At 35.6% G+C, this 222,204-nt stretch overlaps 5 protein-coding genes across 9 annotated transcripts; 3 read left to right on the top strand and 2 right to left on the bottom strand.

Annotated features, from left to right (window-relative positions):
- Positions 1 to 21,725: 21,725 nt before the first annotated feature.
- IntS2 (integrator complex subunit 2) lies at positions 21,726 to 208,357 on the bottom strand. Of its 2 annotated transcripts, none has more exons than XM_073978852.1 (4): positions 208,335 to 208,357; positions 24,518 to 25,331; positions 24,190 to 24,449; positions 21,726 to 24,121 (listed from the first exon to the last, which is right to left on the bottom strand). In XM_073978852.1, the coding sequence occupies exons 1-4, from the start codon at positions 208,340 to 208,342 to the stop codon at positions 21,805 to 21,807; spliced, it is 3,399 nt and encodes a 1,132-aa protein (XP_073834953.1). In that variant the 5' UTR covers positions 208,343 to 208,357; the 3' UTR covers positions 21,726 to 21,804. The 2 variants fall into 2 exon arrangements, with proteins under 2 accessions (XP_073834953.1, XP_073834954.1); XM_073978853.1 differs by lacking the exon at positions 208,335 to 208,357 and adding an exon at positions 25,391 to 25,511.
- Positions 36,945 to 62,947, top strand: beta-Spec (spectrin beta chain). 4 transcript variants are annotated; one of them, XM_073978745.1, is made up of 9 exons: positions 37,009 to 37,260; positions 53,367 to 53,847; positions 53,954 to 59,540; positions 59,600 to 59,796; positions 59,869 to 60,037; positions 61,809 to 61,859; positions 61,979 to 62,082; positions 62,176 to 62,342; positions 62,410 to 62,947. In XM_073978745.1, the coding sequence occupies exons 2-9, from the start codon at positions 53,386 to 53,388 to the stop codon at positions 62,594 to 62,596; spliced, it is 6,924 nt and encodes a 2,307-aa protein (XP_073834846.1). In that variant the 5' UTR covers positions 37,009 to 37,260; positions 53,367 to 53,385; the 3' UTR covers positions 62,597 to 62,947. The 4 variants fall into 4 exon arrangements, with proteins under 4 accessions (XP_073834848.1, XP_073834846.1, XP_073834849.1 ...); XM_073978746.1 differs by lacking the exon at positions 37,009 to 37,260 and adding an exon at positions 37,698 to 38,059; XM_073978747.1 differs by lacking the exon at positions 61,809 to 61,859 and having other exon boundaries at positions 36,945 to 37,260.
- Positions 75,002 to 96,280, top strand: LOC141398558 (large ribosomal subunit protein uL4-like). The gene is made up of 3 exons (XM_073975938.1): positions 75,002 to 75,103; positions 95,350 to 95,478; positions 95,544 to 96,280. Exons 2-3 carry the CDS (start codon positions 95,397 to 95,399, stop codon positions 95,828 to 95,830), a joined length of 369 nt encoding a protein of 122 aa, XP_073832039.1. The 5' UTR covers positions 75,002 to 75,103; positions 95,350 to 95,396; the 3' UTR covers positions 95,831 to 96,280.
- Positions 192,501 to 194,802, top strand: SrpRalpha (signal recognition particle receptor alpha). The gene is made up of 3 exons (XM_073978855.1): positions 192,501 to 192,755; positions 192,827 to 193,477; positions 193,540 to 194,802. The coding sequence occupies exons 1-3, from the start codon at positions 192,639 to 192,641 to the stop codon at positions 194,611 to 194,613; spliced, it is 1,842 nt and encodes a 613-aa protein (XP_073834956.1). The 5' UTR covers positions 192,501 to 192,638; the 3' UTR covers positions 194,614 to 194,802.
- On the bottom strand, positions 194,718 to 201,088 carry Remo (Remoulade). The gene is made up of 4 exons (XM_073978851.1): positions 200,598 to 201,088; positions 200,307 to 200,525; positions 199,924 to 200,134; positions 194,718 to 199,855 (listed from the first exon to the last, which is right to left on the bottom strand). The coding sequence occupies exons 1-4, from the start codon at positions 200,813 to 200,815 to the stop codon at positions 195,179 to 195,181; spliced, it is 5,325 nt and encodes a 1,774-aa protein (XP_073834952.1). The 5' UTR covers positions 200,816 to 201,088; the 3' UTR covers positions 194,718 to 195,178.
- Positions 208,358 to 222,204: the final 13,847 nt, after the last annotated feature.

Genomic DNA, 222,204 nt, shown 5'->3' with positions numbered 1-222,204 from the left:
AAAATAAGAATGTGTGTGTGCGAAATGTGTAAGAATAAAAATGTAAACTAATAATCATTTTTGTGTTAAATGCTGTAAGAAGTGACAATACACACATAAACATACGAATGAGAGTCAAAACGGAAACCACGTTTTTGAGCAGTCAAACCCTATCGTCTGAAAACGCTCTTCTTTCAAAATTTGCTTTATGTTGTTGGGGAAATTACAACAAAAATAATTTTTTTATAAAGGGATTTGACACTTCATATTCGAACAGCTGGTGTGATACCACTACCTTGGTAAGTGCGCCATGCGTAAATCGATTAAGGATGTTTACCCTATCTATCAATGTCATATGTACTTTTTAATAGCAAAACTCGTAAAAGAGAGAAGTGTAAAAATTTTTTTTCTCACACAAAAGTTTTTTGCTATTGTTCTGGAACGGAAAAATGGAAAATATGTCAAAAAAACGGAACAAATGTCAAAGTCGGCGTATCAGCCAATCAAACGCCGGCAACGATGTTTCTATTTTTTACACGCTCAAATTTGTCGAGTAAAAAGTTTTTAGAGAGACATTCAGCGCCATTTTTGTTTAAAGAGGAGTGAACATTTTACAACTTTTTTGTGTACGGCAACAGTTTTTCGGGTAAAATGTGTAAAAGTCGTAAAAATTGTAAAAAAAAAACCAGAACTAAAAAGTTTTTACAATTTTTTTTTACACATTTTGCGTTCCCGCACACAAAATTTATATGAAAATCGTTTACGACTTTTACAACTTTTACCACTTTATAAAGTACGGGAACAGGCCATATGTTTGTCAAAGTCCATTCAACTTTTACTAGGAGTATACACCAGACAGTTTGTCTTCAAATACAACTCTGATTTACTAACACATACATACATTTGTCGTTTGTCTCCCAGCTGTCCATCATTTTTTTCACAGACAGTAGGGAAGACAAATTTTTGACATTTTTGTAAAAATAAGTGAGATAATAATTGAAACAAAAACAAAATATGTGAACGGAAAACAAAAAGAAATCGATGATGTTCATTCAAAATTTTACAACTGTTATTGCAGTTGTCGGGACGCCTACGCCTAGAGTTATGAAAAATGCACATTTGTTCCATAGGCCGAACTAAGAAGAGATCTCCATTCCTCTCTATTTGTTGCTTTGCACTCTGGAATACCGCGCCTTTTCATCTCATCATCCACTTGTTTGCGCCATCTATTCCTTGGCCTGCCAATTCTGCGTGCACCGCCAAGCGGTCCGTATTTATACGCCTTTTTAGCGGGTTCATCATCGCTCATTCTTATGATATGGCCTAGCCAACGCAATCGCTGCATCTCGATACGTTTAACAATATTGATGTCGTTGTATAGCAGATACAGCTCGTGGTTCATGCGACGTCGATATTCACCGTCAACGCAGATTGGTCCGTAGATCTTTCGAAGAATTTTTCTCTCAAACACACCAAGCACTGTCATGTCTGCTTGCGCAAGTACCCAGGCTTCGGAGCCATACCGAGATGATTAAATCTGGTACTGTTAACTACCATGTTTTTTGCAGCTGCAAAGTCTACCAGCCTCATACCATTGTCAGATGTTTCACTGTGGAGACTGAATTTCCCGACTGTTGGGATGAAAGAGGGACCACGATAAATCCTGGGCTTTGCCATGTTAAAACCGACAAAAAAACAAAAACAATTGGTTGATCCCTACCCACCGCTGGCGAAATCATTTATTCAAAAAATGAGAGAGTGTATACATTTCTAAGAATTTGTTATAAAATAAAGAAATAAAGACTTAAGCTGAAAACACATACAACGTTTGAGTAAAGTTTTGTGTCGTTTTGGCCGTTTTTACACTGTTGGGCATGACGCCGAAAAATTAAAATTCATTTGAAATATATGCCGGCAAACACATCAACGCCGGACTTTGATGTCGGCGTCGCCCTGTTGTTGTCGTTTTTTTGTCAACGCCCAACGCAAAACTTTACTCAAACGTTGTATGTGCTTTCAGCTTTAAGTTGCAAACATTTATGCCGTGGAGTCCAGTTGGAGTCCGTTTCGAAAGCTGAACTAGTGATGGGAAGGCAACATGCAAAACCTTAATGGGCCAAATACATACGGTCCGCTGTGTGAAGCGTTGCGCGTTGAAAACAACAACCACATGAAAAATTTGTAAGTGATGCCAAGTTTGTTCTTGAAGTTTTCATGTGGTTGTTGTAACGCAACGCTCAACGCGCCGTATTTGCAGAGGCCTTAAGGGCGATGAAGCAAAATCAGATGCGCTTGGATTAATTAGAGAACGGAAAAGTAAACTCAAATGTAATTGAATTTAATGGAAACTTTTTTAATTTCTGTTCATATAATAAAGTTCTTTGTATTATTGTTTTACACAAATAATAAATGCATTTTATTTATTCTGGTATATTTCGCAATGGCTTGCATTTTGATTGCCTTTAAATTTAATCCAAAACACTACATCAAAAGCTGTGATTTGGATCGAAAATTGAGTGCATCCTAGCTGTGTGTTGTGGAAGCAAAATGGAGTGCATCCTAGCTGCGCGCTCCCTTGTAAAATTCATAACTGAATTCATAGAAAAAGATGTACACCAACGGCACTTGTACTGTACATTTATAGTGATTCAACTGCATCCGCGGATGCAAACTTTTTGCTGGGTACCGTACACTTGTAGTGATTCAACTACATCCGCGGATGCAAACTTTTTGCTGGGAAATCACGCTAATAACACAATTTATATTTGGTCTGTTCCAGTACTGCAAGAATCTACTAATTTTTACTATTTTTCGATAACAATGGAAGAAATGTTATCGTAGTAAAAAATAGTAGCTTCTTGCAGGTTCTGGAACAGAGCAATAGTATAAGTTAATTCCATGGTGGAATAAGTAGGTGTTACATCAAATCATACAAAACGTCAAATTTGCTCACAATAATGCATTACTGCTGTAAAAGTCGTAAACGATTTTCATATAAATTTTGTGTACGGGAACGCAAAATGTGTAAAAGTGGTAAAAATTTTAAAAACTTTTTAGTTCTGGAACAGAGCTGTTGTCAGTTTTGAATGTCGATATTTCGCAATTATCGATAACTGTCAAACCGTCCGGCTTATTTCATTGTGTTTCTACCTTAAAGACCTCGTCGCATAAGAGGATTTCTGGCTTAAAAGCCTACGTACATAAGCTGCCTTGCCTGCTTACCTTGCTTATTTCTGATAAAAGAATAAAAAAGAAAAGGGCAACCAACTGGGTACTTCTCGGCCTTCTTCATTCTTTTATTTTTATTAAGTCAGAAACTAAGCAGGAAAGCAAGGCAACTCTACGCGGCTGAAACACGTTTATCGTATGCTTTGACTTTTGACTTAAAGCCGGAAAGCAACTTAATGAATTAAGCCAGAAATCCTCTTATGTGACGAGGCCTTTAAGCTTAAACAGCGTTTGCATGGAAGCTTTTTGTCGGGTTAGGCCATGTTTATATAGCCTTTTGCAGGGCTAAGCATTGGAATTGACATTTGAAACCCAGTGAGTTTGTTAAATCCGATGTAAACGTATTATCAGTGCAAGACAAGGTTAGAGAAAATACTACTCCAAAGACATACCATGGTGTAAGAAGTAAGGTGTTTGCATGAATTACAATAACTAACAATTTTACAATAACAACATGATTTTATGTGAATTAAATGTCAATGGCAACATTGGAATACTAGGGTCTTTCCAAAATAGTTCAGAAAAATGTACAGGAAATAAATGAAAAGATTTAAAATTTTTTATGAAACATGTCATGTCACACAGTGGTGGTTGTGTTGGTTCGTATCGTCGGCTTTCCTTTTTCAAAAAGCATCTTGGTCATGGAATTAACATATACTATTTCTCTAACGAGAAATTAATTAAAAATTTAAAATTTAATTTTAATTGGCATCGAATTTACTCTATACATAATGTGATACGTTCTACACTTCATATATTTACTATGCGGCACTGAATAGAACAGATTGGAAATCTATTTATTAAATTTTGGAATATTCGGGGTAGATCCTAACATGGTATAATAAGAAAGTTATGGCGGAGCTCACAGCTGATTACAATATTTTTTTTTTTCGTTGGTGACCGACTTCTTTCAAACCGATTTTTATATGTTTTGTTTATAATGTTCTAATTATGACAAATTTCAATTTCATAAACTTATATGTACATACATGCAGAATTTTTATCCTAATAAAAATAAAATTAAGACAAAGGCCGTTATAATTAAAAACGAGAATTTGCCGCATGGGCATTGAGCCTGCAATGTATGCGGATGAATGTATGATCTTAGTGCCGGGTCCTATCGTCGAAGACATATGTGATAGGTTCAATGTCTACATAGATGACCTAGTGCAGGCTTCTCTCGCCCAGGTACGTCTGGAGAGATCTTCATGATCTGGAGAGAGAGGTATAAACGATGACCTCTTTATCAACGAGCATATCAGGCAGACTTGAATAGCATTCATACTGATGCAGTTGCGCAGGCTGTATGTATTCGGTAATGGTACAGTGTGTATTCGGTATTCGGAGACCACCACCACCCATCCATTGCAGCAGTAGAACGCCAAAATGTCAAGATGCAGCCGCTCAATTCGTTTGGGCCCGAATTGACGCCACGATACCCAACACATACCCGATATGTGAATTGGGACCACACGACACGCTGTATTTGTTTAGCTCACTCACCACTGTCTTCTGATTCTTTATGGACGCAACCAGTCCATGTTGCCGAATTTTTGAGTCTGAATGCAGAGGAACCTGCACCAGATAACTGAAATATGTACATATATGCGTTCCTACAACAACAGCATTGCAGCAGCAACGTTTTTACCAGATCCGCGTAACAAATATTTGTTTTTCTTTACAACGTTCCATTTATTTTTTTAAACATTTTATTAATTTTGAAAACAAAAAGAAAGCGGGCATAGGTGTAGGGTTTGCTGGGTTATTCAGTGTGAAGTCTAGCACTCCAGTGAAAGTTAAAAATCGTTGTGTACAGTCCAAATTATACAAATTTCTTCTAAATCAAAATATGTGAGCTTTATGCATGGTATAATTATAAAAGGTAGTCGCATCTGTCAAATATAGGTAAATACAACTCTATATGTCTGTACTGGAGCGTGTCAAGTACAGAACAACAGTAATACGTCATAACATTTCATAACAAAAACAAAATATGTTTGTTATTAATTTGTGTTTATGAAAACTTGAAACAACAAATATTCCGTCTAATCCTCCGGCTATTCATGCTGTGGAGTAGAGATCAACCGCAATAACAGCAGCTCAAACAGGAGCAACAACATGGACCGTCTTTAAAACAAATGCTCCCTTGGCAAAACTTATTGTTTCCTACAAAGCCAGATACCACAACAAAACCCATCATATCGATTTTCCAACAGTAAGGAGTAATAACCTAAAACGATAAGAGCCTCACCCCACCAAAGTTCCTCAACTGCAACAGCAACAGTTGCATCCTTCAGTTCATCAACAACAGGCAACATCAGCAGAATATATCGTGCAGCAACTAAACGATTTCCTTCAACTGCAAACCCAATCCTAATAAACTGTATTAAGATATTTTAAAATACTCCGCAAAAATGATCTTTTTGGCATCATAACTTTATTAAAGGAATAAAAAGATCTTAATTTTTCTGTTTTTATTTAATTTTATTAATAAAACATCTCTATCCATAAAATATGTTATTTCACTGTTTTTATTTCTATTATGGAATAAGTTTCTTTGGTGCATTCACTGAAGTCCTTGATAACACCAACGGAACAGCCACAAAACTTGCAACATTTGGTCATCTTTGCCCGTTTTCCGAAGTTCTTGTGGGAATCGAACGGATTAACGATTTGTTGTTCATGCCTTGTCATCAACAAACTTCTTGTAGTTATGTTCATCTAATAACCCTTCTAAGATGCTCAAGACAGTTTAACGTTTGCCCGAATCTTTGCAGGTTTGGTACGATATTTATTATTAAAATCAGCAAAGTCTTTAGTGCCAACCAACAGCTTGAACACGACACCGGAAAGAACAAAACTATACAATAACAATTTTTTCTTTTCATTCGAATGAAATTTTAATTTTAACTGACATGTATGTAGGTATACATGTGTACACATACATAAGCATTCTGCCAAAATCAATTTGACAATGGCCGTACATCAAATTAAAAATTTAAAAAAAATTGTAATCAGCTGTTAGCATGGAACTACCTTTCTTGTTGTACCATGGCTTTATGTTAAATTTTAATTTTCAAAAGTAAGACCAAAAGAACACTCCTGAACGATTAAAACGTTCTTACTTGCACAATTCCACAAAATAATGACCAAATAAATTTCAGAAATAATGCACTGTATCCCAGCAAAAAGTTTGCATCCGAGGATGCAGTTGAATCACTACATCTGTACAGTATATTTGAAGTTTGAGTACATCTTTTCCTATGCGTTCACTTATGAATTTTACAAGAGAGCGCGCAGCTAGGTTGCACTCCATTTTGTTTCCACAGCACATAGCTAGGATGCACTCCATATTCGATCCAAATCACAGCTTTTGATGTAGTGTTTTGGATTGAATTTAAAGGCACTCTTTGGATTGCATTTTTAATCAGTCTAAAGATACAATTAAAAGCAAGCCGTTGCGAAATATCCCAAAATAAATAAAATACATTTATTATTTGTGTAAAACAAGAACACCAAGAACTTTATTATATAAACACAAATTAAAAAAAGTTTCCATTAAATTCAATCACATTTGAGCTTACTTCCTCCGTTATCGATTTAATCCATGCGCATCTGATTTTCTTTCATCATCCTAAAGGTGTTTTATGTTGCCTTCCCATCACTAGTTCAGCTTTCGACATGGACTCCAACTCCACTCCATTAAAAATGTCCGTCTCTTGAATTACCGCACAAATGTTCGTAACTTAAGTTGTTATTTCTTTATTTTTTAAAAAATTCTTCGAAATGTATACACTCTCATCTGGATTTCATTTGACGTTTAACCTATGGATTTGACAGTTGAAATCGAGTGGATTTCGTAAATGTAAACCAAGCATAAGAAAGGAAAGCAGTCACTCACTTCCGTCTAAAAATGCGTTCATGTATTTCGCAAACTATCGTGCGACTGCCGTTACGTATCCTATGCGAAATACTACTATTGTCCAATTTACATTAGAAACTTTTTCGTCATTTAGAGCTGTTTCGTCATTTATTTGCTAAAACAGGCAACATTTTGCGTCATTTACCATACAAAATTAAATGACGATAGCTGCGTCATTTATTCTAAACAACGCACGAAAACACCATACTATTATACACAACCCTGCTTTTTCGTCATAAAGTACCAAAAAATGCAACTGTTTTATGATGTCTTTGTTTGTTTGTGTGTGTTGTTGAAAAACAAAAATACTCAAACGACGACAAAAGTGTAAATAAATGTTTAAAAAAATTGCAAAAATTAAATTTTTTTCAATTTTGAATTAAGTCAAGTTATTTGGTAAACATTAGTGTTGTGAAATTCTTATTTTTCGGAATTAATATTATTGTGTGCGTGTGTATGTGTTGTTGTATCCGTGTGTATGTGCGATTGTGTGCGTAAGCAAATGACGCAAAAAAAAACAGATGTAAATACAATTCATTTGTTTCTAGGATTTCGTAAATCGAAATCATTTAATGTGCATATGTAAATTGGACTTAATTTGAATGTACATTTGTACAACTATGTTCCATAAATGAGAGCCAAATGAGAAATGAAAACAAAATCCACATATAAATACAAATATTGGAATATGTGTGATTTGTTTTGTTTGAAAAATAAAATGTGCGGTATTTTGAATTATTTTATTTAATTGATTTCTTCAAAATAATGAATGAAACCGCCATTAAAACGTGTCTATAAAATTTTTATTTTGTTTTAAGAATGTGTTGCATAAATTTGTTTTAAGATTTTCGGTGTTATTCGCGAGTTTACGTTCTGTACGTAGCTGTGGCATATCTTAAACATTATTGTACCATGCGTACTACATATTACATTTTTTTTCTTATTTTTTATTTGTCACCTGTTTATCGGGGTTGCCAGCAAATAACACATATTACGTACAGAAACCTATGCAAAATTCACAATGCATATACGTATTATGGAAACCCTGAAAGATAAAATCTTTTCGGAAATATACAAAAGTTTTTATATAAAAACGAATGTTTCGTAAAATTTTACAAGAACCAAATTTTGAACGTATAAAAAATCACAGCTTTTGATGTAGTGCTTTGGATTGAATTTAAAGGCACTCATCGGATTGCATTTTTAGTCAGTCCAAAGATGCAATAAAAATGGAAGTAATTGCGAAATATCCCAGAATAAATAAAATGCATTTATTATTTGTGTAAAACAATAATACAAAGAACTTTATTATATAAACACTAATTAAAAAAGTTTCAATTAAATTCAATCACATTTGAGTTTACTTTCTCCGTTCTCCAATTAATCCCAGCGCATCTGATTTTGCTTCATCAGCCTTAAGGTTTTTATGTTGCCTTCCCATCACTAGTTCAGCTTTCGACACGGATTCAAACTGGACTCCACTCCATTAAAAATTTCGTCTCGTGAATTACCGCAAAAATGTTTGCAACTTAAATTTTTATTTCTTTATTTTATAAAAAATTTTTAGAAATGTATTATTTTTAGAATAAATGATTTCGCCAGCGGTGGGTAGGGATCAACAAACCCACCCAGCAAAAAAGTTTGGAAGTAGTGCAATGCAGAGTTATGATTTTAATACATCTTTCGACGCAGTCCACACGGAGTTATGAAAATGCACTGCGCTCGATAAATTTTGGAAGCACTCGCTTAAAGATCCCTAGCCAAGCAAGCCAATTTTTTGATCCCTACAGTCACAGTCTTTTTTTCTGAACACAAGAAATTCTAAGAATTTGTTTTATAAAAAATAGAGAAATACAAACTAAAGTTAGCTGTGTTCCTTTACTTACCTGAGGTTACCATTTTTAACCTGCAAAGCGTTCCTTAACACCGAAAAGTGGCAAAACTGGAAGCAATTTTTAAGAGAGTGAGAGTGGAGAGAGAGCGAACATGGCTTTCTCTTCTACCACAGGCTACCAGCAAAATTTCTGCAGGTAAAAAATGGCAGAATTGATTTTTCGACTTTTGTTTGACGATTATTTCACAATAGGTGTGTTCTTGTAAACGACCACGGTCTTTTGCATTGTACTGTAGAGTAAACGAACAACATCCAGTAACAATTTGTAAACATTTTGAGTAAACGAACACACATAATGAAAAAGAAAATGGACGCAAAACAGAAGAAAAAGTCGAACGCTGACAAAACTAAATTAAAAACTGTGAAATAGAAGACGAAAATTGTTTTTTATGTTGTTTTTTTGACATTGCTGCCAGATCTACCATTTTTCCGTTCCTTTACTTTTCTGGTAAAAATGTTCATGAGAGAGCAATTTTGACACTTTTCTCTTTTACCACCCTTACCATTAAAAAAGTAAAGGAACAAAGCTGCTATGAACATTGCTGTAATTCACGAGACGCAAATTATTTTTGAAGTGGAGTTGGAGCTTTTTTGGAAATCTGAACTAGAGTAGGAGGAAAAATGAAAAACCATTTGGATGATGAAGCAATTGCGGTGTCATAAAAAGCAGAGCAGAGGAAGTAAACTAACTTACGATCAAATTTAATGGAGAGCTTTTTATAATTTGTGTTAATGTAATAAAGTTAATATTCTTGTGTTACACGAATATGCAATGTATTTTATTTATTTTGGGATATTTGCAATGGCTTGCATTTTATAGCATCTTTAGACCGCATTTAAAATCAATACAAAACACTACATCAAAGGCTGTGATTTGGATCGAAAATGGAGTGCATCCTAGCTGCGCGCTCTCTTGTAAAATTCATAAGTGAATTGACTGATTTAAGTGATTTACAGTCTGTTTCTGTATGTCCAAAGAAGAATGTGTGCGAAAGAAACACGTCCAAACTCTTGTGTGTTTTTCAAATTTGTTTTTTGTTTTGAAGCAAAAGCAAAGGTAAAACTATTTCGAAAACTAAAGTTCGGGTGTGTTTCATTAGCACACATTCTTCTTTCGACATACAGAAACTGGGCGTTAACTGCATCCGCGGATGCAAACTTTTTGCTGGGGAATTCATTTATGAATTTTACAAGAGAGCGCGCAGCTAGGATGCACTCTATTTTGCTTCCACAGCACTAAGCTAGGATGCACTCCGTTTTCGATCCAAATCACAGCTGTTGATGTAGTGTTTTGGATTGAATTTAAAGGCACTCTTCGGATTGCATTTTTAGTCAGTCTAAAGATGCAATCAAAATGCAAGCCATTGCGAAATATACCAGAATAAATATAATGAATTTATTATTTGTGTAAAATAAGAATACAAAGAACTTTATTATATAAACACAAATTAAAAATGTTTCCATTAAATTTAATCACATTTGAGTTTACTTTCTCCGTTCTCCAATTAATCCTAGCGCATCTGATTTTGCTTCACCATCCTAAAGTTTTTTAAGTTTCCTTCCCATCACTAGTTCAGCTTTCGACACGGACTCCAACTGGACTCCACTCCATTAAAAATATCGTCTCGTGAATTACCGCAAAAATGTTTGCAACTTAAATTTTTATTTCTTTATTTTATAACAAATTCTTAGAAATGTATTATTTTTAGAATAAATGATTTCGCCAGTGGTGGGTAGGGATCAACAAACCCACCCAGAAAAAAAGTTTGGAAGTAGTGCAATGCAGAGTTATGATTTCAATACATCTTTCGACGCAGTCCACACGGAGTTATGAAAATGCACTGCGCTCGATAAATTTTGGAAGCACTCGCTTAAAGATCCCTAGCCAAGCGCAATTCCAGATTTGTCTGATTGGTCAGGAAATAATGTGCTTAGTAATAGTCCTTATATTAATGTAGTAGTAGATACTAGTAGTGTAGTACTTGACCATACATATTGTTTAATGGCCGATATTCCGAACAATGAAGGTAACCCACATGATGAGACGGCTAACAATTCTACTTCTGGCGCTATGGTCATTGTTAATAATATTAGTGTAGTAGTAGATGAAGACCAAACGAATGGCGTAATGGACGATCTACCTGATAATGAAGATGATACAATGGCCAATTTGATGTTCCATACCACTGAAAGTCGCCCTATGAGTAGTAACAGTAGTAGTAGTCTAAATATAAATGAACATCCCGTAGTGGCCAATACAAATGATGAAGATGAGCTTATTGTGATACAAGCCTTACTTTCGCCCAATCATTCAAGTGCTATTTATAACGAAGCTGATCCCACACTGGACGCACTTGGTAGTAGTAGTACAATGAATAATAGTAGTTTTGGTAGTAGTATTAATAATAGTAGCAATAATAATGATGTGAATACCGTAATGGTGGACAATTTGCCAAATATTGTCAATAATTCCCCAACGGTAGAATCTGTTTCAAATATGTCCATGGATCACCAAACATATGATATCGATCGCTCCGAGGTTACCAGTACCAATGCACCCAATATGCCAAGTTCCCTCGAGCAACAAATTATAACTGTGCTAGGTTCCGCCGCTAGGTACGATCGTGATTCGCGGGTATATAATTGGGACATACCGAGATCAAATGAAATTGAAAAAACCTATCCAAAATGTGTTCTGCTTCTCGACGCTGAAACTAAACGCGTTCTTAAAGAATATTTCTCCCAAAAACCCTTGGAAGAAAGATTATATGGTTTACAATTCGACGAAATTAAAGTAAAGATCGATAACAAAATTCGCTATGCATATGGCTATCTCTTGACAAACATTTACAATTACGATAAACCTATTTTACTAGGTTTTGAGATAACGCCAAAACCCTGCAAAGCTCCTACGTTACGCAAAATGGTGAGGAATGTTCTTAAAGAAGCAGATGATATTGGGGTTAATGTGATAGTGCTAATATGTGATACACTCTCTAGACAATGTAAACTTTTAAATTTTTATAACAAATTTTCAAACTTTGTTGAAATTATTAAAGACAAAAAGCAACTATACGTTTTCGACATTGTTCATTCCCTATTCGCTTTGTTCAAAGCTTTTATAAAAAATAACATTGAAATTAATAATAATTATGCAAAATTTCAATTTGTCCATAGGCATCTAAATTTAAAATTATTTTTCCTTAATAATGTTGAAATGGGTTATGTTTATGATAATGATCCATTCTTGCACTTAAATACTGTTTTTAATGAAAATGTCTTAAATTCGTTAAAACTTCGAAGAGGAGACAACAGATTAGAATTCGAAGCAACGAAAGATTTTCTGAAAGGTTGCATACCCTTAATTAAATTATTGTATAAAGAGAGTGAATTTAATTTTAATCAAAAGAAGCGAATTATAAACAGATCAATCCGGTTTTTTACATTCAACGTTTTTACAAATATAACCTCAAAACAAGCAATTATTAGATCACTAAAGAATATATCATACATATTCACACATTATGGAGATATTTCTATAAACAATTTAACGACGCATTATAATATTGAAAATTTTTTTTGGGAAATTAGAAGACGTATACCATCAACTCCAAGTCTAAAAGATTTGGAGTACATTAAGGCAAGATCAGATGCCGTGATCAATGTCTTACAATCAATAGAACCAGAGTTATTTTGGAATGATTTTAATTTTTTAAGACAATAATACCAAGTTACTGATTTTTGCAGGAATAATTACACTGTGATACAAAAGTGGACAAAATTTTTTGCAGGATTTCTGATGCACAAATTCGGTTTTGTGGGAGTCCATAGAAGACGAAAATACCTTTGGCTTCTTTGGGTCACTTCGGGGTTTGATTTTATAACGGTAAATGTAGTGAAAATTTTACTTTCTTGGATTTTCAAATTTAAACGGACATTACTTCTTTTTTCCACAACCGATATGCACATACTGTTCTTTACTATAAAGGGGAGAGTAATGCCTTTCGAACAAGCCATAGATTTTTAAAATCGGTTAACAAATGGCTAAGTAATAGTGGTTTAAGTGTGACAAAAACGCATTAAAAAATAGTAAAACGTTTTTCCTTGTGCTCTAGGCTGCGTAAACGACACCTAACAGTACAATTATTTACTGTTAACAAGTAGGAAATTTAGTTGGCTTTACAAAATGGGATAAACCAACGAAATCGGTTGAAAAATGAATGCGTTATGGCATTTTTTGTTTTTCAACTTTTTGGTTTTTTCATATTTTCCTTTATAAAAGATGGGTAGCTTAGCATGTATGATTCTAATTGTGATTATCCTGCTTAACAATTACGCACAAGGTATCAATGTTTTATAAAGGAAAATATGAAAAAAAACCAAAAAGTTGAAACACAAAAAATGCCATAACGCATTCATTTTTCAACAGATTTTCTTGGTTTTTCCCATTTTGTAAAGCCAACTAAATTTCCTACTTGCTAACTGTAAATAATTGTACTGTTAGGTGTCATTTACGCAGCCTAGAGCACAAGGAAAAACATTTTACTGTTTTTTAATGCGTTTTTGTCACACTTAAACCACTATTACTTAGCCATTTGTTAACCGATTTTAAAAATCTATTGCTTGTTCGAAAGGCATTATTCTTCCCTTTATAATAAAAAACAGTATGTGCATATCGGTTGTGGGAAAAAGAAGTAATGTCCGTTTAAAGTTGAAAATCCAAGAAAGTCCATTTTTCACTACATTTACCGTTATAAAATGAAAAACCGAAGTGACCCAAAGAAACCAAAGGTATTTTCGTCTTCTATGGACTCCCACAAAACCGAATTTATGCATTAGAACCCCGGCAAATTTTCACTGTAGCACAGTGTTATTATACGTTCATCCAAACTAGAGGAAAACGCAAGGTAAGAAAAAAACATTTAATAAATTCAAGAGATATTTTTTAAAATAGATATTTCCCAAAAAGTGTAACCTACAAAAAACAGTGGATCCTGTGTATGTCTTATTGTGGATAAGTGGATTAAGCAATGTACCTAGTACATCATATTGATGGTTGGTTGTAGGCCTACAGGGGAGCCGCCAACGAAAATAATGGCAACGCACAAAGGTAGTACCTCATGGGTTGTGTGGAAATCTACCACTACTTTCACTAACAAAAATCAAATGCCTGCCGGAAAGTCTGTATACCAAAAAGTTATTTTGGCAGGTCTCTCTCGTTAATTTTTAAAATTAATTAGAAATAGAAATGAAAATATACTGAAAACACCAAAATTGTATGAAAAAATAGGAAACATGTGTGAAAATAATATAATTTAATATTGAATAGATATCTGTAAGAAGGACAAATATTTTTTCAGTTCATATCAATTAATTTTAGTCGTCTTTCGGCTGAAACTTTCTTTAAAATTATAATAATAATAATTGTTCCACAAACAGCCCATAAGGGACAAGGGAGACTTCTCTCATATCAATGAGTGCACCCCGATTCATATTAGCTCAATAATATGGGACCTACAGTTTATCGCCGAGTCCGAACGGCGTGTCTAAGACACCACTTTTGTAGAGAAGTTTTACATGGCTGAAATACTCAGGAAATGTCGCCAACATTACTGAGGGGTATTTTTTCACCGTTGAAAAGTGTTTTGATGTTGCCTGGCCGGGGAATCGAACCCATGACCTTATGTGTGCTAGGCGGGTGTGCATACCATTGCACCACGGTGGCACTTTAAAAATAGTAAACAAAAACTATGAAAATATAAATCATGTTGCTATTGTTACGGAATTAGATTTAACTAATCTCCGTGTAGACGTTGTTTTATTCCCCGATACGATTTGTACAAAATAAAACAGGGTTCGTTTTAGATTACGTTTCTACAATGCTTCATTTAATTTATTACACTTATTCGGAACTGACTGTTATAGCAAAGTACACGCGATAAAATTCATAACTGATCACTGTTTGCCCGTTAACTGTAGTGGGATTCTCTAACGCACCTTTCGGTGCGTCTTTTTTGTTTTTGATCTGAAAAATATATTTTTCCAATTTTATATATACTTAAGGCCACTATATGAATAATCAAAACTAATTTTTTAACATTTTGTTTGGAAAAGTGATCTTTTGGACACTATTCCATATGGTATAGAATGTATTTATAGGAAAAAATAAACAAAACTAAAATATTCAAGTTTTTAATTCATTTTTATCTTATAGAAGACCACGAGTCCTTATAGAAGAGGAAGAGGTCTTCGTATAGAAGAGCAGGACATCTCATAGAAGAGCAGAATCTCCTATAATAGAAGGAGAGAAAAAGGTCGTCCCATAGAAAGCCAGGATGTCTTCTCATAGAAGGGCGAGATGTCTTCTCATAGAAGAGCAAGACGTTTTCATATAGAAGGACAGGAGGTCTTCTTATAGAAGGGCAAGAGTTCTTCTTATAGAAGATCAGGACGTTTTCCTATAGAAGGGCAGGAGGTCTTCTTATAGAAGAGCAGCACGTTTGCATATAAAAGGCCAGGAGGTCTTCTTATAGAATAGAAAGAGGTCTTCTTATACAAGAGCAGGACGTCTTCTCATAGAAGAGCAGAAGGTTCTCTCATAGAAGGGCAGGATGTCTTCTCCTTGAAGAGCAAAAGGTCGTCTCATAGAAGGCCAGGATGTCTTCTCATAGAAAGGCAAGATGTCTTCTCATAGAAGAGCAGGAGGTCGTCTCATATAAGATCAGGACGTCTTCTCATAGAAGAGCAGCACGTTTGCATATAAAAGGCCAGGAGGTCTTCTTATAGAAGACCAGGAGGTTTTCTTATACAAGAGGTCTTCTCATAGAAGAGCAGAACGTCTTCTCATAGAAGAGCAGCACGTTTGCATATAAAAGGCCAGAAGGTCTTCTTATAGAAGAGCAGAAGGTCCTCTCATAGAAGGATAGGATGTCTTCTCCTTGAAGAGCAAAAGAACCTCTCATACGAGGGCATGATGTCTTCTCATATAAGGGCAATACGTCTTCTCATAGAAGAGCAGGACGTCTTCTCATAGAAGAGCCGGACGTATTTTCATAGGAGGGCAGGATGTCTTCTTATAGAAAAGCAGGAAGTATTCTTATAGAATAGCAGGAGGTCGTCTCATAGAAGAGCAGGAGGTCGTCTCATAGAAGAGCAGGAGGTTTTTTTTATACAGAGCAGGAGGTCTTCTTATACAAGAGCAGGACGTCTTCTTATAGAAGAGCAGAAGGTCCTCCCATAGAAGGGCAGGATGTCTTCTCCTTGAAGAGCACAAGAACATCTCATACAAATTCATGATGTCTTCTCATAGAAGGGCAAGATGTCTTCTCATAAAAGGACGTACTTTCGTAGGAGGGCAGGATGTCTTTTTATAGAAGAGCAGGACGTCTTCTCATAGAAGAGCAGAGGGTCCTCTCATAGAAGGGCAGGTGGCCTTCTCATAGAAGAGCTGGGGGAGTTTTTACAGAAAAGCAGGATCTCATCTCATAGAAGAGCAGGAGACCTTCTTATAAAATAACAGATGATCTTCTCATAGAATAGCAGGGGCCCTTCTTACAGAAAAGCATAAGGTCTTCTCATTGAAGACCAGGAGGTCTACTTATAGAAGACATGAAGGTTTTTTTATTGAAGATCTGGAGGTCTACTTTTAGAAGATTTGAGGGTCTTCACATAGAAGGTCTTCTTATAGAATATCTGGAGGTCTTCTTTTAGAACATTGAGAGCTTCTTCTTATAGAAGACCTAAAGAAAGACCTACGAGAAATTACGCATTTAGTGGAATGATATGGAAACATTCAAATTGAAAATCTATCTAGTTTTCATTCATGTTTTCCAAAATATGCAATCAAATGTGAAAAAATATAAGGTTTTTAAATTCCAATAATTTATAGCCCGTTTCCACGGTACGTCGTTCGTTCTCTATTCCTTGTTCGACCCATAACTACGAATAAATTACGTATTTCCCCACACAAAATTCTATGAACGAACGACGATTTTTCTACGTTGTTCGATTAGAAATACTCTCTGAACGACGAATAAGTATGTCCCATCCCTAACAAATGAGAGAATTTATCAAAAAAATTAATTATGACATGTCTAAATTCAATATTGAAAAATTTGTTGAAAACACAAAAATTTTTAGAAAAAAGGAAAAAGATGAATGAAAATTAATGAACTAAGCATTTTATATAGATGCAGAAGAAAGATGGTTGTGTTTCCTTCTTATTCCACGCACATTTCTTGTCCATTAGTTCAAAATCGCGTAAAAAATCAAAAACAAAAAGGAAACAAATAACTGTAAGTCTGTATACACAAACATTGTTTTGACATGTCTCTCTCTCTTTAATTTTGAAAATAGAAACATATAAAAATGTATTGAAAATACACCATTATTCAGAATTTTTGGAAAAAATTAATGAAATGTGTGTAGTTAAATATAGAAAATACATTTGAAGGAAAGTCTATTGCTTTTCCTATTCATTTAATGTATGTTTTATGTTTTTTCGGTTCAAATTTTCGTGAAAACAAGGAAACAAAAATGAAGGAAATTTTGTTTATGTTTCGTTAATTACGAATGGTGTCGTGGAAACGGGTTAATTCGTGTACGTCGTTCGACAGGCGAACAACGTAATTGAAACGCTCGTGTGAACATGACATTATAGACATTTCCTTATTTTGTTTACATTTATCTTTTACACTAACGTTACAAACAAAAACAAATTCCTATGTGGTTGTTGTTGAGTTGTATTTGTTGTAGTACATACTTCCCACTAAACAATTTTTGCCGAAATCGTAACGAATTCGGACGAAATCTCTGCACAAGTTTCCATTTCTGATGCCGTCTTCGCATGCCAAACATGTCCGTTTTTGTGTGAAGCGGTTCGCAGAATTCGGAACAATTTGTCGAGGGAAATTCGAAAAGAGCATTCGAGTTTCCACAAAAATTAGTTTCGAATTCTGAAGAAATTTCGTAAAAAATCTGAAGCAAATTGTGATTTTCGTAACAATCTCGGACAAAACTCTGAAGAAGTATTCGAAAATGTGCAGAAAATGGAATACATTTCGGAGATGTGTTTCGAGATTCTGGAAAGTTCCGGAACTTATTCTAAAAAATTTGCTATGTTCTATCTGAAAGTCGGAAACTATTCTGATGTTTCATTAGATGTTCCAAATATATTCGCCCAAAATTCTTAATCTTTATTCGGATTTGATTCGAATTTCTTGCAATTTAAATAAGAACTTCTTTATTTAAGCTATATACCTATGTTCATAATTACAATGTGGATTTATTATATTATTCAAATTGGAAAAATTGCAAAATTATAGTCGCAGTCCTTCCCGATAAAGTTTTCGAATGCTTTAATTTGATTTTTCTAAAATATAATTATGGACGAATGGATAATTCGTTTCAAGTTAGAGTTTCTCGTCACTTCAATTCCCTTCCCAATAATCTAAAAATGTTGAATTTCTCTATTTCTACTTTTCGAAAGCGCTTTCTTCTATACATTAGATCAACATACGAGAATATCTCACATATCCTGTTGTATTAATGTGTTATATTAAATAAACAGGCAAAACAATTACATATTTATAACTTTAAATTGTAGTTTTAGCTTTATGCATTTAGCTTATAAATAACTTGTATTTATATATGAATTTGTATACACTATTTATATTACTATATTTTGGAGTAGGAACTCTTCTTATGAATATTGTAAAACTAATTGGCCTTCAGGCTTACTTTACAAAATGTTTCAATAAATAAATAAATAATTAAAAATATTGATTATTCAATTATGTGTTTGCAAACTTACAATTTTATTTTGCGATTTAAATCACAAAGTAACTTGTTCCGGTACGTCTTTGTCAATTAACAGCTGCTAAATAACTAAAAAAAAAACAAATCACAGCATGTAAACAAAACAAAAACTCTACCTTGTCTTTGTAGTTCTTAAAATAATCTCACTGGGAATTTACTAGCGAGAAAGAGAAACGAATCAAAATTTCCCATCAGAGAATGTGCAGAATATTAGCAGATTTTCGAAAACAAGCACAAGAAAATGTGCAGAGATTCCTTAAAAAAATGGCTGATAATAGGTTCAACTTCTGAAGGAAATTTTGAGAAATCGGAATATTTTCTGATCATACATTGGAAAAACTCTTAAAAAATCTAAGTCCCAATTTACATTAGGCGAGTTTACTTGCGGCAATTGTCAGTTTGTGGGTGAGAGAGGGCGTTGAGAGGGAAAGAGTTACCATATACAAGTAAACTCCGCAAGTAAACTCGCCTAATAGCTCTGTTCCTTTACGTGCAAGAATCTTCAAGTTTTACAACTTTTTACTCGAAAAGCGTTCCTTTACTTCAGACACCATAAAATTCATATGGAAGCAGATTACAACTTTTGCTACTTTTGCCGGTTTTACTACTTTCAAAAGTAAAGGAACAGACCAAATGTAAATTGGGACTACCATCAGAGCGCTCGGCAACAATTGTTTAGTGGGTTAACCCCCCGTTTACACATGCAAGTGACAGTTCGAAAAATACCAATACACTCACACATATTCACTGCTTTGAAAGTATACTTTCAAATTGAAGTTATAACCACTGGGTAAAAAAATTGTCTACCAAAATTTTCCGAAAATGTTACCAAAAAGTTACCAACAAATTTAATTTGCCATTTCGCTTGATACACATCGAAATATGCATCGAAAACGCTGTAAAATGCATATATTCTAGATCAAGGCATATTTATATAAGGTAAATGCATGAATTACAACAACTAACAAATTTACAAAAACAACATTGTCGTTATTGAAAATTTAATGTCAAAAAAAAAAAAATATTGAATAATGGGGTCGATCTAAATATTTTCTAAGGAAAAACATAAATACATTTTAAAAATCCTCTAAAATAGAACAAATTTGAATCAAAATGCAAATATAAAGCATACAGAACTGTCGCAGGTCATTGTTATTACCCGTTTACGATGAAAATAAGTATTTTATGGTAGCAAATTTCATGAGGAGACCCTATTACATTTTGAAAACCAAATTTACAAAAAAAAGTACAAATGCAGCTAGTGGTCACTACTACCTTATATAAATTTGCCTTGTTCTAGATTAGCATGAAATTTTGAAATCCAAATAGATATTTATTATTATCGCGTATAGGGTTGTATGGATCCATTATATATATTTTTTTAAATGCCACGGCAACAAAAAATTGTAAATCGAATATTTTTGACTGTAACCTCCATAGAACGTACCTCCCGTCTTTCGACATTTTAAGGTAATAGCCACAGTATCTATACGAATTGGCCGAAATTTAGTATTTGGTCTCTGTTAGGTATACAAACAAAACATTTTTAGATCCAGAATTTCAGAAAATGCATGTATCTCCGGGAAATATTCGTCGTAGACCCGCTGTAGTATACCAAAATTCATATCACGACGAGATAAAGCGAGGTTTTAGTCACATTATCCAACTGAAGTTGCTCAAATTTGGTAGTTACTATGTATAAAACATTTCTTTCGAAAATCGTTTGATATTGCACCCTTTGATATTACAGACTTTCGGTACTTATTTTGAAGGATTTTACCAATTATCGAACCGACATGGCTTACATTTTGGTAGTTTCTCTTCGTTAGGGGTATAAAATATTCCTATAGGGAATTGTATAATTTCACTATTTTAGCTATTTTTAAAGTTTTAGCCGGATGTTAGGAAATATCTTGAAAAAAAAAAAACAGATAGAATAGGTGCATAACCGATGTGAAAAAGACCCTTACTATGAATTTGCATATCTCGCCGTTGACCAATTTGACGTACATTTAAATGCGGAAAATAATAAAAGAAACGCAAATATATGGTCTGTTCCAGAACCTGCAAGAAGCTACTCACATTTTTCTCTTTATGTTATCGAAAAACATAGTAAACATTAGTAGATTATTGCAGTTCTGGAACAGACCAATATTTGGTCCGTACAGACAATTGCCGCAAGTAAACTCGCCTAACCCCCCGTTTACACATGCAAGTGACAGTTCGAAAAATACCAATACACTCATACATATTCACTGCCACAGCAACTATCAACCTCACTGCCGACAAAATTTCCTTGTCAGTAATCAATGTAAGTGCTTTGAAAGTAACTTCAATTTTTTTTCCGAACGTTTACACATGCAAGTGTCAGTTCGAAAAAATTGAAGCTTCGACTATAATATGTAAACACAACTGCCTGCAAGTTAATTGCATGTGTAATCATTGGGTTACCAGGTTTGTTCTACCATGTTTAGACACGTTGATTTTGACATTTCTGATTGAGTTTTTGAACGAATTTGTATAGAAATGCAACTTATGTTGTAATAGGAATGCTGGGTTATTTGACATTTTCTCACCTTGTGAAAACTGATTTAAGTCCTATTTGTCCAGATTTCTGCGGAATATCTGGAGAGTCTCAATAACGTAATAAACGTAAAAAACGTCGTTAAAAGACAAAAAACTTAATTTAGAACGCTTTTTGATGATTTTCCACATTTTTTCCATATTTAAATGACAATTTTCGTCAAAAAAACACTTGCATATTTAGCATATGTTTTTTTGTATATTTTGCATATATTTTGTATATTTTTGCATATTTTTAATATTGAATTGGCCTAGATCCAAAATTTGAGTCCAATCGGATAATAAATAAAAAACATGGTAAAATCCGATGTCTAGTCATTATGTATATTTTACAAATAAAAAAATAAGATCTTACAGATCCACTATTATATAAAGGAAAACGTCAATACAATTCTATTTTATTAATTATCTTTGAAATGAGTGTTTCAAAAGCTTCTTCTATCAGTGCTATATACCGTGGAGCTTCCTTGAAACATTTATGTCTCGAATTTGCGGTTAATTGCATTTGTGTTGAATTAATACCCAGTGTACTCTGTGCGTAGAGGCTGCGCCCCGAAAGCATTAGAATGTTTACACAATCGTCCGTTAAAATTGGAAATGCTTCGGCAAACCGTATTATGGATGGCAGAATATTGCGCAGATATTTACATTTGGCTTCAGTGGACAAAAGAGAAAGCGCAGATTGGATGGTGTTAACACAGAACTTTGAGACACTTAAACTCTTCGGTATGGCATATTTCAATACCAAATGTGATGTCAGATCAATGGTAAATATTTGTTTGTCCATCTCTGGCATGCTAAGGAATTCGTGCAAGAAATCCAAACAGATATGCATTGATGGGACACCCTTTACCATCATCGGTATTACTTCGCGAGGATATGTTTGAAAATGGACAAGCTTGGCGAGTGACGGTTCCGATATGAATGACTGATGTATAAAGGAGCAAATTATGCCCTGAGTTTCACGTAGTTCGAGAGATGCAACTCGGTCCGTGCTATTGGCATGCATGTCGGCCAAAACTTCTAATAAAATGTGAACAGCTGCACTCTCTTGTGAAGCAATGAGAGCCGTTTTCAACTCTTCTCTGTCAGTATCGACCTGCACCTGTCCATTTTTGTCGATAATTTGCCTAGATTGCATTTGTATATTGAGATGGGCCTTTGAAGCTGCCAAACTGCCTTGCAGAATACGCAACAATATGATTAAAGTATGTGGGCATTGAAATACTTCACGACCGCAACGTAGAACCTGTAGAGGATCCAGTATGCTTTCCATGACAAGAGAACAGCGTTGTACGTAATCTTCAGATGCCATAATCGAGGCTAGGGATTTACGCCAAAAGCTAATGGGCAAGACTCCGTTCAAGCGCAACCAAATGTCGAGATATAAATTCTTAATAAAACGTGGCACCTGTCGCCTAAATACTTTTGGCAAATTTCGTACAATTACATCGGCGTTTTGAGCCAATTCTTCCGCAGGTAATTTTAATAAGGCCCTTAAAATAGGTATGGCTTTGCCAGGCTCTGTATCAAGTTTGTCAAAATTGATCGTTTTTAGTGACTGTTGAAGCCTTACACTCGAACTGGATGAAGAACGCACAATACGCTGACTGTTGGAATGACTACAATGCTCCTCCAGCCAATCATCAACCATACTTAGATGGGGATAATTTGATACGATGAGTCTTAGAAGTGGGTGGAAAATTCCAATGTAATCGTTGTGATACTGCTGCGCCTTTTGCAGTAAGTATTTCATCGGTAGTTCCGAAAGAAAGCTGTTTGTGTACTCCTTAAGTTTACGCCCACTTAAGGCAGCGTTAGATAAGTTAGTTATTCGTGTTTCTTCATACAGTACTAAATAGTAGAGCATCAAAAGCTGTGCCGTTAGTGGACACTGAACTTGATATTTCGATAAATCCTCGCTATCAGTGGATGTGACGTTAGATGACAGCATTCCAGATCGAGGAACAGAAATTATTTCGCCAATCATATTTGAGCCGTGACCACTGGATCGGAAAATATGCAAGATTTCGTTTTCCGAAAAAGACTTGTGCATATGATCAACATTAACCTTTCCCTGGGGATTGGGAACTATTAATGTGTTAACATATACCTCTATAAGCGCTGGCATGACCGGGTGCAAAGGACGTACTGAGTTGCATATTTGTTTATAAATCCACGACTTAATGGGAACTTTGTGCTTTAAAAAGGCTCGCGACTTGAGTAATTGATGTATACAGTGCACTGGAAGGTAGCCTGGAATGCTAGCATTCAATTTGGGAGTGACGGGCACCCTAACCGCATGCGAAGCCACTACCTGTTCGGTAAACAGATCTTGGGTAAAAACCTGCTTAATTCGGTTGGTACTATTTGGTCGTATTGGTATTTTCATGGCCAATGTAGAACACACTAGTTCCCCAATAGCTGATATCTGATTGCTATGGAAATGAATAGCGAGTAAGAGCAACATTTCGCCTAATGAAGTACTAGCATCAGAACGTCTACCAAAGAATACATCTTCTTTTATAAGCCATTGTAACCATTCAATAGCCTTATTTTCAAGAGCTGTTGTTGACACGAGAGAAGGACATGCAATCAAAATACACAAAGCCAGTGAAACAAAACGCATGCCGGAAGGTGTTGGGAATGGCCGACTTGTGACTAACTGGGCAAGTGAATTGATTTCATCATCATTAAATCTGAAATTACATAAAATAGGTAAGTGTTAGCATTCGCCCTAAACAGAAATAGAGGGATAGAAACTTACTTTAAACCAGCTATTCCTCGCAGGGCACAATATAGGCGCATAATAACTGCCCCTTGAACTGTGTAGTCTTCCCCATTGCAAACTGCACCTTCTGTGCTGCGATTGGCCATCTGTATGATAACCACTAATTGTTGCAAGAGTTCTGCTCGCACCATTACCAAGGCATCGGCTTTACGTTTCTGACTAGCATGTATGTATTCAGCAAACCATGTCCTTACATTTTGATCATTTCCCAATAGCATTCCGGTCAAAAAAGAAATCTAAAATCAAAGGGCGATTAGAAAGTAAAAACAGCATTTGTCTATTACAGGCACAACCCGATACCTACCAGATCCTGCGGATATTTCAGACATAATTTTAGCATAAATGAGGGAACTTTCATTATTTCAACACATATGGCTCTTGTCGACAAAGCCTGTGTGGGATTTATTTCACTCAGTGCCATTAGTAGCGCCAACTTCTGCTTACCCTCACTAGACTCCTCGTCGCAATTGACAATTACATGTGTTACAACGTCCCGATAACAGTCAGGGAAATTTGCCACCAATGCACAAATTATGCGGTGGCCGTTTGGAACTTGTACCAGCGTATCGGTTAATTCCAGTATATTCAACAATGATGGCAATTCTGCCAGAGCAATGCACAGGATATCAACAACTTCTTCTAAGTAAATTCCATCATCCAATATTTCTGAATGCACAATGGACTTCTGTTCCGACAATTGCCACTGAACGTTGAAAATCTCTGACAATACCACTCTTACTTTTCGTGTCACATCAGCTCTCTCAAAGCCAAGTGCTATTCCGGTTTGAAGACCGAATTCTTGTTGTCCATCGTAATACATAGATTTTTGGCGGGCCTGGAGTTCCTTCTTCAGTTCTTGCTCCAATTCATGGTAGTTAACTTGTAAATACGAAACAATGCTGTTCACCACTTCAATGCCAATGAGAACCGCTAAAATTTGTTTACGTGATTCCATGGACGACTTGGTGTTGTCTAGAGGAGAAAGCAGGCTCATACGAACAAGAGCCGGCAAAACTGGTCTTATTTCATTTTGAGGATATGTACTTAAAGCAGTAATGTCAAGATTTTGCATTGCAGCAAAAACTCTAGCTGTCACATCCTGCATCCCGTTGTCTTTGCTGCAATTTAAAGAAATAAAAGAAATAAACAAAATGTAATATGATGATGGATACGCAACTGGACTTTCGATTAGCCGATTATTTAGTTTGAAACGTCAAAAAAATCGAAGAAGACTTTAAAAAGTCGACTTTCGATATTCCGACTACCTGCAGTAGACCTGGCAAAAAATCGATGGTACTATCGATAATATCGATTGTTATTTAAAAATTCAATATCGGTAGATAGTTTTGCCTATCGATATTATCGGAATAAAAACTCCTAACCTGAAATCCATTGAAATAAATAGAAATTTCGCTGCTTTTCGGATATGTGTGTGTAAAGTGGGGTACACACGATCAGTTTTGACTGTCAGTTTTGCTCAAATAATCGGTTGCTTGTCAGTGTGGCCGTTCACTTTTGTCAGTCATCAGGCAACCACAAACTATTTTGTGGTTGCTGGACGGTTGGACAGTTATCGATAATTCCGAAAAATCGACAGTCAAAACTGATCGTGTGTACCCCGCCTAAGAAAGTAATACCCAGGTTACACTATTGAAGGTTAACCCACTGGGTTTAATAGATCCAGTGGGTTAATCTTTGCTGGTTACACTTAGCTTTTCGAGGATATAAACGGTCAGCTGATGTTTGTTTACGTATACATACAAAATAACTAATAAAGTCGTGTTTTACACTTTTACAATTTCTCGTATGAGATATCGTCCCCTCTTGGGTCATATTGGTATATTTTACACACAGGGATACATTTTTGTATCATGGTATCAGGCGTACTTTTTGTTAAAAAAGTGTCTAATGTAAAAAAATAAATAATTCTATGATTTTCAAATAACTTTAGATTTATTAACTCCATAAAATCTCATGCGACCAATCGTAGACGTGTAAAACACGACAAACTCTGTTGCAAAAACAGTTGCAACTTTTGGTACTATTTGAGTAGAGTTGGATTTTTTTGCACAAATGCCGAATACAACACTGTATTTTTGGTGGATTTGTGCCGGATTTAAAATAAACCCAGTCGTGAGAGGATATAATTTTTGTATGGCAAATCTGGTCAGATTTGACCAGATTAAGCAATAAATCCTCATAAAGTGGGTTAACCCGGCAAAAAACTGTAGTGTAACCGCACTATAAGTCCGTAGTCACACGCACACATTTTTCGGTAAAATAAAAAGAAAATCATTGACATTTCCGCCAGTTTCGTATCCAAATTAAGGGCGATGACAACTTAACGATAATATCGATAGCAATCGATATTTTAAAACATTATATCGAAAATATCTACATTAGATATTTTCGATTAAGGGCCATTATTACATGTGTTCTTTTACTATCTGATGGATTTGAAAATGCAAAATAAACTTATTTGGAGGCATTAAAAATATAATTTTAACGTTGAAAGTTAATGAAAAGAAGCTCCTCCTTGAAATTCCATCATCACTTTCAACTTTAAGTTAACCGGAACGGTATAAATCTGTTCGGTAAATCCAAACTATAACAAAAGAAGACTTATAATAATGGGGGTAAATGTTTTAAAATATCGATTGGTATCGATATTATCGTTAAGTTGTCATCACCATTGATTTGGAGATGAAAATGGAGGAAATGTCAATGATTTTCTTGAAATTTTGTGTATATTGTTTTGACGTTTTAGGAACAGTCGAAAGAAAAAAATTTAAATTGACAGGAAGCTTTAGCTAACCTTTATTATTAAACCATGTACCATTGTAAATGCATTTTATTTATTCTGGGTTAAGGGGTGCTTACACTATCTATGAATGTCATATGAAATGTCTCTTCTTTTATCCATTCGACATCCTTTACGTTTGTGAAAGATCACACCACTTTTAGTTTTTGCGTTCACACTAGCATACAATTTCGTATATTTGTTAAAAGCTATAATCGCACTCACATTTTCGTTTTCTTTACCTATTTTTTCATTTTTTGGTAAAATTGTTTTGTTCCAATAATTTATTTCTCAACTGCATACGAAAATACATAGCCGAATAGAGCGCTCCCTAATGGGTACTTTACACGATATGTTATTTTACATATGTGTTGTCACTTTGCGTATACATTTTGTATATAAAAAGTGACAACCCATATGTAAAAAACATATCGTGTAAAATACCCATAAATGAAAAATATACATATGAGTTGCAACATCATTTTGATAGATGAAAATTTTCATGGTGGTCACACTATTGCTCTGTTCCTTTACGTACCTGAGGTTACCATTTCTTACCATTTTTAACCTGTAAAGCGTTCCTTTACTTAAAAAGCACACAATTTATATGAGAGGAATTCACCACTTTTACCATTTTTTGCCACTGTTACCATTTTTAAAAGTAAAGGAACATACCATATCTGTGAGTACACTCGCTGCGACTTTTGATGCATGCATCACCATTTTCGTACTTGTAGGGTTGCATTTTTTCGTAATATTGTAATGTTTGGTTTACATTCGGCGTCGTTTCGTGATTTCGAACGCGTTTCGTGATTTCGTGCGGAATCAAGCAAAATTTATCATGATTTCGCATACAAAAATGAAATCATCTAATTTCGTGATTTCAGCGAAATCAACATCGAAATCGCAGTACACATGACATACAACCCTGCGTTTGCATAAAAAAGTACCAAAAGTTGCAACACTTGTCACGTATCACAATCAACAAGGTAGATGGTCAATTGCTGCAACAAAAAATTTTAGTATCAGAATTTGTAAACAATGTGAAAAAATATTAAATTACTTTGTTACAATTCTACTTTTCATTGTGTTCCCGTACTTTTTTAATGGTAATGTTAGAAAAAAGAGCGAACTGTCAAAAATTGCTTCCCAATACAAATTTCTTAAAAAATACGGGAACGGACAATGACGTAAATTTCAAAAACTCCAGCAGAAGAGTCAAAATCAACGTATTAACTATTGTATTTAGATGCCAATGAAAATGCCGCTAGTTTCTACTAGGCCAAAATTGTATGGCAGAAAACAGGAGAAGAGGGTGTTATTCGGCGCAATTTTTGTTTAAAGAGAAGTGCAAATCTTGTTACATTTTGGAGTACGGGAACGTATTTTTAGTACTAAACGGGAAAACTACTGCAAGTAGTAGTATTTTGCAGGTTCTGAACACAGCTTTTACCTATCAAAATTTATTATTATGATGCCTCAACGATAAAATCATTTTTTTTTTATTTTTTCATTTGTTAGTACTATACACAATTAATACGATATATAGATAATTTTACAATAATTTTCGAAATAAAGTTGTAAAGTTCTATATTGTCGTATATTTTTGATGACTAATTCATTTTACAACAACTTGTTTTAAGAATTCATGTTCGATCAGCTGCGCATATGCATCTACCTTGATTATTGTGATATGCTTGAAATCAAGAAAAAAAATAAGTGTAAACACCGGGGTGTATTTCAGGATTTCGTGAAATCCAGTGGATTTTGGAGCGTAAGTGTAAACTTGGCATAAGAAGCGTAATTTTTGTAACAAACATGTACGATTTTACATACATATTATGATTGTTGAATGAATGTAGGTATAAATTGTTAAATCAAAATTATTGAAACAGGTACAAATATTTGTTAATATTTCTCGACAAATGTAAATAACAACCATGTTTTTGAAAATTATTGGAAAAACATTGTTGGGTAAAAATGTATTTTCCAACATTCGGGTTATTCCATTCTACGAGATACAGGTAATGGGTACTTTACACGATATGTTTTTTACATATGAGTTGTCACTTTGCATATACATTTTGTATGGGAGAAGTGACAACTCATATGTAAAAAACATATCGTGTAAAGTACCCATAATAAAACTTTTCTTACTTTTCTTTAGAGTAAGGATAACAATTACTAGACATCGGATTTTTACATATTTTTGAAAATTATAATGCAAATAACTCGTTTATTAAACAATAGAAGCTGGAGCTTTGTACGTGTTATTGATTATTTTCAATAAGACATCGAATTTCTACCAATGAAACGATATAATTCTATACAATAACGTAGTTACAAATGGTTGAAATTTCAAAAATATGCAAAAATCCGATGTCTAACAATTACTTTGTATTGATTTGGGTGTTCACACAATTATGCTTGGTTTACATTTACGAAATCCACTCGATTTCAACTGTCAAATCCATAGGTTAAATGTCAAATGAAAATCAGATGAGATTTCATTTGACGTTTGAGCTATGGAATTGACAGTTGAAATCGAGTGGATTTCGTAAATGTAAACTTAGCATTATAATTATTGACATTTTTTACGAAATGTTGGGCAACAAATTGTACGGCGTCAATATTAATCCAATCGATTCAAAAAATTAAATTCCTTTTTTTGCAATTCGCATTTTGATGTTTTAAAAACACATTTGGAACACAATCAATTCAGTTTCAACTATGAAGGCAATAAAAAACTAACAACATACTTATCAAATAAAAGAGGAAGTTTATTCCTTTTATTTTTTATTACATTTGGTCTGTTCCAGAACCTGCAAGAAGCTACTATTTTTTACTACGATAACAATTTTCCCTATTGCTCTGTTCCAGAACCTGCAAGAAGCTACTATTTTTTACTACGATAACATTTTTTCCTGTATGTTATCGGAAAAAATAGTAAAAATTAGTAGATTCTTGCAGTACTGGAACATACCATTTATGTTATCGGAAAAAAATAGTAAAAATTAGTAGATTCTTGCAGTATTGGAACAGACCAATTATTTTAAATCCATAATGTACATTAAATAATTAGCTCTGTTCCTTTACCTGCCTGAGGTTACCATTTCTTACCATTTTTAATCTGCAAAGCGTTCCTTTACTTTAACAAGCATACAATTTATATGAGACCAGTTCACCACTTTTACCATTTTTTGCCACTGTTACCATTTTTTAAAGTAAAGGAACAGACCAATTGTAACATACTAAATGATATTAATGAATTAAATGATGAGTCATGAAATTTTACATTTCATACATTTCGTACATTTTTATTCCCTCCATCATTACTATTTTTTGCAACACCGCTAAAAAAAATGGTGATGCATGCATCAAAAGTCGCAGCGTGTGTACTCACAGTATTGCTTCGTTCCAGAACTAAAAAGTTTTTACACATTTAACACATTTTGATCATTTTTCCCCAAAATGCGTTCCCGTACACCAAAAAAGTTGCAAAATGTTCACTTCTCTTTTAACAAAAATGGTACTGAATAGCTTTCTCTTAAGCAACTTTTTACACGACAAATTTGAGCGAGAAAAAATGTGCAACATGTTTGCCGGTTTCTGATTGGTTGATTCGCCGACTTTGACATTTGTTCCAGTTTTTCTGACGTTTCTGCCATTTTCCGTTACCGTACATTTTGGAAAAATGTGTCTGTTGTGGAACTCATTTTCGAAGGTTTGCTCTTTTGACACTTTTATCATTAAGGGGTACATTACACTATATGTAAATGTCATATGACACGAAATAAAAACATTCCATATCTACCCACACAGGCAATGTGGAGACGTAATTTTATTACATTTTTGCTGGTGTGGACGCACAAAGTAAATGGCGTAAGGAAAATCCCCAATATTGCACATATTTGCATATAGTGTAAACTACCCCTAAAGATGTACTGGAACGAAGCTTATTGCTCTGTTCCTTTACTTGCCTGAGGTTATCATTTCTTACCATTTTTAACCTGCAAATTTTAAGTGCAAATCTTGTTACATTTTGGAGTACGGGAACGTATTTTTAGTACTAAACGGGAAAACTACTGCAAGTAGTAGTATTTTGCAGGTTCTGAACACAGCTTTTACCTATCAAAATTTATTATTATGATGCCTCAACGATAAAATCATTTTTTTTTATTTTTTCATTTGTTAGTACTATACACAATTAATACGATATATAGATAATTTTACAATAATTTTCGAAATAAAGTTGTAAAGTTCTATATTGTCGTATATTTTTGATGACTAATTCATTTTACAACAGCTTGTTTTAAGAATTCATGTTCGATCAGCTGCGCATATGCATCTACCTTGATTATTGTGATATGCTTGAAATCAAGAAAAAAAATAAGTGTAAACACCGGGGTGTATTTCAGGATTTCGTGAAATCCAGTGGATTTTGGAGCGTAAGTGTAAACTTGGCATAAGAAGCGTAATTTTTGTAACAAACATGTACGATTTTACATACATATTATGATTGTTGAATGAATGTAGGTATAAATTGTTAAATCAAAATTATTGAAACAGGTACAAATATTTGTTAATATTTCTCGACAAATGTAAATAACAACCATGTTTTTGAAAATTATTGGAAAAACATTGTTGGGTAAAAATGTATTTTCCAACATTCGGGTTATTCCATTCTACGAGATACAGGTAATGGGTACTTTACACGATATGTTTTTTACATATGAGTTGTCACTTTGCATATACATTTTGTATGGGAGAAGTGACAACTCATATGTAAAAAACATATCGTGTAAAGTACCCATAATAAAACTTTTCTTACTTTTCTTTAGAGTAAGGATAACAATTACTAGACATCGGATTTTTACATATTTTTGAAAATTATAATGCAAATAACTCGTTTATTAAACAATAGAAGCTGGAGCTTTGTACGTGTTATTGATTATTTTCAATAAGACATCGAATTTCTACCAATGAAACGATATAATTCTATACAATAACGTAGTTACAAATGGTTGAAATTTCAAAAATATGCAAAAATCCGATGTCTAACAATTACTTTGTATTGATTTGGGTGTTCACACAATTATGCTTGGTTTACATTTACGAAATCCACTCGATTTCAACTGTCAAATCCATAGGTTAAATGTCAAATGAAAATCAGATGAGATTTCATTTGACGTTTGAGCTATGGAATTGACAGTTGAAATCGAGTGGATTTCGTAAATGTAAACTTAGCATTATAATTATTGACATTTTTTACGAAATGTTGGGCAACAAATTGTACGGCGTCAATATTAATCCAATCGATTCAAAAAATTAAATTCCTTTTTTTGCAATTCGCATTTTGATGTTTTAAAAACACATTTGGAACACAATCAATTCAGTTTCAACTATGAAGGCAATAAAAAACTAACAACATACTTATCAAATAAAAGAGGAAGTTTATTCCTTTTATTTTTTATTACATTTGGTCTGTTCCAGAACCTGCAAGAAGCTACTATTTTTTACTACGATAACAATTTTCCCTATTGCTCTGTTCCAGAACCTGCAAGAAGCTACTATTTTTTACTACGATAACATTTTTTCCTGTATGTTATCGGAAAAAATAGTAAAAATTAGTAGATTCTTGCAGTACTGGAACATACCATTTATGTTATCGGAAAAAAATAGTAAAAATTAGTAGATTCTTGCAGTATTGGAACAGACCAATTATTTTAAATCCATAATCATGGTACAATAATACAGGTAGCATTATCATGCCAGCTGATGGTAACATAATGTGTCAACTGCATTGAATTGATGTCAAATTTTGACACCTTATGTTACCAACAATTGCCGATGCGGCTACCTGTGTATTTGTACCATGTCCATAATGTACATTAAATAATTAGCTCTGTTCCTTTACCTGCCTGAGGTTACCATTTCTTACCATTTTTAATCTGCAAAGCGTTCCTTTACTTTAACAAGCATACAATTTATATGAGACCAGTTCACCACTTTTACCATTTTTTGCCACTGTTACCATTTTTTAAAGTAAAGGAACAGACCAATTGTAACATACTAAATGATATTAATGAATTAAATGATGAGTCATGAAATTTTACATTTCATACATTTCGTACATTTTTATTCCCTCCATCATTACTATTTTTTGCAACACCGCTAAAAAAAATGGTGATGCATGCATCAAAAGTCGCAGCGTGTGTACTCACAGTATTGCTTCGTTCCAGAACTAAAAAGTTTTTACACATTTAACACATTTTGATCATTTTTCCCCAAAATGCGTTCCCGTACACCAAAAAAGTTGCAAAATGTTCACTTCTCTTTTAACAAAAATGGCACTGAATAGCTTTCTCTTAAGCAACTTTTTACACGACAAATTTGAGCGAGAAAAAATGTGCAACATGTTTGCCGGTTTCTGATTGGTTGATTCGCCGACTTTGATATTTGTTCCAGTTTTTCTGACGTTTCTGCCATTTTCCGTTACCGTACATTTTGGAAAAATGTGTCTGTTGTGGAACTCATTTTCGAAGGTTTGCTCTTTTGACACTTTTATCATTAAGGGGTACATTACACTATATGTAAATGTCATATGACACGAAATAAAAACATTCCATATCTACCCACACAGGCAATGTGGAGACGTAATTTTATTACATTTTTGCTGGTGTGGACGCACAAAGTAAATGGCGTAAGGAAAATCCCCAATATTGCACATATTTGCATATAGTGTAAACTACCCCTAAAGATGTACTGGAACGAAGCTTATTGCTCTGTTCCTTTACTTGCCTGAGGTTATCATTTCTTACCATTTTTAACCTGCAAAGTGTCTCCTTACTTAAAAAAGCATACAATTTATACGAGAGAAATTCGCCACTTTTACCATTTTTAAAAGTAAAGGAACAGACCAAGATTTATTTAACTGGTCACGTAAGTAGCACAAGTACAACTCTGTTTTTGCCAAAAATTCTTCAATATGTCAAAACGTTTGTTTACGTTTTCATACAATTTATTCACAATAACAAAAAATTTGACAGATTGAAACCAATCATCTGGTCATTTTACGTCACCTTATTATTTCATCATGGAACAGACCATATGTGTACAACATTCTCAGGTAGAAAATTTGACATCTCATATGACATTGATAGATAGTGTAAACAACCGTTTTTTTTCTTTTTTTTCGAACGTTCCCACGCCTCACTTTCCCACCCCTGCCGACCGAGGGGGCGACCTCCCTTTTACGTAGGGATCGCGTACACACCATGATCCGCATCATGATGGGGTATGAGAGGGAAATTGAAAACCAGCTACAGAATTTACTTCATCAGCTAGTTAGTTACTTACTAATATATTTTTATATACTATTCATTTAAAAATAAAATTATGTTAGATTTTATAAGGTCAAGGCTCATGCCAAAGTCTACATTACAATACATGGAATTAAAATCTACACACATTTTGTTAATAGGATCTCCCATAGAGTAATTCGTGCGGTGGAAATCTCTAAATAAGGGTTGATAGTTTCTAATTGTTCTACAAGGAACATTTATTCTAATAGATGATATTAAGAAATCCGAGGGAATATTACCCATTAAAATTTTATGCACCATCATAGTGTTTAACATTGTGCGTCTACTTTTTAATGTAGGTAATCGAATTAATTTTAACCTGCTTGTATATGAAGGCAAGACAAAATCGCTATTCCAATGTAAACCTCTCAGTGCAAAAAGCAAAAATTGTTTCTGCACTGATTCAATTTTATCAGAATACATTGCGTATTGAGGGTCCCATACAACAGAACCATATTCTAATATAGGTCTTACAAGTGACGTAAATAGTTGTTTTGTTATATAGGGATCTGAAAATTCTTTGGCCCATCTTTTTATAAATCCTAAAACTCCATGCGCTTTATTAACAATAGAAATTACAATGATTATTAAATTTTAATTTTCGATCCATAAAAAGGCCAAGATCAACGAATGATGCTACAGTTAATAATTGAGAACCGTTAATATTGTATTGCCTTATTAAGGAAGAAGATCTGGAAAAACACATATGTTTACATTTTTTTAAGTTTAAGTCCATACAGTTAATTTTACACCATTGAAAAAGGCTATTTAAATCACTCTGGAGAAGATCAGCTTGCTTTTCCGATTTATGAGTAATGAATAGCTTGACATCATCAGCGTATTCTAGCAATCTAGAATGCATTATTGAGTTTGACAAGTCATTTATAAATAAAAGAAAGAGAACCGGTCCGAGGTGACTTCCTTGCGGAACACCCGATGGCACGTCAATCGATTTTGAGACACATCCATCAAACAAAACTGTTTGTGATCTATTTTGTAAATAAGAAGATATCCATCTTACTAAATTAGTATTAAAGCCCATATAATCTAATTTATACAACAAAAGCCTATGGTTAACCCTATCAAATGCTTTGCTGAAATCTGTATATATTTGCTCTGTTCCAGAACCTGCAAGAAGTTACTATTTTTTACTACGATAACATTTTTTCCTTTATGTTATCGGACAAAATAGTAAAAATTAGTAGATTCTTGCAGTACTGGAACAGACCAATTGTGTCAGTTTGATTATGCCGAACAAATCCTTTTATTACATTCGATGTGAATTCTATAAGGTTTGTTATGGTCGAAAGACCACTACGAAAACCATGCTGATATGGACTTAGCATGGGTTGAATTTTATGGGAAATTACAGAAGTAATTAATTTTTCGAACAATTTAGGAATTGCACTTAATTTTGCAATTCCTCTATAATTGGATACATTAGTCAGACTGCCTGACTTATGTAAAGGTACAATATAAGACTTTTTCCATATTGCGGGGAAATGACCGAATTTAAGGGAATAGTTAAACAATAGAGTTAAAGGGGTTGACAATGCAACTGAACAATGCTTCAGAATTAAACTAGGTATTCCATCGGGACCTGGACTTTTAACGGGTTTTAAACATCGCAGACTTTTGGAAACGTCTTGATATTGTAAGAAAGGCATGTAAATTTCATCAATCTGAGATAATTTATAAGGATATGTATCTCTAATTTGGCAAGATGCACTTGAATAAGTTGTAGCAAAAAATTCTGCAAAGCATTCAGCAATATCTGTGTTTTTAGTAAATTCTTGATTATTGAATTTCAATAAAGAGGGCTTATACGGCGTTTATATTATAGTTTTTTGCAGGGTTAACCTTCTTTATGAGGATTTGTTTGAAGTATATACAATGGAAATGACATTTGAAACCCAGACCCACTGGGTTAACCTTGTTATATATAAACGGCCTATTATACTATGTTTACATTTACGAAATCCACTCGATTTCAACTGTCAATTCCATTGCTCAAACGTCAAATGAAATCCAATCGATTTCAGATGAGTTTTCATTTGACGTATACACAAAGGAATTGACAGATGAAATCGAGTGGATTTCGTAAATGTAAACATAGTATTAGAAGGTGTTTTTCTTTTTTATTCCGCAATGGCTTGCATTTTTATTGAATCTTTATGCTTGGTTTACATTTACGAAATCCACTCGATTTCAACTGTCAAATCCATAGGTTAAACGTCAAATGAAATCTAGATGAGATTTCATTTGACGTTTGAGCTATGGAAGTGAATGCCTTTAAATTGAATCCAAAGCACCGCATTTAAACTTTGTACACAAGGTCCTGTAATCTGAAATTATTCTTTGTGTTTAAATTCGTAACTCTCAAACCTATGCAAAGCAAAGAAAATATCAAAATTTTCATATGATTTCATAGACATATGTGTGTGGACGTCAATGAAAATTTAAAAGAGAATAACAAAGAATTTTTCAATGAAAATTTTCATAGTCTGACATAACACAAAGGAAAATTGGTTTTTTGGATGTTATGAAAAAATCGAAAGTCGATTTTTAGAACACTCTTAAATAATCGACTAATCGAATTTTAAGTTTTACACGAAACCCGAATAATCGAATATACCATTTCACTGTGTATCTCTAATATCCACGGTATACATAATTTTTCAAGTTTTTCAAAGTTAGTCTGTCGTTGTCGTTGAATGAATGTTGTGAATGTTGAAAAATTAGAAAAAAAGAAAGATTTTTATTTTTACATATTTGAGTGCTAAATGAGAAAATTGTGTGCAAACATCAAAAATATTCAACGTTTGGGAACATAACGATTTGTGCTTAATTTTAATTCACTGAAAAACAATATACGAAACGGCGGTAAGTTGCGAGAAGAGCAATGAATCTATCCCACTTATGGAAGTAGGAAGTGCAAATAAAAATAAATGAAAAATATTAGGCAAGACTGACAACGCCCAATGAAATGAGGGTCAAAAAATAGCGGTTGTGATCCAATAATGTAAACAATTTCAATTGTAAAAAAATGTTCTGATAAAAAGTGTCGAAAATAAGGATACAAACTAAATAAAGAGGTTGTTTTGATGTTGAAAATGACTTTGGAACCCAACTTTGAACGCAAAATCCATGTATGTATTGTACATTAGGCCATCGATTGGATTTATCTATACATTGAGTTCTGGTGCTTTTCTTTTACTTCTCGCTCAGGAAAATATACTCTTTTTTTCGTTTCAATTGTGTGATGACATCATTTTAATCGGCCGATTCGGTTGCTCGCTCTTCACTCACCGAACGACGACCGAAACAACAAGCGTAGCTGTCTGATTGTTTTAGCTTGCTTTCTGCTTACTTGCCTTACTTGCCGCATTAAGACAGACGGAGAGAGAACAACATCATCATCAACGGTTGTTTGCGGTCGTGTGTGTTTTTATATCTTCTTCATCGTTGTCAGCTAAAACATTATAGTACTGCCCGTTTGCCCCATCGAAATCAATGTGTTCCGAGTGAAAAGTTAAATTTACCTTATTTATTGGCCAAAATACCTACAACAACAAGACAAAAAATAAATAACAAATATAAAAATATTTATTGTGAGAATATAAAAAACATCTTTTTTTTTAAGTAGCAACCGAAAACGTCAAATCAAGTGCTAAAACATAAAGTGAGTGTGAGAGCGAGAATTCATAGATTGTGCAAGAGGGAGAGAGTAAAGAAAGTGTGTGAACAAACATTAAAAGGTGTTACCAAAACCAGATACAACCGAAACAAATCTATAGCTACAGATATTTAACTGCGATATTTTGAAGGATCTTTATATAATACATTCTTAAAAAATGAATATCTAACATGTATTGCAATAAATGTCTCTATGCGTCTATTGCATTAACTTGTATGAAATTAAAACTTGTATGAAATTAACGACAGTAGAATTCATATATGAACCAACTTAAATAATAATAAGTGAACGAACATCAAAACATAGAGAGAGAAAGTTGAGCTCACTCATTGGGCGTAGTATTCTTCTAATTTATTTTGGTGTGCGTGTTTAGTGTTTATTTGTTCGTTGATGATGGATTGATGTGTTTGTGCAATAGTGCTATTCAATAATTAAGAAAAGTGTATGTTGTTATTTATGTTGGTTGTCTGGTGTGTAGATGTACACATTTTTTTCTTTTGTTGGTTTTGAGATCATCATTTGATTAAAGTTTTGGCTTAAGTTAAATATACGAACTGGATGGTCTATCTGAAATTTATGTCAAAGGTGGATCTTGGAATAATGTAGCTGAGATAGAAGCTTCGATTTACAAATAACACTTTTTTCGTGTAAGCTAAGCTTAGACCTGGTCATAAATAAAAGACTGAAGGTCTCCAAACTTTAACAAATTTTCGAATTGGAAGAAATTTTGTTCGAGCAAGCGAAGTTTGCACATATGGATAGGGGCTCAACGAGCTTACAAAGCCTACATCTCAAATATCTGCAAATACTTAAAACTGTAAGGACTAGACAAAATTCATTTTGATAAAATAGTTTAAAAAATGTACGCGACTAAAAAAAAATAAACGAATATGTATTTAAAAATATGTCGTAAGTCCAGATTGGGGCCTGTTTGGATCATGTTGATATGTATACCACAGAGTCCATACTTCCCGGGTCTTCAAAAACGTTCCCATTTTAAAAGGGAAAATTTAACCGCGTAGCCGGTGTTGGAGCCAACGGCTATCTGTGGTATTCATGTTAATAGGATCCTCGTCTAGGACCCAAGCTGGACTTGGACCAAAGAAGTAATGATTTATTTGACTTATACAATTATATTCCACAGCAATTTCAAGTATATTAAATGCTGTCATAATTTGATAAATTCCCCGAATGTTTCATAACATTTTTATCATGTAATAACGAGAGTGTTATCTCCACTTATTGCTGTACAATTGAGTTTTCTGGTCCTTATATTTTATGTGTTTGTGGGTTAAAGTTTAGATCGATCCGTATGCAGTTCTTACCTCTTGCTTCCAATTTATTTTAATAAAATGGTCCGATCGATTTGAAATTTTCACCATAGATAGATATGATGCCCTGATTACGAAAATATAAAATTTTGCCGGCGGTCATAACCGGTTATCCATCGAAAGTACGGATAAAAAACCGGATGTATAACCGGGCTTTCGGGACCGATATGGCTATCAAAAGAAAGCTTAGGAAAACACCTGTAATATATCCAGCTGTATATAAAGCGGTTACAATTCTAGAGCAAATGTTGGGTACGCGGGCAAAAGTTTCTTTAAAATTGAAGTTTTTTCAAGAAGACTTTCTAAGACTTTCTCCTATGGACAGGTGCAAATTTCGGCTACGCGACCAAAATTTTCTTTAAAATTGTAGGGTAAGTGCACCTAATGTCGGCATGTACCAGTAGTCGGCACATTTTGAATTTAAACTCAAATAACTAAAAATTAAGAAAACACAATAGGAAAATAATCTTAAAAATGCTTCAACAATATTGTCAGCTAACTTTTTACAAAATTTCATTGAGCTAGGACCAATTATTATATCGAAATTTAAGTTTTTGTCAGTGAGGATTTTTCACCACAACCAAAAATGCATGTTTGTTAAGAAAAAAATTGTGGAGATGTTAACCTTATAAGCTCTAAAATTATATTAGAATGAAAAAATTTTCCACAACATTTTTGTTATATAGGTGGAGAACAGTTAAAAGAACACTTTAGAAAAAGAAATGTTTAAAAAATATTTATAACTGTCCAATTTTTGCTGATGCCGACTTTAGGGACAAAAAAATTTTAAATTTGCCTGAAGTCGTCATGGGGTTATAAACATTGGTTTTTATCGATTACTTTTAGCTAAAAATTATAAAAAATACTAAACATATACTTTAAAGGCTAATTTATAAAAAATTGTTTCAATTTGAAAGGAACTTTAGCGATTTTAAGCCATGATTTCAAGTACGTACGTTGTGGGGTGCCGACAACTGGGTAAAAGATGCCGACTACTGGTACGAACTAATTTATTTAAACAGTATGTTTAAATTTCCTTATTTTTTGGAGTAAAACCAATAGAAATGTATATAATAAACTATAAATGTATAACATAACAACTATGTATAACATAACAAGTAATGCTTAAGCTATTGTTCTCTCAAATATTTAAAAAAAAATGTAAAGTGTGCATTTTTGCTTTATTTAAATATAACATGCCGACTACTGGATCATATCATGCCGACTATTGGGTTATGGTGCCGACTACTGGTGAAAAAGCCGTATTTCACTAAAATTGTATTTTTTGCATGTTGAACAGAAATAATCAAAAAAATTGTTTACATAATCTAAAACTACACAAAATAATGAATCATAACATCTTAAATTCAATTTGATTGGACATTTAGACTCGGGATGACATACGGCTGAAAATACGAGAATCCTTAAAGTGCCGACTACTGGTGCACTTACCCTAAGTTTTCTTATCTACTATGGACGGGTTCAAATTTCCTTCCTTAAAATTTTAAAAATTACCTACCTACCAGAATTTTTAAGCAAAAATGTAGTAAAAAATACACTTTTTTCCCTAACTCCCAAACCGGGTTTAGCATCTCAACAGAAAATAAATCATTAAAAAGGTGTTATTATAAGCTTTCATTTGATACCCATATCGGTTCAGAAAACCCGGTTAGATATCCGGTTTTCTACCCGTACTTTCGGTTCAAATAATCGGATAACCGGTTAGTAAAAATCGGATCGATTTCCCACAGTATGTTTTGCCGGCTTGGTAGAGGCAAAGTTTACATATTGAGATTTGCTTTGGCTTAGAGTAATCTTCATATATTTTACCATGTTTCAGGCATTTTTTAACATACAGTCAACCAAAAAAGTCTACATACACCCTATAAATCTCGGGTTTTAAGGGTAAGGAAGCATTTTAATGAAAATCCAAGTACATAGTTCTATTTCATATCCCTAATAAACAATATTACGTACAACAAAAATATGTTCCTTACTAGGCGTTTACACCAGACAGTTTGTCTTCAAATACAACTCTGATTTACTAACACATACATACATTTGTCGTTTGTCTCCCAGCTGTCCATCATTTTTTCACAGACAGTAAGGAAGACAAATTTTTGGCATTTTTGTAAAAATAGGTGAAATAATAATTGAAATGTGTTGAAAACAAAAGAACATGGACATAAACAAAATATGTGAACGGAAAATATAAAGAAATCGACGATTTTCATTCTAAATTTTAAAACTGTTTTTGCTGTTGTCAGGACGCCTACGTCACACAGGCAAGTTGTGGGATTTTGACAATCAATACATGAACTCAACTGTCCTGTCATTTGTAAACGCAGGGTTAATGCGAATAACGGTAAATTCTATAAAAATTAAAAAATTAATAGGGAAAAAGTGTACATACACCCAATGAAATATTAAGATTACCGTAAAATTTATGGAATAAGCAATACAAATTTTACATTTTATTGCTTTATCAAATGTCTCTGGTTGTCTATGATATATTTTAGACAAAATAGGAACATATTTGCGCTTTAATTGACGTTATTTAAGGTCAGACTTCGCGTATAGCCCGTTAAGGCGGACCCTTGTAGATATCTTTGAGTTTTTCAGGCTGGTAGTTTATGAAACCCCAGAATTATTTTGAGATGCTAGAGCGCTTTGATGTTGTTCTTATGGATAATATATGATCCTGAGCTTCGCTAAGTATGCGAATTCCTGAGTTTTTCATGAATTTTATAGTTTTCACAGCATTCCAAGGGTCAAATTACAAGCAATGACCTTGGAATTACCTTGTAATACATTTTTGGACCTTAACTCAATCAGAAATGTACAACATTATTATACAAACCCGCTCCTAAAGTTTCCAAAGTTTCAAAATAAAAGCACCACCAATGAATGCATGCAATTTGTATGAAATTTACACTGTTAACTAGTATGCTCTCGTATTATGATCGTTAGGGTCACTTGAAGCGCTATAAATGTGGGATACTTTTACATTGCTTATTCAATGGATGCTTGAGGATTGTACCAGACCTTATTACAAGGTAATTCGAAGGCTCTTGCATATAATTTGCCCCTTGGAATGTTGTGAAAACTATAAAATTTATGAGAAACCTCAGAAATTCGAATATTTAGCGAAACTGAGGAGCATATATTATCCACAAGAACAACTTCAAAGCGCTCTAGGATCTCAAAATTATTAGTCCCACTGTATTTTCTGGGGTTTCATGAACTACCAGACTGAAAAACTCAAAATAAATATGCAAGTGCCCGCTTTAACGAGCTATACGCGAAGTCTGAATTTAAATAACGGCAATTAATCCACAAAAATGTTCCTATTTTGTCTAAAATATATCATAGACAACCAGAGACATTCAATAAAGCAATAAAATGTAAAATTTGTATTGCTTATTCCATAAATTTTACGGTAATCTTAATATTTCATTGGGTGTATGTACACTTTTTCCCTATTATTTTTTTAATTTTTATAGAATTTACCATTATTCGTATTATGGAATATATTTCTGTTGTATGTAATATTGTTTATTAGGGATATGAGGTAGAACTATGTACTTGGATTTTCATAAAAATGCTTCCTTACCCTTAAAGCCCGAGATTTATAGGGTGTATGTAGACTTTTTTGGTTGACTGTATTTACACATTTTTCGAACATTTGTTTTGCGCGATACTATATAAGTGATACATATTTGAGCCTCGCAAAGTGATTTTTATCTCCAGCTTATTAAGAGATATGATATATGAGATATATGATTGGAGCGTACCTATATTTGTTGTTAGATCAATTGCCAGATTGCACTGGATATTCTGTATCCAGATTTCAGTTGTCGTCTGAAATGTGCTGAGGCACGGATCGCTCAATAGAGAGTCAGCCTCCACAATCAAGTTCAGTCTAGAACGCCTGACAATCGACATGAGTGTTTCAATGAACTTGAGTGGTTCTTAAACTTGACAAGAGTAGATCCGAATATATTCTGATTCTATTTATTTTTTTTTGAAATTTTGCCTGTTAGGGCGATGACCATTTTTAATAATTTTTTACTAATTTTCTCGTTTAGAGTTAAGCTTGATGATCGGAAATTTTTTGCAAGTGAAAAAGGAAAGCCAAGTACTCGAACCCACACAGTCAACAAATTACGTGACCTGGTTTCGCTGTTAGTTGGGCAGCTCTTCAGACGAATCTACTGTGGAATGGCTTCGTTTTAGATTTGTTTTAATATCAACTAAATTATTTAAAAGTTCAATAGTATTTACAGTTTTTTATTTATTCATTATCAATTCATTTTATCATAAAAGCAGGAAATTTTAAATATATTGCTTAAATTACGGCATACCACAAACGTACGCATTTCAAACCATGCCTAATATTGCCTAAAATCACTAAAAAGACGTTATTTGAATCAGCTATTTTTATTAGACTTTAAGGTATTTATTTAAGATTTTTGTGAAATTTTGAGCAAAAAATAATGGAAAAACTGCATGTTTTTCACGCCATGCCGACTTCTGGCAAAGTTTACATTTTATTGTCCCTAAAGTCGGCATTAGGCAAAAAGGCAGAATTACAATAATTTTTTAATAATTTATTTTTCTAAAATGTTCTTTTGACAATTCTCTACCAACATAACAAATTTGTTAAAACTTTTGTAATTTTATTATAATTACAGACATTATTATGTTGACGTCTCCACTAATTTTTTCTTAAGAGACATGTATTTTCGGTTGTGGTAAAAAAAGCTCACTAACGAAAAGTTAAATTCCGATATAATAAATGGTATTAGCTCAGTGAAATTTTACACATAATTAGCTGAGAGTATTGTTGAAGCCTTTTTGATATTATTTTCATATTTTGTTACAGTAATTTTGAGTTATTTAAACTCAAATACGAAAGATGTCGACTACTGGTACAAGCACTAACCCTATCAAGGCATGGAAGGTAGATGCATGAATTACAACAACTAAAAAAAATTACAACAAGTAAGAAAAGCGTTAAGTTCGGTCGGGCCGAACTTTTTATACACTCCACCACAAATTTCAGCCATTTCGGTGGATTAATGTGGCCACAACCTTCAAAATACCGAAATTCGGAAGGTACCGTTCTATGGGTGCTATATAATGGCGTGGACCTATACCTACAAATTTCTGGGGGAAAGTTTTATACGCCTAAAGAAGACTAAATACCAAATTTCAGCCTAATCGGTGTGATAATGAGGCGAAAACGTTCAAAATATCGAAAATCGGGAGATATTGTATTATGGGGGCTATATCATTTTATGGTAGAAATGTTTCTAAGCCTCTGGAAACACAAAATACAAAGTTACAACCGATTCTTTGGTCAAATGGGTCTAATACATTCAAAATATATTAAAATGACGCGTACTTTATAAGGGGTCTTATGTGGGGACTATACCAAAACGTGGACCTATATAACCCAACTTTGGTAGGAATGTTTTCTGGCCTCTCAAGACACAAAATACCAAATTACAACCAATTCTGTGGTCAAATGGGTCTAATAAATTCAAAATATATAAAAATGACGCGTACTTTATATGGGGCCTTTTATGGGGGCTATACCAAAACGTGGACCTATATAACCCAACTTTGGTGGGAATATTTTTTGGCCTCTGGAGACACAAAGTACCAAATTACAACCAATTCGGTGGTAAAATGGGCCAAACATCTTAAAAATTCCTTAAAACGACGACGCGTCACGCGTCATTTTGTATGGGGGCTATACGAAAGCGTGGACCTACATAGCCCGCTTTCAATAACAAAAGTCCTACGTAAATATAACATATTTTCCCAAAATTTCATCAACCTACGTCAATCCGTTCGGACGCTAGAGTGATTTCCACAGACGGACAGACAGACGGACATGGCTATATCGATGTAGAATTGCACGCTGATCAAGAATATATATACTTTGTGGGGTCTACAATGATTATTTCGAGTAGTTACAAACGTAGTGACAAACTTAATATACCCCCATCCTATGGTGGAGGGTATAAAAATAACATTGTTGTTATTGAAAATCAAATGCCGAAAGGAAATATTCAATAGTAGGGTCGCTATTAAAATTTTCTCACTAGTAGACAATAATTGATGATCAAAAATCTTCTGATATATAAGAGCAATTACTAATGACGTAAGAATAAAACTTAACATAGTATTTGTGAACATTAAAAAATGGGATTACCAAGAAGGACTATAGGAAAAGTTTGGAGTTTCAATTAACTGACATAATTTCGCATATGCATTTATCTAATAAAGTGCGATATATTTACTCGTTACCAAGCTTTGCCTTCGTCTGCCACAAAAACAACATCCTAATACGCCTGAAGATCGGCTTAACCACCCGTGAAACGTAGCGTAATGGTTGGATGCGTGGGACTTCGGTAGACTCCTAATTTTTCAATGTATCTCTTAGGTCATGAAAGCTCAACTCGAAAGAGAATTAAATAAAAAAATTCATTATAAATGACCTTCGCCTTAATAAGGCAAAAATAAAAAAACGTAAATACATTTTGAAAATCCTCTTAAACAGAGCAAATTTGAATTAAAATGTAAATTTAAATCATTCAGAACTGTTGTGGGTCCTTTTGTTACACGTTTAGGGTATTTTATGGAACTAAATTTCGAAGTTTCAAATTTCGTGAGTAGACCCTATTATTTACAAAAAAGTCAAAATACGGCTGATTGTCACTCCTTCCGTCTATAAATGTGCCTTGCTATATTTGCATGTTCGTTTAAAGATTTTTAACTCAAAACAAATAGACTTATTGGGCGAACTTGTTTAGAAAGAATATATGCATAGAATACCGCATATACAATAGAGTGGTTTTAAAAAAATCGATGTCGGATTTTTTATGCGGCACCCTTCTAAAATGTTTAGCTTGTTAAAAATTAAGATTGCCAAAGTTTGAGCTCAATCGGAATATGTTAATACGTGCCACTGGGGCCTCAAAGTTTCCATGGGACCTTTATATAGCTAATATTAAAATCTGACCCGATTTTCATAATTTTTTGTAGGATTACTTGTTTAGCCACTACAAAGAACTGGTAAAATGTTTTCATCGATTGGACAATAAATGTGGTGGGTGGTACCCTAGGAGTGAACCGATCCAGTCCATATTCAAACCTGATCTATGTCTGGTAGAAATATTACGATGGACCAAATCGTTTACTCCATTCGATAGTTACCGTGCGCGCCATTATAGCTAAAGGAGGAGTGAACTTATATAGTCCACATTCGACACATTCAGGCACATCGAGTAGGATATTCATGCTCTAGAGGGGGTCCAACAATACAGGAGAGAATCTCTAGATCAACAGGCATATCAGGCAGGTTTGAATAGCATTCACCCGGACAAAGTTGCTAAGGCCATAAGTAAATAGAGTGTGGATAATGCCCTGGAAGGACATTCCCATCTATCGCAGCTAAGGAGCGTCAGCTGCCACGACAAACCAGAGTAAATTTGGCTCACCTACGCTCGGGATATTGCAGTCGCCTAAATTCTTATTGGGCGAAATCGATCGCGTCTTGCAATTTATCAGCCAGTATGCGGCATGGGCCCGCACGACTCAAAGCACCTTTTCAACTGCCTCGCCAAACCTACTCATCTAACTCCAGTGGATTTGTGGCGAAGCGACCACTTTCCTGGAGCTGGAGATAGACCCAGATCTAGATTGAACATCTGATCTAGATGTGCAAAGTATGAAACAAATCGTTTACTTCATTCGAGAGCGCGCACCATTATAGCTAAAAAGTATGAACTATTGTGGATTTCCAAAAAATATTACTACTGTTAAATTTTGGACTGAATGGGTTGATCTGTTCGAAAGTTATAAGAAACGAATCCTACAAAAAAATTGTGAAAATCGGATAAGATTTCGGTACATCTATATAGGGCCAAAATACCTAGAATTCGTCTATAGGAGCCGATTTTTTTAACAATATTTTGTAAAATTAGCTTTTAGCCACAACAATGTATTTTTAAAAAATGTTCCATACAAATTACTATAAAAACAAATATCCCTCTGGTGGCACGGGTTAACGTTAACCGATTGCCATAAAATTTCATGTATAAAGTTTTTGGATCAAATGGAAACAATTCAGGTGGTAGGCGTTTGAAATTTTTTTTTGTCGTTTTATGGCCCGCCCTAGTTTATATAACCTGTTTCCGATTCCCGGGATTGAACTGAGCAAAAAAGTCTACTTGACCATATGTCTACGATGAAAATCGAGCCTCCCGATTTTGACTTTAAGTTTTTTTTCTCTACGTTCTTTTGACATCTTCGCAGCCAAACCATTCAGATATTCGAGCCAACGCAAAGACAAAAATTGTAGCCAAGACAGTAATTAAGAACTCTCTAATACATCGCAAAAGCATTGGAACGCTTTTTCAGGCAGTTTTGGTTTTAAAAAGGTGCAAACTTTTCGGAAAATGTCGATAAATGACACTGTGCTACAAAAGTTGACCAGAAAAATATTCAAGCGTTCTGATGCAAAATTCCATCGTGTTGGGATCCATGGAGAACGAAAATGCTTTTAGTTAGTTTGGGTCGCTTCGTATTATTTTCTTATAACGGTAAAAGTAGTCAAAATTTTCAAATTTAAACGGGCATATCTTATTTTTTCCACAACGGATTTCTTTTGATCCTTCTTCCTTTTAAAGGGGTGAATAATATCTTTTGAATAAGCTATTGTTTTCATTCGGTTAACAAATGGCTAAGTTATAGTGGTATAAGTCTGAAATCGCGAAGGGCCTATTAAGGTTTTTTTCCTTCCACACAAATTGCCCCGACCTAATATATATATATATATATATATATATATATATATATATATATATATAAATTCAAGCCCTATCAACCCAACGCACATTTTTTTAATAATGATAAATATACAATTTAATGAAGAAAGTGAAAAGGTGAATATTGTCAATGTCGATTACATTGCTTGAGAAACATAGTATGAAACCTTCTCAATTTTGTTGAACATAAAAATTGTGGTACCTATATTAAAATACATATTACCCCATCATCGATACAAAGTTTAAAGAAACGTTCATTAGTGATAAGCTAATGTCTAAAGTTAAGACATCCAAATAAGGTGAAATAAATAGTGTTAATTAAACAAGTTGTTTCTTAAAAACCCCCTTACGACTGCTGAATATCACAACTTTGTAGAGGGTCTACCTACCTATAAGCACTATTTCATATTTGTCACGTTCGATTGTAATAAGTATACAGTAAAAAAACAGCTACTAAAAATCAATTTAAAAGAGGAGGAAATCATGTGTCATCGTTATTACCGACGTTGTCAAGTTTTCCGTCATTTAGATTTTCTTCCTTTACATGACCTTTCGTCATAAGCTGTCATTTACAATTTGGGTCAATACCTCTACAAATGAAAATCTTGAATATTTTCTTAGCATGATTGCCTCAATGTTGGAACGAAAGGAGCGTCGTCAAATGCGAAAAGAATATCAAAACAAATACAAATTGCTAAAATATGAATGTTTATTTTATTGCTGCTTCTTTCTCTCTTCGTTTCCACTCTCGCTCTCTAGCATTTAAACTAAAATAAGGCGGTGACAGGAATACGCAATTCTGTGCTTCGTCATTTTGTTTGCCCTTTATAGTTTTTACTACTCCTCACGCAATTCGCTGCTTGTGTATGATGTTGATGAATTCATTGATATTTGTTTGTTTGTTTGCTTGTCACCAGCGGAACAACCAGACAGATACTTATTTAGAACAGTCAGTATGTATATTTTTAATATTTATACGAGCGTATGTATTTTGTGATGCTTAAGCTCTGCTCCAAGTGTATGAAAAAAAGAATGAGAAATTACGTAATAGATAAGAGTTGAATGTAGTATTCAAGTTTTTATTTTGTTCCATTTTACTTACCAGTTAGCTCTTTGTCGATTCTCTTTTGTGTATACATTCGTCGCGGCTGCTTCTGATTCTTCGATACAAAACACTCAAGCACACATAAAATATACTATACAACCACCAACAACACCACAACCAACCGACCGACCGTAATGTATCGAGAGTTTTTTTCAGTTTGTTGAGTGCGAATGAGCTCATTTTTTTATTCTATCATGTCGTCTGCTACCCTGTCCTCCATACGACATGAACTTTTCACAATGATTTCATACGTACGTGCGGAAAGAATATACATATATGTATGTACATACATACTTACTTACATCTGTATTTGGAATGTATGTAATAAACCATATACAAACTTGCATATACAAATATTAAGTGTTTGACATAAGTTTTACAAACAAACATGGATAGCATGGATGTCGTTCTAAATTGGATATGCAATTAGTAGTATTTTTGTGTCGATATTCATACGAGAATGAATGTATGTATGTATTGTACCTACCTAAATATGTATAAAAAAGATATGAAAATGTTCAATTTGGGGCCAAGTCAAAGGTCGGGCCAGTAGTATGAATCTACATTAATTAATTGTTAAAAGTTTACACATCACATATTGTAGAAAAAACATACAACATTCATGCTCACCTACCTACATACATATGTATGTATGTTTGAAAAAAATGAGATACATTTCATTGGAATTTCGAATTTCTTTAAATTCAATTCGTCACAACTATAAAATAAAACAACAACAAGTTCTCGTGAAAATATAATGTCACAGAGTGGGCCTAACCCACATCCACCCAACAGCATATATACGTATCTGATGACAAGAACTGCAATTTTAAGTTCATACGTACACTGTACATTGTGTATGTTTGGTATGAGTACACTTGCTGCACATCGGTATAGGTATAATGGTTATTTGCGTTACATGAGAGCGAGTATTACAACAATGGTTGCAGCAGGTGGCTGTTGGCAACCCTTTTTTGTTTAAAATGAAATTGCACTTGCAAAAGGGGAGGCCGCAACCATAAAATCAATTGTACTTTTGATCTGGCTATTTCAGAGCTTTTTAGTAGGAAATTATGATTGATAATGTTGTGGATCTACATACATATGTACTACATAGGTACATGCCTCAATCTCAATCAATAAACAGAAACCGGAACAAAAATATTATTAAATTAATATTTTGATTGATTGGAAACATGCATATGTACCCTAACATACAGTTATGGGTACTTTACATGATAAGTTTATTTTTTACATATGGGTTGTCACTTTTTATATACAAAATGTAGGTATATGCAAAGTGACAACACATACATATGTAAAATAACATATCGTGTAAAGTACGCCTTAGACAACAAAAGAATTACAAAAACAATAATTTATAAAAATGTCATGCTAATTGTCCATTTATGACAACAAATTATCAAAATACTACGGGCTTTTTTGCAAATCCTGCTCCTGCTTTGGGCTGACAAAGAATTGAAATTGGGAAAGCAGTACATACTATAAAACTAATTATTTTTTGTAACTTAGTCATTATGCATTCTTATGACTTTTGTGGCTAATAATGGCCTAACAGTATTGAATGTTATAAAGTTCAGTGATAAACAAGTGATCAATGGAACGCACCGACTATGTGATATCCTACATCACTTCCCCTCTGCATAAGCTTTTCACTAATAAACATTTCCTTTAGGGAGATAATAAAGTTATCAGCCACTCTGACTTTTACACCAAATGACTTAGGGCTGACTGAACTAAAACTAAAATTTGACTACTGTCTATAATATACTTGGTACTGAGTAATTTGAAGCTCAAATGGTAAAATTTCATTATCAATATCAAGTTTTGAAATATTTTCAACAAAAGAAAAAACATCCGCAGTGGAAATAAAATTCCACAAAGTGGAAATTGGAATACCTGAGCTTTGAATTTTTCTTCATATAAGTTTTTGCCGACCCATAAATATTAGCCGTCCACCACAAAAATCTGTAGTCTTCTTCCTCTCGGGGACCTCCATTAACCCTCAATATTTCGTGACGATGAGTTGTTTGCCCATTTAGACCCCTGAATATTATCCGACCGTCACCAAAATCAATATGCTTTTTCCCCTCCAATCAAAATTGCGAAATATAGCGTTATTACAAGGTTTAGATGGACAGATGGACGAACACACATATGTAGCTCGTCGACACATATTTTGGTAGTATAAGTATAGGTCTACGACCATTATTTCGATGTGTTACAAACTTTTTGGCCAAAACCAACTTATAATACCCTCCCCACATAGTGGTGTACGGTATAAAAAGCTGCAATGAAGGGTCTTCAGACAGATAAAAAACGCATGAGGTCATATTGACAATAAGACTCCTTTGTTCAAGAAGTCCTGCTTTGTGAGGGTTGCCCGCGTTTTCAATAGTTTGCCACAATATCTTAAGACAGTGGTTCCTCGAACGGTTACAATATGCCAGTCAGACTTGATTTTATAGCCAATAGTTTTTTAAGACTTTAAGTACTTACAGCGCAAACACGTAAGTAAGCTATACATTTGCGGATGTCAAGTATTCGTTAAAAACATATATATAAACAAAAAAGAAAGACGTTTTAATTACTATAACAAATTTTAATATATTCGGTCATCCCTAATGTATAAACACAGTATGTACATTTGTGTGTGTGCGACTTTTTTTGCATTTTATTCTCACAGTAGAATAGAAACAATTTAGTGTGTATTTTTGTTTAATCGGTGTTTTTATCTATTGACTTCTAACTGATTCCCTCATTTGATACGATAAGTTAAAGGCACTAAAGAACAAACTAACTTGTAGCCTCTAAATATTTTATATGTCAATAATGCTGTATGTTATTTCTTTGTATAGATAGTAGTTGAAACTTGCGTCGGGAGTATTATGAAATATGTACAATTGAAAAAAATTTCAATTTTATTCAATTGAGTGCTAAGCACACATTTTCACACCTATTTTATTTTTGATTGGAATTGTGTTTGTTTAAAAAATATTATGAATCATTTGCCTTCATGTTTTCTTATAGGAGAAATTACTGCAAAACGCCTCCTCAACAACAATTTTGGTGGGAAGTGAATTTTTGAAATAATTTTAAATTTAATAGGTATTTCGAAAATAAAACATTCGAGCACATTTTTTAGTCCAGATTTACATTGGGCTATAATTCTCTTTGCGTTTAACGGTGAGAGAGGGACTAAAAATTGCAGACTAAAAATTGCCGTAAGGAAAAATGCTTAGTGAAAATCTAAACTCAGGCATTGGAATGACAGTTTTTGGAAATGCATAACTTATTTTAGCACTTTTTATATTCAGCGTGATTTTGTATGAATTGAATGAGTTCGGACAAAGTGCATCACGTAATTTGAAATCAGGTTGATTTACAGTACATTGAATATGTATGTATGTATAGGCGAGGATAGAATATAGAATATCTCAATTGCCTTTTTTTGTATTAGCGAATAAGTTTTTTTCTGTAACAAACAAAACCACCCGCCCCCCAACAAATTTCCCCTTTTCAAATTAGTTTGGCCGTGCTGACTGACTCTAATTGGAGAACCAATGACTTTTTTAATTGTGACAGCTAATTAAATTAGGCTTTAATAATTGCACATATTTTAGAGAAACTACTTATTTTATTTAGCAACATGAGAATATTTTCACTTAATATGAGATCATCCCGACATATGCTAATATGTAGGTTGTGGGTCGGAATTATACATTATTTCCAGCTACATATGTATAATAGATTACTTAATTAGCATTGGTTAATTGTATAAAATATTACTTCATACATATGTGTGTCAATTATTTCATATTTTTGTTGACGTCATGGTCAAATCGTTTTAATGACGTGTTTCGTGTTAGATAATAAACAATGGTCGATTGAAAAGAACATAACTTCGACTTGTTGCCTAATGTTCAAAGTAAAAATTGTTGAACAGTTTTCACTGATATTTATCATTTTTTGCTTTTTAATTTGTCTATTTGTAGAAATTGACTATCGAAAGCAATGACGACGGACATTTCAATTGTTCGATGGGACCCTAGTCAGGGTCCTGGCAACGAATACATCGACGAATATGAATACGATGGTGGTAACTCCAGTTCACGACTATTCGAACGTTCACGTATTAAGGCCTTGGCCGAAGAACGTGAAAGCGTACAAAAGAAGACATTCACTAAATGGGTGAATTCGCACCTGTGCCGTGTCAACTGCCGAATATCAGATCTGTACGTTGATATGCGTGATGGCAAGCATTTAATAAAATTGTTGGAAGTTTTGTCCGGTGAACGACTGCCGAAGCCAACAAAAGGTAAAATGAGAATTCACTGTTTGGAAAACGTGGACAAAGCCTTGCAGTTTTTACGGGAGCAACGTGTACATTTGGAAAATATTGGTTCCCACGATATTGTCGATGGTAATGCATCGTTAAATTTAGGTTTAATTTGGACCATAATTTTGAGATTCCAAGTAAGTACAGCCTCGATTAATAATTTTTAATGAAAAAATTTCGGTCAATATTTTTTTTTTTTTCAATTTTCCTTTTTATTCCTTTATTCTAATCATAACTTCATAGATCCAAGATATTACTATTGAAGAAGTAGACAATAAGGAAACCAAGTCAGCCAAGGACGCTTTACTGTTGTGGTGTCAAATGAAAACAGCAGGATATCACAATGTCAATGTGCGCAACTTTACAACATCATGGCGTGATGGTCTCGCCTTCAACGCTATTATCCACAAACACCGTCCTGATTTGGTACAATTTGAAAAATTGTCTAAAACGAATCCAATTCATAACTTGAACAATGCCTTTGACGTGGCCGAGGATAAACTTGGCTTGGCCAAGCTGTTGGATGCCGAAGATGTATTTGTAGAGCATCCTGATGAGAAGTCGATCATAACATATGTGGTTACCTACTACCACTACTTCAGCAAGCTGAAGCAAGAGACTGTGCAAGGCAAACGTATTGGAAAAGTCGTTGGCATAGCCATGGAAAATGACAAAATGATTCATGACTATGAACATTTTACAAGCGATTTGTTGAAATGGATTGAGACAACAATCCAAGCTTTGGGTGAACGTGTCTTTGAGAATTCCCTAGTTGGTGTGCAAGGTCAGTTGGCCCAGTTCTCCAACTACCGCACCATAGAAAAACCACCCAAATTTGTTGAGAAGGGTAATTTGGAAGTGCTCTTGTTCACGCTACAATCGAAAATGAGGGCTAATAATCAGAAACCCTATACTCCCAAGGAGGGCAAAATGATCTCGGACATTAACAAAGCCTGGGAACGTTTGGAAAAGGCTGAACATGAGCGTGAATTGGCTTTGCGTGAAGAGTTGATTCGCCAAGAGAAACTGGAGCAATTGGCAGCACGCTTTGATCGCAAAGCTTCTATGCGTGAAACGTGGTTGTCGGAGAATCAACGTTTAGTTAGCCAAGATAACTTTGGATTCGATTTGGCTGCGGTCGAAGCTGCCGCCAAAAAACACGAGGCCATCGAAACAGATATATTCGCCTATGAAGAACGCGTTCAAGCCGTGGTGGCTGTTTGCGATGAATTGGAATCAGAACGCTATCACGATGTGAAGCGTATTTTATTACGCAAGGAGAATGTAATGCGCCTGTGGAACTATTTGTTGGAGCTTTTGCGAGCTCGTCGAATGCGTTTGGAAATATCTCTTCAATTACAACAAAACTTCCAGGAAATGTTGTACATTCTTGATAATATGGAAGAAATTAAGCAGTTGTTGTTGACTGATGACTACGGCAAACATTTGATGGGTGTCGAAGATCTTTTGCAGAAACATTCTTTGGTGGAAGCCGATATCAACATTTTGGGCGAACGCGTTAAAGTTGTAGTACAAAATTCGCAGAAATTCCTTAGCGACGATCCAGAGTCATATAAACCATGTGATCCTGAGATTATCGTAAGTCGTGTCCAACAATTGGAGGATGCATACGCTGAACTGGTGCGTTTGGCAGTTGAACGTCGCAGTCGTTTGGAAGAGAGTCGCAAATTGTGGCAATTCTATTGGGATACTGCCGATGAAGAGAACTGGATCAAGGAGAAGGAACAAATTGTTTCTACTGACGATATCGGTCATGACTTGACAACTGTGAACTTGTTGCTTAGCAAACACAAAGCCTTAGAGTCGGAGATAACTTCACATGATCCTCAGTTGCAGAATGTCGCAAAGGTTGGAGCCGAACTTATTACCGAAGGCCACTTTGGTGCCGATAGAATAAAGGACCGTCTTAAGGAAATTCTTTCTAAATGGGATCATCTTCTTGACTTGACAAAATACAGACGTCAACGTCTTGAAAATGCCGTTGAGTATTTCCAATTGTTCGCTGATGCTGATGATGTTGACAACTGGATGTTGGATACATTACGTATTGTATCTAGTGAAGATGTTGGCCGTGACGAAGCAAATGTCCAATCTTTGCTTAAGAAACACAAAGATGTTGCAGATGAGCTTAAGAATTACGCTGAAGTAATCGATGCTCTTCACAAGCAGGCCGAGACTCTTAAACTCAATGAAACGGAGAAGGCTAACGTCGATAAACGCCTTGAAGCCATCGACACCCGTTACAAGGAACTCACCGAACTAGGTAAATTGCGCAAGCAGCGCTTGTTGGATGCTCTCAGCCTTTACAAACTAATGTCTGAAGCTGATGGTGTCGAACAATGGATCAAAGAAAAGACCAAGATGTTGGACACGATGGTACCAGGAAAAGACATTGAAGACGTTGAAATTATGAAGCATCGTTTCGAAGGCTTCGACAAAGAAATGAACGCCAACGCTTCTCGTGTCGCTGTTGTCAATCAATTGGCCAGACAATTGTTGCATGTTGAACATCCCAACTCCGATGAAATTTTGGAACGACAAAATCGCCTCAACTCGGAATGGTCGAATTTGCGTGAAAAGGCTGAAGCTAAAATGGATGAGCTTAAATCTGCTCATGGCGTTCAAACGTTTTACATTGAATGTCGCGAAACAATCTCCTGGATTGAGGACAAGAAACGTATTCTCACTGAAACTGACAGTCTGGAAATGGATTTGACTGGTGTAATGACATTGCAGCGAAGATTGAGTGGCATGGAACGTGATTTGGCTGCTATCCAAGCAAAACTCTCTAGTCTTGGTAAAGAAGCCGACAGCATTGAGGGTGACCATCCTGAAGAGGCACAAATTATTCGCGACCGCATTGCGCAAATAGAACTTATATGGGAGCAATTGACTCAAATGCTGAAGGAGCGCGACTCAAAATTGGAAGAGGCCGGCGACTTGCACAGATTCTTGAGAGATTTGGACCACTTCCAGACCTGGTTGACCAAGACACAGACCGATGTGGCTTCCGAAGATACACCAACGTCGTTGCCAGAGGCTGAACAATTGCTCAATCAGCATCAATCCATTCGCGAAGAAATCGATAACTATACCGAAGATTATAAGAATATGATGGAGTATGGCGAACGTTTGACTTCAGAATCGAACACATCCGATGATCCACAATATATGTTCTTGCGTGAGCGTTTGAAGGCTCTCAAGGATGGCTGGGAGGAGTTGCATCAAATGTGGGAGAACCGTCAAGTATTGTTATCACAAAGTCTTGACCAGCAGCTATTCAACCGTGATGCTCGTCAAACTGAGGTACTGCTCAGCCAACAAGAACATTTCCTTAGCAAAGATGATACTCCTGTTAATTTGGAACAGGCCGAAAATCAACTCAAACGTCACGAGGCTTTCCTTACCACAATGGACGCCAACGACGACAAAATTAATACTCTATTGCAAGTAGCGGAAACTTTGGTTGAGAAAGAACACTTTGATGCCGAAAAGATTGGTAAGCGTGCCGAAAACATTGCAAGTCGTCGCGAAGATAACCGCAGAAGAGCTCTGGAACAACATGAGAAGTTGAAAAATCAAGTCAAACTTCACGAATTCCTGCAAGACTTGGACGAATTATCCGAATGGGTTCAAGAGAAATATGTTACCTCCCAGGATGAGACATACAGAAGTGCAAAAACTATCCATTCCAAGTGGACCAGACATCAAGCATTCGAAGCTGAAATTGCTGCCAACAAGGAACGCCTCTATGAGGCAGAAAAGGCCGCTGAGGAATTGTCCAAGGAAAAGCCCGAATTTAAGGATGTTATTGAACCAAAATTGAAGGAATTAGCAAAACAATTTGAGGATCTTGAAACCCACACCAAAGAAAAGGGTGCCATGCTATTCGATGCCAATCGCGAAGTACTCGTCCAACAGACATGCGACGATATTGACTCGTACATTACCGAATTAGAAAAACAAATTGTCAGTGCTGATACCGGCAACGACTTGACATCTGTGAACATATTGATGCAGAAACAACACGTGATACAGACACAAATGGCCGTCAAGGAACGTCAAGTGGAGGAAATCGACAAACAGACAGAATACCTTAAGAAGACAGTACCCGAAGAAAAGATTGAGCCTATTGTAACCAAAAAGATCGCTGTACTCGATCGCTTTGAAAAGATAAAGGCACCCTTGATCGAACGCCAAAAACAATTGGAAAAGAAAAAAGAAGCTTTCCAATTCTGTCGCGACATCGAGGATGAAAAATTGTGGATAAACGAAAAACTGCCTGTTGCCAATTCCAACGACTATGGCAACTCCCTCTTCAATGTACATGTTCTCAAGAAGAAGAATCAATCATTAGCCACAGAGATCGACAACCATGAACCACGCATCAATGCAATCTGCAATAATGGACGCAAACTTATTGATGAAGGCCACGAAGATGCCAAGAAGTTCGAGGCTCTAATCAGCGACTTGACACAAAAATGGCAAGAACTGAAAGATGCCGTTGAAAATCGCAAGAAGAATCTCTTGGAATCCGAAAAAATACAACAGTACTTCTTTGATGCCCAAGAAGCTGAATCGTGGATGAGTGAACAGGAATTGTACATGATGGTTGAGGATCGTGGCAAAGACGAAGTCAGTGCCCAGAACCTTATGAAAAAACACGAAAACCTGGAACAATCTATTGAAGACTATGCCAACACTATTCGCCAATTGGGTGAAGTGGCAAGTCAGTTCAACATCGACGATGTGTCGAGTGTGGATGCTGTTGCTGTCAAACAGTCGCAATTGGACAAATTGTATGCAGGTCTTAAAGACTTGGCTGGTGAGAGACGGGCTCGCCTCAATGAAGCACTTCAATTGTTCATGCTCAACCGTGAGGTGGATGATTTAGAACAATGGATTGCCGATCGTGAAGTAGTAGCTGGTTCCCAGGAACTAGGTCAAGATTATGATCATGTGACACTGTTATCTGAGCGCTTTAGCGAATTTGCTCGTGATACAGAATCCGTTGGAGGTGAACGTGTCGCCAAGGTTAACAGCATTGCCGACAACCTCATCCAGGCTGGTCACTCAGACTCGGCCACAATAGCTGAATGGAAGGACAATCTTAATGAGTCTTGGCAAGACCTTTTGGAACTAATCGAAACGCGCACACAAATGCTTGCCGCTTCCCGCGAATTGCACAAGTTCTTCCACGATTGCAAAGATGTTCTCAGCCGCATTATCGAAAAGCAACATGGTGTTTCGGATGAATTGGGTCGCGATGCCGGCTCCGTTTCTGCCCTCCAACGTAAGCACTATAATTTCATGCAAGACCTAACGACGCTCTATGCCCAAGTACAACAAATCCAAGAAGAATCGGCGAAGTTGCAAGATTCCTATGCTGGCGATAAGGCAAAGGAAATCACAAACCGCGAAATGGAGGTATTACATGCATGGGCGAATCTTCAGGCCATGTGCGATGCCCGAAAACAGAAATTGGCTGACACAGGTGATTTGTTCCGCTTCTTCAACATGGTACGAATTCTGATGATCTGGATGGAGGATTTGGTACGACAAATGAACACCTCTGAGAAGCCCCGTGATGTTTCAGGCGTTGAGCTTTTAATGAACAACCACCAGAGCTTAAAGGCTGAAATAGATACACGTGAAGACAATTTCTCAGCTTGTATTTCACTGGGCAAAGAACTGCTGACACGTAACCATTACGCATCGGCCGATATTAAAGACAGACTTTTGCAATTGAATAACAGTCGAAACGCATTGTTACGAAGATGGGAAGAACGTTGGGAGAATTTACAACTAAGTAAGTTTTTAGTACATGCATATATTCGAAGCAATATCTGAATATGAATTTCGTTGCAGTTCTCGAAGTATATCAATTTGCCAGAGATGCTGCCGTTGCTGAAGCTTGGTTGATAGCCCAAGAACCATATCTATTGTCCTCTGAACTTGGTCATACTATTGACGAAGTTGAAAATCTAATCAAGAAACATGAAGCATTTGAAAAGTCTGCTGCGGCCCAAGAAGAGCGTTTCAGTGCACTTGAGCGTTTAACAACAGTGCGTTAATACACAACCAACGTCTAATAATTATTATTTTATTTACCCGATTTGTTTTCTTTGTCTCTCTAGTTTGAGCTTAAAGAAATGAAGAGACGCCAAGAAATGGCTGAAGAAGCAGAGCGACAACGTATTAAGGAAGAGATGGAGGCTAAAGCAGCTGCTGAAGCGGCGGAACAGGCTAAACGTGAAGCTGAGAGACGTGATGTTGTCGATGTGGCAGCATCCGAAGAAGCAGCTGGTAAGTTTTGCTTTTTTATCATATCACATCAAACTATCTCACATACATTTTGTGTAAGTTTAATCATTTTTAACAAGTAGTAGCGTACTGGTAGAAATTTTGACAAACTCTTTTGGTTTTTTTTTTTTTTATTTCGTGGCATATGAATACAGCCTGCCAGCTTTAATTTGATACTACATTTGACTGAAAATGAAAAACATTATACACACAAAACCTTTCAGTCAAGAATTGCACATTAAAATCAATTTGAGGAACTAATCGGTAATAGGTGTAGTCACTTTCGTGGGAATTTTAACGATTTTTGTATGTAACTCAAAAAAAAAAAAAATAGTTATGCAGCCTCTTTACTGCACTATGGGCCCAATGACAGGTTACTAAGGAAAAAGTCTATTTTCAAGTCATATATTTGAATAAAATAGTAACGGAATTAGATTCTTAACTCTTGGGACCACTTAAAAAGAAAAACATTTCAACCTTCATGATGGCATCCCGGGCTGTCAAAGTTAGTACATCTTGCATTGTAAAATTTTATAAAATGCAGTCAAAAGAAAAACTTGATTGTTTCGCTCGACAATTAAACGCTTTAACAACGCTACTCGTACAAGAAACGATTTATCCATTTGATGAATTGCCGTTGGAATAATCAGTTGATTTCGCCTTGAAATCTTTTATGTTCAAGATCTTTAAATTTAGTATCTGGAATTACAAACATCTATGAAATTTAGAGATCTTAACCCGTAATTATAAAAACAGGGCGCGACCGCAGTATTCTACTTCCAAAACATCAATTTATTATTGTATTCCATTGTATTGTATTCCAATACGTCTAGTAATCTCTTAGATTTCGCTCCCCTCCATTTTTGGTATAAAAACTACATTGCTACCTATTCTTTGACCTAACAAATTTACATACAAATTTTTATCAAATTAGGTCCAGCGTTTCAGAGGAGTTCTATTTCGAACATCGAAGTGATTCTAATTTGAACAGGATTTACAAAAATCAAATTTTAAAGCGATCGGATACAAATAAAACCGGATGAAACATATATGTATAAGAAAGCTATATATAAATTTGAACCGATTCCTACCAAATTTTGCAGATGTGTTTTTATTCTCATTATAAACATCGGAACGAAATTTAAATTATCCAGCTGCTTTCAGTGATTTGTTGCATGTCACTTACGATTTCAATAGACTTTTTATTTTTGATCTATCAATTTCGTTATCAGTAAACAATTGTTGACATTGCCGAAACATAAAATAACGAGAGTGTTAGCAAATTATTTTTTGTGAAAAATAACAATATTTTGGCCAATTACATTGGGATTACATGCAATGTTCATGATATAAACAAATACTGTGTACATATGCATTTATAGAATCAAAGTGATTAAGGCAACATGGGGAATATGCAATCTTACTGCCAAGACAAATAAATAAGCAAGGTTTATTCAGTAAGGTTACACAGGTGGTGAATTCGGACCTTAGTATTATCTTAATGACAAAACTTGAACTGATATATTTGTTATTAAGTTGTTAAAACAAAATACATCTTGATAACAGGAGAAGATATCACCCGGTCTTACTGGCTCACTTGGTAATTGTATCATGTGAAATATTTACCTTGCTTACTGCTTATTGAGGAATATACATTTTTGTTTTTGTTGAAGTAGAAACTAAATATACCATATATGATGCTGACTTTGAAATATTGTCTATTGCTTATTATTTTAAACATTTTAAATTTTATTAATGCTTCGTGGAACATTAGCTGTGGTTGATACTACAGCCGAAGTTGAGCGCACTGCAGAAACACAAACAGGTATAATCAACACCAACAAGTGGACTGTTTACTATATTCACGCTATGCATACTAAATTGATTTATATAAATTAACTGACATAACTATGATTTAATAATATGTATTGGTACTGTTTACAGAACGAGCTGCTACTGCTAGTGGCGAAGCTCATGAAGGCTATTTGACAAGAAAACACGAATGGGAGTCCACCACAAAGAAGGCATCAAACAGATCCTGGGACAAGGTTAGTATTAGTTATGAACACACTACATCAATAGACATGAAATTCCGGCGATCTATTCCATTCACCGCATCTCTTCCATTTGCATTCCTTCAGGTTTATACAGTTGCAAAGAGTGGGCGCCTTTCCTTCTTCAAAGAACAAAAGGGTTACAAGAGTAATCCTGAATTAACTTTCCGCGGAGAACCGGTGTATGACTTGCAAGGAGCTTCTGTTGAAATTGCCAGCGACTATACAAAGAAGAAGCACGTTTTAAGAGTCAAGTAAGTATAACTCATTATTCCTTCTATATTTGTGAATAAAAATATTTTATTTTTTATTACCCAACAGACTTTCAAACGGCGGTGAATTCTTGTTGCAAGCCCATGATGACAATGAAATGTCACAATGGGTCTCTGCTTTGAAGGCCCAAAGTGATTCGGCAGCTGTTGCAGAAAGTCGATCCCAGACGCTACCAGCCACATCGCAAAAGGACGAACCAAAGCGTAGGTCATTCTTTACTTTAAAGAAAAAGTAAAATAGGTAGGGCAACAAACAATAAACACCATAAAACAACACACACACACATTTACACAGCAACATTTATTTAACGCTTAAATAAATATAAAATTGTAAGGATTAATAATTAAAATTATATATGACGAGAGATGAATAGTTATTTATATTGCTTATATAATATAAAGAACCCCCATAAGTGCACCAACAAAACAAAATGCTGCTATTAAATTTAAATTTACGTATATTGTATCTTATTTATTATTTAACAATCGTAAAATCCAAGAAATTATAAGGAAACCAATCAAAAATAAAACAAAAAACTCATGTATGCATTTCAATGTATTCAATAAAAATAAATTTATTCCCTCTATTAATGGCAAATTTGCTTTTAAAAGAATTGGTAGGTAAGGCAACTCCCGATCTACACATTTAGTGGAAATTAAAGATATTTGAAAAAATTGTTATAGTGTAATTTTATATTTTACGCAGGGTTTAAAAGCCAGCATTTAAAACGGCGTTTGCATTAGAGCTTTTTGCCGGGTTAACCTTACTCATGAGGATTTATTTGATGTTTGCTCTATGGAAATGACATTTGGAACCCAATTTATTAAATCCGGTTAAATGCAAACGTGGTATAAAAACATTAGCTGTACACAGCAACTGCTACAAAACAAACACATGTACATGTATGCAGATATCCGCCACTAAATCTACGGCCACTCTGTTCACCACATGGCCGGCGCAGTATAGAAGACAGTTGAATATCAGGGTCGAAGGTAACAGAGTTACGAGCACAAACTGCCCCAAAATTCTAGGGGTCACATTCGACACCACTTTCACGTCGTCCTCGCATGCCACAGCTATCAGCGATAAACTGAAAAGTATTAACAAGGTCCTCAAGTCCCTAGCCGGCAGCACTTGGGCTGCAGATAAAGAAACCTTGTTGACCACGTATAAAGCGATAGGACTGTCTGTGGTAAGCTATGCGGCGCCAGTTTGGTCCCCGAATTTATGTGACACGCAGTGGGATAAGATTCAAATTTGTCAGAACGTCCGCCCTGAGAACAGCAACAGGATGCCTCCTCAATTCTACAGTGGACCATCTACATGAGGAGGGAAAGATTCTTCCAGTACGACAACATACAGCCCTATTCTGAACATTCCCATGGGAACGAAATTTCCCATTCCCACGTTTTCCATATTCTAAACGACGTGGGAAGAGCAAACCATGGGAGCTGAAATTTCGAAATTCGAAATTAGTTACACCAAATTATTATAGCATACTTTTGGGAGCTGTAAATTTTGTTTTGTAATACAAAATGCCTATTTGCATTGAATTCGCGGTTTTTGAATTAGATTAGCAAAAGCACAACTCACTTAATTCAACAACCGTGCATTGATTTATGGATTTTTAAGTGAATGGAGTCAGCGATGTGTGATGTTGTTCTAATAAGCACATTTTCTTCAGAATGTGCGAATTTGTGTAAGCATTTTTTTAATTAGTAGTCAAAAATAATTTTTGTGTATAAAGTAATCGGAACTTTTAAGTTTGTAACGAATTTAAAAATTTAACGAGTATATCGCTAGTTTTACTTATTCCTAATGATCACTAGAACTCGTATTTTGCATATTTAAAAAAAATTCAAAAAGATAAATTCGGACATTTTTCTCAATTATTACATATTTTTGCGTGTTAACATATCGTCACCATAAATTTCCGAAGAGGTATCTCAAAAAAAATAAATAAATAAAACACGTTTTTGATTGAATCTAAAACTAAAAATTTCAAGCTTCTACGTTCAAAAATAACGATCCTATTCAAGAAAAGGCATTTCGGAAAATGGAATAGCATTGCAATAATTTGGCATATATGTATGTACGTTTGTGTGATCGTTGTCGTGTCGTTGAGGAGACTAACACGTTTTCAATAGAACGTTAGTCGTCTGATTTAAAAAACCCGAAGGTTATATTACGAAAATGAATAAAAGTTGTAAAAATTGTATATATTATGGTTATTTTCCAATATATTTTAATAATTATTGCCAAAAATTCTTTTGAAATTGATTTGTTTTTACTTGCTGTGCTGCGTTAACAGAATCAACCATGACTCTTTTTCTCGTATTTCAATACATATGGTCTGTTCCAGAACTGCAAAAATCTACTAATTTTTACTACTTTTTCTTGTTTTGTTCGATAACATAAAGGAACATTTTTTTTATCGGTGTAAAACAGTTACATTCTTGCAGGTTTTTGTATCATATAAGAATATACAAAATCCGAAGTCTACTAATGACATATTTTACAGTACATTTTGTACGCTTTTATTAAGCAAACACATGGCGATTATAAATATTTGCAATAATTTTGTCGTGTAGATGTCTTAAAATATGAAATTTCATAAAAATATGAAATTTCTAGAAATTTTTTTTCAAACTCCCACACTGTTTGCTGGGGAGATTTTTCCCACAAAAAGACCCAAAATTCTCCCACAATTCAAGATAGAGAATGTATACTTTTTTCCCATGGGAACAAATTCCCAATTCGAACTTCATTCAGAATGAGGGGAGATGGGAAATGGGAAAAAAACTCCCACAAAATTTTGTTCAGAATACGAAAATGTGGGAATGGGAAAAAATTCCCAACTCCCATGCGTTCAGAATAGGGCTGATAATGAGAGCCATCCCAATCACCATCTTCTGGCCACCGATACACCCAGACATATCAGGAAGGATATTCATGCTCTAGAGATGGAGGTCCAGCAATATAGGAGAGAACTTCTAGATCAACAGGCATATCAGGCAGGTTTGAACAGTATTCACACGGTCACAGTTGCCAAGGCCATAAGCAATTATTGTGTGAATGCAGTCATCGGAGTACATCCCCCATCTATCTCAGTTTGCACGACAAACCAGAGTAGTTTTGGCTCAATTACGCTCGGGATATTGCAGTCGCCTAAATTCCTAATTGGCGGGAATTGATCGCACCGTGCAAGACATCCGCCCAGTATGCCATCACGATACTAAGCACCTATTCAACTGCCCGCCAAACCTACTCATCTAACTCCAGTGGATCTGTGATTACAACCCATCGAAGTAGCCACTTTCCTGGAACTGGAGATAGACCCAGAGCCAGATTGAACAGGAGAACGAACATACAAACATAATAATAAAACACTGTTACAACAACAACTGCTACAAAAATGGTCTGTTCCTTAACATTTAATAATGGTAACATTGGCAAAAAATGATAGAATTGGTGAACTGCTCTAATGGCAGAACTACCAGGTAGTGGTATCACATCAGCTGATCGAATATGAAAAGTCAAATCCCTTTATAAAAAAATTATTTTTGTTGTAATTTCCCCAACAACATAAACAGCCCTATTCTGAACGCATGGGAGTTGGGAGTTTTTTCCCATTTCCCATCTCCCCTCATTCTGAATGAAGTTCGAATTGGGAATTTGTTCCCATGGGAAAAAAGACATTCAGCCCTATTCTGAACGCATGGGAGTTGGGAATTTTTTCCCATTCCCACATTTTCGTATTCTGAATAAAATTTTGTGGGAGTTTTTTCCCATTCCCCATCTCCCCTCATTCTGAATGAAGTTCGAATTGGGAATTTGTTCCCATGGGAAAAAGTATACATTCTCTATCTTGAATTGTGGGAGAATTTTGTGTCTTTTTGTGGGAAAAATCTCCCCAGCAAACAGTGTGGGAGTTTGAAAAAAATTTTCAAGAAATTTCATATTTTTATGAAATTTCATATTTTAAGACATCTACACGACAAAATTATTGCAAATATTTATAATCGCCATGTGTTTGCTTAATAAAAGCATACAAAATGTACTGTAAAATATGTCATTAGTAGATTTCGGATTTTGCATATTCTTATATGATACAAAAACCTGCAAGAATCTAACATGTTTTACACCGATAAAAAATTTTCCTTTATGTTATCGAACAAAACAAAAAAAGTAGTAAAAATTAGTAAATTTTTGCAGTTCTGGAACAGACCATATGTATTGAAATACGAGAAAAAGAGTCATGGTTGATTCTGTTAACGCAGCACAGCAAGTAAAAACAAATCAATTTCAAAAGAATTTTTGGCAATAATTATTAAAATATATTGGAAAATAACCATAATACATACAATCTTTACAACTTGTATTCATTTTCGTAATATAATCTTCCGGTTTTTTAAATCAGACGACTAACGTTCTATTGAAAACGTGTTAGTCTCCTCAACGACACGACAACTATCACACAAACGTACATACATATATGCTAAATTATTGCAATGCTATTCCATTTTCCGAAATGCCTTTTCTTGAATAGGATCGTTATTTTTGAACGTAGAAGCTTGAAATTTTGCAAGGGCATGTGTTTTAGTTTTAGATTCAATCAAAAACGTATTTTATTTATTTATTTATTTTTTTGAGATACGTTTTCTGAAATATGTAATAATCGAGAAAAATATCCGAATTTTTCTTTTTGAATTTTTTTAAAAATATGCAAAATACGAGTTCTAGCGATCATTAGGAATAAGTAAAACTAGCGATATAAATTATTCCGAATCTACATACAATTTTTAAATTCGTTGCAAACTTAAAAATTCCTATTACTTTATACACAAAACTTATGTTTGCCTACTAATTAAAAAAAATGCTTACACCAATTCGCAAATTCTGAAGAAAATGTGCTTATTAGAACAACACCACACATCGTTGACTCCATTCACTTAAAAAATCCATAAATCAATGCACGGTTGTTGAATTAAGTGAGTTGTGCTTTGCTAATCTAATTCAAAAACCGCGATTTCAATGCAAATAGGCATTTTGTATTACAAAACAAAATTACATCCCCCCAAAAGTATGCTATAATAATTTGGTGTAACTGATTTCGAATTTCGAAATTCCAGCTCCCATCATTTGCTGTTCCCACGTCGTTGAGAATATGGAAAACGTGGGAATGGGAAATTTCGCCCCCATGGGAATGTTCAGAATAGGGCTGATTCTCTATCTTGAATTGTGGGAGAATTTTGTGGGAAAAATCTCCCCAGCAAACAGTGTGGGAGTTTGAAAAAAAATTTCATATTTTTATGAAATTTCATATTTTAAGACATCTACACGACAAAATTATTGCAAATATTTATAATCGACATGTGTTTGCTTAATAAAAGCATACAAAATGTACTGTAAAATATATCATTAGTAGACTTCGGATTTTGCATATTCTTATATGATACAAAAACCTGCAAGAATCTAACATGTTTTAAACCGATAAAAAATTTTCCTTTATGTTATCGAACAAAAGAAAAAAAGGAGTAAAAATTAGTAGATTTTTGCATTTCTGGAACAGACCATAAGTATTGAAATACGAGAAAAGTACCTTGGTTGATTCTATTAACGCAGCACAGCAAGTAAAAAACAAATCAGTTTCAAACGAATTTTTGGCAATAATTATTAAAATATATTGGAAAATAACCATAATATATACAATCTTTACAACTTTTATTTATTTTCGTAATATAACCTTCGGGTTTTTTTAAACCAGACGACTAACGTTCTATTGAAAACGTGTTAGTACATACATATATGACAAATTATTGCAATGCTATTCCATTTTCCGAAATGCCTTTTCTTGAACAGGATTGTTATTTTTGAAAGTAGAAGTTTGAAATTTTGCAAGGGCATGTGTTTTGGTTTTAGATTCCATCAAAAATGTATTTTTTTTTATAGATACGTCTTCGGAAATTTATGGTGACGATATGTAATAATACGCAAAAATATGTAATAATCGAGAAAAATATCCGAATTTATTTTTTTGAATTTTTTAAAAACCCAGCAAAATGTTTGCCTCCAAAGATGCAGTTAAATGATATGTACAAGTGATCTGGATGTGCATCAAATTATGCATTTTCACTGATGATTTTTACAAGAGCGTGACTACTGAAAGATGCACTCCAAAGCACTGCATTTTAACTAACCCTTTGGCACTGCATTTTAACTGACCCTTTGGCATTGCATTTTAACTAACCCTTTTGCACTGCATTTTAACTGACCCTCTGGCACTGCATTTTAACTGACCCTTTGGCATTGCATTTTAACTAACCCTTTGGGGTAGAATAGGAGGCAGTCCAAAGCACGTGTTTGGTACAGGCATTCTGCGGAAGTTGTGCAAGCCATTACAAAATATGCCAGAACAAATAAAATGCATTTATTATTTGTGCAAAACAAAAATATTAACAACTTTATTACATTAACACAAATTATGAAAATTCTCCATTGAATTCAATCGCAAACATGCGTGTTTCCTCCGCTTGCATTTGTTCCAAGCTGAACTGTTTTTGCTTCATTTGCTAAATGGGTTGTCTTCCCATCACCAGTTAAGATTTCGACACGTACTCCAACAGCACTCCATTCGGAAATTTTCTTCTGGTGAGTTGCCGGAAAAATGTTCACAAATTAAATATTATTTAAATATTAAATATTATTTAGTTTGTATTAACAAATGTTTGGACATGTTAACACGCTTATCTCTTTTTGGAAAATGAAAGCCGCTGCCTGTAGAGATGTACAATCTGATTTATGTACATATAGGGATCCCAGCAAAATCCCAGCAAAAAGTTTGCCTCCAAAGAGGCAGTTAAATGATATGTACAAGTGATCTGGAAGTGCATCAAATTATGCATTTTCACTCATGAATTTTTCAAGAGCGTGACTACTGAAAGAGGCACTCCATTGCACTGCATTTTAACTGACCCTTTGGCACTGCATTTTAACTGACGCTCTGGCACTGCATTTTAACTGACCCTTTGGCACTGCATTTTAACTGACCCTTTGGCATTGCATTTTAACTAACGCTTTGGGGTAGAATAGGAGGCAGTCCAAAGCACGTGTTTTGATACAGGCATTCTGCGCAAATTGTGCAAATTGTGCAAGCCATTACAAAATATGCCAGAACAAATAAAATGCATTTATTATTTGTGTAAAACAAAAATATTAAGAACTTTATTACATTAACACAAATTATGAAAATTCTCCATTGCATTCAAACGCAAACATGCGTGTTTCCTCCGCTCCCATTTGTTCCAAGCTGAACTGTTTTTACTTCATTTGCTAAATAGGTTGCCTTCCCATCACCAGTTAAGATTTCGACATGTACTCCAACAGCACTCCATTCGGGAATTTTCTTCTCGTGACTTACCGGAAAAATGTTCACAAATTAAATATTTTGTAGTATGTATTAGCAAATTTTTGAAAATTTTAACACGCTTATTTCTTTTTACAGTGTTTTTATAAAACGTATGCCGCTGCCTGTAGAGATGTACACACTGATTTATGTACTTGTAGGGATCTCTAACAACTGCTAATAAAATGTAGCGAACGGAGTGCCTTTTTCACGACTCCGTTTGGACTGCATCCGGATGCTGTTAAATTGTGAGGAATTGGAGTGCATTTTTCACGACTCCGCTGAACTGCATCCGGATGTTGTTAAAATGTGACAAGTGGGTGTGATTCTTTGGATTGCATCCAAATGCGGTTAAAATGTGAGGACTGGAGTGCCTTTTTCACGACTCCGGTTGAACTGCATCAAAACATGCCGTGACAGAACTAGTCCACATTGCACTACTTCCAATTTATTTTGCTGGGAATATTCAAAATACGAGTTCTAGCGATCATTAGGAATAAGTAAAGCTATCGATATACTCGTTAAACCCCTAACTAAAATTACTCCGTATCAACATACAATTTTTAAATTCGTTACAAACTTAAAAAGTTCCTATTACTTTATACACGAAAATTGTGTTTGCCTACTAATTAAAAAATGCTTACACCACTTCGCACATTCTGAAGAAAATGTGCTTATTAGAACAACACCACACATCGTTGACTCCATTCACTTAAAAAATCCATAAATCAATGCACGGTTGTTGAATTAAGTGAGTTGTGCTTTTGCTAATCTAATTCAAAAACCGCGAGTTCAATGCAAATAGGCATTTTGTATTACAAAACAAAATTACAGCTCCGAAAAGTATGCTATAATAATTTGGTGTAACTAATTTCGAATTTCGAAATTTCAGCTCCCACGTTTTGCTGTTCCCACGTCGTAGAGAATATGGAAAACGTGGGAATGGGAAATTTCGCTCCCATGTGAACGTTCAGAATAGGGCTGAAAGTTTTGACATAACATATTCAAAATTTTACGATGTCACTACCTGGGTAATTGTGCCATGACTGCTCTCATATATATGGTAAGCTTTTAAAAGTAAAAGGGTGATTACACTAGCCATCAATGCCATATGACCTGAAATTTTCCATCGTTATACAGTCGCTAATGTGTGCAATATTGGGGATTTTTCTTACGCCATTTACTTTTTGCGTCCACACCAATAAAAAATGCAGTAAAACTACGTCTCCACATTGTCTGTGTGGGCAGATATGGAATGTTTTTATTTCGGGACATATGACATTAATGGCTTGTGTAAACACCCCTTAAGGGAACACTTTGCGGGTAAAAACTGGTAACCTCAGGCACGTAAAGGAAGTCCATATTTACATTAGGCAATTTTCCTTGGGTGTTGAGAGGCAAAGGGTTACCATATGCCTCACCACTCTCTCCATCAATCTGAAAATTAACTAATGTAAATATGGACGAACACGACTAAATAATGGCTATATTACACCATATTTTTTCACATGTATGACATCAGCTGGGGCTTAATTCTTGTTCTATGAAGATTTGAAATGAAAACTTTTATAAAGGAAATAAATATCAAATTTCATTTCAAATTTTCATCGAACAAGAATAGTTTCCAACGGTTTCGTTTCGTATGTTCCATAGGAACAATACAAAACGAAACATAATCGATAGCTGTTTAGTTTCGTTTTGTTTACATTCGTGAGTGCGAACCAGGGTTCCGGAGTCGAGCAATTTTGCTGGAGTCTGAGTCGAAAAAAATAACTCGACTCCAGGCAATTTTTGTCTATATTATAGAAACCCAGTTGTTCAATAAATAGCAATTGTCTACTTTGCCATAGTTATGTAACTAGTTACTCATTGATCCTAGTTACTTTACACACAAAAATGGCACACAAAATAGTCTATAGCAGCCAAGATCACCCATATACGTTAACGTGACTGCAACAACAACATATGTTCTCTTTTTTCTTATCTGTCGTGGTTTAGCAAAGGAAAGTCTCGCTCAAAATATTTTGAGCACCACCGGTCTATTGCCTGCTTTTGCCACTGAAAATGAACGTTCCTTCCTATCATGTCAATTCACTAGTTACAGGTAATGCGGCGTGTAATATATTGACTGTTTTATAGACTACTGATGGATAGTGTAATCGACAATGTTTTTCTCTTGTAATCGCTTTTTTAGACATTATTTCTTTTTTAAACAAAATATAAAAAAATGTTCTGTCATATTGTGTATTCATATTTAAAAAACGTATTTTGATGCGTTTGTTGTGCAAAAATTTAAGATGCCAAGAATGAACGTGTTACGATCTAAATCATAGAAAGGATGAATAAAGAAGAATGATGATTTAAGAAGAATATTTATAATATATATGTGGTAAGTATTGATATTGTTACGAATGTAACTGATAGATTTAAGTTAATTTAGTTTAATTTCCGTTAATTTGAAAATTTGAATTGTAACGTAAAGTTTTTATTACGCAGTTACTTTATTTAAGCAACAACAACTACCATGTAGAACTCTCTTCATTATTCTAGATGTTACTTTACCTTTCATTAATGTGCTTTTATTTTGTTTTGCCATAGTCATGTAATTATTGTTTAGTTTGTCACGTCTTTATTTCTTGCATCTGTTTGTTGTTGTAGTTACGTCATTACTGTGCTTGTCGTCCAATTGTATTCCCCCCATGTATGTATGTGAGTATGGTTGTTCGCTTAGTTCGCTTAGTGCGAATGTGCGTCTGTGTGTTCGCTGCACAGATTCGAGGTGTTGCCATATGCTCTAGATATTTCTCGAACAGGGAGACTATGGGATATAAATACAGGGGAACTGGCGATGACGAGTTAGTTGTGTTTTAAGCGTTGAACTGAACAGATCGGTTAAATAAAAGCTGCGTGCTAACTAGAGACTTGCTGTGTGCTTTGTAATTAAAGTTGGTTCTGAATAAGTGTAATAAAGTAAATAAAGCATTGTAGAAACGTAATCTAAAACGAACCCTGTTTTATTTGGTACAAATCGTACTGGGGAATAAAACAACGTCTACACGGAGATTAGTTAAACCTAATTCCGTAACAATATCTATTTTGACGGAATTCATTATCGCGTCATTTCATAAAACTTGTATACATTTTATTTCAGGAACTTTTGAATAACCTGAAGGTTATTATAAGTTGGCAACCCTGTTTAATAGTTATCAAAATTTTTTGTGCTCCGTGCTTTTTTTAATAAATTTAGATTTTACTTAGTAAATTGTGTTTTTGTGTGATCAGAAATTGTTTAATTATTTTTATAACTGTGTTCACTATTTGCTGTGCTTATTGGTGCATTGAATGTTAACCTTTTTAACCTGATTGTGCTAAAACAATTTTTCTGTGTTTCATAATTGGTCTGTTCCTTTACTTCTGAAAATGGTAAAACCGGCAAAAGTAGTAAAAGTTGAAAACTGCTCCCATATGAATTGTATTGTGTCTGAAGTAAAGGAACGCTTTTCGAGTAAAAAGTTGTAAAACTTGAAGATTCTTGAACGTAAAGGAACAGGGCTAATAATTGTAATCTTCTTTGTGTGCTTTATTTTCTATTCATTTGTTGTTATAACATTTCGTTAGTCGGTTTTAGCTCTGTTCCAGAACTAAAAAGTTTTTACAATTTTTACCACTTTTACACATTTTGCGTTCCCGTACACAAAATTTATATGAAAATCGTTTACGACTTTTACAACTTTTACGATTTTTACCACTTTATAAAGTACGGTAACAGGCCATTTGTTTTGTTTTTCTATACAGAGTTACCAACGTTGCTTCTTTTTATTTAACATAAGGAAAGTCGAATTCCCAGTTACCGTAGTAAGAAATCATTAAAGAATTTAAAAATAATATTCTAAGATGGCTTGTCCCTACGAAATATGTAATATTAAGGATGATAATGAATTGTGTGTTAGCTGCTGGTTTTGCCCTGATGGGATTCCCAGTATAATTCTTAAGTTCTGTATGGAAATCATCTTATATTATACCCATGGCAGAACTACCAGGTAGTGGTATCACACCAGCTGATCGAATATGAAAAGTCAAATCCCTTTATAAAAAAATTATTTTTGTTGTAATTTCCCCAACAACATAAAGAAAGTTTTGACATAACATATTCAAAATTTTACGATGCCACTACCTGGTTAATTGTGCCATGATTATACCTTTACATAAATCTGGCAGTCTATCAAATGCTTCGAATTATAGAGGAATTGCAAAATTAAGCGCTATTCCTAAATTGTTTGAAAAATTAGTCACGGAAGTAATTTCCAATAAAATTCAACCCATGCTAAGTCCTTATCAGCATGGTTTTCGTAGTGGTCTCTCAACAATAACAAATCTTATTCAATTTACATCTATTGTAATAAAAGGATTTGTTCGACGTTACCAAACTGATACAATCTATACAGATTTTAGCAAAGCTTTTGACAGAGTCAACCATAAGCTTTTGCTATATAAATTAGATTGTATAGGATTCAATGAAAACTTAGTCAGGTGGATAGCATCTTACTTGCACAATAGATCGCAAGTAGTTCTGTTTGACGGATGTCGATCAACATCGATTATAGTTCCGTCGGGTGTTCCTCAGGGAAGTCACCTTGGGCCGATTCTCTTTCTTTTGTTCATAAACGATTTACCAAGTTCAATAATGCACTCAAAATTGCTAATGTATGCCGATGATGTTAAGTTGTTCATTACCCATAATTCTGTGAAGCAAGCTGATTTACTTCAAAATGATTTAAATAACCTTTTTCAGTGGTGTAAGGTAAATTGTATGGATTTAAATTTGAATAAATGTAAACATATGTGTTTTTCCAGATCATCTTCTTTAATAAAGCAATTCATTATTAATGATTTTATTTTATCTTCTGTAGAATCGTTTGTTGATCTAGGCATTTTAATGGATCAAAAATTAAATTTTAATAATCATGTAATTTCTATGGTAAATAAAGCCTATGGTGTCTTAGGATTTATAAAAAGATGGGCCAAAGAGTTTTCTGATCCATATATAACAAAGCAATTATTCACTTCCCTTGTCAGTTCGCTTAGTGCGAATGTGCGTCTGTGTGTTCGCTGCACAGATTCGAGGTGTTGCCATATGCTCTAGATATTTCTCGAACAGGGAGACTATGGGATATAAATACAGGGGAACTGGCGATGACGAGTTAGTTGTGTTTTAAGCGTTGAACTGAACAGATCGGTTAAATAAAAGCTGCGTGCTAACTAGAGACTTGCTGTGTGCTTTGTAATTAAAGTTGGTTCTGAATAAGTGTAATAAAGTAAATAAAGCATTGTAGAAACGTAATCTAAAACGAACCCTGTTTTATTTGGTACAAATCGTACTGGGGAATAAAACAACGTCTACACGGAGATTAGTTAAACCTAATTCCGTAACAATATCTATTTTGACGGAATTCATTATCGCGTCATTTCATAAAACTTGTATACATTTTATTTCAGGAACTTTTGAATAACCTGAAGGTTATTATAAGTTGGCAACCCTGTTTAATAGTTATCAAAATTTTTTGTGCTCCGTGCTTTTTTTAATAAATTTAGATTTTACTTAGTAAATTGTGTTTTTGTGTGATCAGAAATTGTTTAATTATTTTTATAACTGTGTTCACTATTTGCTGTGCTTATTGGTGCATTGAATGTTAACCTTTTTAACCTGATTGTGCTAAAACAATTTTTCTGTGTTTCATAATTGGTCTGTTCCTTTACTTCTGAAAATGGTAAAACCGGCAAAAGTAGTAAAAGTTGAAAACTGCTCCCATATGAATTGTATTGTGTCTGAAGTAAAGGAACGCTTTTCGAGTAAAAAGTTGTAAAACTTGAAGATTCTTGAACGTAAAGGAACAGGGCTAATAATTGTAATCTTCTTTGTGTGCTTTATTTTCTATTCATTTGTTGTTATAACATTTCGTTAGTCGGTTTTAGCTCTGTTCCAGAACTAAAAAGTTTTTACAATTTTTACCACTTTTACACATTTTGCGTTCCCGTACACAAAATTTATATGAAAATCGTTTACGACTTTTACAACTTTTACGATTTTTACCACTTTATAAAGTACGGTAACAGGCCATTTGTTTTGTTTTTCTATACAGAGTTACCAACGTTGCTTCTTTTTATTTAACATAAGGAAAGTCGAATTCCCAGTTACCGTAGTAAGAAATCATTAAAGAATTTAAAAATAATATTCTAAGATGGCTTGTCCCTACGAAATATGTAATATTAAGGATGATAATGAATTGTGTGTTAGCTGCTGGTTTTGCCCTGATGGGATTCCCAGTATAATTCTTAAGTTCTGTATGGAAATCATCTTATATTATACCTTTACATAAATCTGGCAGTCTATCAAATGCTTCGAATTATAGAGGAATTGCAAAATTAAGCGCTATTCCTAAATTGTTTGAAAAATTAGTCACGGAAGTAATTTCCAATAAAATTCAACCCATGCTAAGTCCTTATCAGCATGGTTTTCGTAGTGGTCTCTCAACAATAACAAATCTTATTCAATTTACATCTATTGTAATAAAAGGATTTGTTCGACGTTACCAAACTGATACAATCTATACAGATTTTAGCAAAGCTTTTGACAGAGTCAACCATAAGCTTTTGCTATATAAATTAGATTGTATAGGATTCAATGAAAACTTAGTCAGGTGGATAGCATCTTACTTGCACAATAGATCGCAAGTAGTTCTGTTTGACGGATGTCGATCAACATCGATTATAGTTCCGTCGGGTGTTCCTCAGGGAAGTCACCTTGGGCCGATTCTCTTTCTTTTGTTCATAAACGATTTACCAAGTTCAATAATGCACTCAAAATTGCTAATGTATGCCGATGATGTTAAGTTGTTCATTACCCATAATTCTGTGAAGCAAGCTGATTTACTTCAAAATGATTTAAATAACCTTTTTCAGTGGTGTAAGGTAAATTGTATGGATTTAAATTTGAATAAATGTAAACATATGTGTTTTTCCAGATCATCTTCTTTAATAAAGCAATTCATTATTAATGATTTTATTTTATCTTCTGTAGAATCGTTTGTTGATCTAGGCATTTTAATGGATCAAAAATTAAATTTTAATAATCATGTAATTTCTATGGTAAATAAAGCCTATGGTGTCTTAGGATTTATAAAAAGATGGGCCAAAGAGTTTTCTGATCCATATATAACAAAGCAATTATTCACTTCCCTTGTCAGACCTATATTAGAATACGGGTCTGTCATATGGGATCCGCAATATGCTTCTTACTCTGATAGAATCGAATCAGTGCAAAAACAATTTCTACTTTTTGCATTGAGGGGATTACATTGGAGTAGTAATTTTGAACTGCCTTCATACTCTAGCAGGTTAAAATTAATTCGACTACCTACATTAAAAAGTAGACGCATAATGTTAAATACTATGTTTGTGTTAAAAATATTGAATGGTAGTGTGCCGTGTGATTTCTTAATATCGTCTATTAGAATAAATGTTCCTTTTAGATCTAATAGATATTATCAATTCTTATATATAGATTTTCACCGTACCAATTATTCTATGGGTGAAATCCTTAGCAAAATGTGTATTGATTTTAATTCCATGTACTATAATGTAGACTTTTGCACGAGTTTGGAAGTTATAAAATCTAATATAATCTTATTTTTAAATAATTAGTAGTTGTATGAATTTTAAAACTGGCTGATGAAGTAGATTCTATAGCTGGTTTTCGAATTTCCCTCCTATATCCCATCATGGTGCGGATCATGGTGTGTACGCGATCCCTACGAAAAGGGAGGTCGCCCCCTCGGTCGGCAGGGGTGGGAAAGAGAGGCGTGGGAACGTTCGAAAAAAAAAACACGAGAAAAACATTCCAAGGACCAAATAAACATAAGTCGTGGTATCAAGTAGTAACGCTCTAGTTCCAGTATCAAGGATCAAGATGGACCTGTCATATCTATAAGTATACAAGATTATATTGTCATTTGTAAAATTTTTGCACACCATGCAATAAAATAAAGTGTGGCTAATGCATACATATATGCATTTACCCATTTATCTGACTTCAACTTACTAGTAATTTTGGCTATAATTTCTGACTACCGAATTGACTAGTTACTGGTAATGCAATGAAGGGACAAGTGGTTTTCGGAAGACTATCGAATTGAATGGTTACTGGTAATGCAATGAAGAGACAATTGCCTTCATACGACAATCGAATTGGATGGTTACTGGTAATGCAGTGAGGAGACAGTAGACCCCTTCCTATGACATCCCCATGTTAAATTCACCAGTCAATAACATTGCGAGTAGATTGGGTGGTAACTAGGGGTGTTACCAGTAGCCAGCAAAATTGCTAGTTATTCCCTAATTACCCGAACAACTGGGAATATAAAGCGACCCATACACTATCAAATTTTGATGTCAATATTCCCAGCTAACAATTTTTCCGAGGGATCTGATATCAGATTTTTTCTGAGATTTTCTGAATATTTTTTAGAAATGTGGCCGATTTCTCTAATATTTTCCTAGAATTTTGACCGATTTTCTATAAGTTTATTTTAAGAATCTCTGCACATTTTCTAAAGAATCTTAAGAATCGTCATTCCGAATTCGTTCCGATTTCTAATAGATTATTGGAAATGTACCAATGCAAATATTTACATACCTGAATATGTTGTAAGGTGTATACATATAAGTACCTGTACCCATTGTAGAATGACCGTCAGTTGTGAATAAACCACCAAAGTGTACAAAAGTGTTCTTGTGTTTTTCCTCGTGTACATCCCAACAGGTTATGGGCCCAGGCAGCAATAAAAGTGTGTGTGCATAAAGTGAGCAGTAATTAAATCGTGGGAAAATAAAGTGCGCAGCTGTGAAGTGAAAAACGAGGAAAATGAATTCGCTCTACAACATTGCGAAATTGGATGATACCAACTACGACTCATGGAGTCTACAAGTGAGAAGTGTCCTGGTACATCAAGACTTGTGGTCCGTGGTTAATGGTGAGATGGAGAAGCCTGTTCCAGATGAAAAGAATGCCAACGAGGTTGCAGCATGGAAGCGCAAAGAAGCAACGCCGGTGCAGATAGCTCACATCAAGACCTGCACAACAGCCAAAGAGACGTGGGAAGCGTTGAAAGAGGTACACAGACCAAAGGGACCGGTAAGAAAAGTGACCCTCTTCAAGCAACTGATCCAGATGCGCATGGCAGATGATGAAGATGTACAGGAGTACATTTGCAAGTTTGTGACCATAGTGGAAAAGTTGGCAGAGACTGGAATAGATCTACAGGAGGAGCTGTATGTCATCATGCTGTTAGCGAGCCTGCCAACATCATATGAAAATCTAGTTGTTGCACTAGAAGCGAGAGATGAGCTGCCAAAGTTAAGTACCCTGAAGATCAAATTGGGTGAGGAATGTGATCGTCGAAAAGTCAATACCGCAGGTACCAGTAAGCAGAAAAATCATCGCAACTTCAAATGCTTCAATTGTGGGCGTTCAGGACATTACGCAGCACAATGTAGAGACCGAGGTGCAAAAGGTAAAAGCAACGGCGGTGAGCGCACAAGCAAGCGTGTGTACAGCAACAACAATGGCAATAGGCGCGCAGGTAACAATAAGAACAAGTAAAAAAGCATTAAGTTCGGCCGGGCCGAACTTTTCATACCCTCCACCATAAAATATTCATTCCTGTCCCCAACTTTAAGTGAGTACGTTAAAATGTCAGATAATGTACATAAAATGCTTCATTCGGGAGGCCCTTTTTATGGTGCCTATATCTAACTGTTGACAATTTTTGGTGGGCTAGAAATTGGGAGGTACTGTTATATAGGGGTTATAATAAAACATGGGCCTATGTTGACAGTTTTTGATGGGAGCCTTTAATGTCAAATAACTCCTAATTCGGTTAAAAATTGCAGCTAGAATCCTCAAAATACCAAAAATTGGTACATAACATGGGAACTTCAAATGTCATTAACAGCTAGTTCGGAGGTATGCGGGCTATACGAAAATATGAACTTAAATGAAAAATTTTTGTTGCAGAATTTTTGTTGACTATTAAATTTCAAATTACAGAAAGTTCGTCCAAAAAATAAAGCTAAGGTACGGAAATCGGGAGGTTTGTTTTGGGGCTATACAAAAACATGGACCAACGTTCGGTTAAACATTTTAAGTAAAATCCTCAAAGTATCGAAAATCTGGAAGTATCGTTATATTGGGTTATATTGTTGATGCAGATGTGTGGTTACCACTACAACCTTCAAATGTCAAATTACAGTTAGTTCTGTTAAAAATTGTAGCTAAAATTGCCAAATTACTGAAAATTGGGAGGTACCGTTACATGGGAGCTATATCCGAACATGGACCTATGTTGACAATTTTTGATGGAGAGGTGTTGCGACCACTAAGAACTTCAAATGTCAAATTACTGCTAGTTCGGTTTAATATTGTAGCTAAAATCATCAAATTACTGAAAATCGGGAGGTACCGTTATATGGTGACTTTCTTGACAATTTTTGGTGGAGAGGTGTGGTGACCACTAAGAATTTCAAATGTCAAATGTTCAAATTACAGATAATTCGCTTAAAACTTGTTGGTAAAATTCTCAAAATACCTGAAATCGGGGGTACCGTTATATGGGGGCTATACCAAAACGTGGACCTAGGTCCACAACTTTTGTTATATAAGTTTAGTTACACTTAAGAACCCTAAATGTCAAATTATAGCTATATCGGTCTGAAAATGTAACTAAAAACGTCAAAATACCGTAAATCGGGGGGTACCGTTATATGGGGGCTATACCAAAACGTGGACCTATGTCCACAAGTTTTGTTAAATAAGTTTAATGACACTTAAGAACCCTAAATGTCAAAATATAGCTAAGTCGGTCTGAAAATGTAGCTAAAACCGTCAAAATACCGTAAATCGGGGGGTACCGTTATATGGGGGCTATATCAAAACGTTGACCTATGTCCACAACTTTTGTTATATAAGTTTATTGACATTTAAGAACCCTAAATGTCAAATTATAGCTACATCGGTCTGAAAATGTAGCTAAAAACGTCAAAATACCGCAAATCGGGGGTTACCGTTATATGGGGGCTATACCAAAACGTGGACCTATGTCCAGAAATTTTGTTATATAAGTTTATTGACACTTAAGAACCCTAAATGTCAAATTATAGCTAAATCGGTCTGAAAATGTAGCTACAAACGTCAAAATACCGCAAATCGGGGGGGTACCGTTATATGGGGGCTATACCAAAACGTGGACCTATGTCCACAAGTTTTGTTAAATAAGTTTAATGACACTTAAGAACCCTAAATGTCAAAATATACCTAAGTCGGTCTGAAAATGTAGCTAAAACCGTCAAAATACCGTAAATCGGGGGGTACCGTTATATGGGGGCTATACCAAAACGTGGACCTATGTCCACAACTTTTGTTATATAAGTTTATTACAGTTAAGAACCCTAAATGTCAAATTATAGCTACATCGGTCTGATAATGTAGCTAAAAACGTCAAAATATCGTATATCGGGGGGTACCGTTATATGGGGGCTATACCAAAACGTGGACCTATGTCCACAACATGTGTTACATGTATATTGACACTTAAGAACCCTAAATTTCAAATTATAGCCAAATCGGTCTGAAAATGTAGCTAAAACCGTCAAAATACCGTAAATCGGGGGGAACCGTTATATGGGGGCTATACCAAAACGTGGACCTATGTCCACAACTTTTGTTATATAAGTTTATTGACATTTAAGAACCCTAAATGTCAAATTATAGCTACATCGGTCTGATAATGTAGCTAAAAACGTCAAAATACCGTATATCGGGGGGTACCGTTATATGGGGGCTATACCAAAACGTGGACCTATGTCCACAACTTTTGTTATATAAGTTTATTGGCACTTAAGAACCCCAAATGTCAAATTATAGCTAAATCGGTCTGAAAATGTAGCTAAAAACGTCAAAATACCGTAAATCGGGGGGAACAGTTATATGGGGGCTATACCAAAACGTGGACCTATGTCCACAACTTTTGTTATATAAGTTTATTGACATTTAAGAACCCTAAATGTCAAATTATAGCTACATCGGTCTGATAATGTAGCTAAAAACGTCAAAATACCGTATATCGGGGGGTACCGTTATATGGGGGCTATACCAAAACGTGGACCTATGTCCACAACTTTTGTTATATAAGTTTATTGATACTTAAGAACCCTAAATGTCAAATTATAGCTAAATCGGTCTAAAAATGTAGCTAAAAACGTCAAAATACCGCAAATCGGGGGGTACCGTTATATGGGGGCTATACCAAAACGTGGACCTATGTCCACAAGTTTTGTTATAAATGTTTATTGAAACTTAAGAACCCTAAATGTCAAATTATAGCCAAATCGGTCTGAAAATGTAGCTAAAAACGTCAAAATACCGTAACCGGGGGGTACCGTTATATGGGGGCTATACCAAAACGTGGACCTATGTCCACAACTTTTGTTATATAAGTTTATTACATTTAAGAACCCTAAATGTCAAATTATAGCTACATCGGTCTGATAATGTAGCTAAAAACGTCAAAATACCGTATATCGGGGGGTACCGTTATATGGGGGCTATACCAAAACGTGGACCTATGTCCACAACTTGTGTTACATGTATATTGACACTTAAGAACCCTAAATGTCAAATTATAGCCAAATCGGTCTGAAAATGTAGCTAAAACCGTCAAAATACCGTAAATCGGGGGGAACCGTTATATGGGGGCTATACCAAAACGTGGACATATGTCCACAACTTTTGTTATATAAGTTTATTGGCACTTAAGAACCCCAAATGTCAAATTATAGCTAAATCGGTCTGAAAATGTAGCTAAAAACGTCAAAATACCGTAAATCGGAGGTACCGGTCTATGGGGGCTATACCAAAACGTGGACCTATGTACACAAGTTTTGTTATATATGTTTATTGACACTTGAGAACCCTAAATGTCAAATTATAGCCAAATCGGTCTGAAAATGTAGCTAAAACCGTCAAAATACCGTAAATCGGGGGAACAGTTATATGGGGGCTATACCAAAACGTGGACCTATGTCCACAACTTTTGTTATATAAGTTTATTGACATTTAAGAACCCTAAATGTCAAATTATAGCTACATCGGTCTGATAATGTAGCTAAAAACGTCAAAATACCGTATATCGGGGGGTACCGTTATATGGGGGCTATACCAAAACGTGGACCTATGTCCACAACTTTTGTTATATAAGTTTATTGGCACTTAAGAACCCCAAATGTCAAATTATAGCTAAATCGGTCTGAAAATGTAGCTAAAAACGTCAAAATACCGTAAATCGGGGGTACCGGTCTATGGGGGCTATACCAAAACGTGGACCTATGTACACAAGTTTTGTTATATATGTTTATTGACACTTGAGAACCCTAAATGTCAAATTATAGCCAAATCGGTCTGAAAATGTAGCTAAAACCGTCAAAATACCGTAAATCGGGGGAACAGTTATATGGGGGCTATACCAAAACGTGGACCTATGTCCACTACTTTTGTTATATAAGTTTATTGATACTTAAGAACCCTAAATGTCAAATTATAGCTAAATCGGTCTAAAAATGTAGCTAAAAACGTCAAAATACCGCAAATCGGGGGGTACCGTTATATGGGGGCTATACCAAAACGTGGACCTATGTCCACAAGTTTTGTTATAAATGTTTATTGACACTTAAGAACCCTAAATGTCAAATTATAGCCAAATCGGTCTGAAAATGTAGCTAAAAACGTCAAAATACCGTAAATCGGGGGGTACCGTTATATGGGGGCTATACCAAAACGTGGACCGATATAGCCCATCATCGAACTTGACCTGCCTGCAAACAAAAGACGCATTTTCCCAAAATTTCAGCGTCCTATCTCCATTTTTGTGGATGCTAGAGTGATTACCACAGACGGACGGACGGACGGACGGACGGACGGACGGACGTGCTCAGATCGACTTAGAATTTTACCCTGATCAAGAATATATATACTTTATAGGGTCGCAAATGAGTATTTCAATGCGTTACAAACGGAAAAACAAACTTAATATACCCTCCATACTATGGTGGAGGGTATAAAAATGTGAAATGCTACAATTGCGGTCGTAGAGGACATTTTGCCGATCAGTGCGGAGACAAGGGAAAGTCCAGCGAAGAAACACACACAAATTCATATGCAGTGCTGCAATCGTCGAACAAGAAGAGCGTGTTAAACTCCAGCGTGTGGTGCGTCGACAGCGGAGCATCAAGTCATATGTGTGGCGACAGAAGCTTGTTCGGGGAATTTGCAGAGCACACAGAAAATATAGATTTGGTTGGCGAAGAGAAGATCGTTGCTAGAGGCAAAGGCAGTGTGTGGCTAGCAGATTGTGACATCATGCTGAACGACGTGCTGTATGTACCTGAGATGCAGTGCAATTTTATGTCTGTGGGCAAGATCGCAGAAAAGGCAACAGTAAGGTTTGAGAACAGAGGCGCAAGAATTTTAGAAAGAGGAACAACTGTTATGTTCGCCAGAAAACAAGGAAATTTGTTTTTGTACAGCCCGAGGGAAACCAGCAATAAGAGGAAATCCAATGTGAATGCAGACTGGTCACAGAAAATGCGAACATGTTACGAACTAGAGTGCGAAGCATTTTGATGAAAATGGTTAGTCCAGAACATGTTTGATAAACGGCGATAAAAATATAGAATTCAAATTGAGATGTAAATAGTTGATAATATGAAATTAATGAATTATGTAAATATGTATCTGTATATACTAGAATGTAAGATAATTTACGGTGTGTCTATATTTAAGAAAACATTGTATGACAATGTAAGTTGTATGTCAACTGTAAAGGTAAAAAGGAAATGTAAATATTTCCATTGAGGAGGAGTATTGGAAATGTACCAATGCAAATATTTACATACCTGAATATGTTGTAAGGTGTATACATATAAGTACCTGTACCCATTGTAGAATGACCGTCAGTTGTGAATAAACTAGGGATGCGTAATCGAAGCCAAAAGTAGACTTTTCGATCTTTTGATTTTTACCTTCAACTGAAAAGTCGACTTTTCGATCTTTCGATTTTCAACACTAACTAAAAACTCGACTTTTCGATCTTTCGATTATGATCAAAGTCGACTATAATCGATTTTTCGATTATGACAAGGTCGACTAACATCGATTTTAGAGGTGTTTTGATACATATTAGGCCTGTTCGATAACTTCGCAAGTAAAAAGTATTTGCAAGTTCTTGCGAGTACTTGCAACACCTCCCAGTCTTCTTTCACTGAACAAGTTTGTTATCGAACAGCATTTTGTAAAAGTTTGTACAAATTTGTACAAACTTTTGAGTTATCGTACAGACCTATTGTTGTCAACAGAGGGTGAAACTAAAGGATCATTATTGAGAGACCAAGCACTCAGATACTAATGAATCAGTCCTCAAAGACCGATAAATCTTCCTTCAGAGTCCGAGGAGTCAGTCTACAGACTAATGAAACAGAACTCGGAGACTACCGAAACACTCTTCAAGAACGGAGATATTAGTACGGTGTCATTTTAAAAGTTGTTGTGTTAAAAAAATTGTGGTAAGGAAAATCGAAAGTCGGCCATGAAAGGTCGACTTTTCGATTTTGTCTACAGTCAAAAGTCGACTTCGATTTGTAGACTTTTTAAACCAAAAGATTAATCGATTAGTCGACTACAGTCAAAAGTCGACTTCGATTTTTAGACTTTTTAAACCAAAAGATTAATCGATTAGTCGACTTACCTACCCCTAGAATAAACCACCGAAGTGTACAAAAGTGTTCTTGTGTTTTCCTCGTGTACATCCCAACATGGATATTCTAAGGGAATTTTTTTTTCGGTTGATGTCGAAGAACAAAATGACTGGTCATACTTTACACGATATGTTTTTTACATATGAGTTGTCACTTTTTATATACAAAATGTATACGCAAAGTGACAACACATATGTAAAATAACATATCGTGTAAAACACCCATAAATGCAACATATAATAATTCAAGCTAGTGTTGATAGCTTCAACATGCTACTGCACACTGTTCTACTGTTAATCATAAAATGATAACAACAGGCACAATCATTAGAAAGTTTGAAATTAGAATCATCCATAAAATAGCACATTAAAAGAAAATTGTCTCGGAGTGGGGTTTGTTCTGTACAGTACGACACGTGTTTTGTTAATATCAAAGGCATCAACGTCAGAATTGTTTCCGATTTTTTCAGAAAATCTGAACTTTTCTCCGAATTTTTCCAGAATTTCTTTCCGATTTCGGACGGATTTTCCTAAGAAAATCTAAATTTTTCATCAAATTTTCCAGAATTTTCTTCCGAATTCGGACCTAATCCTGTCAGAAAATCTAAATTTTTCTCCAAATTTTCGAAGAATTTACTTCCGAATAGGGACCGAATTCGTCGCGAAACTCTAATATATTTTATGAATTTCCTTAGAAAATTCTTTCCGAATTCGGTGACCAGTCCATACAACTTTCGTACCGAATTCGGCATCAGAATCGGATATTTTTTCAGAAATTCTGTCCGAATTCGAAACGAATTCGGAAAAAAATGTTAGCTGGGTTTGTAGTAGTATGTGTAAATTTTTCAAAATATTAGTCCCAATTTACATTAGGCGAGTTTACTTGCGGCAATTGTCAGTTTGTAGGTGAGAGAGGGTGCTGAGAGGCAAAGGGTTACCATATGCCTCACCTCTCTCTCCCACAAAATGACAATTGCCGCAAGTAAACTCGCCCAATGTAAATTGGGACTTAGAATGTGTGTGCGAATTTTATGGATTGAGGAAAATCAAAATAGTTTTGATTTTCAAAATGAAACCCAATAAATCCGTTGAATATGGTTTATTTTCAAAATTGTCAAAAAGAAATTTTGAAATAAGAAAACATTGTGTTTGGAAAGAAATAAAAAAAATTTAAGTTCATTCGTTTGTAGAGGAAAATTTGATGATTTCGGTTGCAGATTGAAGGCTTTGCTACACACGTATCAAGCACACACATACGTAAGGGGTTCATCGGCTGGACAAGCCAATTTGATAGTGTATGGGTCGCTTAACACTAAATTCCAATTTTTTTTTCAAAAACCATTATTTATTTGAAAACAACTCTATAAGAAAACATATAAGCGAACGGTAGTTATAGGACGATTCACAGGATATTTACTATCCTTTGAAGTCTAGTCTTTTTAACTCTATTTTGATTACAAAATTCATGTGGAAAATATTTTTTGGTCCAATTGATCCTTTAATTTTTTGCAAGCAAAAGTAAATTTCTATAACTATCGAGTTTTAATTGAACATTTTACGTCTTCTATATTAGTCCTACAAGTCTTCTGTCAGAAGACCTACTGGTTTTTCCACAAGGTATACTGGTTTTTCATCTTGTCTTTTGTGAGAAATCATCCTTGTCTTCTATTAAAGGACCTTTTGGACTCCGTCAAGACATTGTGGTCTCTTCGGATATCCTACTGATTACACTGTGACAACAAATGGAAGTCAAGGTCTAGGGGTGAAAAATTCACGTTGGGAATGAAAGCCAATATTGAGTATATTAAGTAACCCAAAGGATCCCATAGCTGATATTTATGAGTTATGACGTGATGATTTTTTTGATTGGCCACAATAACGCCTGATAAAATGCTTTATAACTTTGTTTTAATGCAAATTACACTTTTAACAGCCAATCCTATAACTGCGAATTGTATTTAACTACCAATAATATTTGGAAGGAATAACCAAATTTCATTGAGGATTTTGTATTTACCAGCCAAAAACAATATCAGGTCATGCAACAGTTGCCGAACACTGTTTTTTGTGCGAAACAGAAGAAAACTGGGTTCGTTACTCGTGATAATTTTTACACAATCGATGATGTTATGAGTCGGAGTTCTTTCTACGAACTTAGTTAGCTCACCTGAATTTCTTGAGTAAATTCCTAATTAGAACAATAAAAAGATTTTGAACACATATGGTGAGAATTATTAGAAGTGGGTTGGCTTAGAAGGGCTGTTTCTTTTAGTTTACTTATGCAGGTTGTTGCAACAACACAATGAAAAGTTAACATTCTTTTCTTACAAACAGAAATTGGATGAAAGATGTAGGAGCAAATGTTAATAATTGTAAATTAATTATTTTTTATGAAATAATGCAAAATACGAACTTTTTTTGATGATATGTTTCAGTGTTGGGTGCCACCGTGGTGTAATGGTATGTACACCCGCCTTGCACTCAGAAGGTCTGTGGTTCGATTCCTAGGCCAAGCAACATAAAATTTTCCACGGTGGCAAAATATTCTTCAGTTATGTTGGCGATATTTCCTGAGTATTTCAGCCATATAAAACTTCTCTGCAAGTGGTATCTTAAGGCACGCCGTTCCGACTTGGCGATAAACAGTAGGCCCCATATCCTTGAGCTAATTTGAATGAAGTCTCCCTTGTCCCTACTGGGATGTTTGTGGAACAATTACTCCAAATTATTCAAATCTCGGATTTTAGGAAAGGTAAAGTTGATTGTCACATTTAAGAGTCAATTCTTTGGCATTTTCTTTGGTGGGTGAATCGGATAACTGCCACTTTTTGGCAGCTAAAAATACTAAAGATAAGTGCGAAATTCGCTTTGCTGCCACAAAATGCGTGCAAAACTTGTTTTGGCAGCTAAGTCAAAACTACTGTATTCCCTGCCAGCAATTGGAAGTGAGTTTCGCACTCCCTCGCCTAAGAGGTCACTCCGGAGACACGCCAAGGAAGATTGTTGGTGAAGTGCACAAACAATTTCTATAGCCTTATTGTGAATACGTTTTATCGCGTATGCCGACACTCCGGAGTGACTTCCAAGGCGATTGTTTACATTTATTTAATGATTCAACACATTTGAACAAATATAGAACATTTTCTGTCTGATGATTATATGAGGCGGTGGTGCAGTGGTAAGCATACTCGCTTTGCACTCTGAAGGCCCGGGTTCGCTTCCCAAGTCAGGCGAGAAGACATCACATTTTTAAAATGACAAAATCAATGCAGGTGGAAATTGCAAAGAATAATTTCTCTAAAAGATAAGAAAAATAAAAAATAAATAAAAATAAAAAATTTAAATAAAAATAAATAGAAAAAATATATATTTTTTAATTTCTACAACTATCGCGGAAATGTCGCTGGAGTGACTTCCAAGGCGACACGCCGGTGTGGTTCATTTCTTAACAACGGAGGTCACTTCAGGGTGACTTCTGCGACTATCGCCGCGACTGTTTTCATCGCCCTGGGCGACACGCCTAAGTCACTGAAGAATTCTGAAGTGATGAGCGGTGGCTGGTCTATTGCAGATTTGTGTATGTAGAGTGGTTTGATGTGATGAAAAGAAGACTTGTGTAGGTGAGAGGTGGCTGCTGGTTATGGAGGTGGGTGTGTGGCTGCTGGTTATGAATGTGGGTGTGTGGTTGCTGAGGCTGTGGTAAGAGCTGCAGATTTTTTATGTTCATATGGTGGTGTGTGGTGATTAGTCCATTGGTCTATCCCTAACTTATTTAGTGAAAAGAGAGAATTGGTTCTGTATTGAGAGTAGCTAGGCCAGATTGCTTTGGATACTTTGCAACCATTTTCCGTTTGTCATCTTTGTCCTGCTTTCTCAAGAAAGAAGCCGCGAAGTTTTCGGATGTAGTAACACTTTGGTGGTCTGGTAGATGACTCTACTGGTAGGTCAATCGACTGAGAGCCACCCCGTGCTAGTTCATCCGCCTCTTCGTTCCCCTCTATATCACTGTGTCCTGGAACCCAGCAAAAACCAACGATATCACGTACTTCAAGTAGAGCGTTTTTTAAGTCAAGGATACCTTTTGAATTACTGGTCCACGACTTGAGGGCCTTTAAGGCTACTCCCAAGTTCTTTGACCATCTCCACTGCTTTCCTAATTGCAAAAATCTCTGCCTGAAAGACGCTGCAATCATCATTGAGTTTGAAGGATTGTTCAATTGGTGGGTTCTCGCAGTAGACCCCGGCTCCTGTGCCATCCTCCATCTTGGAGCCGTCTGTGTATATGGCCAGACTGCCACTGGACCAGGCATCCCTGCTGTGAATTGTCACGTTTATTGGGTTGAAGTTGAGTGAAGTTGGTATATAACACTGTGAACCAAAATTTTGGGGGTGGAAAATTCCTTTTGAAGGTGGAAGCCCTTGATGAGTATATACAGAACCCCAAAGGGCAGATCCGCCGTGAGTCGAAGTTTTGAGTTATGGCGTGATGAATTTTTCACTGGAGTCCCTATAAACCATCAGAAATTAGCGTTATATCTTTGTTCGAATATACAGAAAAACAAAATATATTTTTTTCTGAAGAAAAACAGTGTAAACGTCTAAAACGACTATGAAAACGCGACAATATCGATTAGTTGTCAATGAGAGCGGTACCTAAAATTTTCTGCAGAACATGAAGCTGAAAAATTTCATCTTGTGGTACTTTTATTGCGTTTCTTGAAATAAAGGACGAAAAGGACATGGAAGGAATCGAGTTAGAAGATCGAAATGTCTACGAAAAAGATCCTCATTAGATTTGATTGAAGACATGTCATATCAAAAATAAGCCAAAACAACAGCGAACAAAGATATAACGCTAATTTCTGATGGTTTATAGGGACTCCAGTGAAAAATTCATCACGCCATAACTCAAAAGTTCGACTCACGGCGAATCTGCCCTTCGGGGTTCTGTGTATACTCATCAAGGGCTTTCACCCCCAAGAGGAATTTTCCACCCCCCAGACCTCGAGCTCCATTTTGTTGCACAGTGTAATCACTAATGTGATTGAGTCCACTGAACTCAAGTAGTTCGGTAAAAGGAGAGAGGACCTTTGCATGTCCAAATCGTGAACACTGCCACACCCCTGTCCCTCTGAGCCGTCCTCGCCGCCTAAAAATGAGTAGTGATATCCAGGGGTTGGGGTTCAAGTATCACATTCAAGGCGGCTTGAGGCGTGCTTCTGATAGCACCAGAGATGAGCAGAGATGCAGCTATTTGAACACTGGATAATTTGGACAGAAGTGCACTATTCCCGAGAGCATGCCACAAGACAAGCCCGCCATAGGTAAGTATGGGAAGAACGACTGTATCATATAACCAGTGTATGACCTTTGGTCTGAGGCCCCAATTTTTACCGATGGAGTTCTTGCAGGAATAGAGTGCCATAAAACCCCTCTTTGTCCTCTCCTCAGTGTTCCTTTTCCAACTTAGGCGTTGGTCCATGATCACACCGAGGTATTTGGCTTCCGATAAAAGTCTTAAGGCACCACCGTCCAGTTTTGGTAGCACGAATTCGGGAAGTTTGCGCTTCTTTTGTGTAAAGTATGATTTCCGTCTTTGCTGGATTCACACCTAATTCATTGGCGCGAGCCCAGGGACATAGCTGCACTAAAGCACGTTGCATAAGGTCTGATATGGTAGGCAAGAACTTGCCACTAATGAGGATAACATCGTCAGCATAAGCTACCACCTTCGACCTTAGCTGGTTGAATTTCACAAGAATTTCATTTATTTCAAGGTAGTGTGTGACCATGGCAGAATAAGAAGGTAATCTCACTTGAAAAAACCGTACTTGAGCTGCCAAATACAACCATGAATTCGAAACGAAATGAAAGTTGTTTTTGTTATTGTATGTCAATGACAACAATAACAACATACTACTGTTTGTTTACATTATATTATTTTATATAATTTTTATTTTATTGGAACAAATAAATTTCAATTAAGTGATGATGCAACAATCTTTGGCACAATTTCGGGAGAATGCATATTAAGATTTTTTGGTGCTTCTTTTGGCAATTGTAATTCAGGACTTCAGAATGCAATAATTATTGGAAAATTGTCAAGAAAGGTCGTAAGCAGCGCGCAAAAAGAATTTCTGTAAAAAAAACAGTGTTTTTCTGTATCACAGTGTTACGGTCCCATACGGGCGTTTATTCGGGCCATCCGATAGCTTCACGGTGGCTTCTCAAGGCGGTCCTTAACCCACCCAAACAAACCCAGGGCCTAACATCATTTTTTATATGAACTAAAACAAACACTACACAAAACTCTACAAAACACATACACGGGGAATATTTTCGGAGATCTGGGTCTCTTGATGACTCGACCCACACTTGACCCGCCCAACCATGGTCCATTCGGTTTCTATTCCAAAGCATGATGGACCCCACAAATCCCCTCTATTGCAACATCTCCCTCACGCAGCCCTTTTTCTTCGAAGGTATCAAATTGTTTGATCACTTCGTTTAATCTACGTTGCTGTTCATCATTTAGTTCATGGGGTTTAAGTCGATGGTTTTCGTCACTATTTTTATATTCATCGACTATTTTCTCAGTGTTAATTTCATCAACACCAACTATTTCAGGGGCAAGATTAAACTTCCTCCAAAAATCAATGCCTAAATTTAGGGTTTGCTCCAAATCGGGGCATGAGTAGAGAAGTATTTCTCCTGGCTTGTTTTCATATTCAACCCTATGGTTAATTTTCCCAATAACTCTAAATAATTGTACGCTGGCAGTCGTTATATTATGTAATACTGGCTTAACATCAATGTCCAACTCTTCCATCAATTCCCTACATCCTTTACCTAACAGGCTTACGGAGGCCCCACTGTCTAATAATCCCTTCAAGCATTTCCCATTCAGACGGATTAGGGCATACACTCGGGGATCTTTACTATTTGTATCAGCTCTAACAATAGAATCAGCTAAAAACCGTTTTGTTTTTCTCTTTTCCGCCGTTTTCTGTCTTATTTTCAAAATGCGTTTCGGTACAGTATACTCATTATCCCCAGAAGCAAATATTTTGGATCTAACTTCGGCATAATTTTTCTATCTTTCTTCCAGTGGTATTGTATGGCGTAGTCTCGCATAGTCATTGACACGATCTTTATTTCCAGAATTTAGTCGCGGAATTACTGTTATTTGGTCTAGATCTCGGGGTGGTCTGACGGACGTGATTCCCCCGGCTTCTCCACGCCCCTCTTCGTGTTTCCCGCCTGGCAATTCGAACAATGGGGAGTGGTCGTATTTGGTTTCCCGCACCTGTAACAAAACAACTTGCGTTCTGTGGACGGACATTCCATGAACACGTGGCCTACATTGCGGCAATTCCAGCACACAACACGACTCTGCTGGTGATTTATGTGGATAGCTGATAAGTTTTCCACACTGTTCTCTGGTGCATTTGGCTCTTGTGGTTCGTACCCTTCAAGCATTACTTCATTCACCTGTCTTCCGGAGCGCTGTGGAGGCTGAATGGGTCTGGCATCACGCCTAGGGAAGTTCTTTTCTGCGTCCTTGCACTCGATGCGCAACATTTCGACAGTGGCTACAGACATTGGGTATATCACCATCTTTATATTTCTTCAGATTGACTTTTATTATGTGTACCATATCTTGATCAGTTATAGGGTGTACCAGTCGGGACCTGAGTTGGTTCATTGTGTGGAAAAATGAATCAATAGACTCGTTCGCCAACTGCTTACGTTCCACCAAATCTCGCATAGCTTCATATGTGGATTTGGTATTACGGTACTGGCATAACAAAGCTTCCTTTATCTGGATCCAAGACGCATCTTTTGGTTTTGCCAGAACCACTCCAGTACAGGCCCAGAGACTAAAACCCGAAAATCCCTGAGTATTTCATCCCATGGGATTCCATACTGGGCTTGAAGACTCTCTAATCTAAAAATAAACTCTTCCACTGTAAGCTTCTGAGAATTTCCATCAAAATTAATTCCGAACTTGTCTACACGGATTCTAATCATTTCGCTGAAGAACGGTGGTGGATAGTAATTGCTATTATTTCCTGAGGTTCCCGGCGGCACACGATCTGTATACGCTGCCCTAGTTGACGTTTCTATTGGTTGCTGTTGGGGGACATCCCTATTACTATTGGAACTACCATTGGAACTACTTTGAGCCGTGTTATTACCATTCATCGTCATACTCTGGACGCTCTTCACCAAGGTATCCAATGTCTTTTTCATAACACTCATTTCATCGCTAATCATTTTCTTCAGTTTTGCCTCTAGGAACTTCTCTGAGGGTTGTGCTCGAGATTGGTCAGGTGTTTGGAACTTTTCGGCACCGTTCTCACCCCCAGTTGCGGCCAGCGGCTGAGTTGGCAGATTCGGATTTTCGCTTCCTGGACGCTGTATTATCGTGCCAGATAAGTCTCGAATCGTTGCATTTAGATTCGCATCACTACTTTGCGATTGGGCCATTTTCTTCTTTTTGGACGCGGTGTCGGGATGAATTGTGTTGTCAGAATTTGTATCGAAAGCTGGTGGCCAAGTTCTTTTACTAGCCGATCGGGTTATCATAGCCTTACTCCAGTCCCTAATCCTACTTTTCTTTACGGTTATAAAATTCTCAATTGATTGGAAAAATTATTCTGTTGTTCGTTGGGAATCAGCTTCTGAGTATTTATTAGTCTAACCAGTGTTATTTATCTCTAAATAGTTCCTTTTTTATTTGTTAGAATCCTCCAATACTCTCTGTAACTTTTTTTCTGAAATATCTTGATTAAATTGTGCTAATTACTTCACTATAATCACTATATTATTGTCTAATTATTTTTTTGTTATTGAAATCTATCTATATTAGTTCACTGAGGTATATAGGCTGCTATTTTCAGAGGGAGTTGCACATTAGGAGTCTTACAACACCAACAATTGTCATTCATATCACCTAACTCTGTAGGATTTGTTGTCTTCCTCTCACAAACATTAGGTTTGGGTGATGAATGATCATTTTCTTTGTCGCAATATTAGTTTTAAATAGTTTTCTTAAAGTGTTATTTTTCTCCGAAAATAACCTGGACAACACGAACATATACTTGTATTGAATACCCTCCTAGGAATATGGTCCCATGGCTCTGTTTTTACCTTCTCAAAAAACACGCTTTCATGGGTTTTCACTTCGGTGAATGACACTCTGTCTTACAGGCTATCTGATTCCTATAACGGCTATCATATTTCCTCTCATTATTCCTACCATTCGGTACTCAAAGAACAAACAAAACAAAACTTTAACAATGGACAGGTCGACACAAACATTCATAGTTACACAAAACAACTAGAGATTGCACATGACCTTACTCTTAAATCTATCCTAAAACTAATTTGTCTACATCTAATAATGCACATTTAAACATAATCCATAAATACATATCTGGTTGCAATATAGGCTAGACATTGTTAGTTTTGGGAGTAGATATTTTGGTATATTTAAACTATATTCTTGGCTATTTTCAAGTGCCTCGATTTTATGCACTTCTGCTTTCTATCTTCAGTGAAATTCAAAGAAGTTACTTTGGTTTGGGCGCCATTACTGTTACGGCCCCATACGGGCGTTTATTCGGGCCAGCCGGGCTAGCTCAGTCGGTAGAGCATGAGAAGCCACCGTGGAGCTACCGGATGGCCCGAATAAACGACCGTATGGGGCCGTAACAACAGCCCTCAGGACACTCTCGGGAAAACAATTAACAAATGGAGGAACAGCCATGATGTCGTCAACGAATTGTCCTGATACCAAAAGCGTTTCGGCAACCAACAACAAGCATAATGCTGACAGCAAACAAGCCGGTAAGTAAATGGGTTGGAGTGATGATGAATTGATTCATATGTTGAATGTGTGTTCCTTGTTACAGGTCACCAAACCTCTACGGAATCTTGGCAAACTCGTCGTGCTGTTGCTTGTATTTCCCGTGTCCTTGGCGGCGGTATAAATCGCTCTGATCAGGTGGTTTTGGAAACACGTGCCTTGATGGTCGTCTCTACTAAGAACTTCCGCCGCTGGAACAGCAAAGTTAATGTATCAGCCAATTTAATTACTAGCGTGACTGAATTTCCCTTGGTAAAAAGTTGCAAAAACCAAGAAGCTGTTTGTTTTTGCAGATGCTTGAAGATCTGGACTGGAATCCAAAAGGTGTACTAATCCCAAAGATTCCGTGCCATACGCTGCCGTCGTGGACCACTTATCATATACCACAAATATAGTTCCACCTTGAAGAACCTTCCTCATCCCAAGATTGTTAACACCGATTTGTATAGCTTTTTTAAATCTGAAGAAATCCGCAGGTACTTCGTGACCCACGCGATTATCTTCGGTCGTGTTCGTCGTCTCAATCCAATGTGAATTGGCTAAGAACCACTTTTCTGTTGTTGCCAGCAAAGCTGCTGCCAACCGCGCTAAAAAGTTACAGAAGGTCTTTGAAGCTAGAAAGAAGAAATTCGCCGCTGCACTCCAAGAAGATGTAAACTTTTGAAATTGTATAAACTTTATTAGAAATGTATGAGTTTTTATAATATTTAAGAATATGTGTATAAAACTAGCTTAAGCTTTGCAGCCGTATCTGTTTACAGCATATATGTATTTCCTAGGAAACCGGCATCTATGTATGTTTTGTCTTTAAAAAAATAAAACCTTCCCAAGGGAAAAAATATGATATTGTAGTCATGATTATAAACGCTGGATCTAATTTGGGGATTCATTTCAATTGTTATCGAACCAAATAGCCGTTTTAGTTGTCACCGTAGGAATTTTTGAGATTTGGGTCATTATGTCAGGGACTATGCCCATGTTTTAGAGAACTATTCCGATTTACAAGGGTTGGACCAATGTCTGGCACTGGCTGACTTCCGTAACATCATAAAAACGCATTGTTTCAGTTGTTGCACATGCTTTGTAAAAGTACTTTAAAATGCACACCGTTGCAAAAGCAACCTCAGTTTTCTACCTGCTGCTCATTTTGTTGTGTATTATGCGTTTCAAATGCGCATCAGTGACGTCGTGGATGGCAATACTTCGCATTAATTCTGTATTACAGCGATATGGAAAAGGATGCTTGACATTAACAAGGCAACTGACTATGGAGAAGTCAGCCACTCTTTCAATTATTGTGACCACCAGCCATTATTGCTCGCTACAGGCTTTTTAAGCTTTGGACCAGCTTTGAAACAGGACCACAAGGAATTTATAAACGATTCTTGAACAGCCCTTAAGCGAAAACTTTGTGTCGAGGAACTCGAAGGACTGACTCGATATAGTCCACCCGTAATCTATGTCTGGAAAAAAATATTACGAGGATTCATTTTTGACAAAGTCTGTTGATCCGTTCGTAAGTTATCGTATGCCTCATTTTAGCGAAAATCATTGAACTTTTATGGGGGAAGAAGTAAAAACTATCCCCCATTCTCGAAATTGATTAAAGGTTTGAAAAAATATGACGAGGGCCGCTATTTGGACCACATCAGCTGATCAGTTCGAAAGTTATCCTTTAGACGGGCGGACAGACAAGACAAAGTCTGAATATTTTAAATTTAAAAATTTGAAATTAAATTTGTTTCAGATTTGAAATGTAAATAAACCTGACATATGTATGTATGTTGTAACATATACATACAAAGTTTGTCAAAACCATTTTGTCAATGAAGGGACGGCAAAGCGAATACAACTCTGTGAGCTGTGAGCGTGAGGATACCTTGTATCATTGTATCATTTGTGTGACTTGGCTTCCCAGCTTTGGGAATGTAAGCCACCGTTATCTCCTTCTATGAGTTAGGTATGTACGATAGACGCAAGCAGGCCCTATATATCTCCTTTATGACAGTACCGAATCAGCCACGTTTTGCAGCATAGCCGGTATAATGCCGTCCGGTCCCGGGGTTTTATAGGGCTGGAAACTGCTTATCGCCCATTTAAGTCTTGGGATGATAGTTAATCTATCAATCAGTTGCTCGTACTGTGCCGTACAGCCCTGATTATGATTTGTTTGTTGCAAATCACCTTCTAGGTCAGTACAGTCTGGAAAATGCACTTCTGACAACAGATTTAGAGTCTCTATACCAGAAATAGTTTTAGGTTCTTTTTTGCAACTACACATGTTCTCACCTTGTCTCCGTTTAAGACGGAGAGGACAGTGTAGTTGTTATTGCTCAGTCCAGCAACCTTATTGTTATATAAGTATATCAATATCAGTGTTGAAGGTCGAGAGATTTAGAAGGAGTTCGGCAGCAGCAGCTCTACAATGATGCAGCTTAAACTGCACCACACTGAACTGCTGCTGCCTACCTCCTACTGGTGCTTTGGTGGGGTTCGGAAGCATATCCTTCCTAATCCGAAGTAAAGCACCCTCTCTCGACTGCGAAGGTATGATTCCCCGCTTACATCCATTACAAAGCGCATGACAAGACCGCCGTTCTTCGGATAGGAACCAAGAATTCTCCAGTTTTCCATCCGAAGACCGACGTACTGCTACAGTATTTTGTCCAACTCCATGGATTAATGGAGGGACCCATACTGAAGTATCTCAGCAACGCTGACTGCCTGGATCTCTTCTGTGGAACGTGATGTATGATGGTGTCTTAAAGCTAAAACTCCCAGAGAAAGCAAATATTATTGGATTTGCAGATGATATTGCGCTAGTTATAGTTGCAAAAACAACCGAAGAAGCAAAAAATGTTTCAGAAGTCAGCATACAGTTGGTTAAATCGTGGCTGTGTTCACAAGGCCTAGCATTAGCCGATCAAAAAACGGAAGCTGTATTAATTACAAGCCGCAGAACTGTAGAAAGGATAAATATTCAAATCGGAGAATGTACAATCACAACAGCGGAAAGCCTGAAATACCTCGGCGTTATTATAGACAATCGTCTATCTTTTAAGGAGCATTTGAATTACGTAAAGGCGTAAAGCGCTGTGCCGTATAATGTCAAACACAAGAGGTCCGAGATACTTAAAGAGAAAAATTCTGGCAGGAGTTACCAAAAATATTATTCTTTATGCAGCACCAATATGGGCGAAATCCTTGAGGTATGCCACTTATTACGAAAAGATTGGTACAGTATACAGACTGGCTGGTAGAACAAATATAAGGTAAAGTTAATACTACAACAAATACAACTCGAACAACAACCACAAAGGAATTTGTTTTTAGCTCTGTTCCTTTACGTTCAAGAATCTTCAAGTTTTACAACTTTATACTCGAAAAGCGTTCCTTTACTTCTGACACAATACAATTCATATGGGAGCAGTTTTAAACTTTTACTACTTTTGCCGGTTTTACCATTTTCAGAAGTAAAGGAACAGACCATTTGTTTGTAACGTTACTGCCAGTTGTATTTGTAAACAAAACAAGGAAATGTCTATAAATTATTGGAATTTAAAAAACTAATAATTTTTCATATTTGGTTGAATATTTTCGAAAACATGAATGAAAATTCGTTACATTTTCAATTTTTATGGTTCCACATCATTCCACTAAATGCATAAATTCTCGCAGAAAGTAGAATTCTTGCAGAAAAGTTTGGGGTCGCTGGAAATTCATAGAAAAAGGAGAAGCTGTTTCAATGTTTTGTTTTAGAAATCAAAGAAGCACATGTTTATTAAGGCTTTATTTTTTTAAATTTTAACAAAATACCTCACATATTAACAAACGTTGTATCGCCTCTACTAGCGGTGATTTACTGCGCGGCTCATCGTTCGAACTTGGAGGAGGTTACATATCATTGATATGAAGAAGTCTTTCTGCGAAATGGTTTTTTCCGAATATTATATTTTTTTTTCTCAAAAAATATATGTCCCTAATGTACATCAAAATAGAAATAAATGTATACAATGTCATATGAAATTTGACACTAACACTACAACCCAGTTCAGTCAGCTGGGTATTGCTGCTACCTTTTCTTGTTCTACCATGACAGACTGGCAGCACTACGTGTATGCTGTGCATATAGGACTGTTTCTGACGATGCAGCCTATGTTATCGCAGCTATGTTTCCCATAGATATTCTTGCAAGAGAATCAGAATACGTATACAACTCAAGAAGCTCACAGGAAACAGATAATGAATCCGACGTTGCAAGAAGACGTAGCATTAGCGAATGGCAAAGTAGGTGGTCAGCATCTACAAAAGGCAGATGGACGTATTCTCTGATAAGAAATGTGGACACATGGTCAAATAGGCGACATGGATATCTAAACTTCTATCTCACCCAATTTCTCTCCGGACATGGCTGTTTCAGGTCCTATTTATACCGTTTTGGACTTGACTGCTCCCCTGATTGTCCCTGGTGCGTGGAACATGTAGAAGACCCATACCACGTTTTCTTTCTGTGCCCGCGATTCAGTGAAGAGAGGACATATTTAGAGCGGCAAGTTGGTAGTGAGATATGTGTAGAAAACATAATCGAAATTATGATGACGTCTCTAAGCAATTGGGAGTATGTATGTGAGTACGTAAAGACAATAATATTGGAATTACGGAGGCAAGACGATATTCGAAGAATATAAGAAGAATAACAAATAGAAGTGTTCTATAGAACATTCCCCCGTGCGACGAAATGCCTGTACGGCGGTACCGCAGGGATGGTGGATCAGAGTAAAGGGGTTATTTTAGCGTGTTAAAGTCTCGCACACCTGGCGAAATCATAAACCTGGTAGCCAGAGTCTTTCGATAATTTTTTCCCCGACCAAAAAAAAAAAACGCTGACTGCCGCCAGATCGCTCCCCTCCCAAAGAGGACCAAGATTATTAACTTTGGATTTAAGGAAATCGACAGACTCCTTATTCTCACAGTTGATAACCTTGACCCCCTTGTAGGGGCCGACTGACAGAGTCTAACTTTGCTGCGATCCAACTCGTCTGAGATGAGGACGTCTCTAAGATGACCCTCGATTTGCAACCAGTGACCTGTACTGATCCGTCCATTGGGATCAGCCTTGTCAATGATGGCCACTCTCAGGTCATCCGGAACTGTCAGTCGCACAGCATTGTCACCTTGCCTGGATGTGCAGGGTTTGTCTTGAGACTTGCTTGCTGGTTCACAAGTTTTTTGTGAAGCTACAACAACTGTGTAAGTGTTGTTCTTCCCTGTGCTGTCCGTTACCCATGGGATCAAAATTTCCCATTCCCACGCTTTCCATATTCTTAACGTGGGAGCTGTAAAAAACAACAATCAGAGAGAGCGGTCGTGTTTGCTATTGTCTCCATATTATTTCAATAAAAATCATATTTAAGATGTTATTTCATATAAAAAAGTCGTTGTCGAGATTTTCCATACGCTATTTATTTTTTGCGTCCATACCAATTAAAATGCAGTAAAATTACTGAGAGTGGCCATCATTGACATTCCAGATATGGAATGTTTTTATTTAGTGGTAAAAACTGGTAAACTCAGGCACGTGAAGGAACACGACTAAAATTGACCGTTCCCACGACGATCGGATCATTGTTCCGGAACGACCCGAGAAATCGGCCAAGGATCGTTACCTCTGCAACAGCTGCATCAACCGCCCGTTTCATACCAGCAGTTTTGCTCTATATCCTCCTGCTTATTGCTGGCATCGAACAGAATCCTGGCCCCAATCCGAATGATGAGGTCACGATTTGTTCAGTATATCATACCCGTATTAACCATAACATCATACAAGTACGTTGCAATGGTTGCCAGCAGTGGTGTCACATGCGACGATGCACAGGACTTATCAGCCATAAAGATTACACTATTCGTTCGTGGCAAACTGCTGTTCGAGCATGGTACAAATACACAGGTAGCCGCATCGGCAATTGTTGGTAACATAAGGTGTCAAAATTTGACATCAATTCAATGCAGTTGACACATTATGTTACCATCAGCTGGCATGATAATGCTACCTGTATTATTGTACCATGTGTTCGAGACAGCGGCGCAGCAGAAACAGTATTCCTGCCAACACCTCCACAAGACACAGTCCAGCTAGTGTCCACAGGTCCCCAGATTACTGGGTTTGCTCTGTCTGCCGCGAAGTAATATACAGGAACATTGCTTCTGTCAAATGTATTAGCTGCAGAAATTGGTGTCATTTGCGCAGATGTACCAATTTGCGTTCTCACAGGCAGTGCAACAGTAAATTCGTGCCAACTTGTTGCATTGGGAATGCAACAACTACTTCACCACAGTCAAATTTGAGAGCAACGAAACAGCCTACCATCCAAACTGCCACAACACCGTCGCATGTGACCATCACTCAACCGACATCCAGCACAATACCTGCACAGTCTCCAACTCACATGCAACTAACCAACAATAACTCAACCACACATTCATCTATATATCACCCATCGTCACCATCTATCAATAATCATTCAGCAAATTCCAATAACACATCTCACATCATCCACAATAATATACCCATCAACTCGTCCGCACAGCGGTGCACCTCACCAGCCCTAACATCTCACACACTCATCAACTAATCCTAATACACAGCGTACGTAAAAATCCAAAAAAATTCCAATCGTTTCGTATTTTCCATAGTCCCGGGCCACACTACAGTAATTTCATTGAAATTTTAATATGAAATAATGCGTCTCTAGATCGACGTCCATAGTAGAGAAAAATCATAAAATTGCTGTAGTGAGGAATTCGATTTAAGAACACCTAATTTCATGAAATTTTTTAATGAAATTCACGCTATTGTGGACCGGGACATAGGAACAATACAAAACGAAACATAACCCCACGTTGACCGAACTCGCTATTTAGTTTTGTTTTGTTTACATTCGTTACAATTCTACAACAACACATAGAAAACGAAAAAGTTCAAAACACATGAACGATTCAATGAATGATTCGTTTGGTGGTTGAAAAACATCAACCACATCAACCGTAGTATGTTCAGTATGTTGATGTTAGCGATAGGAGCGTTGTTAAGCAATCAAATGTGTGTGTCTGAGTGTGTCGTTGATCATTCCGCACAGTAAATGTTTGCCAAAAATTCTTTTTGTTTCGGTGGTGAATGAAACAACTCGGCAAAGCATAGCCGCTCTCTCATACATTGAAAAGTTTGTGGTTTTGTTTTGGTTGTGAGAATGAAACGATTCAGAAAAGCTGAAAAGTTTGTGGCGTTGTGTGATTGGTTTGGGAATCGTTTTGTTTGTTTACGTTCATTGCTAATACACCACTCCCTACAATCCAAACATCAACACATACGGCCCGCAATCATTCCAGATTCTGCAGCTAAATTGCAAGGGATCCGGAACAAAATTGCGGAATTGACAAATTTTATGCACCTCAATAACATACGAATCGCAGCCTTTCATGCGAATGTATATTTTACATTTAATTGCACATTTCTCATTCATATTTTCCATTAACCCACTTAGCGCCGAGAATTTTGTTTGCGAGAAAACTTAAAATTGTTTATGAAAATTATATTTTTGAGACTTTTTAAGCATTTTTTAAGAAATAACTTTTTTCTCTAAAACGTATAGTTTTCCTGCAATCGGGCCTTCTTTTAAAACTGCCAAAATCTTTGGAGGGTAATATTGGTGTATCCTTAAATGTCAATCCCTTAGTTTTTGATTGAGAAAATACTCTTACTATATTCCTAACAAATCCCTGACTTTATATGATTCTAACATTTAAGATTAAATTTTTATCGCATATTTAAATTTTTCATCAAAAGTCGAAAATTACAAAAAAGTCGATTTTTTTGAATAGCTTGGGTTTTAGGCCAATTGCGTGGAAATGCCATGGACCAATTATAAAGGTCCTCTCTCAAAAACAAATAATTTTGATTTGAGCTGTCAAAATTCATATTTGTCATTTGAATTCGCTGTGAGGTAGAGATATGTCAAACTGTAGAGGAACAGGTGGATGTATATCGAAAAAAGAAAACAAATCAACTTTATGTTGTACACGTAAAATGTCAACATTTGTTGTGTTTTGTATTAGAATTTAATTTACAATAACATATTTTGGCTGTTAAAGATCGATCAGCTGGTATTTTCTGTTACGCCAAACAAAAATAACTGCGCCAACAACTTTTTCTCGGAAAATGTTATGTATGCATCTACCTTAATTGACAATAAAGAAATTTGCCTCAAACATATTACGTGTCTGCGAAAGCAAATTTTTCGCCTTTGTTTATGAATTTTGACATTTCTAATCTTTGTTTTTGTTTGAATTCGCTTGAGAGAGGACATGTATAATTGGGCCATGGGAAATGCGTAGGCTTCATGGTACAATAAGAAAGGTAGATGCATCGGCGAATTGCTACAACAAAGCAACTTTTTTTGTAATGTAAACTGTCAAAATTTTCGCCAAATGGTCTCTTGTTGTCTCTTTTTATCGCTTGTGTTTGTCTATAAAGTGTAGACATGCTATCTCTTACTTACCGAATCATATGGTTTCTTGTTTTGATTTTTCATGGCGAATTCATAGTTTTTTGACGTTTTAGATTCGATCAGCTGGGCTGAGGCATCTACCTTTCTAATTGTACCATGGTAGGCTTGAAATGACAGATAACAGACAATACTATAACAAAATGCAAAAAAAAAACCACAATATTCGAAAAAACTAGAGTTTTACGACAATTTTTACAACCATTTTTTGTGGCGTTTAAACGACCAGTGGCTTTATCTGGGTTAATTCTGAATATTTTGGTATATTCTGTACATTTTTATATTTTCAAAATTAACGGGAGAGACATGTCAAAACAATATTTATTTGAAGTACGTTGTTCGAGAGTCGAAATGCGTACACGAATTAACCCGTTTGCACTTCATTTCTTGACACTTTTGTTTCCTTAATATTTGAACAAAAAACACACATAATACACATTAAATGAGCAGGAAAAACACTAGCCTTTCATGTGAATGTATAGCCCTGTTCCTTTACGTGCAAGAATCTTCAAGTTTTACAACTTTTTACTCGAAAAGCGTTCCTTTACTTCAGACACCATACAATTCATATGGAAGCAGATTACAACTTTTGCTACTTCTGCCAGTTTTACCATTTTCAAAAGTAAGGGAACAGACCATATATTTTACATTTAATTGCACATTTCTCATTCATATTTTCCATTAATTCTGAATATTTTGGTATATTCTGTACATTTTTATATTTTCAAAATTAACGAGAGAGACATGTCAAAACAATATTTGTTTATACAGACTTTCAGGCAGGTATTTGACTTTTGTTCCTAGATTTGTACGCGAATTCGAAACAATGGGCAAAAAATTTAAATGGAATGAAAGAGAATAGAAAATTTTATATGCTTTGAATGTATACTAATCGTTGAAACGTTTACTTTTCATTTATGTTTTGCAGTTTTTCTAAAAAAGCCCTACATTTTTTAATTTTGTATTTTGTCTGTTATAATTAATTTATTTCGATAAATGCTATCATTTGTTAGAGATGGAACATATTTTATCGTTGTTCGGAGAGTATTTCTACTTGAACAACGTAGAAAAAAGGTCGTTCGTTCTCAGAATTTTGTATGGGGAATCAAGTAATTTATTCGAATTTGAGGGTCGAACAACGAATAGCGAACGAACGACGTACCGTGGAAACGGGCTATTAATGTCTACATTCCGCCAGTGAACAACCTTTGGCCCAGGTTATAAACCCTCAATCTCCAATCTCCTTGAGAGCGAAAACCGAATGATACTTGGCGATTTCAATGCTCATCATGAGCTATGGTTTTCTCAACTGCCTCCCGACTCACGTGGCAACTAACCAGATTGACTCCTCAGATTTCTCGCCCATAAATGATGACTTCCCCACCAGGATCACGGCTCACTGCACTAGCTCCCCTGACATCTCGATCGTCGCTCCTGCCTCTAACAACTTGACAAACCCGGATCACTATTACATTGGATCATATCCCGATAGTCTGATGACCCCACAATTACCACTCTCACGGAGGAACTAAATAACGTGGTGAGCCAGCACCGGAGAGATAAATGGCTGAGTCATCTTGAAAGCTGTGAAGCTGGTTCACATAAACTCTGGGCCACCAAAAGGAATCTAACTGGTGCCAAAGTACAATCGGGGAATATAGCTGTAAATTTCGGAGGTGCTGATGTAACAGATGCCAAGAAGTGTGCACTGAAGTTCTGCCAACAGTTTGTCGTACACCCTACTGGACAGAACAAGGCAAAAAGATCTGCCCTTAGGAGAGCGAAGACCACCACTGAGGCTCCCCTCCTTTTCTCCTCGAAGGAAGTCAGTACAGCGATGACCCGGGCAAAACCATCTAAGGCCCTGATGGCATCTCGATGCTCATGTTTAAAAACATTGGTCCTGCTGCAAAATTGTTTTTAGCACAAATCCTGACCCTCTTCATCAACACGTCAGTGATACCAGAGATATGGAAAACGGCAAGAATTATTCCACTTCCAAAGCCGGACAAATCTGCTAGGAAGGGAGAATCCTATCGTCCGATCTCCCTACTTTCACCCCTAGCCAAGGTTTTGGAGTCTCTGCTGCTGCCAAGCATGACGGAACATCTTCCAATCCCAAGCCACCGACAGGGATTTCGGAAGGCACACAACAGCACCACTGCCCTTACAAACGCGAATGGCCTAAACCAACGCAGACCTGCCAATAAGACAATTGTTGTGGCCCTTGATCTATCTAAAGCGTTCGATACCGTCGATCACGCCATTCTGCTAGACGACATTCTGAACTCCCTTTTGCCACACACAATCAAACGTTGGTTATGTAACTATATAAACGGCAGGCAGGCTCATGTGGAATATAGGGGCACAAAATCTAAGAGCCGTAAGATTAAGATGGGTGTACCACAGGGAGGGGTTATCTCCCCTCTGCTCTCTATTATTATGTTGCTAATTTTCCTGCACCTCCAGAAGGAGTGAAACTTGTTACATATGCAGACGACTGCACAATTATGGCAACAGGTGTCAACATCCGCTCGCTGGAGGCCAAAATAAATTGCTACTTCAACACCATTGCGCAGTTTTTGCTGGATAGACATTTACAGCTCGCCGCCAATGTCAACTGTAACTCTTTTTACAACATGGACCAAGGAGGTGAAGAGGACACTGAGCATCAAAGTCGGAGATATGGAGATACCAACTGTCCAGAGTCCGAGAATTCTTGGGGTCGTCTCCGACAACCTCCTCACTTTCTACAAGCATGCAACCGCCAAAAAGCGAAGGTTCAGAAGAGGAATATGGAGCTAAATGCCATTTCTGGCTCGTCCTGGGGTAAGGACAAGGAGGTCCTGCTGACTACATATAAAGCAATCAGTCGCTCAGTTTTAAACTACGCTGCCCCAGTCTGGACATCGCTTTTAAGCAACACAAGGTGGTGAGCTCTGCAATACGGATACGCAAGTCGATTTTCGAGTAATCGATTCTTTGATTTGAAGAATCTAAAAATCGGAATCGAGTTTTGACTTCATAGAGAATCGAAAGATCGATTTTCTATTATGATTCTTCGATTCTTGCAGTGGGAATCGACAGATCAATTATGTTTTGACTTTTTGATGTACCACGAAAATTAAATATGCAGATTACATTGGTAAGAGAGAGAGACAACAATATTATATTATTTGTTGTACTGATGAACAAAGTTAATCTAACGGTACGGCAGTGTTATACGCGAAGCATTGTACACTAAAACGTTCACATTTTCAACTAAGGAGTCATCTCGATCGAATGATTCTTTTATCCAAGTGAGTTCTAAGTAAAAATCAAAGGATCGAAAGATCGATTTTTGATTCCTACGTAAGAATCGAAAAATCGATTTTTGAGTTCTAAGTAAGAATCAAAAGATCGATTCTTGAGTTCTAAGTAAAAATCAAAAGATCGAAAGATCGATTTTTGCTTGGTAATACGTATCCCTACGACACTTCCTGAGTATTTCAGCCATGTAAAACTTTTCTACAAAAGTGCTGTCTTAGACACGCCGTTCGGACTCGGCGATAAACTGTAGGTCCCATATCATTGAGCTAATATGAATCGGGGTGCACTCATTGATATGAGAGAAGTCTCCCTTGTCCCTTATGGGATGTTTGTGGAACAATTATATATGTATATTACTCTGCAGACTATACAGAACAACGTCATTCGCACCGCTACCGGATGTGTCCAGATGTCCAATGTGGGCCATCTTCATCAGGAGGCAAGGATGCTGTCAGTGAAGTAACATAGTGTGTTGCTCTTTCGACAGTTCCTGCTGGCATGTCATCAGCCAACGCATCCCAACCACGATATAGTGGTTCAGGATTCACCACCTAGACGCATCCGGAAGGACATCCGACTATATAACCCCGACATCCAGGATGTCATTCCATGGGACATCAACCGACTGTCACTGAAGACCATTCATACCCGCGCAGTCCAGCAAGCAGTAGAAGGGTATGAACATAACCGAGTCCTACAACAACATCCTCCAGCGGTTGCAGAATCAAAGAAGTCCCTACCCAGATGCACTAGAACCATCCTGGCACAACTACGATCTGGCTAGTCTACCATCCTCAATACCTACCAAGCCAGAATCACACAAGGCGACGTGCAAGAAGAATGGGGAAAAATTCAGATATCTTGCACCGAAAATGTTGTTAAATCTTTGCCAAAAAGGCTAATAGCTGTAAAGGATGTCATACCATGTGCTAAACCCCTAAGAAATCCTTTTTGCTTCATAAAACTTTTAGAGTGGATACTTTTCACTGTGAGGTAGAAATCGATGTTGTTTAACAGTTTTTATTTTTTATCTAAATTTACCTGAATTTCGTTAATTTTATTGTATAATATTTAATCTAATGTAAAAATATAAAAAAGAATGAAATCGCTATCTTTAACAAGTGAGCCAAGGCTATAGTCGGGTCGGGGCCGACTATTTGATACCCTACACCACTTCCCCTGTGCATAAGCTTTTGACTGGTAAAATTAAAAATATTAAAATTGTGATAGCTTAGCGCCTTTGCTCTGGATGTCTTCATTAATACAAGTCAATTTTATTGAAACGCATTTAAGTACATCGTCAGAATATTTCAAATAAAAAATGAAAAAGTGGGATGTACGCCAACCATCAACCATCACATTCCGGCCCCTGAATAATATCCGACCATTACCAAAATCAATAGCTTTATTCCTCTGTGGGACCCCATTAACACCCAAAATTTCGTGACGATCCAATCTAAATTACGACGTGTAGCGTGATTACAAGAAAATAACAAATAGGATGTATTATCGACTATTGCGATATCTCCGTTAGTTGGCCACATACGCCAACATGCTTTACATCATTGTAAAGATGGTATTTTCTACTTTCCCTTTGTACTTTCATAGTCGGACTTTGCTTTTGGAAGGTCCCCAAACAATGCTGTGCTATTCGTCATTATTATTAAAATCGCAAAAATGAAAAGTTGTGTTTTATTAGCGGCTATTGCGATATCTTCATTGTTTGACCACCTACGACAACTTACGTTACATGATATTTTCTGCTTTCGTTAGCAGGTTTTGCTTTTGATATACCCCTTATTGAAGTGGAGATATTCGCTTTGAAATAAAACGTTGACTTTTGTTCCAAATAAGTTTTTTGCCCATTCCGACCCCTAAATATTATCCGACCATCACCAAAATCCATGGTACAATAATTCTTAGGTAGGCCACAGCTAACAGCTGATTACAATTTTTTTTTGTTATGGCTTAATCTGTCAAAACCGTGTTGACATGCAGAGTTGATATTTATTATTGATCAAAAAATTCAACTCTGTTTTGTTTTCATTTCAACATTTCGTTCTTCTTCTTCTTTGTATACTCATTCGTTATCATTCATCAAAACAATTTTGACGTTTTAAGCCATAGCGACAGGGTTGTATTTTTTGGCGATTCTCATACCTGTCCTACCTATGAATTATTGTACCATGACCAAAATCAATAGGCTTCTTCCTCTGTAGGACTCCCATTAACCCCCATTCGATCAAAATTGCGACCTGTAGCGTGATTAAAAAAAAAATGGAAAAATGGGATGTATTAACGACTATTACGATATCTCCGTTATTTGGCCACCTACGCCAACCTACTTTTCATCATTGTAAAGATGGGATTTTCTACTTTCATCGCCAGACTTTGTTTTTGGAATGTCCCCAACCAAAGCTGTCATATTCGTCATTATTATTAAAATCACAAAGATGAAAAGTTGTGTTCTATTAGCGGCTATTGCGATATCTTCGTTGTTTGACCCTTCTGGCGTTGATTCTGTCCTTTTTTGCTGGACATCTTAAACATGTAAGATCTTTTTAACAACTTGTAATTTTAATGTTATAAAATTTATCTATTTCTATAGCGAGTTTTGCTCAAATAATCGGTTGCTTGTCAGTGTGGCCGTTCAAAAAGGGAGCCTTTTAGTGTCAAAGCCGATATTATTTTATTTGATAACTTTATTTTAATTTGATGCCGGATGAGACATGACATTATTTTATTCGATGTTTGATGAGCCATTGATACCAAACATTGTTAATCGTCATTTTGTCACGCCGATTTGTGTCAATCAACTGTTTAGTGAGCCAATTTACATCATCAGCCACAGAAAGTATTTTATTCCATGTTTGATGAGCCATTGATATCAAACATTGTTTATCGTCATTTTGTCAAGCCGATTTGTGCCAATCAACTGTTTAGTGAACCAATTTATATCATCAGCCCCAGAAATTATTTTATTCGGTGTTCGATGAGCGGTTGATATCAAACATTCGTCATTTTGCCAAGTCGAGTTGTTTCAATAACTGCCATGGCACAATTACCAGGTAGATGCATCAGCCAACAACTACAACGAAAACGAGTTCAGTACTGTGAAATGTCAAAAATGTCTTCCAAAAATAAAGCGATTCCCATATTTTTCAACAAAATTTGGTTAGGCACATTATTACAAGAATCCGTCAAAAATTCACGAGTTTCTTTTAAATTTTTGTTTTTTAATTTTGTGTTTTCAATTACAACAACTTTTTTTACAGCTTACAGTACATCAGCTAGGCTGATGCGGGTACCTGTATGATTGTGCCATGATCACTGCTAAACCTAAATAACGACGGGACGGACACAAATATTTTACCAACCTACTAAAACAATGGTCTCTGAGGGTCCGTATTACCCAAATACGGTAGAATAAGAAAAGGTAGCAGCAATACATAGCTGACCGAACTGGGTTGTAACGTTAGTGTCAAATTTCAGATGATATTTTATACATTTATTTCTATTTCGATGTACATTGGGGACATATATTTTTTGAAAAAAAAAAATATATCATTCGGAAAAAAACATTTCCCAGAAAGACTTCTTCATATCAATGATATGTAACCTCCTCCAAGATCGAACGATAAGCCGCGCAGTAAATCCCCGCTTGTAGAGGCGATACAACGTTTGTTAATATGTGAGGTATTTTGTTAAAATTTAAAAAAATAAAGCCCTAATAAACATGTGCTTCTTTGATTTCTAAAACAAAACATTGAAACAGCTTCTCCTTTTTCTATGAATTTCCAGCGACCCCAAACTTTTCTGCAAAAATTCTACTTTCTGCGAGAATTTGTACATTTAGTGGAATGACGTAGAAGCATAAAAATTGAAAATGTAACGAATTTTCATTCATGTTTTGCAAAATATTCAACCAAATGTGAAAAATTATTAGTTTTTTAAATTCCAATAATTTATAGACATTTCCTTGTTTTGTTTACAAATACAACTGGCAGTAACGTTACAAACAAAAACAAATTCCTTTGTGGTTGTTGTTCGAGTTGTATTTGTTGTAGTATTAACTTTACCTTATATTTGTTCTACCATGGTTGAGTCCCAAATCACATTTAAAACACAAAATCCGCGACCGAAACTTATTTAAATGTTTTCATATAAATAATTTAATTAATATAAATAATTTGCCTTTGCAATGAATTGTATTTCATGTTTTGTTGGGCTTTTGTTTTTAAAATACAAAACACACACACATACAAACAATAACGTTCTGTCAAAGTTAAACTTTTTCAACTTACAAAAATTATACGCTCGACGTATTTCGGTAGTTCTCATAAGAATACATGTGTTCTACTTTTTCACCACATACGCCCTGGGTATACGTCCGTATATAGGTATGGGCCTAAAATGTTAATGAGTCAATTTAGATGAAATATCTTTACGTTTGATGTTCCTATTCGTATCTAATACAAGCCGAAAAAGCTGCAGTTACAACCTGTGAAATTGTGTGTGTCCAGCCGTGTATGTGATATTCAATAACTACAACAACAAACATTTTGAGGAATCCCCAACAGTTTGTTGTTAAGCCGTTTATGTTATTTGTTTACATTCGCTTATGTCCATTTGATGTCACAAGAGAAGTAAACGATCGACGCCAGGAAAACCCCCAGCGCGATTCGACGCATATTATCCGAAATGAGTCTCCAACATTCGCCGCCTAATACACCAACACATACTACAAGTGGTGCCCGCTTACAAACAGACGTAAGCACTCCTGGAAGTCAGCAGTCTACAGCAAAGCCAACAACGTCAGCTGCCGGCGGAACAGCAAAACAAAAACAGACAGAAAAAATAACCACAATGGACACAGCCAAGTTGAGAAAAGAAATGCTGAAAACAAGAAGAAACAAATTCAGCTACAAATGCAACAACTAATGCAAACATTGCTTCAAAATCAGATGCTGGAAATGAATAACGAAATGGTAAAAACTTTTGCATCGCAGCAACCAAAAACGTCCGTCCAAAGCCCTCAGCCACAAACATCACAACAACAAATATTTCATCAGCCATTGGAACCGCCATTAACATCACAACCAATGAATGTAAACAAACAAAACGATTCCCGTACCAATCACACAACGCCATAAACTTTGCAGCTTCTCTGAATCGTTTCATTCTCACAACCAAAACAAAACCACAAACTTTTCAATGTAAAAATATGAAAACCGTACGATTGCTCGAATGTACTTCGGCTATGCTTTGCCGAGTTCTTTCATTCACCACCGAAACAAAAAGATTTTTTTGCAAACGTTTGCCGTGCGTTATGGTCAATGACACACACACATGTGATTGCATAACAACTCTATAAGTTAGCATCAGCATATCACAGTGCATTTATCAACCACCAAACGTTTTTGATTTATTCACATGTGTTTATTACTACATATTTAGTTTTCTATCTGCTCTTGTGGAATTGAGTACTTTTCACTAATCGTTTTGTTCGCACTCACGAATGTAAACAAAACGAAAGTAAACAGCGAACTCCGCCAGCGTGGGTTATGTTTCGTTTTCTATTGTTCCTATGGAAAATACGAAACGATTGGGAATGTTGTTTAAAGTATTTTTACGTACGCTGATCACAACAACCAATGTCACAGCCAACACAACAAATCACAACGCCGCCAACACTGTAAATACCGCCTTTGCCAAATATGACACAGTCGATTATTGATCAATCAGTGCCGACGCAAGTAACACATAAGCCGCATAAGAAAATTTATCCTCTTTCATTATTTACCGGGTTGCCGGAAGAATGGTAAACTTTCTCTGAATCTTTTTACAGCACCACAAATGAGTTTATGTACAACGACCTGCACAATATCATGAGGTTGAGCAAAACAGAGCGATTCGAGAGAGACATTTTGACAGTTCTTTCTCTGAGAGTTTGCAAATTCTTGCTGGACAAATTTCTTCTAGCAAGAACTAGCAATTCTTCTTCCTGAAAACAATGAATCATCTGTTTTTTATTTGTTATTGATTTATGTTTATGTTTGTGAAAATTAAAAAAAAATAGTTTTTTGTTTCATTTTCTTTTTTATTTTTAATAAAAAACGTGTTTGCTTCCTTTACTGGCGGACAAATTTTTGTTTTGGCAAGTCAGCTGATTGCTTGCTGGTTTTTTGCTGGGAAGGTGTCTGTTTACTTTTTACAATTTTCTAGCAAAAGAGAATAAAAACCCCTTACTCTCTGAGAAAGTTCTTGCTGGGAAAGTAACCAGACAGACTTATTGAAACGTTTGTATAGTGTGGAAAATAAAATGGTGGTGGGTGGATTTTATATGGCTACAGGATCAGTTGATATGCGAGAGACCTGGATAAGTACTCAAGCAGGACCTACAAGGATAATCAAGGCTACGGTTGCGAGAGACCTTAATAAGTACTCAAGCACTACAAGGATATTCAAGGCTACGATTGCAAGAGACCTTAATAAGTGCTCAAGCACTACAGGGATATTCAAAGCTACGGTTTCAAGAGACCTTAATAAGTACTCAAGCACTACAAGGATATCCAAGGCTACGGTTGCAAGAGACCTTAGTAAGTACTAAAGCACTACAAGGATATTCAAGGCTACGGTTGCAAGAGACCTTAATAAGTACTAAAGCACTACAACGATATTCAAGGCTACGGTTGTAAGAGACCTTAATAAGTACTCAAGCACTACAAGGATATTCAAGGCTACGGTTGCAAGAGACCTTAGTAAGTACTCAAGCACTACAAGGATATTCAAGGCTACGGTTGCAAGAGACCTTAATAAGTACTCAAGCACTACAAGGATATTCAAGGCTACGGTTGCAAGAGACCTTAATAAGTACTCAAGCACTACAAGGATATTCAAGGCTACGGTAACAAGAGACCTTAATAAGTACTCAAGCATTAAATTTGTTACCACCACACAACAACACTACCACTAAGGAAGAGAAGCAACCCAGCCAGCATTTTTTGAAAATTTCAATCAAATTCGAGTCTTTTTTGATCCGACTGCACGATTAAAAAGCTGGAATATGAGCTAATTTTCTGATCATAAATGACTCCTTTGTCGGTAGGAAAACATAACCTCAGGCGACTGGTCTAAGCAAATCACAAATGAGTCTTCCTCTGCTTTAGTTTCGAGTCATTTTTGTCCATTTTCTGATAGAATATAAAGTCTTTTTCGAGTCGTATTTCAATCATTTATTGGTGATTTGTTGATTACTTTGGGATTCTTTTTCGAGTCTTTTTCGTGTCATGTTTATAATCGTTTATGAGCCTTTAGGTAGTCATTTATTAGAAAAAATAAATTAAAAGAAATTTCTCTTTATTCTTTTTCGTTTCTTTCCTTTGTTTTGTTGTCTTTTCTGCTTTGTTATGTCTTTTAATTATTCTTCATGTTGCGCGGTGAGTATACTGCTTCTTCATTTAACTTGGCAAAACCTGAACATGTGTTGTGTTTGTCTATACTCTTAATATTATACGTTACATTTATATCAAAGTATTGTAGAAAGTGTATATGAGAATTATTTACAACCAAACAAAAATAAAACAAAACAATCAGTTTTTAATCACCTAACTGTTCAAAATATGATCAGAATATACATAATTATAATCACTTTTCAAACACCTGTATGACCCTTTTTTGATTAAGCATTTTTCAATCTTCCAGATGATCAAAATGTGACAATAAATAACAAAAAATTGTCACATTTTAAACACATCAATGATTTATTTGTGATTGCTATACATTTGTTGTTGTATTTTAAATTGAACTCTTTTTAATCAATACAGGGAGTCACTTTCGAGTCGCTTTCTGATCACACAAAGAACTTATTCAAATTTTGATCACCAAAAGGACTCTAAAAAGACTCCCCAATGTGATTTTTGAAAAAGCAGTCTTCTAAATGCTATCTGGGAAATAGTTTTATTATTAAGGCAAGTAGCTTATTAAGGAGTATGATTATACTGGGATATGGAGATGGTTTAGGTGTGAACAAAAATGACCACCGGGATTTTTGGTCGTTACACTTCTCCCCTTCGTGGGGTGGGGGCTTTTAAGGTCTTGGGATGACCACCACATCTGGTGGCTCTCTCAGTATGGTTTTCTTGTGGGCAGTACGGTGCCGTCAATTGGTGATGAACCCCTACCTCTCGCAAGTATCTCTCGAATACTTTACTGGTGAACTGGCTTCCGTTGTACGAGATGAGTACCTTCGGTGTACCGAACCGAGCGAGAATTCTCTCCCGAAATGCTTTTACAACTCCCTCTGCGGTGGCCCTCCTCTGTGGTACCAGCTCAACCCATTTGGAGAAACGATCAAAGAATACCAAGAGCAACGTGTTTCGTCCTCGGCATGGGCCCCACGCAGTCTGTACAAACTGTTACCCATGGTTCTTCAGGTACAGATACCAGCATCTATCCCGCTGGAGCGACCAGATAGGGTTTGAATTTCTGGCACGATTCACAACTTCTCACAAATTTGGTTATGTCTCTCGAAATGCCCGGCCAGTAATATCTGCTGCAAATTCGGTTTATAGTTTTACGTATTCCCATGTGTCCTGCTGCTACCTGACTATGGTTTTCCCGCAACACCCTCTCACTTTGGGATGTGGGAACGCAGAGCTTCCAGGGTGCACAATCCTCGTCATGTTTGTTCCCTGCGATGTGTCGGAACAACTGCTGATCCACCACGGCATAGTCTGAGAATTTTTCTGGATTCTCTTTCATGCCAGCCATCTTCCGACTCAGTGGTAGCATTTCTGAGATACTCTAGGGGTTGGCGGGATAGCATTTTTAGACTGAATTAGATATAGTTTGGCATTCAGGATTTCAGTGGTCGGGTAGCGTATCTATCATGATGCAGCAACAAGGTGACCCTCTAAGTCCAGCTGATGTTTTCTCTGCTGTCAAAATATATACAGTGGCACAGGAAAGTATACATACACCCTGCAAAAATGCAGTTTAGGCTAAATCGTTGGGTTTTTTACAGCAACAACTGCACTGTGTGGCTCCTTGGTGACAAAATAACCATAATTACACAAATTTATTTTAATCTAATACGTACATTTAATACAATTAAAGAAATTCAATATTCACAACACAGAAAAGTATACATACACCCCAAGGAAATACGAGTATTATCGTAAAATTTATGGAATTAGTAGCAAAATTTATACATTTTTTAGTTTTGGCGAATGTCTCTGGGTGTGTGAGATATATTTTAGAGAAAAAACAATAATATTTGGGGGTCAAATGCCTTTACTTAGGGTCGAATTTCATATATGCCTCGTTAAAGCTGACCCTTGCTTAATTTTTTGCGTTTTTAGGTATTGTACTTTATAAAAAGCACAAGCTTTGAAAGCTTTGAAGTTGTTTTTGTGCATAATATACCTTCCTGAACGTCGATAAATGCACGTTTTCCCTCAGATTTCTCAGGAAGTGAATAGATTCCGCGGATATCTTGGTGCAAATTACATATAGATGACCTTGAATTGCCTTTTAATATTGTCGGATACAATGCTTGGGCATCAATTGACTCAGAAATATACAATTATACGAAACGTTTCGCGCCTATAGTAACGGTAATGATCATAATACGAAAACGACGTTGTTCACAGTACAAATTTCATGGTTTTTTGGTAGTGATTATATTTTGTTGCTTTAGAAGCTTTGGGAACAGGTTTGTAACAAAATATGTCACATTTCTGATTCAATAAATGCCCAGGCATTGTATCCGACAATATTACAAGGCAATTCAAGGCCATCTATATGTAATTTGCACCAAGAATTCCGCGGAATCTATTCACTTCCTGAGAAATCTGAGGGAAAACGTGCATTTATCGACGTTCAGGAAGGTATATTATGCACAAAAACAATTTCAAAGCTTTCTAGGGTCTCAAGATTTGCCATCTGATACGAATTTTGTGCTTTTTATAAAGTACAATACCTAAAAACGCAAAAAAATAAGCAAGGGTCAGCTTTAACGAGGCATATATGAAATTTGACCCTAAGTAACGGCATTTGACCCCCAAAAATTATTGTCTTTTGTCTAAAATATATCTCACACACCCAGAGACATTCGCCAAAACTAAAAAATGTATAAATTTTGCTACTAATTCCATAAATTTTACGATAATACTCGTATTTCCTTGGGGTGTATGTATACTTTTCTGTGTTGTGAAAATTGAATTTCTTTAATTGTATTAAATGTACGTATTAGATTAAAATAAATTTGTGTAATTATGGTTATTTTGTCACCAAGGAGCCACATAGTGCAGTTGTTACTGTAAAAAACCCAACGATTTAGCCTAAACTGCATTTTTGCAGGGTGTATGTATACTTTCCTGTGCCACTGTATTTGTTTTAAAAATGATACAAAATATTTGAGTTCAACCCAAATTATACTTCTACACCTTCTTTATTCGAATTGTACCAATAATAATTCGTAGTTTTATCCTGTTTTGCGCATTCCTCGAAGACGAAGGCCTGAATTTGCTTTCTGGGAAACCTCACTAAATGAACCTTGGTATCTAAAATTGTGGATATAGGCCAAGTTTTGGTATAATGTAATTTGGCATTTGGGGTTAATAGTGGTAAGAAAACTTATCCACCAAACATAGTACCCGATTTCTAAAATTCTTGGGTTTTCAGTGGTAAAAAAACGTCTCCACCTAAAAACGTAGCATTATTCGATGGTCAGACTAGCAAGGTTTCTTGAAACCAATTTCGTTAAAGTTTCTTTTCAAGTTTCGTGAGTGTCCACACACGATAACGTAAAATTTAAGATTTTTGCGTGTCCTCTTTATTTTACCATTCCCGTTTGTTGGTTCTCATATCAATAAAAACAAAACAAACATATGCTCTGTTCCAGAACTAAAAAGTTTTTACAATTTTTACCACTTTTACACATTTTGCGTTCCCGTACACAAAATTTATATGAAAATCGTTTACGACTTTTACAACTTTTACGACTTTTACCACTTTATAAAGTACGGGAACAAGCCAATAAATAAACTAAAAAACAACACAAAATAATTAACATTAATAAATAAATATTAATAGTTAAATTTAATATTAATAGTTAAATTTTCACTATTTCATTGATTAATTGTTTTTATTAAATCTTTTTATGCTTGTATTGTTGTTAACGTTTGCTTGAGAAAATAAAAATGAAAGAAAATGGAAGAAAAAATCTTGCAACGAATAACAAGAAGAGGAAACACAGAAAACCATGTACATGGGTTTCACTACTTCATACCCCTCGCCTATAAACAGGACGTCGCCATGTTGAATCGTGCTAGTCGTGCTAGACTTAGTATTTTCGTTACAAAAATAAAAGGTAATTATTTCATATCAGTTCAGAATGTTTCATGGTGGATGGAACTCAACATTTTTACTTGTTTATTTATTTAGTCCCGGTCCACACTAGCGTGAATTTCATTAAAAAATTTCATGAAATTAGGCGTTCTTAAATTAAATTCCTCACTGCGGCAATTTTAAGATTTTACTCTACTAGGGAAGTCGATCTAGAGACGCATAATTTCATGCAATTTTTTCAATGAAATCACTCTAGTGTGGACCGGGACTTATTGTTATTAGGTTTTTGTTTTTGTTGTTGTTTTTTTTTTTGTATATTCACATTTTTACGCCTTTAAGGGAACATTGAAATTGTAAACACGGTTTTTGATAGCGGTGTCCACTGTACTTGGAAAACATATAATAGCTGGTTTATACTTATGCTCCGAAATCCTGAAATACATTTGTTTACACTTATTTTTTGTGGATTTCAAACATATCACAATAATCAAGGTAGATGCAAATGTGCAGTTGATCGGACATGAATTTTCAAAACAAGTTGTTGTAAATTGAATTAGTCATCAAAAATATACGATAATATAGAACTTTACAACTTTATCTCCAAAATTATCGGAAAATTATCTATATATACGGTGTTAATTGTGTATGGTACTAACAAATGAAAAAATAAAAAATGATGTTATTGTTGAGACATCATAATAATAAACTTTGATAGATAAAAGCGTGTTCAGAACCTGCAAAATATTACTACTTGCAGTAGTTTTCCCGTTTAGTGCTAAAACTAGTTTCCCGTACTCCGAAATCTTGCAAGACTTGCACTTTTCTTTACACAAAAATAGCGCCGAATAACACCCTCTTCTCCTGTTTTCTGCCTTACAATTTTGGCCTAGTAAAAACTAGCAGCATGTTCATTGGCATCTAAATACGATAGCTGATACGTTGATTTTGACATTTATGCTGGAGTTTTTGCGATTTCCGTCACTTTTCCGTTCCCGTATTTTTTAAGAAATTTGTATGGGGAAGCAATTTTTGACAATTCGCTATTTTTTCTAACATTACCATTAAAAAGTACGGGAACACAATGAAAAATAGCATTGTAACAAAGTAATTTAATGTTTTTTTTTTTCAAATTTTTTACAAATTTTGATACTAAAATTTTTTTGTTGCAGCAATTAATCATCTACCTTGTTTATTTTGACACGTGAAAATTGTTGCAACTTTTGGTACTTTTTTAGGCAAAAGCAGGGTTGTATATCATGTGTACTGTACTTTCGATGTTGATTTCGCTGAAATCACGAAATGAGATGATTTCATTTTTCATTGCGAAATCATGATAAATTTTGCTTGATTCCGCGCGAAATCACGAAACGACGCCGAATGTAAACCAAGCATAATCCGATTAAAAAGTACGGGAACACAATGAAAAATAGCATTGTAACAAAGTAATTTAATGTTTTTTTTTTCAAATTTTTTACAAATTTTGATACTAAAATTTTTTGTTGCAGCAATTAATCATCTACCTTGTTTATTTTGACACGTGAAAATTGTTGCAACTTTTGGTACTTTTTTAGGCAAAAGCAGGGTTGTATATCATGTGTACTGTACTTTCGATTTTTGCATGCGAAATCATGATAAATTTTGCTTGATTCCGCGCGAAATCACGAAACGACGCCGAATGTAAACCAAGCATAATCCGATTTATGGCATTATTAAAACATAAAAACGTTGTTCTTAAGTCGAAGGTCATACTAGAGTGGTTTCATTGAAACTTTTAGTTATTTATAGATCGAGTTCCCCACTACAGCAACTTTATGATATCACTCTACTGTGAAACTCGACCTAGGAACCCTTGTTTTCATGAAATTGTTTCAATGAAACATTGTAGTGTGACCTTCGACTAAGCGAGAGACTTTTTAAAAACAATTCATTTTTTTTATTGTTTAAATCTATGTATACGAGTATGCTGGCTCTGACCGTTCAGTGATATTTGTAATTCCGTTTCGGACAAGATTATTACGGATGAAAACAACCTTTTGAAAGAAGTTTTGCAGATTTCTTGAAAAAAAATTATAAAAAATGCATTTTTGGTGCTCAATAAATGGCTATATTAAATATATGTAAATCGACTATATCCCCTTAAAGAGAATATTCCACGAAAATTTCCAAAAATTATGAGATTTTTTTATAAAAAAAGGTACTAAAATGTTTGAGATTTTGTGTTAGAATAATGCTATATTAATAATTGCAAAATGCTAAAAATTATAGGCCTGTTCGATAACTTCGCAAGTAAAAAGTATTTGCAAGTTCTTGCAAGTACTTCTCATTTCTCTTTAACTGAACAAGTTTGTTATCGAACAGCATTTTGTACAAGTTTGTACAAATTTGTGCAAACTTTTGGGTTATCGAACAGACCTAATGCTAAATGGAAATTTTGCGGCTAAATCAAAAAAAAAAAAAAAAATTATGCTAAATTTAGCTGCAAAATGGTCACACTGCTGTAGTATGCAATACCAACAAATAGAAGTCGTCAACCCAAATAAAAAACGCCAACCCTCCTAATTGTGAGACCGGACATCGTTGAAATGTTGTTTATTACTGTAGTATGCAATACCAACAAATTAGGCCGCCATCAGACCATCTGCTTTTTCACATGTATGAATCAGCTGTTCTGTGTATTAGTATACCCAAAGTGACAACATACATATGAAAAAGCAGATGGTCTGATGGCCGCCTAAGTGATGCGTTTTTTCGTTGAGAATCAACGAACGCATAGCAGTGGGAAAGATATGAGCTGTGTTCCAGAACTAAAAAGTTTTTACAATTTTTATGACTTTTACACATTTTACTCCAAACACCGTTCCCGTACACAAAAAAGTTGTAAAATGTTCACTTCTCTTTAAACAAAAATGGCGCTGAATGACGCTCTCTTTAAAAACTTTTTACACGACAAATTTGGGCGAGTAAAAAAATAGTAACATGGTTGCCGGCGTCTGATTGGCTGAAACGCCGACTTTGACATTTGTTCCAGTTTTTTTGACGTATTTTCTATTTTTCCGTTCCCGAACTATTTTAAAAAACTTGTGTGTGACAACAAATTTTTTGCAGTTCTTTCTTTTACGAGTTTTACTATTAAAAAGTACGGGAACGAAGCTATGGTTTTGTTTTACAAGTGAAGTTGCTCGAGTTTAGGTAGTGTATAAGTTTGATACGTTCCAATTCAACTTCCCGAGCTCAGTCGATCACGGATGCTGATTGACATCATCAGGCATCTCCCCTGCACGTTCCCTCTGCGGACACCGTAGAGCGCAGATGCCAACGAGCGGTGGTTGCTGAGTTTTCTCTCATTGGAATATGTAAATTTAGTTGTATAAAACGACTCAGATCCTCTGCGATTGCAAGAACCTCTGCGTTCACTTGTCGATCAACCGTTGAATAGTTAACTTGTCGCGTATTAACCAACCGTCTCGCGTTAATACTAACCGGCCACTGTCGCCACCACAGATTACAATTGGTAATCCTAGTTGATAATAACAGGCCTCTGTCGCCACCCCAGATTACAAGGTAATCTCTGTTGTTGTTTGAAAAGAAATACGATCAATAAACTGCAATCATTTATTTTAAAGTTTTTGCCTTTTTAGGGGCGAAGACCATTATTTGTGAGATTTAATTAATTTAATTAATCGAGCTTTTTTATGACCTAAGGAGATTACATTGAAAAATTGATATCTAGCGAAGTCCTACACACACACACATCAACCACTATGCGACGATCGTTTCGTTAGCTGGTTAGGCTAACATCATCAGGCATATTAATGTGTTGTTGTTGCTAGACAATTTTCGCCATTTGGAGCTCCTATTTATACATCCAAGATTGCAAATTTTGCATTTGTGAAGTTCAAATTGCAGCTTTTTATTTCCAAAGACGACTCATTTGTCCCCCTTCTATTCCAGAAATCAATTTTTTCAATGTTACATTCATATTACAGTCGATAGCTTTTTTCCATCGTAGACTGTATATATGTCTTTCAAATCGAAAGATTTTTTAAGTGGATTGTGGTTTAGAACGCTAAGACGTCAGCAACATTGTCTGTTAGTTGGCGACGACCCAGGTTCGAATCCCAGCCGGGCTCAGCTGAATGTTTTATTTTAAAGTTTTTGCCTTTTTAGGGGCGAAGGCCATTATTTGTGAGATTTAATTAATTTAATTAATCGAGCTTTTTTATGACCTAAGGAGATTACATTGAAAAATTGATATCTAGCGAAGTCCTACACACACACACATCAACCACTATGCGACGATCGTTTCGTTAGCTGGTATTCATCATTTATTTTTTTATTTTATTTTTATTTCAAAAAATCAATACATAGAAAGCTTCCTAGCCAATTATGCATGTATTGGAGATTACTATAAAAATCTAATACTATGGTAACATACTATAGTAACAATTATAATTTCAGTAACAATTATACAATAATTATAATTTCAGAAAACAACAAGTAAGAAAAGCGTAAAGTTCGGTCGGGCCGAACTTTTTATACCCTCCACCACAAATTTCAGCCATTTCGGTGGTTAATGTGGCCACAACCTTCAAAATACCGAAATTCGGAAGGTACCGTTCTATGGGCCTATATGATGGCGTGGACCTATACCTACAAATTTCTGGGGGAAAGTTTTATACGCCTAAAGAAGACTAAATACCAAATTTCAGCCATATCGGTGTGATAATGAGGCTAAAACGTTCAAAATATCGAAAATCGGGAGATATTGTATTATGGGGGCTATATCAACACGTGGACCTATGTAAACATTTTATGGTAGAAATGTTTCTTAGCCTCTGGAAACACGAAATACAAAGTTACAACCGATTCTTTGGTCAAATGGGTCTAATACATTCAAAATATATTAAAATGACGCGTACTTTATAAGGGGTCTTATGTGGGGACTATACCAAAACGTGGACCTATATAACCCAACTTTGGTAGGAATGTTTTCTGGCCTCTGAAGACACAAAAGACCAAATTACAACCAATTCTGTGGTCAAATGGGTCTAATACATTCAAAATATATTAAAATGACGCGTACTTTATATGGGGCCTTATATGGGGGCTATACCAAAACGTGGACCTATATAACCCAACTTTGGTAGGAATATTTTTTGGCCTCTGGAGACACAAAGTACCTAATTACAACCAATTCGGTGGTAAAATGGGCCAAATATCTTAAAAATTCCTTAAAACGACGACGCGTCACGCGTCATTTTGTATGGGGGCTATACGAAAGCGTGGACCTACATAGCCCGCTTTCAATACCAAAAGTCCTACGTAAATATAACATATTTTCCCAAAATTTCATCAACCTACGTCAATCCGTTCGGACGCTAGAGTGATTTCCACAGACGGACAGACGGACAGACGGACGGACATGGCTATATCGATGTAGAATTGCACGCTGATCAAGAATATATATACTTTGTGGGGTCTACAATGATTATTTCGAGTAGTTACAAACGTAGTGACAAACTTAATATACCCCCATCCTATGGTGGAGGGTATAAAAAATACAATCATTATGTAATTAAAAAATAAGAAAAAATTAAAAAAGAAAATATTACGGCTCCCCAGCCATATGAATATTGAACATTTTATAAAAGTGTAAAAGTTTTTAAGTTTTAGGTGTCATAGTACAGAGGAATACCAAAAAACAAGTGATTATTTAGATCACATTTTCAGCTTTTTCTTAAAGGTGGAGTAGGAATATGAAAACATTCTCAAGAAAAGAGGAAAAAATTCCAAACTCGGTAAACCCGAACGAGAAATGAGTGTTCAAATGTAGAATTTCTAATCAAAGGAACATCAATCTGTATGTTACGCGTTGAATTAATTAATGAAAATTGATTGGCTAATATTTCAGGCTCATGAAATTTTATAAGCTTATAAAAACGTAAAATGGCTCTTTGATTAATATAATTCTGAAAAGTGCAAACAAGAAATACTTCCATTAACTCAAACATACGCGCATGATCATATATGTATACTTATTTGATAAACATATCTAACAATTTTTCGAATAATGCTTTCAATTCTATCTAGATTATTTGACCAGGTTCCAGAAAAATCTTCAATTCCATAATTTACCAAAGACATCAACAAAGAAAAAGCTAGTTTTTTCCTCACAGCAGTTGGCGTAAACGCTTTTAGACTATAAAGTCTTCTTAAAATAAGGAAAACTTTTCTGGAAATATCATTAATATGCTCACTGAAAATAAGACTCGAGGCAACATTTACCCCAAGACATTTCATAGAATCCACAATCTCAATATATGTAGTACCAATTTTAATTTTACCAAGCTTCCAAGCATCAGGAAAACTGGACACAGATTCAGTAGTATTTAAAATATGCAACAAGACATTAGAAATTGCAGGAAAATTTTGTTTAATGAATTTTGTTTGTAACCGAATCATAACCTGAGGCGTTGGATTTAATAGAAGTAAGTGATACTAATAGTTCATATTCAGAAATAGAACGAAAAGAAAAAACATCTGCTTAATCAACAAAACTATCAAAATCAAAAGAAACATTATCTAAGGGACACATATTACTCAAAAAGTTATTTGCTATCGTCTCAACTTCACTTTTTTCAATTTCAAAATTTTCACGATCAATGCAACCTAATTGCCGAATTTTTTTCCACATTTGAGTGCCATTGACATCGTCAGAGTAAGATTTGCCAAATTGAAAACGTATTTTCCTAATTATTGACTTGGCCTTATTCCTTAAGCGCTTAAAAAACTTCCAGTTTTCATTGTTTGGATTTCTAATAAAGGCAGGATAGGCTCTACCCTAGAGATGCACAAAGTCGATGGTCAGACTAGCACGATTTCAACATGGCGACGTCAAGTTTATAGGCGAGGGGTATGAAGTAGTGAAACCCATGTACATGGTTTTCTGTGTTTGTTGTGTTGCCTCTTCTTGTTCTTCGTTGCAAGATTATTTCTTCAATTTTCTTTAATTTTTATTTTCTCAAGCAAACGTTAACAACAAAACAAACATAAATATATTTAATAAAAACATTTAACTAATGAAAATTTAACTATTAATATTAATTTAATTATTTTGTGTTGTTTTTTGGTTCATTTATGTCTTTTTTTGTTTTTATTGGTATGAGAAACAAAACAAACGCGAATGGTAAAATAAAGAGGACACGCAAAGATCATAAATTTCACGTTAACGTGTGTGGACATTAACGAAATTTGAAAAGAAACTTTAACGAAATTGGTTTCATGAAACCTTGCTAGTCTGACCATCGACAAAACAGTACTCTAGCGTAAATTTCATTTCGTTTCATATATTGTTTTGTGCGTCACTACTTTATCCTCTCCTTCCTAGCTTGTATAATTTCTCTCGAATTCATCCACGAATGATCCATAGAGTCTACTCTTACTCTTGCTATTGGAACATTAGATTGGAGTAGATTGATAAAGTTATTTAATATTGATAATTTGGAATCAACATCATAAACACGATATTCAGAACCTAAATCAAACTCATTAATAAGTTGAGAATAATCATTGATTCCGAATTTGTTATAATCTGTAAAATCAATCCACCTTTGCGTTAGTTGGGTTTCGAACTTAAGAGAAATTAATACAAGACTGTGATTAGAAGAGAAAAACGGATATTGAATCTGGCTTTTCTGTGCTACATAAGACGGCTGACTTGTGAGAAACAAATCTAACAATGAAGTGCTTTTTGTGGGAAGATTAATATGCGTAGGTAGCGAGTTGTGAACACAATGAAGACCACATCTGTCAATAAGTGAGCGGAAATTAAACGATTTTACAGTATCAAAAAGGTTATAATTAAAGTCACCCATTACAACTATATTTGAGTATTTATCAAAGATACCTGAATGACGACTCTCAAAGACATCACCTGAACCACTTGGTAAATAAACCACACCAACAATAAATGAAGAGTTTACGCCGAAAATTTCCACAAGCAATGACTCACAAATACCATAACGCATGCCCCTAAAAATAACTTTGAAACGTAAATTTTTTGATATGTATAAACATACACCACCTCCTCTGTTTGAACAGCGAACATTTCTGATCAGGGTATAATCTGACAGGTCTAAGGAAGTGGAATAAATATTGTGTTTGAACCAGGTCTCAGAAATTCCCACAATGTCCAACCGCAATCACCAAAAATGTGCTTAAATTCTTCTAACTTAGCATTAGAGTTAGAAGGACACAAGCTTTGAGCGTTTAAATGTCCAATATTAAGGTTATTAGAGAAAGAAGATACAATGTTTTTCAACATAGTATTATCCGTAGCTACGGGACCAAGATTAATGTTAGGACTCCTCAAGATAGCAGTAATATTCAAATATATTGGGGAACCGTATAGTAAGTATATATAATATATAAAATATATCAAATAAGATGTTCAATGTGAAAAAATTCATTTATAGTGGTAAGACCACTTGACTGAAAAAAGAAAAAGGCTTTAACACCAAAAAAATCTAAGTGTGAGATTAATGGAAAATCCAATAACAAGTTAAAAATTACACTGATTACTTTTGAAGAAATCAACACATTCTTGAAAATTCAACATTTTAGAAACATTATTAAGCATTATAAATTTTACTTTAAGAGTTTCTCGTTTAGATATACGCGAGTTCCATCAGATCCACCAATTACATCGGAAACTTTCATGGATTTGGTCTTATAATATGCAGCCATAACTTGATCACGCTTGCCAATATTCTTAAATTTGATTAGGATGGAATGTCGCTTTTTAATATATATGACACTATCAATATGATCCGAAATAATATCAACTTTGAGAAGACCACAGATATAAACAGCAATGTCTTTTAACTTATCAAGATTCTCAGGCAGGCCGGTTGCAACAATACCCGCTGTGTTTAATCTGTGTTGAAGACAGTGATTTTGGAGCTCAAGCTCCATGAATTTATTTTTATTAGAGACATCGTTAGAACTAACAAGATCTCTGCACTCCTGTACATCATCTCTTATTTCCTGCAGATCCTTTGTTAAATCACATCGAACTTCGGTCACCATGGTTTCAAATGTTTGTTTGATTTCAATTTGATATTTTTTCAAATCACTGGCAAGTGAACTAAAACATTCTCTCATTGCAGCAAATTGTTGTCTAATATTCGCTTTGAAGCCATCATCAATATCGTCGGTAGGATTTCCTGGATTTCCTACACACTTTGAACAGGTGTATGCAAGATTTGCGTTATTTGACAACATTGTGAAAAAGTCTTCGTTATGTTTTCACAATTAGCATGGAACCATGTTTCACATTTATTGCAGTGAAACAAAATTAGTGCCAGTTGTGTTAGCATTGCATTTTCCACAAGGATGATTAATTTTTATCGAAATTTGTTGGATTTATACTACGAATGTGGTTATTATAAGAATGATTGTCATTTATTATATTTAAACTGATACTGCTTTTGTTGTTTTATTTTATTCTTTTCACTCCCACTGCTCATCATTCCTTTACTGAGTTATCGAAGCCTATGGAATTCCCCTTCCTCACCTAAACCGGTTGTGCCAAAGAAATTCTCGATCAGAGTGTTTCTTTTTTCAAGTATCTACATATTTGAGCGAGCAATTGACACTTTGGTATAAAAAGTTTCTTGTTGAAAAACGTTTACATTTTTTATTTCAGGTTGCATCATTTTCAGTGACAGTCACAGTATATTCTATGGGATTGACAGTTTAAATCATAGTATAAGTTCATAGTGTAACTGGCGTTTTAAATTCGAACGAATGTTATTTTTTAAGGAAACCATTCGGAAAAAATGTCAGCTTATAAGAACAAATTGAAAACTTGTGGATATTTTATTAATTTTGAGTGGTATTGGAAATAACTCTCGGAGTCGAGTCCTGAGTCGCGAAAGAAATAAAAATCAAAATTGACTCGACTCCGAATCCCACGATATTACGTCGTTTGAGGTATATCTCATGAGTGTGCTCAGCACAGCATCCAAGTAATTAGAGTCCAAAATGGAAAATTTGATGCGTAAATTATCTTAAAAGTCCTATTGCCACCTTGAGAATAAACAAATCTACAAAAACATATGTACATATGTATATTGACAATTCAGGGCCTTAAATCGGGTTTCCCTTGTACTCTTTTTTATATGTAATTCTTTATACGCGACTGTAATTTTTGTGAAAATTTGTATCGAAATATATAGCGATACTCGAGTAATATGAAATTTTTTACTTAAAACTTAATGTGAAGGCACAACGGGACGGCTCTATTTGAATTTGTGTCTATTGGCGTGTTTTTAATGGATGATTACTGAAATCGGATGCGCAATAAAACCTGTAGACAATGCGTAATTTGTACTGACTTTTAGGTTTTTTTTTGCATTGTATGATGCAACTGACGACCCACTTTAGCAGCTGAGTGAAACATCGCTGTATCCAAAAAGCGGATGCACATTAACCGAGTTTAATGATTTCGCGAATAACGGGCTTTTTAATTCTCATATTTTTTGATTGATTGTAGTTTCAATATTACTCTTTATTTCCAAACCCTATAAGTTATTAAAGTAGGCAATTATGCTTTCGATGGTAAGCTAATAAGCCATTTGGACATCATTAGCCGGATATAGCGTATTATCAGGTTTTATTTTTTAAATCCTACATGTTTAAATACCTACGAATAGATATCAAATGCAGTTATGCATACATTTTTTAATTACAACAATAAATGTTTAAATATTTTTTTCTTTTATAGATTCAGAATAATTTTCTTAACCCATGTACCAAAAATCGTTGATGTGCTTGGAAAAAAATAATTTTTTCAAATGGAATTGATAAAGAATTTTGTATTTCCCCATATGCATGACTTACACCAACTAACAATTTTACAAAAACAACATTTGCTTTGTTCCAGAACCTGCAAAAGGCTACTAATTTTTGAAACAGTTACAATATTTACCTTGTTAATCGTTCTAAAATGTTCTTAAGAAAAATATAGAAACAAATATAACAGCTTTTCGTCAAAATATAATAATAATGTAATAACTACTGGTTCCACGAAGTTATTTATGGATGCGAATTTCGTATTTATAAATTTTATAAGTAGACTCTATTAACTCTTATGTTACACGTTGAAAAGTTCATACAATTTTTTTTTTTTTGAATTTATGGGTAAGGGCCGTACCTATAGCTCTGCGTGTTGCGTGTGTTGTATTTTTGAACGCACACGCAGAGCTATAGGTTTGGACCTCAGAATGGTGTTTCGTTCTCTCTCTCTAAAGCAAAAAAAAAATGCATGTGAAAGTTTCAACGTGTAACAAAAGATTTACTTCTGAATATTAATGGCTTGTTCCTTTACTTTTGAAAATGGTAAAACCGGCAAAAGTAGCAAAAGTTGTAAAATGCTCCAATATGAATTGTATTGTGTCTGTAGTAAAGGAACGCTTTCCGAGTAAAAAGTGGTAAAACTTGAAGATTCTTGAACGTAAAGGAACAGAGCTTAAATTTACAAAAAAGTAAAAATACAGGTGATTGTCACGTGTTTTAATATACCTTGTCAGCAACGACTCATTCTCACTTCCTCAGTGTAGGGAAACATTAAACAACTCTCAGTGGGTTTGCTGGGTTAATATTAATGATGCTATGTCGAAATGTCTGCAGTACAGCATAGCAATAGCATTCGTTTTTGATTCTGATGACTATGGTGTGCTATGTGCTGCGCAGATTTCACAAGCATAGCATAGACCATGTGCTATGCTACATATGTTCGTAGCATAGCACAGCAACAGCTTTTGTTTTTTTTTTTTACTGCGACACTTTCACAGCACCAGCCATGGTGGAATAATAAGGTGTAACGCCAAAAACAGCTGATCTTCATACCAGTTGTCAAAATGCGTTATTGGGAATAAAATCACATACGAAATGTTAACAAGCAATTCACAGTAATGCATTATTGTGAGCAAATTTGACGTTTGACATGATTTGATGTAACACCTTAGTCGATGGTCAGACTAGCAAGGTTTCTTGAAACCAATTTCGTTAAAATTTCTTTTCAAGTTTCGTTAGTGTCCACACACGTTAACGTGAAATTTAAGATTTTTTCGTGTCCTCTTTATTTTACCATTCGCGTTTGTTATGTTTCTCATACCAATAAAAACAAAACAAACATAAATAAACTAAAAACAGCACAAAATAATTGACATTTATAATTAAATTAATATTAATACATAGTTAAATTTTCACTATTTCATTAATTTAATGTTTTTATTAAATCTTTTTATGCTTGCTTTGTTGTTAGCGTTTGCTTGAGAAAATAAAAATGAAAGAAAATGGAAGAAAAAATCTTGCAACGAACAACAAGAAGAGGCAACACAACAAACACAGAAAACCATGTACATGGGTTTCACTACTTCATACCCCTCGCCTATAAACTTGACGTCGCCATGTTGAAATCGTGCCAGTCTGACCATCGACTTATTCCACCATGGCACCAGCATAGACACTGTGCTATGCTGTGAAAAACTAGTGTCTAAAATTCTAAGAATTATTTTAAAAAATAAAGAAATACAAACTATAGTTGCGAACATTGCGGTAATTCACGAGACGGAAATTAGTTTTATAGTGGAGTTGGAGTAAATTTTGAAATCTGAGCTGGAGTGGGAAGACAATATGTATAAAAAACCCTTTGGATGATGAAGCAAAATCAATTGGGATGGCATAAAATGCAGAGCAGAGGAAGTAAACTCTGCCACGATTAAATTTGACGGAGAATTTGTATAATTTGTGTTTATGTAATAAAGTTCTTAATATTATTGTTTTAAACAAATTTGTATATGGTTATTGTTGACCTTTGATCAGTAATTTTCTTCTTCTAATAGTTTGGCTTAAGGTCATAAAAAATTAAAAACAGAACATTTTCGGTTTTTAGTTTTTATTTTTAATATCCGATATTTCGACTATCGTCGATAGTCATCATCAGGGATTTTATTCACTTTAAAAAGAAACAAATAACATTTTCTTACATAAATATATAAAACAAATCATATAATAATTACATTGTATTGCAACTAATTGTTGTTAAACTGCTGCCGTTTTTTCATCCTCGTCTGTTGAGAATAACTTGCCAACTAAAGTTTTTGGTGTTTTTCTATTGTGCTCCTATAAATCTGCGCACAGTTTTCCGTGTCAGACTTGTAATTCATTCTGTTTTCGGCAGGTACATTGACGATATGTAACATTTCTAATATAAATCTGCGTTTGTAGTTGCTCTCCTGAGCCAAAATATCTACATCTTTGAAATTCGGTGTGTGTCCTTCTTTGGCACAATGGGCTGCGAGAGCCGTTTTTTGCTCTAGAGGTTTGTTTTTAGCTTTTTGATCTGATTTATGGCAGCTGAGTCTGGTTTTGAGCTTAGTTTTTGTTGTTCCAACATATGTTTGTTTACATATGTTGGATCCGTCACCGTTGCATTTAATTTTATAGACTACATTCGATTTTTCTTCACGTGGAATTTTTGATTTTATTTTACTAAAAAATTTGTTGTTGGTGTTGCTGCTTTTGAAAGCTAATTGATACTTTTCATTATTATATAAATTGGAGTGTGAAAACCTCTCGGAAAAACCTGGGATATATGTAGATCTTTTGTATATTTTTTCGACTTTTTGAACGTTTTTGTCAGATCTGTTGTTGTTCTCTACATGTTTAATCAAACCGTTGATAGTTTTTGAAGGAAAATCATTCATTTTTAGAATGGTTTTAATTTTCATTTTGTTTTTGGTGTGAAACTTCTTGTCACTTATGCTCAATACTCTGTTAATAAAATTTGTAGCCGTATTGATTTTCATACTGCGAGGATGTTTTGAGTGGTAGTTGATGATCCTACCGGAGGCAGTTGGCTTTTGATACCAGTCCAATAATAATATATTATTCTGCCTGTGTATTATGGCGTCAAGGTATGGCAATTGGTTGTTTGATTCACCTTCCATGGTAAAGCGTATTTGTCTGTTGAAACCATTTAGAGCGTTTAATGTGTTTTCTACTTCGTCTTTTTTAATCACACAAAATATGTCGTCGACATATTTTGTTACAAATTTTGGTTTTATGGTTAGTTTTTCTAAGGAATCGTCGAGAAGTTTTTCCATTATGATGTCTGCGATAACTGGAGATATTGGTGATCCCATTGGCATCCCTTTAAGCTGCTCGAATACCTTGTCCTTGTATAAAAAATATCTTGCATCCTTAATGCATGTAGTTAATATTTCAATGAAAAGGTTCATTGGGATGTGTGTGTGGTCCTTAATAATTGTCCAATTTTCTTTTATAGTATCGATCGCTAAGTTAACTGGGACACTTGGGAAAAGGGAAACGACATCGAACGATATTAACATTTCATCATCACCAATACTTTGTTTATTTATCCTTGATTTGAAATCTATCGCGTCTTTAATATTGTATTTAGAGTTACTAGTGAGCACTTTTAGAATATTAGCCATATACCTTGAAAGTTCGTATGTCGGAGAATTTACGAAGGAACATATAGGGCGCAAAGGAGTTCCATCTTTGTGGATTTTAGGCAGTCCATAAATTTTTGGTGAAAGGGAAGTTTTACTTATTAGTTTTTGTTTTTCTCCTTCAGTTATAACATTAAGATCAAATAATTTTATTACAAGTTTATTGTTCTTTTCTTGCAATGACGTTGTAGGGTCTTTCCTTACGCGTTTATACGTGCACATGTCAGATAATATTTCGGTCATTTTTGACTCGTAGTCTGTTTTTGAAAGAACCACTGTTTTTCCGCCCTTATCTGCATTGAGTATCAATATATGTTTGTTATGTTTTAAGAACGTTGCTGTTTGGCCCACTGTATTCAGAATAAACCGATCTCTTTTTCCTAATGTGCGGTTTCTTGTGTGTTCGTTTATAAGAGAAACTAGGTTTATTCTGGCTTTCTCTTGTTGTTCCCTATTCTCCAACGTTTGTATACAATCTTCTCCTTCTGCTATTATGTTAAACAGAGGGAACGTTGTTTTTGTTGTGGGTAAAGAGAATTTTGGCCCAAGAGAAAGCAACCACTGAACATTGATTGGTACTTCAATGTCTGTCTTGTTTACGAACCATTCTTGGTTGTGTTGTATGTTAAGCTGTGAGTGATGTTGTTGTTCTAATGCGTTTAGCTTCTTTCTGTGTGTGGCTTTCAATTTTGTGATCTGTGATTGGATAATGGTATTCTCACTTTCCAAAAACAAAGTTAGATCTTCTCTCTCTAATAGTTGAGTGAGGCGATTATTTGTGCTGTTCAGAATATCTCTTGTGATGTTGGACTGTCTGTGTTTTTGTTGTATCAAAAGTTTTAGTAATTTGACATGAAAATTGTAAATGAGTGAATCTAATGATGGTTTTAGATGTAGTGGTACTGTGTTGTTGATTTTGAATATGTTTTCTACATTTTTTGTGGTGTTGGAAATGAAGTTAGGGATAATACCTGTATCTCTGCACTTGATGAGGAATGTTGCTGTTGATTTTAGGCGTGCTGCTAGCCTGTTACTTTTTGAAAATTGTTTTATGATGTTTTTAGTTTCATTATCATATTTTTGTTTTATATTTTTATATGGATACATGTTGATATTGTTGCTATTTTTCCGGCGTGCCTTCCGTGTTTTAATTTGTATATGGTTATTGTTGACCTTTGATCAGTAATTTTCTTCTTCTAATAGTTTGGCTTAAGGTCATAAAAAATTAAAAACAGAACATTTTCGGTTTTTAGTTTTTATTTTTAATATCCGATATTTCGACTATCGTCGATAGTCATCATCAGTAGTAACTCTAAATACTACTGACTAGTAACTCTAAATACAATATTAAAGACGCGATAGATTTCAAATCAAGGATAAATAAACAAAGTATTGGTGATGATGAAATGTTAATATCGTTCGATGTCGTTTCCCTTTTCCCAAGTGTCCCAGTTAACTTAGCGATCGATACTATAAAAGAAAATTGGACAATTATTAAGGACCACACACACATCCCAATGAACCTTTTCATTGAAATATTAACTACATGCATTAAGGATGCAAGATATTTTTTATACAAGGACAAGGTATTCGAGCAGCTTAAAGGGATGCCAATGGGATCACCAATATCTCCAGTTATCGCAGACATCATAATGGAAAAACTTCTCGACGATTCCTTAGAAAAACTAACCATAAAACCAAAATTTGTAACAAAATATGTCGACGACATATTTTGTGTGATTAAAAAAGACGAAGTAGAAAACACATTAAACGCTCTAAATGGTTTCAACAGACAAATACGCTTTACCATGGAAGGTGAATCAAACAACCAATTGCCATACCTTGACGCCATAATACACAGGCAGAATAATATATTATTATTGGACTGGTATCAAAAGCCAACTGCCTCCGGTAGGATCATCAACTACCACTCAAAACATCCTCGCAGTATGAAAATCAATACGGCTACAAATTTTATTAACAGAGTATTGAGCATAAGTGACAAGAAGTTTCACACCAAAAACAAAATGAAAATTAAAACCATTCTAAAAATGAATGATTTTCCTTCAAAAACTATCAACGGTTTGATTAAACATGTAGAGAACAACAACAGATCTGACAAAAACGTTCAAAAAGTCGAAAAAATATACAAAAGATCTACATATATCCCAGGTTTTTCCGAGAGGTTTTCACACTCCAATTTATATAATAATGAAAAGTATCAATTAGCTTTCAAAAGCAGCAACACCAACAACAAATTTTTTAGTAAAATAAAATCAAAAATTCCACGTGAAGAAAAATCGAATGTAGTCTATAAAATTAAATGCAACGGTGACGGATCCAACATATGTAAACAAACATATGTTGGAACAACAAAAACTAAGCTCAAAACCAGACTCAGCTGCCATAAATCAGATCAAAAAGCTAAAAACAAACCTCTAGAGCAAAAAACGGCTCTCGCAGCCCATTGTGCCAAAGAAGGACACACACCGAATTTCAAAGATGTAGATATTTTGGCTCAGGAGAGCAACTACAAACGCAGATTTATATTAGAAATGTTACATATCGTCAATGTACCTGCCGAAAACAGAATGAATTACAAGTCTGACACGGAACACTGTGCGCAGATTTATAGGAGCACAATAGAAAAACACCAAAAACTTTAGTTGGCAAGTTATTCTCAACAGACGAGGATGAAAAAACGGCAGCAGTTTAACAACAATTAGTTGCAATACAATGTAATTATTATATGATTTGTTTTATATATTTATGTAAGAAAATGTTATTTGTTTCTTTTTAAAGTGAATAAAATCCCTGATGATGACTATCGACGATAGTCGAAATATCGGATATTAAAAATAAAAACTAAAAACCGAAAATGTTCTGTTTTTAATTTTTTATGACCTTAAGCCAAACTATTAGAAGAAGAAAATTACTGATCAAAGGTCAACAATAACCATATACAAATTAAAACACGGAAGGCACGCCGGAAAAATAGCAACAATATCAACATGTATCCATATAAAAATATAAAACAAAAATATGATAATGAAACTAAAAACATCATAAAACAATTTTCAAAAAGTAACAGGCTAGCAGCACGCCTAAAATCAACAGCAACATTCCTCATCAAGTGCAGAGATACAGGTATTATCCCTAACTTCATTTCCAACACCACAAAAAATGTAGAAAACATATTCAAAATCAACAACACAGTACCACTACATCTAAAACCATCATTAGATTCACTCATTTACAATTTTCATGTCAAATTACTAAAACTTTTGATACAACAAAAACACAGACAGTCCAACATCACAAGAGATATTCTGAACAGCACAAATAATCGCCTCACTCAACTATTAGAGAGAGAAGATCTAACTTTGTTTTTGGAAAGTGAGAATACCATTATCCAATCACAGATCACAAAATTGAAAGCCACACACAGAAAGAAGCTAAACGCATTAGAACAACAACATCACTCACAGCTTAACATACAACACAACCAAGAATGGTTCGTAAACAAGACAGACATTGAAGTACCAATCAATGTTCAGTGGTTGCTTTCTCTTGGGCCAAAATTCTCTTTACCCACAACAAAAACAACGTTCCCTCTGTTTAACATAATAGCAGAAGGAGAAGATTGTATACAAACGTTGGAGAATAGGGAACAACAAGAGAAAGCCAGAATAAACCTAGTTTCTCTTATAAACGAACACACAAGAAACCGCACATTAGGAAAAAGAGATCGGTTTATTCTGAATACAGTGGGCCAAACAGCAACGTTCTTAAAACATAACAAACATATATTGATACTCAATGCAGATAAGGGCGGAAAAACAGTGGTTCTTTCAAAAACAGACTACGAGTCAAAAATGACCGAAATATTATCTGACATGTGCACGTATAAACGCGTAAGGAAAGACCCTACAACGTCATTGCAAGAAAAGAACAATAAACTTGTAATAAAATTATTTGATCTTAATGTTATAACTGAAGGAGAAAAACAAAAACTAATAAGTAAAACTTCCCTTTCACCAAAAATTTATGGACTGCCTAAAATCCACAAAGATGGAACTCCTTTGCGCCCTATATGTTCCTTCGTAAATTCTCCGACATACGAACTTTCAAGGTATTCGAGCAGCTTAAAGGGATGCCAATGGGATCACCAATATCTCCAGTTATCGCAGACATCATAATGGAAAAACTTCTCGACGATTCCTTAGAAAAACTAACCATAAAACCAAAATTTGTAACAAAATATGTCGACGACATATTTTGTGTGATTAAAAAAGACGAAGTAGAAAACACATTAAACGCTCTAAATGGTTTCAACAGACAAATACGCTTTACCATGGAAGGTGAATCAAACAACCAATTGCCATACCTTGACGCCATAATACACAGGCAGAATAATATATTATTATTGGACTGGTATCAAAAGCCAACTGCCTCCGGTAGGATCATCAACTACCACTCAAAACATCCTCGCAGTATGAAAATCAATACGGCTACAAATTTTATTAACAGAGTATTGAGCATAAGTGACAAGAAGTTTCACACCAAAAACAAAATGAAAATTAAAACCATTCTAAAAATGAATGATTTTCCTTCAAAAACTATCAACGGTTTGATTAAACATGTAGAGAACAACAACAGATCTGACAAAAACGTTCAAAAAGTCGAAAAAATATACAAAAGATCTACATATATCCCAGGTTTTTCCGAGAGGTTTTCACACTCCAATTTATATAATAATGAAAAGTATCAATTAGCTTTCAAAAGCAGCAACACCAACAACAAATTTTTTAGTAAAATAAAATCAAAAATTCCACGTGAAGAAAAATCGAATGTAGTCTATAAAATTAAATGCAACGGTGACGGATCCAACATATGTAAACAAACATATGTTGGAACAACAAAAACTAAGCTCAAAACCAGACTCAGCTGCCATAAATCAGATCAAAAAGCTAAAAACAAACCTCTAGAGCAAAAAACGGCTCTCGCAGCCCATTGTGCCAAAGAAGGACACACACCGAATTTCAAAGATGTAGATATTTTGGCTCAGGAGAGCAACTACAAACGCAGATTTATATTAGAAATGTTACATATCGTCAATGTACCTGCCGAAAACAGAATGAATTACAAGTCTGACACGGAACACTGTGCGCAGATTTATAGGAGCACAATAGAAAAACACCAAAAACTTTAGTTGGCAAGTTATTCTCAACAGACGAGGATGAAAAAACGGCAGCAGTTTAACAACAATTAGTTGCAATACAATGTAATTATTATATGATTTGTTTTATATATTTATGTAAGAAAATGTTATTTGTTTCTTTTTAAAGTGAATAAAATCCCTGATGATGACTATCGACGATAGTCGAAATATCGGATATTAAAAATAAAAACTAAAAACCGAAAATGTTCTGTTTTTAATTTTTTATGACCTTAAGCCAAACTATTAGAAGAAGAAAATTACTGATCAAAGGTCAACAATAACCATATACAAATTAAAACACGGAAGGCACGCCGGAAAAATAGCAACAATATCAACATGTATCCATATAAAAATATAAAACAAAAATATGATAATGAAACTAAAAACATCATAAAACAATTTTCAAAAAGTAACAGGCTAGCAGCACGCCTAAAATCAACAGCAACATTCCTCATCAAGTGCAGAGATACAGGTATTATCCCTAACTTCATTTCCAACACCACAAAAAATGTAGAAAACATATTCAAAATCAACAACACAGTACCACTACATCTAAAACCATCATTTGATTCACTCATTTACAATTTTCATGTCAAATTACTAAAACTTTTGATACAACAAAAACACAGACAGTCCAACATCACAAGAGATATTCTGAACAGCACAAATAATCGCCTCACTCAACTATTAGAGAGAGAAGATCTAACTTTGTTTTTGGAAAGTGAGAATACCATTATCCAATCACAGATCACAAAATTGAAAGCCACACACAGAAAGAAGCTAAACGCATTAGAACAACAACATCACTCACAGCTTAACATACAACACAACCAAGAATGGTTCGTAAACAAGACAGACATTGAAGTACCAATCAAGGTTCAGTGGTTGCTTTCTCTTGGGCCAAAATTCTCTTTACCCACAACAAAAACAACGTTCCCTCTGTTTAACATAATAGCAGAAGGAGAAGATTGTATACAAACGTTGGAGAATAGGGAACAACAAGAGAAAGCCAGAATAAACCTAGTTTCTCTTATAAACGAACACACAAGAAACCGCACATTAGGAAAAAGAGATCGGTTTATTCTGAATACAGTGGGCCAAACAGCAACGTTCTTAAAACATAACAAACATATATTGATACTCAATGCAGATAAGGGCGGAAAAACAGTGGTTCTTTCAAAAACAGACTACGAGTCAAAAATGACCGAAATATTATCTGACATGTGCACGTATAAACGCGTAAGGAAAGACCCTACAACGTCATTGCAAGAAAAGAACAATAAACTTGTAATAAAATTATTTGATCTTAATGTTATAACTGAAGGAGAAAAACAAAAACTAATAAGTAAAACTTCCCTTTCACCAAAAATTTATGGACTGCCTAAAATCCACAAAGATGGAACTCCTTTGCGCCCTATATGTTCCTTCGTAAATTCTCCGACATACGAACTTTCAAGGTATATGGCTAATATTCTAAAAGTGATCACTAGTAACTCTAAATACAATATTAAAGACGCGATAGATTTCAAATCAAGGATAAATAAACAAAGTATTGGTGATGATGAAATGTTAATATCGTTCGATGTCGTTTCCCTTTTCCCAAGTGTCCCAGTTAACTTAGCGATCGATACTATAAAAGAAAATTGGACAATTATTAAGGACCACACACACATCCCAATGAACCTTTTCATTGAAATATTAACTACATGCATTAAGGATGCAAGATATTTTTTATACAAGGACAAGGTATTCGAGCAGCTTAAAGGGATGCCAATGGGATCACCAATATCTCCAGTTATCGCAGACATCATAATGGAAAAACTTCTCGACGATTCCTTAGAAAAACTAACCATAAAACCAAAATTTGTAACAAAATATGTCGACGACATATTTTGTGTGATTAAAAAAGACGAAGTAGAAAACACATTAAACGCTCTAAATGGTTTCAACAGACAAATACGCTTTACCATGGAAGGTGAATCAAACAACCAATTGCCATACCTTGACGCCATAATACACAGGCAGAATAATATATTATTATTGGACTGGTATCAAAAGCCAACTGCCTCCGGTAGGATCATCAACTACCACTCAAAACATCCTCGCAGTATGAAAATCAATACGGCTACAAATTTTATTAACAGAGTATTGAGCATAAGTGACAAGAAGTTTCACACCAAAAACAAAATGAAAATTAAAACCATTCTAAAAATGAATGATTTTCCTTCAAAAACTATCAACGGTTTGATTAAACATGTAGAGAACAACAACAGATCTGACAAAAACGTTCAAAAAGTCGAAAAAATATACAAAAGATCTACATATATCCCAGGTTTTTCCGAGAGGTTTTCACACTCCAATTTATATAATAATGAAAAGTATCAATTAGCTTTCAAAAGCAGCAACACCAACAACAAATTTTTTAGTAAAATAAAATCAAAAATTCCACGTGAAGAAAAATCGAATGTAGTCTATAAAATTAAATGCAACGGTGACGGATCCAACATATGTAAACAAACATATGTTGGAACAACAAAAACTAAGCTCAAAACCAGACTCAGCTGCCATAAATCAGATCAAAAAGCTAAAAACAAACCTCTAGAGCAAAAAACGGCTCTCGCAGCCCATTGTGCCAAAGAAGGACACACACCGAATTTCAAAGATGTAGATATTTTGGCTCAGGAGAGCAACTACAAACGCAGATTTATATTAGAAATGTTACATATCGTCAATGTACCTGCCGAAAACAGAATGAATTACAAGTCTGACACGGAACACTGTGCGCAGATTTATAGGAGCACAATAGAAAAACACCAAAAACTTTAGTTGGCAAGTTATTCTCAACAGACGAGGATGAAAAAACGGCAGCAGTTTAACAACAATTAGTTGCAATACAATGTAATTATTATATGATTTGTTTTATATATTTATGTAAGAAAATGTTATTTGTTTCTTTTTAAAGTGAATAAAATCCCTGATGATGACTATCGACGATAGTCGAAATATCGGATATTAAAAATAAAAACTAAAAACCGAAAATGTTCTGTTTTTAATTTTTTATGACCTTAAGCCAAACTATTAGAAGAAGAAAAGTTTTAAACAAATAATAACTACATTTTATTTATTCTGGGATATTTTGCAATGGCTTGTATTTTTGTAGCATCTTTAGACATAATTTAAATGCAATCCAAAACACTGCATCAAATGCAGTGGTTTGGATCGAAAATGGACTGCATCCCAGCTGTGTGCTGTGGAAGCAAAATGGAGTGCATCCAAGTTGCGCGCTCTCCTTAAAATTCATAAGTGAATTCATACCCAGCAAAAAGTTTGCATCTGCGGATGAATCACTACAAGTGTACGGTACATTTGCCGTTGGAGTACATCTTTTCCTATGAATTCACTTATGAATTTTACAAGAGAGCGCGCTGCTAGGATGCACTTCAGCTTTCGACATGGACTCCAACTCCACTCCATTAAAAATTTTCGTCTCGTAAATTACCGCAAAAATGTTCGCAACTTAAGTTGTCATTTCTTTATTTTATAACTAATTCTTCGAAATGTATACACCATGGTGGAATAAGAAAGTGGTGCATCAAATCATGTCAAACGTCAAATTTGCTCACAATAATGCATGTGAATTGCTTGTTAACATTTTGTTTGTGATTGTATTCCCAATAACGCATTTTGACAACTGGTATGAAGATCAGCTGTTTTTGGCGTTACACCTTATTATTCCACCATGGTATGTCTGTGTTTAGACGCACAAATTTCTCGGGAAAGTAAATTGAGTTTTTTGGGAGAGAGCAGTGAGGAAAGAACTCCTCAATACTCTTTCCTACCCCCTATTGCCTTAAAAATGAATTTACTTTCCCGAGAAATTTGCGTGTCTAAACACGGACTATACACTCTTGCTCATCTTTTAAAGAAATATGTATGTAGGGATCAACCAACTGTTTTTTTCTGTAGGGCTCTATAGCAACTGCTTATAAAATTTATCGAACGGAGTGCATTTTTCATAACTCTGTTGGACTACATCGAAAGATGTGGTGAAATCATAACTCCAATTGCACAACTTCCAAAAATTTTTGCTGGGTAATATAAACATGGCCTAAAATTATGTTTTACTATCACGATGAGCCTCAAATAGTATTGCGAAACACACTTACTGCCATGGAAAACAAAAATTTTGATACATACCGTAAAGGACGGAAAACTGTCAGTTATGGTATGCAGTGACGTTGGTAACATCCAGTTTTGGAGGAAACAATGACAGAGGAGGTTTATTTAGATTTTTTAATAAATGATTTAACCAACAGTGTCAAGAAATTTGGACCTGTTGGCCCAAAAACTCAAACAAATTGCAATAGGTAGTACTTACCTAGGCAACGAACCTTACTAGGCGTTTACGCAAAGACAGTATTGGCAATACAATAGCAAAGTTACAAACCATTTTCACATATTTTTCCCTATACATACCTGCGGGTTACCCTGCGTTTACAAATGACAGGACAGTTGACACCATGTATTGATTGTCAAAATACCACAAGTTGCCTGTGTGACGTAGGCGTCCCGACAACTGCAAACACAGTTGTAAAATTTTGAATGAAAATCATCGACATCCTTTTGTTTTCCGTTCACATATTTTATTTTTGTTCATGTTCTTTTGTTTTCAACACATTTCAATTATCTCACTTATTTTTACAAAAATGCCAAAAATTTGTCTTCCTTAAGGCCTGCGTACATAAGCCGCTCTGCCTGATTTGATTGCCTTGCTTTCCTGCTTCATTTTTGACATAATAAAAATAAAAGAATAAAGAAGACCGAGGAAATTTCGAACTGGGTTGCCCTTTTCTTTTTTATTCTTTTATCAGAAGTAAGCAAGGTAAGCAGGCAAGGCAGCTTATGTACGCAGGCCTTTACTTACTTACTTAGCTGGCCTTTTACAGAACATTTGTTCCATAAGCCGAACTAAGAAAAAATCTCCAATCCTCTCTGTTTGCTGCAGTATTTTCCCAATCTGGGATATGTAGCTTTGTGATATCTCGTTTCACTTGTTCGCTCCAACGAAGCTTTGGCCTTCCAGATCTTCGAGAACCTCCATGCGGCCCGTATTTATACGCCTTTTTAGCGGGTTCATCATCACTCATTCTTATAACATGGCCTAGCCATCGCAATCGTTGTATCTCGATTCGTTCAACTATATTGATGTCATTGTATAGTTGATACAGCTCGATGTTCATACGACGCCGATATTCGCCGTCAACACAGATTGGCCCGTAGATCTTTCGAAGAATTTTTCTCTCAAACACACAAAGCACTGCCTTATCTGCTTGAGCAAGTACCCATGCTTCGGAACCATACATTAGCACGGGTAGTATCAGTGTTTTGTACAGTGTTATTTTTGTTTGACGAGAGGTGGCTTTATTCCTAAACTGCTTACTCAGCCCAAAGTAGCATCTGTTAGCCAACACTATTCTTCTTCGTATTTCACAACTGATGTTATTTGTTGTGTTTATGGCGGTGCCGAGGTAGACGAAGTCCTTTACTATCTCAAAATTATAGGTACCAACATTCACAGATGGTGCGGTGTTTATGGACATATTACGCGTCGATACCATCAACTTGGTTTTTACGCCGTTTACTGCCAGACCAACTTTAGCAGATTCTCTTTCGACTTTTGCAAAGGTGTCAGTTACTTCCTTTACCGATCGACCCATGATGTCAATGTCGTCGGCATAAGCCAGTAACATGTGGCTGTTCGTGTATATCGTTCCATTTCTTTTGACCTTCGCGTCTCTTATGACCTTTTCCAGTAGGATGTTAAATAGATCACACGACAGGCCGTCTCCTTGTCTGAAACCTCTTTTGGTAGTAAACTCATCGGAGAGGTTCTTTCCATTTTTAACTGAGGATCTCGTCTCAGTTAATGTCATTCTACAAAGTCGAATGAGCTTTGCAGGAATACCAAAATCAGACATGGCTTGGAACACCTTTGAACGTATAGGGCTGTCGAATGCTGCTTTATAATCGACGAAAAGATGGAAGGTGTCGATCTGCATTTCTTGGGTCTTTTCCAGGATTTGTCTCAAGGTAAATATCTGGTCAATGGTGGATTTGCCAGGTCTAAAGCCGCACTGATAGGGTCCAATAATTTCATTGACCATAGGCTTTAGTCTCTCACACAATATGCCAGATACTATCTTATATGCAATAGGGAGCAGACTTATGCCCCTATAATTGGAGCACACAGTCTTATCACCCTTCTTGTGGACTGGACATAGGATGCTCACGTTCCAATCGTCGGGTACGCGTTCTTCCTGCCAGATGGTGCCAACTAGCTGATGCATACACCTTATCAGCGTGTCGCCTCCGGTTTTGAACAGCTCGGCTGGTAGGCCATCTGCTCCTGCCGCCTTATTATTCTTCAGCCGGTTTATTGCTGTCCTTACCTCATCTTGGCTGGGCGGTATACATTCAATACCATCATCTGGGATTGGATCTGTGGTATCTTCGCCGTCTTCACTGCTATCGGATACCAACAGTTTGGAAAAATGTTCTTTCCATATCCGGAGTACACTATCTGTATCAGTTACCAAATTACCTTGTTGATCTCTACAGGAGGATATTCCTGTACCAAAGCCATCAGTTTGATGCTTCACTCTTTGGTAGAATTTTCGGACTTCGTTCTGTCTCCTGTACATCTCCATTTGTTCACACTCCCTCTTTTCCATTTCTCTCTTTTTCCTGCGGAAAAGACGTTTCTCCTCTCTCCTTTTCTCCCGATACCTCTCTCGTGCGCTACGCGTTGCTACTGATTGTAAAGTAGCCCTATATGCCGCATTTTTTTCTTCGGTAGCAGCACGGCACTCCTGGTCATACCACGGATTCTTTGGTGGAGGTCTCTGGTATCCAAGTACTGATTTTGCGGCTGTTTGCATGGAGTGGGCAATATTTTGCCATTGTGCTGATATGTTATCGGGACGAGAAGCGCTATCATTAAGCAATTGGGTCAGTTTCCGAGTAAAAAGTGGTAAAACTTGAAGATTCTTGAACGTAAAGGAACAGAGCTTAAATTTACAAAAAAGTAAAAATACAGGTGATTGTCACGTGTTTTAATATACCTTGTCAGCAACGACTCATTCTCACTTCCTCAGTGTAGGGAAACATTAAACAACTCTCAGTGGGTTTGCTGGGTTAATATTAATGATGCTATGTCGAAATGTCTGCAGTACAGCATAGCAATAGCATTCGTTTTTGATTCTGATGACTATGGTGTGCTATGTGCTGCGCAGATTTCACAAGCATAGCATAGACCATGTGCTATGCTACATATGTTCGTAGCATAGCACAGCAACAGCTTTTGTTTTTTTTTTACTGCGACACTTTCACAGCACCAGCCATGGTGGAATAATAAGGTGTAACGCCAAAAACAGCTGATCTTCATACCAGTTGTCAAAATGCGTTATTGGGAATAAAATCACATACGAAATGTTAACAAGCAATTCACAGTAATGCATTATTGTGAGCAAATTTGACGTTTGACATGATTTGATGTAACACCTTATTCCACCATGGCACCAGCATAGACACTGTGCTATGCTGTGAAAAACTAGTGTCTAAAATTCTAAGAATTATTTTAAAAAATAAAGAAATACAAACTATAGTTGCGAACATTGCGGTAATTCACGAGACGGAAATTAGTTTTATAGTGGAGTTGGAGTAAATTTTGAAATCTGAGCTGGAGTGGGAAGACAATATGTATAAAAAACCCTTTGGATGATGAAGCAAAATCAATTGGGATGGCATAAAATGCAGAGCAGAGGAAGTAAACTCTGCCACGATTAAATTTGACGGAGAATTTGTATAATTTGTGTTTATGTAATAAAGTTCTTAATATTATTGTTTTAAACAAATAATAACTACATTTTATTTATTCTGGGATATTTTGCAATGGCTTGCATTTTTGTAGCATCTTTAGACATAATTTAAATGCAATCCAAAACACTGCATCAAATGCAGTGTGCCACATAGAGTGGCATAACATATTGGTTCTACCAAGACCTCTGATGGCAAAGGAAGGGAACAAGGATATGGTTTGAGCCAGACGAAGTTTCTGAGTCGGGGATAACTCAAGCTGGTCATCTAACTCAAACATTTGAGGTTCAATGAACGAGCTGGGGTAACCATTCAGCTCAGGGGGAAGCAGTTCAAAGAGTCGCCAAAAATCTATTCCTAGGAATAACTCGCGATCTAAACTTGGAACAATGAATATGGTTATTGGCTTCTCTACATCCCTAAAAACCACAGTAGTCTCCACGAATCCCTCAATAACCTGTTTATTGCCGTCGGCTGTTTTAACAGTAGACTTATATTTCTTATAGGGAGAACCTGAGGCAAGATACTGTTTTGCAGCGTCAGACCCAACGCAACTGATGGATGCACCAGTATCTAGAAGTCCTAAAAACTTCCTATTAAAGAGAACAACCTCTGCATAAGGCCTGACGTCATTAGCAGAACTCAATATGGAAGACACGATTTTCTTGTTGATGGAGCGCACTTTATTCCAAAACGCACGAATACGGCGTGAGGATCGTGTGGGTTTTTGATTCATTGGCTCATTGAAGATTCTCTGTCTTGCCAAGTTATACTCTTCAACGCGAATATGAAAAGGTTTTAAGGGATGAACTTTTTGTTCATTAGATATTTGCGAAGAATCTTTATTGTGAGCAGAGTTGGAAGGTCTGGGTAAAATAGTAAAGCCGGGTTTCTTTACATTGGTGCACTCTTGTGTGCACCTGATCTCAAGTTTTTTTGCTGACATTTACTGCAATTGGGTTTGTACACATTTGATGCACCACACCCATAGCAAAAAACGCTTCTTTCGGCTAGGCAATCCTGGTAGCGATGACCAGGTTTGTTGCAGTTCCAACATGTGAAGTTCAAGGCTGAAATTTCATCTTCCAACCTGTCTACTGATTCAGGACATGAATGATTATCTTCTTCTACATCGACTTCAGCAACACGCTTTGAGAATGGTATGGATTTTGAATAAGACAGACCGTGCCTGCGGCGAACGTCCTGGATAAAAAATTCTCTCTTCCGGCATGTATGCCGAAGCTGTTGAAGTGAAGTAATATCGAGATTTAATATCTCGTGTTGAATTTCTGGCAGGAGATTCCTGCGCAGAATTTCAACCAATGTCCTTTCCGATATGGGCTCACTCAGCCTATCAGTTAAGTCCACAATCGAATCATAGAATAGGTCAAAGGATTCAGTTGGCTTCTGTTTTCTATCGCGTATCAATTCGCGTATATCAACGTCAGTCCTTGAATCTTTGTAGTGCATACGTAAAGCCTCGCAAAGACCTGGCCAAGTAATAGTTTGTACTGTGCGGTGATAACGCCAATACCAGTCATTGGCTTTACCATCGAAGAGAGCACTAACATTTTTACATAGTATGTTATAATTCCCATTAAGGGTTTGGGCTGTTAAGGCCTCTACCCTATAAATGAAATTTTCCACAGATAAGCCTGTGGATCCACCGGTAAACTTAATTTTCCAATTGGAAATTATTTGCAGGACTTTATCCGGTCTATCGGTAAGATTGGATGCCCCCGATGCTCCAGAATTCTGAGATTGCAAGGCTGGCGGTGGGTTACCATGGTTATTACCAGAAGCTCTTCTGTCTCTATTGAGATTATTGGATTGAATTCCGAACAAGTCCCGGAGGGTCTGTTCTTCAACATCAGGTAACGTAGGCATCTGACTTATAGGCGTAGGCTGTATCTGTGGGGGTCTATTATTGGACTGGGGGGTATTACCAGCTTCAATGCGAAGCCTTGACATACTTGCCTCCACACTGGACTGTACCGACCTAGAAATTTCATTCCCTATAAAAGACATCATCTGTGCTTGCTGAGCATCAAACATAGACGAAAGGATTTCCTTAATATTCTGGGTTGAAATCCCAGTGGTAGCGTTAGAAGCAGTAGCTGCGGTGCTACAAGCCCCTCCACCAATAAAGGACTCATTAAGGGTATCCCCAGGATCCTGACCCTGTGATTTTTGGGCCTGAGCTTTTGCCTGCGATCTGGTTGCTATTTTGGGGCCACCTGGAGTTTGAGAATCCGAGCTAACCCGAGTATTGCACACCGGACAGAAAGGTCTGGTTTTAAGACATGTTGAGAGACAAGACCTATGAAATACGTGTCTACAATTCGTTTCAAAAAATGTAGACTTCGAGGTTATGGGATTTTGACAGGCTAGGCAAACCAACGGCTCCCCGGAGTTTTCACCCGTAGCATCACCTTCCGAGTTTTTAGATGACATATTCTATAGACTATTGATATTCCCGTACGGGTTCGAAATATGAGTTAAAAATTTTTTATTCGGAAAAGTTCCTTCACAAAACATATAAAACAATCAATAATCGACAATGAAATTCGAAGATAACAATGTCAATGCAATGTATTGAAAACGATAAAAGGATTATTCAAGCAAGGTAACGTCTGTTTGAGGATAATAACATATTAAAACTGAAGGCGGTAAAACAAAACAAGCCAACGAATCTGAAAAGAGTATAGATGTAGATTGTCACACTGGAAGGAAAATCAAAATTTTCAGTTTTCTCATATACGACATGGTAGGCTATATTCTTTAAGGTATTTCAGAAGGGGTCAAATCCGGATATAAATCCAAAAGTTTGCATTCCAAACTCGACTGAAAGATACAAAGAAAACAGATAAAGATTTTTAGCGATGGATGGTCCTGAGATTCGGGTTATAATGACAGACATCAGGTCTTATCACATCTAAATTCCTTTCATCAAAGGGATCCAAGAGAATTTGACAGACAGAATATTTCAATAGAAATAGATCAAGGAAAGAGTAAGGAAATGTGAAGAAGGAACAGAACAACTCGATCAAGTACGCATAAAGCGACTACGGTCTTATATGGAAATATACATATATCATTTCTACATTGCTCCGCCCCACGTTGGGCGCCATTATTTATAATATTGCTCCTTAAAAGAATTCGAGTTCGGATGTATACATTCTCCAGATGCTAGAAAAAGATAGCACGCATTGTCCACGGCCTTATTGCTCGTCAGAATGGATGGAGTTCGGTGATTCTAGCAACCCTGAGTAAATATTTGGCAATATTAAAATATTATTTTAGTTTGCGTGCTTGGTAAAAGGTTCAACAGGGTAGTTGACAGAAAATTAGAAGACTCGTGGCTTTGTATCATACGTTAGGTTAATGGTGTTATATTACCTAACTACCCTCCCACCTGTATTACTCACGGATCAATAAAAGATTAAGTTCTGGTAATACCCAAACTACCAGCCTATCAATCACATATGGTTACATCCTCAAACAGACAAGGGAGTATTTAGTTGAAGCTCATGATGAGTGAATTTATTCCAAAATATCTTAGACTATACATTCGCTAGTTGTTAGTCCTAAGACAATAAAGTGACGGGTATTCATTTCATTAAATTAGATTTGGATTTGATATTCAAATAGACTAGCGTTTAATAAACGACAACAGTTCAATTATCTTAAACAATAAGGTGTCTAATTATAGTTTATCTTAAATTTCACTTATAACTATTATAATTTAAGACATTCAACTATAAGTGGGCTCTTAGTATATTCGAAATAGTTCATAACAATAATTGAGTTTCAATGGCACTAGGTTAATTATCCTGTAGACAAAGGGATAATAAAAATAAAGACTTGAATTTAACCGGGTGAAATTTTAAACCAAAGAGAGTCATTTAACATGGACATGTATTTTAACTATATCGGTGTCCCACTGTAATTACTTCCCGATATCAAAGAATGTATCTATCAGAATCATCCATTAATTATCTTAGATTATCATAACCAATATTGAACTGTTGTGAAAATACAAGAAGTAATGATAAAACAAAATTAAAAATAAAACCGTTCACTTACGTTCTTCGCTGCTCGCCGCTGCCGCCGAAAGATCTTTCGCAGAGCTGACTGCTTTTGCATTCTCGTGAACAGAAATAGAATTTGATGATAACTCCTCTGTCGATGCTCTCTTTGAATGCTATTAATTTAGGAGAGAATTGTATCCCAATATCTATTCTGTTAAAGTTGACCTAGTCATTAACAGTGGAGAAATTCTGTTATACTTAACATAATATGTACTCAAATCGGAGAATAGTGAAACAATCTCAACAACCACACAGTACTCTGTTACGAAATGGAATCGGAGATGGTAAGCTTTGATTTTTTTGTAATCACAGAGATAAATTTGTAATATGTGTGTTTATTAGGTTCACTATTCAACGAAACGGTACCGTAAATATATATTAATAACTAGGTTAGCTTACTGATATTGTCGATCTCACTAAACTTAATTATGCACGTGTGATAATGATGATTTTTTAAGTGATGTGCAATTTAATTCAAATAACACCGGCTCCAATAGGAAAAAGGGTTTAAAGCATTAATTTCCTTAACACTTGCTGGTCAACATCTGTAGTTTTTGCACATTGTCTGAACCATCGGCATTTGTTGAAGCAAATGTTTCTTGAAGACTTTGTAAACACTGATGGGGAGAAAATATATTTTCTTACGCCACTATTCTAATGCTCTGCCAAAATTCACAGCCGCAATTCAATATGCTCGAATCGATTGTAGTATATCTTGAGGTACAAACTTTATATTGGATTGTCACTGAAGTTTTTGTTTTTATTCCAAGTAGTTATGGTGCACAAATATTGCCTCAAACACGGAAATACACTTTATAGTCGATCTTGCAAGGTTCCTGTAGTTTCAAGCACAATAAAGTAAACGATAGACATGTGATCTCCAGGGCAATTACATCAAACTGAAGGTGTTGGCATGGATATTATAAATTTTGTTCTGTTTTCAAATTGTCTCCAGAGAACGTCTGCGTACAAAACCTCTGGCAAATACCGCTAACCCAATGGGCTGGTCAATCTGCTGGAGAGTGAACAATTTAGAAAACAAGGAGAACAGAAATTTCGATCTTATTACCTCAACAGAGTATGTCAACCAGCAGAATATGTAGTAGCTGTTCAATGACGTATTTATTTATATTTAATACAATATAATGACCACCGACTAACGAAATCAACTGATAAATGGATTGTTTACCATTAATGTTCGATTATCTGCGAATCCAATGTCATACTCACATAAACGATTGTGAATTACTTAAATAAAACGATTTAAGAATTACTTCAATAACCATAGTTGGAAAATATTAATTGGAAAATATTAATTTTGACTGTTGACTGAACTGGGAGATTACTACCGGCAAAATGGCAGAATTTCCTTCGGTTTTGTACGAAGAAGCCATGCAGAAATCCATAAAGTGCACAGCACTTCCAGGCCTAAAAGTTGATAAATTAACTGACAAGTAGAAAGCGTTAATAAACGATATGGGGAGGGAGACTATAAGAGGGAAACAAAGGCCGAGAGATGTCGCTGAAAGCAGTAAAATTGCTTGCTACTGAACGTTAAATTTTGAAATGGAAAATTGAAGCGCAGTTGCATGTTACAATTCCCCCACCACAAGATCGGTATTTGGGTGAGAGAACGAGACCAAAAACTGATCACAAGAAAGACCTCATTGCCTTAAGTCTTTGGCATGGTATGTGCCAATAGGGTTTCCCTGCAGGTCTTCAAGCTCGTAATAAGAATTTCCAACCTTCTTACGAATTCGAGACTTTATAAAGGCTGGAGCTAACTTTGCATTATATCCATGCTCAAAGTTGCTCTGTTTAAAATTCCTGCGAAAGATTTCTTGTCCGACCTGGTAGGAGACTTCTCGAGAGCGTAAATTGTATATTCTTTCATTGCGCTCAAACTGTCTTTTCATACATTTAGCTGCCTTTTCACCCATTATCTGCATAGAATCGTTTCTATTGAACCTCACCGACCTGTCCTCCAACATTTCAAGGTTTCGCAGTAAGGAATAAGTAGATCCATTTGTGACCATATTCTGTCCAAACGTCAAATAATATGGACTAGTACCAACGGCAGTATGATTTGCTGATCGAAGGGCACAGCCTATTGAACTAAGGAACTCATCCCAGTTTTTCTGGTTAGGATCCACATAGGACTTTATGGCCGACAAAACTGAACGATTCACTCTCTCCGAGGCGTTTGCCTGGGGAGAGTGAACAGCAGTGTAAAGATGTGAAATGTTATAGCGTTTCAGCAAATTATTGAACTCCTTAGATCTGAATTGAGTGCCGTTATCGGAAACAACCACTTCCGGCACCCCGAACATATGGAAAATCTCAGTCTCCATATATTTCACAACAATGTCTGCAGAGAATTTCTTCACAGGCTTGATAAAAGGGAATTTAGTGAAGTGATCTAGCAAAATAAATATCCCTACATTTCCTGAGCGTGAACGGGGATAGGGACCTAAAAAGTCCACATATATCCTCTGCATAAACCTTTTCGTCTCGGACATCTGTCCCAATGGAGGTCTTTGCACATGGTTGGGGTGTTTAGTGGCTTTGCACACCTCACATTCGCTGACGTACTTTTTAACATCTGTTACCAAATTAGGCCAGAAATAATATTTTCTTATCCGCTGCAACGTTTTATTTATGCCACCGTGAGAGGAGGTTGGTATATCATGTGCCTTCTTAAGGACGTCTGGTATCAGGTCCTGTGGGACCCACAGTTTCCATGCAAGGTCATCATGCATCTGTTCACCTGTGACATGATCTGTCCTTCGGTACAAATAACCGTCAAGAATTTTCAAGTCTGGCATACTATCTAAATTTTCTTTGACCTTTCCAAGATGTTTTAAATAAGTTTCTGAACGGAAGGACGGTGACTGCAAATCAATGAAAAAACCAGAATCTGACTCAAAATCTGACAAACTTTCCAATCCCAAAACTTCTTCGGTGTATGTACGCGAAAGGGTATCCGGGACAATGTTCATTGAGCCACGTCTGTGCTGTATATCAAATTTATAGGCTTGAAGTTTTAAGGCCCAACGAGCTAGCCGAGTACTCAGGTCTGTCTGGGACATCAGCCACTTCAAAGACGCATGATCCGTGATTATAGTGAACTGCTGTCCCTCGACATAGGCTCTGAACTTTTTGATGCTTAGCATTGCTGCTAAGCATTCTTGTTCGGTCACTGAATAGTTGCGTTGGGCTTTGTTCAGTTTCTTCGACATAAAAGCGATAGGAACTTCTTCACCCTCCGCAGTCTTTTGGACCAATACACTTCCTATTCCTGTTTTACTCGCATCGCAATGTATATAGAACGGTTGCGAAAAATCGGGGCTATGTAAAACAGGGGCTGTACTCAGTTTGGACTTCAAAACTTCAAACGATTTTTGGGCCTCGTCTGACCACACAAATTTACGCTTATTTTGCAACAGATCAGTCAATGGGGTGGCTAAAGTCGCATAATCCCGGATAAATTTTCGGTACCACCCAGTCATACCTAGAAACCTTTGTACTTCCTTCACTGATCTGGGGACCGGAAAGTCCGTAACGGCGGAAACCTTCTCAGGGTCCGTCCGGATCACACCGTTACCGACAACATGACCCAGGTACTTCACCTCCGGAACACAGAAGTGACTCTTCTGAATATTTATTGTTAGACCCGACTCACTTATTCTCCTGGCAACGCACTCTAGAACCTCAAGGTGGCGATCAAAGGACTCCGAAATTATCAAGAGGTCATCAAGGTAGACGAACACCTCTGTCCTTAGCGCAGGGGGTATCACTTTATCCATCAGCCTGCTCATGGTTTGAGGGGCATTACAGAGCCCAAATGGCATGACGGTAAAGTGATATAATGGCCTGCCTGGGACAGAGAATGCTGTCTTTTCCCTTGAGGCCTTATCCAGTGGGATCTGCCAGAAGGCGTCCTTGAGGTCTAGAGTGGTAATAAACTCTGCCCTGGGGAGACGGCTCAGAATGCCATCGATATGGGGCATCGGATACGCATCGCCTATAGTGACCGCGTTCAGTTTACGACTATCTGGACATAGTCGGTTCTTTCCGGGTTTGCGGTGTAGTACGACGGGGGACGACCATGCACTGTTAGACTCCTCGATAACACCAAGGGCTAACATTCTGTCTAACTCTTCAAATATAAGTTTCTCTATAGCAGGAGATACGGGAAAGTGTCTCTGCTTTATAGGACGGGCGCTTCCAGTATCTATAGAGTGGCATAACATATTGGTTCTACCAAGACCTCTGATGGCAAAGGAAGGGAACAAGGATATGGTTTGAGCCAGACGAAGTTTCTGAGTCGGGGATAACTCAAGCTGGTCATCTAACTCAAACATTTGAGGTTCAATGAACGAGCTGGGGTAACCATTCAGCTCAGGGGGAAGCAGTTCAAAGAGTCGCCAAAAATCTATTCCTAGGAATAACTCGCGATCTAAACTTGGAACAATGAATATGGTTATTGGCTTCTCTACATCCCTAAAAACCACAGTAGTCTCCACGAATCCCTCAATAACCTGTTTATTGCCGTCGGCTGTTTTAACAGTAGACTTATATTTCTTATAGGGAGAACCTGAGGCAAGATACTGTTTTGCAGCGTCAGACCCAACGCAACTGATGGATGCACCAGTATCTAGAAGTCCTAAAAACTTCCTATTAAAGAGAACAACCTCTGCATAAGGCCTGACGTCATTAGCAGAACTCAATATGGAAGACACGATTTTCTTGTTGATGGAGCGCACTTTATTCCAAAACGCACGAATACGGCGTGAGGATCGTGTGGGTTTTTGATTCATTGGCTCATTGAAGATTCTCTGTCTTGCCAAGTTATACTCTTTAACGCGAATATGAAAAGGTTTTAAGGGATGAACTTTTTGTTCATTAGATATTTGCGAAGAATCTTTATTGTGAGCAGAGTTGGAAGGTCTGGGTAAAATAGTAAAGCCGGGTTTCTTTACATTGGTGCACTCTTGTGTGCACCTGATCTCAAGTTTTTTTGCTGACATTTACTGCAATTGGGTTTGTACACATTTGATGCACCACACCCATAGCAAAAAACGCTTCTTTCGGCTAGGCAATCCTGGTAGCGATGACCAGGTTTGTTGCAGTTCCAACATGTGAAGTTCAAGGCTGAAATTTCATCTTCCAACCTGTCTACTGATTCAGGACATGAATGATTATCTTCTTCTACATCGACTTCAGCAACACGCTTTGAGAATGGTATGGATTTTGAATAAGACAGACCGTGCCTGCGGCGAACGTCCTGGATAAAAAATTCTCTCTTCCGGCATGTATGCCGAAGCTGTTGAAGTGAAGTAATATCGAGATTTAATATCTCGTGTTGAATTTCTGGCAGGAGATTCCTGCGCAGAATTTCAACCAATGTCCTTTCCGATATGGGCTCACTCAGCCTATCAGTTAAGTCCACAATCGAATCATAGAATAGGTCAAAGGATTCAGTTGGCTTCTGTTTTCTATCGCGTATCAATTCGCGTATATCAACGTCAGTCCTTGAATCTTTGTAGTGCATACGTAAAGCCTCGCAAAGACCTGGCCAAGTAATAGTTTGTACTGTGCGGTGATAACGCCAATACCAGTCATTGGCTTTACCATCGAAGAGAGCACTAACATTTTTACATAGTATGTTATAATTCCCATTAAGGGTTTGGGCTGTTAAGGCCTCTACCCTATAAATGAAATTTTCCACAGATAAGCCTGTGGATCCACCGGTAAACTTAATTTTCCAATTGGAAATTATTTGCAGGACTTTATCCGGTCTATCGGTAAGATTGGATGCCCCCGAGGCTCCAGAATTCTGAGATTGCAAGGCTGGCGGTGGGTTACCATGGTTATTACCAGAAGCTCTTCTGTCTCTATTGAGATTATTGGATTGAATTCCGAACAAGTCCCGGAGGGTCTGTTCTTCAACATCAGGTAACGTAGGCATCTGACTTATAGGCGTAGGCTGTATCTGTGGGGGTCTATTATTGGACTGGGGGGTATTACCAGCTTCAATGCGAAGCCTTGACATACTTGCCTCCACACTGGACTGTACCGACCTAGAAATTTCATTCCCTATAAAAGACATCATCTGTGCTTGCTGAGCATCAAACATAGACGAAAGGATTTCCTTAATATTCTGGGTTGAAATCCCAGTGGTAGCGTTAGAAGCAGTAGCTGCGGTGCTACAAGCCCCTCCACCAATAAAGGACTCATTAAGGGTATCCCCAGGATCCTGACCCTGTGATTTTTGGGCCTGAGCTTTTGCCTGCGATCTGGTTGCTATTTTGGGGCCACCTGGAGTTTGAGAATCCGAGCTAACCCGAGTATTGCACACCGGACAGAAAGGTCTGGTTTTAAGACATGTTGAGAGACAAGACCTATGAAATACGTGTCTACAATTCGTTTCAAAAAATGTAGACTTCGAGGTTATGGGATTTTGACAGGCTAGGCAAACCAACGGCTCCCCGGAGTTTTCACCCGTAGCATCACCTTCCGAGTTTTTAGATGACATATTCTATAGACTATTGATATTCCCGTACGGGTTCGAAATATGAGTTAAAAATTTTTTATTCGGAAAAGTTCCTTCACAAAACATATAAAACAATCAATAATCGACAATGAAATTCGAAGATAACAATGTCAATGCAATGTATTGAAAACGATAAAAGGATTATTCAAGCAAGGTAACGTCTGTTTGAGGATAATAACATATTAAAACTGAAGGCGGTAAAACAAAACAAGCCAACGAATCTGAAAAGAGTATAGATGTAGATTGTCACACTGGAAGGAAAATCAAAATTTTCAGTTTTCTCATATACGACATGGTAGGCTATATTCTTTAAGGTATTTCAGAAGGGGTCAAATCCGGATATAAATCCAAAAGTTTGCATTCCAAACTCGACTGAAAGATACCTTCAAAGAAAACAGATAAAGATTTTTAGCGATGGATGGTCCTGAGATTCGGGTTATAATGACAGACATCAGGTCTTATCACATCTAAATTCCTTTCATCAAAGGGATCCAAGAGAATTTGACAGACAGAATATTTCAATAGAAATAGATCAAGGAAAGAGTAAGGAAATGTGAAGAAGGAACAGAACAACTCGATCAAGTACGCATAAAGCGACTACGGTCTTATATGGAAATATACATATATCATTTCTACATTGCTCCGCCCCACGTTGGGCGCCATTATTTATAATATTGCTCCTTAAAAGAATTCGAGTTCGGATGTATACATTCTCCAGATGCTAGAAAAAGATAGCACGCATTGTCCACGGCCTTATTGCTCGTCAGAATGGATGGAGTTCGGTGATTCTAGCAACCCTGAGTAAATATTTGGCAATATTAAAATATTATTTTAGTTTGCGTGCTTGGTAAAAGGTTCAACAGGGTAGTTGACAGAAAATTAGAAGACTCGTGGCTTTGTATCATACGTTAGGTTAATGGTGTTATATTACCTAACTACCCTCCCACCTGTATTACTCACGGATCAATAAAAGATTAAGTTCTGGTAATACCCAAACTACCAGCCTATCAATCACATATGGTTACATCCTCAAACAGACAAGGGAGTATTTAGTTGAAGCTCATGATGAGTGAATTTATTCCAAAATATCTTAGACTATACATTCGCTAGTTGTTAGTCCTAAGACAATAAAGTGACGGGTATTCATTTCATTAAATTAGATTTGGATTTGATATTCAAATAGACTAGCGTTTAATAAACGACAACAGTTCAATTATCTTAAACAATAAGGTGTCTAATTATAGTTTATCTTAAATTTCACTTATAACTATTATAATTTAAGACATTCAACTATAAGTGGGCTCTTAGTATATTCGAAATAGTTCATAACAATAATTGAGTTTCAATGGCACTAGGTTAATTATCCTGTAGACAAAGGGATAATAAAAATAAAGACTTGAATTTAACCGGGTGAAATTTTAAACCAAAGAGAGTCATTTAACATGGACATGTATTTTAACTATATCGGTGTCCCACTGTAATTACTTCCCGATATCAAAGAATGTATCTATCAGAATCATCCATTAATTATCTTAGATTATCATAACCAATATTGAACTGTTGTGAAAATACAAGAAGTAATGATAAAACAAAATTAAAAATAAAACCGTTCACTTACGTTCTTCGCTGCTCGCCGCTGCCGCCGAAAGATCTTTCGCAGAGCTGACTGCTTTTGCATTATCGTGAACAGAAATAGAATTTGATGATAACTCCTCTGTCGATGCTCTCTTTGAATGCTATTAATTTAGGAGAGAATTGTATCCCAATATCTATTCTGTTAAAGTTGACCTAGTCATTAACAGTGGAGAAATTCTGTTATACTTAACATAATATGTACTCAAATCGGAGAATAGTGAAACAATCTCAACAACCACACAGTACTCTGTTACGAAATGGAATCGGAGATGGTAAGCTTTGATTTTTTTGTAATCACAGAGATAAATTTGTAATATGTGTGTTTATTAGGTTCACTATTCAACGAAACGGTACCGTAAATATATATTAATAACTAGGTTAGCTTACTGATATTGTCGATCTCACTAAACTTAATTATGCACGTATGATAATGATGATTTTTTAAGTGATGTGCAATTTAATTCAAATAACACCGGCTCCAATAGGAAAAAGGGTTTAAAGCATTAATTTCCTTAACACTTGCTGGTCAACATCTGTAGTTTTTGCACATTGTCTGAACCATCGGCATTTGTTGAAGCAAATGTTTCTTGAAGACTTTGTAAACACTGATGGGGAGAAAATATATTTTCTTACGCCACTATTCTAATGCTCTGCCAAAATTCACAGCCGCAATTCAATATGCTCGAATCGATTGTAGTATATCTTGAGGTACAAACTTTATATTGGATTGTCACTGAAGTTTTTGTTTTTTTTCCAAGTAGTTATGGTGCACAAATATTGCCTCAAACACGGAAATACACTTTATAGTCGATCTTGCAAGGTTCCTGTAGTTTCAAGCACAATAAAGTAAACGATAGACATGTGATCTCCAGGGCAATTACATCAAACTGAAGGTGTTGGCATGGATATTATAAATTTTGTTCTGTTTTCAAATTGTCTCCAGAGAACGTCTGCGTACAAAACCTCTGGCAAATACCGCTAACCCAATGGGCTGGTCAATCTGCTGGAGAGTGAACAATTTAGAAAACAAGGAGAACAGAAATTTCGATCTTATTACCTCAACAGAGTATGTCAACCAGCAGAATATGTAGTAGCTGTTCAATGACGTATTTATTTATATTTAATACAATATAATGACCACCGACTAACGAAATCAACTGATAAATGGATTGTTTACCATTAATGTTCGATTATCTGCGAATCCAATGTCATACTCACATAAACGATTGTGAATTACTTAAATAAAACGATTTAAGAATTACTTCAATAACCATAGTTGGAAAATATTAATTGGAAAATATTAATTTTGACTGTTGACTGAACTGGGAGATTGCTACCGGCAAAATGGCAGAATTTCCTTCGGTTTTGTACGAAGAAGCCATGCAGAAATCCATAAAGTGCACAGCACTTCCAGGCCTAAAAGTTGATAAATTAACTGACAAGTAGAAAGCGTTAATAAACGATATGGGGAGGGAGACTATAAGAGGGAAACAAAGGCCGAGAGATGTCGCTGAAAGCAGTAAAATTGCTTGCTACTGAACGTTAAATTTTGAAATGGAAAATTGAAGCGCAGTTGCATGTTACAGTTTTTGCTGGACAATTCTTGCTGGGAAAGTAACCAGACAGACTTATTGCTGTCTGATAGGCAATCAGGTTTTCGTAGCAACCACAGTTGCATCACTGCTCTAGCTGAAGTAACAGAATTACTGAGGAAAGATATTGATAACAATAATGTTGGGTTACTTGTGCTCTTAGACCATTCTAAAGCGTTCGACTCAGTGGATCATCAACATTTGAGCATGAAACTAAGACAATTTTTTAACTTCTCATCAACTGCTACTAACTTGATTACGTCGTATCTCAATAACAGGCTACAATCTGTACATATGGGAGGGAAGAAGTCAATGCCAATAATTGTTCCTAAAGGCGTACCCCAGGGTTCAATTATTGGTCCATTACTTTTTTCACTCTACTCTAACGATCTCCCCCAACAGTTAAGACATAGCCAAATCATGATGTATGCTGATGATGTACAAATTTTCTTGAGTGGCCCCGTTAATAACATCAATAATTCTACCGAAAAAACTCAATGCTGATCTCACACGCGTGTATACATGGGCAATCGCAAACGGCTTAGTATTAAATCCCAAGAAGTCGAAATGCATTATAATCCACAAAAATAAACATTTTCGCGTTCAGACTCCTTCAATTCATATTAACGATTAACAAATTGATGTTGTTAATAAGGCAAAAAATCTTGGAGTCGTTTTTAACAGCTCGTTGAGTTGGTCTGATCACGTCAACTCAGCCTGCGGTCAAACTTATGCAAAACTAAGAGCTTTGTGGACTAATATTCGCATCCTCTTAGCGAAAACATTGTTAGTACCAGGTCTAATGGTTGCGAACTATACGCCAACTGCGACTCAATTAGTTTGCGAAAGTTAAACGTCACCTTTAATAACATTGTTCGTTATGTATATGGCCTTAACAGAAGACAACATATCACACAATTAGCAAATTCTCTCTACGGTTGTAGCTTCATTAATCTCCTCAAATGTAGGGCTTTAACTTTTTTGCATAAAGTTATTATATGTCGAAAACCTAAATATTTATTTGATAAATTAACGTTTACACGTTCACGCAGAGGAAGAAAATTGGTACCATTTAGGCGACGTAGCCTCGTGTCCGAATGGCAATTTTTTATATGCACTATACGTCTCTGGAACACTCTACCCAACAAACTCCAGAGCATCAGTATCGCTTCTACTTTTAAAAAACGGATTCTCCAATTTTATAGCAATTAATCAAGTCCATTTTATTTATTGCTCTTATTTCTTTTCACTAAATCTTTATATTTTCAACTTGAACATTGTTTTCATCTAATAACTAAATAATTATTTACTACCTAATTCCCCCATTCTTTACTTGTGACCCTAGTTAAGACGGATATGATATATATAATATAATTCTGCACTATAATTATAAGAATCTTGTCTTGTTGTGTAGTAATAAAATAAATAAATATCTCAGACATCCAGAGACATTCGGCAAAACAATAAAATGTAGAAATTTTGCTGTTAATTCCATAAATTTTGGTAATACACATACATATTTTGTTGGGATGTATGTAAACTTTTGTCCCCATCATTTTTTTGGTTTTTGTAAAATTTACCGTTAGTTGTATTATGGAATATACTTTTGTTGTATTAAATATTGTTTTTTAGCGAGAAGAAATACAACTGTATATTTGGAATTTCATAAAAATCTTTACTTACCCTAAAACCCGAGATTTAGGGGTTGTATGTATTATTATTATTCATTCTGGGCAGCGTGACCCCTGGAAAATTTCAAAAAGTATCATTCCAGGAAAAAAGTGGCACAAGTATTTCAAAAAAGTAGCACAAAAAGTGGCGAACTTTTTTCTTATTATTAAAAACGGAAAACAATAGGTTCGTCCTCGCTCTCGATAACACATTTTTTTAGGAACTTTTTCCATTATACAGCTGTCAACTTTAGAAGAATTTTTAATAATTTTTTCTAATTATACTAAATGCATTATCCGTAGAAGTTCCCACAAAATTATTCCAAGGTAGGTTATGGCACTCTAATGTAGAGAAGATGTCATTACAAATATCTGCACTTTCTAAGAAGAAAGAGTCTTTAGTGTAGCCGTTTTGCGAATCAAACTGAATGACTACCATTACCAAACATTGTTCATTCCTATCAACCGAAAACCTGGGTTTTACAGATGCAAATATCACTTAAAAATAAACGAATAAAAAAACTTGCCGCATGTTGTTTCAACTCCCTAATTCCAAGTCGTGTAGTTCGACGTTTTTTCTACTGTTCCTCGTAATTAAAGTTGAGTCTACATTACAATGTATTTAATTTAAAAAATAGTGGCACAAAGTATAAAAAAGTGTCACAAAATTTCAAAAAGTGGCACATTTGGTATCAATATAAAAAAGTGGCACAGAAGTATCAATGCCGAAAAAAGTGTCAAAATTGATACTTTAGTGGCACAACGGTCACACTGATTCTGGGCATGGCCCAATTATAGCTTTGTTCCTTTACTTTTTTAATGGTAAGGGTGGTAAAAGAGAAAAATGTCAAAATTGCTCTCTCATGAACATTTTTACCAGAAAAGTAAAGGAACGGAAAAATGGTAGATGTGGCAGCAATGTCAAAAAGAAACATAAAAAAATAAATTTTCGTCTTTTATTTCACAGTTTTTTATTTAGTTTTGTCAGCGTTCGACTCAAAAGTCGAAAAATCAGTTCTGCAATTTTTTACCTTCAGAAATGTTGCTGGTAGCCTGTGGTAGAAGAGAAAGCCATTTTCGCTCTCTCTCCACTCTCACTCTCTTAAAAATTGCTTCCAGTTTTGGCACTTTTCGGGGTTAAGGAACGCTTTGCAGGTTAAAAATGGTACCAAATGGCAAAAATGGTAACCTCAGGTAAGTAAAGGAACACAGCTTATATGTGTGTTCGTTTACTCAAAACTTGTACAAATTGTTGCTGGATGTCGTTTACTCTCCAGTACAACGCAAAAGACCTTAGTCGGTTACAAGAAGTTACTGAACTTGTACAAATTATTGAGTAAACGAACACGCCTTATAAAGGTCCTCTCTCAAAAACAAATGAATTTTATTTGAGCTGTCAAAATTCATATTTGTCGTTTGAATTCGCTGTGAGGTAGAGAAATGTCAAACTGTAGAGGAACAGGTAGATGTATATCGAAAAAAGAAATCATCTTTATGTTGTACACGTAAAATGTCAACATTTTTTGTGTTTTGTATTAGAATTTAATTTACAATAACTTATTTTGGCAGTTAAAGATCGATCAGCTGGTATTTTCTGTTACGCCAAACAAAAAAACTGCGTCAACAACTTTTTCACGGAAAATGTTGTGTATGCATCTACCTTAATTGACAATAACGAAATTCGCCTCGAACATATTCCGTGTCGGCGAAAACAAAATTTTCGCCTTTGTTAATGAATTTTGACATTTCAAATCTTTGTTATTGTTTGAATTCGCTTGAGAGAGGACCTGTATAATTGGGCCATGATTCTGGGATATTTCGCAATGGCTTGATTAAAAACACAATCCGAAGAGTGCCTTTAAATTCAATCCAAAACTCTACATCAAAAGCTTTGATTTGAATCGAAAACTGTAACCTTGTAGTGATTCAACTGCAACTGCAAAATTTTTGCTGGGTATTTTCTATTCCATGTACATTTTTGTTTCTTTTATAAATGCATATTTTCCAATAGGTATGAATTACTACCCAGCAAAAAATTTGCATCCGTGCAATTTACAGTACATTTGCCGTTGGAGTACATATTTTCCTATGAATTCACTTATGAATTTTCCCAGCAAAAAGTTTGCATCCGCGGATGCTGTTGAATCACTACAAATGTACAGTACAAGAGGCGCTGGAGTACATCTTTTTCTATGAAATCACTTATGAATTTTACAAGAGAGCGCGCACCTAGGATGCACTCCATTTTGCTTCCACAGCACACAGCTAGGATGCACTCCATTTTCGATCCAAAACACGGCCTTAAGTCCAATTTACATATGCATATTAAATGATTTCGTTTTACGAAATCCTAGAATCAAATGAAGTGTATTTACATCTGTTTTTTGCGTCATTTGCTTACGCACACAATCGCACATACACACTTATACAATAATAGCCCATTTAGATATGACTTCATTAGCCGGATTTAGCACATTATCAGGTTTTATTTGCTAAATCCACCCAAAATCTCCCAGATTTCCCACACAAAAATAAATCCTCCTATTGAGTGGATTTGTTTTAAATCTGGCATAAATCCTCCTATACAACTCTGTTTTTTGCAACATGTTGATAGAAAATAGTCTGTGTTTAGACACACAAATTCCTCGGGAAAGTAAATTGGGTTTTTTGGGAGAGAGCGGAGAGGAAAGAGCTCCTCAATACTCTTTCCTACCCGCTATTTCCTAAAAACTGAATTTATTTTCCCGAGAAATTTGTGTGTCTAAACACGGACATACAAAAGGTTGCAAGCTGGCACAAGAAACAAGGTAGATGCATCGGTGAATTGCTACACTGAAAATAATTTAAAATGTAAAAATTTGTAAACATGGCGGAAAAATTAAATTAAAAGTTGATTTTAATTAACCAAGACTAATATTTATGATGTCTGAACGATAAAATAATTCGTTTATTTATTTTAGATGGGCAAACTGCGATAAAATAGTTATTTATTTGCTCTTTAGTTAGCATTAGTAGCATAACATTTTCAGTATTAAACAATAAATTTGTAATTTGACGTATGTTTTTGAGACGAATTCAATTTACAAAAAAATTTTTTGACGTTTCAAATTCGATCCAAAATGTATATCTAAATGCAATGAGATTTGTACTGGATTTATTAAATCCAGTCAAGAATTTATGGCTAGTCTAAATGAGCTATAACACAAACACACGCACACAATATATTTATTCAGAAAAATAGGAATTTCACAACACAAATGTGTATCAAATAACTTAAATTAATTTCAAAAACATCATTTTTGCAAGTTTTTTAAACATTTATTTTCACTTTTGTCATCGTTTGAGTATTTTTGTTTTTCTACAACACACACAAACAAACAAACAAAGACATCATAAAACAGTTGCATTTTTTGGTAGTTTATGACGAAAAAGCAGGGTTGCGTATAATAGTATGGTGTTTTCGTGCTGTGTTTAGAATAAATGACGCAGCTATCGTCATTTATTTTTGTATGGTAAATGACGCAAAATGTTGCCTGTTTTAGCAAATAAATGACGAAACAGCTCCAAATGACGAAAAAGTTGCTAATGTAAATTGGACATTAGCAAATAAATGAAGAAACAGCTCTAAATGACGAAAAAGTTGCTAATGTAAATTGGACATAAGATGCAGTGCTTTGGATTGAATTTATATGCATTCTTCGGATTGCATTTTTAATCAGTCTAAAGATGCAATTAAAAAGCAAGCCATTGCGAAATATCCCAAAATAAATAATATGCATTTATTATTTGTGTAAAACAAGAACGCAAAAAACATTATTATATAAACACAAATTAAAAAAGTTTCCATTAAATTCAATCACAATTGAAGCTCTGTTCCTTTACGTGCAAGAATCTTCAAGTTTTGCAACTTTTTACTCGAAAAGCGTTCCTTTACTTCAGACACCATACAATTCATAGGGAAGTAGATAACAACTTTTGCTACTTTTGCCAGTTTTACCATTTTCAAAAGTAAAGGAACAGACCATGAGTGTACTTCCTCCGTTCTCCATTTAATCCAAGCGCAACTGATTTTGCTTCGTCATCCTAAAGGTTATTTATTTTGCCTTCTCATCACTAGTTCAGCTTTCGACTCCAACTCCACTCCCCAGCAAAATGTTCGATGCCAAAGATGCTATTCAAGAATGGGTGCAAGTGAAATGGAATGTCATTTTTTCAGCATCTTCACTCATTCTTTTCACAAGAGCGTGACCCCCAAATGATGCAATTCATTTTCAGATCCTAAGCATGTCATCTTTACTAACTCGATGAAAGGACATCTTCAACAATTCTTTTGCATGGCATCTATACCAATCCTTTGGCATGCCATCTTAACCAATTCCCAAGAATAGCATTTTCACTAATCTATGGCATGTCATTTTCACCAACCCTTTGGCATGTAACTTTCACGTCTTGTTCGGAAAATGGAAAATGCTGTATTGAAAAATGATTTTCATTTTTTTTTATTTTATTAATTCAAAGGATTTAATGAAATAACTATAATTTATTTATCATCATAAAGTTTACATCTATAATTGCAGTTTGTTCTCGTTGTTGTAACAGTAGTTAATATGTTTGTATTCTCATTTTTCTGCTTAATCTGACTCTGGATCTATCAGTCGTAAGAATGTGGTTATTTCGCTATTTATATGGTTTGTAACCACAAAGCTGCAAACTTAAGTTTCTTAGCAGGATTGGTAGGGCAATTGAAAAGGTGCAGTGTATCGTGGGCAGCGTTGCCGAAAGTTTTTGATCGGAAATCAAAAAAATCGTCAAATCGTCATTAAAATTTGGAAAATCGTCAAAAAATCGTCAACATAATCCAAAACTCGGTTTGGTTACCGTTTAATGCGATTTTTAGCTGATATTTTTGTGAATGAGACTGGCAGATATACAACCCACAGCAATAAATCTAACCCAATATCACTTAAATACTCTATAAAAACAGCACTCAGTAGATGATAGTTTCCTATGGTTATCGAGTTTGCAGTAATGCAGCATAGTAAAGCTGGGTACACATTGTCATTTTGAATTACAGCTTAGCTCAAAAATCGCTTTTTTGACAGTGTGACCGCCCATGTTTGTCGGTACACGTACATTTTGGTTGTTGGGCAGTCGGAAATCGATAAAAATTGCCATTCAAAACTGGCTGACAGTTTAAAGGGGGCATTAATAGGAAGTTAATAAAGCTGGACTAATATTTTTTACAACAAAATAGATACAATTAATATTTCATCTCGAAAACTTTTCAAGGAAGATTTTCATCCATTAACAAAACTAAACGAAAATTTTCAGCTGATGTAATTTGAATGTGAGTAGAGTATTGAGGAGAGTTCAGAATCAATTAAAAAACTCAAATTACAAGTCATATAGTAATTAAAGTATCAAATTACATATCTTAAGTAAACAAATGGGGTGACCGTGGGAAATTCTTGGAATTCCTTATGCTGGGGGGAAGCATGTCCACTATCAACGTGGGTGGCCTCGTTTGTCCGTCCGTCTGTCCGTAAGCATGCTGGATCGTGTTCATGATCAATGTGGGTGGTCTCGTTTGTCCGTCTGTCTGTTGATTGATCTAATTATGAAGCATTGACCATTGTTGAGGCATTGTGTTTATTATATGTTTGTGTGTATGTCGTTTGGTTCTTTTGCTTTACTTTAAGTCAGAGGACAAGTGTACTGAGTATTTGCTGTGTTTGAATATGAATTCGATCGATCTTTTCGATTTGTTTATTATTATTCGATGAAGGCGACAAAATCTTTAATATTGAATTGAAGGGTGGATTGAATTTTTGGTTGATTCAAATTGATCTTTGCAATGGATTTGGTTATGTATGCAAATATGATTGGGAGAGTTAAGGGGGAAAGGGAACCAATGTGTACAAATGAGAAATCGATGACCATTGTTGAGGCATAATGTTTGTGGTGGTACACTGGAAAAATATGTATGCATGTGTGACCGTGGGAAATTCTTGGATTTCAGTCTGTCTGTCCGTAATGCAACAAATAACACGTGTTACCATGGGGCAATTCTTGGAATTACGTCCGTCCTCGGGAAATTTTTGGAATTCCGTATATCCGTAAGCATGCTGAATCGTATCCATGATCAACGTGGGTGGTCCTGTTTGTCCGTCCGTTTGCCAGTTCATTGATCTAATTTCCTAATGTTATGAAATAAATGACGTCATCAGTTGGGTTTAAATAAAAAATGAATGAAACTGTACTCAAAAAAGAATTTCTTTGAGTGCATAAATCGAAACAATCCAAATGAATTCATTTGGATCTTTTCGATTTTTTTATTTCAGAAGTCAAGTAAAGAATTAGCAAAAACTTGAATATTGGATTGAAGGGATGGTTTGGGATATTAAAGCATATGTGGGTGCGTGTGTATGTTTGATTCTTTGCAGTTATGAGGAATGTATTGGCATTAAGTTCTAGCAATTTGTTATGAGTAAGAGGTTGAAAGGGGAAGCAAGCATCGAATGCTTTAAGATTAGCTAGAGCATTAATCATATGTTTGTATGAATATTGCCCTTCGATTGAAGCAGTGACCATTGTTGGGGCAATCAGTTTATTTGTATGTTTGTGTGTATACCGTATGATTCCTTTGCTTTGCATTGGATCAGCAGCCACGATCGCTTTATTTTATGTTTGTGTGTATGTCGTTTGGTTCTTTTCCATTCCTTTAAATCAGCAGGCGTAATTGTCGCCTTTAACGAAAGCAAAAGGCGACAAATGCCTGGGGCTATCTGCTGTGTTTGAATATGAATTCGATTCTCTTCTCGATTTGTTTGTTATTGTTTGATCTTAATATTTAATTGAACGGTGGATTGAATTTTTGATTGCTTCAAATTGATCTTTGCAATGGATTTGGATATGAATGCAAATAAGGGAAGTTAAGGGGGAAAGGGGAACCAATGTGTACAAATGAGAAATCGATGACCATTGTTGAGGTATAGCGTTTGTATGTACGTCAGTCCAGCTTTCTTTTAAATTTATGCTGTGTATGTTTGCATTAAACCAAAAGGAGGAATCATTGAACTTTCATTCAGTATTACACAATATCGGATTTGTTTTGATTAAATGTTATGAATCTGGGTTATTGGACCACACAACGTCTGGTTCTTTAAACCCTGTATGTATGTATAAATGTATGTATATTTGTGGTTATATTGACCTTGAAAATGAATATGTTTAGATTATGACGTTGATTTCCTTACCTCTGTGTATGGAAAAGTGAAGATAGGTTTATTTTAGGAGAGTGAAGGGGGAAAGGGAATAGCGAAAAAAAGAAATCAATCTTTACAAATAAGAAATCGACAAGAACTTTTAGTTGGCTTAACATATGTATGCTTAATGAATTCCACAATATTGTGAAATTCATGTTCTTTTCGATTTGTTTATTTCAAAAGTCAAACTAGGAATCGTCAAAGACTTGAATATGGAATTGTAGGGGTGATTTGGATATAAGTGGATCTTTGCAGTTGTGAAGAATGTATGACATTAATGCTCCACATGAATTCGTTAGATTTTTTAGATATGTTTGTTTTGGAAGTCAAATTAAGATTCGGGTTATTGGAATATACAAATGTGGGTGCGTGTGTATGTTTTATTCTTTACAGTTATAAGGAAAGTATGGAATTATGCTGCAACACTGGTTACATTATGATTAAGGGATTTGAAGGGGGAATGCAGGGAAGGAATAAAATTTGCTTTAAGCTTTGTTTAAGCATTGTTCTGCGACTATTCGATTGAAGCAATGATCATTGTTGAGGCATTATTATGTATGACCATCAACTTTATGTTGTTATATGTTTACATTAAAACAAAAGAAGGAATCATTGATTTTTCATTCAGTATTACTCAATATCCAATTTTGTTATTATTATGGATTATTGGACCTTTTTTAAAGATATGAAATGTGGCTGAAACATCAAATAGAAGCAAAAGTATGCTTCAACTTGACCTTGAAATAACATTTGAAAATATGCTTATGTTGCTTTTCATCACAACATCTAAATGTCACCCCATTTCTCTGCAATTTAATACACAAATTATGAAAAACATAAATCTCACTCTTCATTCAAATTTTCGATCTATAAATGCACACCTATATTATAATAATTTTATTAGTCAGAAACATACTTTCAAACTGTTACAATTTGGATTCTCAATATATACTTCCTGAAATCTTCAAGGAAAGCACTTTAAGGGAGTCGAAGGATATCGAAGCAGACAAATATTTGTTAAGAATAACGGATGAAATTCTGGCGGAATTCTATATAACACATGGTTTGAAAACGGACAGAAACAGAATCCTTAAGCTTTTAAAAAGGATGGAGAAAATCACAAATGTCAATAATAATTGAATTTAAATGATTATTAATAAATAAGAAATAAACAAATATTTTTGTTGCATATTTTTGGGGGAAGAGAATGCAATGGTTTATGTCTAATTTCCATCTTCTTATCTAATATTTTGTCCCTGTGTTTAGAGAAAATGTGACAACACTATACACAGTCACTATTTCGTGCCACAGCTCGCTTTTCGCTTCAACAAATTCTTATTATAGCTCACCCTATCCCTAATTTGGATCAACAGCTCTCTCTTAGGGTTCAAAAGCTTCATATTATAACTCAAGAGCTGCCTAATCTTATTCAACAGGTTCCTACTCAACCCTCTTCACTTAAAATCGAACCTCTTCATACAAGGAACACATTTTGATAGTTCTCAAACATACCATTTGCTTCAAATTTATGAAAGTTAAAAAAATAACAAAGCGTACAGTTATGATATTTTCAAGAATATTTATTTCAAACAAATAAATATTAGTGTTCCTCACTCAAATTGAAAATTCGAACCCAGCAAAATTTTATGGAAGTGGTTCCATGAGATGCCATGATTTCACTGGATCTTTTGCATTGGTTCAAATGAAGTCGTGAAAGATCCGATCTTTTCATCAGCATTTCAACCAATTCAAAGGAAGTCGTGATAGATCCGATCTTTTCCTTAGCATTTGAACACATTCCATCGATCCAATAGAGATGAATTTTGTGTTTTTATTTTTACACATGTATGTATATATTCTTTTATTTATCTAAATATGTACGTTTAAAGCATGTAATATTTATTATGCTAGGAAGTCCCAATCATTGAGCTAAAAGTAGAGTCGGACTGCACTCTTTGGTATCAGTTGTGTTCCTTTACGTGCCTGAGGTTACCAGTTTTTACCCGCAAAGTGTTTCCTTACTTTTAAAAGCATACAATTTATATGAGAGCAGTTCACCACTTTTACCATTTTTGCAACAATTACCATTTTTAAAAGTAAAGGAACAGACCAATTATAAAAGTTTCCTTGCCTGCACTAGAGAACCCCGCTCAACAAGTCGATTTGTAAATCCCTACAAAACAACAAACATTTCCAAAACGTTGTAAAATAAAATTCACGAAATAGTAATCTGCAGTTGGAGTCAATGTCGAAATCTGGACTGCACTGATCGGAAGTAAAATCCTTTTGTAAGATGAATCAAAACCTGTTACGGAGGAAGTAAACTCTGTTGCGTGCAGCGGCGGTGTTTAGACAGCAACAGCTGGGACGGCCGGAAGTCAAGTTTCTCACTTAAATTTACAACCTGTCGCTTGCCAAACACATCGTTCCCGAAGTCTGGAAAATAGGCCAGCTACTGAAGCCCGAAAAGGATGCCAGCAAAGGTGAATCTTACAAACCGATTTCGCTTTTGTCGCCAATAGCAAGGACCCTTGTGGCTATAGTTCTTCCATCATCAGAAATAACTTTCCAGTTGCCGATCAATAGCATAGGATCCGTAAGCAGCACAACAACTGCGCTGAAGGCCATCTCCATATTAGCAGAGGACTCACTCAGAGCAAGCCGTGCTCATAATCTAGAAAGAGAAGTCTAACGTTACAAGAGAGAACCTCTAGATCAACAAGCCTTTCAACCAGGTTTAAGTAGCATTCACACGAATGCAGTCGCAGATGCAGTAAACAATTATCGTGTGAATGCGGTACTTGGAGAACATCCACCATCTATCGCAGCTATGAAGCGCAAGCTGCCAGGACAAACCAGAGTAGTTTTGGGTCAATACGCTCGGGATGGTGCAGACGTCAAAATTCCTATAGGGCAAGTACTGATGACACCGTGGAAAACATCTGCCCAGCATACAGCACAGGCCTCCACGACACACTGCTCCTTTTCAATTGCCCTACCAATCCTGCTAAGAAACTTAAGTTTGCAGCTTTGTGGTTACAAACCATATAAATAGCGAAATATCCACATTCTTACGACTGATCGACCCAGAGTCAGATTAAGCAGAAAAATGAGAATACAAACATATTAACTACGGTTACAACAACGAGAACAAACTGCAATTATAGATGTAAACTTTATGATGATAAATAAATTATAGTTATTTCATTAATTCCTTTCAATTAATAAAATAAAAAAAAAAATGAAAATCATTTTTCAATACAGCATTTTCCATTTTCCAAACAAGACGTGAAAATTACATGCCAAAGGGTTGGTGAAAATGACATCCCAAAGATTAGTGAAAATGCTATTCTTGGGAATTGGTTAAGATGGCATGCCAAAGGATTGGTATAGATGTCATGCCAAAGAATTGTTGAAGATGCCATTCCATCGAGTTAGTAAAGATGACATGCTTAGGATCTGAAAATGAATTGCATCTTTTGGGGGTCACGCTCTTGTAAAAAGAATGAGTGAAGATGCTGAAAAAATGACATTCCATTTCACTTGCACCCATTCTTGAATAGCATCTTTGGCATCGAACATTTTGCTGGGAAGGAAAAGAAACTTAAACAATGCCATCTAGTGGTTGAGCTATCGATATACAAAATTATTACAAAGATATTATAAATGCTGACTTATGTACATAACTGTACCATATTACTCATTAAAACAAAACAAAAATGAAATAAAAAACAATGATATTCAGAAGACCATAGATTGCATTTATTATATAACCTCAATGTACACATTTGAATAATTAATATATAATATCTGCCTCTCGTAGTTCTACAATTATAGAAACCATCTCATATTTTCCATTTTGATTTGATTCCACCAACCGCTTTAGTCGTTCAACAAGAACATTGGGATCGTTCCAATATACATATTGAGGTTTTTCGGAATTTACTCTCATTAGGCCTTTACCAGTATGAGTGCCATCGATTATCTTCTTTATTATATTGGTGTATTTATATCCTTTGTTAGATTTTACACGTTCATTATGGCTGTAGTTTACTTTATGTGCATTTGAGCTCAATAAAATTTTCTTATATATCTCCAACTCTGATTCATCGTAGTTTTTGGGTTTTTGATGAAATAGGAGTTCAAATAAGCCGGGTGTGAGTGCCCAATTCTGGTTTCCTACGGTAATTTTTTCATTATTTATTTCTAAAGGTTTATCTCCAAATTTCCATTCCCCATTAACATCTTTATGTGGACCGTATACAGTGTCCAGATTATTATTGATTTTCAATTGAAGAAGATTGTTTTCATAATCATAATCATCATGATCAGAATAAAAAGATTCTTCTCCACCCTCATCGTTGCTTGACTCATCTTGATTATTATCTTCTTCGTACTCTTCATCGTTTGCAGTGATTTCGTTTTTAAAATCTTCCTTATGTTTCTTGATACTGGAAAACGGTGTTTTCTCATATTCATGCATACTTTTTGTCTTGGATATCATGTATTTGGATGCATTTTCACTTGTGGTTTTAACTAATTTGTTTAGTTCATCTGTTATTGGTTTGAAGGTATTTTCCAATTGGGTTGTTCTTGCTTGTTCTCCCCTTTTAATGTTTTGAAATTTTCTTTTCAAAACATTGCGGGATTGAACCAATCGTTTCAACATTTCTTCTTCCATAGTTAGAGTTCTACTGTTAAATGTGGGACATTGTCACAATATAAATAGTGTATCCCTTGATCTTAACCCAACCTAACTTGAACCCAACCCAACCTGAATCCAACCTAACCCGAACCTAACCTAACCCGAACCCAACCTAACCCGAACCTAACCTAACCCGAACCCAACCTAACCCGAACCCAACCTAACGCGAACCCAACCTAACCCGAACCCAACCTAACCTGAAACCAACCTCAACACCATATGCATATTTAATATTTTACAATCATGCTTAAATGTTCATAATTGCCGCAGATGTGTATTCACCTTTTCTATTGTTTATTATCCTAGAACAAAAAAGAAAATACTTTATATTTTGTAGACAAACAATATTATTCATTTATTTAGTCATCTCTAATATACATATCAAAAGCTTGAGTGTCGTCGGCTAAACTATAAACCATGGATCGTTTTCATCCAATGCCCATACGTTTTGTGCTTCGGGAATATACGGATAATCTTCTTCTGCATTTCCAAACGGTTGATGTGTTTGGACTTCATTCTCCTTTTCTTCGGCATCAGTTTCCAATCGCCGAGACCCATTATACTTCACCTCGAATTCATTCGCAGCGTTTACGCAAGCAGCCTCGAACTCATCATCCATTTCAAATTCAATTTGTTGTGGTCTAATTTGCATTGCCTCGTATAGATCTAACATATTGCAGCAAGTCTTTTCGAACTCTGCATCATTCTCGAACTCAACTCCAATCTCTCCGTTGATATTATTGACCATTTTTAGGTTTCTTACTTTTCATGAAGAAATGTCTCACTCCTTTAAAGGAATTTTGAAAACTGAATATAGTTTCCGAGTCTAACTCAACTTTTATAGAGTTTTAATGTTTATCTATCTATCTATATATATATATAAAAATGGTGTAAAAATGTATAGTAATTCATAAAATGAGAACGGCTAGGCCGATTTCTGTAAAATTTTTTGTCAGTTATTCGTATTTTCGAGGAGAAGGTCTTTACGGAAGAAAATTTTGGAAAATCTCTCTGGAAAAGTCGGAAAATTAGAAAAATCGAAAATTGAGTTTTTGTATGAAATTTTATTCCTTAATAGCGAGACGAAGTTCGCCGGGTCCGCTAGTATTAAATAAAAAAGCAAACACCTTATGATTATTTTGTTTCGTTCTTCAATTGTCATAATAATTTTGTATATCGATAGCTCAACCACTAGATGGCATTGTTTAAGTTTCTTTTCCTTCGAATTTTCAATTTGAGTGAGGAACACTAATATTTATTTGTTTGAAATAAATATTCTTGAAAATATCATAACTGTACGCTTTGTTATTTTTTTAACTTTCATAAATTTGAAGCAAATGGTATGTTTGAGAACTATCAAAATGTGTTCCTTGTATGAAGAGGTTCGATTTTAAGTGAAGAGGGTTGAGTAGGAACCTGTTGAATAAGATTAGGCAGCTCTTGAGTTATAATATGAAGCTTTTGAACCCTAAGAGAGAGCTGTTGATCCAAATTAGGGATAGGGTGAGCTATAATAAGAATTTGTTGAAGCGAAAAGCGAGCTGTGGCACGAAATAGTGACTGTGTATAGTGTTGTCACATTTTCTCTAAACACAGGGACAAAATATTAGATAAGAAGATGGAAATTAGACATAAACCATTGCATTCTCTTCCCCCAAAAATATGCAACAAAAATATTTGTTTATTTCTTATTTATTAATAATCATTTAAATTCAATTATTATTGACATTTGTGATTTTCTCCATCCTTTTTAAAAGCTTAAGGATTCTGTTTCTGTCCGTTTTCAAACCATGTGTTATATAGAATTCCGCCAGAATTTCATCCGTTATTCTTAACAAATATTTGTCTGCTTCGATATCCTTCGACTCCCTTAAAGTGCTTTCCTTGAAGATTTCAGGAAGTATATATTGAGAATCCAAATTGTAACAGGTTGAAAGTATGTTTCTGACTAATAAAATTATTATAATATAGGTGTGCATTTATAGATCGAAAATTTGAATGAAGAGTGAGATTTATGTTTTTCATAATTTGTGTATTAAATTGCAGAGAAATGGGGTGACATTTAGATGTTGTGATGAAAAGCAACATAAGCATATTTTCAAATGTTATTTCAAGGTCAAGTTGAAGCATACTTTTGCTTCTATTTGATGTTTCAGCCACATTTCATATCTTTAAAAAAGGTCCAATAATCCATAATAATAACAAAATTGGATATTGAGTAATACTGAATGAAAAATCAATGATTCCTTCTTTTGTTTTAATGTAAACATATAACAACATAAAGTTGATGGTCATACATAATAATGCCTCAACAATGATCATTGCTTCAATCGAATAGTCGCAGAACAATGCTTAAACAAAGCTTAAAGCAAATTTTATTCCTTCCCTGCATTCCCCCTTCAAATCCCTTAATCATAATGTAACCAGTGTTGCAGCATAATTCCATACTTTCCTTATAACTGTAAAGAATAAAACATACACACGCACCCACATTTGTATATTCCAATAACCCGAATCTTAATTTGACTTCCAAAACAAACATATCTAAAAAATCTAACGAATTCATGTGGAGCATTAATGTCATACATTCTTCACAACTGCAAAGATCCACTTATATCCAAATCACCCCTACAATTCCATATTCAAGTCTTTGACGATTCCTAGTTTGACTTTTGAAATAAACAAATCGAAAAGAACATGAATTTCACAATATTGTGGAATTCATTAAGCATACATATGTTAAGCCAACTAAAAGTTCTTGTCGATTTCTTATTTGTAAAGATTGATTTCTTTTTTTCGCTATTCCCTTTCCCCCTTCACTCTCCTAAAATAAACCTATCTTCACTTTTCCATACACAGAGGTAAGGAAATCAACGTCATAATCTAAACATATTCATTTTCAAGGTCAATATAACCACAAATATACATACATTTATACATACATACAGGGTTTAAAGAACCAGACGTTGTGTGGTCCAATAACCCAGATTCATAACATTTAATCAAAACAAATCCGATATTGTGTAATACTGAATGAAAGTTCAATGATTCCTCCTTTTGGTTTAATGCAAACATACACAGCATAAATTTAAAAGAAAGCTGGACTGACGTACATACAAACGCTATACCTCAACAATGGTCATCGATTTCTCATTTGTACACATTGGTTCCCCTTTCCCCCTTAACTTCCCTTATTTGCATTCATATCCAAATCCATTGCAAAGATCAATTTGAAGCAATCAAAAATTCAATCCACCGTTCAATTAAATATTAAGATCAAACAATAACAAACAAATCGAGAAGAGAATCGAATTCATATTCAAACACAGCAGATAGCCCCAGGCATTTGTCGCCTTTTGCTTTCGTTAAAGGCGACAATTACGCCTGCTGATTTAAAGGAATGGAAAAGAACCAAACGACATACACACAAACATAAAATAAAGCGATCGTGGCTGCTGATCCAATGCAAAGCAAAGGAATCATACGGTATACACACAAACATACAAATAAACTGATTGCCCCAACAATGGTCACTGCTTCAATCGAAGGGCAATATTCATACAAACATATGATTAATGCTCTAGCTAATCTTAAAGCATTCGATGCTTGCTTCCCCTTTCAACCTCTTACTCATAACAAATTGCTAGAACTTAATGCCAATACATTCCTCATAACTGCAAAGAATCAAACATACACACGCACCCACATATGCTTTAATATCCCAAACCATCCCTTCAATCCAATATTCAAGTTTTTGCTAATTCTTTACTTGACTTCTGAAATAAAAAAATCGAAAAGATCCAAATGAATTCATTTGGATTGTTTCGATTTATGCACTCAAAGAAATTCTTTTTTGAGTACAGTTTCATTCATTTTTTATTTAAACCCAACTGATGACGTCATTTATTTCATAACATTAGGAAATTAGATCAATGAACTGGCAAACGGACGGACAAACAGGACCACCCACGTTGATCATGGATACGATTCAGCATGCTTACGGATATACGGAATTCCAAAAATTTCCCGAGGACGGACGTAATTCCAAGAATTGCCCCATGGTAACACGTGTTATTTGTTGCATTAGTCCGCGTTTACACGTTCAAAGTGAATGGGAAAGAAAATTGAGTTTTTGGGTGGGAGCGGTGTAAGAAAGAGCAAGGAGGGGCTCTTTGCTCTCCCCTCTCTCCCAAAAAACTCAATTTTCTTTCCCATTAACTTTGAACGTGTAAACACGGACTTACGGACAGACAGACTGAAATCCAAGAATTTCCCACGGTCACACATGCATACATATTTTTCCAGTGTACCACCACAAACATTATGCCTCAACAATGGTCATCGATTTCTCATTTGTACACATTGGTTCCCTTTCCCCCTTAACTCTCCCAATCATATTTGCATACATAACCAAATCCATTGCAAAGATCAATTTGAATCAACCAAAAATTCAATCCACCCTTCAATTCAATATTAAAGATTTTGTCGCCTTCATCGAATAATAATAAACAAATCGAAAAGATCGATCGAATTCATATTCAAACACAGCAAATACTCAGTACACTTGTCCTCTGACTTAAAGTAAAGCAAAAGAACCAAACGACATACACACAAACATATAATAAACACAATGCCTCAACAATGGTCAATGCTTCATAATTAGATCAATCAACAGACAGACGGACAAACGAGACCACCCACATTGATCATGAACACGATCCAGCATGCTTACGGACAGACGGACGGACAAACGAGGCCACCCACGTTGATAGTGGACATGCTTCCCCCCAGCATAAGGAATTCCAAGAATTTCCCACGGTCACCCCATTTGTTTACTTAAGATACAGTTTGTCAAGTAATTGTTTTCGAACCTAGAAAACTACAATTTTTCTGTATTAATTTAGGAAAAAATTACTGATAATTGTGATAAAAATGTCGGGTTTTTTGCAAAAATTTGTTGGACGACTTATTTAAGACAAGAAAGGATGTATAAATAAAAAATTAATCCACGTAGTCCAACATAAAATAACGAAAACCAATAACTACATGTAATGCAAGTTGTCAAATAAATGTTTTCGAAATGTAATGGAGGTTCCAATATACCCCATATTTTCGGTAAATACTTGAGAATCAGGAAAATTTATGAAGTTTATTTTTAAAAGGGAGTAATTACTAACAAGTATCAACAATATTAGGCATCGAATATCCATACTAGTAGGGTTACCATATGGACCAAGGGAGTACCAGGTCATATTACATGTAAACAGGGTCCTATAGGTTTTAAACCGGGAATATCTGAAAACTAAGATGTTTTATGAGGTTCTTAAGTTCACTAGGATGGATTGCCATCAACCAAAATAAATATTACCTTCAGAATAATTAAATAAGGAGGGTTGCCAGATATACGAAAAAGGTACCAGGTTATATAAACAGTAAATGAGACCACCTGAATCCATAACCAGGGCTTAAGATTTGTTTATTTAACTCAAATTGAATTAATGGATAAGGAAATTCTCTAAAACAAACCAAAATATGACATAAAAGTACAAATATCGCTTAGAAATACATATGCATGATATTGTCAGCCTATACTGATTTTATAATGGACATCCGATTTCAACTGTTTAGAGCCAGTTCAGAGGAATTCTCTAAGTTTTTTGGCTTCCATGGTAACACTGATGCATTATTTTGCCATCAGCATTATTTTTCCCTTAACAAATATGCAACAATAGTATTGCAGAGTGCACGAAGTGAGTCTAATAGGTCGTAGTAGGCATTTCTGAACATTGTCGATCTGTACCACATACATTTCTAAGCAATATTAGTCTCTTACTGCGATATTTCCGGTAGTTTCGTGAAATGTTATTATCTCCTAATTAATTTTAAGGGAATCAACAAACTTCGGTGCCCTATTTTGAGACACAGGTGGTCTCGTTTACTGTTTATATAACCTGGTACTTTTTCGTACATCTGGCAACCCCCCTAATTTAATTATTCAGAACGTAATATTTATTTTAGTTCATGCCAATCCATCCTATTGAACTAAAGAAACTCATAAAACGTCTTAATTTTCAAATATTCCCGGTTTAAAACCTATAGGACCCTGTTTACATGTAATATGACCTGGTAATCCCTTGGTCCATATGGTAACCCTCCTAGTATGGATATTCGATGCCTAATATTGCTGATACTTGTTAGTAATTACTCCCTGTTAAAAATAAAATTCATAAATTTTCCTGATTCGCAAGAATTTACCGAAAATATGGTTTATTTTGGAACCTCCATTAAATTTCGAAAACATTTATTTGACAGCTGGAATTACATGTAGTTATGGGTTTTTGTTATTTTTTGTTGGACTACGTGGGTAAATTTTTTTATTTATACATCCTATCTTGTCTTTAATAAGTCTACCAACTATTTTTTGCAAAAAACCCGACATTTTTATCACAATTATCAGTAATTTTTTCATAAATTAATACAGAAAAATGTTAGTTTTCTTGGTTCGAAAACAATTACTTGACAAACTGTATGTAATTTGATACTTTAATTACTATATGACTTGTAATTTGAGTTTTTTAATTGATTCTGAACTCTCCTCAATACTCTACTAATGTGGGGCAAAAACTATGAAAATACCAGTATTCCAGATATGTGCCTAAATATAGCCACTCCGTCCGTCTTGGAACATTCAGGTATGTGATGAATTTCGAATCGATTTGCAATGAAAACGATTTGACCAAAACGAGTGAATTGTTTTTAAATGTGATGGGATCCGCATCGAATTTCAATTCCACGTTGTTTCAATTTCATTAAATTCCCACAAACAAAAAACGTACTGGTGATCCCTAAGCAGTTGAAAGAAGAAAAATAGAAAAAAAAAACACAAAAGCCGCAAAAATGTAATAAAAAACAAAATAAATTTGTGTTCTTGTTTAAATTGGCCTATATTGAAGTTTAGTGTGGAAATTCTTGTCCAATTACATGAGAACTTTACAAACAGTGCAAACAACATATTAAGCGGATGTCTTTACTAATCTAGAGGATAGAAACATGTTCAAAGTAGATTTTTTGATCCGTGTTTTTTATCGAAATATCAAATATTTTCTTAACAAAATATACTAAATATAGGGCAAATAAATGAAAATTTATCTATTCTATATCCGTGTTTAAATTTCAAGCTTCTTTTCCTAGAAAATATCAAAATTCATTACATCGTTTATAAATCGACCACAAAAATATGACCGTTTTCAAAACGAGAAAAATAAACGATTATCGAATTGCATCACACGTCTTTTTGATCAATTTTTCCATAGAACAAAATGGAATATGAAACCGATATCGAAAATAATTCGATGTCGGAAAATGTACATGCATAACACCTGCAGTCGTTTTTGACTCGTTTTGTGCTCAAAATCGATTTCCATCACATACCTGATTGTTTTCCTTAAAATCTTCCGGAAATTTTGGCCAAAGTGTAGTTATCGTCTTTTATTTCATGCATTTCTAACTTAAGTGAAAAATCGTCATTTTGGACCATAAAATCGTCAAATCGTCATTTTTCAATTTTGGGCCAAAAAATCGTCAAAATGACGATAAATCGTCAAATTCGGCAACACTGGTCGTGGGGGCCTGTGCTGCATGCTGGGCAGATGTTTTCCACGGTGTCATCAGTACTTGCCCTATAGGAATTTTGACGTCTGCACCATCCCGAGCGTATTGACCCAAAACTACTCTGGTTTGTCCTGACAGCTGGCGCTTCGCAGTTGCGATAGATGGTGGATGTTCTCCAAGGACCGCATTCACACGATAACTGTTTACTGCATCTGCGACTGCATTCTTGTGAATGCTACTTAAACCTAGTTGAAAGGCTTGTTGATCTAGAGCGGTGATGCTCAAAATATTTTGTGCATTAAGCTGTAAACAGATACAACGTTTGGGTAAAGTTTTGTGTCGTTTTGGCCGTTTTTACACTGTTGGGCATGATGTGGAAAAATTCAAATTCATTTGAAATATATGCCGGCAAACAGATAAACGCTGGACTTTGGTATCGTCGTCGCCCTGTTGTTGTTGTTTTTTTCTCGACGCCCAACGCAAAACTTTAATCAAACGTTGTATCTGTTTTCAGCTATAAACGCTGGACTTTGGTATCGTCGTCGCCCTGTTGTTGTTGTTTTTTTCTCGACGCCCAACGCAAAACTTTAATCAAACGTTGTATCTGTTTTCAGCTTTAGTCTCTCTGTGCGAGTCTTTCCTTTGCTAAACCACGACATATGAGAATAAAGAGAAAATATGTTGTTGTTGCAGTCACGTTAACGTATATGGGTGATCTTGGCTGATCTAGTGGTTCTCTCTTGTAAAGTTACACTTCTCTTTCTAGATTATGAGCACGGCTTGCTCTGAGTGAGTCCTCAGCTAATATGGAGTTGGAGATGGCCTTCAGCGCAGTTGTTGTGCTGCTTACGGATCCTATGCTATTGATCGGCAACTGGAAAGTTATTTCTGATGCTGGAAGAACTATAGCCACAAGGGTCCTTGCTACGGGCGACAAAAGCGAAATAGAGTTGTAAGATTCACCTTTGCTGGCATCCATGGTATAATAAGAAAGGTATGGCAGAGCTCACAGCTGATTACAATTTTTTTCTGTTAGTGACCGACTTGTGTCAAACCCATTTTGATGTTTTGTTTGGATTGTTCACACATTTCAAAGAGTAAATAATTTCACACATACATATATACATACATAACAGAATTTTCATTTGAAACAAAAATAATTTTAATCGAAATAAAAATAAATTGTTCAAAAAAGATGCGAGAAATGATTTCATTTTAATGATTTCAATATTCCTAGTTACTCCAAGAATTCCACATAATAGCGTAAAGGGAATATATTAAAAGTGAAATGGACCGCTGAACATTTCATGAAATAAAGGACGAAAAGGTCACTAAGCCCTGTCGGTCTGGCTGGATCGCGCGATAAATCGCGAACAGATCGAACGATTCGGTCAAAAAATTTGCCCTCGTAAACGTTGTCCAAATTTAGATCAAGTTTAAAAATATTAATGCACATCCTCGGGTACCTGCCCCACAAAAGTTCAAAATTTTTCACAAAAAAATAGTGTCCATCCCTGTCACGATCTCTCGAAGAATGTAACGTATTTGGTCCATATTTTTTATATCGTAATATTTTTACTAGAGGTACATCAGTTTGGAATATGGACTATATCTGTCCACCTCCCACACAAAAAAATGGAAAAATACAGTTTAGGACGTGCTCTCGAATCCTTTCGATTTTTGTTGGAGCTGATTGTTTCGGGGTCCTGAGAAAATAGGTCGAAACTGTAAAATTCCCTACGATCATCATGTGTAGCGACTGGTGCGCGCAACAACTTTAGAACAAGATACTGCGTAGCTCTAAACTTTGCATATCATAACATTTCTGACAATCGAAGACAAAGTTGGAAGGTGGTGCTTATCAGTCCACTCCTTCCGTAACCTTCCAAACAAAAATTAGACATTTTTGTTAAGTGCAGCTCATGGTTTGTTCTAGGATCTTTTGCACATTTTTCCCTAGATCAAGTAACCTATCAGGCCGGCTTGAATAGCGTTCACAATAATACAGTCGCGAAGACAATAAAGAGTTACAATGTAAATGCCGTACATGAGGACAACGCCCACCCATCGCAGCAGAAGAACGCCAGCTGCCAAGGCAATTCGTATTGGGCCCGAATCGATGCCACGATACCCATCACATGCATTTCTTTAGCTTTTGAGTCTGGATACGGATGGGAAGCGGAACCAGACAACTGAAATAATACCCGAACGACCATATTTGTTTTTCTGTACAACGCTCATATTATTTTTTAAACATTTTATTCATTTTGAAAATTGAATATTATATGAAACAAAAATAAACAAAAACAAAAATTGAAGTTTGTCACCATTGACAATTTTGAAAGAAAGCGGGCATAGGTGTAGGGTTGATTTTCTATGGCTTTTTCGAACCTGTTCTACCTTTCTTATTCTACCATGCTGGCATCCTTCAGGGTCTTCAGTAGCTGCCCTATTTTCCAGCCTTCGGAAACGATGTGTTTTGCAAGCGACAGGTTGTAAATTTAAGTGAGAAACTTGACTTCCGGCCGTCCCAGCTGTTGCAGTCTAAACACCGCCGCTGCACGCAACAGAGTTTACTTCCTCCGCAACAGGTTTTGATTCATCTTACAAAAGGATTTTACTTCCCATCAGAGCAGTGCAGATTTCGACATTGACTCCAACTGCAGATTACTATTTCGTGAATTTTATTTTACGTTTTGAAATTTTTTGTTGTTTTGTAGGGATCTACAAATCGATTTGTTGAGCAGGGTTCTCTAGAGCAGGCAAGGAAACTTTTATAATTGGTATGTTCCTTTACTTTTAAAAATGGTAATTGTTGCAAAAATGGTAAAAGTGGTGAACTGCTCTCATATATGGTCTGTTCCAGAACTGCAAGAATCTACTAATTTTTACTATTTTTTCCGATAACATAAAGGAAAAAATGTTATCGTAGTAAAAAATAGTAGCTTCTTGCAGGTTCTGGAACAGAGCAATAAATTGTATGCTTTTAAAAGTAAGGAAACACTATGCGGGTAAAAACTTGTAACCTCAGGCATGTAAAGGAACACGACTAATACCAAAGAGTGCTGTCCGACTTTATTTTTAGCTCAATGATTGGGACTTCCTAGCATAATAAATCTTACATAGCTTTAAACGTACATATTTAGATAAATAAAGCTGAAAACAGATACAACGTTTGATTAAAGTTTTGCGTTGGGCGTCGAGAAAAAAACAACAACAACAGGGCGACGACGATACCAAAGTCCAGCGTTTATCTGTTTGTCGGCATATATTTCAAATGAATTTGAATTTTTCGGCATCATGCCCAACAGTGTAAAAACGGCCAAAACGACACAAAACTTTAATCAAACGTTGTATCTGTTTTCAGCTTAAAAGAATATATACATGTGTAAAAATAAAAAAAAAAACAAAATTCATCTCTATTGGATCGATGAAATGGGTTCAAATGCTAAGGAAAAGATCGGATCTACCACGACTTCCTTTGAATTGCTTCAAATGCTGATGAAACGATCGGATTTTTCACGACTTCCTTCGAATGGTTTCAAATGCTGATGAAAAGATCGGATCTTTCACGACTTCATTTGAACCAATGCAAAAGATCCAGTGAAATCATGGCATCTCATGGAACCACTTCCATAAAATTTTGCTGGGTCCATTAAACATTTCCGTCTCGTAAATTACCACAAAAATGTTATCACTTTTAAGCTGTGTTCCTTCACTTACCTGAGGTTACCATTTGTTACCATTTTTAACCTGCAAAGCGTTCCTTTACCCCGAAATGTGGCAAAACTGGAAGCAATTTTTAAGAGAGTTAGGGGGAGAGAGAGCGACAATGGCTTTCTCTTCTACCACAGGCTACCAGCAAAATTTGTGCAGGTAAAAAATGGCAGAACTGATTTTTCGACTTTTGTTTGAAGATTATTTCACAATGAAGAAGAAAATGGACGAAAAACAGAAGGAAAAGTTAAACGCTGACAAAACTAAATTAAAAACTGTGAATTGAAAGACGAAAATTGTTTTTTATGTTTCTTTTTGACATTACTGCCAGATCTACCATTTTTCCGTTCCTTTACTTTTCTGGTAAAAATGTTCATGAGAGAGCAATTTTGACACGTTTCTCTTTTACCACTCTTACCATTAAAAAGTAAAGGAACAAAGCTTTATGCTTGATTTACATTACGAAATCCACTCGATTTCAACTTTCAATTCCATTGCGTATACGTCAAATGAAAACTCATCTGAAATCCATTGGATTTCGTTTGACGTTTAATCAATGGAATTGACAGTTGAAATCGAGTGGATTTCGCAAATGTAAACCAAGCATTAGTTTGTAGTTTTTTTATTTCTTTATTATGCTTGGTTTACATTATGAAATCCACTCGATTTCAGCTGTCAATTCCTTTGCGCATACGTCAAATGAAAACTCATCTGAAATCCATAGGATTGCGTTTGACGTTTAATCAATGGAATTGACAGTTGAAATCGAGTGGATTTCGTAAATGTAAACCAAGCATTATTCTTTGAAATATATTCACACTCTTTTGAAGAAATTATGTCGGCATCGACGGGTAAGGATCAACCAAGTGTTTTTGTTTTGTAAGGATCTCTAAGACCGTGTTTACACATTCAAACTGGAAAGAAAATTTTTCTTCTCAATTTCTTTTAAAATTTCCTTGTTGTTTAGACACGGAAATCATGTTTGTGTCAATTTTATAATTTTTCTTATTCTTCTTCACACTTATTTTCTCATTGCGCCGTTTAAAAACAAAGCCAAGGCAAAATTGTAATGAAAAGTAAAAATGGACGTGTGTGATTTTTAACCTGCAAAGCGTTCCTTTACCCCGAAAAGTGGCAAAACTGGAAGCAATTTTTAAGAGAGTTAGGGGGGAGAGAGAGCGACAATGGCTTTCTCTTCTACCACAGGCTACCAGCAAAATTTGTGCAGGTAAAAAATGGCAGAACTGATTTTTCGACTTTTGTTTGACGATTATTTCACAATGAAGAAGAAAATGGACGAAAAACAGAAGGAAAAGTTAAACGCTGACAAAACTAAATTAAAAACTGTGAATTGAAAGACGAAAATTGTTTTTTATGTTTCTTTTTGACATTACTGCCAGATCTACCATTTTTCCGTTCCTTTACTTTTCTGGTAAAAATGTTCATGAGAGAGCAATTTTGACACGTTTCTCTTTTACCACTCTTACCATTAAAAAGTAAAGGAACAAAGCTTTATGCTTGATTTACATTACGAAATCCACTCGATTTCAACTTTCAATTCCATTGCGTATACGTCAAATGAAAACTCATCTGAAATCCATTGGATTTCGTTTGACGTTTAATCAATGGAATTGATAGTTGAAATCGAGTGGATTTCGCAAATGTAAACCAAGCATTAGTTTGTAGTTTTTTTATTTCTTTATTATGCTTGGTTTACATTATGAAATCCACTCGATTTCAGCTGTCAATTCCTTTGCGCATACGTCAAATGAAAACTCATCTGAAATCCATTGGATTGCGTTTGACGTTTAATCAATGGAATTGACTGTTGAAATCGAGTGGATTTCGTAAATGTAAACCAAGCATTATTCTTTGAAATATATTCACACTCTTTTGAAGAAATTATGTCGGCATCGACGGGTAAGGATCAACCAAGTGTTTTTGTTTTGTAAGGATCTCTAAGACCGTGTTTACACATTCAAACTGGAAAGAAAATTTTTCTTCTCAATTTCTTTTAAAATTTCCTTGTTGTTTAGACACGGAAATCATGTTTGTGTCAATTTTATAATTTTTCTTATTCTTCTTCACACTTATTTTCTCATTGCGCCGTTTAAAAACAAAGCCAAGGCAAAATTGTAATGAAAAGTAAAAATGGACGTGTGTGATTTTTAACCTGCAAAGCGTTCCTTTACCCCGAAAAGTGGCAAAACTGGAAGCAATTTTTAAGAGAGTTAGGGGGGAGAGAGAGCGACAATGGCTTTCTCTTCTACCACAGGCTACCAGCAAAATTTGTGCAGGTAAAAAATGGCAGAACTGATTTTTCGACTTTTGTTTGACGATTATTTCACAATGAAGAAGAAAATGGACGAAAAACAGAAGGAAAAGTTAAACGCTGACAAAACTAAATTAAAAACTGTGAATTGAAAGACGAAAATTGTTTTTTATGTTTCTTTTTGACATTACTGCCAGATCTACCATTTTTCCGTTCCTTTACTTTTCTGGTAAAAATGTTCATGAGAGAGCAATTTTGACACGTTTCTCTTTTACCACTCTTACCATTAAAAAGTAAAGGAACAAAGCTTTATGCTTGATTTACATTACGAAATCCACTCGATTTCAACTTTCAATTCCATTGCGTATACGTCAAATGAAAACTCATCTGAAATCCATTGGATTTCGTTTGACGTTTAATCAATGGAATTGACAGTTGAAATCGAGTGGATTTCGCAAATGTAAACCAAGCATTAGTTTGTAGTTTTTTTATTTCTTTATTATGCTTGGTTTACATTATGAAATCCACTCGATTTCAGCTGTCAATTCCTTTGCGCATACGTCAAATGAAAACTCATCTGAAATCCATAGGATTGCGTTTGACGTTTAATCAATGGAATTGACAGTTGAAATCGAGTGGATTTCGTAAATGTTAACCAAGCATTATTCTTTGAAATATATTCACACTCTTTTGAAGAAATTATGTCGGCATCGACGGGTAAGGATCAACCAAGTGTTTTTGTTTTGTAAGGATCTCTAATGCCAAGTTTATACTTGCGCTCCAAAATCAACTGGATTTCACGAAATCCTGAAATACACCCCGGTGTTTACACTTATTTTTTTGTTGATTTCAAACATATCAGACTGATCAAGGTAGATGCATATGCGCAGCTGATCGAACATGAATTTTCAAAACAAGTTATTGTAAATTGAATTAATCATCAAAAATATACGACAATATAGAACTTTACAACTTTATTTCGAACATTATCGTAAAATTATCTATATATCGTATTAATTATGTAAAGTACTAACAAATGAAAAAGTTAAAAAATATTTTATCGTTGAGACATCATAATAATAAATTTTGATAGATAAAAGTTGTGCTCAGAACCTGCAAAATATTAGTACTTGCAGTAGTTTTCCCGTTTAGTGCTAAAAATGCGTTCCCGTACTCCGAAATCTAGCAAGACTTGCACTTCTCTTTAAACAAAAATAGCGCCGAATAACACCATCTTCTCCTGTTTTCTGTCATACAATTTTGGCCTAGTAGAAACTAGCAGCAAGCATGTTCATATGTTCTTTGGTATCTAATATTATATGCCATTTAGATATGACACCATTAGCCGGATTTAGCCCATTATCAGGTTTTATTTGCTAAATCCAGCCAAAATCTACCAGATTTCCCATACAAAAATAAATCCTCCTATTGAGTGGATTTGATTTAAATCTGGCATAAATCCTCGTATACAACTCTGTTTTTTGCAACATGTTGCTAGAAAATACAAAAAGTTGCAGGCTGGCACAAGAAACAAGGTAGATGCATCGGTGAATTGCTACACTAAAAATAATTTAAAATGTAAAAATTTGTAAACAAGCCGGAAAAATTAAATTTGTTTTGATGTACAAAGTTGATTTTAATCAACCAAGACTAATATTTATGATGTCTAAACGATAAAATAATTCGCTTATTTATTTTATATGGGCAAACTGCGATAAAATAATTCTTTATTTGCTCTTTAGTTAGCATTAGTAGCTTAATGTGCTAACATTTTCAGTATAAAAGAATAAATTTTCAATTTAAATTCAATTTAAAAAATTCGTTTGACGTTTCAAATTCGTTCAGATGGGCTGATGCATCTACCTTGGTAATTGTGCTATGAACAAAAATCAGCTGACTGCCATTTAAATCCTTCAAAATGTATATCTAAATGCAATGAGATTTGTACTGGATTTATTAAATCCAGTCGAGGATTTATGGCTAATCTAAATGAGCTATTATAGCTGATACGTTGATTTTGACATTTCTGCTGGAGTTTTTGCAATTTCCGTCATTTTTCCGTTCCCGTATTTTTTAAGAAATGTGTATGGGGAAGCAATTTTTGACAATTCGCTCTATTTTATAACATTACCATTAAAAAAAATCGGGAACACTATGAAAAATAGCATTGTAACAAAGAAATTTAATATTTTTCACTTTGTTTACAAATTTTGATACTAATAGTGCGGTTACACTACAGTTTTTTGCCGGGTTAACCCACTTTATGAGGATTTATTGCTTAATCTGGTCAAATCTGACCAGATTTGCCATACAAAAATTAAATCCTCTCACGACTGGGTTTATTTTAAATCCGGCACAAATCCACCAAAAATACAGTGTTGTATTCGGTATTTGTGCAAAAAAATCCAACTCTACTCAAAAAGTACCAAAAGTTGCAACTGTTTTTGTAACAGAGTTTGTCGTGTTTTACACGTTTACGATTGGTTGCATGAGATTTTATGGAGTTAATAAATCTAAAGTTATTTGAAAATCATAAAATTATTTATTTTTTTACATTAGACACATTTTTAACAAAAAGTACGCTTGATACCATGATACAAAAATGTATCCCTGTGTGTAAGATATACCAATATGAGCAAAGAGGGGACGATATCTCATACGAGAAATTGCAAAAGTGTAAAACACGACTTTATTAGTTATTTTGTATGTATACGTAAACAAACATCAGCTGACAGTTTATATCCTCGAAAAGCTAAGTGTAACCAGCAAAGATTAACCCACTGGATCTATTAAACCCAGTGGGTTAACCTTCAATAGTGTAACCGGGGTATAATATTTTTTGTTGCAGCAATTCGCACATCTACCTTCTTTATTGTGATACGTGAAAAGTGTTGCAACTTTTGGTACTTTTCTAGGCAAAAGCAAGGTTGTATATCATGTGTACTGTGATTTCGATGTTGATTTCGCTGAAATCACGAAGTGAGATGATTTCATTTTTGTATGCGAAATCATGATAAATTTTGCTTGATTCCGCGCGAAATCACGAAACGCCTTCGAAATCACGAAACGACGCCGAATGTAAACCAAGCATAAGACCGTGTTTACACATTCAAACTGGAAAGAAAATTTTTCTTCTCAATTTCTTTTAAAATTTCCTTGTTGTTTAGACACGGAAATCATGTTTGTGTCAATTTTATAATTTTTCTTATTCTTCTTCACACTTATTTTCTCATTGCGCCGTTTAAAAACAAAGCCAAGGCAAAATTGTAATGAAAAGTAAAAATGGGCGTGTGTGATAAACAAAGGAACCCTTGAATTGCATTTTAATATTGATATTTCCACTTATTTCGAATTGTTTTTGCTTAAAAAAATAGTTTTTCCTCCAAATGGTTTTTTTCCAATTGTCTTCAGTTTTGTTTGTTTCTCGACAGAGAAAATAAAATGAAAGAAAATGCAAAAACAAATCTGCAGCCAACTTCAGGTTGTATACGAAGAAATACGAAACAAAACAGAATTTGCCAGTACAGAGGTGTGTGTACCCCCTCTTATTCCTCTCTACTCCCTCGCCCATAAACTCAATTTTCTTTCCCATCAACTTTCCCTGTATAAACAGGGACTAAAGCAACTGCTTATAAAATGTATAGAACGGAGTGCATTTTTCATAAGTCCCGGGCCACACTAGAGTAATTTCATTGAAATTTTGACATGAAATTATGCGTCTATAGATCGAGTTCAATAGAAGAGAAAAATCATGAAATTGCTGTAGTGGGAAATTCAACCTAAGAACACCTAATTTTATGAAATTTTTTAATGAAATTCACTCTAGTGTGGACCGGGACTAACTCTGTTGGACTACATCGAAAGATGTTGTGACATCATAACTCCAATTGCACAACTTCCAATTTTTTTTTTTTGCTGAGAGGGAGAATAAAGCTGTGTTCCAGAACTAAAAAGTTTTTACAATTTTTACGACTTTTACACATTTTACTCGAAAAAGCGTTCCCGTACACAAAAAAGTTGTAAAATGTTCACTTCTCTTTAAACAAAAATGGCGCTGAATGACGCTCTCTTTAAAAACTTTTTACACGACAAATTTGGGCGAGTAAAAAAATAGTAACATGGTTGCCGGCGTCTGATTGGCTGATACGCCGACTTTGACATTTGTTCCAGTTTTTTTGACGTATTTTCCATTTTTCCGTTCCCGAACTTTTTGAAAAAACTTTTATGTGACAACAAAATTTCTTTCTTTCTCTCTTTTACGAGTTTTACTATTAAAAAGTACGGGAACAAAGCATAAATAAAATGCATTTATTATTTGTGTAAAACAATATTAAGAACTTTATTATATTAACACAAATTATAAAAATTGTCCATTAATTTTAGTCGTGATTGGGTTTAATTCCTCTGCTATGCATTTTAAGCCACCAACAATTGATTTTGATCCATCATTCAAAGAGTTTTTTATATTGTCCTTCCACTCGAGTTCAGATTTCGAAATCTCGCAAAAAAATTTCGGCGCTATGTAGTTTAAACTCAAATTTAAAATATCAATACGAATTGAATTTTATTCGCCTTGTTTACAAATTTTGACATATGTATTATGTTACCAACAATTGTAGTCTGGTATTTCTACCACGCTCACTCCCAATATAAATCTTAAACTGCGTTTGCATTAGAATTTTTGCCGGCCTAAACGACGTTTGCACTGGAACTTTTCGCCGGGTTAACCTTCTTTATGGGTATTTATTTGACGTTTGCGCTATGGAATTGACATCTGAAACCCAGTGGTTTATTAAATCCGGTTAAGTGCAAACGAGGTATTATATAAAAGCCGATTTAAACATACTACTAATACTTGGTTTACATTTACGAAATCAACTTACAATTCCTTTGCGTATACGTCGAATGAAAGCTAATCTGAAATCCATTTCATTTCATTTGACGTTTAAGCAATGGAATTGACAGTTGAAATCGAGTGGAATTCGTAAATGTAAACTTACTAGAAAATGTGTCTTTTGTAAACTGAAGATAAACACAAAATTTCCAAAAACAATAACAACTTGACGAGTCGCCATAGTACTTATGTGACTTGGTTCGTGGTTCGACTGTCAAATACTCGCTAGTGACGTGTACAGATTTATTTTTGTTTTGCGGGAATATTTTGGTGTCATGTTAGATTTTGTGGTAATTTTTAGCAAAGGTGGCATAGTATTGTGGAATTGCAATGCAACTGGCGAAAATGTGACCCCATGCATAAACAGTCTCATACGTAGCGTTATATTGGAAGTAAGTATATTTCTCTGGAAAAAAGTCTATTTAAAACTCGTCATTCATGGATACAAAATTTCATTGTAAAGGAACGCAGCACAGAATCTAAATATTTTGAAGAAGACAACTTGGCTCTGCAATTCAAGTTGGACAATGAGTTGGAATTGGTATTTGCGGTCGTGTACCAGAAAATCATTAAGTTGACTTACGTTGACAACTTTCTAATTGAACTGCAACAAGCTTTCAAAGACAAATTTGGAGATCAATTGTCGTCGGCTCAAAGGTTTGCTGTTAAATATGAATTCGAACGAGAGTTCCGTGCCACCTTGGCAGCTGCTGAGAACTCAGCCAAACAAAGTAGCAAAGCCCCCAAAACTATGCGTTCATTCAACGAGTCCTTAAAGTCAAAGAAAACCGTGGCTTCGTTGATTGAAAATCCCAATGAAAACAAAGCTAAAGAACAAACTAAAAAACAAGTAAATATTATGGAAAGCCCTAAACCAGTCGTCGAGGAAAAGGGCGTTTCAAATGCTGACATAATTATGGAGAACCGTAAAAAATTGATGGGGAAAATGGCTGGTAAGAAGAGTCCTCCTGAGAATAAGAACAAGGGAGAAAAAGAAAAGGCTGGAAAGAAACCAAGGGTCTGGGACTTGGGTGGAAACTCAAAAGATGCGGTGGTTCTTGATCGTTCTAAAGATCAACCTGAAGATGTACAGTACAGAAATATACAAAACGATGTAAGTATTATCAGAATGCTCAGTTCGCGTAGTAGATTTCTACCATGATGTTTTTATTGCAGATTGTTGGCACCATGCATGGTAGCATTCGCGACCTGGAAGTAGAAAGCGACGACGAAGAAGAAACTGAAGATAATGAGGTCATGCAATATTCAAGATCGGATAAGAAGAAATCAGGATTGTTATCTTACTTCAAAGGCTTCGTGGGTGGAAAAACTTTATCTCGTGCAGATCTTCAACCAGCTTTGGAAAAAATGCGTGATCATCTTATATCGAAAAACGTTGCGTCTGATATCGCATACAAACTCTGCGATTCTGTGTGTACAAGTTTGGAAGGCAAATCGGTTGGTACGTTTGATTCGGTTGCTACAATGGTTAAAGAGGCCTTGAGCACATCCCTGGTACGTATCTTATCACCAAAGCGCCGTGTTGATATCATACGTGATGCGCTAGAGGCCAAGAGAAACAACCGACCCTATACTATTATTTTCTGTGGTGTCAATGGTGTTGGCAAATCGACCAATTTGGCAAAAATATGTTTTTGGTTAATAGAGAACGATTTTAATGTCTTGATTGCGGCTTGTGATACCTTCCGTGCAGGCGCTGTAGAACAATTGAGAACACATACACGACATTTGAATGCCCTACATCCGGCGGAGAAGCATGGAGGTCGCACTATGGTTCAACTTTACGAAAAAGGCTATGGTAAGGATGCCGCTGGAATTGCAATGGAGGCTATCAAATTCGCCAGCGACACACGCGTTGACGTCGTTCTAGTTGATACAGCGGGACGTATGCAGGACAACGAACCACTTATGCGCTCCTTGGCTAAGCTGATAAAAGTAAACGACCCTGATCTTGTGCTTTTTGTTGGTGAAGCATTGGTCGGCAATGAAGCCGTAGACCAATTGGTGAAATTCAATCAATCATTAGCTGACTATTCCTCCGATGAAAATCCTCACATTATTGACGGTATTGTACTGACAAAGTTTGACACCATTGACGACAAAGTAGGAGCTGCCATATCGATGACCTATATTACAGGTCAACCCATCGTTTTTGTTGGAACTGGTCAAACATATTCAGACTTAAAAGCGATCAACGTAAATGCTGTTGTACACTCTCTTATGAAGTAGGAAGATATCTGTTTTTTACCTATTCTCAACACTTTGATTTTGTGTGCGTGTTTTCTTTTTGTTTTCTATGCCTGCTCCACATTCTTGATTAGCATTATGTTAAATTTGTGAACTATTTTTACATTTATTATAAAAATCTTACAACTATAAATACATATTTTCTTAAAAAATATAAAACAATCTTAAAAATGGTTCGTTGTTTTTTCTATATGCAATCTTAATAATAGGCATAAAAAGATGACATATCTTGATTTGGATAAAAAGAAATATGAAGATGAGAGGAAATAGTGTGTATGTGTTTCTTGCAACTATACAAAGAAAGTGTGATGTAAATAATTATATGCACATAATAATACTAATATAAATAAACTTACTAAACTAATGCACAATCACTTAAAAATTACGAAACTTGCAATTATCTTGCCGCTAGGCTTCAGTACATAGGACATACATTCATTCTTATTTATGTATGTTGATATATAAATTCAAAAGTTGAGATACAATGGATGAGTATATTGTATGTATGCAAATACTTCTACGTTTATGAGGTGTGAATGCGACGACTTCAGCTGGCAGCATTCCTTGTCGTTTTGGGATCTATATAAGAGATAACACTACTCTGGCTGCTGTCAGTCGCATTCTCTGGCACTAAGGCTGGTGGCAAAAATGGTATTGTATTTTGCGAGTCTTCGTTTATATCTATTTTGGCATTTGTGGCTAGTCCATCAATAATGTTACTTTTTGAGTTTGTTGAAATGTCACACTCACTTTCATGGGCATTGTCAACAGACCTTGGGTTTTCAGCCTCGGGGCTACAACGACGTTTAATTGCTTCATACAATTCATCAATAGAAGTATTGATAGGATCAACCTGGTCCGGATGGTCAAGTTCATGATCGACATCCAGGTGGTGTTCGTGGTTAAAATTAGTGGCACCAAAAGCCATGTACTCGTCCTCAAAGTCATTTAAGCAGCCCATATCGGTTTCACTAGCATTTGAGGATTGATAGCGGAAATCATCCGTTAAGGTCAAGTCATTGTCCACTTGCGGAGCATACAGCCCATGGCTACGTATGCTTATTTCCGAGTTCTGATAATTCAAATCACTTTCATTTGTTGGACTGGCTGATCTGGTGCAAGAACCAATGCCACCGATATGAAAAGGTTCGACGACATTAGACTCCTCCCTCTCGTTCGATGTGCCATTGTCTGCTACATACTCTTGTGGCGGTTTTGGCTGACACACAGACAAAGAAATCGATGACATACTCTTCTCTCTTGTATTGTGAGATTCACAGAATGACGGACAACGCGAAGGATTTACTGCACTAAGGGAAGTATGTGTCAAAATGTTCTCGGAAGCATAATTAGTGCCATTTTTATCAATGTTGGTACTAAGGCTACACCTTGATTTGACATCGCCTTCATAGATGACATCCAAATTGTTTAGGGATTTAGAGTGTTTTGCTTGATTACTGCAACGTATGAGTACAGAACCGAAATCGTCTTCTACATCGATTCTATTGGTTATTTGCAAGGAATTTGAAACATAGATTTCATCTCGTTGTAACGTCGGTTCTTGACAAGCATTGCCTTCTTCATCGCTACTTGTTACTTCGTTCAAATTGGGAAGAGCAGTGTTTGGAGACGGCGAAGGCAGGCCTAAGCTGTTCATGGCCTCCTTGTCTTCATTATCCAAAAGCAGAGAAGTCGTATGTTGTACATTGTCTTCGGCTTTTGTAGGTAAAAGCATTTTATTCGGTGTCGAGGTTGCTGGCACCTTGGAAAACGAATTATTAAATATATTATTTGACAAAGGCTTGATTTGGTTCGCCGGTTTGGTATTTTCATAGAGAGGAACATTTTCACCATCATGTGAGCTGCTATCGATTTCCTCTAATTCCTCATGGTGCTCCTCCAACGGCTTAAGCGATCGCGGCTTGACTTTGTGGACTTCGTGCTGTGGTACCATTGTCTCGTTGACATTTGTATAGATATTCATCGATAAAATTGTAGCGCGTTTCCTTAGAGAATTGTCATTATGGTTGCCAATTGAACCAGCAGGTACAAAGAAGCCATCATCTTCAAAATTTGCCAATGGATGATTTACAGAGTTGCTGTTCTTGTAGCCCATATTATAGTCCGGTTTATAGTTTAGATTGGTATTGTTTACTTTGCCTACTCCACTGCTCAGCAACTTCAATGTCATTGCATTGTGTCGTCTGGAATATATATTTGCACTACCAGTTGTCGATGAGCCATCACTCATTGTATCGGCACCATGTCCTCCTGTTCCGCCGCCATATTCGCAGCGATCCTTCTGTCGTTGCAGTTCGAAATTATTTCTCTTGGCTAATCGTTTTTGCTTCTTAAAAAACTTCCGAGCTACATTTATTTGATTTGGGTTGTAGAAAATTTCGGCACTGGGAATGTCGTGTGACATAACGCCAATTCCCGCAATATGTTGGTTATTTATTATTGTTGCAGGCGGCGGTGGTGCTGATGACGTTGATACGCTCAATAGATGCTGAGTTGTACCATCAATGTTTCCATTGCGAATACTGCCGGTGCGATGTTTTGAACACTGAGAATTAGAACGTGAAGCTCCCGAGTTATTACCGCCATCGTATGAAGGTTTGTACGCCAACACACTATTTGCAACGGGTGCAACACCCTCGTTGTAGTTGCTGGCATCATAGCCATCATTAGGCAATTTTCCACAGCATGGATTCTGAGCCCACTGCTGGCGAGTGTCATTCCTTGTTAGTGTGAAGAAGAGTAATGTAAATACGCCTAGAACACAGCATGAAATGTTAAATATCACACAATACATATGACCCGAATCATGTTCTGCTTCAGAGGAGTACATAACAAATCCCAAAGCAGAAAGCCAGGACGTTATATAGAGTATCAAGAATATTAAATGTGCCCTTAGATGCGACAAATTTGATCTTTCGAAATCATCTACTATGCTGCTGGCTGCCGTATTGCTAGTTAGGCTTGTGTATTGATCAATGTTAAGAGACTTTGTGGTGGCATTGGTACGACGTGTTTGATTTCCCGGGGCGGTTGAATCGAGCCAATCCATATCGATATTTTCCGTGGCCTGTGTATTGTCCGAAAACTGATGATTTTGCATCATATTAGCAACGGAATTTCGATGATTTAGTTGATAGTATATAGTCAGGAATAGTATTGAAAGAAATATGAGCAGAATGCCCCCTGGAACAAGAATAGCGTTCATAGCAGAGGCATTATGAAGGAAGCAATACGAATAAGCAGAGTATTCATTAATGTTCACAGCTCCACTTATGCCACATATCATTAGAGCAATTCCCCAACCAACTAGATAAATACCCATAATTGGCTTCCGTAATCGTGCATCTTTAGGTACATCAGAGTCGATGACACGATGGTGTTTAGATAGACGTTTATACATAGTGCTTAAGCTTACACACAGCCACAAAAGTATGCACAACGATAAGTAGTGGATCAGTATTCCGATTACACGACAATTGTCCTGACGTTCTGTCTGATATATTCCCAGAGAGAACACAAGGCAGAGCAACGCCAAGGCCACCCATGTGTTGATGAAAGTGTGACGCTGTTGGCGGTTAATGCGAATCGCTCTACCAAACACCACAAATGTTACTATGTTGATGGTCAAGCATATGAAAAGTACAGAGGTACCAATATATATTGGATAAGGGAGGAAGCGAAACCTTGCTCCTGCGTCGTCGCTCTTAAAGTCATTTAAGTACTGTTTATCTTGAAGTATTCCAAAATAACCCAATCGTTTGCAAGAAAACATGAGCAAGCCACGATGAAGGTACAATTGTTGACAAACCGTTGGAGTCCACCTTTTTTCCTGTGGGTCCCACCATGCTGGTATTGGTTTGCTTTTATCATTATGATATGGATGGACTCTTAGTATAACTGCAATTTGATGTTTATCCTCTATATCTGTAAGGGCTTCTATACTTAAGTCACTGTCTTCATCATCACTCACGATTTTGGCACCAATTATAGGAGACGACAGTATTTTGTTATCGTCGCTTGACAAATAAGGCAACAAGTTGGCGTTTCGAAAGACTGCCACCATAAGTTTTATATTTCGGTTAATGGATGTTCTATTGTCAAACAAAGAATTGACTGGTATTTCAATGGCAGCGTCGATGTATTTCTCAAACGATGGAAATGAATCGTTCGAAGTGCTACATTCAAACGAAGATGATGAACTGAGTGTCTCCATCGATACACATGATATTCCCGAAAAGGACTCCGGTCGTACTGTAAAATAGTCGACATAAAAACTTCGGGGCAATGAAATTATGTCGTCCTTTAGGACATGCGTATCGTCTTGTATGTGAGATTCTACCAGCCTGGACGCCGCCTCCACACATCCAAGAAGTTTAAGACCACTTTCATGTTCGCGTTGTGCTTCGTAAAATGTTTTTGAAGGCAATGATATTAACTGCGACACAATGTCCAGCAGTAAGTAAGCTAATTCTTTTTGATATTTTATGAAATCAAGATATTTGACCAAAGTTCGGGCAACGAACTCAAGGTCTATTGGGTCTTGAATGCGCCGTAAATTTGAGGAGGTGTGGGTAAAATTGTGTACGCTTCTTGCAATTTCAAGCACGTTGGCTTTATTTAAATTGAGATCCATTTTAGCAAACTGCTCCAGAAGCCTTGTTGTTCGGCTAACATATGAACAGGCACTCGTATTCAGATCAATCCAATTTCCCGAATCATCACAGTGATATGAGGCCATTTGTCCACTATTGGATTCTTCAACACAATCCTGTACAACAGTCTGTCCACGCACTGTCTGAGGCCAATGATAATTTCCTTTGTTGCTTTTAACATCTACCGCTGGACAATATAAAGTATTTTTGGCAATCACTATTACCGATATTGCATGCGAGAGGTTGGCTTGTTGTGATCTAAGAGTACAATCAAATGTTCCAGTGTGATTCTTTCTGACACTTGCCACACGCAGAACTGAGTTCAATATTCCCGAATCCGTCGTATGCTTACTTTCCAGAAATACGTCGTTAAAAACTTTCGCCGGATCTCTGTACACTATATCCTCAGTAGAATTTTGATGGTGTATTTTATCAGACCAACCCCAAAATACGTGTGCTTTAATGGGAAGGTCCTCTGATTCCCGATGTCCCCCAATAGCTACTCGCGGTGCTCTACACTTTAATATCAGTTCGTCTCCTTCAAAGACCACCTATAATATAAAACAAATGAACGATAACACATTTCATCATTATTAATACATTTTCTCTTAATAATCACTTGGTTATGCTTCGGTATGAACTCCAACAGGGGTTGCAATGGTGATTCACAGTACAAATCCACACCCACTTTCAACTTCTTTAAATAAATGCCTTTAAAATCGTCCGACTCACATCTAGGGGCTGGTTGTAACTTTACGAATCGTGTGTTTGACCAGTTCACAAGCCACATTAAATCACAGTCACAGGCCAGTGGGTTAAACGATATGTCTCTGAATAGTAACAGAATAAAATTATAAGTATGGGATTTGTACTTGATTATAAACGATAGCTATCTATATAGATCTATAGACCGACAAAAATCTCCCAAAAATCGATTTTCTTTCGATTTTTCTTTTCAGAATTTATGTATGGATGTACTTACAATAGTATGGATGTACTTACAATATTTTTAAGTTTTTTAAATGATCAAACGATCCAGGATATATGTGAGCAATTGAATTATTTGCCAAACGCAATCGTTCCAAGCTTTCAAAAGCATCGCCAAATGTTGTTTTGTCGATTGTTTTCAACATATTTCCCGACAAGTCTAATCGTTTCAATTCTGTCAAGTTGCGGAAACTATTTTTGTCAATTGTGGTGATTCCATTTTTGCTCATATCTCTAAAACAAACGAAAAAAAGGAATTCTCAACATCGTCCTTATATCCAACAGGAGACAGGAACAGATACGAACAATATTACCACATTGGGAGCGTCTTCCTCAAAAGTTAAATTTTGCCATGTCCAACTCCATACACTATCATCATTGTTTAGATCACAACGTACCTTTAAGAAGTTCTTGGATGTCGTTGTATTACAAATACATTTTTCAGGACATTTTGCATTTACGATGAGAAGACTTTGAAGCAATAATGACCAACGCAACACCAATAGTGTCGATAATCTAAACATCGTTTAACCTCTCTGTGTCCCAGTCTCATTACCTAATTATTAATTTTATTATTTTTTCTATTCACAAAACATATTATTTATTGTTTATGAAGTTTTAAGTTTTAGGAATGAAGCCACTAGGGATACACAAATCGAATTTCAGTACGTTCAAAAAAAGACTTCGACTTTTGGTTATGAAGAAAATTGACTATCGACTTTCTCGTATTAAACAAAGGAATATCTAGTAGGTAGTCGTATCAGCTTAAATGTTTGTATTGCTTGGTTTACATTGGGCTTCGTTTCGGGATTTCGTAGGTATTTCGCGCGAAATCAAACAAAATTTATCATGATTTCGAGTACAAAAATGAAATCATCTATGCTCTGTTCCTTTACGTACCTGAGGTTACCATTTCTTATGCTTCGTTTACATTTACGAAATCCACTCGATTTCAAATGTCAAATCCATAGGTTAAACGTCAAATGAAATCCAGATGAGATTTCATTTGACGTTTGAGCTATGGAATTGACAGTTGAAATCGAGTGGATTTCGTAAATGCAAACTTAGCATTACCATTTTTAACCTGCAAAGCGTTCCTTTACTTTAAAAAGCACGCAATTTATATGGGAGCAGTTCACCACTTTTACCATTTTTTGCCACTGTTACCATTTTTAAAAGTAAAGGAACAGACCACTCATTTCGTGATTTCAGCGAAATCAACATCGAAATCACAGTACTCATGATATACAACCCTGTTTTTGCCTAAAAATGTACCAAAAGTTGCAACACTTTTCACGCTGCACAATAAACAAGGTAGACGACGTATTTTTTTTTTTTTCGAACGTTCCCACGCCTCACTTTCCCACCCCTGCCGACCGAAAGGGCGACCTCCCTTTTACGTAGGGATCGCGTACACACCATGATCCGCATCATGATTGGGTATGAGAGGGAAATTGAAAACCAGCTACAGAATTTACTTCATCAGCTAGTTAGTTACTTACTAATACATTTTTATATACTATTCATTTAAAAATAAAATTATGTTAGATTTTATAAGGTCAAGGCTCATGCCAAAGTCTACATTACAATACATGGAATTAAAATCTACACACATTTTGTTAATAGGATCTCCCATAGAGTAATTCGTGCGGTGGAAATCTCTAAATAAGGGTTGATAGTTTCTAATTGTTCTACAAGGAACATTTATTCTAATAGATGATATTAAGAAATCCGAGGGAATATTACCCATTAAAATTTTATGCACCATCATAGTGTTTAACATTGTGCGTCTACTTTTTAATGTAGGTAATCGAATTAATTTTAACCTGCTTGTGTATGAAGGCAAGACAAAATCGTTATTCCAATGTAAACCTCTCAGTGCAAAAAGCAAAAATTGTTTCTGCACTGATTCAATTTTATCAGAATACATTGCGTATTGAGGGTCCCATACAACAGAACCATATTCTAATATAGGTCTTACAAGTGACGTAAATAGTTGTTTTGTTATATAGGTATCTGAAAATTCTTTGGCCCATCTTTTTATAAATCCTAAAACTCCATGCGCTTTATTAACAATAGAAATTACATGATTATTAAATTTTAATTTTCGATCCATCAAAAGGACAAGATCAACAAATGATGCTACAGTTAATAATTGAGAACCGTTAATATTGTATTGCCTTATTAAAGAAGAAGATCTGGAAAAACACATATGTTAACATTTTTTTAAGTTTAAGTCCATACAGTTGATTTTACACCATTGAAAAAGGCTATTTAAATCACTCTGGAGAAGATCAGCTTGCTTTTCCGATTTATGAGTAATGAATAGCTTGACATCATCAGCGTACATTAGCAATCTAGAATGCATTATTGAGTTTGGCAAGTCATTTATAAATAAAAGAAAGAGAACCGGTCCGAGGTGACTTCCTTGCGGAACACCCGATGGCACGTCAATCGATTTTGAGACACATCCATCAAACAAAACTGTTTGTGATCTATTTTGTAAATAAGAAGATATCCATCTTACTAAATTAGTATTAAAGCCCATATAATCTAATTTATACAACAAAAGCCAATGGTTAACCCTATCAAATGCTTTGCTGAAATCTGTATATATTGTGTCAGTTTGATTATGCCGAACAAATCCTTTTATTACATTCGATGTGAATTCTATAAGGTTTGTTATGGTTGAAAGACCACTACGAAAACCATGCTGATATGGACTTAGCATGGGTTGAATTTTATGGGTAATTACAGAAGTAATTAATTTTTCGAACAATTTTGGAATTGCACTTAATTTTGCAATTCCTCTATAATTGGATACATTAGTCAGACTGCCTGACTTATGTAAAGGTACAATATAAGACTTTTTCCATATTGCGGGGAAATGACCGAATTTAAGGGAATAGTTAAACAATAGAGTTAAAGGGGTTGACAATGCAACTGAACAATGCTTCAGAATTAAACTAGGTATTCCATCGCGACCTGGACTTTTAATGGGTTTCAAACATCGCAGACTTTTGGAAACGTCTTGGTATTGTAAGAAAGGCATGTAAATTTCATCAATCTGAGATAATTTATAAGGATATGTACCTCTAATTTGGCAAGATGCACTTGAATAAGTTGTAGCAAAAAATTCTGCAAAACATTCAGCAATATCTGTGTTTTTAGTAAATTCTTGATTATTGAATTTCAATAAAGAGGGCTTAGAAGGTGTTTTTCTTTTTAAATTAACAAAGTCATAGAAGGACTTAGGATTGGACTTAAAATTTTCTTTAATCTTGTTAAGGTACTCATTATATGATCTACGAGATTCTAGCGTATACTTAGACCTAGCTACAGAATAATTGGCGTAGTCAATTGAAGAACCTGACTTTTTATATTTACGAAAAAGTTTATTTTTGGAATTTTTTATAGTTGATAACTGTAGAGGCGCTTGTGATGTATTTCCGTTTCCTTAATTGTGTTCGTTTTCGCTTCAACGCATACATAGACATTTGAAGGTAATGCAGTTTATGTTACCAAAGTCATCCATAAGATATGCTTTAGATAGCTGAATTTGGTTGGAAATAGATAATTGAGCCTAATTGTTCTTGGTTATAGTTTTGTTTCTTTCTTTGGTAGACATTTTGGAGATCGTTGTAATTCGTGCTCTTATTTATTGAATATTGATTTTTATGCCATTGGAATATTTCCGAGGATAGAAATAGAGGGTGTCAGGAGGCCATCTTCCTCATTTTTGCTTGGTCATTTAACAGTGAAAGTCTTGTGCATTGTGTTCATTGAATTTTTGAATAAATGTTCATCTGTTTGAAGCTCTGTTGTTGACAAACCGAGATAATAATTGATTTTATTTGAAATTAATGAGCGTCACCTTTTCATATGAACAAGCTTAATTGATAAACGTGTAAGTGGAGTTTGAAATACATGGGAATATACATGTTATAAAGAAAGTATAATTTCCTAGTGATTCCCAAGCTGAATTCTTTTGTTTTGCTTCTGCCAACTTGACTGCCGTTTCGTTGGAGTGCATACTCATCTTGATGTGCTAAATTCTGATCAAATTGCAATTACAAATTACACAGAGTTTGATTGTTGCAAATCCTTTTGATAACCTCTGTATGTGCATACTTTGTGTATGTGCATGAGCATTGATGTACCCTATTTGGCCGCTGTTTGGATTGGTTTTGTGTTGACAAGGTGAATATCGTAAATTGGACTCTCTCAAATGTATATTTCTCATTGTAATAATTTCCAGTTTTGTCATTAGATCAGTCAATACCCTTCGCAACACTAATAACAAGTTGGATAGTGAGTTCTCGCAGCCAAGATAATTCTGCATGATTCAGTACAGTCGTGGTTTTCTGTGTGGTCGCCCAACTTGTAATTCTAATTTCGTGGAGCTCGATTCATACCGGGAAAACACCCTTAAAGTTGTGTTCTGAAGGAGCAGATTTAATTTGCAGTGTCAAGTGTCCGCAGTGGAAGATGAAAACCTGGCGTATTTTTACTGGGAAAAAATTAATATCCTCAACAGTTCATCATTGCTAAATTGTTATTTTATAATTTCTGGCTAGTTAAGGTAGTGTGTGTGTACGAAAGAACTTCCATTTAGTGAAAGAAGAGGAAGAGAGCAAGCGATACTATAAATTCCGATAATCCAAATGCAAATATACAAGCAGAATCGATTGTGGTATTTGAACAAAAGTAAGAATTGTCCAGAAAATATTAATGGGTACTTTACACGATATGTATTTTACATATGGGTTGTCACTTTTTATATACAAAATGTATACGCAAAGTGACAATCCATATGTAAAATACATATCGTGTAAAGTACCCATAAGAGTTCAAACATTATATGCCTTGAAGTATATTTTTTGTGCGTATATCAAGCTAACCTCAAAAAGCGTCATCATTATATTCACCAGGCATCTACCAATGAAAGGCCTTTCATCGAGGGAGCCCGAATAACGTAAGTTAATATTGTTCTCTTAATACTCATTTTTTTATTGCGGGACAATCAATTTACTTCTCCTTTGTTTTGGTCTCAAATAATTTGGAAAGACTTGGTTTCTTTTACCGACACTAATCTAGTACCGTTATTCTATGAGAGAGATTGATTGTTCCCCAAAATAATTATTAATTTTGTTCAAACTACATATATATAAAAAACTTAAATTATTTTGTTGGTTAAGTTGAAATTATTTGCATTATCCTTTTCCCTGAAAGAAGGTTGACATTTTCTTTTTGAATGCTGCCATTGTATTTTTATAGGCATTACCAACCTGCGGTATGCTGTTGATGGCAACAGTTTGAAATTCATTGCCATAGTCCAGAGTGCATTCGAACAGAAACTGTTATACCTAGTGTTATTATCAAATTTGCTCTGAGAATTGGGTCGCCCATAATCTCTAAACATAGCTGTTTTTTTGTTCTCCCTTTGGAACTTATTTTGTCTAGTCTTTTTGTTCTTTTCCACCATTTATTTTTGTTCCAAGTCGTTGATACATTTTTACCAGGTCATTGACCTAGCTTAAGCACCAGCTGTTACAGTTTTACAGTCACCTCTAGAATTCTGTGCTGAAACGTACACACATATTCTTCTATTGAATATTAGTTAATCCTAGCTCTATATATATTTTTGTATTATGTTTAAAATTAGGAAGATGATTATTTTTAATTTGGCTGATTATAATTCAAAATCTACATCATCTTGAACAATCACCATATTTACCGTATAAGGTTAAAAATGTTATTTTTTGTAATTTAGTCATTAAATCAAAAATGAACTGAATATCTACTTTTGTTTGACTTAACAAGGGACCAAGGGTCGGTGTAAGGGGGTACGGAATATGGGTTACCTTGGAATGTACAGTGGGCACCCGGTAACATGGTTGGGTGGGCAGTCGTTTGTGCAACTTCATCAGCACAACGCAAATCAAGCTTTAAAGAATTAAAAATGTTTCCATCTTCTCATCTAGAAACAAATGCACGCTTTAATAATCTATTAAAATGTTTACTGTAGCAAATCTCCCACAGACTGTGGTAAGATCCCAATCCCACCGACGAGCTATAAGGCCGAGTATATGAGCATGCCACCGCCACTTTATTCTGTGCTAGGAGTTGTACGAGGCTCATTCATGACCTCGTAAGGGGAAAAAATCTTTTGTTGCATGCTACATAACTCAGGAGTAATCCATGGAAATTTATAAGAATTTGTGACTTTAATAGTTGGAATACATTCAAGCATAAATTTATTTATGATCTCATAGAATTTGTTAATTTTAATATCAAGATCAATATCACTGCTGCAAAGACATACCGATGTCCAGTTAACAGAAGAAATAAGAGAATTGAGTTTCCGAAAATCTATTTTTTTATAATTAAGGACAGTTTTTAACACTTTGGACTGATTTTCCCCAAAGGAATGATTATGGGTCATGGTTATACATAATGAGGGATGATGAATATCTTCAGGAATAGAAATTGGTGGAATTCTAATTATTTCAAAATATTGAGTAACATTTACAAATGCTAAATCAAGGATTCTATCGTAACTATTCAGTATATTGAAGATTGAGGTCACAAAATCGACTAACAATTTCGAATGTATCTTGATTAGCATTCGCCCGGGATGTTAGTGGTGTTAGAGCTTCAGAATCTGGTAATAAGAGCCATTTAACAGAGGGCATATTAAAATCGCCCAGAACCAAAATTCGATCGGTTTAATTCATATTTCCAACGATTGAACTGATTGCGGATATATGTTTTTTATATATGTCAAGTTGAGAAGAAGGAGGAATATAGGAACAAGTTATAAATAATTTAAAATTGCCTAGTTCAATGGATATACTTAAAAATTCAATATCAGGAATATTATTTATTTCAATTAAATTAGTAGAATAAGAGGAGTCAACTGCAATAAGGTCTCCACCACCTTTTTTAGCAACACGATCATTTCTGAATATTTGATATTTCGGACATAAAACTTCACTATTTAATACAGCTTTTTTTAACCAAGTTTCAGATAAAACAATTACATCATAATTAAAACCGAAGCTATCAGTATATAAGCGACTTAATTTTGTATTTAAACCCCTTACATTCTGATAGCATATAGAAATAGAATTTTTTAGTTTTTTGAAACTGTAGCTGTTCGCGGAGGCAAATGTGCTAACTTGTCGTTTCTTTCCACAAATTCTTTTATAAAAGCATTTACAGGCCAAAATTCTCTCGATATAATTTGATTAAATATTGACTGATTAGTAACAATCCTGAAAGAAGATCTACTTTCCGAAAATGCTGAACGAAGCTTGTAACATTTAAGAAAGTAATCTCCTTGAATACTTGATCTTATATAATCATAAATTTCGTCAGCCGTCGTTTCGGGAGGTAACCTTGAAGCAAATACCATTTTCATAGCTGGAGGCATAGATAATGATCTTTGCACAGGTTGTTGGTTATGGCCTACATTGGCAGATGAGCCCCTTGAAGAGACAACAGGCAAGGATGTTGCCAACTCCTGAATACCTTGAGCAGATTGTGACGTCTTTTCAAGACTAGCACCACCAGTACTCATTAACTCAGGAGATGCTACAACCTCCTTTAACTGCTTTCTTACTTCCAAAGGCTTATCCATCACAACATTGGCGTATAACTGAGCACGACCAGATTCAGTTGTATCAGAAATATTAACTGGATCCGATTGTACTACAGTATCCCGAGAAACACTAGGTTTACGACTAGAAACAGTTTTACCTGTACTCTTTTTCGTCGACCTTTTGCGTTTCTGCGCGATAACCGATGGTGACGATGCAAATTCGTCCAAATCCAGATATTTGCTAAACAAATTTGAAACTTTATCAAAACGGGAACAAATTATGGAAAGTTCCCCTTTAATTGAAACTAGTTCGGAATGTAGATTCTTTGCAAAATTGTAAAAATCAGCAGAGATTTTTCTACAATTGGGACAGCACCAACGAATTCCATCATTTTCTTTAATTATGTCAGTAACTATTACTCTCATACGAGCACACTTACAATGCCATTGATCTAAACAAAACCAACATGTAACACAAACTTCACTATCATCACGAATATTACATATTTCGTATGAACAGACCATGTTAACTATATTTCAGTTTACTAATAAGTTAAAATTTTTTGGAGATTTTGTAGCTGAATTTCTTAATCCTTTAATTAAAAAAAGCAATCTTTGGCAACTCTGTTTTGATATGATAACCAAGCTGTTACAACAACACAATAAGCTAATGTAACAGAATATATGCACAAAACGAAATAGCCAATTAGACAAATTCAACACAAAAAAGCAGCTTATTAGCACAAATGTAATTAATAACACTTCACCAATTAGCACAATATTTAGACAATAAGTTATTTAATAATTTTAATAAACTTTTAATAACGTATACACGCTAATTTAATTAAAAATTGATTTTTTTTAAAAAATGCACAGAGCACACAAAAAAAATTTAACAACAAAATGTGTAAACAAAGTAAAAAAAATTAAATTACTTTGTTACAATGTTAATTTTTCATAGTGTTCCTGTACTCTTTTCATGGTAAAATTAGCAAATGAGCGAAATATCAAAAAATACTTTCCTATACAAATGTGTCCAAATAGTGCGGAAACTGAAAAATGGCAAAAATTGCAAAAACTCTAGAAGAAATGTCAAAATCAACGTATCATCCAATCAGATGCCAGCAAACAAGCTGCTAGTTTCTACTCGCCAAAATTTGTATAGCAGAAAATCATGGAATAATAAATTAGAGATAGGCCAGGCATGAAAATCACTGAAAAATACAACGTCAAATGACATGGAGCTATGTCCCGGGCCACACTACAGTAATTTCACTGAAATTTTGATATGAAATTATGCGTCTCTAGATCGACGTCCTTAGTAGAGTAAAATCATAAAATTGCTGTAGTGGGGAATTCGATTTAAGAATACCTAATTTCATTTAATTTTTTTTATGAAATTAGGTCTGTTCGATAGCTCAAAAGTTTTTACAAATTTGTACAAAATGCTGTTCGATAACAAACTTGCTCAGTAAAAGAGAAATGATAGGTACTTGCAAGTAGTTGCAAGAACTTGCAAATACTTTTTACTTGCGAAGTTATCGAACAGATCTATTTACGCTAGTGTGGACCGGGACTATATAAAGGTAGATGTATATGCATATTTAGTCGGTTTTACAAAAGCATATGAAATTTAGAACTTCACTATTGATTTTAAAAGTACCAAAGAGAGTAATAGAGTTACATTAGCACGAAAAACAGGTTTTAGGGCTGTTTCGTCATTTATATGCTAAATCACGCAACATTTTGCATTATTTACCATACAAAAATAAATGACGATAGCTGCGTCATTTATTCTAAACAACGCACGAAAACAGCATACTATTATACGCAACCCTCCTTTTTCGTCATAAACTACCAAAAAATGCAACTGTTTTATGATGTCTTTGTTTGTTTGGGTTGTAAAAAAACAAAAATACTCAAACGGTGACAAAAGTGTAAATAAATGGTTAAAAAACTTGCAAAATTTATATTTTTTTAATTTTGAATTAAGTCAAGTTATTTGGTAAACATTAGTGTTGTAAAATTCTTATTGTTCGGAATTAAAATTATTGTGTGCGTGTGTATGTGTTATTGTATCCGTGTGTATGTTCGATTGTGTGCGTAGGCAAATGACGCAAAAAACAGATGTAAATACACTTCATTTGTTTCTAGGATTTCGTGAAACGAAATCATTGAATTTGCATATGTAAATTGAACTTAATGCTTGGTTTACATTTACGAAATCCACTCGATTTCAACTGTCAATTTCATTGCTTAAACGTCAAATAAAATCCAATGGATTTCGGATGAGTTTTTATTTGACGTATACGCAAAGGAATTGACAGTTGAAATCGAGTGGATTTCGTAAACGTAAACCAAGCATAAGCGTTAAAATAGCAAAATTTGTACCCAAACCTTAAGACAGCGAAATCAAAAAATGCCATTCTCTTATCTTCTACTTGAAAAGTTTGGCTGATCATTTCAGCTAGAAATTTTACAATATTTGCAATTATTTCCGTTCCCGTACTTTTAGAATATATTTCAATAAATGTCAATACTTGACAAATCGTTCATTCGCAAGTATTACTGCATATTAAAAAAATCAACAATTTTATTTAGCCACGCGAATAAAATTTCTTGTCCTTGTTTTCAATTTTAAGATATAAGCTCTGTTCCAGAACTAAAAAGTTTTTACAATTTTTACCACTTTTACACATTCTGCGTTCCCGTACACAAAATTTATATGAAAATCGTTTACGACTTTTGCAACTTTTACGACTTTTACCACTTTATAAAGTACGGGAACAGGCCAATAGTGTTAAGCAGTTTTTTGTTGGATCAATTCACCGATACATCTACCTTAACAATTGCATAATGTCAACTAGAGTTGTACAATCTAGTTCATTTGAAAGATCTAGTTCAATAGTTCAGCTCTTTTAACCGAACTAGTTCAGTAATCTAGTTCATAGTTCACTATCCAGTTCAATCATTCGGATCAGAATCGTTCACCGGCTCTTAATCGTTCGTTTGATGAAGACGCAAACCTACACCAAATAGAAACAAACAGTTGAATAATGTAATTTAACTACTCCAGAACAAAAATATTATATTTACATAGTTTTATTCCATTCATAAAGAAAGATTAACTTGGTATTAATTTAAGAAAAAACGTCCTTCATTTAGGTGGCTGGCAAAAAATCGTATGTGGTGTGTGGAAATTGTCATTTCGAAAAAGCTTTGAGCGTTGTGTGCGTTTCTTCTTTTTATTTTTTCTATCCAAAACAAGGCACTTCAATAGGTATTGGATTCGACATATTGGAATATGTTATATCTCTATGTTTCTGTAGAAATCTTAATTTTCGAGCAGCTATTCCATGTACTTTGATCCAAAACGTAAACAAACTCATCACATTACGAAGGCATCACTTAAAACAGACGACGGCGTCACTTTGCATTTGTAAACGACATGTTGAACTAGATTGTGAATCGTTCGTTCGTTGATCGTACGACGTACGGTCGCAGACTGATTATAGTTCAGTGAACTATAATGAACTATATCGACTGATCTAGTTCATACGCTCTTTTCAATGAATCGTTCAATTGAACTAGTTCGTTCATGAACTATACAACCCTAATGTCAACAACAGTAAAAAATGTCAACCCTGCTTTTGACAGACTAGGCCAAAACAAGAAATGTGGCCTACCTTAAACATTATTGCCATGGTACAATAATACAGGTAGCATTATCATGCCAGCTGATGGTAACATAATATGTCAAGTGCATTGAATTAATGTCAAATTTTGACACCTTATGTTACCAACAACTGCCGATGCGGCTACCTGTCTATTTGTACCATGATTATTGCAAAGACATAAATTCAACAAGATAAGACATTTTTTTGCTATCATTCTTCAGTGAATGGCTTTTGCATTTAACATAATGTTATATATTGCGCCTAACATTTTTTTCTTTTATACATTTTTACGTATTTAACCGAATTTACCGATCCAAATTACATAGAATTATTCTTGAGTAGATCCTTGAATTCATAAATTTTGTTTCTGATACCATTACATGAAATGTTCCTCCTTGGTTGCGATTTTGAATTAACTGCAACCTGTTAAGGGTAATGTTTCTATACAAAGTTTCGTAAACATTTGTTTGTTGCATGCATTTTGTCTAGTCTTAGTTGTATTAATGTCTTTGATGGCAGAAAATGTTATTCTGCTCCATTTTAGTTTAAAGAGTGCAAGTTTAGTACGGCAACGCATTTCTACCACAAAACGGGGGAAAAATAGTGCAAGTAGTGTTCTGGACGTGTTTTATTCAAACTCCCATAAAATACTCTTTATTTCGTTAAAAACGTTAATCCGCCACCAAAAAACTCACCAACAAAATATAATACACATACATTTCGTGTGTTGCCTTATTTGTGAATTAAATCATATATATGGTCTGTTCCTTTACTTTTAAAAGTGGTAAAACCTGAAAAAGTAGTAAATGTTGTAAACTGCTCCCATATGAATTGAATGGTGTCTGAAGTAAAGGAACGCTTTTCGAGCAAAAAGTGGTAAAACTTGAAGATTCTTGCACGTAAAGGAACAGAGCTATAGTTTTTAACATACAAATTAATAAAACAAAAGTCTGCGCTTAATACTATGTTTACATTTACGAAATCCACTCGATTTCAACTGTCAATTCCATAGCTCAAACGTCAATTGAAATCTCATCTGAAATCCATTGGATTTCATTTGACGTTTAACATATGAATTTGACAGTTGAAATCGAGTGGATTTCGTAAATGTAAACCAAGCATAAGATAGGCAGTACGCTGTTTCCTTATAAGACATTACTTAAATCAACTCAATTCTAAACCACACTTGGTCTGTTCCTTTACTTTTGAAAATGGTAAAACCGGCAAAAGTAGCTAAAGCTGTGAAGTGCTCTCATATGAATTGTGTGGGGTCAGAAGTAAAGGAACGCGTTTCGAGTAAAAAGTAGTAAAACTTGAAGATTCTTGCACGTAAAGGAACAGGGCTACTGTGCGTCATCTACAAACTAAATTCAAATTTACCTTCGCCTAAAAGTAGACTGATAATTGTTATCAATTAATTTTAACGGCCAATTAGACACTATCGTGTTAAATAAAACAGAAATAAAAACGTTACACTTTAAATGATGGTCGTGTGAATGTACTTCGTATATATACTCTTCAAAACTTTAATATATTCAATCTTGCACTCTGTGTCAGGAAAAATTGTGCAATTGTTTGCAGATAGTCTTTTTCAAATCAAATCAAAAACGATCCTTTGTTGTTACTTTTTAATTTAAAATATAAAAAAACTTGTTATTCAATATGCAAGGACAAAACGATGCTGACGTTACTCAAGATAATCTAAATATTGATAACGACATGATTACTTGTGACCCCAGGGCTCCTAAGAGAGATAGAGAAAGTCTTTAGCTTTGTTCCTTTTGAGGGTTTGAACATATGTCATATCAATATGTATGAAGCTTAGAGGTAGTTTACACTATCTATCAATGTCATATGACGCGAAATAAAAACATTCCATAACTACCCATGCAGGCAATGTAGAGACGTAATTTCATTACATTTGTGCTGGTGTGGACGCACAAAGTAAATGGCGTAAGGAAAGTCCCCAATATTGCACATATTAGCGACTATATAATGATGAAAAATTTCATGTCATATGACATTTACATATAGTGTAAACTACCCCTTAGACGGTTTTTCAATTCCTCGAGTAGTGCATCAAACCTAATAATGTCCTATCTGCATAAACGGTACCAATCTGTAAACGTTGAGGATACAATATCAAAACCCTTACTAGTATCAAAGGGAGTGCCGCAGGGCTCAATTATAGGACCGCTGCTATTCTTATTGTACGCTAACGATTTACCCTCTCAATTAATCCACAGTAATATTGTCATGTACGCGGATGATGTCCAAATATTTCTGAGAGATTCTGTTGAAAATGTTAGCAATTGCATTACTAAACTTAATGAAGACCTTTCCAAAGTATTCAACTGGGCCACTGCAAATGGATTACTCCTAAACCCTCAAAAATCCAAGTGTTTAGTAATTCATAAGAAAAAAAGACTTACATATTTTACAAGAGCCTGATATCTTCATTAACCAGGAGAGAATTGCCGTTGTTACTAGCGCGAAAAACCTGGGTGTTGTTTTCAACAGCTGGCTTACTTGAACGAATCATGTTAATGTTACTGTTGGACTAACATACGCAAAGCTGCGCACACTATGGGCTACGCACTTTTCCACTCCATTTAATATCCGATTGCTTTTAGCTAAAACTTATCTAGTTCCAGGACTTATCTATGGCTGCGAGCTATTTTCCAACTGTGATGCATTAAGTCAACGCAAAATAAACGTTGCATTCAACAATATTACACGTTATGTTTACGGCTTTAAGAAATCACAACACGTTTCGTCTTTTGCCAACTCAATTTATGGTTGCACCTTTAGCAGATATCTCGGAATAAGGTCACTAATATTTTTGCACAAAATTATTAATAAGCAAAAACCGAAAAATCTCTTTGACAAACTAATATTTGCCCGGTCTAATAGAGGAAATATATTAAAACCCGTCAGAACGCGGAGTCCAGGATTAGAATGTCACTTTTATATTTATACAATACGTCTTTGGAATACTCTACCACATGAGATTCAAAGCACCAGCAACGCGTTTGTCTGATGATCTTTAGTTTATTCCACAGTTAAATAATTGCATTTTATATGAGTTTGTCCATTTTGTATAACTTTTCTCTTTTAACAGTTTTTAACATTTTCTTTACATTCAATTTTTTCACCTTTTGTATTTTAAGTTGGATATTTCATAGCATAAATAATCCTGCACTTTAATTATAAGATGTATTTCTTGTTGTGTAGGTACTCAATAAATAAATAAATTAAAATAAATAAATAAGTGGGTTTGTTTACAATACCATTTTTGAGCATTTTATAAAAAAATGAATGAAGAATTTTTTCACATAATCAGGTTGTGGATTAGGGCTATAACCAAAAAAAATACCACCACATAGCCGTGTAGAGCATGGAAAACTATTATGAAATACGGCGTCAATTTTTCTCTATCGCGAAAAAAGTTTCCGCACCAAATGCATTGAAGTTCAGTAATGCATTTTTTAATATTAGCTGTAATGACAACATATTTGCTTTTAATTAAAATTTTTATTTTTTTGTAATCTAATTTAAAATCATTATCAAAGCGTTCTGGACCAATTTGTTCTCAAATCGCGCCATTTCGGAGCATATTAGGAACTTTTGATACTATTGCAATGTTTGCTTTTTCTTTATAAACTCGTGAATTTTACGTTTATATTTTTTGTAGCTACCGGACAAAAGAGTATGGGGTCATTTGCAACGAAGTCGCGAAAGTTACAGGCTGTTTTTGTTGACTTTGCCTGACGAATTCTGCATTTAAGGTACTTCTTACAAAGTTTAGCGTTTACAAGATTCCTAAAATCACTATGCTGAAAATTCCGTCGATATACTTCTTGTCCTTGAATAAATTTGATTTCTCTAGCTCTCTTACTATAATTAAGTGCCCTTCTCTCATAAGCTTGAGTCATGTTCTTGGCAATGGTATGACTGATCAGATTTCTGCGATCTTCCTGAGTAACGACTTGTATATCAGAACCTTCTAGTGCCTGTAGTCGACGGATTAACTGATATGCACTACCATGTGTAATCATATTCTGTCCAAATAAGGCAAAATATGGTGTCATACCAGTAGTTGCGTGAACTGAGGATCTAAGTGCGCATTCTATTTCAGAAAGATGAACATCCCAATCGCGCTGATCTTCATCCAAATATGCTCTAATGGCAGCTAATATCGACTGGTTAACCCTTTCGGAAGAATTAGCCTGTGGTGCATATACGGCAGTCTTCATATGTCTGATACCAAAGGAAGAAACCATTTCCGAAAACTCTTTGGATATAAATTGTTGACCATTGTCTGAGAATACGATCTCAGGAACCCCGAATTTGTGAAAAACCTCAGAAACTAAAAACCGACAAACATTCTTTGAATTAGCTTTGGACATGGCTTTTAGGAAAACAAATTTTGAATAATGATCTAGAACGATGAAGATGAACGAATTGCCAGACTTGGATCGAGTATAGGGTCCTAAAAAATCTATGTATACTTTTTGAAAAGGCCTCACAAATTTCACTTCTTTTCCTATTACTGGCTGGCTAATTTGATTATATGGTTTGCATTCTTTGCATGTCTGACATTCGCGTACAAAATTCCTGACATCAGTTGTCATACGTGGCCAATAAAAATATTCTCGAATTCTTGCTAACGTTTTATGAAAACCTCCATTACTAACTGTCGGTGGATTATGTGCTCTAGCTGTTACGTCTTTCACTAACGCATTGGGTACCCAAATCTTCAATGCTAAATCTTCGCAAACATTGTCACCATTATAAACCGCTGTACGTTTATAAACCAAACCATCTATCACCATAAGATCTGGTAATTGATCCTTATTATCTTCAACTGTTTTAGCTATGCCTCGGTATTCTTCATCCTTAAAGTGTTCAGAGTCTAGATCTATTAATGCGTTCATTTCTGTAGTGATAGCTTCAATGTCATAACGAGATAAAGTATCGGGAACAATATTTTGTAAACCTTTACGATGTTCAATCCCAAAAGTGTAAGTCTGTAATACCAAACTTCACCGAGCTAAAATCCCACTAATGCAAAGTTTACACTTGCGCTCCAAAATCCACTGGATTTCACGAAATCCTGAAATACACCCCGGTGTTTACACTTATTTTTTTGTTCATTTCAAACATATCACAATGATCAAGGTAGACGCATATGCGCAGCTGATCAAACATGAATTTTCAAATCAAGTTTTTGCAAATTGAATTAATCATCAAAAACATACGACAATATAGAATTTTACAAGTTTCTTTGGAAAATTATAGTAAAATTATCTATATATCGTATTATTTGTGTATAGTACTAACAAATGAAAAAATAAAAAAAATGATTTTATCGTTGAGACATCGTTATAATAAATTTTGATAGATAAAAGTTGTGCTCAGATCCTGCACAATGTTAGTACTTGCAGTAGTTTTCCCGTTTAGTGCCAAAAATGCGTTCCCGTAATCCGAAATCTAGTTATACTTGCACTTCTCTTCAAACAAAAATCGCGCCGAATAACACACTCTTCTCCTGTATTCTGCCATACACTTTTGGCCTAGTAGAGACTAGCAGCAAGCATGTTCATTGGTATATGATATGATAGCTGATACGTTGATTTTGACAGTATTTTTTAAGAAATTTTTATGGGGAAGCAATTTTTGACAATTCGCTCTTTTTTCTAACATTACCATTAAAAAAGTACGGGAGCACAATGAAAAATAGCATTGTAACAAAGTAATTTAATATATTTTCACATTGTTTACAAATTTTGATACTAAAATTTTTTGTTGCAGCAATTGACCATCTACCTTATTTATTGTTATACGTGAAAAGTGTTGCAACTTTTGGTACTTTTTTATGCAAATACAGGGTTGTATATCATGTGTACTGTGATTTCGCTGAAATCACGAAATGAGATGATTTCATTTTTGTATGCGAAATCATGATAATTTTTTTTTTAATTCCGCGCGAAATCACGAAACGCCTTCGAAATCACGAAACGACGCCAAATGTAAACTAAGCATAAGATCCTTATTAGACATCAACCATTTAAGGCGGGAATGATCTGTAATAACCGTAAATGGCATTAACTCGATGTAAGGCCTAAAACTTTTCACAGCCAATACTACCGCTAGACATTCTCTTTCTGTTACTGAATAATTTCTTTGTGCACTATTAAGTTGCTGTGAGAAGAAAGCAACTGGGAGTTCGGCTAAATCCTCACCTCCTATCCCAACATCTGAAGCATCACATTGTACATAAAATCTTTTGGAAAAATCGGGATGCACTAAAATAGGAGAGCTAGTCAATGGTTGTTTGAGTTTGTCAAATGATTCCTCGGCTGGTTTTGGAAACGAGAAACTTTTCCATTTCTTAAGTGTGTCAAATATTGGAGCTGCAATTGTCGCATAATCTTTAATAAATCTCCTATACAAACCAGTTGTGCCCATAAAACCTCTCACTTGCTTCGGCGTCTTTGGATATTTAAACTATACAATCGCTTCAACTTTCTCTGGGTCTGGCTTTAAATTCCCTTCTCCTACTATATATCCCAAATATCTGAGTTCTTTGAAACAAAATTTAGATTTTTCCACATTTATTGTTAAGCCTGCACGATTTAAAGCTTCTGCAGGCTTTGCAATAACTGAATGTGAGTTTCAAAGTCAGGAGAAACAACTAACAAATCATCTACATACACAAATACTCTATCTCTGAGCTCAGAAGGTATAACCTTATCCATCAGCCTGCATTGCCTCTGTGCAGCATTGCATAAACCGAATGGCATTACGGTAAATTGATATAGGGGGCGTCCGGGTGCAGTAAAAGCTGTCTTGGGCCGACTATCTTTATCCAAAGGGATTTGCCAAAAAGCATCTTTGAGATCCACACTAGATATATAGTGTGTATCTCCCAAACGGCTGAGTAACCCCTCAATGTGTGGGAGTGGATAGGCGTCTTTGATGGTAAGTGAATTGAGCTTTCTCGCATCTAAGCATAATCGATTTTTAGTTCCTTTTCGCACCAAAGTTACTGGATTGTTCCATGGACTTTCACTGAGCTCAATCACTCCCATCGCCAACATCCTATCCAACGCCGCATACATGAGTTGTTGTACTGCCGGATAGTGACGTTGCTTTACTGGTTCCGATTCCCATGTGTCTATTACATGGACTTCTAAACTTGTCTTCCCTAAGCCCTTCTCAGCAAATGATGGAAACTTCTTGACTACTGACTCTAACCTGTGCATCTGGCCTACTTCCAGGCTATGTATCTTCGGATTAATTCCATCCTTGACGACTTCTTCTCCCAAAAGTATTCCCTCTGAACTCAAACTCTCTACGTTTACTATTAACTTAAAAGCCTTCATAAAATCGATTCCAAAAAACAAAGCTCGCATAAGAGTCGGCACTAAATAAAATTCAATCTCTTTTTCTAGTCGACTATATTTGATTTTATGACGAAATCTTCCCACGACACTGTGCGATCTTCCATCTGCAGTCCTAACATTCGCCGTGAACCTATGGACTGGTATGCCTGTCTTATCAACAAACTCCAAACAACCTTCACCAAGTACTGACACTGTTGCACCACTGTCAAGCAATCCTTCTGTTTCATAACCATTAAAAGAAACTCTAGTGTACAGCCTATTGTCTTGACCTTCATACAAGGAAAACATTGAAATCTCCCTACGTGTTTGTCTACGAATGCGATATCTCTCCCTTGCCTTCTCAATTTTAGTTTGTTTACCAAAAATCCTATCTATGGCCTCAGAATACTCCTTCATCCTTAGATGTGAATAATTCTCCTATTGCTATTTTGCAATATCTTGAACTCTCTACTAATATCATGACTCTGCACTTCAAGCTTCAAGGTATTTCTGTGAATGTTTACTGGGGTTTGTTGACTACCGGGCGCGCTTCCCCAGTTCGTTGCGTGTCCGTCTTCTGGTTTCCCCGGCATCGAGGACAAGAGGTAAAATCATCTAAACCACATCGAAAACAGAAAACTCTGGTAATTGGATTTGGACAATCCATAAATGGGTGCCCCTGGGTCTTACAATTCCAGCATATGTACTTGCTCGTCGCTGTTACTGCATCAATATCAACATCGTCTAAAGGAGGATCATTGTATTCTAGCTCATGAACTTTCTGAACTGGAAGTGCCCTCACCGCTGGATATAACTGCCTATGACTCATGAGTAGATTTTCAGCTTTTCTGCACTCTTGTTGAAAATGACTAAGTCCACAGAAATCGATCGGAAACACCAATTGTGCAAGTTGAGGTTTAAGATTTGCTTTAATTACTCCAACTAGATTACCGTCAAACATTGGGTTGCCTTGTTGATTCCACAATCGGACTATAGCACTATAAAATTCCTCAAACCTCTCATGCGGTAACTGCCTTCGGCTCACTATCTTTTGTTGTATCTCAAAATCGCTCTCAAATCTTCGGAACCTGTTTGTAATGGCATTACGCAAATCTTGCCATGAACCAAAATCTTGAAGTCTTTTATGTGTCATGAGATTCTGTTGAGACTGGTATGCACGCTGCGGTGCTGATTGCTGCTGACAGGCTGCCTGTGCTAGAAATACTGGACATGTTGGTATATCACATTGTCCACTTTGAGAATGGACGTGCTGACTGTGCTCGACCTAGGTATGCACTGGGTCTGTTTTGATTTACTCCCAAAATTGGACGTGATGGTGGTCGTTGGTTAGACCTTTGTGCTGCTTCCCTTTCTGCTTGCGCCAGTGCTCCACCCCATGCATCAACTCTCGCCATGCCTCCTTGCACCTGAGACCTTTGTGAGCTTGCTGCAATCGACCGAATACTTTCAGCTACCAAACGTGGTACCATTAACTGAAGCCTCTGTTCCATTGTTCGTAACATCTGGATTTGTTGCAAACCTTGTGTCTTCTTGTCCCATTGTATTTGCTCCCTGCATGATTTCTTCATTAAGTTGTTGAATTTCATCTCTCATGTTTTGTTGAGTAATGCTGGAAAATGACGGAGGAGTAATCGAAATGTTCGAATCATAAAACGGATCAAGAGCTGCATTTGAATTGTTTTGGCTAGAAGGTACTTCTTGAGCAGTTGTTCTTGTTTCAGTTACTGTAGTCACAATACCTGGCGGAATTCCTTGCCCTGGTATAACGTTGACCGTCGTAGTCGAGGTTTCGGTGTGAGTCATAGTAGTGAGTGTAGCAGACTGCATTTCCTACTTTTCGATCTAGTTCCTAACATTGTAAAATACTAAAATGATTTCAAAATCCAAAAATAAACTTTTAAGAAAACTATTAAACAAATTTTCTGCAATTTTTTTTTTCAAATCTCTAATTAAAATTTTGGGTGTGAGTGATGTGTTAATGCCGTCAGTTTATTGAAAACATATGAATCGAAAATAAATATAGACAAATTTCTACATCAGTAATCTCCATCTTCTTTCTAAGTATTCCATCAGATATATTCGAGAATAGCTATATGTATTTAATACGCAATTTCTTTCAGCCATGAAAGACTTCTACAGAAAGACTATCAACTACAAAATATCTATTTCTCTTTGGCTATTGAATTCTAAACTATTGCATGAGCTTCCTAACCAAACTACTTCCATCGCAAGTATTTACTATCTTGATTGACTTTATAAACACGACTTATGGGCAGATTAATTAAGTAACCTTTACTTCTGAAAACAGCTTTGAAATAAATGTATTAAATCCTAACGTTGCACGCGATATTGACCTTGACTGATCTCTCTACCGGGACTCACTGAAAGTTTTCAATAATCTAAAACAAAACTAATTTTCAAAAAAACTGAAGTGGAAGAACCCGAATCCTCGGGCCCCCATTGTTGGGCGCCATTTTTGTAACAACCGCCTGTGTGTCCACCGTCATCATTCAAGTACCACCGGATTTTTTTGATGATTTGCTCGGCTGTCGGTAGATGGCGTTAAGCATAGTACACACGGTCCAACAAAATTGACAGTCATCGAGGTCTATTTCGTTAATATCAAAGTCTAGCTGAATAATTCCTTTCCTAATGACTAAATTTTACCATAAATGTTGTATTTCAATCATTTTTAGCTAACGAAAAGTTTTTATTTGCCAGAAAATTGCCGTAAAAGTACGTTGACTGTCAGTTTTGTTGGACCGTGTGTACTATGCTTTAAGTTCTAGGTACTATGAATGTGACATGGCTATTAGCAAAAAAATAAAAACAAAAGCTAGAAGCTAAAACTGAAACTGAAACCTGGATGAAACAAACTTGAGAAGAGCTAGGAATATTTAGAAGTAAACGGAGAACCACCAAATGTTAAATAAAACTGATTGTTGTGTCTGCGACTCTTTCTCTAGGAACGATAGATGAATAAGTTCCTGGTCAGCCTCCCCAACCATGGTATCACTTTGGCTATTTTAAGGATACCCCAAATCGACTACACTGACGGTTTTTCACCCACTCACTTACCCGTAATTCTCTCTATTCCATGTTTACTGAAAACTGAATTTTTGGAAAACGTTATAATTCATTTCTTTATTCAGGTATTCTTAACCCTGCGTTTACAAATGACAGGACAGTTGACTTCATGTATTGATTGTCAAAATCCCACAACT

The sequence above is a fragment of the Musca autumnalis genome, unplaced genomic scaffold (genome assembly GCF_047663935.1).
Source record: "Musca autumnalis isolate F117 unplaced genomic scaffold, ASM4766393v1 scaffold_3, whole genome shotgun sequence".
In the NCBI taxonomy this organism is placed as follows: domain Eukaryota; kingdom Metazoa; phylum Arthropoda; class Insecta; order Diptera; family Muscidae; genus Musca; species Musca autumnalis.
Note: the sequence above shows the minus strand (reverse complement) of the source record. Positions and strands in the feature narration are given on the sequence as shown.

Bases quoted from the DNA above. Each gene is read 5' to 3' on its own strand.
- beta-Spec (XM_073978745.1), top strand. From the start codon at position 53,386: ATGACGACGGACATTTCAATTGTTCGATGGGACCCTAGTCAGGGTCCT. The intron at 59,797-59,868 runs GTGCGTTAATAC...TTGTCTCTCTAG, and splicing joins CACTTGAGCGTTTAACAACA to TTTGAGCTTAAAGAAATGAA. The intron at 62,083-62,175 runs GTTAGTATTAGT...GCATTCCTTCAG, and splicing joins CAAACAGATCCTGGGACAAG to GTTTATACAGTTGCAAAGAG.
- Remo (XM_073978851.1), bottom strand. From the start codon at position 200,815: ATGTTTAGATTATCGACACTATTGGTGTTGCGTTGGTCATTATTGCTT. The intron at 200,135-200,306 runs GTAAGTACATCC...GTTACTATTCAG, and splicing joins TTAAAAAACTTAAAAATATT to AGACATATCGTTTAACCCAC. The intron at 199,856-199,923 runs GTGATTATTAAG...TTTATATTATAG, and splicing joins TCATACCGAAGCATAACCAA to GTGGTCTTTGAAGGAGACGA.
- IntS2 (XM_073978852.1), bottom strand. The intron at 24,450-24,517 runs GTAGGTATCGGG...CTTTGATTTTAG, and splicing joins TGAAATATCCGCAGGATCTG to ATTTCTTTTTTGACCGGAAT. The intron at 24,122-24,189 runs GTAAGTTTCTAT...ATGTAATTTCAG, and splicing joins CGAGGAATAGCTGGTTTAAA to ATTTAATGATGATGAAATCA.
- SrpRalpha (XM_073978855.1), top strand. From the start codon at position 192,639: ATGTTAGATTTTGTGGTAATTTTTAGCAAAGGTGGCATAGTATTGTGG. The intron at 192,756-192,826 runs GTAAGTATATTT...TTCATTGTAAAG, and splicing joins TACGTAGCGTTATATTGGAA to GAACGCAGCACAGAATCTAA. The intron at 193,478-193,539 runs GTAAGTATTATC...TTTTTATTGCAG, and splicing joins ACAGAAATATACAAAACGAT to ATTGTTGGCACCATGCATGG.
- LOC141398558 (XM_073975938.1), top strand. From the start codon at position 95,397: ATGATGTCGTCAACGAATTGTCCTGATACCAAAAGCGTTTCGGCAACC. The intron at 95,479-95,543 runs GTAAGTAAATGG...TCCTTGTTACAG, and splicing joins TGCTGACAGCAAACAAGCCG to GTCACCAAACCTCTACGGAA.